This window comes from Arvicola amphibius, chromosome 7 (assembly GCF_903992535.2).
Source record: "Arvicola amphibius chromosome 7, mArvAmp1.2, whole genome shotgun sequence".
NCBI lineage: Eukaryota > Metazoa > Chordata > Mammalia > Rodentia > Cricetidae > Arvicola > Arvicola amphibius.
Genome location: NC_052053.1, coordinates 43,928,589 through 44,206,331, shown reverse-complemented (window position 1 = coordinate 44,206,331; position 277,743 = coordinate 43,928,589). Strand labels below are relative to the sequence as shown.

At 52.1% G+C, this 277,743-nt stretch overlaps 9 protein-coding genes across 31 annotated transcripts; 7 read left to right on the top strand and 2 right to left on the bottom strand.

Moving 5' to 3' along the window:
- Positions 1-77,427: 77,427 nt before the first annotated feature.
- On the top strand, positions 77,428-123,773 carry Notch1 (notch receptor 1). Its single transcript, XM_038337318.1, has 34 exons — positions 77,428-77,732; positions 79,300-79,378; positions 95,638-95,900; positions 96,440-96,778; positions 99,387-99,509; positions 100,100-100,333; positions 100,911-101,066; positions 101,236-101,421; positions 101,709-101,822; positions 102,545-102,658; positions 102,977-103,210; positions 103,293-103,403; positions 103,934-104,126; positions 104,570-104,715; positions 104,896-105,009; positions 106,816-106,935; positions 107,234-107,386; positions 108,088-108,316; positions 108,842-109,043; positions 109,826-109,979; positions 110,113-110,297; positions 110,755-110,887; positions 111,099-111,356; positions 111,441-111,553; positions 112,400-112,971; positions 113,171-113,572; positions 114,636-114,784; positions 115,624-115,840; positions 116,048-116,135; positions 116,232-116,397; positions 117,569-117,864; positions 119,117-119,264; positions 119,356-119,453; positions 120,621-123,773. Exons 1-34 carry the CDS (start codon positions 77,672-77,674, stop codon positions 122,064-122,066), a joined length of 7,596 nt encoding a protein of 2,531 aa, XP_038193246.1. The 5' UTR covers positions 77,428-77,671; the 3' UTR covers positions 122,067-123,773.
- An 11,047-nt stretch (positions 123,774-134,820) lies between these two features.
- Sec16a (SEC16 homolog A, endoplasmic reticulum export factor) lies at positions 134,821-171,756 on the top strand. Of its 11 annotated transcripts, none has more exons than XM_038335697.1 (32): positions 134,821-134,835; positions 135,374-135,451; positions 139,444-143,106; positions 145,505-145,641; positions 149,291-149,388; positions 150,822-150,945; positions 151,439-151,637; positions 151,779-151,953; positions 152,512-152,654; positions 153,109-153,170; positions 153,279-153,417; positions 153,800-154,045; positions 155,526-155,623; positions 155,918-155,999; positions 156,191-156,308; positions 156,487-156,598; positions 156,792-156,897; positions 157,628-157,768; positions 158,597-158,710; positions 158,946-159,129; positions 160,341-160,586; positions 161,152-161,234; positions 162,994-163,143; positions 164,627-164,704; positions 164,910-164,966; positions 165,105-165,216; positions 165,495-165,632; positions 165,883-165,947; positions 166,646-166,711; positions 167,361-167,420; positions 168,410-168,487; positions 170,233-171,756. In XM_038335697.1, the coding sequence occupies exons 3-32, from the start codon at positions 139,510-139,512 to the stop codon at positions 170,299-170,301; spliced, it is 7,077 nt and encodes a 2,358-aa protein (XP_038191625.1). In that variant the 5' UTR covers positions 134,821-134,835; positions 135,374-135,451; positions 139,444-139,509; the 3' UTR covers positions 170,302-171,756. The 11 variants fall into 11 exon arrangements, with proteins under 11 accessions (XP_038191625.1, XP_038191626.1, XP_038191629.1 ...); XM_038335701.1 differs by lacking the exons at positions 134,821-134,835; positions 135,374-135,451 and adding an exon at positions 135,854-135,908 and having other exon boundaries at positions 139,444-141,975; positions 142,669-143,106; XM_038335700.1 differs by lacking the exons at positions 134,821-134,835; positions 135,374-135,451 and adding an exon at positions 135,854-135,908 and having other exon boundaries at positions 139,444-141,975; positions 142,666-143,106.
- Positions 171,757-172,020: 264 nt separating this feature from the next.
- Inpp5e (inositol polyphosphate-5-phosphatase E) lies at positions 172,021-183,775 on the top strand. Its single transcript, XM_038336049.2, has 10 exons — positions 172,021-173,458; positions 177,965-178,088; positions 178,546-178,643; positions 179,353-179,477; positions 179,874-179,993; positions 180,259-180,366; positions 180,853-181,014; positions 181,080-181,195; positions 181,693-181,829; positions 182,707-183,775. Exons 1-10 carry the CDS (start codon positions 172,632-172,634, stop codon positions 182,837-182,839), a joined length of 1,950 nt encoding a protein of 649 aa, XP_038191977.1. The 5' UTR covers positions 172,021-172,631; the 3' UTR covers positions 182,840-183,775.
- Positions 183,776-185,246: 1,471 nt separating this feature from the next.
- Positions 185,247-192,215, bottom strand: Pmpca (peptidase, mitochondrial processing subunit alpha). 2 transcript variants are annotated; one of them, XM_038336050.2, is made up of 13 exons: positions 192,117-192,215; positions 191,224-191,426; positions 190,741-190,820; positions 190,471-190,553; positions 189,959-190,053; positions 189,287-189,387; positions 188,741-189,004; positions 188,428-188,520; positions 188,232-188,350; positions 188,047-188,137; positions 187,822-187,884; positions 186,581-186,725; positions 185,247-185,565 (listed from the first exon to the last, which is right to left on the bottom strand). In XM_038336050.2, exons 1-13 carry the CDS (start codon positions 192,182-192,184, stop codon positions 185,396-185,398), a joined length of 1,575 nt encoding a protein of 524 aa, XP_038191978.1. In that variant the 5' UTR covers positions 192,185-192,215; the 3' UTR covers positions 185,247-185,395. The 2 variants fall into 2 exon arrangements, with proteins under 2 accessions (XP_038191978.1, XP_038191979.1); XM_038336051.1 differs by lacking the exons at positions 191,224-191,426; positions 192,117-192,215 and having other exon boundaries at positions 189,959-190,051; positions 190,741-190,796.
- Positions 192,216-192,238: 23 nt separating this feature from the next.
- Entr1 (endosome associated trafficking regulator 1) lies at positions 192,239-199,450 on the top strand. 3 transcript variants are annotated; one of them, XM_038336046.1, is made up of 10 exons: positions 192,239-192,400; positions 192,485-192,634; positions 192,953-193,021; positions 194,012-194,127; positions 194,356-194,766; positions 195,520-195,593; positions 195,978-196,089; positions 196,441-196,503; positions 196,803-196,942; positions 198,479-199,450. In XM_038336046.1, exons 1-10 carry the CDS (start codon positions 192,331-192,333, stop codon positions 198,573-198,575), a joined length of 1,302 nt encoding a protein of 433 aa, XP_038191974.1. In that variant the 5' UTR covers positions 192,239-192,330; the 3' UTR covers positions 198,576-199,450. The 3 variants fall into 3 exon arrangements, with proteins under 3 accessions (XP_038191974.1, XP_038191975.1, XP_038191976.1); XM_038336047.1 differs by lacking the exon at positions 192,485-192,634; XM_038336048.1 differs by lacking the exons at positions 192,485-192,634; positions 192,953-193,021.
- A 1,085-nt stretch (positions 199,451-200,535) lies between these two features.
- Snapc4 (small nuclear RNA activating complex polypeptide 4) lies at positions 200,536-219,902 on the top strand. Of its 3 annotated transcripts, none has more exons than XM_038337419.1 (23): positions 200,536-200,635; positions 202,659-202,797; positions 203,202-203,248; positions 204,296-204,463; positions 204,964-205,089; positions 205,558-205,636; positions 206,053-206,134; positions 207,076-207,180; positions 207,256-207,328; positions 207,684-207,848; positions 208,808-208,955; positions 209,185-209,291; positions 209,407-209,501; positions 211,139-211,233; positions 212,228-212,307; positions 212,586-212,948; positions 213,954-214,281; positions 214,635-214,705; positions 215,199-215,318; positions 216,172-216,199; positions 216,803-218,247; positions 219,068-219,189; positions 219,707-219,902. In XM_038337419.1, exons 2-22 carry the CDS (start codon positions 202,668-202,670, stop codon positions 219,179-219,181), a joined length of 3,969 nt encoding a protein of 1,322 aa, XP_038193347.1. In that variant the 5' UTR covers positions 200,536-200,635; positions 202,659-202,667; the 3' UTR covers positions 219,182-219,189; positions 219,707-219,902. The 3 variants fall into 3 exon arrangements, with proteins under 3 accessions (XP_038193347.1, XP_038193346.1, XP_038193348.1); XM_038337418.1 differs by having other exon boundaries at positions 200,555-200,635; positions 202,655-202,797; XM_038337420.1 differs by lacking the exon at positions 200,536-200,635 and having other exon boundaries at positions 201,978-202,797; positions 215,208-215,318.
- Positions 219,903-221,622: 1,720 nt separating this feature from the next.
- Card9 (caspase recruitment domain family member 9) lies at positions 221,623-231,212 on the top strand. 4 transcript variants are annotated; one of them, XM_038337298.1, is made up of 13 exons: positions 221,623-221,759; positions 222,934-223,204; positions 223,634-223,771; positions 224,592-224,896; positions 224,970-225,149; positions 225,244-225,387; positions 225,715-225,840; positions 227,394-227,585; positions 228,073-228,114; positions 228,514-228,562; positions 229,919-229,992; positions 230,927-231,003; positions 231,079-231,212. In XM_038337298.1, exons 2-13 carry the CDS (start codon positions 223,021-223,023, stop codon positions 231,176-231,178), a joined length of 1,611 nt encoding a protein of 536 aa, XP_038193226.1. In that variant the 5' UTR covers positions 221,623-221,759; positions 222,934-223,020; the 3' UTR covers positions 231,179-231,212. The 4 variants fall into 4 exon arrangements, 3 of the variants coding, with proteins under 3 accessions (XP_038193226.1, XP_038193225.1, XP_038193227.1); XR_005286244.1 differs by lacking the exon at positions 231,079-231,212 and having other exon boundaries at positions 229,560-229,992; positions 230,927-230,996; XM_038337297.1 differs by lacking the exons at positions 230,927-231,003; positions 231,079-231,212 and having other exon boundaries at positions 229,919-230,420.
- A 188-nt stretch (positions 231,213-231,400) lies between these two features.
- Positions 231,401-236,952, top strand: Dnlz (DNL-type zinc finger). Its single transcript, XM_038337351.1, has 4 exons — positions 231,401-231,693; positions 232,021-232,160; positions 235,396-235,549; positions 236,534-236,952. Exons 1-3 carry the CDS (start codon positions 231,475-231,477, stop codon positions 235,520-235,522), a joined length of 486 nt encoding a protein of 161 aa, XP_038193279.1. The 5' UTR covers positions 231,401-231,474; the 3' UTR covers positions 235,523-235,549; positions 236,534-236,952.
- A 2,841-nt stretch (positions 236,953-239,793) lies between these two features.
- Gpsm1 (G protein signaling modulator 1) lies at positions 239,794-266,409 on the bottom strand. 5 transcript variants are annotated; one of them, XM_038336337.1, is made up of 14 exons: positions 266,284-266,409; positions 259,097-259,318; positions 258,205-258,340; positions 257,828-257,970; positions 257,335-257,458; positions 256,973-257,088; positions 256,295-256,450; positions 255,371-255,479; positions 254,336-254,459; positions 248,481-248,551; positions 247,622-247,801; positions 243,256-243,412; positions 242,636-242,844; positions 239,794-241,235 (listed from the first exon to the last, which is right to left on the bottom strand). In XM_038336337.1, exons 1-14 carry the CDS (start codon positions 266,349-266,351, stop codon positions 241,029-241,031), a joined length of 2,022 nt encoding a protein of 673 aa, XP_038192265.1. In that variant the 5' UTR covers positions 266,352-266,409; the 3' UTR covers positions 239,794-241,028. The 5 variants fall into 5 exon arrangements, with proteins under 5 accessions (XP_038192265.1, XP_038192266.1, XP_038192267.1 ...); XM_038336338.1 differs by lacking the exon at positions 266,284-266,409 and adding an exon at positions 265,703-265,712; XM_038336339.1 differs by lacking the exon at positions 266,284-266,409 and adding an exon at positions 263,204-263,258.
- Between the last annotated feature and the right edge of the window lie 11,334 nt (positions 266,410-277,743).

Sequence of the window (277,743 nt, the reverse complement as noted above, 5' to 3'; positions counted from 1 at the left end):
ACTTGTGATTCCAGCACATGGGGGGGATGCAAGAGGAGGAGGGACCCAAAGGAACTGGGCAGCTCTGATCCCAGGTAGCCTCCGAAAACACTGGAAGGATTCTCACGTCTACAAGGTCTGGACTAGCATTCATAAGAACCAGGAGGGGGACGCCACAGATGGAAGATAAACAGTGTGTAGCAGACACAGAACAAAGCGCTGTTCCTCCAGCTGGGTGGCTCAGGGCAGAGCTTGCAGAACAGACACAAGGCCCTGGCTTCCATCCCCAGAATAGAACAAGTAAATAAAAAATAAAGGAACAGTCCAGGCGTAGTAGTACAAGCCTTTAATCCCAGCACTTGGGAAGCAGAGGCAGAAGGATTTCTGTGAGTTTGGGGTCAGCCTGGTCTCCATTTCCAGTTCCAGGCCAGCCAAGAGCTACAGAGTGAGGACTTGGTCTCAGAAAACCAAAAGTAAATAAATAAAATAAAGGATCAGGCTTTTGCTCTAGTGTGGAGGAATTGGGCAGGGGAGGAAGCCAGGGGTGTAGGACACACACTAGGTGGTTCCATTGCCTGAAGTATCCAGTGTGGGAAACATGAAAAGCCTCTCCGTAGTCCTGGACGCTGGGCATGCGTAGTGGGGAGGCTGCTGCTTGTTGGTTCCCGGCCAACCGGCTAGCTTAGACCTGAAATAATCACACAGAAACTGTATTAATTAAATCACTGCTTGGCCCATTCGCTCCAGCTTCTTATTGGCTAACTCTTATGTTAATTTAACCCAATTTAACCCATTCCTATTACTCTGTATATCACCATGATTATTTCAGGTCTACACTAGCCAGGCGGCTGGGAACCACAAGCAGCTTCCTTTCAACGGTCACGGAGCATGGGAGGTGACTGCTAATGAGGAAAGTTTCATCTTGAGGCAAGAAAAGGTTTTGGAATGAGCGCTTATGATGACCACATTGTGAGTGCATTTATCCTATTGGAAGACACCAGCCTGGAAGGAGTGCGGGGCTCCTCTAAACATCAAAGCAGGAGCACCGTGAGGTCAGCAGCCCCCTTCCAGGGTGTGGGAAAGAACACGAGGTCAGCGTTGGAAGGGACATCCACCCTCCCGTGTTCACTGTGGAACGATGACAGCAGCCAGGGCAGCTGTCAGCCCAACTGTCCGTCCGTGATGGATGGCGAGGACACGCGCTTGCATTGGAGCACCGCCCGGAAGAGAGAGTCCCTGCCGTCCACACCACCAGAATGAACCAGGCAGAGAAGGCAGTTCCGTGACCTTGCTCACACACAGCCTGAGAGAAGCAGAACATCCACAGTGACTGCCCACGCTTGTCGCAGCGGTCACTCGTCACGTAGCGACCGCGTGATGACCATTCAGGAGTGTACGGTGGCTACCCAGTGACCGCAGGGACTATGTCGTGATCACCCAATGATCTCAATGTCTGTGCAGTGACCCCTCGATGAGCAGAGTGAGCACGTGCTGGCAGGGACCACGTTGTCATGGTCACTACAGAGACTGCGCAGTGTTGTCACAGAGGGACAGGGGATGGCCACACAGTCCAAAGAGCATGTAGTGAACGCATAATAACCAGGTAGCGATGATGCAGTGACCTCCACTGGTGATCCCATAGGCACCCAAAGACCAGGTGAGATCACACAATGACCACCAAGTGACTATATTGACTACGCAGTGGCCATACAATAACTGCTGAGTGACCACAATAATCACCACAGGAGTGAATACAGGAGCCACACAATGATGATCACAGTGACTACATGATGACCCCCATGCAATGACCACACAGTGACCATTCAGTGACCACACAATGACTGCCAAGTGACTATAGTTAACACTAACAGCCATAATGACCATGCACACAATGACTACAATGACCATGACCGTGTAATGACTACCTAGTGACCTCCTATTAAACACAGTGACCCATTGCCTGTGTTATCACTGTAGTTACTGGTCACTGCATGGGGACTGTGCGTTCACTCTGGGTTCCTTGTGGTCACTGTATCACTGGATGTCCACAATGTGGCCACTATAGTCAATGTGGTCACGTGCAGCCACTCTGAGGTCACTCCATCTGCTGGGTACCCATTGAGTGGTCACTATTGACATCTAGATTATCACTGGGCAGGCCCTGTGATCGCTAAATGGTCACTAAATGATCACAATGTAATTACTGATGTCATTGTGTAGTCACCAGGATGTCACTGCTTGGTCACTGGGTACTATGTGGCCCCTGTGCACCACAGGGAACAAGAATGCCAGTCCCTCGGTGTGTCATTGGGCTGGGGTGGAGTGTTGTGGAAGACAGACAGAAAGAACACCCTGGGGGGACTCTTAGCTCTCTAGGTCCATGCCTCTCTGTGTCCCCAGGCTAGAAAGCCACGGAGGGAGCCTGGAGTGGGGTCAGACTGAAAGAGTACCAGGATTCCTAATGCTGCCAGAGCAAGAGTGGGGTACTGCCTATCTCCCACCTCTCACCCCACTGCAAGAGGAGGACACAGAGCCCTGCGGTGGGCTTTGTGCTCTTTGTTGGCCTGGGCAGCATCTACCATGTGGATACTGTCCTCATCCCTCACCCAGGCCTGAAGCCCCTGTGCCTGTGGTATGTGCTAGCACCCCAGAGACAAAAGAAACAGGGACTGAGAGAGGCAGAGGGGAGGGAGACAGAGGCGGGCCACGGTCCTCCCTCCCTGGCAGGCATGAGCAGGAAAGGCTGGCGGGGCTGGGACAAAAGGCGGACGTGCAGAGAGCCATGTGTGTCTTATCAGGGCCTGCACTCGCGCCCCCTGGCCCAAGAGGAAATACTGCTCTACTCTGCCCGCCTTCCTGTCTGTCCCCCGTTCTACAAGGGGCAGGAGAAAGAGGAGGCCTATGAGGGGACCAACACCTACTCCCAGCAGGGAAAGGAGAAGGGCATTTGGCAGCCCCTCCGGAAAGATCCTAGCTATGCGTGGCCATCATTCCAGCCTGTGGCGGCCTGTGGCAGCCAACACTCTCCACATTTGTCAGAGTAAACTGAGGCCCAGTGCAGCTGTGACCACTGATGGCTGTGTTAAACTAGGAAGGGAGTTCAACACACATTTGTTTGTTCCCGCCCCTACCCCTGCTGTCAAGTTCTGCAGTCCCTGGGGGAGCTGAAGCCCCTGAAAATGGGGGGTATTGACTAACAAGTTCCCTCTTGTTACAACTCGAAGGTGATGTCATGGAGGCCAGACCCCAGCTGCCCTCTAGTGGACACGGGACAGCACTGGGCAGGCTAGGCTGCTGCAAGGAGGTGTGGCATCCCTTCCCGCCTGGGAGGATCTGAGTAAACTAGGCAGTGGGCTGGAAACCTGGCTGTCTGGTCAGGTCCTTCAGGGATGGTCTCTCTGTTGTTGGTGGTGGTGGTGGTGGAGGTGGAGGTGGAGGTAGTGGTGGAGGTAGAGGTGGTGGTGGAGGTGGTGGTGGAGGTGGAGGTGGAGGTGGAGGTGGTGGAGGTGGTGGAGGTGGTGGTGGAGGTAGTGGTGTGTATAAAATGGGATCAGCTTCCGGGCAGTGATGGCACATACCTTTAATCCCAGTACTCGGGAGGCAGAGGCAGGCGGATCTCCGTGATTTTGAGGCCAGCCTGGTCTGCAAGAGCTAGTTCCAGGACAGGCTCCAAAGCTACAGAGAAATCCTGTCTCGAAAAATAAAAAACGAAACAAAGCAAAACAAAATAAAATGGGATCTGCAGCCTGAGTTCGTTTCTTCCTCCCCAAGCGTAAATCCCAACTCCCTCGTTGTTGGGGCAGCTGGCCCAATCCCTGCGTTCAGGGGCGTGGCTGCCCCAGGGGAGTAGGATACCCCTAAAATAGGATCGGGTCGCCGGAAGGAGCCCCGTTTGCTATCCCCCGTGTTACCTTCTACTCCGCTGGACCCTTGGTTCTGTAAGTTCCCTTATTTCCCCTTTTATTAAAACTGATTTATTATAAAAGGACTATCTTGGTTATTTCCTAACCCCTCCGACCGCCGGTACCGCCGGTACCTGCCGGTACACCTCGTCTATACTGTCTCCCTCTAGGCTGATTTGGTGGGGAGAGGTGATGGACCCGGCACACTAAGCCAGGCTCAGGAGGTGTTTACTATCCCCTGGTCCCAATGACTTCACCCCTGTATAGGCCTATTCCTTTTCTAGTCTTCTCTTTTCATTTTGATTAATGACTAGTTTGTTGATTGCGTGTGTTTGTTCACACACGTGTGTAGGAACGCGTGTGCCAGAAGATCACTAGCAGGAGCTGTTCCCTTCCACTGTGGGGATGGAACTCGGGTCTTTGGGCTTGGTGGCGAGGACCTCCATCTGCTAAGCCATCTTGCCATTTCTTTTTTTTTAATATTTATTTATTTATTTATTATATATACAATATTCTGTCTGTGTGTATGCCTGCAGGCCAGAAGAGGGCACCAGACCTCATTACAGATGGTTGTGAGCCACCACGTGGTTGCTGGGAATTGAACTCAGGACCTTTGGAAGAGCAGGCAATGCTCTTAACCTCTGAGCCATCTCTACAGTCCCCCATCTTGCCATTTCTGTTTCTCTTTCTTTCTTTTAAGATACATACAGTCTCACAGGGCAGCTCAGGCTGGCCTGGAACTTGCAGTCCTTTTGCCTCTAAGTGCAGAGACTACAGCGTACTATGGCAGGCATGGCTGCGGGCTCACTCATTCATGCTCTGGAGAGACTTGGAGTCCTTGCTAGTGACCTCCTCCTCTTCACCCTTGTAACACAAGGGGCAAGGCCAGACTACCGCCTCCCACCTAGGGTGGCCAACCAAGTAATCAAAACCATCAGACCAGATCCAGCTGTGACTCAGTTTCCTATCCAGCAAACAGGTGGTTGCTGCTGAGTAGTGTTTGCTCTTCCTCTGAGGTACATGGCCTGTGGACTGGAGGGATGGGACGTGGCCCCATGAAAGGCCTGCGCTCATGTCTGAATGCTGGCTGTGGTCTGGCCTGACCTGGAGAAAGCCCTGCCTTCATGAATCCCAGAACCAGAGGAAGTCCCAGGAGCCTCTAACTTCCCCTGTAGACTTTACCCTCTGGGGTCCCCCAGAAAGCAAGGGTTGTGCTGTTAAGGCCTAACCTTTGGGCTGTGACTACTGTGGCTCAGGCCCAATGCTACACTCTCCAAGGCCTGCCTGCTAAAGCCCTGGAGCTGGGCTCCAGGCTCCCATGATATTTGGGTCTCATTCCTTTGCTAGCTGCATTGGGACTGTTACTCAGATCCCAAATATCTCTGCATCCCCACCCAAGACACAAAACCTAAGCCAATCTGCCCAAGGAACTGTCACCCTCACGTCATCAATACCTGTCCCCTCCAGAGAATTAGTTGGGCAGAGAGAGTCCTGGTCTCATGACCACTGGGGACTCTCCTAGGACCCAGGCATGGTGGGATCCTTGAGCATTAGCCGGGAAAGGCAGACCGCTGGTGCAGTTCACCTACCAGCCACAGGGTGGCGGTGTTTCCACATATAGGCCGAGATACTGAATCAGGAATGACACCCACTTTGGGCTGACTCCAGACCAGAGTGTGGGAAGCACAGCCAACACACTGTCTGTTGATAGCTTGAAGCAACTTTGGCTCCTCCAAAAGGCCTTTAAGGAGCAAAAATGGACGGCCTAACTCAGTATGACATCACAGCATCCTGATTGGTTGACAGCTTCTGTATTGAAAGGTATGTACCTCCCTAGGAGCTAATCTGGAGACACTCCTTCCCTGCTACCTGCCAGGCCCTGCCCACAGGAAGTCTCTACTAAGGTTCTGCTTCTTCTACCAGGGCCAGCTGGCCTGGGCCGGATTCCAGTATTTGAGGAGATTAACAAGAATAGCAAAGTTTTATGTCAATTTGACACAATCTAGAGACTTCAGAGAGAAGGGAACCTTAGTTAAGAAAATGCCTCCAGGGCTGGAGAGATGGCTCAGTGGTTAAGAGCGCTGCCTGCTCTTCCAAAGGTCCTGAGTTCAATTCCCAGCAACCAGATGGTGGCTCACAACCATCTGTAATAGGGTCTGGTGCCCTCTTCTGGCCTGCAGGCACACACACAGACAGAATATTGTATACATAATAAATAAATAAATATTTAAAAAAAAAAAAGAAAAAAGAAAATGCCTCCATAAAATTGAGCTGTAGCTGGGCAGTGGTGGTGCGCGCCTTTAATCCAAATACTCGGGAGGCAGAGGAAGGTGGATCTCTGAGTTCAAGGCCTGCTGACTGGTCTGCTGAGTGAGTTCCAGGGCAGCTAGGGCTACACAGAGAAAACCTGTCTCAAAACAACAACAACAACCCCACAAAAGACAAACAACAACAACAATCAAAAGATAAAAGATTGGGCTGTAGGCAAGCCTGTAGGGCATTTTCTTAATTAGGGTAGGCGATGAAGGGCCCAGCCTATTGTGGGTGATGCCCTCCTAGGTTGATGGTTCTGAGTTCTGTAATAAAGCAGACTGTGCAAGCCATGAGAAGCAGCGCCGGCTGTGGAGTGGTTGGTTCAGAGGAGACTGGCTGTTAAGTTGGGAACGAAAACCCCAGCCCCTTGCATCTATCCCAGGCCTGAGAGTTGTATTGGTCTGGACTCCAAATCCCAGGATGCCAGGAGTCAGGACCCCTCCCACAGGGTATTTAAACGCCCAAAAGAGGAACACGTGGTCTCTTTTCCTTCCTCCCGGTGGTTGCTGGGGTCTACGCTCCCAACTTAACAGTGGCCACTTGCTCTAGGTAGGAATTCAGCATGAGAACCAGCTGGAACCAGGCTGGAAAAGGGGCGGCTGGGTGGCCAGTGTCCGGTATTGACCCAAATCATAACACTAGTCTTGGAAATTCCGGACCAGCTTCTGTTCAGAAGCAGAGGGTGAGGTCTTAAAGCTCACATCTCTCTCTCCCCTCCCCTGCACACACTTCTGTCCTGCTTGCCTCCTCCCCCCCTTTCCCCCCCCTCCCCGCAGCTTCACATCCCAAGTTCTCTTTGGGGGTGGTAATCAGTGCAGGTGGTGCCCCAGGTGTACGGTTACCATAACGACTGGTCCCTCTGCCTTTGCCACACCACACCTCCAGTCCTGAGGATCCAACTTGGCCTCCCATATAGGAAGCAAAGCACTCTTGTACTGAGCCACATCTGCAAGCCCATTCCCTCTCTGCTCTGCTCTGGCCGTCAGCTGACTGGAAAGTGACCACTGATGCCACCGTGGGTGACCAGCTTTACTCGGAGTCCTTCCAGCATCATCTGGAAATATCCCACAGACATGTCCACAGTGATGGGTGGCCTATATCCGAGAACACGAGGTAGGAGCGTTAACATGGAATGGCAAATGTGAGTCCTGCGACTGGCAGTCCACCGGACTGCGGTGCAGCTTGTGTGTGAACTCCCCTTTCAAGGCTCCACAGGGCGCATGGCAAGAGGAAGGGTAGCACAGCTCATGGCTTACTTCCTGAGATGGAGCAAGGAATGACCCTTTGATTTGCATCTCGAGGACTTTTTTTTAAATTATATGTATAAATCCTTTTAATTAAAAAGCAAAAAGCTGGGATTCTGTTGGTAAAGTACTTGCCACGCAGGCCTAAGGCCCTGGCTCAGATTTGCACCACAGAAATCACACATGGTGCTGTGTATTTATAATCCAACACTGGAGGCGGAGACAGGAGGATACCTGGGGCTCACTGGCCAGTCTGGCAAACCCGTGAAGCTCATGTACCATCGGTAGACCCTCTCTCAGAAAACAGAGAGATGGCTCCTGAGAAACACAGTCTCCATGTCCCTGCTTACCCAGGGTTCCCTGTCTTCACTTGCTACCCCATCTCTGCCCAGAACACCTCACGTTTCTTGCACCTCTTGGCTGTGACAGCATCTTAGACACCCAGAGGCTAGCTGCGCAGGTGCCTTGATGTAGTGAGGGGAGCTGCGGGCCGGCTTCCCGCCGCCCTGCTCCCAGCCACCGGCTAGCTTTATCCGAAATAATTACATGGAAACTGTATTCTTTTAAATACTGCCTGGCCCATTATTTTCAGCCTCTTACTCACATCTTGACTAACCCATATCGAATAATCTGTGTAACACCACAAAGTGGTGTCTTACCAGGAAAGATTCAGCATGTCTGTCCTGGTGGCTGGCTCCATCACATCTCTCTCCCTGAGCAGAGGCATGGCAGTCTGTCTAACTCAGGAGAGGCGTGGCATCTGACTGAGCCATCTACCTCACTTCCTTCTTCCTGTTCTGTCTACTCCACCCACCTAAGGGCCGGTCTATTAGATGGGCCAGGCAGTTTCTTTATTAATTATCCAATGAAATCATCAGATAGAAGACACACCTACATCATTTCCCCTTTTTCTGTTTAAACAAAAAAGAAAAGCTTTCACTTTAACATAGTAAAATTACATATAACAAAATAGTTATCAAGTAAGAATTACAGTTACAATATTTATATCTACTTTATCTTTTATCATAACTAAGGAAAACTATAACTATCTATTTATTCTTCAACTCCATCAAAGACTCCAGAAGGATATAATATTACCTAGGTGAACAAGAAGTAAGCTACTTCCAAAACTCTAGAAATCATAGAGACATCTTGCTACCTGGACAGTCACCCAAAGTTCTTTTGTACCATTGGGGCATCCATCTTCAGCCTTCAGGCCCATAGTATCCAGAGACATTTCCATGAAGCAGGAAATTTCAAAGGCAGTTCAGTCAGTATCTACTGTGTCCTGCAGAATGTCTCACAGACTCTTTCATGAGTCAGGAACCCCAAAGAATCATCTCACATTTAGGCAAGTTCAGCAGTCCTCTCTGTGGGTTCTCTGTGTCCAGTTTATGCAACAGTCCAAGCAAGAGCAGTTTCTTGCCCAATGGCTATCAAACTCCATAAGGAGCCTCTTTGATGCCCATCATCTTCTTGAAATAGATGGTGCTGCCAGGAGCAGACAAGTCTCATTGTCATAAAAAGCCCTAAGTTATTAAAACATTTAAATGCTATATTCTGTAGTCTTTGGAAGATATGAAGAATGCCTATCTAACTGAAATATATCTCTATATATCTAGAAAATCTAACTAACATGACTATAAGCTTTACTATTATTGACTATCCATTAACAACCTATATACATTACATTTTTAAAATGAACTACACAATCACAATACCTTAATCAGTATCAGAAATACATATACAGCCGTTAAAGGCTAGGCTCACAACCAAAAATATAAGAAATACATATACATAAAACAAAATTGACCTTAAATTTAAATCACTAAAGCAAAATCCATATCAATGTAAATTATTCATATCTATATCATATCCCCCTTTAAATGTAAAAGAACATTTATAAACAATATTTGGGAATATGGGCGCAGTTATTTCTCTCCAAACTGCTTCCTGCTGAATGGGGACGCTGTTAATCAGATCTTTCATAATGTAACCCGTGTGCCAGGTTCATCTTAGTCATCAGTTGAGCGAAGTGACTTTTTGAGGGTGTTCACAGCAACCTTTCAGGAGGGCGTGGTCTATCATACCATATTGGAAAAGAAGCAATCCATAAGGTCTCATTTTCTGTAAAAACAAAAGAAGAATCTCTTTTCCAAAGTATCATATCCTTAAATCCAAATTCTGAAGTCAAGGTATTTTCAAAATATCTATCTTGGATTAGTTCAGCAGCATTTATAAACAAGTATCTTTTAGCAGCTGTTGCTCCTTCCTCAGCATCCAAACAATTCAAAGAGAGCATAATAGCATACAGTATCAAGATTTTCTGTGTATTTTCCATCTTTATGCTGCTTTATTTTAACCTCTATTCCTTTTATTTTTACTTTTTTAGACAGGTTCTCTATATATCTTTGTCCTGGAATAACTCTGTAGACAAGGCTGTCCTTGAAGTCATAGATCCGTCTGTCTCTGCCTCCCAGGCATTGGGATTAAAGGTGTGTCCTGCCACACCTTGAAGTCACAGAGGTCAATCTACCTCTACCTCACAAGTGTTGGGATTAAAGGTGTGTACCACCACACCCAACTACTCTTTCTATCTTTTTTACTTTTAAGAACGTTAACCTTTAGTCTACACATATTTTCAACACATAGTAAACCATTTAGACATTTTCTTTGACTTTGAATCTTTCTTTTACTATATATCTCTCTTTTTCTGACTACATGAGTCTTTAATTTACTGAGCAATATCTGTAGGACTAAAGCCGTGGCTTTGGCAGCTGGGTACAGCCCATTCCTTAGTTTTCCAGCCTCATGTCAGAGGTACCGGCTGTAGCCATGTTTATCACCACAACTCTGTGGCCGTTCAAGGTCCCTGCCAGCAAGCAAGCAAGCTGCAACAGTGTTAAACAACAATCAAAAGCTCCATAGTCAGGACCACCTGCTTGAAAGAGTCAGAGTTTGTCCTGGCAGTACAGACCAGAACGCCAGCATTTTAAAACAGCACAACCTTTTTCCTGCTGTGGCTGAAAACCGAAAAGCACACGTTCAGCTTTTCATCAACACTGTTTAAGTGTTTCGTGGCAGGACCTCTTAAAAGAGCTAGGTCCAGGACAGGCTCTAGAAACTACAGGGAAACCCTGTCTCGAAAAATCAAAAAAAAAAAAAAAAAAAAAAAAGGGCTGCAGGGTTTTGCAGCTAAAGCTGAGTCAGGAAGCCTCTCTTAGATGAGATCACTTGCTCTAGCAAGCAAAGCCAAACCCGATAAATTGCTGCTACCGAGAAAACATGCTTTACTCTATTCTTTCCTAAGCTTTCTCAGGCTTTCTGTGGATTCAGTTATCCACGTTGGGCGCCATTCTGTAGTGAGGGGAGCTGCGGGCCGGCTTCCCGCTGCCCTGCTCCCAGCCACCGGCTAGCTTTATCCGAAATAATTACATGGAAACTGTATTCTTTTAAATACTGCCTGGCCCATTATTTTCAGCCTCTTACTCACATCTTGACTAACCCATATCGAATAATCTGTGTAACACCACAAAGTGGTGTCTTACCAGGAAAGATTCAGCATGTCTGTCCTGGTGGCTGGCTCCATCACATCTCTCTCCCTGAGCAGAGGCATGGCAGTCTGTCTAACTCAGGAGAGGCGTGGCATCTGACTGAGCCATCTACCTCACTTCCTTCTTCCTGTTCTGTCTACTCCACCCACCTAAGGGCCGGTCTATTAGATGGGCAAGGCAGTTTCTTTATTAATTATCCAATGAAATCATCAGATAGAAGACACACCTACATCACCTTGACTCCCTTTGATTAGCCTACAGCTGCTGTGATCACGGCGTGGGCCTGCATAGGCCACGCTCATCCCATGCCCGTGCAGATTGTCACCATGGTTCTCAGCCGTGATAACCAGTCAGATCACTGAGCAGAGACTGTGTTAAGCTGCTCGTCCCTGCCCCCAGGAAAGGAAGTTACCCGTTTCCCCCCGATGCAAAGGTGTGGGTGTGGCCTGTGTGGGCATCACAGGTTCAAGCCTTTAGATGTTGCCATGGACTTCTGCCTGAAGCTGGACCTGAGTCTGACACCGTGATTCCTGCCCCTCTCGCTGGCTGATCTCTGACTTAAGTGGTAGTGGGGACAGCATGGACCTGTCATCTGATAGCCATTCTCTCACTGTCATCTGTGCCCCCTGAGGACTGGGTCCAGAGCCACCCATTCCCCCGTGGGAACAACCATACTGATAGGGTGCTTCTGGCACCCACTGTGTTGGATACAGCAACTGTCTCCTTTACTGTGCAGCCAATTGCCGGAGTGACACTCAAGATACTGATCTGCGTCAGATGACAGGCATCCAGTCATCTCTGGGTAAATGTTGTTGAAAGGACTGGTGTCGGCCTAAGACATCCTAAGATAAAGTTCTCAGCACAAAGGAGATTTATTTACACCAGAGGGACAAAGGGCAGGGAATAAGAGACAAAGACAGAACAGTGTGTGGTGGTGCACACCTTTAATCCCCGCACTCTGGAGGCAGAGACAGATGCATCCTTGACTTTGAGGCCAGCCTGGTCTACAAAATGAGTTCCAGGATGGCCAGGGCTGCACAGAGAAACCCTGTCCGAAGGGGGACGGGAGATAGAAGGGGAGTAGGGGAACGAAACAAAGGAGAAGGAAAAGGGATATTTGCCCTGGGTGGACAAAGGACTGGCTCTGGATAGAGAAGACACAGTTGTGGCCCATAGACAAATGTCAGTTTATAAAGGGGGCTGGAGAGATGGCTCAGAGGTTAAGAGCACTAGCTGCTCTTCCAAAGGTTCTGAGTTCAATTCCCAGCAACCCACATGGTGGCTCACAACCATCTGTAATGAGATCTTGTGCCCTCTTCTGACATGCAGGTGTACATGCAGGCAGAACACTGTACACACAATAAATAATAATGAAAACATTTTTTAAAAGGGGGGGATTTTTATTTGGCTTCTGAATTAGTTGAGCCAAAGCGGGCTTTTGATTACTGTACTTCAATACTTGATAGCTGGACCTTAGTAGTCAGCCTCAGGAGGCGGAAGTGGCCAATAAGGGAATGGATCTTGGTGGCAGCTTTAGGAATGTAGAGGGAATGGGGACGAAGGGTAAAAGGGAAAACCTGTCAGTGGCATGTCTGCCATGCTGGGGCCTGTGTTTGCTATGTCAGGCCTGCTAGAGCCCTTTAGTTATTATAGATATTTCATTAACAGCTTTGGTTTTAGTTTTGTATATAGTGTGGCAGGTGGTGCTTGCACATCGGTGTGCAGGTGTGTGCACCCACGCATTCACGTGCAGAGGCTAGAGCTAGGCATCAAATGTCTTTCTCCTTGTTGTTTTGAGACAGTGGCTTTCACTGAAGTAGACCCTCCTCATTTCTGCCAGGCTGCCTGGTCAGCCAGTTCATTAGATCCACCTAGCTCAGGCCCAGTGCTGGGCTTGCAGGCAGTGCCCACTTCTCATGTTGGCTTTGTGGATTCAGGTGCATTGTGTCCGTAGAACAAATGCTCTTATCTGCAGAGCCGTTTCCCCAGCCCCGATAAATGTTTTAAACCACCAGTGCTTAACTGATGAAATGCAGACATTTCACAGTTTTTTTGAACAGACCCTTTGCTCTTCGTCTTGCAAAGGTAACCCCATTCTAGCCACTGCTCGTAATTTCAAAAATACTTTCAATCGGGTCCAGTAGTATAGGCCTTTTCTCCCAGAAGACTGGGGCAGAAGAATCTTGAGTTCCAGAATTTACCACACAGTGAGACTCTGTCTTACTGTTCTATTGCTGTGATAAAGACACCAGGACCATGACAGTTTATAAAAGAAAGTGTTTAATTTGGGGTTTACAGTTTCAGAGTTCACTATGGTAGAACAAGGCCACGGTGGCAGGAACAGCTGAGAGTTTGTATCTTGATTCAAAAGTTGGCGGCAGAGACAAAGAAGTCTTTTTAAACCTCAAAACCCAGCCAACTCTCGATGACACACCTCCTCCAACACGGTTACACCTCCTAAACCTTCCCAAATGGTTCCACCAACGGGGGACCAAGCATTCAAACACAGGGGCCTAGGCCATTCTCATTCAAACCACTAGAGTGTTGTAGTTTGTTTCTGTTGTTGTGATGAACGCCAGGGTCAAAAAACAACTTGGGGAGGAAAGGGTTTATACAAGCTTACCATTCCTAGGTTGCAGTCCATCACGGAAGGAAACCAAAGCAGAAAGCTGGAGGCAGGAATTGAACAGAGACTGTGAAGGAATGCTGCTTCCTGGTTTGCTCCCACATGACTTGCTCACCCTGCATATATGTATATTTAATATAGGACTACCTGCCCAGTGGTAGCACTTCCCACAGTGGTCTGGGCCCTGATACATCAATCATAAATTATGAAAATACACACACACACACATACACACACACACACAGAGACTTGCCCACAGGCCAATCTGATAGAGGCATTTTTTTCAACTGAGGTTCCCTTTTTCCAGATGACCACAGCTTGTGTCAAGTTGACCCAAACTAACCAGCAGACTGTTGTTTTTTTTTTTTTTTTTTTAAGATTTATTTATTTATTATGTACACAGTGTTCAGCTTCCATGCCTGCAGGCCAGAAGAGGGCACCAGATCTCATTACAGATGGTTGTGAGCCACCATGTGGTTGGTGGGAATTGAACTCAGGACCTCTGGAAGAGCAGTCCATGCTCTTAACCACTGAGCCATCTCTCCAGCCCCAGACTGTTTTTATAAAACTAAAAAACAACAATAACAAAAAAAAAAACAGGCGTAGGTAACCTACACCTGTAATCCAGCACGTGGGAGGCAGAGGTAGACATGTCTCTTTCAGTTCCAGCCTGGGCTACACAGAAAGTTCTAGGACAGCCAGGGCTGCATAGAGAGACTCTGGAGAGAGAGAGAGAGAGAGAGAGAGAGAGAGAGAGAGAGAGAGAGGGAGAGGGAGAGGAGGGAGGGAGAGAGAGAAAGAGGAAGGAAAGAAGGGAGGAAGGGAGGGAAAGAATTTTGTACTTAAAAGCTATGCCTTCCTCTGACCCACGCACTGCATCCTGTAGCGATGAGGCCAGCACGCCTGCTTTTCGTCCAGCCCGGCTCCCGGCTGCATGGCTAGCTTATGCCCCCAAATAACAACACACAAATTATATTCATTTAAGCACTGCCTGGCCCATTAGCTCTAGCCTCTTACTGGCTAACTCTCACATCTTGTTTAACCCATTTCTAATGTCTGTGTAGCACCACAAGAGAAAGATTCAGCATGTCTGACCTGGTGGCTGGCTTCATGGCAACTGCCTCACTGCCTTCTTCCTCCCAGCATTCTGTTCTGTTTACTCCGCCTACCTAATTTTCTGTCCTATCAAAGGGCCAAGGCAGTTTCTTTATTAACCAATGAAAGTAATACATAGACAGATGACCCACCTACATCAGCATCCTTCGGTGGCCTAGAGGTGTCAGCCAGGCCCCACTGTGAGCAGATCAGCAGTGTTGAGAGCAGGCCTCCGTGACTTGTCAATCTTGGAGGGTTCGGTTTTTGCCCCATGTAGCATAGGCATACACATGCCTAGATCTCACCAGTTACCAAGTCCTTCTTGCTGGGTGCTGCTGAGTGCTGAGCTGACTATAGGGCTTTCCTTTCTCAAGCTGTTGTTACAGAGGGTTACATTGCTTATTTCATAGTGTGGACCAAAGGAACATACATCCAAAGACCAAGGAAGGCCCCACAATCTAAAGGGACTACTTCCCACTAGGCTTCATTTCTGAGCAGTTCCTGGAACCATGCCTGCAATGCATAGACCTCCCAGGACAGCCAGCACATAGATGGCTTGCCTCTGGGTCTGATCTCAGGGTCACTGGACTTACGAACTTGGACTTTCTGAGGGTCTTTAGAATCAACATTTCTCCTGCCTCAAAATGTTCAGTGCATCTACCAGTGGCTTTGTGTGGGACAAGAATTTCTTTGTGGTAGTGATATCTATCTATCTATCTATCTATCTATCTATCTATCATCTATTTATCATCTATCATCATCTACCATCTATCTATCTATATCTATCTATCTTTATCATCATCATCATTATTATCTATCCATCCATCCATCTATCTATCTATCTATCTATCATCATTATTATCTATTTATCCATCCATCCATCCATCCATCTATCTATCTATCATCATCATTATTATCTATTTATCCATCCATCCATCCATCCATCCATCTATCTATCTGTCTTATTTAGTTTTGTTTTCTAAGACACGGTTTCTCCGTGTAACAGCTCTGGGTCATGCTCGTACTCACACAGCAGTCAGAGGACCACTTCTGGGAGTCGGATCTCACTTTCCATCCTGTGGGTCTCAGGGATGGAACAGGATCCTTCCAACCCAACTGTGTTAGACTCGGGTCGTGGCTCTTGGTGGCAAGTGTCTTTAACCTCCGAGCCATCTCACCCTGTCTTCGGTTGTTTGTTTTAGTTTTGGTTTTGTCTTATGTGGTACTGGGAATCAAACCTATGGCTTCAAGCATGCTAGGCAGGCACTCTGCCAACTTTTGATTGCTTTTGATTATAAACTGAATTTTAGCAGGCCCACAATTCTTCTGTCTCCTTTTCCTCCTGTGTCAGTGTTAGCTAATTTTGTCCTTTGGGGAATTTTTCCCCTTCATCTGAGTTGCCAAAATTTTGATCATCAGGTTTCTTTTATGGACCTGAGATGTTATTCCCCCCTTTTGTCCCCCAGGCCGGTACCCTAGCAAGCCCTGAGCTCCCCGTTTCCTCCTGAGTGCTGGCCCCCACAGTGGTGCCTGACTATCTCTTTCCCAATGTCTGCTGAGTGTGAGGCAAGGCTTCGTCTTTGGATCCTGACTTTTCTTTACAAGTCTTTTCAGATTTAATCATGGGTTACAATGACTTTCTGGTTGGTGCATTTTATTTATTTCTTTTAAAAAGATTTTAAAGTGCTTATGTACACTTGCATTTTGCCTGCACATGTAAATTTGTGTGAGGATGCCAGATCCCCTGGGACTGAAGTTACAGACAGTTGTGAGCTGCTATGTGGGTGCTGGGAATTGAACCTGGATCCTCTGGAAAAGCAGTCAGTGCTCTTAACCACTGAGCATCTCTCTAGCTCCCTGTTGGTCCACTTTAGTTTGTTTGTTTTTGCTTTTGTTTTTAGAGGCAGTTTTTCTCTGTATAGCCCTGGCTGTTCTGGAACTCATTCTGGAGATCAGGCTGGCCTTGAAATTGGAGATCCGCCTGCTTCTGCCTCCCAAGTTCTGGGTTTAAAGGCGTGTGCCACCCCCGCCCAACTCCTGTTGGTCCGTTTTAATTTCAATTCTATCTACTCATTTTTCTTCTGCTTTGTTGGTATTTAATCTCTAGGAGGAGGCAGCCCTGCCGCACCTTTCCCACAGGGCTGGATCCTGGGGAGGAGCAGGCCCCTACCACCACCCCTGTCAACCCTGTCCTGCTTCTCTGGAGGGGTCCTGAGTACTCTTCTTCCAACGCTGGGGTGCATGAGGGAAGTGTGGGCTGCCAGGCCATAAACCCAGGCTCTGAGTACAAACCACAGTATTCAGACCAGGGGATTCCCCCACTTCCTCCCCTCTGTCCCTCAGTTCCTGTAGACCCCAGGAAGCCAACGCCTTTGCCAGCTCTTGGTACCAGTGTTACCAACCTAGATGATGCAGAACCACAGCTGACCACAAGGGGGCAATGTGGTTTTAGAAACGGCTACAGTCAGGGCATGTGGGACCCAAATCTCTCCCAGGTAACCACAGTTTGTCCGGATCCCGTACCTGGCCCCTCAGCTTTTCTCTCACCCTAGAGCCAGTGGTCACGAAAGGCAAGGCCTCTGAAAACCCTTCAGTATCCTCATGGCCTACCAAGGGGTGCCAGCTGCTTGAGGACCAGCTGCCAAAGGTTTGTGGGGGAGGGGAGAAAGGACAGACGAGATGATGGGGGCAGAGGGCTAAGAGTGCTGCTGAAAGAGGCAGAGCAGGGTTCACCCTGAGTCCGGGCCCCCTCTCCATCCGCCCCTCAGATGGGAGCTCCCCACTCCCGGAGACACCCAGTGAGCCTCAAGAACTGACCCGCTTTGGAGTCAGGACTAGAAGTTAGTGCAGGGCCAAAGGTGGATGCTTGACACACGGGTGCTGGTGGGGATGGAGAGGCCTTTGGCAAGGCAGACACAGAATGGGGATAGGGATGTGTATTGGGAGGTCCCTGAGGCCTGCAGGGAGCTACCCTTCCTTTCCTGCCTCTGGGGCTGGTCAGGGTATTGGATGATGTTCTTGGGTTACATTTACCAGCACCCCCTTCTTAGTACCTCACAGGGTCCCTTGTGCTCTGCCAGCAAAGCCCGGGCTGAGTTGTAACTCCCTTGGCTTGTGGAAGCTGGGGGGGCTTGTAGCCCAGTTACCGGAGGTGGGGTGTCTCTGAGGAGTAATGGGGGACGAGAACACCACACAGCCTCTGAGGCGCTCCATTGTGCCAAGGTGGATAGGGTGGAGTATGTCAGCTGCTTCCAGCCCTCGCCCCAACAAATCAGAGCAGCAGCATATGGTCAGCAGGCCTTTGTGTGCCCAGAAGAGTGGGCTGGGGCACCGCCAAGGTCCCATCAGAGGCAGATCCCTGCCCCGCCTTAGTGGCTCTGTTGAGCTCCATCCCTAGCCCTGGCAACAGCCAAGTCTGGCTCCCAGCTGGCCCAGAGCAACAGGTACCTGTGCTGTCAAACAAAGCAGGGTGCAGGAGAGGCAGTGCCCAGGGAGGACCTTGGCCTCCAGGGTCCCTAACAAGAGGCAGGCCACACCTGAACCTGCATGGACCCAGCTGGTGTCCGGCAGAGACTCAGCACTGGGGAGGCAATTTAGAGCTCTGTCCCCCTACACTCAGCTACAAAGACCGGGGAGGGCAGTCTACAGGTTTTGTCCAGAGATCTGTGGGTGTCTAGGTTTCCTCTTCTGAGAAGCAGAGTGAGGTTCGTCCTTCAGGGTGCCTGGTTGCAGGCTGCAGGCTGAAGGAGCTCGCCTGGCATTCCCAGGACTGAAGGCTGGTCCACAGCTCTGGCACTGAAGCCTGGGTGGCATGCCTCAGTGTCCCTGAGGGACTTCAGAACCCAGTGGAGTATGGCAAGCTCCAGTCAGGTGCCAAGGCAGAGACTGTGGGAACAAGGAGAGAGCAGATGTCACTGGTGACCACGGTCTCTCCAGGGGCTGTCATACACAAGTGAAGCAGAGGGATAACTTGAGGCTGGCCCTGTGTGGTTGCTGGGCAGACCACTCCGGGCAGCTAGGGTAGGAGAGAGCTCTACCTGGACCTCATCTTGAAATGCCGGTGACGACTCCCCAGATGGAACAGCACCCTCTTTCCCTCAGGCCCACGCCTCCTTCCTTGGATTTGGAGGAAGCTCTCCAAGGCTCTTTGTTGCATAAACTGAAGCCCGTTAGGCAGTCCGACCTCTTGATCTGACTAGTGGTCTTTTCTATTCAGTGAGCCTACAGAACACATAGCCTTCCACAACCCAGCAGCCTCTCCCTGAAGCTTCAGGCTGTAGCCTTAGTTCCTCCCTCCCTCCTTAGCCCCTCACGCCTCATATTCCATTATGTTGTTCCCCCGGGCCTCCTAGTCCAGTCACCTGACCTCCTCTGGGGTTAGGACTGGACGCTGCCCATACCTTCTTAATCTCTACCAAATACCCAGGGTCACAGAGGGCCACTGGGACTCTCTGTCCTCAGTTTCCCACCTCTCTGTTCTGTGACACCCAATATGCCCAGCCAGACCCAGGTCCATGACCCAATAGACATTCATAGCACATGAATTATCTTCATTTCTTTAAAAATGGGGTGGAAAGTAACCTTTGGAGGTAAGAAAATGCTGTACTTATAGTATTAATAGAGTTTCTATATGTTAATATGGCCACCAAATAGTTTTTGCTAGTTTAACTTTCTTTCCTTTTTAATTAATTAATTAATAATTTTGAGGCAGGGTTTCTCTGTGTAGCTTTGGCTGTCCTGGAACTCACTATGTAGATCTGACTGGTCTCAAACTCACAGAGATCCACCTCCCTCTGCCTCCTGAGTGCTGGGATTAAAGGCGTGAGCCACCACCACCCTGTGCTAGTTTGACTTTCTATGGTTGAAATGAACGGGAAAATAAATTGTGTCGCCCATCCACCAGCCCCAGGGACCTATCATCCCAGGCTGACTGCACTGATGTCATTGGGCACCTTGCTGGACTGGCAGACATGGGGGTAGGGCCAGGTGAACGCAGCCCTGGCACCCACAGGTCTAACTACCCTACTGAGGCCCTAAGGATCACAAACCCACCTGGCTCCCCCACCCTGCTCTTTTGGTTTGTGGCCCCAGGGCTCTACAGAATTTAGGGATCATTTAGCCCATCCCCAGGGGTACAAAGAGGGCTTCCAAAGCTGCTGGGACCAGGAAGGCTTTGAAGTGACCTAGAGGCCCTGTAAACTGGCTAATGAGGTTGATGAAACCAATAAACAGAACGCAAATGAGTTTCTTCAGAGGCTTTGAGGAGTACTGGGTGCCAAGCTACAGGCTTGTGAAGCCTTGCTTGCTTAGAGCCTGGGCCAACACCACCTGCCAGGGCTCTCCTTCACCTGCTCACCTGGGAGGTGACAGTGGCCCTATCTTGGGAATCACCCCCTGCTCTGCTTGGCTGCCCTCAGTCCTCACTTGGATCATGGGAAACCCCTAAGGCACATAGTTGAGGGGTGCTGACAGTCTGACAATGCAGTCATCTTCCACCAATGCGTGTGTGTGTGCATGTGTGTGTTTGTGTGTGTTATGCATCTGTGTGCATGGATAGACAGTGCTACTCACCCACGTGCGTACTTGTGAAGGGCAGGGGTCTACATTAGGTGTCTTTCTCTATTGCCCTTTTCCATATGGTTTGAGACAGGGTCTCTCACCAAATCTGGGACTTACCATTTTGGCTAGGCTAACTGGCCAGCAAGCCCCTGGGATCTGCCTGTCTTTGTCTACCCCTAGTACTGGGGTTACAGATATGCCTCACTATCCCCAGCTTTTTGCCTGGTGCTGACTATGCAAACATGGGTTCTCATGATTGCTCAGCAAATACGTTACTCACTGAACCATTTTCCGGGCTTTTTTGTTTGTTGGGTTTTTTTTTTTTTTTTTTTTTTTTGGAAGGGTTGTTTCTTTTTTCAAGACAGGGACTCCCTATGTAGACTAGACTTGAATTTACAGAGCTCCACCTGCCTCTGCCTTAGAATTAAAGGTGTGCACCACTTCGCCGGGCCTACATTTGCCCAGCTTTGAGCATCTCATTTTGTAACTGGGAAACCGAGGCTTACTAGTTACACAGATGCTCTAGGTAGCACCTTCTGGATGGCAGGTCTCACTCCCTCTTCCAGGTGGAGCCTGGAACTCCCTGGAAGGGCTCTGACCCAAGGCAGGGTTCTATCTCTCCGGTGTCACTCCCCGAGTAACCAGTTGTTATAGAGCAAAGACCAGAGCCCACACTTGAGGCCCTGCCTAGCCCCGGACCCTCTGAGGTTCTCAGCATGGACTACAGAGCCTTGGGGCTTTCCCACGCTGCAGGTGTGGTCCGGGATGGCCTGGGGGAGTAGCCAAAGGGAGCTGGGGGCTCTCCTATGAGAAAGGGCTCTTCCAGCCATGCCTTTGTCAGGGCCTCTATCGGAAGCCAAACACAAACCTGGGGAATGTCAATATCTCAGGCTTGCCACCTGGCATCTGGTGCCCAAAGGCTAGGCGGTGCCTATGGGGGACACTGCAACCACCCACAGACAAGAAGCTCCAGGCTATTTATAACACGGCTGGGAGAAGCTGGGCAAACATCAGCTGTCCCCTCCCCACTCCCCTTGACCTCCAGGCTGTGTGTTTAAACTCTCACTGGGCAAATAGGAGGCCGATAAGTGCAGAGATTAGAAGGACAGTTCAGCTCCGATAAGCAGCTTCCTCCCTAAGTATGCAATTGCTTGCACGGGACTTGAGCTGGCGTGGGGAGCTGGCACAGTCCGTTGCCTGAGTCCTTCTGCTGTCCCTACCCTCTGCTATCTCTTATTTCTCCTGGCAACCCCCAGTTGGGGCGCACCCCACCTAAGCACCCTGCCTCACATGCCTGCAACTGTCATGTTGAGGTCTGCCTCTAGCATGTGACTGACCCAGTCAAAGCACACAGCATACACAGCGTGCCATTCCCTGCTACACATACTTGAGCACAGAGGGAACTAGCCTAGGCAAAGCCCAGGGGAGCCTGTTCACTCCTTGGGGCCTGCTCAGAAGAGCCAGTGTACAACAGGTGCTCTGAGTATCAGATAATCGAGTGTCCCATCCCATCCCCTCAGCTAGCTCCTCAGCCTTTCTTCAGGCTACAGCCCAGCCAGGCTCTTTCCTGAGCCCATGCTGCCCTAATTTACTGTGAAAGTAGACACAACACCTGGGGAAGGTTCAGAGCCCATTGCGGATCAACTTTCATCTTCTGTAGTCCACTGTTCACCTCTGCTGAGGTAGCTAACCCACAATGGCTTCAGTCTGAAAAATAAGGTGACACAGGGCCGAGGCAGACACCCCTGGAGCTGGAGGCCTGCAGAGAGAGAAATGAAGGTCAGTGTGGAGCCAGGATCGGTCTGTTTGAAGTCAGGAGCCACGCTTAGGTAGAGATCCTAGTCAGTCTCTCATTCTGGGCTTGTGTTAGAGTTTAGTGCACAGCAAGGGTCAAGGTTTCGTCAGTGCTACGTCAGGGCTCAGTGTGTGGCTGCAATCAGGGCTCAGTCAGTGCTATATCGAGTATTGCTGGGAGACACAGCTCAGTCTGCCACTAGGATCAGATCCTGGTTGATGGCTTTGATCAGGGCTCAGCTTGGGCTGGCGTTGAGGGGCTCAGGCCGTGACTGGGATCAGCAACAAACTTGTGCTTGACATAGGGATCTATGGCTGGGGTCAAAAGTTATGCAGGTAGGACCAAGGCTCAGTATGTGAATCGCCTTAGTCAATCTGTATCGGGGACCGGGAATCAGGAGGGTATTCATGGCTAGGGTAGTCTGTGTCCGTGGAAGGCCTCCATCCCCAAATGACAACAGAGTGGGAAAGGTGATAGCGGGGATCAGGGCTCAGACTGTGATTGGAATACAGGCTCTGACGGTAGCAGGAATTGGGAATCATCTCAGGGCTTGGATTGGAGCTCAGTCTGGGCCTGAGCCTGGACGGTGTGCATCTACCCAAGGTTTCCTCACTTCCCAGTGGTCCTGGGTCAGGTTGGGCAAGTGAACTGTGCTTCCTCTTCGGATCGGAGTGTTCTTGGCCAGCACCCAGGTGCTGATTCCCGGGGGAGAGGCCTGTTCCTGCTAGCCACATTCCCACGCCTGCCTGGGAGGGTGCCAGCGGGTGGTAAGTGTCGAGGGGCTGCCTTCTAGGGGGGGGTCTCTGTCTTATCCTTCTAGCTGTTGCCCCGTCGCCAGGAGTAGGCTTCTGCAGAAGGATCCCTGTCTCACAGGTCCATCATCCCCCTGCTCGATAAAGGGCAAGAAGATGGAGCATTTGGGAGGTCTACATCCCAAAGCTAAAAGATCAAGTTACTTCCGTCAAGGGACCTGCCAGCAGTGGTTTCAGAAGTTGAATGTGGGCCTTGCTTTCTTGGGCCTCAGTTTCCTCAAAATGACAAGAGAATGGGAAAGATGATAGCCGGGACAGAATCTTCCTAGGGTCCCTCTACTGAAACAGCTCTGATAGGTTTCATTTGCTCACGGAGGGATTTCCATCCCAGGGCCTGGTGGGACAGAGACAAGATTCAGGGGTTCGAGGGGCTGGCTTGGACTCCAGGGATTTTCGCTGACCTCAGGTCTGTTACCAGAGGCGTGTAGCTAGCTTTCAGAAGGTAGGTGCACACGGGACGGGCAGGCCTATGGCATGGCTGCAAGCCAGTTCTGGACTCCGTGGGGCCAAAGAAGTATACCAGCGTGGCTACATATATCCATGGACTCAGTCCAACAGCAGACAAGCTCAGAGAGGCAGAAACCACAGACCACTATTCCCCAAACTGTTAGTGGCAGGACCTTAGGATTTCTGGTTTTGTGTCCTGGAGAGACAGCCACCTGGTATGGCAACAAAGATCTGTGCCCCGAGGTGGCCATTTCTGTCACTGTGTTTCTCTCGAAAGAGTCTCACTGCTGCCTGTGACGATGACAGGGTATACAGCTGAGTCAGGCTTCATATATGTCTCAATCAACTTTATCACTCCAGCTTCAAGGGGTGGGAATAGGACCAGGGAGGGCCAGGCCCCTGTGCCAGGCCTCTAGACTAGCTTCGGGGAGGACAGAAGCTTATGTCCTCGCTGGCCTGGGGGCTGGGATGTGGGAGCTGCTTGGCCTGTGTTACAACCTCCTCTATTCCTGCCGTGTCCAGACTTGCTGCAGCTCCTGCCCCCGGGCCCAGAGGAGAGCCTCACCTTCCTTCCCAAGACCAGGATGACAAGTCTCAGCGTGGCCTGGTCTCTGTGCCAGCTCTGAGCGTGAGAACATGCTGAGCAGAGGAGGGAAGAATGGCAGGTGGCCAGGTGTGAGCACCAGCAAGTGCCCCTCAAGAAGCCACAAGGAAGCTGCCCAGCCCCCAGCTGCTCCCTGACTGGTCGTCCAGGTCTCGACTGGAACTGGTGGGGGACCCCCTTCCTAGGCTCCTGACTTGACCAGCCTGCAGCCCCACCCACACCCCATCAGCTCTGCCCACATCGGCACTGCACGGCACACAGCTGGTGCTTAGTAATTGCTTCTGCCAGGAGGTAGAATAGAACTGAGCAGTTTGACCACATGCTCAGTGAGGGCCACAGGAACCTGGGCCAGGGTTATGGAAATCAGAGTTATGGAGTCTCAGTACCCCTGAGGCTACTGTCCCCTGTATAAGAATGGAGAGCTGAGTCTAGGACCGTCTGGGGTCACTGTGTCTGCTTTGGGGATGGACGTAAATATGCACTCAGGGCTTGGCACACTGATACCTGGCCTCTAGGGTCATTGGGTGGTCTCTGGCTCCTCATAGCAGAGAGACATTGAGAGGGATCCCTGGGGCTGGGAGCCAGCTCTAGGGGCCAGGAAAGCTATCTCTAGCTTCCAGTTGCAGCGAGCATTGCCTGGGCATGTGCCCTGCTTGGTACAGCAGCTGTCCTGAGAGGCATCATAAGTGTCCTTACCACTAGAGGAGCCAGGCAGTGGTCTTCAGGCACTGACCATGGCATTGACAAAGAAGTAGCTTGCCCAGGACATCCAACCTCTGTACCCTGAGTGGTTTCAGAGCCTGTCCAGGTCCCGGGATATACGGGAGTTTGGTCAGGGGCAGGGAGTCCTTGGGAGGCTCCTGGAGGAGGTAACCATACCCTGGACCACAAAGTCAGGCTCAGCTTGGAGTGACAGAAAAGATGAAAGCAAAAGGCCAGAGGCTACGGAGGAGCATGGAGAAGGGAACTTTAGCCATAGAGGTCCAGACTGTGTGTCCCTACAAGGCAGGGAGGGACAGGTGGGTGTGGGCCACCCTGACTAGGGCCCACGTAGGCCTGCTTGCTGCTACCCTTTGTTCAACTCTGCTCCGAACCCTTTGTCATGGCCACCTAGCTTCCATATGTCTGTGTCCTGGACACTGAGGGTCCCCAAAGAGACCTTACACAGCTCCCTCCTAGTCTCAGCCCCCAAAGCAGTGGCTGTATTACAGAGGTCAGACGGGGACAGTACCTTGACCAGACACTGGGGCGGGGAGGGGGGCAGAAAAGAGAACAAGGAATGAGGCAGGGCCAGGCGGCAGCAGAAGCTCTGTAGGTGGGTGGTAGGACATTCCACTGGCTTGAGGGTGGTGTCTCCGGAAGAGGTCTTGCGGTAGATCTGCCTGCTGTAGTGCCGAGTCCTGTGAGCAGCGTGAAACCTGCATCATGGCACGTGAAAGCTTTGCTGGGCACATCCAGAATGGCCATAGAAGAAATTGCCTTTGGCACAGGGAGGAGGCTGCTAACTGCAGGAGCCTCTGCCTGCAGGTCAGTTCCTTCCGCCAAGCCCCTCTCACCTCTAGCAGTGCCGCTGCCGGGAGATGACCTTCTTCATTTATTCCCCAGCTCCCTGCCTCTCTATTTCATCTGCCCAGAGGAAGGAAAAGCCTGTCACTGGCCCCACCTGCAGTAGTCTGTGCTGTGACCAGGAAGCCCAGGGCATGAGGCAACCACCCACCTGCCTGCCACCAGGAGAAGCAATCAGGGAAGCCGGTGCTGGGTCTTGGCTACACATAGAGCCTCAGGCCCCCAACCTGTGAGTCCACTCAGAACTGCCTTTCTCTCTAGCTTGGTCCATACTCCAGAGAGACTTCTTGGTTTCCAGGCATGCCTAGGCAAAACTCACAGATAGCTTCCTCAGGTATCCAGGGTCTCTGAGGAATAGCACTCTATCACCCAAGGGCAAAGGGTGCAAATGAGGGCCTGGAGGAGGGGCCAATCTCAGTGTGGCCCCCTACTCACACACATTTCCCAGATGTGGGCAAGGCTGAGATGTGCCATCCCCAGACATCTGATGGGGGCTTTGGGCAGATGACCTTTTGGAAGCCAAGGTACCAGGACCCAGTGGTTATTGTGAGGGTTCTGGTTGTTTGGGGTCTGGGCATAGAGCACTTTTGCCCAGGCAGGTGAGACACGCAGTGCCCACCACTCCTTTCTCAGGGACCTGCAGCCTAGGGACATGTCTCCACAGGGTCTCTGGGCTGGTACCCCCTCCCCCGTGGGAGAGAAGCCTGGGAGCCCCAGGCGGGCAGCAGGTTGGGACCTGAAAGTGACGAGGGTTTCTGCCACAGCCTTCATGTGATGTTGTAAGAGGAGCAAGAAGACTGGCTGCAGGCACTGGGTGGGTCCCCGGGGGGGGGGGGGGCGGTGACTAGAGGCTCTGGTGTGGGAAGAGGGGCTCTGTGGGATCCCAGAGAGTTCCATGTCCTCGGAGACCCCCCACGTGGGGAGGCAACTCCATGCCTGCTCCTAGGAAGCTTCGGTCAGTGTCCCTCTGGAAAGATTGAGGGAAGCAGGTGTCTCCTTCCTGGTCTTTAGTCGTGAGTCACATGCCTGGTCTGCAAAGAAGCTCCAGCTTGAGCCAAGGATCTGGGGGAAGAGTTATCGCCTGGAACATGGCAGGCCAGCTCTTGGGCACTGTCTGGCTGTCCCTCCATCCCATTCCCCCTTTCCAGAGAGCACCTAGCAGGACCTGCAGGGGTATGGTTACACGATGAAGAGACGAGGAGGAGGGCCTAGCATAGTCCACCCAAATGTGTCTGCAACCCCAGGGCAGGTCACCTCTCTTTCCCAGTCCTCGATTGCCTTCAAAAAGCCATTACGGTCAAATCGGCCTCTACAGACCTCTGGGATTCCCTGACCAGGGGCCACAGCCCCTAACCATGTCTGCGAAATCTCCCTCCTTGGCCCTGTGACAAGTTCCCGGCATCTGCTCCAGCTATAAACAATTATCTCTGGCAGGGCAAGGCAGCCCCAGATAATGAAGCCTGGAGGACGGGGGAACCAACGCCCCTCCCTGTACCAGCCTGCTTGCTGAGGTCATGCACATCGGCCTGATAGTGGTGGCTGCGGTGGCGCTGGCTCTGCATCTATGCTTAATCAGGGACACCACAATAATCAGCTGCCCCTTTCCATCCCTCCCCTGCACTCTCAGGGCCATCCCTTAGGACACTGTGACTCCTGGGGGGCCACTGGGCACTTGGGTACCTACCTTCCATCCAGAACCTCTCTGTGGAGGGTGGGCAAGGGTCCCACAAAACATCTTATGTTCATTGCTGCTATTGCCCCATGCTCAACACAATCCAGACCCTCCTGTAGGCATGAGGTAGGGGGTAGGTCATCCCTAGCTTATCTTGCTAGTCAGGGAAGATGCCAAGCCCTGTGACTTGTGTTCTGCCCTTGCTCCAGGCTTCCTAGGTCACTACAGCTCTTCCTTTACAGCCTAGCTCAGGACCTTGCCTGACCCCTTTCCTGCCAACTCTGCCCAGGGTGCTCCAGAGCTCACCCAATAAGGGAGGAATGATCTACTTCAACTCCCACAGGGAGCTCTGCGAGCAGGATTTGGACAGGCCATCATTCGGACCAGAGCCTGGCTCTAACTTAATGGCTAAACCTCCAGCTTTGTCCTGAGAGACCCCAAGGGCTTGGCTGGGTTTGGCAGGGAAGACAGTGTCAGCGTGGGTAATGGGGAGTGTGGTCTAGACCCCCAGGCTCTAGAGCAGGTGACACAAGAGCCACATCGAGGGTGGAAGCAGAGCTGAGGGGTGGCAGACATGTGGGACAGGATCCCCCTGCTCGGTTCAGGCTGCAGGCTAGAAACCCATCTGGTGGGTATAACTCTTGCTATGGCTGGATGGAGACACCCGGCCATTGGGTTACTCCTGATGACCCACAGCTGCCCCTCGCGTGCGGCCACAGGCAGCCAGCTTTCCGGGCCCCACATTCATTGCACAAGCTCATGGGTCATCTACACAAACATCCCTCTTGCACCAGAACTTGTGTCTGCTTCCTCTTTGCTCGCTGAGGCCTTGGCCCAGGGCAAGCAGGGGCCCAGCTGCTGTGGTCCAGCCCATTTTGGGGGCCCAAGATGGCTTGTGCTGAACAAGCCATCGAAGCTGCAGGCTTTGTGAGATAGGGTCAGCCCCCCTCCAGATGACCTGGCTCCCCAGAGAACACTGAAGCACAGTGACTCTCAGACCTGTCCCCAAACACAGGGACAGAAGCACAGAGGAGGTGGGAGCCTGGCACCTTGCCCATGGGTTCATCTATCTACACAAGGAACCGCCAGGACAGATAGGACCAGCTCTTCTTCCCATCACACAGAGGGACACTTAGCCTCTGAAAACTCTGGACATATGCCTCTGTCTCTAGGAAGGCCTTCTAGATGGCAACCCTTCCCTGCAGAGGTCTTTGTCTCCTCAGGTGACAGGTCCAAGACAGTGGAGCTGGGTAGAGCTAGAACGGGTCTGGTAGACCCCAGGTCCTTTGTCCTTGCCTGATGCTATGGTCCCTGTGTCCAGAGCCTATGTATCCAGCTGCCCACCCCAGTAGCAAGCAGCCTGACCCTGCCATGGAGGTTAGAACACAGCTCAGAGTCTAGATCCCAATTCCAAAGGGACTTGAGTGGTCTCCCTCATGTTGAACATGTGACAGAGGACTAGTCTGTTTTGTTGTGTTTCTTTGCTTTTGTTTTTGTTTTGTTTTGTGGAGTAGGAGATGAAGAAACAAGAGATGAAGCAAGGCTGGTTCACGTTGGGGGCCAATTACCAAACAGTGGGTACTCACTGGGCACAGGCCCTGTTGAGCACGGGTCAGTCATAGTCCGGCTCCATTCAACTGAGTGTTCTCTTCTGGGACTCAGCCTCAGGGCCACCTATATACTTCAGAGGACGTGTGGGAGGCAGAGGCACTGTGTGGGCCAGCGTGGACACCAACACCTGTCACCGAAGCCAGGTTTGGAGCCAGGCACTGCCTGCAGCACACAGAGCTGGCTTACCCAGAGGCTTACAAGCAACAGATTCTGTTGATGTGGGGAAGCTGGCAAACGCAGAGGGAAGAAGGAAAGACAGGACATCCCTTTTGCCCGGCGGGCTGACTCTCAGGCCTTCTAGACGGTTCTCACAGAATCCAAGTGCCTGCTCGCATGCGGAAGCCTGTCAGCTTTTTTTCCGTTTTCCATTTCAGCACTTGTTGCTTGATCATCTTTTCCACAAGAAACTGAATCCCCACTCAGCCTCAATCCTCTTCCTCATAACCCCCCCATCCCACCCAGTCCTGTAAGCCACCCCTTTTCTAGTTACCTGTGGGCTCCAGCAAGTGGGTGGGGCTGCCCAGGTGATGCTGGGCTGGGCCTGAGCAGGCCTGGGCAGAGGCTGGCTCATCTCCCTCCAGGTTTCGGCTGGTGGGGAGTTAATTGCCCCGAAACGCAGGTTCAGTACACAGCTGGGCCCTGACTCCTTGCACCTGTCAAGAGGCCTCCAGGCACCCGGGTTTAGCAGGGAGCCCCTAGTAAAGAGTCCGAGAGCAGCTCTCTTCTGCAGTTTCCTCTTGATTATCCCCAAATTGAGAAACCCTCACAGAGCTGCCAGACAACTCACAAGTTAGACTTAGGCCTTAGAGAGTAAGAGGTTCACTCACGGGTGGTCTGAGCTCCCTGCAGGACCCCTCACATCATGGCCTACACCAGACTTCCTGTCATGGTCAGCCCATGCCCTATAGAAAGCCTGCTGTTGCCACCCCATTCATTAATCTGTGTCTCAAGTACAGCTTGGTGTCAGCCCCAGACCTGGAGTCCTGCTAGGTTCCCCACACCCAGAGCCTAACGAGCTTCCCTCCTTTGACTCATGGTTCTCTTATGTCCTTGATAGTCCCGAGGGGCTCCTTGTGGTACCCTCTCTGTCCCCGTCTTGAAACCCAAAGCGTTACTAAACCCAGACAGAGCAGACTGATGCATTCTCCAGACAAGATGCATCCAAGACAAGCGGGGAGTTCCGCCCACCCTCTAGCTTGATCCCGTGGCCCAGGGCCTGGGAAGGCAAGGTTGGAGGAGCGAGATCAGTAGAAAGTCCCCAGGTGGCTCTGCAAGCTGTGTGGACAGCTGGATACGACTGTGGGAGGCCCGTGGAGGGAGGGAATCGCCTTACAGGGAGGGTGAATTGATGGGGGGGCTCTGTGCCTGAAATAGGGAGGGTGGGGACCCTGAGAGAAGGCTCTGGAATGTGTGGCTCCCAAAGTCTTCAGAAAGATGTGGGGGAGGGTTATCTGTGACCAGCGATGGCAAAGCCCCCAGCATCCTGCGGACTGGACCACATTCCCCTGCTGAGAGCACAGGGGTGGGGCACATGGGGACACGTGAATAGGACTACTGTGGCCCCCAGAATAGCTGGTGGAGATGTCCAGAGTGTGACACTCCCATTCAGACCCCCTAGTGGCCATCTCAGAGCAGTCTGGCCCTGCCACAATGATTAGGACATAGCTCAAAGTACATCCTTAAAGTACATCCCTACTCGTCCTGAGTAGGGATGAGTGAGTCCCTGGGGTGCCATGTGGAATCTATCCCTGACTGAAGGTTGTGGGGAGTCCTCACCCTCTGTGTACTCTTGACAGCCATTGGGCTCTTCTAGTTTAGAGCTGAACCCCTTCCTGAAATATGGTGAAGCTCCCCATCATGGTGAGGGTACACCTGGGGGCTGAGCCAGTGGACAGGCTTCAAGGGAGGTTGGTACGAGACAGAAAAGGTCTTAAGAGGCCTGTAGGTTAATCCAGGTGGCTTCTCAAGGTTAGAAGCCACAGAGTGGGGTGGGGAGGCTGGGGAGAAATGTCCTTGCCATGAGGACAGGGTAATGGCTACCAGCAGAGCCCTCCCTCTGCCCAGTGAGATGCTTGCTCTCAGACCCTCTGGGACCGTTTGGGTCCCTCAGTTCTGAAAGTCCAGAGGGACAGCTTCTGAGCACCTCCTAGTCGCTGAGTGCTCGTAGCTAGCAAAGTGCTTCTTGTTTACCAAGCCCAGGTCATGCTCAAAGTAGCCGTGTGAGGTAAAGGGCTCCATTCTCCCAATGAGGCCTGTGTAGCTCAGAGGGGTTAGGCAGTTTACCCCAAACCCCATACTCACCAGCAACTGACCTCATGGTACCTACCTCCCATAACCCCGTTCATGTCCTTGATCCTAGAAGGAAGGTGGAACAATACCAAAGCTAAGGTAGGGCCTCGTGATATGCAGGATGGCTGGCCTCCCAGGTAAGGAAGAGGCTAAAGGCTGCATGGTAGGTGCAAATGGGGTGTCTGGTTCAGCTGGGGCCTTGAATGCAGCAAAGAGAAGGCATCTGGGAAGCATGGGTCTCCTTAGCTAACGGAGACTGAGAGAGATCCATCAGGGACCAGAAACCCATTTTTGCCCTCACTTGGGTGGTATATACCAGCTGAGAGGCCAGACACAATGGGAGGAGGCAGACTCCCCACTTAGGAAGAAGCCCTGCAGGACTAGCCACAGTCCCAGGGGTCTTAGGAGCTGAGCGGTGTCCTCCCAAAAATCTAACCCCAGAGCTTCAACATGTGACTTTTTGAAACAGGATCTTTAAAGAGCTTGTTTTAAAAACTGGAGTGTGAGGGAACGTCCTCACCGTCATGACTGATGCCTTCCTTACAGGTAGGGTGCAGGGCAGACACAGTGGGATGATCATGTGAGAAGCCAGGGCGCAGATGGCATCTGCAAGCTGAGAAGGAGCAACCAGCCCCCAAACCCTCAGATTTAAGACTGCTTTTTACAAATGTGGCACTAGAAATGGAACCCAGGGCCTTGAACAAGCTGTGTCTAATTCCCGCTTCAGGCGTGTGGCTGGCTAAAAGGAACCTTGAAATCATAAGTTTAAACTGCCAATCTGAGCCGGGCGGTGGTGGCGCACGCCTTTAATCCCAGCACTCGGGAGGCAGAGACAGGTGAATCTCTGAGTTCGAGGCCAGCCTGGTCTACAAGAGCTAGTTCCAGGACAGGCTCTAGAAACTACAGGGAAACCCTGTCTCGAAAAAAAACCAAAAAAAAAAAAAAAAAAAAAAAAACTGCCAATCTGTGTGACTCTGTTACCATAGCCCAAACAAACGAATAGATCTGGCCTGTGCCCCTTGTCCTCACCCATTAGGGAGATGGGCATGGATGGGTTAACGTCCCCTTAATGCCCAGGTCTGAGTTCATGGGGCCTGCCTCAACTTGTATAGCCTCTTCCTTCTCTCTTGTCTCTGATGATCGCATCCCCAGTTGTAGTTGTTGGGGGCCTGCTAGGTTTGTGGGGAGACACACAGGGCCTGAGAGCACCTGGAAAGTTCCCTTAAGGAGGCCCAACCTCACCTGTCCCGTGAAGCTGTACCCACACTGTCCTGCAACCTCTCAGAGAAATTCCTCAGCCAACCCTGAGACACTCCTCTTTGGGGTACCCCAACAGGAACAATGGAAACAGAGGTGGAAGTTCTTTGGGTCATGGTTTCTGACTGGCACCTCTTGAAGTTGGGCACAGAAGGCATGAAGCTGGGTACGCAAGGCGTGTGACCAGTTCTAGAAACGTGTTCAGTACCAGAGGTGTGTGCTCATTCCTGGGTGTGGGAAGTTAGTCCTAGAGTCACATAGTCAATGCTGAGGTTACTTGGGCAGTCATGTGTGGTCAGTTCTGGAATCATGCGGTCAGTTTTGTGGGCATGCGGTCAGTCCTGGGGTGAAGTAAATAGTCAATATTTAAGTCTCAAAGGAGTTCTGAGATCAGGAGGTCGGTCACTACTAAGCGCATATGGTCAAGTCTCATTGGGCAGTCCTAAGGTGCACAGTCAGTCTTGGGGGGGGGGCACACAGTCAGTTCAGGAGGCTGCATGAACAGCCTCCCCCTCAGGGATCCATAGGACCCCTTGGTCAGCCAGTAGGGCTGGACAGGAGGCAGCTACTTCCTTGGCTACTAGTGACTCACAGCCTACTTTCTGGGAACCCCTACTTCCATATCCTGATGGTGCAGGGCTCAGTATGGGATCAGCTACAGGAAGAAGCATGGCTGTGACTAAGGCCAGTACTGGGTGGGGAAGGATAGGAACCCAGAGAAAGGACAACTCTCTGGCCCACCAGGCGATGGCCTAGCTGTCCTAGACCTCCCTGGCCCAGCATTCTTCCTCTCTTGGACAGGGGTCAGGGGCCTGAATGTCACCCACAGAGTCTCCGGCCTGAGCTCATCTTCTAGTCTCTCATGCTCAGGATATACGACAGGCCCTATAAGTAGAACTCACAGCGGGCAAGCCTTTCCACGACCAGGGTAGTGTTGGGGTGGCACTCCTGGATCTTACCACTCAGAGGGTCTCTTCCTGGACGCTGGACACAGGCCACTTGTAAGCAAGGGTGGGATATGGGGCAGTCCCCACTAGGCTTCCTGGGCCGGTGTCCAAATGCCATTTGCTGCTCGGCTTCCTTCTGGGAAGACTGTGGGAGGGGCGGAGGCCTTAGCAGGGTCAGAGTAGGAACAGAGCAAACTATTGCCAGCCTGGGCCTTCACTCTTCACCCTGCTGTACTGCAGGAAGCCATGGGGAAGGGACAACTCTGCCCCAGGCCCACATGAGCCTGGCTAACTGTGGACCCAGGGCAAGTGCTTTAGATATTTTTTCAACTTAATAATTCGCCTGGCACTTCCACCAGATCCAATCATTCACAGCACCTCAAGTAGATGGGTCTTTAGAAATGTGGGTCTCTCCCATCCGACCTCTGCCTCTGAGACACTGTCATGAGTGGGTAGCCTGCCCTGTGGTGTCCACGGCTCTCTGAGTTCCTTCTGGGCTCTTCTTAGTCCAGCAGCTGTGGGACCATCTTTCTTCATTGTGGCTGATCCATCATACGGCCGGGCCACGCTTGATCATCTGCCATCCACTCTGGATATGCAGGTTGTCGACAATTATGTTGCCGGGAATGTTCTAGTGTGGTGTTAGCCATGAGCCTGTGTAGACAAAGATGCCCAGATCTTGGGTGTAAGAATGTGTGAGTAGTTGCTCAGCTTCGCTGTTTGTGGTGGAGGGGCTCTCATCAGCCATGCCATTGTGTGCTGCAGGTCTCTATGCTTCCCTCTCTGTGGATATGATACCCCCACAGGACATTTACTCCACACCTGTGGACAGGTCTGCGGCCATATTTGGTAGCAGGATCATCTGGTACCTGCTTCCGGTGAAGATGCTGGGTTCAGAGATGTATGTCTGCAGCTGTTTCCCACTGGCTAGCCTTTTCTAGGCTTTTCCCAGGAGCACAAAACCCTCCTGTCCTCAAGTCCCACACTTTGCCCAGGGCTCAACTTGGCCACTGAGCTAAAACCCAAGACTGAAAACCCAAGTATGAGGTTCTAGAAGGTTATCAAGAATTCTGGAAGCTGAGTGGTGGTGGCACACACCTTTAACCCCAGCACTTGGGAGGCAGAGGTAGACGAATCTCTATGAGTTTGAAGCCAGCCTGGTCTTCAGAGCGAGTTCCAGGAAAGCTAGGGTTACACAGAAAAACCCAGTCTTGAAAAACCAAAGGGAAAAAATTTTCTGGAAAGTTCTGCAAGCAACTGGAGCTCTCTAAGCTCCAATTCTGTGGCTCTGGCCCAAGTCGTCTCCCTCACACCACAGGCTTTTGTTTCTGAGTGCTTGGCTGCAGCCCAGGAAGCCCGGGGCAGGGTCAAATGCACAGCACCCTGTTGGTCAGCTACTCATCCTGCTGGCCTGGATATGCAATGTGAGCACCCCTATTATCCTTAAGCACGCCTATCTCAGCCTAAGCCCTGCCAATAGCCTTCTGTGGCAAGGCCACCCTCACAATAAGCACTCTCGCCAGTGGGGTGAATATGGAGGTATCAGGCGTGGGGTCCTGAGAGCTCAGCCTAGAAGTCCCAGAAAAAGGCAGCCTGGAGGGCTGGGAGGTGACTCAGTTGGCAACGCCACGCAAGCATGAGGACTTGAATGTCATCTTCAGAACCTCCACTGGGGGGAAAAAGCCAGGCTCAGTCGGGCGGTTGTGGCGCAGGCGTTGCCTTTAATCTCAGCACTCAGGGGGCAGAGGCGGGTGGATCTCTGTGAGTTCGAGGCCAGTCTGGTCTACAGAGGAAGCAGCAAGTTCCAGGACAATCAGGGCTATACAGAAAAATCCCGCCCAGAAAAACCAAAAGGAAGGAAGGAAGGAAGGAAGGAAGGAAGGAAGGAAGGAAGGAAGGAAGGAAGGAAAGAAGGAAGCCAGGCTTAATGGCATAAATTTATAATTCCAACACTCAGGAAGCAGAGACAAGCAGATCACTGGAGCTCACTGGACATCCAAGCTAGCCTAATCTTTGAGTTCTAATTAGAGCCCCATCTCAAAATAACAAGGCAGTGTGTGCAATGATAGCCTAAGGTGGACCTCTGACTTCCACTTGTACATACACACACACATACACACACATACACACACACACAGAGGCACTCTGGCCAACCATTACATGCAGTCACACAACAGCTGCCAGGGACCACCCCATCCCACACCAAATGCCTGTCATTTTTTTCCTCCAGTACCCCCAGGAGTGGGTGTGCGATCTCCATTTGTGCGGAAACTAAGGTTTGGGTCACTGTTTGCTTCCAACATGGCACCTGGCAGGTGGTGGGGAATCTGGACAGCAGTGACTGCAGCAGCCTGACTCTCCTGTCCCCAGAGCTCCTGGTCCCCTATGCTGTGGTCATTTGGTCTTTCCAGGATAGCTGAATTGTGGCATTATGTCCTGTAAGAGGTTCTCAGACCTTTTAGGTGTGAGCACCCTGTATGTATGCTTGCTCCTTAAAAACCACTGTTCCTTTCCTGACTAGACATGCCAGGCTCTTTCTTTTCCATAAGGACTAGGGCTGGTGCAATCCCTTCCTACCCATGATGTCATTATGCCTGTCACCCTATCTGGAATCAGGTCTGTCTGATCACAGGGCCTGGGAAGAAGTTTCTGCCACAAAGGGCTAGTTGGGAAGACAAACCAGAGAAAGGATGAAGAGGAAAGCCCTGAGCACCACCAGTGACTTTCAGAGCAAGCTAGAGTCATCTAGAACCCCAAGACCAGGGGCCACAGACCTGGTAGATCTCAGTCCTATTGTGTTACAGGACGGAGCTGGGGCTTGGGGAGGCTCTGTGGAACCAGGAACCTTCTTTATAATAGAAGCTCTGGAAAGAATCTGAGGAAGAGAATGTCAGAGTCATCTCCAGTCCTCTGGGAAGGCAAAATCTACCACCCTGATTGTCCCTGGAGAGCATCCTCCCAGAAGCCTGTTCTACTACCCTCAAGCCAAGGAACGAATCTTAGTCAAGCCCTCCTGAAACTCAGGAGGCCTGGCAGATGGGATTGAGCCATCTAGGTAACTGGCAAGAATGGTTCTCAGAGAAAGTCAGCCACAGGGGTCCTGGGAGGAGCCAAGGTTAAGACTGCCCTGGGACAGGCAGTGGACACATGGGAGGGGCCCCCAGAGAGTAATGTGAGCTCTAGCAGCTGGCTAGGGCCTGGAACTCAAGTAGTTTCCATGACCACTCGCAAGAGCAGCTGTAGGGAAGGATGGCGCAAAACTGGCTGCTCGGACAGCCACTTGGCCAAAGCTACCATCCAGCCCAGCCCTGGGACCTTGGAGTTCTCAGACTAGAAATGGCTGTGTCCTCCCTAGGGAGACTCCAGCTCAGAGCTTGGCATCACTTGACTCTCACTTCTATGGCCACGGTGTACCCAGCCCGCGGTTTAAGGGAAGTACAACATCTCTAGGAGGCAGTGACCTCGTGGGGGCCAGGAGCTTATGCCACACACACCATTTGCTGAGGCTGTGGGCCAGCTGTCAGCTAGGCTCTCCCCACCCAGGGGACAGATTCAGGCCATTTGCCATTTGTCCCCATCCAAAGAGACCTGCAGTGTCTATTTTCCTAGGAAGTGTGGAGTGTAGTGGGACACACACACACACACACACACACACACACACGAGAGGGGGGAGGGAAAGAGAGATAAGGGAGAAAGAGGGAGAGAGATCGGGAGACAGCAACAGACCAAGGGAGAAGGACAAAGCAGGGAGAATAACATCAGAAAGAGAGAATTACAGAAGCATCCAGAGGCACAAAGATGGCCAGGGCAGAGCGGCCCAGTTGAGAAGAATACTCTCTCTCTCTCTCTCTCTCTCTCTCTCTCTCTCTCTCTCTCTCACACACACACACACACACACACACACACACACACACACACACAAACAACAGAAGTATCTTGGGATCCCAATGTTGGCCAAGGACAGACAGAGTCTGTCTGGAGTGATGGGGAGGTGTTGCCAGGCCATCTGACTGGTAGACGCACAGGTGAGTCGGGAGCCCTGTCTGGTCCATGAGCCAGCAGGGCACGGGTTGGAACAAAGACCCCTTTGAACCCAGCATTGGATGCTTGGTTTTATTTGAGCTCTGTTGTGGCTTGCGAGCAGGAGCTGCTTCAAAGGCCACAGGGATCCCTGAGGGAGGTGGGAGAACGGAGACTGCCAGTTCAACCTGCCAGTGCTGACCCAGCAGTCTCAGGCTGGGCCGGAAAGACAGAGGGGACCGGTCAAGTCTGGAGACCACCTGCTAGCCTGTTGGCCAGCTAAGCAGGTGGGCACGAGACAAAACAGAACAGGTAGAAAGGTATCGGAGGCTGCAGCTCAGACACTGCAGAGGATGAGCCAAGAAGGCCTTCTAGCCCAGTAGGCTGACCTTCCTGGGGCACGGAGGGATTTGACTGTGGATACAGAACAGAGCTGTAGCCACCTCCCTCATTTTGGACTCTACCCCTCTATTAATGCCACATGGCAGGCCTCCAAGGCTGGTGTCCTCCCTACACAGACAACTCCTTTTGGCTTCTCAGTTCCAGTGGCCTTTGGCCTGGGTTCCTTTTTGTATCCAGGCCCTCTTGTATCCTGGGAATCATCCACGGGGAATTAATTGCTCATCCACCTCATCCTCCTCTGTCAAGCCCTCCCTACAGAGGTTCCCCTTCCTAATTATTCCCTGGTCCCACCCTCCGAGCCATGTCCTAAGAATCAGGGATATGTTCTGCCCCCTCTCACCTCACATCCATGCCCAGGTCAGTGTTCCCTGAGCTCCCTCCTCCCCATCTAACTGTGGCCTTGGAGCAGTCTGTCTGACCCTATTTGTGGCTGGTGCCCCCCGTGGATAGAACCTGGATTAAAGTTGGCACACAGGGTTGCCAGGACCATCCATCAAGATGGATTTGAACTCAAAGAGCTGAGAACAAGTGGGGTCCTCCTCAGGAAAGGAGCTGATCCCAGAATCACGGCTGCTCAGCATGTTGTAATGGAAGCCGAGGTACCTGCCACCTGCCCAGTCAGGGAAATCTGCAAGTTCTCAGGACCCCTTCCCGCCCACACTGTGAGCAAGGGGCAGAAGTGGGGATCAGACTCCAGACTCTCTGGGCTGCACTTCTGCCTGAGGCAGATGCTCCGGTGGAGGGAGGGAGAGAAGGAGGGCTCAGACACCCAGAAACTTTCCCTGGCTGCCCGAGGCCAGATGCCTTTGAAGTGGGCCGGCCTGGGAGGTGAGATGGTACACAAGGTGCAATTATAACAAGTTTCACTCTCTCCCAGGGAGTAAAACCAGTCCTGCCTCCCAGGACAGAGCTGGCTTTGCTCCCTGACCCGAGCAGGGTCTCCAGCTCTGTGGCCACCTGCCTCATCTCCCCAGGAGGGTGGGCAGCTCTGCCTATTCCCATAAGCACTGACCCTTGGCCCAAGATGTAGCAGGAAGGTTAAACAGAAAGGTCAGCTCCCGGCAGTCTTCCTTGCTGATGAATCTGCCCCCCGTTTCCTAGTGTCCCATTTCCTGTTTTTAGGGAATGTGGGGTCCTGTTTAATTCACACTCTCCGGTCAAGGTCTCCTTTGACCCTGGAGTTGGGAGCAGAATACATGGCCAGGCTTAGTGAGGCTTCTTTTTCTGAGGAGCACAGGTCAGGCTGAGCCACAGTCACTCTGTCCTGTCTACCATGTCAGTTCCCCACTGGGTTGCTCTTGTAAGGTCTAACTCCATGTTGATGGGGCTGAAATTCCTTCACTTTGTCTGCCTTCCTTCCATGTCTGCTTCTGTTTCTCTATCCCCTCAACCTCCATTCCAGGACCCTGATCAATGATTTGGGCAGAGAGCTTTGTGGTGAGTCTGGGACTTCCTGTTTAGGAGCAGCTATGTGAACACAGCCCACTCATGTGCCAGCTACTGGCTTTAATGTATAGTCGTTCAAAGAACTCTGGTACTGGAGGGAGTGGGGTCAGAGTTCATCACATTAGGAGAGCAAAAGGACCATCTGCAGGACTCATCAAGCATCTGTAGCAGCCTCCAGGCCCTCCACACTGCCTGCATCCACCTCCCTACGCCGCCACAGACCGGCACTGCACCCTCTACATCTGGATGCCTCCCTGCCTTGACTCAAAACTAAGTTGCCCATCCTCTCCTCTGACCCTAACCTCTCAGGCTACAGACACCTCAGCCTGCACACAGCAGCCTTTCTCCTCAGGAAAATGCGGAAATCTACATCTAACTTTAGAGTTCTAGAACCTCAGGGCCCAGGAAGCCATCGCAGCCTGCCCCATGAGGGATCATAGGTCAAGTCCTTGCCTCAGCCCAATATGATGTTCATACCTGTAATGCCAGCACTCAGGAGACTAAGGCAGGTAGATCAAAAATTTAAAGTCACTGACAGTGGTGGTGCACACCTTTAATCCCAGCACTTGGGAGGCAGAGGTAGGTGGATCTCTGTGAGTTTAAGGTCAGCCTGGTCTACAGAGTGAGTTCAACACAGTCAGGGCTACACAGAGAAACCCTGTCTCAAAAAAAAAAAAACAAGCAAACAAACTAGCAAATAAAAATTCAAAGTCCTGGGAGCTGGAGAGATGGCTCAGTGGTTAAGAGCATTGCCTGCTTTTCCAAAGGTCCTGAGTTCAATTCCTGGCAACCACATGGAGGCTCACAACCATCTGTAATGAGGTCTGGTGCTCTCTTCTGGCCTACAGACATACACACAGACAGAATATTGTATGCATAATAAATAAATAAATATTTAAAAAAATTCAAAGTCCTCCTGGGCAACTTAATAAAAACTTCCCTCAGAACAAAGTTTAAAGCTGGCCTGTAATCTCAGTGACTTGGAGAGCCAGAGTGGGAGGCTTTGCAAGTTCAAGTCCTGCCTAGACCACAGAGTGACACTTGAGCCACCAAGGGAGGCCCTGTTTCAAAAATAAGAAATAGGAAATGGTGCCAGGCATGGTGGCATACTACCTTAACACAGATAGAGGAGTCAGATCTCTGTGAGGTTGAGGCCAGCCTAGTCTACATGGATGTATCATATGTACACATGTGCACATGTACGCACACAGCACACATACATGCATACACACATAGACATATTTTGTTTTTTTCAAGACAGGGTTTCTCTATATAACAGCACTAGCTGTCCTGAAACTCACTTTGTAGACCAAGTTGGCCTCAAACTCACAGAGATCCTCCTGCCTTTGCCTCTCGAGTGTTGGGATTAAAGGCGTGTGCCGCCACCACCTGACCCCACATTTTTAAAATAAAAGAAAGAAAAGGCACTGGAGGCAGAGCGTGGTGGCAGACACCTGCCCAGCACGTGTGAAGCCGAGAGTCAATCCCTAGTGTCAAAATACATGAGCAAAGGGACCAATGGCCAAGAGGAAGTAAAAGAAAGAAAGGAAAGGACAGGAGGAAAAGGGGGGGAAATAGCTTTAGGCCAGATGTAGAAACACACACCTGTAATCCCAGCACTCAAGAGGCTGATACAGGATCATGTGTTGTTCATGAATTTAAGGATAGCCTGGACTACCAAGCAAGACCTTAAAACCAAAATGAATAAAACAAAAATAAACATTAATAAAGGAAGGTGTTTTTCTTTTCTGAGCTGGGGGAACATAAGTCCTGGCCAGTGTATGGAGTATGTGTCTATCTGTCAGACACAATGGACCATCCCGGATGTGAGAGAGTAAGCTGATGGTTGACCAGCCCAAGATGCCCTGGGCAGGGTAGTCAGATTCCACTTAACCCGCCTTGTACAGTCACTCACTCTGCCCAGTCCTAGATCCCAGGATCGCCAGCATAGAAAGAGCCCAGCCTCTGGGTTCCCATCTCAGCTGCAACTGCAGTTGGCTGTGCATTCTGGAATTGGGTGCAGTTCCTACAACTCATAGAAATTCAACTTCCAGTAGCTAAAAGAGGCCAGGGTCCAGAGTCCAGGGTACTTCTGCAGAGGATCAATCAAAGTCCCAACGGCTACATGGACACGCTAGCCATGCACACTGTGTGCAAACCTATCCACTTCAGTCTGGGGATACCAGCAGGCTAGCTATGAGCCCAACCATCATGTTCCCGCTGGATGTGAAAGCCACCTAGGGTTGTGGAAGGCCTGGAGAGACCTGCTATGTACTAAAGGACCAGTAAACACATGACACACGGCTAGGGTGCATAAGGGTTCTGTCCTATATTATTCTCCAGGGACAAGGGTTTGCTGAGAGGAGGTCACCCAGGGGAAGAAGACATGGACAAGTGGTTCTGAGCCCCTAACCAGTGTCAGGCATTTGGAAGAGGTCAGAGTTGCTATATTAGGGCCCATCAGAGTGTAGAGTTAAGCACATCATTCTCACTACATGCAGTGGCTTCTAACTAACCATACGCAGACATTGCTAAGAGCCTGGGTAAGAGGACTGGGGGAACCATGCAGGACTGAGTTAGAATGCAGGCTCTTGCCCTTCCTCCCTAGGACAGCAGGGGATTGTCTAGGAACCACCCACCCCAGATGTTCAGTCCCTCCTCTCCCTTACCCTGCAGGCCTCCTGGGAATAGAGGTGTGCAGGCACAGAGCTGGTTCCCACGATACCAGGCCATGACAGGTGCTCCTTTTACCTGCATTACCTTAGAAAAAAAAAGTCACAGCTAGAGACACAGGAGCCATAGCCACATGCTGTCACCTGCCAGTGCTGAGCCAGTGCACAAGGAGGCTCTTCATATGTCCCCCTGACCAGCTGTCTAAAACTAGGGACTCTGAAGTCCACACATGCTACTTCCTCCTGGCTATGCTAGCCATCCCTGCGCCTCAGCCTCTTATTGCATCACCCACACCAGCCTGTCAGCTCAAGGGCAAAACCGGGCTCTGTCCAGGCTCTCTCGGGGACCCGCCCCAGTGTTGACTTGGGCATACATGTCACCCTGCTACCCACAATCTTACAGAGAGTCCACAAAAGATGGGTGGACACTTGCCTCTACTGCCTACCTCCCTGCCTTTGGCTTGGCTGTCCCTGCTCCCTGAGTCCATGGGAAGGAGGCTGTGGCCTAGGCTATGTGCCAGCCAAGCTCAAGTCTGTGAGTACCCCAGGAGGCTGGGGAGGAAGTGTCTGGATGCCAGCAGAGTCGAACTTGTTCAAAAGAGGCAGAGGCTTGCACACATGTAAGCCCTTTCCACGCTGGGATGGGGAGCCAATGGGAGGAGAAAACCACGCTGAGCCCCGAGGCCCCGATACTGTGGTAATGGGTCTCTGACCCTGGGTCTAGGATGGTTCTGAGAGGGCTCTGTTGGTCTCCAAGAGATTGAGGTTTGGAGGAGCGGGATGTCCACTCTTTCAGGGCCTGGGGTAGCTTTGCCTCCCAGCTACCTCAATGGGGCTCCTCCATGTCACTAGCCCTGAAAAATGGCTCTAGACATGGACAGCAGGGCTGCGGGGGCCCAGCATCCAGAAACAAAGAGGCCTTTGTGCTGCAGCCAAGGCCCCTCTGCCTTGGGTTAAGGCAGCTGAATGAGCCCCTCGGAGGCAGTCCTCCCTCTGCATGCCAAAGGCACAGGGACAGACAATGGCCATTAACATAGGCCCCTCTGAGCACCCCAGCCAAGCTGGCCATGGGATAAGGGACTTGGCCTTGAGCCTCAGAGGTCCTTCTTGGACACCTAAGGCCCTGGGCCCTCTAGCACTCCACTGGGCACCAGCAGCCACCGTCAGCTGGGTCTCTTGCTTGAGACCGTGGGTCATAGGATCAGGTGCCAAAAGAGGCTTAGGAGGAGGGTCACAGGGGAAAGGATTCAGATCCAAGCCAGCCTGTTCTTCCCTATAGGCCTCCCACTGGACTCTGCCACACGAACAGAGATGGATGGGTGCCCTTAAACTCAATGTACCCCACCCAGCACTGGAAGAGAGTCTAGCCCCGAGGAATGGAGGACACAGTATGTGCGTTGGGATATCTCGGGCTCCCAAGAAAGAGCCAGTAGTACCACAGATTCCTGTCCCCTTAACACTGAGGACAGTCCAAGACCCAGCCGAGATGGGCCAGTTCTCTGTGGCTAGCTATGTACAGGATCTCTATTGTGAACCACATCGTGAAGGTGGGCAGGGGGATGGCACCAATTCTACAGATGGGTCCGAGCAGGGGTATCTGAGGAGCCTGAGGACAGCAAAGGCAGTGCACGGCCTATGGACCCTTCTAGTTTATAGTGTGGGGCTAGGGCAGGACTAGCAGAGATTCAGGGCCCTGCTTCGCTCTCGGATCTGTGCTCTGTGAGATTTCCTATACCCAGCTGAGCTCTTAAGCCCTGAGAAACATACCTACAGGACAGATAATTCTAGGGACATATGTCCTACATATGTCCTACCACCAGGAATGGTCTCAGTGGTCTTTTGGGGATGGCTGAAGGCCTGTGGCTGGATGGGATAGAGGGGTGGCAGCCTGCCATGTGACAGCTGCCAAGGGACATGAGGGCCCAAAGGCATCTGAAAGCATCTTGTCCCTCAGGTCTGCCCACAAGGGCCCAGCTACTTCAGACAGGCTAGAGGAAGTCTCCTAGCTGGTTCAAGCCAGTCACTCCTGAAAGGCCCTGATGGCTCCATGGATACTTCAGCCACATTGCCACTTGCCTACAGGCCTTCACACTCGCTAATCCCCCACCCCATACTCCACGTGCAGGGTGGGAGTCCAGGGAGCGCCTCAGGATCTATCACGGGGGCCCAAGGACAGCAGCGTGGCAGGCCCTACACCCGAGAGCTGATGGGGCTCAGCAGGTGGGAGGCTGAGACTGGGCAGGAGGTCCTGTGGAGCCCCTACCCTACTGCAGCGCTCTGCTCTATCCACACTATGAGGCCTCTGGCTTCCTCACAGGCATTGGCTGGACCGCAGTATACAGTGGCTGCTACAGCACCCTTGTGGTTCCGGTGCAGATGCTTCCAGGCCTGGAGGGGAAACTAGTGAGGTGTAGAACAGAAAGAGTTGGCCGGTGACCCAAGAATGTCCAGGTGTGTGCTCAGGATGAAGACCAAGACAGGCAGCCCCAGGCTCCAGGCTGGGCCCAGGGTGGACTCACTCACCCACACCTCCTGCCTTTCATTACCCCACCACCCAGGGCTTTAGAGACCCCAATCTTCTGCAGCCTGGGACCAGCCTGTTCCCTCTGAGTCTGCACCCCACCAGAGAGGGGTGAGAAGGAGGCGGTGCCCTTGGAGTACCTCTTTACCCTGTCTACAGACTTGACCAGCCTCAGTTTCCACGCTGCATGGTTGACTTTGTTCCCATGCAAGCTGTAACTCCCCAGACTCCCTTCCGGAGCCAGTCTGTAGCTGGTTTCAGGAGGAAGGCTGCCCATGCCTGTTCAGACTCATCCCTGATACTGGCAGCACAGCCCCTTCCGTGTGCTGGAGTCAGCCCAGCACCCCCTTCCTGCTGGGGGTGTACCTTCTCCAGCCCATCACGGAGGCTGAGGCCAGGATTAGAGGGCAAACAGAGTGGGACCAGGGATAACGAAAGACATGCTAGTGCCAGAGTCTGTCAGTGGAGCTGCACTGAGCGGTTGGCAGCACCCCCTGATGCCGACAGAGTGGTCAGACCTTGTTCTGACTGACATACTCCTCTGCCTATCCAGAGACACCGAGAGCTAGCTCCAGGGGGGCCTGCAGCTGCCTTCCTACTTCAGTTTCTTCCTCGCCACTAGGCTGCTGGTGGCTGTGCCAAGTCCCTGGCACAATGCAACACCTGCCTTGTTAGGCCCTGGTGAACCACTGGCTACTTGACAACACTTCCTCTGGGGCAGGAGAGATGTCCCGGTGTGAGGGGCCCAGAGAGGAGTGTCCCTCTGGTCACATAAAAATGGGCCAGCCTGGGCTTGGAGCCCTGCCTTGTCTTTGGCTGAGAAGATAAATTCTATCTCTCCATCAGTGCTGAGGGGAACAAAGAGGCTTTGTCCAGCCTCTGAGTGACAGGCCACAGTGCTTTCCTCCTAATGCAAGATGAGGTGCGAGGGATGCTTTCTCAGAGCATCTCCTTTCCCCAGCCCCGAATCATCTTGTTACAGAGGGCAGGTTCACGGTGGTGGTCACAGAGGCTTTCTACTCTTTATGCCCTGGGTGGGGGGGTGCCATGCAGGGCCTGGAAAGTCTCAGAGGACAGCCATGCTCCAGTTAGGAATGCCCTCATCCACACACACCATCACAGAACCGGCACATCCCACACCCCGCTGCAGAACATTTATCATCCTAGGCCTTTTCTGTGGTTTTGAAGGTTTCTCAGTCACTGAAGAACACAAAAGAAGTACACACATACTCATGCCCAGGCATACACACAATTACACACACAGCCATGCAAGGCACATATGCATGCGCACACGCACACTTATGCACTGGCACACATACATGTTCACACACAATCATGCATGGGTGCACATGCGTGTATACACATAGATACATACACACACACAACAGCCACACACAGAATTACACACGAAGTCATGCAAAGGCACATACACATGCAATGTACGCAGTTATACACACACATGCACAGACACACACACAGTTAAACACATAGTCACACACAGGTAAGTATGTATGTACACACATAGATATACACACTCATGCACAGGCACACACAATTATACAGTCATGGTCAGGCACACAGGAACACACACATATAGTTACACATTCACAGTCACACACACAAATGGCACATATACACAGTTATACAAATCATGTGTGCAAATATGCACACTCATACACATTCATGTATACACACATCACATGTGCACACAAGTGGCCCACACTCATGTACACACACATGCACACACATTGGTGCACACATAAGGCATCCTGAGACCTGCCTGTCTCATGGTTTTTTCCTATACTTTTATAATTTGCATCTTGCTTCATCAAGTGAGAATCATGCCTTCATTCATTTGTTTGTCTATTCCCCCATTCATTCTTTCCATGAGTAATAATTCACAGCCTTACTCATCCCAGGGACTCTGCTGAAGCAGCTGAGCTCAGCTCTGCCTTGCCCTATATGGTCTATCGAGGCCACACGATAGACCAAATACAATCTACGTACGGGATCAGCACTCACTCACCACACAAACTCTCTTATGACTTCTGAATGTGAAAAAGGCTTTTGCCATGTTCCCTGGCCCGTCCCAAGAGATCCTGCTGGAGATGTGGCAGTTCCATTAGTCAACATGTTGGCATGGAGTGATGTTTTCCTGCCACTCTTTGCAGAAATGTGGCTTCTTGGAGTCATCCCTGTAGGTGTGTGCTGGTTTAAGCCCACTATGAAGATAAGAAGGCCACAGCAGGAGGAACGACCCAAGCTGTACCCAGCAGTGAAGACATACCATCTGTCTGACTGCACGGCTTCTCCCTAGTATGGGTCAGGGTATACCTTCCACATCTCAGCTGCCCACCAGAACCCTTCCATACCCAGGAAGGGCTGCAGCATGATGCCAGAAGATGAACCCTAGTTCAGCAAACCTCTGGGCAAAGCTGGAGCCAGTCTCCCACATTCCCCAACCCTGAGAAACTCTGACATCAGCCACAGTTGCACCCCTAGAGGATGGTGCTTAGGCTGAATCATCCCACCTTCTCCCAGTCCTTAAGGCACCTCTTAAATGTTGTGACTTTCTTTTTAAAATAGTGTTAAGCTAGGCAGTGGTGGCATATGCCTTTAATGTTAGCACTTGGCAGGCAGAGGCAGGCGGGTCTCTGTGAGTTCAAGGCCAACCTGGTCTACAAAGCAAGTTCCAGGTTAGCCAGAGCTGTTACACAGAAAAACCTTGTCTCAAAAAACCAAACAAAATGTGTTAAAATGTACAGGACACAAAACCCACCACTCTACCTGTTTCAAGAGTACAATGCAGGACGCAAAAACCTACCACCCTGGGATGAATGCCCAGGTATATTAATGTCTGGACATGTGACCTGACAAGACGGTAATACGGTTCAGCCTTTATGTCCTGTGTTCAGTGGCCGGATACTCTGTTACTGTCCCCAGCTGCCATAACCAAATGCCACAAAGGAAGAGGCTTTGGGCCATGCAGTCAACTCTCCCCCAGACCTGGAAGTGAGGTGTGCAGGGTCCCAGGCTCTGAGCAGGAGCCCTTCTTATCTCATCCACATTTTGTGCCTCTAAGTCTGCCAGGTCCGTGGCAGCATAACTCCGACTACTGCTCCTCTTCCCTTTTGTGTGCCCTCTTCTTGTGAAAACCCCTGACACCGGATTGAGAGCGACCCTGAACCTAGGGTAGTCTCACTCAAGATCCCTTACTAACTACCTCAGTGCAAACGTTAGTCCCAACTAAGGCTACAGTGCGAGGTACTATCGAGAAGGCTTTGGGAGAGTCCTCCCCTCATTGTTGGACCAGAACCCCAGAGGTTAGATGTAAAGACACCCCAGCCTCTGCAGGTTTGTCCCCTGACGGGTATATGAGTAAGCAGCTTCCCTTATGAACCCTGCTTCCTTGGTGGATGTCATTGAGCAGGTGCACTAAGAAATGCCTGGGTGGCCTGAGCAGCGTAGGCTTGTAGTGAATTCCTACTACATGGCTTAGAGATGAACCCAGACTACCCTGGGGCCTCCTCTAAAGTGCCATCTCAATCCAACCAGGTCCCAGGGAATCTACAAGCAGGCCCAGGTTTGCCAGCGACTGAATCTGACCCCTAAGGAATCTTTGTCTTCACCCATGGGCAGGAGACAGTTGGTGAGAATCAGCCCTGGCCAACTGTGACCATTCTCTTGGTCTGTAGTTCCCAAGGACATGGCACAGGCATGACATTTATCCCCCCTGGACACTTCCCAGTTGGGGTAGCTGGGGTCTACTTGGCACTTCTAACCTGATCAAGTGCCAGCTTTGGAAACAGAAGCTTCTGCTGGTTAGCTTTGGTCAACTTGAAATAAACCTTGGAAGAGAGAATCTTAATAGAAAAATGCCTTCTTAAGATTGGCCTGTAGGCAAGTCGAGGGGAGGGGAGGATTATCTTTATTAATGATTGAAGTGGGAGGGCCCTGCTCACTGTGGGTGGTTCCACCCCTGGGCAGGTGGTCCTAGGGTGTGTGAGAATGCAGGCTCCGACTAGGCCATGGGGAGCAAGCCAGCAAGCAATAGAGCACTCTCCCATGGCCTCCGCAGCAGCTCCTGCCTTGCACCCCTGCCCTGACTTCCCTATATGAATATATATCTTGTACGCATCAGCACTACAAGCTGTAAGGTGAAATAAACCCTTTCATCCCCAAGTTGCTTTTGGCCGTGCAGTTTTCTCACAGCAGAAGAAACGCCCCCTCAAGGGTGAGAGAGGGAGCATGGTGGGGAGGAAGACCTCAGCCTCCCCCAGGATGGACGCTTGTCACACTTTCTCCGGACCTTGTCACACTTAAGGAGCACCGTGTCTCAGTGTTAAAACAGCCACAGTAGGGTGGTGGCGCACACCTTTAATCCCAGCAATCGGGAGGCAGAGGCAGGAGGATCTCTGTGAGTTTGAGGCCAGCCTGGTCTACAAGGGGAGTTCCGGGACAGCCAGGGCTACACAGAAAAGCCCTGTCTCAAAAAACCAAACCAAAACAAACAAAACAAGAAGAACAAAAAATCCAGCCACAGTAGGGCTAGTGCTATCTCCATTTCAGGGCAGAAAAAAAAAGTTTGGAAGATCAGGTATTCTAAACACTTTTAAATTTTATTTATTTATTTATTTATTCATTTATTTATGTGTGTGTGTGTGTGTGCGTGTGTGTGTGTGTGTGTGATATGTGTGCACCTGTGGAGGTCAGAGACTAAGTAAGCTGCAGAAGTTGGCTCTCTCCTTCCACCATGTGGGTCTTGGGGCACAAACTCAGGTTGTCGAGCTTAACTGCAGGCTCTTTACCTGCTAAGCTTTCTCAATGGCCTAAGACCAAGTCCTCTGAGTGGACCAAGGGTACAGCAGATGAGCATCTGAGGAGGCCACTGCCTAGCCCCCTGCTGGCCTTCCCTTCAAAGGCAGCAGTTACCCTGTTACCCAAAACCCCTTGGTGCTCTGAAACTACCTTCTTCAATCTATAACCTTGGGTGGCTTTGAAGGTCACCCTGTGTGCCTGAAGTCTGTGTTCAGGCCCCACCGTCACATTCCTGCTGGGAGAAGGCAGTGTTAAGTGTTACAGCTCCGAGGGGAACCATTTCCCCAATGGGAGTGTTGTCTCTCCAAGGGGTAAGTTATCCTGGCAGTCAGGAAGCCAGAGAATACCACCAAGTCACACCACACACCAAACCTCACAGGCTGGCGCAGAAACGGCAGGGAACTCAGCAGGAGACAAGTTTTACATGTGGCTTCTTGGGAGCAGAATTTTCTAGGATGGAGATTTCCAGGGTGAGGATTGGTGGGATTCTAATTCCTGAGCTTGGGGTGAGCCCAGGGTTTGGTGGGGTTTCAAGTTCAGAGATGGAGCTCAGGGATGGGTGGGTTTTCAAACTTGGAAATGTGCTCGGACCTTTTACTCTACAGGCAAACCTCTGAACATTTTCAACAGGGAACCTCTCCACCAGCCTACCCTTCCTGGCTGTTACAGCAGGCCCCTTCCCTTCCTCAATCCCGTGTCTAACCACTAGCCACATTCTGGTAGAGAATCATGGGTCATGGCATCTTCTTCCTAAGGCTTGGGCCTCCCTTAAGGACCAGATGAAGATGCAATGTAGCTATTGGTACTGTGGGGTGGCTGCCATCCCAGCACTCAGAAGGTGGAGGCAGGAAGATTGTGACTCAAGGCCAGTGTAGCCTACACAACGACAGTTTGTGTGGCTGTAGACAGTTTTTGTCTCAACAAGGAGAACAAGATGCAGAGGGCCTACCAAGGCCTGGGAAGCACCATGAGGTGATCAATTTGCCTGCCAGTTGCCCCCCCCCCCGTCTGGAAGCCACATTCACCCTTTTCTGTTTCTTGGAGGCACTAAGTAAGTAACCTTCCTGCCAAGGCTGCTTCCTTTATAGGCAAGACTCACCCTTCTTCAGGTTTGTCACCCTCACCCCCTTTTTGATTTTTCTAGACAGGGTTTCTATGTGTAACCCTGGCTGTCCTGGAACTAGTTCTGTAAACCAGACTGGCTTTGAACTCAGGGACTGTCCCCATTATTTTGGTTTGGTTTGGTTTTGGTTTTTTTCAAGACAGGGTTTCTCTGTGTAGCCCTGGCTGATCTGGAACTCGATCTGCAGACCAGGCTGGCCTCGAACTTGGAGATCTGCCTGCCTCTGCCATAGGAGTACTGAACTTAAAGGTGTGCCCCAGTACTGCCCAACTCTGTCTCTGTCATTTTAAGGCAGGTGCAGCTGTGGGCTTCAGAGTGGGCCTCCTACCTGGAGTCAGGAGCTGCCTTGGTCAGTACATAGCAGAATCCCTGACCCAAACGGAGTATAGATGGAAGGACAGACAGTCTATACTGGGTGGCTCTGAGATTCCAGAAGAAGCCAATTCCCACAGGCCCAGGTGTCTTCCACAGTCCTGCATGACCCCTGACCACCTAGCTGGAGGTTCTGGAGACAGAGGACAAGAGGTGGCCAGGGGAGTCCTGCCCTCCCCCCACCCCACTGTGGCTCCAGGGGTCTCAGGGACAGTCCCACCCACCAGAGGAAATCCTTGAATTTTCTGAGGGTGAATGGAAGCAACCCTTCTTGTTTATTTCCTGGTGAATTGTAGAGGGTGGGAAAATGACTGGGGGCTGGCTTTAACTCTTTCTTCCCTGGATTAATTGTCCCTTTCCGGCCAGGCTCCTCCAGGCTCCTGGCGCCTGGTTTTCCTGAGACTTGGGGTGGGGGGAGGGTTATGTGAAAAAAACACAACAAAAAACCAAAGTTCAGCAATAAATAGTCCCTGGCGTGTAGAGTCTGGGAACCAGGAAATGCTTCCCCAGGCCCCTGATGGAGGAGGATGCAAAGCTGGGGGCTGGGGAAACACACACACACACACACCTGACCAGGAGCCAGGTCTGTTGAGGCTGGGGGAGGTGGGGACGTCAGCTCCAGTCCTTGCTGCAAAGCTGGGACACCCCCACCCCCATCCCACCCACCTGCAGTGCAGAGTAAACTCTCAGGCGCTCTGGGGTTCTGGGATGTTCAGTTCTGGCAAGGGGGGCCAGGCGGCCACGGCAAGCTTTTCCCATTACCTCACCGGAAGGGCTGAGCCGAGGCTCTCAGTGGGTTATGGATCTGACCGGAGCTGCTCCTGCAGATGTGTACCCCAAGTCTAAAGCCTGGGGTCTCCTTCCAGCTGGGACCAGTTTAGGAGTGGGTGGGTTCCACTGAGACCCCAGATGCAGATCTCCCTTGTGCCTACCTGCAGTGGGAGTTTCTCTGCTGGGAGCCAAAGCTTCATCATGTGCTCCTCTGTGACCCTTCTGTCTGCACACAAGTGAATGAACTCTTGGGCTCAGTTGGTAGCGTACTTCCCTTGCATGCATGATACCGTGGGTTTGATTCCTGAATGCCACATTACCCCCCCCCCCCCATTCCGTTATATAAATTGGTGGCTTATATCTGTATTCCCAGCACTTGGGAAGTTGAAGCAGGGGGGCTGCTTTGAGCTCAAAACTAGCCTAGAGCACAGAGCAAGATGCTGATAATCAAACTAAAACCTAACCTATCAGACCAGGATCTTGACCCACAGAAGAGGCATGCATGACACACACACACACACACACACACACACACACCCCAGCACCAAACACCAAAACTCAATTTGAACTTTTCGGTGTAGTTTTGGCCTGCTGACCCAACTTTCTGAGTCGTCCATACACATACACACACACACACCCCAGCCTGGGATACACAAGGAAATGTGATCTGTCAGTGTGACCAGCAGGCCAGCCCCGCCCACTCTCGACACCGGTTCTCACAGCCCCAGCAGCAGGACTGAGGCTCCCACAAGGCTGCTTTCCTCAGCAGATGCTCCTCTGCCTCCAACTTGCTACAAACACCAACCAGATGTTGGGACTGTCGCCCATGGGGGGATGTGTGTGAGGAAGTGGTTTATCTGGGGAGCCCAGCCTGGAGTAAGTAGAACCTGGAGGGGTGCAGAAGTGTGCTTGAGGACTCAGCTGAGATCATCAGAACTGGGGTGATGCAAGCCTTCCCTGTGTCACAGATAGGGAGACCAAGCATGGCGAGGTCAGCAGGTTAGCCTGCCTATAAAGTAGGAACCTAGGCCTACTTCTGAGTCTGACCAGCACAGAGACCTCAGGCTACACCAGCCCTCCCCGAGCCTGCCTGGACTCGGTCCCCAAGTACTAGTTGGAGCATGTGAGAGGCTGTGCAGGGTCACACGGAAGAGGATGAGCACACAAGCTCAGCTCACCTCAGCATCCCTGTGGAGAACGCACAGGATCCTGGAACTCAACCTCTTCAGGCCACCCCTTGCTAGAGGCCCATGTCTGTAGAATAAACCTACCTGATCTCCCTCCTCCCAGCACTCGCATGCACGTGCACGCATGCGCATGCACACAACCAATATACACACACACACAATGCAGGTCTGTTAGCAATTATATGTATATGCTCAACACATGCACACACCACAGGTCACATACCATTAAGAGTCTGCAATAGGACCTTACATATGCATGTGCACATGCACCACACATGCTCACAAAATACATATGCTTGAGCAAAACTCACATATAGGTACCCGCACATGTGAAGAGGACACCACACATCTGCACACCACGAAGCTTGTCCCTGGAGCACACACTCCATGGAGTGAGTGGCTCTGCTTCACATATCCATCCAATCCCCAGTCTTTTCCAGTGCACTCTGCCAGGCTCTGTACCAGGGAGGACTCTGAGCAGAGGACAAGGTGGCCTGATATGGGGAGAGGGGGGGGTCATGGCCACCTAAGCCACCACAAAGCTCTTCACAGGAAGCTCTCTTATCTTCTCTCTCTCTTCTCTCCTCTCTCTCCTCTCTCCTCTCTCTCTCATCTCTCTCTCTATCTGCAGCAGCCCATGCAGGGGTAGTAGTAAGGCATACCTGCCAGAGGAGAGGTGTTCCGATGCATTCAAGAGACAGGCGCCTCCCTGTCACGTTGCAGAACTAAGCCTTGGCCCAGGGTAGCCAAGACTTGCCTCCAGCCTACTGACCCTGGGGAGTAGACACTTACATGTCCCCTCTACCAAAACTGACTGATGAATGAAAAGGAGGAGCAGCTGTTCAGGTTGACTTTTCCTGCACCCTTGGGATTCACACACACAACACACACACACACACACACACACAACACACACACACACACCTGGATGAGCAATCTTGAGGAACTGGCCAGACCCATCTGTCCCGCCCACAGGGACTAAAGAGCTGCTCCTCAAGGAAATAGACACCTCAGGGACATTCCAAGCCTGGGTTCAGTGGATTGCCAGAGGTGACAGGTACATCAAACAAAACCAGAAAGCCTACCTACATGAATGAAGCCTGTTTTTACTAATTCAGCCACGATTGGGTCAGTGGTCTTTCTCCTTGTATCTGAGGATAAACAGTCTCTGCTTCTTCCAGGCAGATGGTCTGGTCCTAGAACCTTCTTTCCAGCTTTCGTCCTCTTAGGAGGTTTTTTGCAGCTCATCTTCTTTGGCTAAGAGGGACTACTCAGTGTTTATAGTTTACTCTGGCAGGGAGGGGGACCTAGTGAATCTGCTCAGGTTCAGGGACTTCCTGGAGATATTTTGAGTTGTTTACCTTCTTGTTTAAGGAGCTCCCCTGCAAGGTGGAGTGTTTCAATCTGGGAGGAAGCTCACATGGACAGGGGTTTATGCTTCTGGGTTAGCATCATAGTGAGTTCCCAAGGACAATCTTGGGCCTCACACAAGGCCCCACGTGGTGAGGGTTAGAGCTGCACACGCCATAGATGCATTGAAAGGATGGGTTAAAGAGATGGACAGACGTGCTCTTGACTAGAAAGAGCAGGGAGAAAGGGACTCAGGGACCAAGGGAGACCCGAGATCCCAGGAACTCTGTTTCCTACTTCCCCACAATGCACAGAGTAGGCTCTCACAGGTCCACACTATGGTCCCACAGGGGGACCAAGGCCCTGAAACTAGAGTATTTGCTCAAAGTCATACAAGAGATTCTGAGGAAGGCTTTAGCTTGTGGGGAAGGGGAGTGACTCCTACCAGATGCAGAGGCAACTGGTTCCTAGAGGACAGGGCCCTGTTAACAGGTGCAAGTGGGGGAGGGGCAGAGACCAGGCACAGGGATGGAAATCCAATGTCTCGCCAGGTCTGGTCCTATCCCCTCCAAAGTGACCTGATCTCAACAGTTTGATTATGCTCTCTGGGTCTGCCTCAGTTTCCCATTCTATGTGTAAGTTTGTGAGCATGGCTGTCTTGGTTCCCTACAGGAACCCGGGGGACCTGAGGCACAAGGGCTGGGTGGTGAGCAGCTGACTGACTGTGGGAAGCAGTCTTGAGGTGGAAGGAAGGCTGGCTCCAGACAACCCAGGACAAGGGTGACTGCAGGGACAGCCCCTGGGAGCTGCTTATTGTGAGCTGACAGCCTGAGAGAGGGAGGAAGTAGGTTAAGGGTGGGGCCTACAGATCCCAGGCAGTTGGGGAGGGGAGGGGAACAGCAGGTGGGGGGAATAGCTGCCCCTGATGACCAGCTCCTTGTATTCTGTGGCAGCCGGCCGGGAGGCTGACCAGGTAACGGCTGTCAGCACAGCAGAGGCCAGGTTTATCATGTACTGTCCACATGAGGTCTGCTCTAGTGCAACATGCTCCCGGCTTGGGTCCTGACTAGCCCCGGATAAAGACCTAGGTTCTTACAGGGCTTCTCTAGGAAGCTCCTGGCCATGACATAGGGCATAGGGCACCAGGACATTGTACCTATATTCGTAACCCTGTTTGGCATCTCCTTGGAAAATCCAGTGCCCACTCTGAATGCGCTGTGTGCCACAGACTGGGGGGTCCTGAAACAGCAGAAATCAATGCCCTCCTTCTCTCCACCACAGAGGTCTGAGGCTGGGTGAGGTCAGGTAAGGTGCCCTCTACTCTGCTCGCCCTCCCTCAGTGTCTTGTCTCGAAGGCCTGGCCTACCTTGTGACAGAATCCTTAACTGACTACATCTGAAGTCCTTTTACCAGATAAGGTCCCAGCCCTGAGAGTTTGCCCCCCCATACAGACCCTAGGCCAACACCAGGGTCTAAGGAGAACCCACCCTTCCCTTACTGTCTCTGGTCTTTTAGATGAGACAGTTGGTTGTTCCTGTCCACCTGGTGGCTGCAGGCTTCTTTCTGGGTCCTAGCAAGTCACATCCGTCCCTCATGGGTGGCCTGCTCTCCTTGGCATGGACCTAGGAGGCTCTGGTCCCCAAAGCCAAGAACAGAGCTGTGGGTAGCAGTAGCTGTGGGCTAAGCCCAGCATAGGCAAAGAAAGAAGATACCAACTATGGGTCCAAGAGCCTGGGAAGCCTGTGGCAGGCATGATCCCCAACCCCCAGGTCCCAGCCAGGGCTGGGCTAGGGTTTCCCAAACTGGTGCCACCACCAGGCTGGGGCCTCCCTGGCATGTCCAGCCTGTGGCTGGCTCCCAGGACGCTGCAGAAATGTCCTTTTGTTGGCTGAACAAAGCGGCTTTGAGCTGTGCCCTTATCGCAGGCTGTAGTGAGATGGGACACCATAGATCCGGGCAGGAGCCGGCTGGCCAGGCTGGCCAGGCATCCCCCAAGCCCGTGGAGGGTTGGGGGAGGGAGAGGTGAGTGCCACCTAACTCGGGAAACAAGGTACATACAAAAGGCACAAGTGGGCACAGACGTGGACAGAATCCGGCACACAGGTAAACATAAGCAAGTTTCCCTGGCTGGGCCAGGGTGGTAGTCAAGCCCCTTCCTATACATGGTCTCCTGTAGACTGTGTCTATGCCTAGGTCATCCTTCAAAGCACCATAAGGGTTAAACCCTGTACCACTAGGCCAAGACCCCCTCAAGATGCCACATTGGGCAGAGTACAGTGGTCCCTTTACCTCTGCCTCTTGCCTTGGTCATTCTGTAGGGCTCTGGGCAAGTTCCTCCCTCTTGCCTTTGTCTTACCGCATCCTGTGCCAAATGAGTCAGGAGCCACCTTCTGAATGAATGAATGAATGAATGAATGAATGGAGGGCTGGGGTAGAGTACTTACCTAACATGCACAAAGTCCCAGGTTCTAAGACCAGAACTGCACAAACAAGGTGTTTTGATGTGCACATGTGACCTTAGCCCTTAGGAGGTGGAGACAGTAGGGTCAGTTTAAGATTATCCTTGGCTATGTCACAGTTCAAGTCTAGCTTGGGCTACGTGAGATTCTGCCTCAAAAGAAAATAATACTGAGTGGCTTTGAGATGGCGTTTTGGGTAAGGACTCTTGCCACCAAGCCTGATGATATCTTACCTGGGTTTGAGGTTTAAAACCCATATGGCAGAAGGACTAACTTCCGGAAGTTGTTTTCTGATCCAAACACATGCAATAAATATTAAAGAAAAGAAACCTAAAAAAAGAAAAAAGTAAATGAAAGAAAGAGTCAGGAACATAAAAAGTGTCCCTTGTCATATCCCTCCTGCCTTAATTGATTGGGGAGGGCACTGGTATTTCCCAGATTCCAGGCTGAGTAGAGGGACCCACCAGGTAATCACCCTTCTAGATGGATGGAGGTCAGATAAAGTGCCCGGCAGACTCGTGTGACCCTGAGAGATTGTCACTCTGCTGACTGGGTTCCATGGAGACAGCTCCATGATTTGGTGAGGCACGGATGTCAATATCCATGGCAGGCCTGCCAGTGTCCAGCAACAGGCAGGGACCTCACTGGCCATGCTGCAGGCCATACTGGCCCTGGGCTACTGATGTAGTTGGAAGAGGGTCTCCTGATTCCTGCCTTCCCCTCCCCCAGCCCCTGAGCACTAGCTCCACCCTCACTTGGGACCTAGCTGGTGTCCAGGGAGACCAGAAGTCCCACTATGAGGACCCAAGCCTTAGCTCCGAACCTGGTACTTAGCCAGGCCAGTCTGTCTCTCCCTTGTCCCTTGGGTCCCCCACACACACTTAGCCCCTTTCTGTCTATGATTAGGGTCTTCTGCTTTCCTTCGCTCCAGCCTCCACAACTTTCTCACAGCATTTTCTATTTTTTTTCCTGGAAACAGGATCTCACGCAGCCCATGTTAAACCTAAGACTCTATATAGTCAAAGATGACCTAGAACTTCCAAATGCACCACCTCTCAAATGCACCACCATGCTGTTTATACAATGATAGGAATCGAGCCCCAGGCTTTGTGCCTTATAGGCACACACTCCGCTTACTGAGTTACATTCCTAGCCCCCATCCCCAAGCATAAAAGTAACTTCATCGGGGAGGACGGGGATCCTCGCTATGAGAACGTGGCTCCTCAGGAGCAACCCTGCATGGTTGGACTTCAGGACCGTGTCTTAGAAAGCCTCTTCTGTTCTGCCCACTGTCATCAGGCTGTGGCTGGGTACAAGTTCTGAGTCCCCATCAAAGTGTGTACTTCTGTCCAGATGGAAGGGGCGTCCTAGGAGCTCTGAGAGCCCACATGGCTCACTCAGCCTGGGGCAGGCAGGCTGGAAAGCCTGAGGGAAGCAGAACCTTCTGGAAATTTACACTGAAAAATGCAGTAACCAGAGAGTTACTGCACAGTGTCATTTATGTCCCTGAGAAGAACCCAACCAGCCATGGGTGAATGCTCCCTGGGTGGAACAGAGAGCGGGAAGAAGGGAGAGTTAAGCTACACACTCACTGATGGGGACAGCATGGAGTCACACATGAACAGACACGTGTGCGTGTGTGCACGCAAACACACATACCCACACACATGATAGAAACAAAGGAAGAAATTTCTTCTTAACTTGTCCTAGGCTTGACAAAAAAATGTACAAAAATCTAATACAGAAAAATGTTTTTTAATGAACTCAACTATACAGAGTAACTCTCTCACGTATCAGTAGCTACACAGAATAAAAGCTTCATCTAGGAACAACTGCATAGTAGCTGTTCCACAAAACAGCAACCATTAAGTAAATAAGTCAGAACAAGATGGCTCAACAGGTAAAAATGCTTGCTATCAAGTCTAACAGTCTGAGTTTAATCCCTAGAACTCACATGGTGGAAGGAGAGAACCAACTCCTGCAAACTGGCTTCTGACCTCCACACACACCACACCGTGGAAGAGATTTTTTTAAAAGTCAAAGTCCGGCTGGGCAGTGGGGGCACACACCTCTAATCCCAGCACTCAGGAGGCAAAGGCAGGTGGATCTCTGTGAGATTCAGCCTGGTCTACAGAGTGAATTCCAGGACAACCAGGGCTCCACAGAGAAACCCTGTCTCGGAAAACAAAAGAGCAACCAACAAACAAAAATAAAGTTTGCTATTTAGCGAACTAGAGAAAGCACTTGGTGAGTGCATCACAGAAGGCTGCCTTTTCTCAAATATGAAGAACGGCAGCAAACCAGCAACAGTGTCAGGGAGTTCGGAAAAATAAAGCTACACAGAGATGCGTCACAGGAGAGGAGCTGGTTCACAAAGCTTTGAGAAAAATGCAAATTAAAGCTGTGCTAATATATCAGATTGGCTGGGTCTGCTTCCAAGACCACAGCAGTGGGAGGAGCTAAGGCTCACACACTGTTGCCATGGTGGTGACCTCTGCAAACAGTGATTTGGGGAATTTCCCAGCATTACCCATGCACACTCTTTGACCCTGTCCTAGGAAGGCATCCTGACACTGGGTACATTAGAGAAAAGCTCAACATCTTGCGTCACAGTGGCTGCGCAAGCCACTCTGAAACAGTCCCCAGGCAGATGCGGGAGTGAAAGGAAGGCTTTCTCTGTTTGACACCATCCTGGGAAAAGAGTGGCTGTAGAACCTGCCCCAGGGAGGGCCCACGGGACCCTGCCATCTTGGCTCTTCTTTGGAGGGAAGTTTTTCTGAACCCTTTCTGGAGCACAGGAGCAGGGAAGGGAGCAGGGAAGGAGCGGGTTGCCCTCCTTTTGGCTTCAGTCTGGGTCAGAGCTCTGGGTACCGAGTCGGAAGCAGGAAGAATGAAGCTGTTATTCCTTCATCAGGCACTAGTGTGCTGGGTAGACAGAGTTCAGTTCTGACCAAGGGAGCCTTGTCTCCGCATGCTCGGAAGATGCAAGGACAAGCTACAGGTGACAAGTATTGTGTGGCCTGCTGTGCTGGACCAGAAGCAGAGAAAGGAACAAAAGGCCAAGGCTGATAGCTGGTGGGCCCACCCTTCTGCTGGGGAGAGTTCCCTGGTCTGAGCTTCTACACCATATGGGGCAGGCTGAAATGGGGTCTGCACAGCCAGGCTGTCGAGATCATCGTGGCCTGAGCGCCTGTATCCTCAGCGTCTCACTGAATGGAGCACGTGTCCAGTGAATGTTGCCAACGCCAATGGGACTGCCTGGACCTCTATTCTGGGGCCACCCTAGCACTGGCCAGCCCAGCAGTGCACAACCTTCCCAACTTCTGTGTCTCCTTATCACTCATGCCCTCCAGGAGAGAACATGGAGAAGTTTACACAAGTAGAGGTGACTGAGACCTGCTGAGCACAGCGGTCCAGGTTCTCCACTGCGCATCTCCTAGCAACAGTCTGGTCTTCCTGTTGCCTTAGTGAGTGCAGCTGTTAAATGGATAGAAGACCCCATCCTGAGAAGGCATCTAGTTTCAGCCCAAGGTGTTAAGGGGGCAGGGGAGATTGGGAGAGAGGAAGAAGAGCCTTCTCATTAGAGAAGCAGAGAGTGCGCTTGTGTATCTGGCCACGTGGGGTGTGCCTTACCATCTTCCTCTAGTGGACCAGCTCAAGGCTCTGCAGCCCACTATGGGTGGGCTGAAGCTCTGGAGGCTGCTCTTTCACCCACTTGGTCCCACAGGATGGTAGGGAGACACCAGATGCCAAGACTTCAGAATCTAAGCGAGTGTAGGCAATGAGGCCCAATGACCCCAAGGGCACAACCTTGCTTCACCCCAATTCTCCGACTCTTTGTTAACTGGGATCTTGCAGGGCTGGCTGCACATTGAGGCTCCTCACTCTTTGTACCCCGAGGTTGGTTCTGCTGATCCCCACTTCAGGGTACAGTCTGGGTGGGGAATTAAAGCTTCTGTCATTACGTGTGACACTCTTGTGCTCCTGAACCAGATGAGCCAGAGGCCCTGAAATATCAAGCAGAGAGGCCCAGAGCCAGTTCTTAGGGAGAGCAGCCAGACTGCTAGACACTGGCCCCAGGCTTGCAGCAGTGGGCATAGGGCAACAAGAAGGGCCTGGAAAGGCAGCATTTGTGATCGGGAACCTGCACGGGGTGATCAGCGGATAGGGACAGGCAGGTCACAGAAGTGTGCTAAGGATGAGGCGAGAGACTTGGGAAGCGGGAGGCCATGCAAGCAGTAAGGAGTTCAGGCTCGGTGTGCCTGCCCCTCTCCGTGACTTTACTCTGCCCTGGGAACAGGTGTTCTGTAGACAGCATAGAGGATAGGGTAAAGAGTGCCAGGTTTTGACCTTTTCTGTCTGGTGCCCAAATTCTCACAGACGACCGACAGTAGCCAGCCTAGACCAGTGCTTGGCTGGATGCCTGTAGTAGCTCTCCTCCTCTCTGTGTAGGGCGGTGCTGGCCTGGCTGACTCCTCTGGGAGCTGAACAGAGGGGGGTTATTCTTGCCTGTCTCAAGAGAATGTGACCACTCTCCACCCGTGGCAGATAAGAGCTCAGATTCTAGTCCCGACCCAGCCGTATGCTCCGAGTGTGATGCTTGACCAGTTGACCCCTGCTCGTAGACCGTTTCCTCATCTGTAAGATGGGTTGGGTGGCTGTCCGTGTGTCAAGGCTGAAGTGCGTACTCTGAGCCTGGCTATAGGGAGCAGGCTGGGTGGGCATACGGCCATGGGCTGGCCATAGGTGAGATACTCAGGGCTGGAACAGCAGGTTTTGCTGTCTGGGCATGAGGAAAATGAAGGCATGAAATAGGGACTTTCCGAGGACAGAGCCTGAGAAAGAGGGATAACAGGGTTACCTTAGGGGCCTCGGAGGCCAATTGTAGTGTTGAAGAGGACAGAGGATGGGAGGCAGCAAGGGAAGAGAGCTGCACCTACCCCCAGCCATTCATGTTGTCACCAGAGGTCTGAGCCATCTTGGATGCCTCTGGGCCGTGGGTAGAGAGATGGACACTGATGGCCAATGTGAGGATGCCTGCCATCACAGGCCACAGAGATGTGCAGAGTAGCATTGGTGGCAAGGGCCTAGACTGACAGGACTGGCAGGAGCGACCATGGCCAGGGATCCAACTTGGCCGTACACCCTCCTCTCAAACTTGGGGCCCAAGGATCCTCCCTAGCAGGGTCTGGTCTGCACTTACTCAGAGCTCTCAAGGGCTGCTCTAGGCTGGGAACTCAAAAGGGGCAGTAACCTAGAGAGAAAGAGAGCTTCCACTCTCCAAAGCCAGCAGTGTGCATGTTGCAGAGGCTCCCTCCTTAGGGGCCCTGGACTCCACAGTCACAGACTATAGCACTGATGGCTTCCATGTATGCTGTTAAGGGCCCTTAAGGAATGGGCAATGATGGAGGGCACCTCTGTGTTAGTCGTGGCCCAGTTTATCTAGGGCTCTGACTCAGGCCTTCCAGGACTCCCCCTTTCCTCCCCTGGCTGGTCCCAGCTCCCTGAACCTACCTGGGACAGTAAGGGGAAAAGTGGCCTGGTGCTAGAGGAAGGGACCACAGGGACAGGAAGAGGCAGAGACCCAGGGTCAGACTCAGCCTGGATCCACAAGACCTGTGCCCCATCTCTTAGACAAACTGTGACCCATTTAGGGTCTATGTCCTAGGCCTGGTTCTGCTGTCCCCATCTCTGAAGGTATCCTGGGAAGCACAGGCCTTTGATATCCAGAACAGGACCCAAACCTTCTCTACACCACAGACTTGTGCTTCAGAAGGAGAAACTGAAACTGAGTCAGGATTCTCACCTACACATGCACTCTGCAGGTAGACACACACAGAGGACACCCTACATGAGCTTTTGACTCACCTACTCCCTAAGGCTTCCTTTCTGACACATGAGCTGGGTGGACCTCAACCTCAGCACCCTCCTTGGTAAGTAAAATTTCTGTAGCACGGAAGCTGCCTTTGTCCCACATTGAACATCCAGCGTGGTCACCAGGCCAGCTACTCATCGAATTTTATCACCACCCAAGAGACCATGTTCTCTTATCTCCCGCCCAGCAGCTATCTGTCCCAGCTGATTTTTCTACCCTGGACATACACGTAAAGTTCGTAGAGCCCAAGGCCCTGGCACTGGCTTCTCTGAGTCTAGGATAACACTCCAGACCAATTTGTTGGACCCTGCACCAAAGCTTGGTTCCCTTCTTATTCCTTCTCTGTTCCTCTGCCCCTGTGTGTAGGAGACCTGGAATGGTCTCCTCTGCCCTGGTGCCCTAGTTGCCCTGCACAGCTGGGAGAAGAGGCAAGTACCCCTCCAATTCTCCGGTGAGAAGGCCCCGGGCTGGGAGGTAACTGAGAATTTACTGAAGTCACTGAGAGCTTTCCCTGCAGAGGATGTTGGAGAGGCTCCTCTGACTCTCCAGGTAGGGATTGGGCAGTCAGCAGTACGTCTGGTGTGACATTGGGCAAGGATATGGAGACTTTCTCTTAGGAAATAAGTGCAGGAGTCCTACCCCCCACCCCCGCCTCCACATCACCTGTGCAGCCCGACAGCCTGAGGGAGGTTTACCCAGCAAGGAGAGGAGGTAACTACCCACTTAGCCTAGTAATTGCTCCTGAAGAACAGAGGTGATTGATGGGGAGAATAACACGTCCCCCCTGCTGATGGCTGGACACTACCGGGCACAGCCTGTTTTCAGAGAAGCCTAATCTTTGCTTTAAACCATCCCTGAAACCGGAACACATTGAAGCCTGGTATAGCTGCTCCCCAGATGACCCCCCAAGCTCTCTTGATCATCCTCCTCTTCCAAACCAGGGAAACTCTGGGCTGGCCTCCAGGATACCGGAGCTCTCAGGAGAAGTGTCCATTCCCAGTTCTGTGGATTAGGCAGTGGTCAGGATGGCAGATCTAGGGGGGGTTCTGGGCCCCCACAGGACACCTGTAAGCTCTACACCTTGGGTACCTCATAGGTTCTTGTGGGGGCTCAGACTGTTTCACCAGAAGGTCTTTTAGGCATGTCAAAGTTAGAGAAACCCCAAAGCATCCTTAGAACCTCTGAGCCTGTGGTTCTCAACCTTCCTAATGGATGCTTTAATATAGTTCCTCACGTTCTGGTGACCCCCAACCATAAAATTATTTTCATTGCTACTTCATAACTGTAATTTTGCTACTGTTATGAATCATAGTGTGTATTCTGTGTATTCTGATGGTCTTAGTCTACCTTTGTGGCAGGATAGTCCCACCTGGGTCGGGACCTACAGGTTGAGAACCACTGGTCTGACCTGTGCCAAGGTAGCTGCTGGTTTGTCCCTGTCTTTGTCTCTGTGATGACTCAGTTCTTTTGTTTTGTTTCAAGACAGGGTCTCACTATGTAGCTCTGGCTGTCCTGGAACTGACTAAGTATACCTGCTGGCCTTGAACTCACAGAGATCCTCCTGCCCCTGCCTTCTGTGTGACACTATGCCTGGCTTAATTTTCCCCATTCTTAAAACAAGCCTCACAGGGTGATAATAATGTATCAGGAAAAAATAAGAAGCTGCTTTACTTAATCCAGGGTCTGAAGCCCACCAGTGAATGTAAGTGAGGGTTAATCATGTCTAGCCATGAAAGCACCAACCCATAATGTGGGGCCAGAACAGGCACTGAACCTACCTCTGGGACTGGCTGTTTGAGATGAAGAATTCCTCCTCTGCCCACCTTGGCTAGTAGAAAGGAGGTGGAAATAACTGAGCTATCTCGGAGTTGCTCAAGATAACGATCCAGGCTTGCCAGGCCCTGCTGCCTCTGGCCAAGGCAGTAGTCCCTGGTGTAGTAGTCCCCAGGCTGTGTCTGTGTTTCCTTCAGCCTGCTGGTCTTCGGGTGTTCAGGGCCTTGTCCCCACCTTCCCCATTCCTAGTCTGATTACCACAGCTGTGGGGATACCATCAAACTCCTGGCCGCCCTCACCCCACCTTTGGAATCTGCTTGCCTCCACTCTCAGGAACTGTTGGGCTGGCACCTAGACATTTGGATGCCACGTGTCTCAGCTACTATGCAGGGAACAGCAGAGACAGACAAGGAGGGCTAGAGGACTGGGGGGATATGTGGAGGCAGTTCAGGATGCTCCCCCACCCCCATCTCCACCGGCTTCCTCCCCCTGAAGCACATCTGGCTCTGCATTTTCCAGGAACTGGGACAAGTCCTAGAGATGTCTCTACCCAAGGGATGGGGGTTGGCTGGTCCAGGTGGTACAACGCTGCCCTCTGCCCTGCCGCCCACTCACCCCAGCCCACTCAGTGACCCAGAGACAGACCCGGAATTCAGCCAGAGCAGACGGGCTGCAGCTTCCCACCCGAATAGCTGGTGGGTGGTGGCCTCCCTCCTGTGCGTTCAGGCGCAAGCTGGAATGCAGACTCCATCGCTCTCCTTGGCTGGAGCAACACACAGAGCTCAACTTTCTGCCTCCCTCCATCCTGCCTCTTCCCATCCAAGCCCATGACTGTGAGCGGTTCCCACGCCGTCGGACTTTCCGTGGTTCCCCGGGCGTCACTGGTTACTGTCAGCAGTCCACTGCTTAGCTGGCTGGCGCCGCCCCGCTCCACACATTTGGTCCCCTTCCAGGTCTGGGGTTATAAATAACACCTCCAGGGGTCCCCGCAGCAGCCAGCTTTCTGGCTCCCACGATGCTTCCTCAGGAAGAACTCCCAGAGGTGGAACCCACAGGTCATGGTGCTTGGGCTTCTAATGCCTCTCGCTACCCACGGTCGCTGGAGTGGATCTGGGAACCAGCTGGGTGGAAAACGAAAACTGCCAGGCCCTTGCTGCAGCGGGGACCTCAGCTGCTCAGGACCAACAGTCTCCTCGGGCCTTGTACTGTCAGCTTGCACAATTTGGAGGAGTTCTCACGCTATCAGACCCATATGACAGGCTCATATTTTTTTTTTGGTGGACAATTTGAGTCTTCAGGGTCTGCTTAAAATATCCCAGGCAGGGCTTTTTGTTTGTTTAGTGGGGCTGCCGGAGATGTAACTCAGGGCCTTGGTCTTACTAGGCAATCGCTCTACCGCTGGGTCCCAGCCCTGACCCTCCTATAGCTATTTTTCATCCAGAACAAGCTCTAATCAGAGACAGACAGACATCTACCACCAACCTCAGGGTAACTTTGGTGACCTTCCCCTACTGTGCAGGCCTCAGTTTCCCCACACAACTCTAGTGGAGGGGGGCAGGCTGGGGCAGGCTTGACTAGAGTCCCAGCATATGCTGAAGGAATCATACTGGAGCTAAATGGAGAGGCGTGTGTACTGAGAGGCCAGGCCCCGGAGCCTCAGGGTGCTGGCCAGGGACCCTGGTTTTGTCTGTGTTATTGAGCTGGCCCTGTTCTGCAGCCCAGGCTGTGGACTCCTGAGACACCCAAATCAGAGCTGTTGTGATGGCCTGACAGCTGGCATAGCCAGGTAGCAGACAGAGCATAGGGAAGTCACTGTTTCCTGCCAACTTCACAAGCTCTATGATGCCTCTGGCCTGCTCCTTCCTTTCTCTCAGGACCTCCAGCCTCTGTGGGGTTTCCTGTTTACTGTGTCTCAGAGGCCAGACTGGATCTGGATGGTCAGGGCTGGTTGTCAGAGTCCATGATCATCGCTGCTGGGTATAGGGCTGGCAGAGGTAGGCTCATCTCCCACCTACTCTACCCTGGACCCTGGCTTAGCGGCCCAGTCCTCTTCAGCGACCCAGCCCAGCTTGGCTGCCCCTTCTGTAGGAAACTATTCCCAAGCTTGAGGGAGCAAAGGAGCAGTCTGCCATTGGGCACTTCCCACCTAAGCCTACCTTCCTAGCTACCTGTGCAGGTCTCTAAGCATTGTGACTCCCAGGCTGGTGCTCAGAGCCAGGACCTTGAGCAGGTCCTTGCCAGGGAACTGTGAGATCCCCACACTGACAAACGCTTCAGACTGTTGGCTCAGTTGCAGATGTTAAGGAAGCAGGGGTTAAGAAGGGGAGGGGACTGTCTCCTACCTGTCCCAGGACCGCTAAATAACGAACTGCAGGTGAGTAGGCGGGGGTGAGGAGAGGCCACCCAGAAGTCAGGAAAAGGGTTCAGTGAACTAAGAAGGACAAACTGCAGCGCCTGCCTTCCTCTGTTAATCACCACATGTCCAGCTCACATTCAGGCAATGTTTCCCAAGCAGGCATGGTCAGATAACACAGCTGAAATAATCTGAATTTTTCGTCAAGATAACCTCGATTTTTGGATTCTTTTGCCTCTACCTCTCAAGATCTAGAAGTGCAGGCATGTGCTACCATAGCCACTTTATAGTTTATACAGCGCTGGGGATGGAGGCCTTTGTGCTTCCTACGCAAGCTCTCCACCTTCTACCCACTGAGGCCCAAAGGCCCAGCCTATGCTTTTAACCACATTGTCTTTATTTGTTTGCATGGTTTTCTTTCTTTCTTTCTTTCTTTCTTTCTTTCTTTCTTTCTTTCTTTCTTTCCTTCCTTCCTTCCTTCCTTCCTTCCTTCATTCCTTCCTCCCTTCCCTTCCTTCCTTCCTTCCTTCCTTCCTTCCTTCCTTTCTTTTTTTTTTTTTTAAGTCAGGGTTTCTCTGTGTAACAGCTCTAGCTGTCCTGGAACTAGCTCTGTAGACCAGGCAGGCCTCAAACTCACAGAGCTCCACCTGCCTCTGTCTCCCGAGTGCTGAGATTAAAGGCGTGCGCCACCACCGCCAGGCTTGTTTTGTTTTTCAAGACAGGGTTTCTCTGTGTAACGGCCCTGACTGCCCTAGAACTCACTCTGTAGACCAGGCTGGCCTTGAACTCCATCTGCTTCTGTCTCTGCCTCTGAATGCTGGGAGTAAGTGTGTGCTCCACCATGCCAGGCAAACAAATGTATTGTGATTTATATCCTTGCCCCACCTATGGGAGAGTGCAGGAGGAAGAAAAGATGAACCCTGTTTCCATGGACACTTAGCAAGTGTCTACAGTCTGGATCCTGGAATCCAGGCTTCTGTCACTGAGGTGGGGGACAATCTCCAACACCCCCTTTCCCACTCAGGTTTGCCCTTCTTAACTGAGCCTGGCTCCTAGGGAAAGTCTTTCTCACCACAGCCAAAGGAAACAAGACACTCCTGAAAACAGTGACCCCTCCCTGAGATGGACAAGGACGAGGGCTGGAGGTCAGGGACCCAAAGGCCTTCCCTAGGGCTGTCTTGTTGTGTACCCTAGGCAAGTGTGACTGCAGTCACAGAAGCAGGGCATCGTGGAACTCACTGTCCTCAGAATAACACGACTCTCCAGATCGTTAACCTTACAACCAGCGTGGCGGAACCCCAGGTCACGCTCATTCCCTGCTGGTCACTGTCCACATCTGGATCGGATCCCATCGCCTGTCTCCCAGCCTCCATCCAAACAATCCTACTGGGTCTTCCGATCGCCATTCTCTGCTCACCTCTCGGCTCATCTGTCACAGGGCCCTGGGACCGTCCCTCTGCTCTGAGCTCTGAACTGATGCTGTCTAAAAAGTCTCAGCTAAAAGCAGGGACAGGTGGTAGAAAGTCACCCCAGGGCAGGCTCTCCCCACGCCCCAGAGGAAGCTTTCTTCTTCTAAGAGCAAACAAAACCTGCAGTCTGGCTGTGGGGCCCCCAGCACCTCTGACCCCATGGTGAGGACTGGAGTCCTCCCAAGCGCCTGTGTGTGCGGAAACACCTGTTGGCCCTAGAACACTGGCAGCAGACACAACTCAGCATGTGGGAGAGCACTGGGTGGCCGTTTCCCTAAGGAGCCACCAACCACAGCCACAACTATAGCTGGTTGGATTGAGGAAGTGGGCAAGGGGCGGGTGGGTAAATGTCTTTAATCGGAGAAGGGGATGCCACTTGGCCAGGTGTTAAGGGGGCGCATGGCCCCGAGGCAGCCATTATGGCAGGCCCCGGACTGGCCTCAGTAGCCTGGCAAGGGAGGGAGTGGACACAATGTTCTTGTGACAGATTTTGGGCCATGGCCCTTCCCACATACACTGACTGATCAGTGTCTCTGAAAAACAGGCTCTGCGGCCATCCTGGTCCTCATTCTGGCCAGCCTGATCCACTCCTGGATATAGTCTGGATACAGAGGCAGAAAAGGGGGGTATTGTAGGCCCCCCATCTCAGCTGTTCACTAAAAATACTGACCACAGATGTATCAGCAGTACACAGAGAGTCCAGTTATCCCACTTACCCCACGGTGCCAAAAGCAGGTCCATTGCATGGTGGGGAACCCAAGGCATAAAGCAGGACTGCCGTCTGCTTGCTAGATCCCAACCTGAGGTCCTGTAGCCAGGACTTGCTTCTAAGCCTAAAGCCAGCTCCCCAACTCCTTACTTAGCAGGCACTGGGCTTGTGAAGGCTTTCGGGGGAGAACTCAGACTGAATCCTTCTGCCTCTGCTTCCCGAGTGCTGGGTTTATGAGTGAGCAACCGTGTGTGTGTGTGTGTGTGTGTGTGTGTGTGTGTGTGTGTGGTTTTATAAGGGGGCTGGGGTTCAAACCCTAGGGCTTCGCACATGCTAGGCAAACACTCTGCTGAGTTACGTCTCTAGCTCAGAGGCCAGTATTTCTTGGGAACAAATCAGCTTTTTACTCTAAAGTAAATGTAAATTCAAGTTTGTTTTTTGTTTGGTTTGCTGAGTTTTTTGTTGTTTTGTTTTTTATTGTTTTTTTTTTGTTTTGTTTTGAGATAGGGAGATACGGTTTCTCTATGTAACAGCCCTGGCTGTCCTGGAACTCACTCTGTAGACCAGGCTGGCCTTGAACTCACAGAGATCTACCTGCTGCCTCCTGAGTGCTGGGACACTATCGCCTGGTGTAAATTCAGTTTTTAAAAACCCATTATTTATATTTAATTTTGTTCATATGTTTACCTGCGTGTGTGTGTGTGTGTGTGTGTGTGTGTGTGTGTGTGTGTGTATGCGCACCATGCTTATAGCACCTATGGAAGCCAGTAGAAGATGTAATATCCCATGGAACTGTTGTGAACCTCCACAGAGGTCCTGGGACCTGAACCTGGGTCCTCTGCAAGAGCAGGAAGTTTTCTCAACTGCTGAGTAAGTTTTGAAAATGTGGGTGCAGAGTCATAGGAGTGGGAACTACCAGGGAGTCAGCTGGGCTTGGTAGAGATGATCTACAGCCCCAAGATCCTGGTCATGCCTGTATTTTCTGTGGACAAGCTCCCTTAGGAGTCCTCTTTCTGTTTCTAGGATGTCTAGCTACCGCAGGAGGTCAAATAGAGACATTTGTATGCACACACACACATACACACACACATACACACACACACGTATGCAACCACTTAATACAAACTTGTTCTCCCACCATCACCTAAACTGGCTTTCTCACAGAGAGGAGAGGTGGAAATGGAGGCCCAACAGGCCTGGGCCCTACCTTCTCTGGTTTAGTTCCCACCTTCAGAGCCACCTCAGGATATTTGTGACCTAAACCCGTCCTGTCTGGCTGTCTTGTTTCCTTGGGTAAGGTTGGTCAGACCAAGACAACGGTTAAAGATGCAGTCTGCCATTTAGTTCCTTCTGTATCGTCAGAAAGCCATGGGGCCCAAGACCCAAGTACTCTTGCTTTTGGAAAGGCAGGCGTGCTGCCCTAGTGGGTGTTTAACAAACACTAAGACATCGTATCATGCTGTTTTACTTAAAGTGAGGCTTCCAAGCCTCAGGTACAGAAGACCCAGGTACCTAGCATCTTTAGGAAGGCCCAGCTCCCTTCTATTGACCCACTCTCCTGCCAGCCTTGGACAAAGCTGAGATAGTCAAGAGCTACCCTTGTCAACATGAAAATGTATCTGCTTCCGGGATAGCAAGTTACCAGCACCTTCGTGGCCTAAAACCATGCAAATGTATGATTTCTCGATTCTGGAGACTACAATACCATTCATCCATCCATCACTCATTTCTTCACCGAGGCAGGGTTCCTTATAGCCGAGCCTGGTCTCCATTTTTCTGTAAAATCAAAGATGAGACTCAACTATTGATTCTCTTGCCTCCATCCCAAGAGCTGGGATTAAGGTTGAGCCAATAGCCTTGATGGAGGTGTGGCAGAGCCTCGTTATGGTTGAGCCAATAGCCTTGATGGAGGTGTGGTAGAGCCTCACCGCTTACAGGGTGCTCCCTGCAGGCTCTGGTGTCCCTCTCCCTTCCGTGTGTATCTTCATTGCTCCTCCTTACCCATCTGCACGAAGCCTTTTCTCCCTCTTCTCATACAGTGCCAGCCTTAGCAGAGGACCATGCTGATATGTGACGACCTTATTTTAATTGATTACATCCACAAATCTTTGAAATAGAGCTACACAGATTCCAGGGGAGCCTAGCAACCTATCTTGGAGGGATGCACTTCCGCTCCTAACACCCCATGAGCTACAACAAGGGACAATGCAGGAACTGGGTTCCGGTGGGAAGAACCAAAGCAGAACTAGGGAGGGTGGCCTCGTGGGGTCATACCGTATGGCCCAGTCTGGCCTGGCTTGAGTTCCTCAAGCACTCATTGCTTTCAGTCCCTTCATACCTGGAGGTCCATCCCACAGATGCTCAGATGGGTCCAGGCCAGCAGAGAACTGTTTGCACCCCTTTCCCACACCTTCTTGGGTCTTCATTCACACGTCACTTATTTAGGCCTTCATACCCCAAATGGCTCCTGGTACTCCACCTCTCCCACCCCCACTCCGACCTGCCGACCTGTCTGTGGCTCCCATACCTTGTTCGGGTTCCCTAGGCTCTGGGGTTCCCCACAGCGGTACAAAATCCAACAAAGCTCTCACTCTCAGTCCCCTCCCCACCCCCACAAGTTCTTGCAGCTTCACAGACTCCCACGCTCTGGAGGTGGAGCGTAGCGGGGTCTCCATACAGACATCATTTGCTTTGCATCGCTGTTCCCCAGAAGGGGCTCTAGGACTGGCTGTTCTAAGTTTGTGGCAGATGTTGCCGCGACTGAATTCAGGACCCCCAGCTTTTAGGGAAGGAGGTCAGATGCTCCCAGGAGTGTAGGCTCTGAGGACCAGAGGATTCGATCAGGTCAGGCTCTCTGCAGCAGGCCACCTTCCCATTGTCCCCAAGTGTCACCCTAGCTTAGGGGAACTTACAGCCAGCTCGATGTCATCAGGGAATGACTGAAGGACAGCCCCCCAACACACTGTCCTTCACTAGCAAGGTCCTGGGCTGTCACCCACCCCCTTCCTGCCCCCACATTCTGCTGATGGGAAGCAGCATTCTTTTCATGGGTGAGAACAGAGGAGTGGAAAGACCAATAAATTCTAAGAGGCCCCTGAGACTGCCAGTCCCCAGGGAAGGCTCAGAAGCGCTGTCAGCACCCAGCCTGGCACAACGGGCACGTGCTCACCAGCCTTGAGTCCTGGCCCCACATGCATAGCCCTGGTACCCTGGTTCCCAGGGTTGCCAAGTCCCCTGAAAGGCCTTGCCTGTCACTGGGAGCCCCTGGGAATACGAGTCCTACTACAGTCTCTTGGCTCTGCCCCCTCCACCCCGGCGATAATTCCTCTGATTTATATGTGGCAAAAACCTCAGTGCCCCAGCGTTGAGCACCCGGAGATGGTGAGAAAGCACTCCATCCAGCTCCAGGCCACAAGGACTGGTCCGGCTCTACTGATTTTTAGTATTCCTCCGGTGAGATAGATGTTCCTGGTGATAAGCAGCTTAAGCTCTTGAACCCCCTTCCTGGGTCCTGTCCCAGGAGCACCAAGCATGCTTGCACATTTGACTGGCATCGCCACAGAGGTGCCTGTTTTTATTTAAATGGCCCTGAGCAAAGCTGACTAAACTAACATTCCCACGCCAACCTCGGCAGTGCCTCTGGTTTGGGGTAAATTTTTTTTTCCCTCAGCTGTCAAGGCAAAAATATAGAAGAATTCTGGTATTACTTAAGGATTTGTTGAGGTTTTTTTCTTTACCCTTTCTCTCTAGAGACCCAAAAATAGCTCACAGATGTGCTGTACCTGCTATTGTTCAGGCTCTTGTTACTTTACCACCAGAACTCCCAGCCTTCCCTGTAACCCAAACCGTGATTTCCAGGTCCATTTTCTGTTAAAAAGGAGGCTGTGGGGGAAGCGAGCCTAGAGGACGGAAGTTCTAAACATGTCTAAATGTGTCTGCAGCAAATTCCAGGAAACGCAGGCCAGTGAGAAGCCAACCCGTGTGTGGGAGGGGGTCTCTAGGATCGTAGCCAGGGCAAGAGTGGGCAGGGAATGGGTTCAGGACCTCACGGATTTCTGCTGGGGCAGGAGACTTGAGTCGGAAACCCACCCGTTCCCAGAAAAACTAAAGAGGACTCTTTTTTATATTTTTAAATTTTTTTGAAAAAACAACTTTCCTGCTATTTTTATCACCAAAAAGGAAGAGAGGAAAGAAGAGGAAGGAAGAAGAGTGAAAGAAAGGGAAGGAAAAAGGAGGGAAAAGAGAAGGAGTTGGCTTTTGCAGTGACTCAGCCTCTAGGCTGAGCTGGTACAGAGCCCGAAGGGTGGAGCTTCACAGTTTCGTCCCCTGGGGCCTTTTCTTTTTGGAGAAAGTTCTGAGCTGGAGTGGGCAGGGGGCCAGGCAGGGTGGAGGCTCCCCTCCTCCCAGCACTGCAGGGGTTCTTGGGCCCCGGGATCCTGAGACTCCAAAGATGTGTAGGCAGACCCTGAGGCCTGGCCAGGCTCCACAACCCTACACAGGATAAGCAGGATAGTATGGTGACAGCTTCCTGTGGGCCCAGCCCCTGCCCAGAGGTACAGTTTCTGGGTTCAGCCTCCCAATCCTGCTGGGATTCCCCCTCCATTAAGCTCCCCTGATTTGAGCAAGCAAATGTCTCAGTGTTACCCTAACCCACATGACGCCACAGCCAGGCACAGTTTCCCTGGGGATCTTAGGAAGTAACAGAAGTGACTACTGACCATCAAGGGATCCCATTCTAGGTTTTGTGGACAGCTGAGGGAACCTCAGGACCTGGGTAAACTTCAGTGAGGCACTCTAGAGTATGCCCATGCCCACACAACCACCTCCACTACCCACTAAATTTCAGGAGTCTATAGGCTGTTCTCCGAACAATTTGAGAATTCCTGGGGACAGGCAAACGGCCTCCATCAGAGGGTAGAGTACAGGTCATCAGGCCTAAGGCTATCTCTGTGATGACAGCGGTAAACCAGCCCAGTAGGCCAGGCCTGCAGTCTCTAAGTGCACCTCATGTGGGCCTTGGCAGCTCACCTGCTGGGGAGCTACTAGGTACCTGTCTCAGGAACTTGCCCGGGCAGCACACTCTTAGGCCTCCCCACAGTAGGGAAGCAGCAGGACCTGCCTCTGGGGTGCTTTTCCTCCTCCTTAGGCTTTTAGGGAGGCAGGAAGCCCTAAGTAGGCTCCCAGCTACACGCAGGAGCCATTGACCTTGTAGATGGGCTCAGGGAGGTACTGGCCCCTTGCCAAAGGGCTGGTCAGTATATCAGTGGTTCTTCAGAATGCCAGATGCACCAAGAGACCGCTGAATTGTCTCTGCTGGCCTCTGTACACTCCTTTCAGCCTCCCTTAGTGATGGGTCAATTAGCAAACGTTCCTGAGAATTTGGTTCTGGGACCCAGCAGGGCCGGGCCCTTCCTCAGAGAGCCAAGCAGAAGACAAGGTATCACAAAGGCTTAGCTGGCAAAGGTCTAGGGACGGAGGCCCAGAACCGGGAGGGCATCTTCCAAGACAGGGGTTTAGACTGTGCTTTCCCACTGGTACTGCTGAGATAACCAAGCCAGTCACAGGGGAGCCAGCCACTGCCTGCCCATCTGGAACAACAGTTCAGGCCACTGAAAGCATGTGGAGAGATGTTCAAACTTCTAGAAAATATTCAAAGCCGTGTTTAAGTGCAAAACATAGACAGGAACCTACAGATCACTTAGTAGGGGGAAACCGAGGCCTAGATGTCTGAGAGACCTACAATGAGCCTGTCAGTTAGTGGCTCTGATTCAGAATTCAGGGATCTAGTTTAGAGGCTGATAGCTATGGCAGGGCCACAGCCTGACTGTGGTGGATGCAGAGGTCAGCAAGAAGGTCTTGGATCTCTAAGCCCAAGTAATGTAAACAGATGGATTCCAAGGATGGAATATTCTCATAGCTGCCGGTTCTGCTGGCACTCCACTCAGGAGAGGACACTCACCAACACAGACCACCTTTAAGCTCAGCCCTTCCTTCCCCCTTCCCCATCCTGTCTCCTTTGTCACTCCAACCAGGGGACACCATGAAAACAACAGCCCTGATCTGGCTTGACCTGGAATTCTTCCCCTAGAGACATCTCTGAGCCTCTCCTGAGAACTAGAGAACCTCATTTTGCCTGCATCCACACTGCCGGGTCCTGCAGGGTACAAGTGCCAAGGTGAGACCCTGCAGGAGGAAAGGTACCTGAAACCCAGGCTTGGGAGGTCTAATCCTGGCGCTCCTGGGCCTCTGCTGCCCATCATACCCTCATGAAGACTTGGTCTCTCCAGGAGAGCCAGGCCATGCTGCTGAATATTCTGAAGCAGGTGGTTACAATGTTCCAGGCCTCCAAGCCACCCAGCACCTGAGGCTATGTTACAATGTTCCAAGTCTAGAGGCCACACAGCACCTGAGGCCCAAGGTGCTCCTGTAAAGGATTGTGGGTTGACCAGCTGTCTTTAGAAGGGTCTAGAGTCTGGCATGGGAACCTTTCTGGTTTACCTACAGACACTCTGCTTCAAGAAGTGCTGTCAGTCTTTAGGATGCCCTGTGGTTCTGACACTGCTCAAACAGGCATTTTGAGGAAAGAAGGGGGACGGAGCCAATGCAGGCTTAAGTGGCCTCTCTGGACTGATAGTGTGAGGTGGGCCCCAAGAGAAGAGGTGGCTGCTAGCCAATCTGCCTCTTTACTCCTCACTCCAGGCTCTAGCCTTACCTGACTGGGAAAATTACCCTGGCTCCCATTATAAGCTGGGACCGGGAGCTAAAAGTGACTTCCCACTGGGGTGGCATTCCTCTTCCTTACTTCCATTTGGTTTCTGGGAGATCTCTCTCCTGACTGGCGAGGCTTTGGTTTTCCTTACTCTTTAAGCCCTTTTCCTGGTAGACCGGGAAGAGGAGGCCCAGTATCTCCAGCCTCCTGTGTGAAACAGCTTCACACCCACTTGCTAAGGGCTCAGCCCCAGCCCTGCCCCCACAGGGCCTTTTCTCTGGTCCAGCTGTTTGAGTGTTCTGTAGCTAAGGATATGCATCTCTCCTGCCTGTGTGCTTGGCCTCCATCTATAAAGAGAGCCCGCGAGTGCCTGGTGTCAGCTGGTCTGATGTGCAGCCATACTCATTGCTGGACAAAGACAGTAAACGAGACACAGGCACCCATGGATGGACAAGAGGGCAGGTAAGGAGATGCTGCCCGACCAGTGCACTCTTCCCCAGACTCCAGAAGGCTGAGACCTTCTTTGTATCCAAGCCAGGCTGGGTGGCCCCTGCAGCAAGGCTGGGATATAGTTGCCACACACAGCAGCAGCGGGAGGCCTTCAGGGCCCATCTCAGAAGAGGCACTTGCAGAGGCTTGAGTCTGTGAACTCTGCACAGCTAGCCAGCCCTTCCTTCTATGGAAACTGCTCTCTGGGGCCGCAGATCTGTTATATAAATATTTCTGCAGCATTGGGCGCCTTTTCTCCTGGGTACTGACCCCATGCTGCTAACCCCCCCCCCCCGAGGCTTGAGGCCAGCTTTTGAAGGAGCAGGGGAGGGGGCTGAACAAGCTGTCTGCATTGGCCCTTTAGAACACCCTCTACAAACAGGTGTGTCAAGGGAGATGGGTAGGGCTGCAGGAGAAATGAGCCCACTTCTGTCTCACTAGGCAAGGGCTGCCTTCCAAATTCTGGACTCCCAAATTCCTTTGGTTTTCCTGACTCAGGATTCTCCTGCCAGTTTCCAGTCAGCATTTTAAAGCCCTTTTAGGCATCCCCCTGCTCTGGGAGCGAGCCTTCTAGGACAATATAAGTTGGGGCTGTATCCTGTGTTGCACTCACCATCCTGTTTTGGGATGGGAGGTGTTGTCCGGTCCAGATTCCACTGAACTTTGATTGCACAGGGACAAGGAAAGCATCTTGGACGCCCAGAGTTAGCCAGTTTGGCACAAGATGTCCAAGTCCAGCACCGAGGTGGAGAGATAACTGATCAAAGAGAACCACGTGAGAGTGGCTGCACGGGTACAGTCATTGTACTGGGGTTCTGCACGTTCCGGGGCCACCATAGTTGGGCAGAGCCAGAAACCAAAGAGTAACCGTGGACCGTCTAGACGCGGGTTCCTTCTGGGGAGCGAGAGCACAATTTGTTCAGCAAGGCACTGGCCGTTTGGGGGAGTTCCCTTGGCGAGCCCCGAGCTCCCTTCTATAGAGGCTGCGGGCGCGAAGTCTCGATCCTTTAAGGTCAAGCGTTCCGGAAGTCAGGGCTAGGGGTGCCTGACCTCAGACATCCAGTTGCCTAAAGCCGAGACCAAAGGGCTCCCAGGAGTGGGGCCCCAGACGCACCCAACGCCGTCAGGGCGCGACTTCTAAACTCCCGCTCCGGGAGTCCCCCAAACTTGACTTCAGTTGCTCCGGCCCACGGCCCCAGACCTAGCTCTGGGACGGACCTAGTTCCCGGGGCAGTTTCGCCTTTTCCTACTCAGCCATAATCTTCTCGGCTATTGAAATGCAAATCTTGGCCAAATGTCCCCCGAGGGAGGCGACACACGAAGCCTGATCCTTCCGCAGCCCAGCTCAAACTTTTGGTCTCTGTAAACTTTCGAACAAGAAGTAGTCCCTAACCGCCGGTTCCCTGCACCCCTCCACGCTTCCTTGCCTTGCAGACCATAGGGTCCTAGTTCTCCCCAGCCCGAGAAGACTCTGAGCCCACCAGGGCGCTGGGAGGGACAGGGCCAACGAAGGGGTTCGGAGTGCTCAGGAACCGGGGGCGGAGCGCGGTGGGATGGGGCGGGGCAGGGGCGGGCCCCCTCGGGGGCGGAGCGCACGCCAGTCCTGAACCTCACTAGTGCCTCGGCCGCGGGAGGGAGCGCAGGGGCGTGGGGCGCTGGGCGCGGGCTCTGAGAGCGGGTGCGAGCGCTGTGAAGGAACGAGCCGGGGTGCCTAGTAGGGCTGGGGAGACCCTGAGAACCCAGCGCCGCCCACACGCCAGGAAAGAGAGGGCATCAGTGGGTGGACGCCCGCGGGACCGCTGGTGGTGCGCGTGTACGTCCGATCCCCGCCGGCCACCGCAAGAGGCCGCCGCCCCGGCAGCGGGCAGCCGGCGAGCAGGCATGCCGCGGCTTCTGGCGCCCTTGCTCTGCCTAACACTGCTGCCCGCGCTCGCCGCAAGAGGTAGGTGCCTGCGAGCCCGCAACTTCGCGCACCCTTCGAAAACTTCGGCTGCGCTCTGCGCGCTCTGTGGGAGGATGGGAGTGAGAGCACCAGCTGCCAGAGTTGGTAGCCGGAGCTGGCGGATGGACTTGGGGACTTGGCGTCCTCGCGTGTGGAAGGGGTCCTTCTCTTCAGCCCCCCCTTCCGGGTGGACTCGCTTTACCCAGAGCTCCTGAAGTCGTTGAAAGCTCAGTGTGGGGCTCTGGGGTTTCGGGGGCCCGGGGCCCGGGAGACTCAACCCTGGCTCGCTGTTGGGCAGCAGCGCCTGGGGCTCGCCGCGGGGGCGGACAGGCTGCCTGCGCCTGCTACTTTTCGATTTGAATCGAATCGGTTTTGGTTTCCTGTTGCTTCTTGAGACCATTATTTTCTTTCTTCTTCGCCTCTGGCCCGTGCTGGGGCGGATGTTGGGGCTCTGTGCTCGCCTTGCTTAGCGCTGGGTGGGGAAGATGTGCCCTGGATTCCCAGTCCCGGGTTTCGGGACCGCTGTCCCCTAGCGGGACACAAACTTTCGAAGAGGGGCAATGTACTGGCGACTTGCTGCCTAGGGTGGGGAGTGGGACTGACTCACTTAGGAAATTTGGGACCCCTGCGCGGGCAAAACTGGAACCTGGGGGCGGGGGACGCTTATTTGCCTGCTGGCATCACCGAACGGGGACTTCTGAGGAGTCTTGTAGTGAACAACTACATCCGTCTCCCAGTAATTGGAGGGGAAAACTGCCTGCCCTTTTCTTAAAAGTGAAGTTTTATGTGTCACTCCAGTTCGGCCCCCACATCGGGGCTTAATTTCTGGCGCTTCTTAAGATGATGGTGGGAGGGGCTTGATTCAGATTCCCCCCCTTCCCGAGAATAGGGTGGAATTCCTTCCAAGTGCGGGCTCTAAGACCCCCTCCTTGGATGCGGCGGGGGCTGCCCCTGGAGATGCCTGCGAACAGGTATTGGGTGTCGGAGGAGGCGGGGCAGGTCTCCGGGTGCGGCCCGCTGCCCCAGGAGGCGGCCCTGGCGCGACAATGGGCCGCTCTGATTCCCGGGCCGGCGCTTTGTTGGAGGGCGGGGTGGCGGGCTCCGCAGCTGTCGCTTTTTCCCACGATCGGGGGAGCTGAGTGTGGCCGCCCCCTCCCTCCTACTGCCCCTTCGTATTTTGTGTTTGAACCGAGGCAAGGGTGGAGGCTGATAGGGGGCTTTGCTGGACTTCTTTATCCACACCCACTTTTGGCTGGGTGTGTAAGAAGTTTGGGAGAATGTCCCAAGTCACTCAGTGCTTTCTATTGCTTTCCACTTCGGCCCACTGTGACTGGGGCTGTACACCTGCCACCTAGCCAGCTTATCCCCTTTCCACTCATTTCTGACTAAAACCGCGTGAGCCGAACGCCGATCCCGAAGGGTTGCCCAAAGTCTCCACCCCCACCTCCGGACTTCCAATAACTCTAGCACACGGCACCGAGGCAGTAGTCCTTCATCCACTATCGGGACCACGAGGAGGCGGCTGCCCAGATCCCAGACTGACCTCTCTCTTCTGACCCTTTCTCAGGCTTGAGATGCTCCCAGCCAAGTGGGACCTGCCTGAATGGAGGGAGGTGCGAAGTGGCCAACGGCACCGAAGCCTGTGTGTGAGTACCGCCCCTGAGGGGACCTGTTGCTTTTGTCAGAGCAGAGCCCCTTCCTTCTGGGGACAGAACACTGGGCCATTGTCTTCTTCGGAAGACAGCCCAGAGTCTGGGTGCAGTCACGTGCTGACTTTTATTGGACAAAGTCTGGCAATTACTTAATCACCAGCAATTATGCCGCGTGTGGAGCTACTCTGTCCCCTGGAGGTTGGCACACTCCTTCGTGGGCCCCTCAGGCTCATGGGAATCCATGGTACCCTAATTCTTATTTAAAATGCTTGAGAAACAGTTATTTTTGATGGGCAGTCTGGATCACTTACTGAGTCTGAGCCCCCGCCCCCTGTCACCTGGGAGCCCTCTTCTAGGCTGGAGAACACTAGGTAGGAAATTACCCTTTTTTTTGTTTTGTTTCTAGTTTTTGCTTTCTTGAGACATAATCTCACTAAGTAACTCTGGCTGTCCTGGAACTCATTTATGTAGAGACCTTTAATTCAGAGATCTGCCTGCCTCTGCCTCCCAACTGCGAGCCACCACAAGCCAGTGAGAAAATGCCTATTTTAAGACAAGACTCCCCACCCCTCCTTGCTTCTTAATGAGGTCGGGAGAAGTTGGAATGGTTCTTGTTGGCACTGCTGCTCGGGTGGTGGGTGTGGGTAAGTGCTGGAGTCTGGTTTCTGTCCTGGCAGCTGCAGCCCTACTACCTCCCCACTCTATGCCAGAGCTCCGCAGCCTCAGGTGCTCAGCTGTGAAATGGACGTGACTGGGGGGTGGGGTGGGAAATCCTCTGGACCATCCAGCCAGGGTAAGTCTCCACTGGGGCTAGGGCCAGTGCCCTTCAACTTGAGCTTCTCCCTGGTGAGACCAGCGAGGTGCTGGAGGCCCAGGCCTCCCCTGGAGGCTGCAGACAGAAACGGCTCCAGCCTGCGAGGCGCGCCCTCATTCCATCTGCTGAAGGGCCCATCCCCTTGACAACGCGTGCTACTGCCTACAGTGCCCAGCCTGTGGGCTGCAGCCCCACCTCCCTGGCCGGCCCGCCCTGTACTGAAGCCAATTAAGCAGGTCTGTGAGCAGTTTATTGGACAAAGCCGATTGTGCCTCTGTCCGACACTAATGAATGCACACTACTTTTTTTTGCTTTTTTGGGGGGCCCCTTTCTCCCCCTGCAGAAGCCTCACGGACGCTTGATGCCCTAAATCTTATTTCCTTCCATTCAGAGGCCGACAGCTGGGATTCAGTAGAAGGGCAGCGGCTATTGTTGGAAGGCGATTAATGCTGTGTGATTAATTATGCGTGGCTTCCCAGAATGCACAACCCCCTTCCCCGCCACTGTGCTCCTTGCTCTGCCTGCCTGCCTGCCTCACTGGCAGGGCAGGGCTGAAAGGCTTCTTATGCTTCTTACTTCAGACAGAGGAAGGTGGGGGTAGTTTCTTCTTAGCCCCGCCAGGCAGTGGGCACAGCCTGGCCTGCTACATGCCAGTCCCTTGTGCAGCACTATCTGGTGGAGTTGTGCATGAGGTCCAGTCTGCTTGCTGCAGTCCAATAGCTTGTGTCTTGTTATCTGTGTGAAGACCTTTCAAGCCGAAGGCAAACGGGAGCTGTACTTTCTCTCCCACCTCCCAAACTTGGGGAAGCTGCTTGCAAGTCCCTTGTAGTACAAGCCAGGCCACCAAAAGGATCTTTGGTGCCAGGCCTTCTGTCTTGCGCTGGATCCTAAGGCCCTTCCTCCTTGGCGGAAAACTGGCCTCAGTTTGGCTCAGAGTTCCACGGAGTTCTGTCCACAGAGGCCCCATTGTGCTCTCTTTGTAAGTCCAATGAGATGAGATAGATAGACTCACTTCTGGTCAACAGAGCGGGAGGCCAAGGCTACAGCTAGGCCTGGCTTGTGATGCGCAGGTCTGGACTCACCGTGCTGTTTAGGGGACTTTGCTGTCAATCCATGGAGGGGCCCAGCTCACAGTCTGGGTTTGGATGCTTGAGGACACCTCCCCTCCCCTATTCCTTGGTGGCTTTGACCTTCCCTCTCCTGTCCACTTCTTCAGATGGCCTCAGGAGGCCTACCCAAGAGTTGGCCACAGCACTCACAGAGGGTCTCCTGGCTTAGGAAGGAAGCCTCCTCTTTTCCTCAAGGGCAAGCTTGGAGCCTATAGGCCTCTGTCACACCGAGCCATGACCTCGAGTGGTTTTAGACGTCTGGTGTCTGCTACTCCGAGGGAGGCCCAAGAAGAACGGACTCGTAGGATGGTGAATTAGTATCTTGTAAATTATCTCTTCTACTCGGTGAAATTTCCCCAGAAACTTCTGAACAGGGAGTTTCAGGACTTAGGATTGGAAAGTGAATCCTTTTGGTACCAAGTGCCTTCTGGAAAAGGTCCAGTACCCCTGAGGTCTAGCTAGCCAAGGATCATATGGGAAAAGGCCTGGGGTTACATTCTGTAGACCGAACACAGTCTGGGGCAGCTGCTGTATGCTGTGGGGTATCAGAGACCCTTTGGGGAAGTTTGGGACTCACTGTGGCTTTCTTGTAGACCCAACGTGTGCTGAGGAGGAAGGCTGAAAAAGAGCTGTCATTTGAAGTGGGGTGGGGAAGAGGTACCTATACACTTAAGTAAACATGAATTCACTGATCAAAAAAGGGGTGTAGGCTCTGAGCTAAGGGAGCATAAGAATAGTGTTAGGGAGACTAAGAGACCACCGTCACAGGGGGCAAAGTCCAATGTGATGAGGGCATCTTCTAAATGCATTTAGAAATCTGATGAACTAGCCAGAGAAGCTTGGGCTGATGGATGATAATCTTGGGGTGCCCTACAATTGGAAATGACTTTAGCCACGCCATCTTTAAATCGGGGCAGATGCAGGGTTTGATGCATTGGTGGTGCCTCAGGACCGAGTCGGAGCTGAGTGGTGGACACCGTAGAATGTCGGGGTCCTTCGTTTGCTGTCCTGGTGAGCTCATGGGGCTGCTTTCAAGGGCCTCGTTTTCCTGCAGTTGGTTAAGGAGTGAATTCGCCATCCCAGAAGTCCTGTGGGGTGGGCCTGTTTGGATTTGGCTCTGAGGATTCTAACCTGGGACGTGGCTACAGTTGGTCAGCTCCTTTGGTTTCCTCTTTTAGACTTTCTCTGTCTGTGCTGTCACAGCAGGCATATGTACGGAGGTCAGAGGACAACTTTTACGAGTCAGCGTGAGATCTGGGGATCGAAATCAGGTAGTCAGGCTTGTATAGTAACTGCCTTTTTGCTCATCGCCATCTTGCTGCTCCTTCAGACACCTTAAAGCAACTCCTGTTTTCTGAGCTCTACTCCGGATAGCCCGGAACTGGCCAGGACCACTCAGGATTAAGAGAGTCATCCAGCACGTGTGTGACGTATAGCAGGTGGGCCTGCCCCACCGTGGCCCTGCCAGGACTCTCAGTGGGTCAGTCAGATCAGTCATGCTTGGCCCTGGAGTGTCTCAGCTGATGCCGTGTTATGGTCACATCCCTGGCCCATCACTTCCCGCCTGTTTGGTGAGGAAACGGGTGAGGCAGGAAGTGATTGGTGGGCTGAAGAGGGACCCAGCATAATGTCATGTGTCTTCCGTCATCTGGCCTTGCTACGGTTCCGTTGAGTCACTTGCCATCTCGGGTTGGTCCCATCCTCCCCAGGAGGAGAGCCGAGGCTGTCTCAGGCCTGCCTGTCTGTGCGGTGCCTTGTTTGGCCTTCAAGGACAGGAGGTTAGAAAAACAGGTGAAAAACAGCCACCCAGCCTCACTTGTCACCTGTGGGGAGCCATCCAGGTACCGGGACACCTGAGTAGAGGCGGGGTGTTCCGTGAAGGAAAGTGTCTCTGTGGGCAGCCTTGCCTCTGGCCAGCAGCCAACAGTTTTTCCACTGAAGGAATAATAATAATGCTAAAAGGAGAGAGACAGAGAGCGAGCTGTGACCTCAGCAGGAAGAGGGTGGGGTGGGGCAGACAGGAGAGTCCTCTTTCAAGGAGCTGAGCAGGGTGTAGATAACCAGGGCCGGCAGCTGCAGTCCCCAGAAACTGGGTGGTAGAGGGGTTTCCGCAAGGTTTCATGGCCAGTGTCAAAGATGGAAACTCCACAGGGGAAGAAGATGGCTCTGGTCCCTATCCCTGCCCCCTGTGGTGGGGTAGTGCACTGGTGTTCAGAAGGCCTATATGTCAGTGGCAGCCTGGGCTGAGGGGTTGGGCCCTATCGTGTGGGGAGGGACATGCTTCGTGTCTCAGCTATAAATAGTGAGAGGATGTGGCTTTGCAGGCGAGTGGAGTCCACACTGCTTTCCTGAAAAACGTGAAGGTAGCAGCCCTTGCAGAGCCGGGGCTGCCGTGATCAGCCCCGGAAACTTGGTGGCAGTGGGCCGGGTTTTCCCTGAAGGCCTGGTCCACCCTGTGTGTTTCATCTCCAGTTTATAGGTGGGAAAAACTGAAGCTAAGGGTGAAGGGGGGGGGGGGGGAGGACCCAAGGCCAGCTTGCATCAGCTTTCACCTTCATGTGCAGGCGTATCCAGAACTTTCCAGGCCTTTCCCAGAGGCTGAGGGGAATCATCACCAGCTTTAACGAGCGGCTGGCTTCAGGGCATCGTTGTGACTACGTCAGGACCTGTCTGTTCCCCCTTGTTTCCCAGGCAGGGCACACCCTGGCACCTGCCAACTGGAAGACACAGACCAGCTGGCTGTGGTAAACTGTACTCAGGTCTCAGTTTACCCCCCGTGCATGGGAGGGCCCCATAACCTCTTTTCTGCTGTTTCTAGGCTGGGCTCAGGGATAACCTACAGGTGTAAGAATGGCTGTTGCAGGTAGCATTACCTAGGACTGAAAAGTAGCCGTGTGGCAGGGCCAGTTCTGCAAGCTGGGGCATATTTTGGCCTCGGGCTGGGGACACCCCTACTGGAGAAGAGAGTGATTGTCAGGGTGGGAGGGCAGAGGATGTCTTTCTTGTGGCCTCACCCTACCCTCTCTTGGTGACCCAGAGCCCTGGGTTCTGAGGACCGATTTGGGAGATGGGGCTTTGGGGTGGTGGATTTACACGCTTTGTAAAATGCGCCATTTGAGCCATGGAAAGTACACAAAACAGCATGCTTAGTAGAGGCGTAGGTTGCACAACCGGCACACCTATCCAGTTCCAGGCTTGTAATCACCCAGAGGCAGCTGCTTGCCAGCCCCCCTCTCCTCCCTGGCACCCACTGAGCTGCCCTCTGACCCTGAGCCTTTGCTGTTCCATTTCCTGTGAGTGAAGTTACCCAGTCTGTGACCACTGAGTGCTGCTTTCTGAACATGGAAGATGTCTGGGTCTCTCTGTGCCACTGTGAGTGCCAGCTCTGCCCTCCTCTTAGGATAGATTCCAGCTTCTGGTACCGTCAGGATGAGCCCTGTTCTGAGTCCTGACGAGTCCTAAATAGACCAGAATGTACGTCTCTGGGCCTGTGTTGCCACCTGGGGATATAGGGGAGTGGGGCCTAGCATGCTCTTATTTGAGTCTGATAATGGCCTACAGTACCCAAGGCCCCACATTTCCCAGTGTGCATGGCAGACTCTCAACCACCCTCATCTTGCCTTCCAACGGCCATCTAGCCTCTTGGCCTCTTACAGCCTGAAGGGAGACCTAGTGAGGTCATTGTGCCCAGAGAAGGACAATGGCGGCAGTGGATTTTTTGCTGAGCGCTTAGTATGCGCTGGACCCTAGGATTTAGGGCAGGCAAGGTAGCCACCCTACTTAGGCACCCAGCTATGAGGAGATGGGAAACCAGGGTAGGTGGGCTGCTGGGGTCAAACTTAGTCTTCAAAGGGTAAAGCTTGGGGAATACCTTGTCTGAGTGTGCTAGGCCTTCCGTAGCTTTGGGTGAGGCCCACCGCAGGGTGGCATCTATGGTAGCCTGGATGGACCTGCAGACAGGGGAGCCTTAGCCAGTGGGGGCAGTGTGTTGGGGCGGCAGGGAGGGAAGCTCTGACCCTGCCTCCCTTTGGCTTCTGCTGTGGTTTCCGCTCCATGGACTGGGACCTTTGAGAGGACCTGCCAGCCACTCACAGGCACTTTCTGTTCCCTAGGAGGGAAACCAAGCTCTGTAAGAGGAAAGAGCTCTGTGCTTACCTTAGACATAGAGACTACCCCCTCAGTTGCCCCTGGTCCTGCAGGACTGTCTCCCTAGCAAGCACAGGTGGGAGTTTGACCATCCAGACCTCTAAGTGTCGCCAGTGCAGGGGAGATGGGTGATTGGATGGACTTGGAATTTGAGGGCTGCTTTCTCAGTGTCCCTGAGGCCTACAGGATTCTAGAAATAGAAGCCTCTTCCTCAAGGACCTCATGTCTGGACCATGCCTTTCTGTTACATCTCTTCCCTCCAGCAGCTCCTGGGCCAGAGTGCTCTGGATAGGTGGCCCTCCCAACTCTCCCCTGTGCTCCTGTAATGTACACTCTAGGGTGAATTAGCTAGAATAACTCTTTTCTTCCTGTCCCCCCCTTTTCAAGCAGTTTCTTTATGTATGGTACTCACCAGGTGAGTTTCATCCACTCCTGAGGCACAGGTAGGGAATGACTGTCACCTGTTGTGGAACGAGGCCAAATGCTGGTTGCAGCCTTGCCCTAGCAGGCAGATAAGAAGGGTTGTCATTGGACTTGTGTTGGCTTATCCTACCACCTGGCTGGGTGTCCCTGGTGCGACTGAAGTGCTTAAAGTGCTTGTCCTTCTGAGCTAAGTAAATGAGCCCCTTGTCATCTGTCGACACTGCTAATTTGCTGAACAAATTCTACCACAGGTAACGCCAGAGGCCAGTCTGTCCCCAAGCCCTAGCACAGGCCTGGGGAAGCAGAGCCCGCCGCAAGTGCTGTCAATCTTGTGCGAGCAGCTTTGCCCCATGCAACTAGCTGAGGACTTGAGAGGTGGCCACATCTACCGCCAAGAGTCCTTAGGCCTGAACAGGGGGACAAAGAACTGTCTTCCCAGGATGATACCCAGGCACTGAGGCCGTAGCTTGGCTCTGGGCCTCCTGCCTTAACACCACATGTGGGTTACCCTGTATGAATCACAGCCCAGCCACAGGGAGGCCAGGGAGCCGCAGGCAGCATGGAGGCCACTGACTTTCCTAGAGAAACATCTGTGTTTAATCAAGTTCAGGAAGAAAGCTGGGTGGCAGCCCGCTCCCTGGAGCAGGTTTTCCCACGGCCCAGAATCACGCGTGTGTGACCCTGTGTGTGTGTGTGTGTGTACGCGAGCGTGTGTGTACACGCGTGTGTGTGTGTACATGCGTGCATGTATGTGTGTGGTGTAGTTTTTTATGTGTGTGCACATGTGCGTGATTGTACGTGGGGATGGGAGGAGACATAGTTGACAGCAGCTTTCTTTCCTTCACTGTGCTCTACCTCCATTTTTTGTGGAGGGTCTCTCTCTCTCTGAATCTGAAGCTCATCAGTTCAGCCAGCCAGACGGTCACTCATCTTCAGGGGTCCTTCTGTCTCCCTCCTCGCCTTGGAAGGCTGGGGCTACAGGAACATGCCATCACACCCACATTTTTACCTGGGTTCTGGGGATTTGAACTTAGGTCCTTGTGCTTGCACAGCACGTGCTTTGCCTACCGATTCAATGTTTTGTGTGTTTGTGTGTGTTCATATATGTATGTGTATGTGTGTTCGGCATGTGTGTGGAGGTCAGAGGTCAACGCTGTGTGTCTTCTATTGCACTTCATCTGATTTTTTATGCTGGAGCTTACTTATTCAGCTAGACTGGATAGCCAACAAGTCCCAAGGAGCCTCCTGCCTCCTCCTCCTCCTCAGTGCTAGTGCGCCACCATTCTTGGCTGATACGGGTGCTGAGAATTGACCTTAAGCTGTCATGCTTGCTCAGCAAACACTTTCCAGTGCCCCAGTGTCTCGCAGGTGGAGCTCTTGGTGTGCAGTGACCCCTATTGTAGACCGTGTATCTATAGGCCAGATCCCAGAGAGACCCCAGGGGAAGCAGCGCACACTCTGGGCTCCCAGGGCCGTTGCTCTGCTTAAGGAGAAATGTGGGTGGTAAACTCTGGAAAGATCACCCAGACCTGAACAGCGGCAGCTTGGGCTTCGGGCTTGGGGACCTGCCTCCTACCATTTCCTCTCGGTTTTGGTTCTTAGTGAGCGGAAACAGCACAGTTACTGGAAATGAGAGGTTTAAGTGAAAGCGGGGCTTCCAGGGTTTGTGCTTTGCCCCGAGCTGGCTGGGGTAAGGGCAGGCGCTGCCTGTGTGCCTGACCCGCTGCTGCGCCCATGGACCTCTGTTTCTTGTCTGCGTCTGGTGGATCATGACTTCTAGGGGTCCCGTGATGTGGGGCTTTCCTCCCTTCCTTCCTCTTCTCAGGGTCAGACGAGAATGACCTCAACTCCATCTCAGAGCCTGACAGTCGAGACCAGGTGGGGCTGTGTCGCAGGGACTATGATATGGCAAGTCAGGCCGTGGCTGTGTTCTGTCTTTATGGCCCAGAGTCTGGCCCAGTCTGTGGTGTTGGCAACTGAGTTAAGCTAGGCGGTCTAGTCAGATGGACTGGGGCCGGCCTGGGCCAGGTGGGTAGCCCTAGGTTGCTAAGACCTGGCTCACAGTTTTCAGAAACCACGGTGCAGGCTGGACACACACACACACACACCCGCCCACGTACTCTGGACTTGGCCTCTAAGCCAGCATGTCCCCTTCTAGCATCCTGTGTTTGGTCAAAGCTCAGAATGAGGATGTTTCCTTCACAGTGGGGCCTGCAGCTATATTCTCACACTTGCTTTTCATCAGACAGGACCATCTCTTTGGGGTGACTGAAGGATCCCATGGGGCTTCTGATGCTAAAGGTGCTGGCTGGCCTCACTACTGTGTATTGGATGTTGTTTGTCTTTGGGGTCTCTGGGGTCTCACTTTGAGATCCCCGTGTGTTATCATGAGGCTACAGAAAGTGCCAGGTTGACCTTGGACTGCTCTGACTTAATGGAGCATGTTCTTTTTGTTTTGTTCAACCCCAACTAAGGCTTTGAGAGTTCACAGGATGTCAGTGAACTGATGTTTGAGAATAGGCCAGGCAGGCTGGTGTGATGGCTCAGCCATTAAAGGCTAGGCTCACAACCAAAATATAAGAGAAATGGCCAGGCATGGGGTATCAGTGTCCACAGGAATTGAGAGTCCAGAACCTGCAAGCCCAAAGCTTGCCCTAGCCCAGCTGAACTGGGACATTTTGGATCCCATACAGATTCCTCCCAGAGTGCCCGCTCTTCCCTGGACCCCTTCTAGAGCAGAGTACACGCAACTGGCTCTCCCTGTCTTCTAGAGTTTACTGTGTCCTGAGGCGGAATGAGAGTTTCTCATGGATGGCCAGTACACTGTGAGACTTTTTGTAATCAGGATTGGGATTAGGCCTAGCCGTCCACTGGGGTGTGGGGACCTCCCTGGCAGGGGAGCTCTTTCTTGTTGGAAAACATTTGGCTGGGGTGGGAGCTGCTGAGTTTTGAAGGGTAGGAGTGACCTCTGGGGACCCCACCAAAGCTGCAGTCTGCACTTCAGCCAGTCATCTGAAGGATTCACTGAAGCAGGTTTCCTGGGAGCTCCGGGAAGAATGCAGCCGAGGCCTGTCTCTCTTTGTCTGCCCAGCAACCAGTGGCTCTGCCTCAGTGGGTAGCTGGACATGGGTTTCACTGCCACGTCTTCAGTGCCCATGGTTGGGAAGGATGGCCACAGGGATGGCATGAGACGACCCTTCTACTGGAAGGGTCTTGAGGGGTTTGAGGAAGCTAGGAGTTTTGAGGTTTCCCTTGCAGTGGCAAGTACCTCTCAGTTCCTGGGTATCTCCCTAGGAGCCCTGCCCCCTTCCTACCAGTTTTGTTGCAGCCAGACTCCACCTCCTTTCTTTCTGGGAGATCAGGTGATCAAGCCACAATCTAGACTGAGAGATGAGGCAGCTTGGGACACTGGGCACCTCTGCCTCTTTCCCAAGAAGCCTCTGCTACTCTGCTCTGCCTGTGACTGTTCTCTGAGCCAAGGCTGGTCTGCCATGGGTGACAGGAATTAAGTACTATAGAACTGTGCATGTGTGTGCAGAGCCTGCTAGGCCGTTGTCTTCCCATCTGTAAAATGGACCTAGCTACCTCTAGGACTGGAGTAAGGGTCTATCTAGTGAGGTGAAGCTTCTATATTCCAAGGACCAGATTAATCAAGAGGGAGTGTGTCCTCTCTTTTGGACCTGGAGAGGAAAACAGGGTAGCCCCTGAGCAGCCCCCCCCACACCATCTTTATATTTACTTAGAGAAGCAGAGATGGGCAGGGGCCATACTGCTTTTAGCTTTGGCATAGAGTTCAGTGCGGGGTGTCTGGCTTCTCCTTACTCTGGACGAAGCTCTTCTCTCTTTGCTTAACCTGAGCAGGTGCAGGGTTGAGCTCCGTCCTGTACAGACCAGAGAGGCCTGTAGTTGTTGCCTGTGACTCTCCATAGCCTTTCTTGATACTGCTGCACGCACAGTGCTTGTCCCTGTGAGTCCCCGGGACCACTCAGAATGGGTGGCAGGCATTGTGGAGTGCTAAAGGAAGATAAATTCCTGGCCTTTGCCTGAAACTTGAGGCTCTCTGTGTTTTGGGAAGGTCAAGCAGGAAACTGTCCTCAGTGGAAGCAGGAGCTTAAGCAGGTGTTTTTCACACCCTAGCAGTGACCTCTGCTTCCTGGTGACCCCAGTTTGCCGGGTGATGCTTTTACCAATGGGAGAAGGGGCAGGTTGGGTGGAGTCTCCCACCCTTGCTCCCATGGGTCTCCACTTCCCACAGATCAACTCCAGGAAATTATTTGATTGCCCCTCCCCCAGGAGGCTTTTGGTCCCCTCAAAGGGGCCTTCACAGGCAGCAGCCAGGGGCATTGTTTTCCCTGTAGTGGGAAAGGTGGCTTCCCTGGAGGGCAGGTTCCAACCTCAACTGTCTCCCACACAAAGGGCTTCCCTGAGCCAGGCCAGGAAGCGGGTGCTTTTCCTGAGCTTCCTTTTCCAGCATATTTTAAACCACCCAAGGATGCAACTGGGGGGAAAGATTTGAAGACAAAAGGGCTGAGCATGCTGGGAGTGGCTCTGAGTTGGAAAGCCGGGGCCCTGGCCTCAGTCCTGACTGGCACCTGTAGCCACCTGCAGACATGCCACACCTGCCCCAGCCCTGACCCACTTTCCCCCTCTGTCCAGGCAGCTTGAGCAGCAGCTGATGTTTGGGACAGGAGAGTCTACCTACCCAAGGCCCTTACTGTCCTCTCACCTTCCCACTGCAGTGGCCACCAGTGGGGGACAGGGCCTCGGGGGCAGGGAGGAGACCACAGTTCAGTTATTCCCGCCTGCCACCCCTGCCGGGACAGGTGCAGCCACAGGTGCTGGCTATAAGTAGCAGTATTGCTGTTCCCATTGGGGCAAGGCTATCAGTGCCCTGGGCTACGTGGGTGCCCACATGCTTGTACACCTCATCCAGTCAGGGTGGGGAAGGAAACTTGGTTGTGGGGATGAAGGTAAGAGACCATGAGGATGAAGGGGGCTGTTCCCACCCCTGTGTTCTAAATGATTTTCAGATAAGTGTTTGGATCCAGGCAGGTTTAGTAGGAAGCTGGAGTCTTGTGTGTTCTTTACACTGAGGGCTGTGGGGAAGCGAAGGGACAGGACTGTGGTTTGTAGGGATCTCCTGTCTTTTGGACGTTGAATGGACTGCTTCTGAACAAGGGAGGGTACCAGAGAGTCAGTTTCAGCTGAAGAGTCTGAAGTCAGACTCGGGGAGGGATCTGCATTTCTACATGGAACCATCCCTGAGGAACAAGAGCATGGCTACTACTTGTTGAGTGAGAGCTTGCAGAACAAGGGTCTTGGCTATATTTGGGTAGCTCTAGACACAGGCAAAAAAGACATAGTGAAGACAGGGGCTCCCTCCACCACCATCACCCGGTGCCAGACGCTCTCAGCAGTGTGAGCGACTGAGATATTCAGTAATTCCCTGGGTGGGGGGGACAGCCTCTGTGTGGGGAGGTATACATTCTGGACCCAGGGCTTCAGATGCCTCCCTGCAGGCTTCTGGCCCCAGAGAAGAGTAAGCAAGGATCTTGGTGCTCAGATAGGGAACTATGGTGCCTTCCAGTCTTCAGATGGGTATTCTTACCTGGGCAATGAATGTGCCCCACAAGGGACAGGACCGCACCTTTGTGAATCAAACCAGCGCGAGAGTCCCTCAGCATCTTGGGTCTGCTGGTGCCTGCTGCAAGGTCCCCACCTTCAACAACCACCCTGCCCCACGCATACACCCCCCAACCCACACACAAAGATCTCTTCTGTGAAACTGAGTCTACACTTGAGTGTAGCAGCTAAAGCAGAGCTAGGAGGGTCCCACAAGCCCCACCCCCTACTGGAAGTGCTTTCTCTCACCCAGAGGTTTCTCTGGCCACTAGGTTCTTGGAAGCCAATGAAGGGTCCCCCAGCACTGAGACCCCCAATCAGTCATCTGAGCTCTATTAGACCCTCTACTCCTTTCCCCAGCCTTGCTTGACCATAAACCCATCAAGAGCAAGAGCTAAGAAACTCTTACCACAGTCCCTCTGCCCCCTCCTCATTTTGGGGTGGAGGAGCCATCATCTGTCCCCTGGGGGCGGCAGATGGCCAAGTAGTTTGGAAAGGAAAACAGCACAATTTAGAATTAGTCCCGGGTGAGAGGCCACAGCAACATCTGCCTCCGGATGCTTTGGGGAGTCACATTTCTATGGAGCAGCGGCGCGGTCAGGGAGGTAGGAGGCAGCGCAGTGGAAATACTGAAGCGGCTAACAAAGCTGTAGGCAGCAGTTGGGGGATGACAGGCACAGGGGCCACTTGTACTCTTCTGCCTCCTCTGCGGAAGCCCGCTCCCTTCCTGGGCCCCAGCCTGCCTGCCACTCACCTGCAGCCAGCCGCAGTGGCACAGGTCACACCTCAAGCCCTGGAGTGTGCTGCCTAGAAGAGGCAAGGTGGAGAAGTAGGTGTCCCGAGGAGACCTCAAGAAGGAAGTAAGGAGAGGGCGCACCTGCCATGGCCAGGTTCCCGCTGCAGGAAGCCCTGCATGCTAGAGCATTGCAGAGTGCAGGCAGCTCTTCTCTTGCTGACAGATCAGGCTCCTGCCCTGAGGAAGTCCTACCTTTCAGTCCTGGGAGGGTCCTTCTGCTACAGGGGAAGCAAAGGGGACATCCTGGGTCACTCAGGGAGCCTCTGGTCTGGTGCTCAGGGACTCCCCAGTGAGCGAGGCCACTGTAGGGTACAGCCTCCCATGCAGGGCTCAGGTGCCTCTTTGTTGCTCACATCCACCTGTCAGCACTGAGGACCAAATAGCCAGTGATTCTGGGGACTGTGGCATGGCTGTGACCCAGCTGTGCCCACAAGGCCCCTTTTACCATCTTAGGGGCATCTGGATGCTGTGAGGAGAGAATGTGACTAGGTGGTAGAGAGGTGAGACAGGAAGGGCACAGCCAGAGGAGAAGGGCCTTTGGCTTGCCCCTTTTCCTTCCCCAGCTGACCCTGAGCTAGACCCTGCCATCTGGCACCAGGCATCTGAGGGATGGTCCCATCCAGGTACTTGCTGGTCTTCCAGCTGTAGTACGTTGGTGGTGGATGGTGGCGTCACTCTGGTAGGCCCAGCCAGGCAACATGCCTACACTATGGTGTCCCCAAGCCCAGGGTGGCTTATTGGGTGGACAATGGGCCTTCTCAGCCACCGCATTCCCCCACGGAGGAGCTTCCCTGGCCACCAACTTCCCAGCTCCTGCCCCACCCGCTGGGGTTGGCATCTGGCCGCGCCCAGCAGGAGCAGCTGTCCCCTCCACAGACGCACCTGCTCCCTGCTGCCCTTTGTCCATGCTGCCGGCGCCTGATTTATTGGCCATATTTTCCCCCTTGCTGGTCCAGCAGAACACAGCCGCGCTGACAAGTGTACATCCCGTTTAGGCGGGTTTCCCCCAGTCCAGCTATTGTGGTTCATTTTCAGGTTGCTGTAGGGAATATAGCCCATGGCTGGGGGGGGGGGGGGGGGATTGTGAGCAGGTCTGGAGCCTTTAGCTATGTTCAGTGTCTTTACCTTAAGAAATCTAGCCGGGGGTTGCTTAAGGGCTGTAGACGCAGAATGGCATTGGGCTTACCCCATTTTCTCACCCAGGGAAATCTTCCCGCCTCTTGAAGCCTTGGTCTCACTGGCCAAGAGCTCCCCCCACTTCCCTAGTCTGCAGGGATGGGTGGACGGCTGCTCCATGGCTTTGAAGATGAAGCTCCCTCTGTCCCTCAACACCCCCTCCCCCGCAGCTTCACCAGTGGCTGAGAAAGAAAAAAAAAAACCTTTTCTCCAAGTGGGCTGAGGCCAACTCTGCCCGACAAAGGGGCATTGATCCAGAGAGGAGGGCTGCTTCTAGGGGCCAGCCTCAGCCTGCAGATCCCAGGCTCCCAGCGGCCTCTCCAGCTGACTGGTAACTGGATCCATGAGTAGTGAAGGCAATGCCTGCCTCCTTGCCTTCCCAAGTGTGCTTCTGTCAGAGACTAGGTGCCGCAGAGAAGCAGGTGTGGATCTCAGTGGCTGGTCACACTGGTGGGAGGTACCCTCCAGGGCTACCCCATGCAGGAGGAGCCAGATGGCCCCCCCAGGCACTTACACCAAACACACACTTCCCAATTTGTGCGGGAACTCTTGCAAAGGCTTGAGTTAACTCCCCGGGGGAGGAGGGTGATTTGTTTTCTTTAAGCCAGTTGGTTTGAGACTTTTGGCTTCTGGCAACAGATGGTCGCCGGAGTGGCCATTTTGTGTCCTCTGTACCCAAGCCATGGACACAGATGAAAGGCTTCAGAGCAGACAGATGCCTCCCAGTATTCTGCGGAGATACCTGACCCCAGGCCCCACGCTGCCTCCAGCAGCTCTTAGTGGGAAGGTCTCTCCTGGGGCCAACTCTCACACAGAGGTTTGGTTATAAATAGCCGTTCAGAAGCAAGTGGAGACTAACAGGCTGGCATTGGAGGTGGGGACTGTGGCAGGTTACTGCCTCAGCTTTGGGTGCTTGGGGATCAAGGGGCAGTCTCTATGCCGGTGGGCAACCTCTGGAAAGCAGAGGCTATTGGCAGGGGCTGTGTCCACCCAGAAACTGGCTGTGACCCTGACATGGGGCTGATTTGTCAGCCAGCACGTTCTGCCTCACAGCCTTTACCTCTGGGAAGAGCTTGGCCTGGCTGCTCCCAGAGCCTTCTCTGGGAGTGTGGGACCTGAAGGCGGGGCAGGAGTGGGGTCGGGGAATTTATGGCCCAGGCTCTGGGAGCAAGGCAGGCAGGTGGCTAAGGAGGCTCCTATGGCTGGGGCGGTGTTGGACCTTGAGCTTGTCCCTTCAGGGAACCAGTGAGTCTAGGCATGAAGACAGGAAGCCCCCACCTGTATGGAGATGGGGCAGGCTCTCAGCCCACCAAAGTGCCCACAGAGAGCTGAGGAGAGCCATCCTTTGCTGCATTGTGTCCTCAGAGACTGGTGGTGGTGGTGGTGGTGCTGCTGCTGCTGCTGCTGCTGGATGCGTGGCACAGAGAACTTGTGTCTGGAAATTTGATTTGTCCCCCTGAGGGAGTGTCATTGCTGCCAGGGGTATGCTATGAGGAACCTGTGTCTGGGAGCTGAGCTGTAGAGAGTGGGCACCAGCCTGCATCCTGGCATAGCCCCCCTGGCTATGGGGCAGGAACTGAATAGGAAGAAAGCACATACACTCTCCAGTCTGCTCCGCTTCCCGCGTTTACTGCGCTATTGATGTTTGAAAGTCGAAGGAACCGTGAACTCTTTTATTAACCCAGATGATGCATATTCATGACAGAAGCTGGGAGAGAAAAACCAGATCAGCCTCCCAAATGAGGGTTTCACGGAGTGCCCCCACCCCCACCCCCGGGGGCTCTGCTGGGCCTGCAGGGGCCCCTTCTCCATGGCTCACTCTATAGAACTCACAAGTATAAACCCATGGGTTTGAAATCTGCCTGGTTTGAAATTCAAGCTGGTCTTGTCTCTCCAGCCTGGCCCCAATTAACAGTTGCTATTATTTCTTTTTATTGAGGTGAAGTTCACTTACTATGTGAAAGTAGCCACTTTTAAGCGAGTGCCTCCAAGGTACTGGTGCGTGCTCCAGAAGTTTCATCGCCTCGGAAACCTCTGCCCACTGAGCAGTCACTGCTCCTCGCTTCTAGAGCCTGATTCCAGTTGCACCTGCTACCCAGGGTGGGAAGAGCGGTGGCCAACGGAAAAGAAGGCTGGGGTGCTAACTGCCCTGTGTGTCTGTCAACAGCTGCAGCGGAGCCTTCGTGGGCCAACGATGCCAGGACCCCAATCCGTGCCTGAGCACACCCTGCAAGAATGCCGGGACATGCCATGTTGTGGACCATGGTGGCACTGTGGATTACGCCTGCAGCTGTCCCCTGGGTTTCTCTGGGCCCCTCTGCCTGACACCTCTGGACAATGCCTGCCTAGCCAACCCCTGCCGCAATGGGGGCACCTGTGACCTGCTCACTCTCACAGAATACAAGTGCCGCTGCCCCCCAGGATGGTCAGGTAAGGGCTGTGAACTTCATGGCTGGGACCCTTAGAGTAGCCCAGGCTACCCTACTATATATATTGACTTGAGATACTCTAGTATGCCAAACTTTCTCCGAGATAAGCAGGGATCTACTGTCCTGAAAACTCTTGGGGTTCCTCAGGAACTCTGGTCCTTTCCAGCCCCGAACTGTCTGATTTTTGGCTCCCAGAGCCCGAAACCCTCACTGTTTCTGTGAGCAAATGGGGAGTCCTCATGCAGTTCTGGTCTCACCCTCTCCCTGCCAGGATGCTTTCAGCTGCCGTTGGTTAGATATGTGGGGTCCAGGAGACAGCTAGTACAAATTTTAGGCTACCCATTCCTACTCCTGTCTCTGTCCTTGGGTGGTCACTTGGTCTCTTGTAATCCCCAGGCCTCTGTGTATAGAAAGATGTCTACATTTTGCATCAAGTACTAAGAAACACCCCTAGTTGGTACCTCCATGATGTCCAGATTTGCCATGGACTCATAAGGGAGGCCCTGGCTACAGCTGACCCTCTTGCTTCCCCCACTTCAGGAAAGTCATGTCAGCAAGCCGACCCGTGTGCCTCCAACCCTTGTGCCAATGGTGGCCAGTGCCTACCCTTTGAGTCTTCATACATCTGTGGCTGCCCTCCTGGCTTCCATGGCCCCACCTGCAGGCAAGATGTTAACGAGTGCAGCCAGAACCCTGGGCTGTGTCGCCACGGAGGCACCTGCCACAACGAGTTCGGCTCCTATCGCTGTGCCTGCCGTGCCACCCATACGGGTCCCCACTGTGAACTGCCCTATGTGCCCTGCAGCCCCTCACCCTGCCAGAATGGGGGCACCTGCCGCCCTACGGGAGACACCACCCATGAGTGTGCCTGCCTGCCAGGTAGGTCCCATCTCAATATACTGGCCTCTAGCCTGGATGTCCACACCCATGCGTGTTCTGCTGTCAAGCCAGAGGGGTACAGTAAAGGGATCATACCCTTTTGTGGGGAGAGCACAGAGGAAGTTTAGAGAAGGCCAGCCGCAGAGAGCCTGGCGACCAGGGCCTGGTTCTCAGAAGCAGGTGCCCATGAAGGAAGCCTCAGGTGTGGTGTAAGAGCATGTTAAGATAGGAGTATCAAAGCCAGGTGACACTCTCAGTGGCACCACACACTTCAGGCCGCACTGGTCCATTTCTGTCTGGGCCATCTGCTGAGATCCATCAGCTGGGTGCATGAGCCCAAGCCTTCTTTCTGCTAAGGGTGCCTTCCGCTGGTGTTTCCTTAATCCTGGAACTCCCCTGATCCTGGCTGCCTAACACCCTGTCTATACCCTGAGCCTCTTAGGGCTGGGGCCAACCTGCCTGTAAAGCCAGCTCGTGAGCTGCCTGGTATCTGCATGTGAGTCTGTATGTCGGAGGAGCAACCTGTCATGGGCAGTCCCTGGGGTTTCCCCTGTCTCAGGGGATGGAAGTTGGTTTGTAGGGCCTTGAGGACCTGAGGGGCGGAGAATTGCTCATTACTTCCTGGGCAGTATTCTCCCCTCTGGGCCTGCTGTTGCTGCAGGGGTGGGGCCTTTCTGCTAAGGATGGTAACTCAAAGGTTTGAGACCCCCTCTCATACCAGGAGGTTGAGAATGGGCTCAGGAAGTAGGAATAGGTTTGGTTGCTGGAGGTAACCTCAGGCCACCCCACCCCCTTTGCAACCCTGGGGCCACGCTACCCCCTGAAAAAGGGAAGTTCCCTTCTGCTCCGAGCTTACAGAAGCCAGCCTCAAGAGTCTGCGTGCAGACACTGGCTTGTGCATTTCCTGAAAGTCATTGGGCAAGCTTGGAGGTAACAGACAGCTGCCTACACATTCTGTGGCCAGCTAAGCTTTCTGGAGGGCTGGGACAGAATCTTCATACTCAGTGGGCCCCAGAGCTCTGTGGGTTCAGATCCTCCTTGGTGGCCACATCAGACTTCAGGTGTTAGAACCTGTGTTGAGAGGCCATACTGTGTTGATAGGTCTGTCATGGGGGCTGGAAGGAAACGACTTTGTCCAAGGAGCTTGTGCCTGGCGCTGGTACCGATCCACCCTATGCAGGGTGGGGTGGGTCAACTCAGGGTGTTGGGAGGTAGGCAGGAGGGAAGGAAGGGCTGGGTGGGGTCTGCTTACCCTGACTGGTGGGTCTTAGACATTGATGTGTTAGTGGCTGGGTCACCCCTAAAAGCAGGACACCCTGAAAAACGTGGAGACTTTTAGAGTAAGAAGAGGTGAGAATTGTTTGCCCAAGTTGTTGAAAGGACTCAGTCAGGGCTCAGTTATACCCACCCTTTGGGCTCTCAGGTAGCCCTGTACCAGGTCCCCTGAGGGGCACATGACCTAAGGGGATCTAGGGCACTAAGGTCAGGACTGAACATATCCCTGGGAGCTCTGGCTAGGGATTAAAGTGACTCTGGCTCCTGGGTACCTTGCTGGGTCCCACCTGGCTCCCTTGTGCTCTCACAGGCCCTGTTTCCCTAGAGGATGCTGTATAGAGGAGGCTCCTTCCAGGCTGCATGTTGGACTCAAGCTCTCTTGTCCTCTCCCAGAGTGATACCATTCTGCACTGCTCAGGCTGCCTCCAGACTCAGTTCTAGCCTGGAAACGGAACTTGCCTTAGAATAAAGCCCTGCACAGGCAGGGAGACGGGGTATTTGGTCTCGCTGACCCCTAGGTGGGCGCTAGGCTCCCTGTTGGCTCTTCCCCCTCCCAGACAAGCGCTTGTTCTTCACTTTGGCTTTTCCCAGCCTCCAGCTTTTTGCTGTGGTGCAAGTTGGGGGGGGTGGAGGGGGAATCTTTGAGGAGGAGCCAAACAGGTGGGTTCTCCAAGGGCAAGAGGGGTTCAAAGGCATCCCCAGAGAGGGTGTTAATTAGTAACCGGCTGCAGGTTTGGCTGTTGCCAGACTCGCCTTTCTGGGTTGATCATTGAACCGGCGGGAGTTGAGGAGATTAATAGCTAACTGGCTGCTGAGAAGGCCCTCATGAAGGCCACGCTGCAGGCCACACCTCAGGGCCCAGCCCCAGGCTAGATGAGCTGCTTTTGCCTGTGGAGGAGAGACATGTGCCCTCGCTGTGCTCTAGGGAAAATAGCTCACAGGTCCTGATTCGGCAGGTCTGCCTGGGTCCCACCCCCAGGCCTAGCGTCAACTCCAGCAGTTTTAAGTATTCGTGCCTATACCACTGATTTACTGTAGAGAACCCCAATGTGCAGTTTCCAGAAACACTGTGATAGTAGTTTTATAGCAGAACCTTCTAGAACATTGTTTCTGGATCCCTGTCTGTTTAGCCAGCTCTTTACACAGCGACTGTCTAGAAGGGAGCTGTCACTTGTCACTTGGGCACGGGAGCAGGGAGGCCATGGAGGGATAGATAGATGCCTTGCCCTGAGCAGTACATTGGACCCAACTAGAAACTGAAGACACTGGAGCCCAGCGGGGCTTCTCAGCCAGCCCCTAAGGTCAGGTTGACCTGCTGGCTTCTGTTCCACAGGCTTTGCTGGCCAGAACTGTGAAGCAAACGTGGATGACTGTCCGGGAAACAACTGCAAGAATGGGGGTGCGTGTGTGGATGGCGTGAATACCTATAATTGCCGCTGCCCACCGGAGTGGACAGGTGTGTACGTGGGACTTCCGTGGGATAGACTTCTACTCACCAAATTGCACGCAGTGGAGTGGTAGGGAGGTCTGAGCTCTGTTCCACGCTCGGGAAGCCCAGGCTGGAGACCCAGGGTGACCCAGGACACTGGTGGCGTGGGACAGCTTCTGGGCCTCCCTCCACTTAGAGTCAGCACACATCCAAAATCAGGTCCCCAGCACTGAGCCAGACAGAGGTCTAGCATTCTGAACAAGCTATTCAGGGATGAATACAAAGCTGTCCTCAGGGAGCTCACTGGTTAATGATAAAGTAGGAATGATGCCCTTTGGGCTGGAGAATGGAGTGAGATCTGCTGGCTGCATAAGTCAGCTAGGAAGACTTCCTGGAGAGAGTGGCTTACAGCCCCACAGCTAAGGGCAGGGAGCTCAACATGTAGCATCTAATGAGGTTGATGGTCCTGTGGTCCTCCCAGGTCAGTCTGCACAGAGGATGCTCAGCGTGTAGCATCCCCTGAGACTGATGGTCCTGTGGTCCTCCCAGGTCAGTCTGCACAGAGGATGCTTAGCGTGTAGCATCCCCTGAGGCTGATCGTCCTGTGGTCCTCCCAGGTCAGTACTGCACAGAGGATGTGGATGAGTGTCAGCTGATGCCCAATGCCTGCCAGAATGGTGGAACCTGCCACAATACACATGGCGGCTACAACTGCGTGTGTGTCAATGGCTGGACCGGGGAAGACTGCAGTGAGAACATTGATGACTGTGCCAGTGCTGCCTGTTTCCAGGGAGCCACCTGCCATGACCGCGTGGCCTCCTTCTACTGCGAGTGTCCACATGGGCGCACGGGTGAGTGAGCATGGAGTCTTCGAGGAGAAGGCAAGCTTGGTTGGCTTGTCAACCTTGGCTGCACGCACCTGGGGCACTGCGAGTGAAGTGGCAGGGACCAGCTTCACTCCGACATAGCTACGGGGCTGGGCACATGGCTCAGGTGGTAGAGTGCTTGCCTGGCACGCACAAGGCCCTGGATTCAATTCTCAGTGCCACATAAGCTGTGTGGGTGGTGGCGGCATCAATCTAACACTCAGGGAACAGTGGATAGAAAGTTTAAGGTCTTCTTTAGCTGTATAGCAAACTTGAGTCCAGCCTGGAATACAAGAGAGACCCTTGTCTCAGAAAAGCACAACCAACAACCAAAAGACAAGACAAAACAAAACAAAGCAAAAAAAAGCAGATAAAGCTGTGGCTCTCATGACCGGGTGGACCTTGACAAGATCCTTGCAGTGATCCAAGCAATATGGGATGTTATGGGATGCTTGAGTGAGTCACAGAGCTTCATTTCAGGGTGTTGGGTGAGGATGAGCCAGCTGCAACAGCCAGTCAGTAGGGAAAAGCAATAAGCACTTATCACGGCTGCTCTGTCTAGGTCTGCTTTGCCACCTCAACGATGCATGCATCAGCAACCCCTGCAACGAGGGATCCAACTGTGACACCAACCCTGTCAACGGCAAGGCCATCTGTACTTGCCCCTCTGGGTACACGGGGCCAGCCTGCAGCCAGGACGTGGATGAATGTGCTCTGGGTAGGTGCAGGTGCCGTGGCACAGGCAGCAGGAACTGCCTGGCCTGTCACATGGGGGTGCATGTGACCTGTCCTGGAGAGCCACCGGTTTGATGATGTGGGCTGGGGCATTGCAGATGACCTGGAGGCCGGAAGGCCAGATCAACCCTCATCTGTGTCTCCCCCACCAGGTGCCAACCCCTGTGAGCATGCAGGCAAGTGCCTCAACACACTGGGCTCCTTTGAGTGCCAGTGTCTACAGGGCTACACGGGGCCCCGCTGTGAGATTGATGTCAATGAGTGCATCTCCAACCCGTGTCAGAATGATGCCACCTGCCTGGACCAGATTGGGGAGTTCCAGTGTATATGTATGCCAGGTATGATTCTGCTGCCTCCCGCCCTGGGGGCTGCCAAGAGCAGGGAGCCGGAGACTGAGTCAAGGCTGGATAGCTTCGAGTAAGGCTTCTGTCACGGTTGGCAGCACATGGGGAACTGAGACCAGGTGAACAGGACAAAGCAGAGCAGATACAGACCCGAACCCCAGTGGGCTGGCATTCTAGGACTGTATGAGGGAGGGTCACTTCTGTCTCATGTCTTCAGTTGGGGGAGGGCTCTAGTAGGGCCTACTGAAGCCATCCTCAGTGTCACCATCTCCTGTCCACAGGTTATGAGGGTGTGTACTGTGAGATCAACACGGACGAGTGTGCCAGCAGCCCCTGCCTGCACAATGGCCACTGCATGGACAAGATCAACGAGTTCCTGTGTCAGTGCCCCAAAGGTGAGGCCACCTGCCTACCACAGGACCTGTGTCCTCTTGATCTCCTTCCAGACTACTTTGAGGGAGGACTTTGCCTTGTGAGTTGATCAGGATGTTTTCAGGTCTTCCTCAAAGGAGAAGGCAGCGGGCAATTGAGCCCATGCTGAGATGTAGGGAGCCTGGCACCTGAAAACCTTTACTGAAGGAGGGAAGGTGCTGCAGTGCCTCTGAGATAGGAGAGCCCACCTGCCTGGCTCTCCCCATGTCTGCTTCTTGATGATCATGGGGAGTGAGGACATAGCATGGGAATCTGGCCTAATAGGGATGGGAAGGACTTGGAGGAACTTAGATGGAGGGTGTCTTGCCTACCCCGGGACTGGACAAGGCCTTGGGCCTTCTGAGATGTAAATCAGCCATCCTAGACATGGTTGAGCCAGGGGAGCCCCATTCACAGCCTAGCGCAGCTGTAACCATAGCAACCAGAGGCGGTTTGGGGAAAAAGGACCCTGCCAGGGAGGCAGCCACTGAGCAGTGCTGAACAGGGACCTCTGATCAGAGGGGCAGGGTGTAAGGGGCTGGGTACAAGAGGCAGGTAGAAGCCTTTAGGTCATCTGTACCTAGAGCCAAGGCTACCTCTGGGAAGCCCATGTAGGCAGGCATTCAGCTAATGCTAAGCTTTGTGGGTAGCAACCAAGGGGCTAAGATACGGTCAGATGTAACCATCACCTCTTCCCTGGCCACAGGCTTCAGCGGGCACCTGTGCCAGTATGATGTGGATGAGTGTGCCAGCACACCTTGCAAGAATGGTGCCAAGTGCCTGGACGGGCCCAACACCTACACCTGCGTGTGCACGGAAGGTATAAGAGGCAGTGCGGGATCTGTGGGGCTAGATGGTGGGAAGTGGACAGGAGCCCGGGGAGGCCTTAGTCTGGGGCCATCTGATCTGAGGATCAGGAACTTTGCTCAGTTTTGACTCCAGGCAGGAGTAATAAGGATATCCCAGGGTATATGACACCTCTACATCCATCAGTGACCTGGCAGTGACCCTGGATCCATCAGTGACCTGGCAGTGACCCTGGGATGGCCCAGTGGTTTCCCAATGTGTGTCCAGCTAAGTGTTGAGGGAGTAACTGGCCCTGAAGCTCACCTATGCTGTCCCCCTTCTTGTGATCTAGGTTACACGGGGACCCACTGTGAGGTGGACATTGATGAATGTGATCCTGACCCCTGTCACTATGGTTCCTGCAAGGATGGGGTGGCCACCTTTACCTGCCTCTGCCAGCCAGGCTACACGGGCCATCACTGTGAGACCAACATTAATGAGTGCCACAGCCAGCCATGCCGCCACGGGGGCACCTGCCAAGACCGTGACAACTCCTACCTCTGCTTATGCCTCAAGGGAACCACAGGTGACTGGCCAGAGCCAGCAGTGGGTGGAAAAGGGCAAGGCTAAGCTTGGAAGCTAGCTGACCATGTGTCACGTGACCCTAGGACCCAACTGCGAGATCAACTTGGATGACTGTGCCAGCAACCCCTGCGACTCAGGCACCTGTCTGGATAAGATTGACGGCTACGAGTGCGCCTGCGAGCCAGGCTACACAGGTGAATGGCTGAAGTCAGAGGTCAAGGCTAACCGTAGAGTTAGATGAGACAGGTCTGGGAGCATCTCTGGAGTTAGCAGGAGTCCAAGGGCTGGATGGCACAAGCTGGGCTCCCATGACCCTGGGGGAACAGCAGAAGAGAATGGGTCTCAAGACTATAGTAAAGCTGGTCTGAAGAATGGCTGGCTCAGTTGATGAGGGGTTGGTCTAGCAGGCATGAAGCCCTGCGTTCAGTTCTACAAACACATAAACCAGACGCAGTGGCGTATGTTTGTAACCCTAGCACTCTGACATCGAAAGCGAGAAGATGAGAAGTTCAGGTCATTCTCAGCTACCTAATGGGTCTGTAGCTAGGCTGAAATACACGAGACCCCGAAGCTACTGGCGCTACAGTCATGTGGCTCGTTGCTACATAAGGCAGCTTACCATAGCTCAGAATTTCACAGATGAGCATAGGGAAACTGAGGCCCAGAAAGGGAGGGGTGGGCTCCGGGGGGCAGGCCTGGTATCTGAGTCCCTCCCCACCCACAGGGAGCATGTGCAACGTCAACATTGATGAGTGTGCAGGCAGCCCCTGCCACAATGGGGGTACCTGTGAGGATGGCATCGCTGGCTTCACCTGCCGCTGCCCCGAAGGCTACCACGATCCCACGTGTCTGTCCGAGGTCAACGAGTGCAACAGCAACCCCTGCATCCACGGGGTTTGCCGGGATGGCCTCAATGGGTACGGCAGGCTGGCATGGGAGGTATCAGCTCGAAGCCTGGGGCAGACACAGGCTGGGTGGATGTGTGTCCAATGGTCTTCCCAGCATCTTCCCAGCATCCCTGCTCTGGGTCCTCGTTGGCCAGCATCAGCTGAAGATACAGCCATAAGTACCCTAAACCCACTGTGGCTGCTAAAGCAGTCTTCTGACACTTATGATAAGGACAGCAGCCCTTTGTCCGGTGCAGGGTGGAGGGGACATGGATAGGTGAATGGACTATTAAAGTCTTTATTGAAACCATCAAAGTTTTACACAGAAGGTCAGTACTTTGTCACATTCACATTGTCCCAGTCTGGAACCCTTACCTGGTTTTGGGCAAAGTGGTTATCTCCAGCTCACCTTAAGAGTTTCCCAGTAGATGATGGGCTCTGGGCCCGGGCTGCAGCTCAGTCTTCTGCCGTAGGTACAAGTGTGACTGTGCCCCTGGGTGGAGTGGAACAAACTGTGACATCAACAACAACGAGTGTGAGTCGAACCCTTGTGTCAACGGTGGCACCTGCAAAGACATGACCAGTGGCTACGTGTGTACCTGCCGAGAAGGCTTCAGTGGTGAGTGCGGTGGGTGGCACTCCTGAGTGGGGTCCCCTAGGTGACCTGGGGCTGGCAATACAGCCCATAGCATCCTCTTCTTGGTTCTCCTGATACACAAGAGGCTGGGCCTCTGACTCTCTAGAGTAAATGCACAGGGAAGAGGTGCAGGCCCACCCACTCTTGCTCCTCTTCTTGCAGGCCCTAACTGCCAGACCAACATCAACGAGTGTGCCTCCAACCCCTGCCTGAATCAGGGGACCTGCATTGATGATGTCGCCGGGTACAAGTGCAACTGCCCTCTACCCTATACAGGTACAAGCAGCCAAGGGGTGTAATGGGCTCTGGTGGTAGCTAGTGGGGCTGAGAGTATTGGGATCACCAGGCATTTTAGAAGGTTCTGCTTCTTGCTGAGAGCCTTAGGTCCTGTAGCACTTGGGCCTGGGCCTAGGGATAGGGTCTCTATAGAGGATGCCTGGAAGGACTCAGATACCAGGGTGTGTATGTCCGGGTGTTTATCTGGCAGGCTCGGAGTGAGATGTGCTCTGGACTCCTCTGGGGAAAGCCCAGGGTACCAGTAGACAAGACAGTGCATGGATCAGTGTCCACCCTGTGCTTCTGAGGGGCCTGGCTGCTCTCCTCTGCCGGCTGGGCCTGAGATTCCTTTGATGGCAGCTTCTTTGTGTGAGGGGACAAGGAGCTCTCTGTTCAGATGAACAGAAGCAGCTCCTGCCATGGGTACTGCCTGAGGAATGGCGAGAAGTGGACCCCCTGCAGGAGAGATGAGCAAAGCAATGAACGTGAAAGCCATGGCCACATTGCCCCCCAACCCTCTCAGCTACTGCTACTGCTGCCACTGGATACTGGTGGCTTCATGCTGCTGCTGCTGCTGGTCTCTGGACATCCCAAGTGGGTCTCTGAAGGTGGAGAGGAGGGTCCCTCTTATGATGCCTGGCAGCTGGTGACCAGGATGCTGGGGTTTTTTTGTGACGAAAGTTAAAGGGCCTGGATTTTGTCTCCTGTGTTGGTCAGTGAGGAAGCTGTCAGCAGCTGGGCGAACCCTGTGTTCCTCTAGGTCTTGTTGCTATCGGGGCTGGCGGGAGGAGTCAAGCCATGCTGACCTGCTTCCTGCTGGCCTGCTTCCTGCTTCCCTTTGTACAATTGTCGGAAACTCTGTCAAAGTTCCTGTCTGCCCAGGTCACCGTGGAAACCGATAGAGATAGGGGCCCTGGAGACTCACACCAGCAGGCTAGGGACATGGTGGGAGACAAGGAAGATAAGGCTTCCTTGCTCAGCTATGGAGCCAACCATAGCCATAAACAGGAAAGCTAGCCTGGATTACAAGAAGAGTGGGTGCACATGGCTCCCCCAGGCGGTTATCAGATTCACTGCCCTGGCATGAGGCTGCACCCCTTGCTCCCCAACAAGTAGGATGTGCTTGGAGTAGCCACAATGGCTCTTTCTCCTTTTCGAGTGAGCCTTCTGGGACCTAAAGCCTCAGGATTGGCTGCATGCAGGGCTTTTCCTGGAATGGGAACAGGCCAGGGTTTACCAGGTTTAACCACCTGTAATAGTATGGGTCTTGTTTTGAGGTTTTCTGGTTAGGCAAGGCCCAGGCTTCATCTTGGAGAGTTTGAGAGACAAGAGGTAGTTTCAGGGGCTAGGTAGGCAGCTCATGGAGGAAGAGTGCTGGCTGTGGAAACTTGAGACCCGTGTTACATGAAAACAGGGTGTGACTAAATGCCCATTACCCCAACGTTTGGGAGTAGAGACTGATGTATCCTCGGAACTCACTGGCTGGCCAGCCTAGCTGAATTGACAATCTTCCAGTTCATTGAGACTTGGTCTCCAAGGAGTAAAGTGCAGAACTGAGAGAAGACATCTGATATCCATCTCTGTATACACACTCATACCCCACATGCACATACCATACGCTTAAAACGAAAGTGACTTCAGAAAGAGCCTTGTTTCTGCTGTGTCTCTAACTTCCTGTCTGTGATTATCACTCCTCCCAGGATCAGAATCTGCCTGGCCAATCATACAGGGTCCCCATATCACCCCCTCAATCAGAGATGCTATGGATCATGCCCACTGGGTTCAACTACATATCTTTCTCCTTAGGAGCCACATGTGAAGTGGTACTGGCCCCATGTGCCACCAGCCCCTGCAAAAACAGCGGGGTGTGCAAGGAGTCTGAGGACTATGAGAGCTTTTCCTGTGTCTGTCCCCCAGGCTGGCAGGGTAAGGCTTGCCTGGTTCCACCAGACTGGGGCAGTGGTGGTGGGTGGGAAGTCAAGAGCCCCGGTCAGCTCTAGGGCAGGAGGGAGTAGGCTCCAGTCTCCAGAGCTGAGCCCATAGGTACTGAGCCACCTGCGCTGGGAAGCTCCAAAAGCAGGTGACCTTGGGAGGCCCTTCACATCCTCACTCTGTAGCTTACTGTTCCCCAGAGTCAGGAACTAGCATTGCAGGTAGAAAGACCAGCTAGGGCAGAGGCTCCGAGGGCAGGGGCAGGGTAGCCAACTGGATCTTGTCCTAACAGGTCAGACCTGTGAGATTGACATCAATGAGTGCGTGAAGAGTCCGTGTCGCCACGGGGCCTCCTGCCAGAACACCAATGGCAGTTACCGCTGCCTCTGCCAGGCTGGCTACACAGGTCGCAACTGCGAGAGTGACATCGATGACTGCCGGCCCAGTAAGTGGTACCCAGCTCTGTCCCCCCCGACGTTTCGGCGTCTGTCCCTCAGGCACGCGTGGCAATGAGCTGCTGAATCTGAGATGGGACATTAGTCCCGGCATCCAGTGACAGCCAGTGATGTCAGCTTCAGGGCTGTGGAGAGCTGTGCCCTCAGCTCAGGGCACAGACTGCCTTGCCAAGAAGGAGACAGGTCAGATGCTAGGGACAGACCAAGAAGTGGCTGTTGGGCACCACTGCATGCTCCACATGGGCCAAGCAAAGCGGCTTCAAAAGGCTTTGCAGCTAGATTGCCCAACCCAATTGAATGACATGGAACAGAGGCACCAGTCGCTTCACGATGATGGCATGGGGCCTAACTGTATTTAACCTTGACACTTGGCCCTTGTCAGGACCCAGTGAGTTGTGCAGGGCTCTGGGGTTGCCCCCATCCTGAGTCAAACTAAGACTTAGAGAGAGTGAGGGTCTGCCTGGCACCATCAGGGTGTGTGTAGGAAGATGAGTTTCCCCATGACTGGGTCTGAGAAGCTGGTGAATTCTTGTCTCCCCACTGCCTTGGGCCCGGGGGAAGGGATGTACGTGGAGCAGAGCCCAGGCTCAGAGATGGGATCAGCCTGGAGTGAGTGGCCCCACGGACTGGTATTACCAGAGGCTTGCTGCGAGCCCTGGCCACCCTAAGGCTCATCCTTCTGTCCCTTCAGACCCATGTCACAATGGGGGTTCCTGCACTGACGGCATCAACACGGCCTTCTGCGACTGCCTGCCTGGCTTCCAGGGTGCCTTCTGTGAGGAGGATATCAACGAATGTGCCAGCAATCCCTGCCGAAATGGTGCCAACTGCACCGACTGCGTGGACAGTTACACATGCACCTGCCCCGCGGGCTTCAATGGCATCCACTGCGAGAATAACACACCTGACTGCACCGAGAGGTGGGTCCCACCAGCCTCGGCTGGAGCAGGGAAAGGAATGGATGGTGGGGGACACACAGGGACTCACAGCATGGCACCTCAAGCAAGTGTCTTGCCCAGACCCAGTGGGCATTCAGCACTAATTGAGTTGAATCCAGCATTGTTCATTATACTGCGATGTCCCTCTTAAAAGGGCCATTGTGACCTCCAGTAACTTAGAACAAGGAAGTTTATCCAGAGGAATTGGTGAGCCAGCCTCCTACTAAACAAGAGCTCTATAATCCATCTTATTTCCCCCTTTGCCCTGATTGCCAGGAAGCTTGATGTTAAATGTCAATCTCACACCTGGTTTGTAATGTGTTTCCTATAGTATTCTGATTTTGCCCTTGATTTTTTTCTTTTCTTTTTAACCATCATGTACCTGTGTGCTGTAAAATCTCTGGTCGTGATGTGAGTGTTGTAGCCAGGCTAGCGTGGCATTGACTTCTCCAGGCAAGGACCTTAGCACACCCCCTCACTCTCCTCTGCTCCTGTCTACCTCCGCAGCTCCTGCTTCAATGGTGGCACCTGTGTGGATGGCATCAACTCCTTCACCTGCCTGTGCCCACCCGGCTTCACAGGCAGCTACTGCCAGTATGATGTCAATGAGTGTGACTCACGGCCCTGTCTGCACGGTGGCACCTGCCAAGACAGCTATGGTACCTATAAGTGCACCTGCCCACAGGGCTACACTGGCCTCAACTGCCAGGTGAGCCGAGGTTGCAGAGTATGACCCCGAGGGCCTAGGACTCTCTACTGCCCGGTGCCCAGTCCTTAGCCATGCTGCCTTCAGAGGGCCAGGGACACAGGAGCAGAGAGGGCTCCCAGGTGTCATCATGGGTTTATGGGGCCAGAGTGGACCCACATTCTCTGGGAAAATGCCAAGATGGGTGTTTCTAAAGGAGAGAGTGGGTGGGGATGCCAGGCTCTTGCTTCTGTGGAATGCATTATATGGCCATTTATCTAAAGCAGCCTGGGGGCATGCTCCCTTCTGGTGGAGGATGTCCAAGGGAAGGCAGTAGACGCCCTGGCTTTGCAGAGGGCCTTGAAGGAGAGCAAGGGAGACATGGTGTTCCATGTGTGCCCAGAGTGCTCCCAGGGCAGGTGTCTGTGAGCCCGGTGCCTGGGAGTTCTTAGGTGATATTCTCTCTGAACTAGTGTGAGAGGAGGTGAGGGAGGGACAGAATGTCCCCCTCCAGTGGGTCTCACCTGTGGGTCACAACCCCCACAGGGGTTGCATTTTAGATCTCCTGCGTATCAGATATTTACATTACAGTCTACAACAGCAGCAAGATCACAGTGATGAAGGAGCAATGAAATTATTTTATGGTTGGGGTCACCACAACATGAGGAACTGTACTAAAGGGTCACAGCCTTAGGAAGGCTGAGAACCGCTGCACTACTCAGAGCTGGCCAGGACCAGGGCAAGAGGGTGTCCCTGGCAGTCAAGAGTTGGTGGGGGAAGAGGCTGACCACGGTCTGTGTCCGCAGAACCTTGTGCGTTGGTGCGACTCGGCTCCCTGCAAAAACGGTGGCAAGTGCTGGCAGACCAACACGCAGTACCACTGTGAGTGCCGTAGTGGCTGGACTGGCTTCAACTGCGATGTGCTCAGTGTGTCCTGCGAGGTGGCCGCACAGAAGCGAGGTAACTGGCCCAGCCCGTCTGTCTTTTCCCTGGCTCGGCCCAGGCCAGGCCTACCAGGTCAGGAGGACGTGGGCAGTAGTCGTCCTGGAAGTCGTGACCCAAGTCCCAGCTCCTTTTCGTCTGGTCCCTACAGGCATCGACGTCACCCTCCTGTGCCAGCATGGAGGCCTCTGTGTGGATGAGGAGGACAAGCACTACTGCCACTGCCAGGCGGGCTACACCGGCAGCTACTGTGAGGATGAGGTGGACGAGTGCTCACCTAACCCGTGCCAGAATGGAGCCACCTGCACTGACTACCTGGGTGGCTTTTCCTGCAAGGTGTGGGCCGTCTTGAAGTGGGGGGGTGGCGGCGCGGGGCGGGGGTTATTGGCATGAGTGTTGCCACAGGAGGGCTTTGGAGCTGGGACCTGGTGTATCATGGCCGACTGAGCCCAGTGTCTTGCTAGAGCAAAGTGTCACACACCTGGGCAGGATCCATTCACGTTGCAGATGTGCTGGAGGAGGAGGTGCAAGCAGTGGCCTGGGGTACTCTTCCTAGAGAGCTTTATGCTACCCAACTCCTGCTCCAAGACCTCACCCCTGTGGGACTAGGTGTTTTCCCCTCCCCACCTTGGACAGTGACTTTAATTTACCAAGGTCCTACCTAGGGTCTGCTGGGTAGAGCCCCCATTCAGGGCTGCCAGTGTAGGCCTGAGTGTGTAAGCCTGCATAGCAGATGGGGGGGATATATGATACCCTGACTCCAACCAAGCTGTGGCCTGTGCCATTTCTGCAGTGTGTGGCTGGCTATCACGGAGCTAACTGTTCTGAGGAAATCAACGAGTGCCTGTCCCAGCCCTGCCAAAACGGGGGTACCTGCATCGATCTGACCAACACCTACAAGTGCTCCTGTCCCAGAGGCACACAGGGTAAGAGTGGGGGCCTGGGTAGGGTGAGGAGGATCCAGCCAGAGCTCATTCCATCTCGCCTTGTGGGGCCAATCTTAGTAGGAAGATGGACGCCACTGGCGCTGTGCCGCTTTCTTTGGATGCCAGTTCCTAACTGACGGATGTGCTGGACCACAATAGGACAGAGTACAGCCGGTACCGTTCCCTGATAATGTCCCTGGTCACTCTGCAGGTGTACACTGTGAGATCAATGTTGATGACTGCCATCCCCACCTTGACCCTGCCACTCGAAGCCCCAAGTGCTTCAACAATGGCACCTGTGTGGACCAGGTGGGTGGCTACAGCTGCACCTGCCCACCAGGCTTCGTCGGGGAGCGGTGTGAGGGCGATGTCAATGAGTGTCTCTCCAACCCCTGTGACCCGCGTGGCACCCAGGACTGCGTGCAGCGGGTTAACGACTTCCACTGCGAGTGCCGGGCTGGCCACACTGGTGCGTGCCTTGGGCAGGTGGGCCGAATGGGGCGATGGGCAGCGGCAGCAGGGCATGCTCCTTACTTACTGTCTTCTCACCCAGGACGCCGCTGTGAGTCAGTCATCAATGGCTGCAGGGGCAAACCGTGCAAGAATGGGGGTGTCTGTGCCGTGGCCTCCAACACCGCCCGCGGATTCATCTGCAGGTGCCCTGCGGTAGGTGCCCCTGGCCCTGTGCAGCTGCTAGGGTGCCATGTCTGAGGGTGCCAGAACCCCTGGATCTTACATTGGATGGATCTGTCCCATACGCACCCTCACTAAGACTAGTTTATCCTGAAGGCTTCTAGCCAAGGCTAAGGACTAAGAACCATGCTCCCTTATGCTCACCCTCCCAGCTTATTCATAAAACTTGAGTGGGCATAACACATACATGCCTGTAATTCTAGTCCTCTGGGGTTGGAGCTGAAAGATTGCCCTGCATTCAAGGCTACCTTAGGCTACAGAGCGAGACCCTGTTTAAAGAAATTTATTTCCTGCTCTGCTGGATTGGGAATCTAGGTCCTCACACATGCGGGGCGAATGTTCTGGCACTGGGTCCCAGCCCAGCCTCTTGTTTTTAAATAGGTGTTCATTTTAAAGCAGTTTTAGGTTTGCATGAGAACTTATCAGGAGGGCCAGGTCCTCATCCTGCCTGCCATGTCCTACAGTTACCACCTTGCATGGAAGGTGTCGCGGGTCACACTCAGAGCTGGCACTGGTGTGCAGTGTCTGCTCTGGGTGTTAACCCTCAGGGATTCACACATACAGTGGACCAGTGTCAGCCTGGTTTTTCATGGCTCTAAAAACTCCTAGGGTTCTACCCACTCAGCTATCGCTCTGTTTCAAAGCCCTTGGCAATTATGACCTTCTTGTGGCGAGGATGTTTCAAGGGTCTTGTTACTGGGGAAAGGCCACAGACACCTTTCATAGGTAATGGGATGTGGCTAGGCCTAGGCTGGGATGCATGGTGTCCCTGAATCCTAGCACCCTGATCCAATGCGCCACCATCTCTCTCCACCACAGGGTTTTGAGGGCGCCACGTGTGAGAATGATGCCCGCACCTGTGGCAGTCTGCGCTGCCTCAACGGCGGCACATGTATCTCAGGCCCCCGCAGTCCCACCTGCCTCTGCTTGGGCTCCTTCACTGGTCCCGAGTGCCAGTTTCCAGCCAGCAGCCCCTGTGTGGGTAGCAACCCCTGCTACAATCAGGGCACCTGTGAGCCCACATCCGAGAGCCCTTTCTACCGCTGCTTGTGCCCTGCCAAATTCAATGGGTTGCTGTGCCACATCCTGGACTACAGCTTCACAGGAGGTGCTGGGCGAGACATTCCCCCGCCACCAATTGAGGAGGACTGTGAGCTGCCCGAGTGCCAGGTGGACGCAGGCAACAAGGTCTGCAACCTCCAGTGCAACAACCACGCGTGTGGCTGGGATGGTGGTGACTGCTCCCTCAACTTCAACGACCCTTGGAAGAACTGCACACAGTCCCTGCAGTGCTGGAAGTATTTCAGTGATGGCCGCTGTGACAGCCAGTGCAGCTCAGCCGGTTGCCTCTTCGATGGCTTCGACTGCCAGCAAACGGAGGGGCAGTGCAAGTACGTAAGGCCAGGTTGCTTCAGAGTCCCAGGGCTCAGCAGATAGCTGGGGGAGGAGGGACCACATGCCGGGAACCTGAGGCCAATGTCTACCCCTGCCCTTAGGGGATACCGAGCACGTTTCCCAGGTCTGGGCTGGTCAGGGTGGGTGTGAGACCCACAGACTGGGATAAGACTAATTGTGTCCCGTGTCCCTCAGCCCCCTGTATGACCAGTATTGCAAGGACCACTTCAGTGACGGCCATTGCGACCAGGGCTGCAATAGCGCCGAGTGTGAGTGGGACGGACTGGACTGCGCAGAACACGTGCCCGAGCGGCTGGCAGCCGGCACGTTGGTGTTGGTGGTGCTGCTTCCCCCTGAGCAGCTACGCAACAACTCCTTCCACTTCCTGCGGGAACTCAGCCACGTCTTGCACACCAACGTGGTCTTCAAGCGTGACGCGCAAGGCCAGCAGATGATCTTCCCCTACTATGGCCGCGAGGAGGAGCTGCGCAAGCATCCAATCAAGCGCTCCGCCGTGGGTTGGACCACCTCTTCTCTGCTTCCCGGCACCAATGGGGGCCGCCAACGCAGGGAGCTGGACCCCATGGACATCCGCGGGTGAGCGACAGATCCAGCTGCCGTGGGCTGTTTTCCAGTGTATCCCGGGGCCCTGTTGCCAGCTCAGTCCTGGAGGTGAACTCTGGGGAGATAGTATTCACCCGACTTATGGTCAAAAGTGATCTGCAGTGCTGAGGTCACTCCTCTTCAGGCACCTGGCAGGCCAAGCTTGAGGTTTTGAGGCCTCACTCTGTACCAGGTGATTAATCGGGAACAACCTGATTAAAGCCTCCAGCGTGTTCCCTGAAGCTAAGTCGTCCTAGACCAAGCCTGCACCTCAGTCTCTACAGCCCCCTTACCCTCACTTGCAGAGGAGGCGGGTGGGGGATGCAGAGGGCACTGTTGCTGAGCCTTGACAGCTGAGGACCCGAGGGTGGCAGTGAGGAGGCACAAATAGGAGCATCTCATGGATGCTTCACGAAGCCACCTGGGGATGGGCAGAGAAGCACCAGCCAGGCCAAGTTATGCCACCCCCACACCCTGCATTTGAGGATCCCAGAATGGCACCTGACCCCAGTGTCTCCTGACCCCAGTGGTTCTTAGTCCTGATTTCCTTGGCATGGAACTGCAGTAGAGGTCAGAAATGTACTGTCACCTGGAGGCTGTGTTAGAATCCCGTGTCTGAGAGGCCAGAGGCTGAGAGTGGGTGACACGGCTGGCATGAGAGTCTCACCTCTCAGGCATCCGATCCTGCTGTCACCTCAAGCCACTCCCGGGGCGGGGGGGTTCTGAGGAGTAATCCACAGTTGCATCCCTGCACTTCTGTGGGGGCACCATGTACTGCTTTCAAGAGGGCCATGGGTGCCTGAGGACATTCTCTTCTCTGAGTTGAAGCAAAGTGGTACAGTGGTACCTAAGGGGCAAGGCTGAAAGACATGTTGGGCAGTGGGATGAGCTCCTGCTAAGTGCTGAAACCGGGGGGCTGCATGGAGACTGTCCAGTCGTAGGGCTATTGTTGTCAGACATGCTCTCTGGGTCAGAGAGATAGGTTAGCGAGCCAGAGCTGGTATGCAGGCAGCATGCTAGGCTGTGTCTGATCTCAACGCGATGTGTGTGTTCCCAGCTCCATTGTCTACCTGGAGATCGACAACCGGCAATGTATCCAGTCATACTCGCAGTGCTTCCAGAGTGCCACCGATGTGGCCGCCTTCCTGGGCGCGCTGGCTTCACTGGGCAACCTCAATATCCCCTACAAGATCGAGGCTGTAAAGAGTGAGTGGTCATGGTCGGAAAGAAGGCTTGGTAGTTAAGGACGCTGGCTGAGAACTAGCAGAGAACCCCGGTTCAAATCTCAGAATCCACATGGTATCTTATAACTCTCTGTAACTCCAATCCCCGGGGATCTGACACTGCACAAAGCATGCTCAGGGTTCACAGACGTACATGCAGGCAAAACATATACACATTAAAATAAATTTAAGTGAGCGTCCCACTCCCCAGCCCTGCTGGAGTCTGTCTGGGAGGGGCACAGCCTGTCTCTCACTCCTTGTGCCAACTGCCCTCCAGAGCTCAGGGAGTGCTTTTCTGGAATTTTCTTGATGGCCTTCCCTCCCTGTGGATGGTAACAGCCATAGGTAAAGCTTAGTTGTATACATATACCAGAAAGTGTGGGGGAGCTTTTTTGTCTCCCCATTCTTTACCCCTGATTTTTCTTTGTTGGGTATTATTTCAAAATCATTACAGTTTTTTTTTAAGAGAGAGAGAGAATTGATCGGTGTCATGTGAAGTGTTGAAGTTTGTATCTTGAAAATCCCCCTAAATCCTTTGTCTTAACAGCTCAATGCGAGCGCAGCGATTTGAAGTTCGCTAATCCTCCTCCTCGAAAGGGGAGAAGTGAACACTGTCTCCAGACAGATCGGCTGGTGCAGGAGAGAATTTAGCGATAGTTTGCAATTCTGATTAATCACGTAGAAAATGACCTTATTTTGGGGGGTGGGATGGAGGAGAGTGGATGAGGAGGAACTGGCCGTGGAACCAGTCCGCTGCCCCCCGCCGGCCCACAGCATCACCACGCCTGACGTGGGGTGCTTGCTTGCCGCCCCTGCCCGCAGGTGAGACGGTGGAGCCTCCGGTGCCCTCGCAGCTGCACCTCATGTACGTGGCAGCCGCCGCCTTTGTGCTCCTGTTCTTTGTGGGCTGTGGGGTGCTGCTGTCCCGCAAGCGCCGGCGGCAGCATGGCCAGCTCTGGTTCCCTGAGGGCTTCAAAGTGTCAGAGGCCAGCAAGAAGAAGCGAAGAGAGCCCCTCGGCGAGGACTCTGTTGGCCTCAAGTGAGTGGACACTGGTCCCAATGTGTGTGGGGGTGAGTGAGTAGCAGGGTGGGTGGGTGGGTGGAGGTATTACCTCCTGCAAGCCCATGGGCCCATCGCTCCCCTTCCTCACTCTGAGCTCACCTGCATGGAGAGGATGTCCATAGGAACTGTGGCTACCGGGCACTCCCTGGAGCCCCTGCTCAGTCTCCCCACCCCCTTACCCAGGCCCCTGAAGAATGCCTCAGATGGTGCTCTGATGGACGACAATCAGAACGAGTGGGGGGACGAAGACCTGGAGACCAAGAAGTTCCGGGTAAGTCCAGCAGGCTCCCAGGCTTCCCTGGGCGGCACTTCCCACCTGGTCCCAGTCCCTGAGTGATTAGGCTCTGCTTACTCTGTCCAAATTCAGTTTGAGGAGCCAGTGGTTCTTCCTGACCTGGATGATCAGACTGACCACCGGCAGTGGACCCAGCAGCACCTGGATGCTGCCGATTTACGCATGTCTGCCATGGCCCCAACACCGCCTCAGGGTGAGGTGGACGCTGACTGCATGGATGTTAATGTCCGAGGACCAGGTAAGACCACTGGAGACACACACACACACACGCACACACACACACACACACACACACACACTAGTGTAGACTTAGAGGCAGCACACAAACACATACATACATGCACATACACACACGTGCGCATACGCTGCACACACACACACACACACACACTAGCATAGACTTAGGGTTGACTCATTGAAAATTGCTCTGCCTAGCATCACCCTCCCCTGAGCTGATCTCCAGGCTCCCGCTGCCCCCACAGTACACTTTTTCATGAAATGCTGCTTTGTAATACAGCCAAGTGTTGATTTTTTTCCTTTATTTTTTGAAGCTGGGCCCCAAATATGATTCTTCTGTCTCAGCTTCTAGTGTACTGGGTTTATAGGTGTGGTCCCCATGACTGGCTAAAATGTTGACTTTTTAAATTATATGCATATATGTATATAAAATATGGGTATATATATATATATATATATAATGTGCATGGTTCTGCCTATATATATGTCTGTGTACCATGTGCATGCCTAGTGCCTGTGGAAGCCAGAAGAGGCCATTCGATCCCCTGGAACTAGAGTTGTAAATTGTTGTGAGCAGCTATATGGGTGCTGGGGATTGAACCCAGGTCTTCTGGAAGAGCAGCCAGTGCTCTAACTGTTGAGCAACTGCTATAGCCCTTATTTTATTATATATTAAAGCATTTATTCAAGTGCAAGGGACACATATGTGCCATAGTGCACACGTGGGGGTCAGAGGACAGCTTGCACGAGTTGGTTCTCTCTTTCTGCCAGGTGGGTCCCATGGATCAGACTCAGGTTTACTGGCATGGCCACTGAGCCATCTCGTTTGCCCAATAGTGACCTTTTAAGTAGATTTTTCTTGTCTTTTTCCTGGATGGATCTTCAATGAAGGGTATCCTCTTTGAAGGGCAGGTCAGAAGGTAAAACTGGAGGGGTCTTCATCACCCCATACTGCAGATTGGTAGCTAGACTAGGGCTCTGTCCTATAGAAACTCAAGGTAACTTCAACAGCCCCCAGTATTCACTGTGTGCTGAGAGGTGTGTCTGTCCCTACAACTGTCCCTTAAACTGAAGGCTGTAGCAGGGCCGCCATGGCCATGGCTGGGTACTGACCCTCCCTGAGGCTGATACCACCCCTTCCATGCCCACCCCTGTCTCTCTCCTCTCTGCAGATGGCTTCACACCTCTCATGATCGCCTCCTGCAGTGGAGGGGGCCTCGAGACAGGCAATAGTGAAGAAGAGGAAGATGCACCTGCTGTCATCTCCGACTTCATCTACCAGGGTGCCAGCTTGCACAACCAGACGGACCGCACAGGGGAGACCGCCCTGCACCTGGCTGCCAGATACTCTCGTTCAGATGCTGCCAAGCGCTTGCTGGAGGCCAGCGCAGATGCCAACATCCAGGACAACATGGGGCGCACCCCACTGCATGCAGCTGTTTCTGCAGATGCTCAGGGTGTCTTCCAGGTAGGCAGCACTGCATCCTTGGGGACAGTGGACCTGATCTGGGGAGGTGGTCTGGCTGGCATAGGCCCTACAAACCCTAATTCCAAGTGTGACTGGGCAAAAACAGCTGGCATTCCAACACTGAAACTGCACATTGAAGAAAGTCCAGGTTACAAAGGGCATCAAGCCCTACCTGCGTTCTCTGGGCGAGCTGGCTGAAGGTGGTTCTGAGAAACCTACAGAGTGCAGCAGGGCCTCCCTACCCTCAGTAAGACCCTTCTGTCTACAGGTTATGGCCTGACTTGAGGTCCCTGGACCAGTGCTATAGCCTTGCAGCCTAGTCCCACCCCGTTTATCTGTGGCTGCAGGCATAGCCCATGGCAGCAGGAAGAGGGTTTTAGAGGCTGCTGGTTCTGGCCTTTGCCTGGAAGCCTGAAGCCAGCCAGGGTAGATTTAGAGATTTAGTTGCCTGGGTCTCCAGGGACCATCCCTAGTAAATACTCCTGCATGTAGCCAGCCATTGACCCCAGCTACCAGGTCCCATCCTCTAGGCTGCACTGGAGCAGGCTCCAATGGGGCATAGACCTGACGTCGAAAAGCTTGCCATTTCATCATGCCTTAACTCGAGCTACATACTGTCAGTCTGCAGAGGAGATTAAACCAGACAGGGCAGTGCACACCTGTTATCCCAGCACTCTAGAACCTGAGAGGATTGTGAGGACAAGGCTAGCCTGATCCTTGCAGAAAGACCCTGTTTCAAAATAGCAAAGAGAGGCTGAGATCAGCCACAGGGTAAGATGAGCCCAGGGCAGGCCCACATGGCCTGCTTTGCCTGCATAGATCTGTGTATGACCTGCAGGAATCTAGGCAGTGCTGAGAGTCCTTACTCAGGTCACTATCCCACTCCTCCCACTTGTGACTCAAGCGGGGCAGCTTAGCAGTTCCAAGTATGGCTGTGGGCCGTGAGCGGGATTTGCACCCTGGTTCCCCTCCCTTCTGTCCCCCATGCCAGACAGAGGCTTGACTCCTTTAACCTGGAGATGTTTCTGGTAGCCATGACTATAAGATGAGGCTACTTGTGGTCACAGTGGGTCATCTCTGTCACCAGGGGTTGGGATAGGAACCCTAGCCCCTCCTGCACATTGAATGTAGCTCCATTACATCCCATCTTCCTCGGGGGTTCGTCTGAGTCATGGAAACAGCTGGGCATTGGTTCCTGGAGATACCAGCTTGTGTTTGGATCACTCTGCCTGAATCCATCCCTACCTTCCAGATCCTGCTCCGGAACCGAGCCACAGACCTGGATGCCCGCATGCATGATGGCACAACCCCGCTGATCCTGGCTGCACGCCTGGCCGTGGAGGGCATGCTGGAGGACCTCATTAACTCACATGCAGATGTCAATGCTGTGGACGACCTAGGTAGGCCCAAGCTACAGCTACGGAGGACATCGACCACTCCACCGTCTGGTCAGCCCTAACCCAATCTCCACTCTCCTTGTTTTCTTTCCAGGCAAGTCAGCCCTGCACTGGGCAGCAGCAGTGAACAACGTGGATGCTGCAGTTGTCCTCCTGAAGAATGGAGCCAACAAAGACATGCAAAACAACAAGGTGAGGAAAGGGGCTGCTTTACTGCAGGGGCATAATAGGGACTCCAGTGCACCCATATGGGGACCAGTTAGGGTGTTAGAGTGTATGGGACACAGCTAATTCTTCTAGCACCTCCCAAGTGTGGGGGCTGGGGATTGGGACAACAGCAGATAAAGTAACCCACCCTTGCCGAGGAGATGGGGTGAGGCAGCAGCCAATGTCCCATGTCACTGTTACTTGAACCTTGCCTTCTGTTCCCCTCTGTTCTGGGGGAGTATGGTGACCCTAGGGGTTCAGGATTGGCCAAAAGGCTTGGGTGGGGTGGCTCTGTATGGCCCACCACTACCATCCTCCCTCCGTTGGGATTAAGGAAATCCTAGGCTGCATCTCCCCACCTTGCCTTCCTGATGTCTCTCTTTGTTGAGGGCTAGTTAACTGCTTCAGGACTGTTTAGTTGCTCAGAAGTGCCGAGTCCATGCCTCCCTCACCAGCTCCACTGCAGGGCAGGAAATGCAGCAGGCAGCAGGCACCAGGGGCTCTCCCCGGTGTGGAGTGGGCCAGTGGTTATCACGAGAATCAGAGCCTGGTAGACGGCTCTCTAGGTTCCTAGGCCTTTCACACCCCTCGCAGAAGTATGGTTATATCTGCTGGGCAGAGCAGACCTGGAAGGAGCTGAGATGCCACGGCCACTGGCAGCCCTTTGGACAGGTGTCCATTGATTTTCCTTAAACGTTCCTGAGTCCCAAAATTGCAGTATTTTGCACCTGCATTTTGAGGAGGGTAAGGGGCATGAGGTTTAGTAGGCTTTTGGCAGTCTGATCCCACACAGAGGAAGCCCTATGGATCTAGCATAGAGGGTCCCACAGACCTTCTCTGGTATGAGGTGATATATCTAGGTTCTCTAAAAAAGGGGCTCAGGTCCAGCCAGATGTGGTGGCACACACCTGTAATCCTAGCACTAGGAAGTTGAGGCAAGATGACTTTGAGTTGCAGGCCGTCTTGGGTAACATAGGGAGACCCCACTATTACCCTCCTCTCCCCAAGCCTGGTAGTCTAGGCCCACTGTGAAAAGAGGAAGAGGAACCCCTGCTTCCCTAGCTCCTCCTCCCAGGCCATCCATCATGAATGACTCAGCAGGTCCTATCCCAGGCCCAGCTCCCTCATAGGCCTCCTGTCCATGTCCTGCAGGAGGAGACTCCCCTGTTCCTGGCTGCCCGTGAGGGCAGCTACGAGACTGCCAAAGTGCTGCTGGACCACTTCGCCAACCGGGACATCACGGATCACATGGACCGACTGCCCCGGGACATCGCTCAGGAGCGCATGCACCATGACATCGTGAGGCTGCTGGATGAGTACAACCTGGTGCGCAGTCCGCAGCTGCACGGCACGGCCCTGGGTGGCACGCCCACACTGTCTCCCACACTCTGCTCACCCAATGGCTACCTGGGCAACCTCAAGTCCGCCACCCAAGGCAAAAAGGCCCGCAAGCCCAGCACCAAAGGGTTGGCCTGTGGCAGCAAGGAAGCCAAGGACCTCAAAGCACGGAGGAAGAAGTCCCAGGATGGCAAGGGCTGCCTGTTGGACAGCTCAAGCATGCTGTCGCCTGTGGACTCCCTCGAGTCGCCTCACGGCTACTTGTCAGACGTGGCTTCTCCGCCTCTCCTCCCCTCCCCATTCCAGCAGTCTCCATCCATGCCTCTCAGCCACCTGCCTGGTATGCCTGACACCCACCTGGGCATCAGCCACTTGAATGTGGCAGCCAAACCTGAGATGGCAGCACTGGCAGGAAGCAGCCGGCTGACCTTTGAGCCGCCGCCCCCACGCCTCTCCCACCTGCCTGTAGCCTCCAGTGCCAGCACAGTGCTGAGTACCAATGGCACAGGGGCTATGAATTTCACCGTGGGTACACCTGCAAGCTTGAATAGCCAGTGCGAGTGGCTGCCCCGGCTGCAGAACGGCATGGTGCCCAGCCAGTACAACCCACTGCGATCAGGTGTGGCGTCGGGCACGCTGAGCACACAGGCAGCTGGCCTCCAGCATGGCATGATGGCCCCACTACACAGCAGCCTTTCCACCAATACTTTGTCCCCGATGATCTACCAGGGCTTGCCCAACACAAGGCTGGCTACTCAGCCCCATCTGGTGCAGACCCAGCAGGTGCAGCCGCAGAACTTACAAATCCAGCCTCAGAACCTGCAGCCGCCATCACAGCCACACCTCAGTGTGAGCTCAGCAGCCAATGGGCACCTGGGCCGGAGCTTCCTGGGTGGGGAGCACAGCCAGGCGGATGTACAGCCCCTGGGCCCCAGCAGTCTGCCTGTGCACACCATCCTGCCCCAGGAGAGCCAGGCCCTGCCCACATCACTGCCATCCTCGATGGTCCCGCCCATAACCACCACCCAGTTCCTGACCCCTCCTTCCCAGCACAGCTACTCATCCTCCCCTGTGGACAACACCCCCAGCCACCAGCTGCAGGTGCCAGAGCACCCCTTCCTCACCCCATCCCCTGAGTCCCCTGACCAGTGGTCCAGCTCCTCCCCACATTCCAACATCTCTGATTGGTCCGAGGGCATCTCCAGCCCGCCCACCAGCATGCCGTCCCAGATCACCCACATTCCGGAGGCTTTTAAGTAAATAGTGACTCGGGATGCAGGACCCAGCTTCCGTTCCCAAGCCCTGTTGGGAGTCGTTTCCAGTGCTCCAGGATGCAGGGGCGACCAAAGGAGCTTTTTTTTTAAAAAAAAAAAAAAATGTTTTTATACAAAACAAGAGGACAAGAATTTCCATTTTTTTTTAGTATTTATTTATGTACTTTTATTTTCCACAGAAACACTGCCTTTTTATTTATATGTATTGTTTTCTATGGCACTAGGGAAAGACCTATCTGTTCCAAGAAAATAAACTAGTTGTCAGAGCCTTGATTTTCCTGGTCAGGGTGAAGTTCCCTGTGTGTTTGTAAAATATGAACAAGGACTCATGATTTGTAAATGCTGTTTATTTATTGATTGCTTCTTTCCAAAATCAAAAAAGAAACCATGACAGAAGGGAAGCTGGAACCTGCCATGGTCAGAAATCCCGGTCTACCCAAGATGCCTGCCACCCTCCAACCACTGCCCCCTCCTCCCTGTCTGACCTGGGATTTGTAGATGTGTTTAGAGACAGGCCAAGACCTTCACACCTTGGGCTCAGAGATTAGTTTTTGTACCTAAAACAGGAAACAAGTAAAATCATGTGGTTTATACATTTTTCTAAAACCTCCAGTGTGGGTTTAAAGAGATGTCTTAGCACGTGCAGAGAGTGTGCTACCCAGTACCAGTCATGAGTCTTCAGGCTTCCGTGTTCCACAGTAGTGTTTATGGGCCTTGGGAGTACTTCCCTCCCCCCTTGCCCTGCCCCACTGTCCCCTTCCTGACATCTTGAGCCAGTGAGCCATGCAGGATGTGGTGCCTCCTGGGGCCATGTGGAGTAACCCCACCCTCTGGAGAAAGATACTGCCTGGACATTTTCCTGTGGGGCCCCAACATCATCCAAATTCAAATGAAGATTCCTGTGAGGCCCCAGCATCATCCAAACTCAACTGAGGATGGACTGTCCCTGCCTAGGCCTGGGCTCCCGAGACCTGACTGCTGAAGGGCTCCAATGTGCATTGTGGATTCGCCAGAGTGGCCTGCATTGAGGAGGCCTCAAGGAAATCTGGGCTTTGATCCCCTAACTGCCCTGGGTGGGGACTCTTGCCTTGAGTGTGCTGGAATGTAGGTGGTGCTTGCTTCTGGGATGTCCCTCCTGGTTCAGGGCGGTGCTCACAACAGATTCTTGCAGTATCAAGTATAAGCCTGTGGCAGAATAAGTACCTGTAAATACATGTTTAAAGGTGGATTTTGTTTAAAAAATCTAAAGGAACAAGTCTGTCCTGTGTCAAGCTGATGAGGAATGTCAGAACGTGGCTCACTGTGACCCAGGCCTCGTGACCTGCAGCTGCCGAACCAGTAGCTCCTAAGAGCACAACTCAGGACGGCCCATCTGCCGTCCACCATGCCCTCTCCCAGCCACTGTGTGCTGGAGGCTGGCTCAGGGGCAGGTGCCCACCTCCTCAGGGCAGCTCCTCCTGGCTTTTGTGGGGGCAGTGTCTGTGCCATTCCTAGTAGGTATGACCAGACACATCCTAAGATGTTGATTCTTACCATGTTTTATAAAATAAAGTGTAGTTTACAGAAAAAGGAAACTTAAAAAAAAAGTTATCTACATGTAAAACTGTAGGTAATGAAAATGATGTATTTTTTCATCTTTTTTGTTAACTAATTTGCAATAAAAAATGTTGATGGTTGTCCAGATTTTGCTAAACTTCCAGGGTTTGTTTTGCTCACTCTGTGGGGTGGGTGGCAGAGCAAGGGCCACTTGACACTGAGATAACCGAAATCCGAACCCTCTCATACACAGTAATAGCAGCAAGGTTGCTCATAGGCACATACCATTCCTAGAAGCTTGACAGCACAGGACAGCAAGCTGGGAAGACAGCTGCCAAAGGAGTTGATGCAGTCCTCTTAGGGGGACATGGATTTGATGTCAGCTCCATCCCCATCAGAGGAGGTAACCTTGTATAATGACTATCCTCTGAGCCCAATAACCACTAGCTTCTTCAAGTTCAGCTGTGCCCTCTTGCAAACGGTCATCCCTGCTGAACCTGTTGACTGTTTGTATCCCCCTGAAAGGGTTGGGAGGGTAATGGGACCCACAGAACCTTCTCCTGGTGATCCAGCCACTCTATACTGCCTGTTGTATGCAATCCTGCCCTAATTGTGCATGACCTCAAGAAGGGACTAGAGTGTATAGTCTAGGAAGACAATGGGAGGAGTCTCCATCTATGCAGCTGTGGGAAAGCCTTAGCCCTGCTGGATAATTTCCAATGTGGATTTTCTTTTTTAATCAGGGAGACGCAGCCACACTCAGAAAGTAACCCATCACCTATGTTCTTTACGTCAGCCCAGTAAATCCACTGGTGTCCTAGAGTCAACTTTAATGGAATTGTTCCGGGCGGTGGTGGCGCACGCCTTTAATCCCAGCACTCGGGAGGCAGAGGCAGGCGGATCTCTGAGTTCGAGGCCAGCCTGGTCTACAGAGCTAGTTTCAGGACAGGCTCTAGAAACTACAGGGAAACCCTGTCTCGAAAAAACCAAAAAAAAAAAAAAAAAAAAAAAAAAAAAAAAAAAAAAAGAAAGAAAGAAAAGGAATTGTGCGTAGGACTGTCATTAGGACCTTAGGAGGAGGGGTAGGTGTTGTCTCCCCCTGGGAAGGAATTTTAGCAACACTCATCTAGCCAGAGAACCCCTGCAGCAGGCGGAAGGGGACATGGGGAGGAGCCTTGGGACATGCACCAGACCTAAGAGAGAGGACGGAGAACTGCAGAAACCACAGAGTAGGGTAGCAGGTGACAGGGCAAGGTGGGTCTGGAAAGTTCATGATTCTAAGACATTGAGTGCTAGCCACAAAGGCATCCTAGTCCTGAGAAGTCAGCACAGTACAGGTGTGGATCATCTCTCTTCCTGCCAGGTCCTCTCCACCCCACCCACACCTCAGAGCACAACAGGAGTCTCTAACCAAAGTGACAAGGGGCAGTGTGGCTCCCTCTCAGAGTCTGGCCATCTGAGGACAAGTGTGACTCCATCAAGTTCAGATGTCCTGTCCTGGGCCCCGGGTTGTACATTGTGATAGCAGAGGTTCCAGAAAGTGTGCTCACACCCAGAATTATGATAAGTTGTCTGATTCTTGCCCTCAAGGGAATGTCTGAGCCTGAATTCTGCCCAAAGAACTACTAGCACTGCTAAACCTCCACCCTGAAACGGAAATGACGATGAAAAGGGCCTAGCAAGGGGGCTGGAGAGATGGCTCAGAGGTTAAGAGCATTGGCTGCTCTTCCAGAGGTCCTGAGTTTAATTCCCAGCAACTACGTGGTGGTTCACAACCATCTGTAAAGAGATCTAGTGCCCTCTTCTGGCCTGCAAACATATGTGCAGACAGAACATTGTATACATATGCCTGTGTTCTCTGTAGCACCACCCACAGTGGCATCAGATGATGGACATGGCCTGCTCACACTGAGAAGGCTGACCTCTGGGCACACATTTGGGCTGGGTTTGGAGTGATAGCATTTGCATTCACAGGAGCCTTACCTGTGTGAACAAATCTCTAGCCAGTGAGAAGAAACCAGACTACTAAAGAGCAAGGGAGTGGGGACGCTCTGCCTGTTGTGGCAGAGCTTGAGTCCTCTCCTGTCTTCAGGTTCCCTCTGAAAGATTGCCTTTCCTTCCTGATCTCTGTAATTTGGGCCATTAATATCCTGGGTCTCCAGCAATCCAGGTGCAGCTCTGGGGACTTGTCAACCCCACAACTGTGTGCACCCTATGGCCCATTTTTCTTTGTACACACCCTAATAAACATTCAGAGGAATAATTTTTAGCTGTCGAAAGGAACAAAGCCCTAAGACCCTACTAAAATGTGGGTGAGTTGTGGGAGGACATCGGGCTCAGTGAAAGAAGCCTCGCAAGTGACCATTTTTATGAAATGTCCCCAGTAATTAAAGCCACAGAGGCAGAAAACAGAGTGGCCATCCCTGGGGTTGGGGAAATGGGTATGATTGTCTGGTGGCTACAAGTCTGACTTGGCATGATGGATACCCGCACTGTCTAAGAGGCGGGAGGCTGCGTGGGACCGCGACGGTCCCAGACCCGTCAATGCTAGAATTCCACAATCTGTGAAAAGAAACACAGCACCATGTGAACTTTTAGTTTGTCCCTGTGGATACAATGACAAGTTCTCTTTTATTGTGTGACAGGATCTTGCTGGGTATCCCAGATTAGCCTCCTGCCTCAGTCTCCCAAGTGTCGGGATTCCAGGTGTGCACCACCACACTCCACTCAGCCTAGTACTTTTAAGGAGCATCTATCTGTCTCTGATGTCATTGGAAGCAAACAAGAAATGTAAAACAATACTTTTTAAGAGCTAGGGATGTAGTCCACTACTAGAAAATTTGTTTACTATGCACAGATTCCATCTCCGGGACCAAAGAAAGTAATCAATAAATTGACCTGGGAGATAACCGTCAATAAAGTGCTTGTCGTGTAAACCTGAGTTTGAGCCTCTATAAAAAAAAAAAAAAAAGCTGGGTGTGGTAAAGGGCTGTAATCTTAGCAGCACCAGCGAGGTGGGAAGGTGGAGAGAGGTGGATTCTTGGGGCTCACTAGATAGCCAGCCTTGCCTAGTCAGTGAGCCCCAGGTCCCAGTGAGGACTGGGGAGATGGCTCAGATGGTAAAAATCCCTGCTGCACTAGCATAAAGAACTGAGTTTGGATCCCGAGCTACCACATAAAAGCTTGGCATGACCACACATCTGTGACCCCATGTTGGGGTGGAGAGGAAGACAGGATCCTGGAGCTGCATTGGCCTAGCCAGTCAGTGGAGCACCAGGTCCTGTGAAAGACCGTGCCTCAAAATAGGGTGGGTCAGGCATTGGTGGAGCACGCCTTTAATCCCCAGCACTCAGGAGGCAGAGGCAGATGGATAACTGTGGCTTTGAGGCAAGCCTGGTGTACAAAGTGAGTTCCAGGACAGCCAGAGCTACACAGTGAAATCCTGTCTCGAAAAACCAAGTGTGTGTGTGTGTGTGGGGGGGGGGTGACGACGAGGTGAAGTTGTGCATGGTGGCATACACTTTTAATCCCAGCATTGGGAGGCAGAAGTTGAATGTGTGAGCTCCAGGCCATAGTGAAGTCCAGGACATCCTAGAGCTAATAGTCTCTCTCTCAAAAAACAAACTAAAAACTCAAATGGAGAATGAGAAAGACACCCTCTGGCCTCCACATGGACATGTATACACGCACACACACACACACACACAAATTTAAGGACTAATTGGGGCACTCAGAAACTATATCGCTCAGAGAGGAAAAGGAGTCTTCCAGTCTTGGTCTCCCCTTGTTTAGGAGGAATACAGGACAGTGTCTTACCATCTCCCAGCAGAAATATCCCAGGACCAAAAGCCAAGCAGACAGAAGTGTGGGAATGAGCTTTGTGACACAGACACACAGAGGGGTGGTCATATACATGGGAGCAGAGGCAACTGCAGGCTGAGAGTGGGCTTGAAGCAACCTGCCCTGTGGCACCTCGTCTAAGACATCAGCCTCCGGGATAAAGTGAATTCCTCTGAGAGCCAACCAGTGTGTGGGGTTGTTACACAGCAACCCAGGTAGATGATCCAAGAGTCCAAGGCCCAGGTCTGCTCTTGGAAGCCAAAATCTTCCAGGGACATAGGCTAGTGGGTCCCCTAAGAACTATCCTTTTCCCAGTATGAAATGCCGCCCCTCCCCAGGGATCTGTCATCTTACACCATTCTTGTTTGCTTTTACTTTAGAAGAATAGTTATTACACATAGACTACAAGAGGGTAGTGGGTGGTCAGTAAGTAGAGTAGCCTAAGACGGGGCTCACTATGTCACTCTGGCAGGCCTGGAACTTGTGATCCTCCTGCCTCGGCCTCCCGACTGTAGGTATGCTCCACCAGGCTTCACTCTGTAAGGCCCACTTTTCAACATTCAAAGTATGTAAGTAGAGCCATACAAGCATAGTAAACCCAGTGCTCAAGGGGCTGAGACAGTAGGATTGACACAAGTTCAAGGCTAGTCTGAGTCATATAAACAGCTAGACCCTGTTTCAAAACTAATGAACAATTAGTTATAAATAATCCAGAACATCCGGGTGCATGCCTTTAATTCTAGCTCTCAGGAAGCAAAGGAGCTCTGTGAGTCTGAGGCCAGCCTGGTCTATAGAGCACGTTCCAGAACAGCCAGGGGTTACACTGAGAAATCTTGTCTAAAAAAAAAACAAACACACACACACATACACACACACACACACACACACTTGCAAGAACTAACCCCTTCTTCCTCCCCTCCCCCAAATGTCCTTCCTTTTCCTGTGTAGTGCTGGGGTATGTGAGGTTCCATCCTTTTGAAGAAAAAGGGCTTCCTTGTCCTCTCAGGGTGATTCAGAGAAGCCCATGCCAACAGAAATGTTACTGAAACTACATAGGTCATTTAAAATCCTTCACAGCTCTTCAAAAAAAAGTACAAAGGAGCAGGTGAACTTACTTTGATAATAAATCTTGGCTGGGCAGTGGTGGCGAATGTCTTTAATCCCAGCAATCAGGAGGAAAGGACAGGCAGATCTCTGTGAGTTCGAAGCCAGCCTGGTCTACAGAGTGAGTTCCAGGACAGCCAGGGCTACTAAGAGAAACCCTGTCTCGAAAGACCAGTACATACATATATACATTTTGGTTTAACCAATAAAACCACAGTTACCATTTAACCAACAGTTCACATAAGCAAAGTACTAAAAAGACTGAATTCACATTCTTTTTATTATTATTTATAGTTATTTATTTGTATGTGTATGTGTGTATGTGTGTATACTCACACATGGCATACATGTAGAGGTCGGAGGACAGCTAGTGTGAGCCAGTTCTCTCCCCCTACCAGTTGAACTTAGACCAGCTTGGGAACAGGCACCCCACTGAACCATCTCACCGGTATTATGATTATTTGCACTGTGTCTGAACCCAGGGTTGGTTGGCCACACTGAAGGTGCTCAGAGGCCACATGTGGCTCAAACTGTCATCCTAGACAGGAAGATTTAGACTTCAAAACCTCTGCCTCCAACAGCAATAAACAATCCATGGAGCCAGATGTGGTATTGGGAGCACTTGGGAGACGAAGATAGGATCGGGAATTCAAGGCCAGACCCTGTCGATAAACAAAAAAGGAAGTAAGTAAGAGAGGTGAGGAGGAGAGACTGCCACACTGGTGTTCTGTCCCTTGTTGTCAGAGGGGCACCAACTGCAGCTCTGCATTGCTCTGTCCAATACAAAGAGGGATCCAAGGGTATCAGTGCACAGACCCAGCCAAGGCAGCAGGGCTCCGCCTGCAGCCAAAATCAATGGAGTGCTGGCATCCTCTTGCAGCTCCAGGAACCAACCAGCCACGAGTCTTGCCTTGTCCTGAGCCTTACCATCAGGGAAGCTCCATGGGGAGATGATTTTTACCATGTGACTCCAGACCAATCCTCAGCTGCACACAAGGGCCTCTGGTAAAGGTCCCAGCAGAAGTTCTTGGCATAGCATAAGGTACATTTTTCTGCAAAGCCATTTTGATACAATACTTGAACAGTACTAGTTAGTATGGTACCAAAAAATGTCATCTTGAGAAACTCAGAGTGAGGAGTTAGAAGAAATGGGGCTCTACTACAGGATCCCCAAGGCTGAATGGGCTGTGGGTACAGTGGATCTCTAAAGAGGGGTGTGAGGGAGCTGGAGAGATGGCTCATCAGTTAAAAGCGATGGTTACTCTTTCAGAGGAACCAGGTTCAATTTCCAGTACCACAAGGAAGCTCACAACTGTCTGTAACTTTGTTTCCAGGGGATCCAAGACCTTTATGAAAACAAAACACCAATGCACATAAAAATAAAAAATAATAATAACAAAAAGAGAAGTTGTGGAACCTTCCCAAAGAACCTCTTTATCTTGTAGATCAATGACAGGGTTGTTATCCTCTACACATGTACCTTAAAGACAGGGTGGCTCTATGCTCTGCATATGCACCTTAAAGATGCTGTGGCTCTACCCTCCACACCTGAACTTTAAGACGGTGTGGCTCTACCCTGGTTCCCGACCACTCTCATGGTTGGTGTTTTCATGTTCTACCTGGCAGCTCTGGGATAAAAGATCCCTAGAGTGTGCTCCTATGTAAGGTGCTGGCCTCTGAGGCCTGTGTGTGGATGGTTTGGCCACAAACATAGAACTGGCGCTCTGTCTGAAGCATGGTAAGTACCCAGAAACAGCATGGCCATTTTGCTCTCACCGTGGATTTTAGAGCATCCCTGAGCAGTCAAGCCCAGCATATATAGTCACTGGTCATCATCCTCATGGTGAGATGGTGACACCGGGCTTCCAGCGGCCAAGCGTGTGTGCTGCTGGGCTTTTATGTGCACATGCCACCCGGGGTGTAGCACAAAGTACATGATTTGATGCCTTCACACAATTTTGACCTCATGGTTGTTTTTGGATCCCACTGCTTGTGAAGTTCAATCTCTACAGCACCATGTAATTTGCATGACTCTATATTTAACACTGTATTGTGTTTCTTATGAGCGTCCTCTGCAGGGGAGATGGGCAGTAAACATGACTTCTGCTGGAGCTGGCATTAAGAAACAAGCCTGACCTAAGCTACTTCTTTACTCCCACCAACTCAATCTTCTTCATCTGGGAAAGGGAAGGGGAGAAAAAGTCACCGACCTTAGCTACAGCAGACTAGATAAAAGGGATGATACAGAACAAGGTCCTTTCCCTTATCTTAACAGCACTGCTACTGGCTCCCATAGGTTGAGGGTTGAGTCTCTGGCCTCAGCGCTTAGGGATCCATCATCTTCCCTGACGCCACTGTGCTCAACTCAGGGAGCATTTATGCAGCACCTGCTGTCTTCAGCAAGCCCACAACCCTTAGGGGATCCAGAAATAGAGACTTCCCTCAGAGAGGGCTGCTGTGTGTGTGTGGTGGTGGTGGTGGGGGGTGTTTGCAGGGTGTGCAACACCTGCACCTAACTAAAGTGAGGAAGGCTAGAAGGAGCCCTCAATAGCTGGTCAGATTTGTATGTGGCTCTCTGCCGCCCTCTGCTGGCAGTGTTCCACTACTGCTCCTCTGGCCAGCAGGATGTCCTCCAGATGGCATCTGTGCCCATCCCAAGATACTATCATTCATGCTGCAAACAAGGGAACTGAAGCTCAAAGAGGCGTGCAGTTCATTCGAGTTCATTCATTAGAGCCAGGGCCAAGCGACTTCCAGATCCACGAGAGAGGTCACCTTCCGTAGAAAGAATGTAAGGAATCCATCTAGCCATGTTGCCCATCACAATCACTCCAAAAGCAGAAATGGATGCTCAGAGAGAAAGAGGGGTTTGGCAGGCCACTTTTCCAGGATCCCTGGCCATAGTCAGTTTGGCACCTGGCACCCTTTGTACACTGGAGTTCCTCCAGGCCCTTGTCCCTTCCCTGCCCAGACTCCCGGGGAGTTCACCCATGCAATGCAAATCACCACCCATGTTTCAGATTCACGCGCTATGTTATGTCATGTTGCTGTGGGGACTACAGAAGAAGTTGCAGCTCAATCTCTGTACAAAGGCCTCATCTAAGGTGGTTCTACATTTGATCCAGAAAGCACACCATTTGCCTGAGATGCCCAAGCTGCCTCTGGGGCAGGCCAAACTGAGCTGAAAAGCCCCCAGGACCTGCCTTGCTTCATAATATCCCATGGCAAATAGCCCTTGATGAGCCTACAGAGCCACATCCCAGGATCCCTTTCCGTGCCATACAGAAGCGCTACCCAGACTGTCCCTTCAACCCTAAGAGCTCCTGCCCCTGCTTTGATGAGTGACTCACACAGCTCCATGTCTGCAGCTTTCTAGTGTCCACACCCCCTCCAGGACAGAGGGCTGGCTATCTGTCCAATCCCAGTCTGCCGTGCCTGGGGTACAGCAGGGGCCTGGCATTACCTTTGCGTGTGTGCTGGAAAGAGATCCCCTACTCTTCTCAGGGACCCCACACAGCTGAGAGATCTTCCTGCTAAATTGTGGTCCTGGGTTAGTGTGATGTCAACATCTGTCTCATGCTTTCTACTTCATCCCTGTTACTGGCTCTGTAATCTAAGGCTGCCCGAGACATAGCACAGGCCAAGCCTATCGTGAGACTCTGGAGACATGAACGTGCACCCATAAGCCCAACCAGAAGGCTACCAGCAGTGCAGTTAACATGAACCATACCTGGAAGGAACCAGGGAGTGGCCTACTGTGGATTCTGAGTCCTTGTTACCTATGGAGATGGTTCCAGAAGCCTTCAAGGAAGGAAGTTCAGGACAAGTTGTGATAACCAGCTGTTTTCACAGGTGAGGAAATGCAATTGTCTAATACCCTTGACTCTCTGGCTTCTAGAATCTTTTTTTAAAAACTATTCTTTTAATATTTTTCTTAAATTTATTTATTTATGTATGAGTACTGTGTCTGCATGTACACCTGCATGCCAGAAGAGGGCATCAGATCTCATTATAGATGCTTGTGATCCACCATGTGATTGCGGGGTGAGGGGGAGAGAGATAGGATGAACTCAAGACCTCTGGAAGAGCAGCCAGTTCTCTTAACTGCTAAGCCATCTCTCCAGCCCCCATGGCTTCTAGAATCTTGTGGTACAGTTAGACATAACAACTACCCAACAATTGCTCAAGCCATTTTATCTATGTTCTACCAGACAGGTGGGCACCCAAAGTGTATCCGTTCCTACAGCAAAGATAGACTGCAGGCCCCATTCTCAGCAACCCAGAATAGGAATACAGTGGCTAGGGTTTCTTTGGTTGGCACCTTCTGTCCACAGGTCCACCCTCATTCATGTGCAGTGAGTACCCAGAGTGCCTAAGACACTATGGATGGAAAGCAGGGCTGCCGAGGCACAACTGTCTGGGTATGGAGCCTCATTTACAAGCTGGCCCTGTACTATGGGCACGTGAAAAAGCGAAGCTGGCCTGAAGCTCCTTTCATGCTGCCCCCCACTGCCCACAGGGGCCGGGCCTTAACCTTCAAGAAAGGATCTCTCCTCACATTGGGTACATGGTAGCCATGGTAGCCTGGGTGGCACAATGGTAGCAGCCTGTACATTATAGGGCCTGGGAGCAAATGGTATACAGCTCTAAATCACAACTGTCTCTGCTTCCCCATCACCCTCAGCCATATTTCCTTTTCCTCCAAGAAGCCCTCCCGGTCAGCTCTTTCTATCCATGGCCCTCGCATGCTTTTGGCTGGGACTTTTCAGGGAGCCCTGGATCCTTTTCTCCTTTCCAGGTTCTGTGTCCATGCTAAGGGTCGGTCAGGGGCTGAGCACAGTGCCACATGAAGCAGGCACAGACCACCAAGCACATCTGATGCTGGAGCTACATCCAGCAGGTGCGCAGGACAGAGGCTGGAGGACAGGAGCTACCCTCTCTTCACCTCTTCCTCTAGCAAGCCTCAGAGGCTTGCCCCGGCTCCTCACTGTCAGATAGGAGCCGGCAATGCATGGCCTTCTCAAGGAGTCTAAAAGCTCTAGACTAGGGATGCCAAGTACACACCATTTAGGCCAGCACTGTCCAGGGAGAACGTGTTCCCAACCACAAGTGGAATTTTATATTTCCTAGTTACATGAAAGGAAAAAAACATAATTTTTAATAAGGGGTTTATTCAATTCAACATATTCAGAACACTGCTGTTTCAACATGCAATAAACACTCAGCAATGAATCACTGTCAATTCTTACTTATCTATCTAGCGTCTCTTATGTTTAGAGCCCAGCCCAGAGTGAACCAGCTACATGTAATCACCCAGAGGCCACCACACCAGACAGTACAGCTACTGGGAGAGGCTGACTGGGTGGAGATACAGAGACTACAACATCACCAACTGTTGGTCATAGGGACAGAAGGGCAGGGAAATTCTGACATGGCCTCCATGCATAAAAGTCCTGTGTGCTCTGCGGTGCAACACAGGCTATAACAATTCATATCTGATGCTGGCTCCATGGGACTGCAGGGAGCTGGAGACACTGGGCCAAACTTCTAACTAGATGAAGAGTCCCCAGGCAAAGGTATCCATGGTGACAGTGGGAGCACCCCTAGGCATAGGAGTCACCAAGTGCCCCGCCTGCCCCAGGCAGTCCCAGTTTGGGCCTGTTGCATCAGCATATACATTAGAAGTATATGTTCCGCTCCTCAGCCTGCCAACTGGCTCTCCCATCCATGCCCAGAGAGGTGACAGTCACCAAAGCAGGACATGTGGGTACAGACTGGGCCTTAAACTGTGTCACTAAGTCTGTGTCACTCAGAGGCCAGATTCACTTGGGCTGGAGGACACCAGCCTAACTACAGACAAGTGAATCCTGTCTTTACCTTAGGACAGGAAGAAATTAGAACCCAGCTGCCTCTCTAACATCCTTACTCTTGGGAAACTGGGAGTGAACACCTTATGTTTTGTTATTTATTATTGGTTTTCTCGAGACAAGGCCTTTCTATTATGTAGTCCTAACCATCCTGGGGTTGGGGGTTGCTGCTTATCCCTAAGGGCCTAGAGCTAAGTTTACCACGTATTCTCCTGTGTTGAAAGAGGCTGGGAACCTGGCTCTCGAAAGACAAATGTTAGCTTTACAAAGTGACCCACAGTGCCACGTCAGACACTCTGCTTGCGTGGCTGAGTGCAGGCCAGCTGCACCACACTCCCTCCTCCTCCTGGGTCCGCCAAGACAAGGCGACCTAGCAGACGCGCCACCTTCGTGCCCTCTGGAATACAGGTGAGAAGGCCGGGCCTGGTCACTTCCCAGATGACATCACCCACCTTTTCCAGAGAGCCTCTGCATCGACAGACGCCAAACCTGACCTGCCGTTGTCCCTGGTCTAAGAGGTCCAGCGCTCCACCGGTGTGAGGGAGGTTAGAGGACCGTGGCGTGAGGCTCGGGCTCCTCTCCTCTGGTAGAAACCCGCGGGCGGCATGAGCGTTTCGGACAGCTCCTGGCAAAGACAGTAGCCGGGAGAACTGCACCCCGCAGGCTGCAGGTGAAAGATGTAACCAAGCAACGGATGCGGCCCCGCGCACGCGCTAGTACAACCCGTAGGAGACAGCCCAGCCAAGCGAACGAGCAGGGTGGCGCAGGCGCAGTCACCCCGCCGGCGTCTGGGTTGGGGGGGATCCAACGGAAAAGTGGGGAGGAAGAAGGGGAGGGTGGTAGGACCCACTGGGGCTTTGGACTCAGTGGAGTAGCTGGCTTCGGTCTTTCAAGACTGTTTCTCCCCGGGGGTCTCAATTGAAGAACCCTGTCTCGTCAAATCCAGAAACAGGAAGGCTGCAGGACAGAACCGGCGTAACCAGGGCGACGTCGGGAGGCGGGGCCCGCGCTCTGGACCCGGCAGGTGGGTGAGGGCGGGGCCACGGGGGTGGAGCTGTAAAGGACTGACGCGAGGGGGCGGGGCCTATGGGGTGGGACGAAGGGATGAGGCGGCGAAAGACTGGAGGAGAACAAGGGGCGGAGTCAAGACGGGCTCGACGAAAAGGGGGCGTTAGAGAGAAGGGGCGGGGGGCCATGGGGCGGGACAAAAGGATGAAGGGGCGAAAAACGGGACGAGAGAAGGTACGGAGCCAAAAAAAGGGGCGTGGCGAGATCGCGGCGCAGAAGGACCAGTTCGGAGCAAGGCCAAGGGGGCAGGACTGTGGGGGCGGGGCAAGGGGGTGAGGCAGCGAAAGACTGGATGAAGGCGAGAGGCGGGGCGATCCAGGGGCGTGGCGCGCGCTGACGTAGCCGTCGGACACGTCGGCGGCGGCGGCGGCGACCGGAGCCGGATGTGCCAAGATGGCTGCGGCTGCTGCTGGGTACGCGCTAGTTCCCACTACTGCCGCCGCTATCGCCGGGTGGGTTTCAGTCCGCAGTGCCTGAGAGGCTAGCCGCAGCTGCGCGGGTGAGGGCCGAGCGTGTGGATCACGGCGGAGGCCCGTGGGCGAGCGAGGCTGTGGAGGTCGGGTAGGCGCAGTGAGCACCGGGCCTAGCCCGGAGTGGCGAGCGCATCTCAAGAGACGCTGCCAGGTCTGGAGAGAACGGCAGTACCGGGTCGCCTGGTGCTGAGACACCGGGAAGGCCACGGGCCGTGTCGCTTTGGTGGGTTGTCCCGGGGGCCCGCGATTGCCGGGCCCGACGGGAGGCCGGTGCCGTGTCTAGGCTGCGGGAACTGGTTGGCCACTGGGGAAGGTGTTAGCCTGGCCAGACCGTGACGTCTCAGAAGAAACCTGCAACTTGTTTAAAACGAAGGAAGGTGCAGGAAATTGTCGAGCGTGACTTTTGCTGGTTTCTGAAGATTTTTGATTCTCGTTGGCTCGAAGGCTTCCTCCGCAGAGCTGGTGATGAGACACATTTTCATATGAACCAGAGAGTAAGAGCATTTATTTGTAATCCCTTGGCCGGCAGAGCAGGATGTCGCAAGGGAGGTCGTGGATTGTTTTCTATCAAGTGTACAAGAATGTCGGCATGACTGTGGAGCGTCCGGACACTAAGTCCTGCAGAATCAACTCTGGCTGCTTTGCTGATACACATTTTTAAGTGGCTTGTAGAGTGGTCGTGCACCGAGATTTCCTTTCTAATGTGTTAACTCTAGGCATCTTCCATCCTGACTATGGCAGTAAGAAACAGCAGACTCGCAGATTACTGTTCCTGCGGGTCCTTTTGCAAGTTGCAGCACAGTGCAGCCTCCTTGCACTTTTTCTCCACGTACCCTTTCTTAGGGTCTCATTGCTCGTGTCTTGGAGATAAGAAACAAAGTAGGGATTGGTTCTTCTTCTTGTGGTTACTCACGGTGGCATTTATCTGAGTGAATCTCCATATTGCCCTTGAAATTTTTTTGTGAGGTGCTGTGTAGAGTTTGATATTCCGTCCTAATTTAGTAACCGTTTGTGAATGTCACTGTGTCTTCCTGTGTCTTCCTCACTTAGTGTATAGCCCTTCCTCTTCTGTGGATGCCTCCTTCAACATTTAAAGGGTTCAGGTTCAGATTCTGAGTTAGAAGAGAAGCGTTTATCGTGTCTATCTGCTAAGTGTATCACTAGCAGCCACCACGGGAGGGGGGGGGGAGCTTGTTGACATAGTGCAACTCACTAATGTGGGTGCCTCTGGCTTACAGTTTAAGTCAGTGACAGTGAGAGAGAAGAGGGGAGGTGTTTTAAATACCTCAGTTACGCAGAGTCAGACTTCAAATGTCTTGTGTAAATATTATGTAGATAGGAAGCAGCTGAGCTGCAGAAGTAGGTTTATGAATAATGCATCTTTGAAATCAGTAGGTCTCTCTGAAGCAGGTGCTTTTTTGAAAAGTACATCACTGGCTGAACACAATAAAAGTGTCTATAATCCTGAGTTAAATAATAGGCAGTTCATCATCTTTCTGTTTGTAAGTAAACAAAAGTAAAAGAACAATGTTCCCGGTCTGTGGTAGCACATGCCTTTAATACCAGCTCTCAGGAGGCAGAGACAGACAAATCTCTGTGAATTCAAAGCCAGTCTGGTCTACAAAATGAGTTCCAGGATAGGCAGAGCTACAAAGAGAAACCCTGTCTTGACCCTCCCCCCCTTGACCCATTAATAATGTTCAAGTCACGAGATTGTTCTACCTGAAACAAGCATATTGTGAAAAGCTCTGGGCATGGGAGCTAGGGGTTTTCCTTGTAGATGATAGTGTTAGCTCATAAAACAGCTCTTGGTCTATTACTATTGAGATAATAACTTCAAGTTTCTACAAACAAAAGTATACATTTAGGCAATTTAGATTATAGTAGTCACCTATAGGGATTAGGCCCTTTAAAGAAGAATCTATGGGTAGAATCTTGTTAAGAGTAAATTTAGAAGCCGGGCGGTGGTGGCGCACGCCTTTAATCCCAGCACTCGGGAGGCAGAGGCAGGTGGATCTCTGTGAGTTCGAGGCCAGCCTGGTCTACAAGAGCTAGTTCCAGGACAGGCTCTAAAAAAGCTGCAGAGAAACCCTGTCTCGAAAAACCAAAAAAAAGAAAAAAGAAAAAAAAGAGTAAATTTAGAAGACACTTTAGGAAAAAGAAACTTATTCTTTCATTCTGTAGATGTAGAAACTAGTTGCAGAGAGAGATAGTTGCCCTTAGCTGCTCAGTGTATTCCCAACCTAGTGATAACCTGATGCATCAGCCCTGTACAATGTATTGTATTTTAGTTTAGTTTTTGTTTGTTTTTAATTGTTCGGGGTGTTTGAATTCTTGAGATGAAGGACAGCCTCTGCTGCCTTTTACTCTTGCCAACCAGGTTTTGGGAGGAACATGGAAGAAGTCTTCGTGTCCAGACTAGGTATAGATCCAGATAAATAGGGATGGAGTAGCAGCTCTAGGTTCGTGTAAAGTGAAACAGCAATGTTCTTTGTTACTTAAAACAAGTTAGAGCTTAACGAACTCCTGCATTGCTTCTAATTGAAGTTCCACTGTAGTCCATATCATGGTTCTAGTCAGGATAGGGTTGTTTGTTGACATAGGAATGAGTATATGTGGGAAGTAATGGAACTGAGTTAATAGATTAATAGAACATTTAGATAGGGATTGGCGATCTTTTGTAAATGACTTTACTTAAAATACATCAGTAGTTTTTTTTATTAAATCTGAGTATCAGAAAGATGTTCAAGGACACAGTGTACATCTGTGAATTAAACTGTCTTTGCTTTATTTTTCTGTGGATTAGCTAAACAAATTTTTCTTGGGGATGGTGCCAGGAAAAAGTTCTGACACAAGGAAAGGGAGTTTCAAGGTGCCATACTTGAGTTGTGCCTTGCTCAAAAACAAAAAATCACTAGTGAGGATTTTGCCTCCCCTTCCTCCCCCCGCCCCTTTTTTTGAGGTTTGTTGAGATCTGCCTTTTGGACATATGTGTCCAGTAAAGCTTCAATAAATTTTCTTGGGATTTTTAGTCTCTGCCTTGTTACAACTTCAGTGGTCAGAAGCAACTTTGTTTCGCTTGTTTGAGAGGACAACCCCAGGCATTTCATTTGGTGCAGTAAACATCCTTAGTAACTTTCTAACTGCGTTTTAGGAAGTGTAAACTCCTCTTTTAAAATGAACATTCCAAAAAGCATGATATGCATGTTTCTTTCTTAGTAATGGAGTTGGCTCTTTCTGGATGAGGTAGTTGTGGCTTCGAGAAGGGTCAAGGACTAAGGAACATCTGGTAGGGTGTCAGACTAACAATAAGGTCTTTTCTTGTCCCTGACAATGTGGGGTGGGGATAGAAGAAGTGGAGTCCTTGGTAGTTAAATGATTGAAATCACATTTAGGTTTTTTATTTTCATAGCTTTATTGATTGCATCTAGGACTGGGATCTCTAGGTTTTATATTCTTCTGTTTTCTTTTCTAGCACAGATTAAAGAAAAACTCCACCTGCCTCCTATAAACAGCATCTCCTTCAGTGAAAGACTCCAGCATGCAGCCACCACCTCAGGCAGTCCCATCTGGTGCGACTGGACCACCCCCAGCTGGGAATCCTCGGAGCATGTTCTGGGCCAACAGCCCTTATAGGAGGCCAGCCAGTATTAATGCACCAGTGGCTCCCATAACACGCCCATTACAGCCAGTAACGGATCCGTTTGCTTTTAATAGACAGACTCTTCAAAACGCACCACTAGGCAATTCCTCCAAAAGCAACCTGCCCAGTTTGCCTGGCCCAACCCTCTCTGCTTTTTCTCAGTGGCCTGGTTTGCCTGTGCCTCCCACAAATGCTGGGGATAGCGCCCCAGGACTTCATGAACCTCTTTCACAGCCCAGAGCAGATACCAGTCCATTTCCCCCTGCGTCTACCCCTTCTTCACTGCCTGGGCTGGAGATGAACCGGAGTGCTGAAGTTGGTTCCAGCTCAGGACCTGGAGTACAGATGCTGTCACATCCACCTCACTACATTCCAGGAGTGGGTCCTGAGCAGCCTCATGGGGGACATCTGAATGACAGTGGTTCTGGACCCGACCAACCTGTGAATAGGCACACCCCATATGATGGTGCTGTGGCCCAAGCAGCATCTCCTTTCTTCCCTCAGGCACAGATGCCAGGTCAGTGGGGGCCAGTACAGGGAGGTCCTCAGCCCTCCTATCAGCATCATTCACCCTGCCCAGAGGGACCTGTTCAAAACATGGGGCCCCAGGTTACCAACTTGCCCCATTTCTCCTCTCCATCTAGTCTGTATCAGGGGCCTAGCCATGAGTCCCATGTTCCACTAATGTCTACTCCAGCATCCTTGGCCAGTGGTGAAGGAAATGAGGTAGTTCACTCGTTGAGTAGCTTTCCGCCTAAAAATACTTTTGAACAGAACTCCAGAGTTGGGAATATGTGGGCAAGCCCACAGTTCAGGCAGAATCCAGGAGCGAGTAAAGGGCATGTGCTCGACCCTGCCCATGTGACTCCCTTCACTCAGGGAACTAGCCCTGAAAACCAGGCACACCGTCCCTCAGAGGCTTCAACTAACCATGCCCAGCAAGACGCAGCCTCTGGAGCTCTCTCAATGTTTTTTCAAGGGGAGGAGACAGAAAATGAGGAGAATCTCTCATCTGAAAAGGCAGGCCTTGATGACAGATTGGATTCGGATGGCTTCTCTTCTACCCTCAGATTAGGTCATCAACCACCACTTGCACATGGACCTGGCGGTGTCTACCAGGCTTTTCCCAAAGGCCCTGGCAGCGAGGCTGCTCAGGAAGGAGATGTACAACCTTATTTTTCTCAGTCTATGGGCATCCGGCATGACAGACAGACCACTATGACCCCTGCTAGTGATACATGGGGTGATACTTCAGGGGCTGGAACCCACTGTGCCAGTGGGTCACAGTGTGAGAATGTTGAGAACTTAGAATTTGTTCAGAATCAAGAAGTTTTGCCACGTGAGACCCTGAATGTGGATCCCTCTTCACTGAGCGATCAGTTTCGACATGGGTCCCTTCCTGGGCCAGCTGTCTCCAGGCCTGTTACTGTGGGCCTCCCCAAAGGTGGGGGGCCTAATCTTGAGGCTCCTGACATACCACTGCATCCTACACGACCTGACAGTGTATCATCCAGCTACAGCAGCCACAGCCACAGAAGTCCTCCGGGATCAGCCAGACCCCAAGAATTGGTAGGCACATTCATTCAACAAGAAGTTGGAAAACTTGAAGATGATACTTCAGGGAGTTTTTTTAAGCAAATTGATTCTTCTCCTGTTGGAGGTGAGACAGATGAGGTTACTGGGAGCCAAAATTACTGCAGCAGTCTGTCCCAGCCCTCAACCCCAAGCCCTCCAAAACCCACAGGAGTATTCCAGACAAGTGCAAATAGTTCTTTTGAACCGGTAAAGTCCCACTTGATTGGAGTGAAACCAGTTGAAGCAGATCGTGCCAACATGGTAGCTGAAGTGAGAGGGACCCAGGACCACCAGAAGAAGCATAGGACAGCTGCTGTATCATCTGATGCCACCCCAGGGAACCTAGAACAGCCACCAGATAACATGGAGACACTGTGTGCACCTCAGGCCTGCCCTCTGCCTCTTAGCACCACTGGAGAAGCTGGACACCTGGTTTCACACACAGCAGGTCCACCCTTGGATGCCGTGCGCCCAGTGCCTGAGAAGAGGCCCTTGGCCAGGGCCCAGGGGCCTGTGAAGTGTGAGAGCCCAGCAACAACTCTGTGGGCACAAAATGAGCTGCCAGATTTTGGTGGCAATGTCCTTCTAGCCCCTGCTGCCCCTGCACTTTATGTCCCTGTAAAACCAAAACCTTCAGAAGTTATTCATCATCCAGAAAAGGGAATATCTGGACAACAGTCACGGAAACCAGGATCTATGCCACCCTTGCAGAACCAAGACCCTCCTGGTGCTTCTGAGAACCTTGAGAACCCTCCCAAGGTGGGAGAAGAGGAGGCCCTTCCATTGCAGGCAAGTTCTGGTTATGCAAGTTTGCTGTCCTCGCCGCCCACTGAATCTTTGCACAATCAACCTGTCCTGATTGCCCAGCCTGATCAAAGCTATAATTTGGCTCAGCCCATTAATTTTTCTGTGTCCTTACTGAATCCTAATGAGAAGAATCAATCCTGGGGAGATCCTGTGGTGGGGGAGAAATCCATAGTGAGCAGCAATCGGGCTCTCAGTGGTGATCCTGAAGAACATTCTGCTTTGTCTGGAATTCCAACCAGTGCTGTCATTGGCTTATCTTTGCCTAACAGTGTCCCTCGAGGTTCTGGGTCTTCAGAAATGATTGCTAGCCAGCCTGCCAGTTTGTTGGTTCAGCGGCTATCCCCTCCAATTCCAAAGAACTCATTTCCTAAAAGTCAGAATCCTAATGCAGAGAAAGGTCCTCCTGAGTTTAATAGCCTTGCTGGAAGTACAAGTGTGATGCTAGTGCCACCTGCAGACAGCACCTTGGTACCTAATAGTAATAAGGCAAACCACTCCAGTAATCAGGAAGATGCTGTCAGTGCCCTAGACTTCACATTAAATAGAACTTTGGAGAATCCTGTGAGAGTATATAGCCCATCTCATTCAGATGGTCCAGCTTCTCGGCAGTCTTTTGCTAATCAACCCAGACAATCTGGGCCTGGACTGCATAACCAGGATCATTTCTACCAGCAGGTAACAAAAGATGCCCAGGACCAGTATAGCCTAGAAAAAGCAGAGAAAGAGCTGGTGCCTCCTCAGCCACAGAATTCTCCCCCACAAGTGCCCCAAGCAGCGTGTCCAGAGCCTCCAAATCCAGAAAGCCCACCCACACAAGGACAGTCTGAAAGCTTGACCCAGCCACCAGCAAGTGCAGCTCCAGTCAACACGGGCCAGCAGCTGCCGCCTCAGCCACCACAGTCCTCCAGTACATCGGTTACATCTACCAGTGCCAGCCAGGCAGCTGTGCGGTCAGATCAGCCGTGGCTACACCCACCACCTCCCAATGCTTTTGGTCCAGCACCTCCAGACTTGGCATCCTACTACTATTATAGGCCTCTGTATGATGCCTACCAGTCTCAGTACCCTTCACCATACCCATCAGATCCTGGGACAGCCTCCCTATACTACCAGGTAAGAACAGTAACATTTAACCATCTTTCTCTCCTCACTCTATCCCCTTTTCCTCTTCTTACGCTGTTTTTCTCAAGAGTGGCCCATCTTCAGACCCATGTGGTGCCCCTGAAAAAACGTCTTCCTTGACCACTAAAGATCTTCTTTCAGAGGGTCCTCAGATGTAGTATGTTGGGTTGCTTGGAATACCAGTGTAGTTTTTGTGTAATCCAACATCTCATTGACAAAAAGAGTGGCATTCATGGCTTGCTACAGTTTCAGATGAGCTTTCCCCTTTAGGGAAAAGCCTTTGTTAGATTGTATGTTTTATTTTGTTGTTGTTGTTGTGCTCTGAGACATTGTTTCACTCAGTGTCTGGCCAAGTTAGCTGTGAATTTAAAATCCTCTACCTCAGTATGCCTGGCTTTTTTTTTTTCCCCCCCCTTTGGTTTTGGAGACAGGGTTTCTCTGTAGCTTTGGAGCCTGTCCTGGAACTTGCTCTGTAGATCAGGCTGGCCTCAAACTCACAGAGATACACCTGCCTCTGCCTCCCGAGTGCTAGGATTAAAGGTGTGTGCCACCACTGCCCGGCTTATGCCTGATTTTTGTATGTTGTGGTTTTGTTTTTGTTTTAACAGGCCTCTTTTAGTCCTATCTAGTCTCATATGTAACTAAGGATGACCTTGAAATTTTGATGTCCTTATCCTGCCTCTACCTCCTGAGTGCTGGAATTACCAGTGTGTGCCACTACATTCAACTCTTTTATGTTTTTTAAAACATGTATTTGTGTGCATGTGTATTTGTATTTGTGTGTGGATATACACATACCACGTTACACATAAGATCAGAAGACAACTTTCAGGAGTTAGTTTTCTTCCACTATGTGGGTTCCAGGGATCAAACTCAGGTCAGCCAATTTGCTGGTACCTTTCATATGGTTTTAATAACATAATCAACTCCTGAAACCAATGATGGGAGTAACTTTAGGAGTCTTTTATATCCTTCCTTGAGAATAAAATCGTTGAGGGAAAACATAATGTGCAATAATGAAAAGAGTTTGAGGATCCTAAATATCTCAGGTACATAGCAGTGACTCTGCAGAATGGGAGCAGAGCAGGAGGTTCCTTGAATTCCTTCCTGCCTCCTTCTGCAGTGGGGCATGCTTACAGCTGCTGCTTAGGTTCTGCTTAATCCTGCAGTCATTTAAAATGGTGTTGTCTGGGAACACGCTTGATCACTGTTAGCTTTTTCTTACCTCGGACTCAGACTCCTCATTACTCAAGGTAATGGATTGTGTTACTGAAAGGTGCAAGACCCAAGTCCTCCAGTGTTTGGGGCCAGGTGGTGTTGAATTCTGTGTGTATGGTCTGAGAACAGTTGGCACTGGCACTATACAAGAAGATGGGTCAGAAAGAACTGTAGGAACAGGGTTGTAGCAGCTAAGCCAGAAGCTGCCACTGGCTTATACCTTCTTGTCAGCCTGGTGTGCCATCAGGTATACATGTGTAAACAGTTACATATGTGCCCTAAAGACTAGTAAATTCTAGATTCTAGAAGGAGGAGCTGTAACTATTTCTGTATAAGGGAGTTCAGCTTTGTGGCCTGACCTTGGGCAGCAGAGTAGGTGGAACCACAGATAGGTTGCAGGCTTCTTGGGAACCCCAAGCTTCACAGCTCTTCTGTGCATCCATGTCCCCTTATTACAGTGGTCCTCAGTAGTCAGAGAACCATTTCCCATGATGTCATGTTACTTGTCAGCTGATGGCAGAGCTAAGGTTTTTGTACATGGAGGATGAGCTCTGATTCATGCCCCATCACCTCATCTCTCTTCAGACCTCCTCCACATGTCCTATGGGGCCTTTTTTCAGATATAGGGCAGAGGCCATGGTTTTTGTTATAATGGGGCTGAAATCCTTATCAGAATAAGGTACAAATTTTTTTAAGACAGGTATGGTAGTTCTTGCCTGTAATTCTAAGACTGGAAAGGCTGATAAAGGTGGCTTCCACAAGTTTGAGGCCAGTGTAATTTCAGACCAGCTTAGGCTAAGTATGAGACTCTGTCACAAAATAAAACAATGAGATCTCTTGTGAGGCTTTAAAAACCAATAATTTTAGGGTTCATTCTTGTGGACCTCTGGTCCTATTGTTTTACTGAGGTAGTGACTGACGCACATTTATGTTGTTCAGCTCATACTGACTCCATGTTTAAGACTATAGGAGAAAGATTGTCCTGGGCCTTATGGAGAGTCTACTGGCTGCCTGTTGATGTAGATTGCATTGTAGACTTTGTTTTCATGAGAGAATCCTACCCGCCATACTGCTCTTGGACAGTGGGCATCTGGAGCACCTAGAGCTAGTCCTGACCATTCGGTGTCTGCTCTTCATTGAGTCTAACAATCCCCAAAACTTCTCTCCACAGGATATCTATGCCCTGTATGAGCCTCGATACAGACCCTATGACAGCTCAGCATCTGCTTATGCCGAAAACCATCGCTATTCGGAGCCTGAGCGGCCCAGCTCCCGAGCAAGTCACTATTCCGACCAGCTCATTCCCAGGTGGGAGCTGCGTCCCATGCGGCTGCTTACTGTCATGCTCAGTTGTTTGTATTGCTGGCTGTGATGGTAACTTAGTGATTAGAATAATTCCTTATCTGTAGAGAATTCTACAAACCCATTTAGTCAGCATAAACAAACAGGAACTAAGCACACTGCCACATGCACCCCTAGCAGAGCTGTTAGTTAGCATTTGTTCCCCAACCCCTAGCTAGGTTAGATCCTATGCAAGGCCATAAAGAAGTAGATGCTAGTAGATGGGTTGTTCCTGTCATAGGCACACCTGGTTCTTTTGGCAGTTTGGTGGTGCATGGTTAGAGCTCTTAGATTGCAAAGTCTTGAGAACATTGATCACAATGATGGCATAGTCCATAGATTTATCAATATAGGGACTAAAAATACAGGGCCTGTTCTCTAGTACAGGGACTACAAGCTGTGTAATGTGCCTGACTCTGCCTACTTTGCTGGAAGCTCTTCCCCCCCACTCCCTGCCCCCACTACTGCCCGAGCTTGCTAAAGCTCTTCCCCACCACCCCCACCTCCTGCCCGAGCTTGCATATCTCCTATACTGGTTATCCATGCCTCTCTTTTGTAGTCATAGAGAAGAGAGATTTGAAAAGAACTCTGGCTTTGTGCCCTCTGAGTAAGTCTGTGAGCCAGGTCAAAGTTCCATTTGCATTCTCCGTTGCCCAGGCCTGCTTTTGATCTTGTGTCCATTCCAGACCATTGCACAAAATAATGAAGTGTGGGCCTTGGCCACTGTGGACTCTGCTACCTCAGTTCCTGCAGTTGTTCTGGTAGTCAGGTCCTAGAGCAGGTGCTCATGGAACTGGCTCTGCTACAAAGGATGTGTCACTCTTTTGCTTAGTAGCTCCCAACTGCTGGGTTTATATGTGCCCTTGCTTTCAGAATTTTCTGTGGACAGGTTCTTGGAGGTATTTGGTGACTTGTCTAAAGACAGACTGCTTTGCGAGTGAACCTTTGTCCATTTAGCTAGCCCTAGTGTACCTCCCTCGAAAGGTGCACTCTAAACTGTGTGCATACATGCATAGCTGATCATTCTGGGTCTTTATGAAACATAGCAATTCTTGAAGCTTAGGTGAATTCTGGAGTATTGCCTGATAGGTGTAAGGTTCTGTGTCTGATCCCTAATACACTTGAGCAAATGTACATGTATGCATGTATGAATGGACCCATACACATATGAGAGCAGGGGCAGAGATAGAAAGACAGACACATGATTGTGAGAAAATTCTTGGGATCTTGGATGGGAAGTAGCATTTGCACTCATACAGCTCAGCTTTCTGATTCAGCATCTGTGAGAAGACAGGAGGCATGTGGATCTGTTTGCTGGAGTGCAGACGGAAGCGAGCACGGGGACCAGAGCCAGAGTGTGTCTTCCCACTGTGTCACTTTGCCTTCCACATGTCTGCCTGCAGTTTCTTTTAAGAATTAACTTCCAGTGCTGGGCAGTGGTGTCACATGCCTTTAATCTCACTCAGCATTTGGGAGGTAGAGGTTCTCTGAGTTTGAGAACAGCTTGTTCTACAGAGCAAGTTTCAAGGCAGCCAAGACTGTACAGAAAAACCCTCTTGAGGAAAAAAAAAAAAAGAATTAACTTCCAAGAGTGACTGACTGTATGCCACAGAGCCTCAGACTAGGTCAAGTTCCTACCATTGTGATTTGTCACTATAACTGCAGCTTTGCCTTCAGCTCAGCTTTTGGGGTCCTCTGAGTGTCTTCAGCCCTCATTCGTCTCATCCTGCAGAAGAGTGTTCTCTTGTCTCCTCTGTTTGTGTGTGTGTACACTCAGTATTGATGTGATACTCAGTGTTAGGGAGATAAGGTAACTGTCGGACCTTCTTGAGGGGGAGCACATTTCTCATGTTTGTGACTGTTCTTCCTAAACTATATGTAGGTAAGTTGTGTAGTGATGAGCTGCGGGCAGGCCTGCTTTTCGTCCTGCCAAGCTCCCGGCCGCCTGGCTAGCTTATGCCCTGAAATAACAACATACAAATAGTATTCATTTAAACACTGCCTGGTCCATTAGTTTCAGCCTTTTATTGGTTAATTCTCATATCTTGCTTTAACCCATATTTAGTAATGTGTGTAGCACCATGAGGTGGTGCCTTACCGGGAAGAATTCAGCATGTCTGACCTGGTGGCTGGCTCCATGGCATCTGTCTCAGAGAGGCGAGGCATGGCATCTAACTAACTTCCCTTCTTCCCAGCATTCTGTTCTGTCTACTCCACCTATCTAAATCCTGCCCTATCAAAAAGCCAAGGCAGTTTCTTTATTAACTGATATGGGAGGGTCTTCTGTTTTAATAAAGAAACTTCCTTGGCCAGCCCTTAGGTGGGTAGAGTAGACAGAACAGGAAGAAGGAAGTGAGGTAGATGGCTCAGTCAGATGCCACGCCTCTCCTAAGTTAGCCAGACCGCCGTGCCTCTCCTCAGGGAGAGAGATGCGATGAAGCCAGCCGCCAGGTCAGACATGCCGAATCTTTCCTGGTAAGACAACACTTTGTGGTGTTACACAGATTATTCGATATGGGTTAGTCAAGATGTGAGTAAGAGGCTGAAAATAATGGGCCAGGCAGTGTTTTAAATGAATACAGTTTGTGTGTTGTTATTTCGGGGCATAAACTAGCCGGTGGCCAGAAGCAGGGCGGCAGGAACGCAGCCCGCAGCTCACCACTACAATTAACCAATGAGAGTCCTCCATCAAAATTGTTGAGAGCAGTTGAGGTAGTGGCATGCTCTTGATCTTGCTTTATATCAAAATGTTTTTCTAGAGCCACTGCCATTCAGATGAAAGTCTTAGAGTGGCCAACCTGAATGAAACTTTAAGGACAGGCTGGTGATATTTCTGTGGCTGAGCAGCTAGGTGAGCAGTTCTTATGCTAGCCAAACAGCCAACTTCATTTGAGCACTTTCCCAAAAGGCTATCAGAAAATTAAAAAACAATTTTTAGTGCTTTTGGGAATCCTAAGAGTTCCAGAAGCACTTACACCCTCCTTTGAGTAAATCTCACCTTCTCCATGACGAGTTGGGGGTCATGGGTCAGTCTATTGGGCATAGAAGAGGCTAACTTCTTATTGATCTACTGGCCCTGGCCCACCTCACAGATATGTTCCTGCAAGGCCATACTGAACACACATAGCTAGTGATCCTCCATAAAGGCTGCTAAAATTGTCATTTCTCACAGCTGTAATCCCATTACTGTGGAGGCATGGGCTGGAGGATTGTCATGAGTTTAAAGCCAGCCTAAGCTACACAGTCAGACCTTGTCTCAAAAACAAAAACAAAAAAGAGTGAGAGAGAGAAAGAAAACAGTAGGAATTTTAGATTGGTTTTGGGCTTAGTGCTTCTTGGTGCTGCACAGTATGACATAAAAACTTGTTAGGATGCAGCACTTAAACACGAGGAGAATCAATTATTTTGCTGAACATGGTCCAACAGTTATTTTGATGAGCTCAACTCCAGGTAGGTACGTACTGGGGAATTCCATAGTCTTGTCTTTATTTTTCTTGTGGTCTGTGCGTTTTCCACAGCTGAATGATTTTATGAATGTCTGTATGTGGGTTGGCTAATTTCTCAGTACTTTAAGAAACAGAGACTGTATTTACAGCTTTTTTGTTTGTTTTTCCAGGCAAGGGTATCCTGAAGGATACTATAATTCTAAAAGTGGATGGAGCAGTCAGAGTGATTACTATGCAAATTATTACTCCGGCCAGTATGATTATGGAGGTATGTTTAGAAATTGTAGCCATTAGCAGGGGACTGTCCAACCACTTCCTGTGATCATACAGCCATGTACAAGTCATGGTCTGGCAGGCGAATCAAGATCACTTTTTCTTTCACTGGCCTGTGTTTTTATCCCAAGAGCCAAAGTAATTGAGAATGCTTAGCATCTGAGAAAAAATCATTTTTGACTACTTTATTGAAAAGTCACATTGTACCCACACCATGGTGTCTGTTGTATTGTCATGAAGAATAGTGACTAGTTCTGCAACTTCCTAGTCCACTTGTGACTGCTCAAGTGTGAACTAATGAGGCTGCGGTGGAATGCGAGACTGGCTCCCTAGTCACACTGCCACACTTGAATGCTCAGAAGTCAAATGAAGCTGATGCGTGCTCCTTGGTGACAGGTGTAGCCCACCCACTGTGGCAGTTCCAGTTACTTTGCAAGCCTCCATACTTTCTTTCCACAAAACATATCCTGGGAAAAGCTGTGAGTTCCCTTAGCAGCCCTGCTGTATGCTGTTGTACCATAAGGCCTTGCAGTCCCTTGACAGGTCTACATGGTGCTTCTCAAGAGGCTCTTTGCCATACGCCTCTAAAATGCTATCTTAATATTTCTTTTCAGAGTTAGGTTTTAATGAAATCATTTCTTTTTCTTTTTCTTTTTTTTTCAAGACAGGGTTTCTCTGTGGCTTTGGAGTCTGTCCTGGAACTAGCTCTTGTAGACCAAACTGGCCTTGAACTCACAGAGATTCTGCCTGCCTCTGCCTCCCGAGTGCTGGGATTAAAGGCGTGTGCCACCACAGCCCAGCTGAAGTTATTTCTTAAAATATCCTGAAACACAAACTGGAGAGAAGGGCCAGCTGTTAAGAGCACTGGCTGCTCTTGTAGAGGACCTGAGTTCACCTTTTGTACCCACAACGTCTGCAGCTCTAGTTCTAGGGACCTGGCAACCTCACACAGACATGTGCACAGGCAAAACACAAGTGCACATAGAAAGAAATTTGTGTGTGTGTGTGTGTGTGTGTATGTATATATTTCCTGAATCGCGTTAGGAAGATAATTAGTATAATTTGTAGTTGAGATTAAATTAACTATTAAAAAATATTATCAACACTAGGACTCTACCTGTGGTACCTAGTTATACACCTGACTATTCTTGAAGCCTTAAGTTTGATCCCTCACATGGCAAAACAAACTAAAAAAGTGAAGAATATAGAGTTTAATATGGAACTCTTGTAGTGGCTTTCCTTTTTTTCATCCAGATTTATGTACTGAGAGAACAGCCAATGACTGCCACATCATGAGCAGGAGGCAGCTCCCAGGGCTTTCTCTAGGCCACGCCTGTCCTTTACTCCTGAGCTGTCCGGACGCCTGCTCCAGGGAGTTGGTGTCTTCAGTGTGTCACTGCCGCACTCATCGTTATTCTCCACTTACAGACCCGGGCCGCTGGGATCGTTACTATGGGTCTCGCTTCCGGGACCCTCGCACCTGGGACCGGAGATACTGGTATGACTCCGAACATGACCCATACAAGAAGGAAAACTATGCTTACAGTGACAGGTTGGTGAACCGCACATGTGTGAAGGAAGTTGGAGGGTACCCTTGCTTGCCTTGCTCCTGTCTTTGGAAGTAATCTGCTATAGTTCTGGGGCTTCTGGGAAGTAATCTCTTAGTGTCTGAAAGAGGTGTTGGTCACCCCTCCCTGTGCCCAACTCCAGCCTATGGGAGAAGAACTGGCTCAAATGTGTTTCTTCCCAGTGACTTTGGGAAGATCTTAACTCTGCCTCCTTTCTACAGTGTCCCTTCTCTACCCTGCCCATAACCCAGGAAAGGAACCACCCTCAAGTTGTACCTGCAGTGTGTTCTCTGAGATCACCTGCATGGTTAGGTTTAACTAACATTCTTCAGGATGAAGACAGCCTCAGGATAGAGGGGCAAAGGGAGGGCAGTGAGCACTGAGGGCTAATTGCAGCTTTAGGAGGTTCCTAGGTAGTTATGTGGTGTTCCATAATTGCCCTTCCAATTCCCTGCCTTTGTCCCCTGTTTACTCTAGGCCTGAGAAATGTGATGATCACTGGAGGTATGACCCTCGCTTCACGGGAAGCTTTGATGATGACTCTGAGCTCCCCAGGGATCCCTATGGAGAAGAAGTGGACAGGCGCAGCATCCACAGCGAGCACTCAGCACGGAGCCTGCGCAGCACTCACAGCCTGCCCAGCCGCCGAAGCAGCCTCAGCTCCCACTCACACCAGGTGAGCTGGGCAGGCTTGGCTGGGGAAGAGCAGGTGTTAAGTCTTGGCCACAATTTTGTCTCTGCCTACTTCTAAAAGTGTACCCACAATCTTTCTGACTTTCATGGAAACTCACTTTCTCTGCTTGATTTCTTTCTCAAGAGTCAGATTTACAGAAGCCACAATGTGACTGGCGGTTCCTTTGAGGCCCCTCATGCCCCAGGCTCATTTCATGGTGATTATGCCTATGGCTCCTATGCCAGCAATTTCACCGGTGCCCATGGTTTTCCAGAGTACAGCTACCCTGCAGATACCTCCTGGCCTGCTGTGGAGCAAGGTGCGTCTCAGCAGTTCAGATTGAAGCCGTCAGGTTGGGATAGAACAAGGGAGTCCAGTCAGCTCTTCTTTACACGCTGTGCCCACTGTCTCCAGTGTCATTGTTTGTTGGTATAGGCCAGTGCTGGCCCTTGGGTTGACGTTTGCCTCAGGGTCTGAGAGCTGTTTGCTTCACCACATATGCATTGTTAATGTGGAACTTTGAGTCCAGTCAAGCCTTGGGTGGCTCTTCTCTGTGTTCCCACACTGGCTATGTGGGTGAGCACTCTTGGATCACCCAGCTTCCCTTGAGAGACTCTTGCTCTGATTTGTGCCAGTATCCCATTTTGACTCACTCCTGAAAGATGTAGCTTTAGAAGGGGTTGCTGAGAGCTCTCCTAACTGAAGCACCAGTCAGTGAGAAACTGTTTTTGTGTGTGTGTTGTTCACCTCTTTTGCTCTTGGGTGCACAGTGATAGCCAGTCTGAAGCTTAGCTGGGAGTCTGGTTCAGAAGCTATTAGACATGACCAAATATCTCACTGTTTTTTTTATCCCCCCCCCCCATTTATTCAAATTTAGTTCCATCAAGACCGACCTCTCCTGAGAAATTTACAGTGCCTCATGTCTGTGCCAGGTTTGGTCCTGGTGGTCAGCTCCTTAAAGTGATTCCCAACCTGCCTTCAGAAGGACAGCCTGCACTAGTGGAGATCCACAGCTTAGAGGTAAGCTTGGACCCGTGGTGCTCTCTGCCCCCCACAGCCTTAGAAAGCCTGCTTTCCTGGGAAACTCTGGCTTATAGGGCTTTCTTTCTATTTAGAGGCTGGCTCTTCTAGAAGTCAGTACTTAAGCGGGTGTTATGGTTGTTAGGTACGGGTTGCTTGTGTGTGCTCTTCTGCCTTTTGTGTTTTGAGAGGTTTTCTTTCAGTAATAGAAAAGACTGGGTACACACTTACTCTATAGCCTCAGAAGCCTTCTCTTGATACGTCTGTCAAGACCAAAATAGGTTTTGCTGTTTAAAAATTGAAAATCTTCGTTGTAGTTCCCAGGCATATAATTGTAGCAAGCACCTTTTACCCCCTGCGTGGAGGGATGAGTGTGGTCCCAGGATTGGCTTGTGGCTCGGTCTGCTGGTGGTTCTGACTGTACCTGTGAGCCACTTTGTCCCTCTCATTGCAGACGTTGCTGCAGCACACACCTGAGCAGGAAGAGATGCGCTCCTTCCCAGGACCTCTTGGAAAGTAAGGTTCCCTGTGGCGCTCTCTCTTGATGTCTGCCCTAATAGCAGCTGCTGAGTTTGGCTCACAGTTTTGTGACCACTGTTCACTGAATGTTCATTCTTTCCCCAGAGATGATACCCACAAAGTAGATGTTATTAACTTTGCACAGAACAAAGCAACAAGATGTTTGCAGAATGAGACTTTAATTGACAAAGAATCTGCAAGTCTTCTTTGGAATTTCATTATTCTGTTATGCAGACAAAATGGGGTATGTTCCCTTTTACTTTTGAATGTTCTCTCTGTTTGCCTTTAGTCTTGGAATCTGTTTCCTGTTCCTGTCCTGAGCTGTGGGCAGTGTTAATTTAAGCCTGCCATGCCATGCTTCCTTGGGAAGAGTGTCATGGCAGCAACCTGGGAAAGTAGGAGGAAAGGGAGGTGTAAGAGTTGTGATGAGCTGACACCTCAGCCTTTATGGGAGGCTGTCCCTGCCTTCATGAAGAATCAGGCTTCCTTCCTGAGGTCTAATATGTGCTACCTATGCAGACCTGGCCAGGCTTTGACAGCATGGGAATTTCTTGTCATCTGGCTAGAAACCCTGTTTCTAATACAATCTTATGCTGCTTTCCATCCTGTCCCCACTGGCCCTGTAGACCGTGGTGGGAACAGACATTGCAGAGCTTTTGTTACGAGACCACAGAACTGTGTGGCTTCCTGGGAAGTCACCCAATGAGGCAAACTTGATAGATTTCACTAATGAGGCCGTGGAACAAGTGGAAGAGGAGGAGTCAGGGGAGGCCCAGCTCTCGTTTCTCACAGACAGTCAGACAGCGACCACCAGCGTGCTGGAGAAGGAGACTGAGCGGTTCCGTGAGCTCTTGCTGTACGGCCGGAAGAAGGTAGGCAACCCTGCAGATGTTTCTTATAGTTCATCTGTTGGCCCAGGGAAAAGACCAACCTTCTCCAGGAAGCAGCTGCAGCAAGTGCTGTTTAGGGATGATATCTGACCCTTTGCATGACATCTCTGAAGGTATCAGTAGTGTTTTCTCTGAGAAGGACCCATGTAGAAATCTAACCAGCTCAGTTTACAGTCATTTGGAGAGCGTGCATGCCCGTCTGTGTGCTGAGTCCTGGGATGAAGTCTTCTTACAGACTGAGCTTCAGGCCACTCGTGTATTTTTGTTAAGACAGGTTCTACATACCTGAGGCTGATACTGTGCACAAGAGTGTTGAAAGTAGCCAGGTGGTGGTGGCACACACCTTGGTAATTCCAGCACTCAGGAGGCAGAGGTGGTGGATCTCTGTGAGTTTGAGGCCAGCCTGGTCTACAGAGTGAGTTCCAGGACAACCAGAGCTACACATAGAGAAACCCTGTCTTGAAAAACCAAAAAGTAAAAAAAAAAAAAAAAAGAGTGCTTCAAGTGTGCACATTGGGGCAGAGGATGCTCTGAGAGTGGAGGTGCTTCATACTGGCTCAGGTAGAGGTCTCTGTCTGGACATCTGATAGGCCCAGGGTTCTCTGCCCTTCACACTATGATCCACTTAGGAGATCATGACTTTAGTCTGCTTTGGATTTGAGAACTGACCCAGGAACATGTGCATTGATACACATATACTCTCAAAAATACTACAACTTAGAAAGTTTTTTATCTTTAAAATAGGATCTTTTTGGCCCAGGGCAGCATCAAACTCATGATCCTCCTGCCCCAGCCTCTGAAGTTCTGTGATTTTAGGTGTGTGCCACCACACCTGACTAGAAAGCTTATTTTTTGAAACAGTCTCGCTATTACTCAGGCAGGCCTTGAACTTCTGGGCTCAAATGGTAGTCTTCTCTGTTTCCTGGGGAGCTGAGACTATAAGTGTGTGCCCCCATGCTTAGGAAAAACTCATATGTAGTCCTTGGGATTTTAATATGGATGTTTCACAGCTGGTTGAAATCATAGACCCCATTGACTTTTGTGAATATTTACTTCTATTGCTAAGGTTTTGCCTCCTAGCCAAAAGTGCTCAATTATACCACAGATTATTTGGGGTGAAGGGAGATTATGTTGAGGTTGCTGTTTGTTTGGGGAGAGTATTTGAGGCAGCCACATGTCACCTGGATGGGGAACCCATACTGATACTGCATTCCTCGCATTGTGGTGCTGCCACTTGTTTCTAGCTGGTGTGCTGGTTCTTTATACAGGAGGGAGAATAAAAATAGCATGCATCTACAGATACTCTCAAGGGCAGAAGGACAAGACTTTAGAGTCATCTATAAATTTGCCTTTTGACCTGCCATGTTCGTCCTATTTTTCTGTGTGTTTGACGGCATGTGGTTCTACCTGATCTAACAGTAAGCATTCTGATCGTTCTCATGAGCCCTGAAATACGTTACAGGATGCTCTGGAATCTGCCATGAAAAATGGCTTATGGGGTCACGCCCTGCTACTTGCAAGTAAAATGGACAGCCGGACACATGCCCGTGTCATGACCAGGTGAGTTGGCTTATAGTGCACCCCCATGCATTTACATAACCTGACTTTGGTTCTCAAGTACCTTGCCTCTACTTTGGGACTTTCAGCTGTGGAATCATAGGCTTCCTTGACCCTTCTTGGGTTGTACTGTTAAGGGAGTTTTGAATTCTTTATTGCTTTTTTTTAAAAAAAAAAAAAGTTTTCTGTAAAACTTCAGGGACCTCTTCATTCTGACAGTTGATAAAGGGCTGAAAATGGGTTGTGGTTTCTACTAGCTAAGCCAGAGAAAGATCTGACTGTTCTCTTTACACACAGGTTTGCCAACAGTCTTCCAATCAATGACCCCTTACAGACTGTCTACCAGCTCATGTCTGGACGGATGCCTGCTGCATCCACGGTGAGTGTGCAGGTCCCCAGGACACTAGTGAAGACCCGTAGTCCAGTGGAATTTGTGCAAGCTAAAGACTTTGATCATGGAGTCTGTCCGAAACCTGTTTCTTGTCTTGCTTTCTCATTGGGCTTGGCCATCAGGAAATTAAAGGTGACAGTCTCTGAAGGATAAAGATTTGTTTGGTGTTCTCTTTGTAGTGTTGTGGAGATGAGAAATGGGGAGATTGGAGGCCGCATCTTGCAATGGTTTTATCCAACCTGAACAACAACATGGACGTTGAGTCTAGGACCATGGCTACAATGGGCGATACCCTAGGTGAGTTAAGTGTGAGGTAGGCCTTTAGCTGTCATGTGACAGACCCCAGAGTCTGACTGTGTGAACTGTGCCAGGACCTGTAAGAGACATGGTACATCTTAATAAGTCTGATGTCTTATGGCAACGTCCCTGGAATGGTTCCAGAGACTGATGAGATGTGGTTGTTCTTTTTCTTCAGCATCAAAAGGCCTCCTGGATGCTGCACACTTCTGCTACCTGATGGCCCAGGTTGGATTTGGGGTTTATACAAAGAAAACCACGAAACTTGTCTTGATAGGCTCAAATCACAGGTAAGGACTCAAATCAATACAGCAGTATCCTTTTTCTCTAAGAAGCAAAAGACCCCTGTCCTTCAGTTAATTTGAAAATGGCCAGCCCTGCATCTTTGCCACATAATGAGACATGCTTGGGATGACCTGCTCGGAGGTTGATGATGCCAGTAACTGGCCACTTTTCAAAAGGAATAATTTGCTTCTTCCACAGTTTGCCGTTTTTAAAGTTTGCCACCAATGAAGCTATTCAAAGGACGGAGGCTTATGAGTATGCTCAGTCTCTTGGGGTGCACACCTGCTCCTTACCTAATTTCCAGGTGAGCAGGGGCAGCATGGGGTGGCCAGTGTTCACCAGTGCTTGCTTGGTTGGGTTTTTGAATTCTCACAGAAGTAATGATGAGGCATTTTGTTTTGTGGGTTTTTTTTAATTGTTTTTTGATACCTTGAATATACCATTAGTTAGTCAAAATGCTATATTTGTTTCTGTTTTTGTTTTTAATATTTCAGACTAGGTTTCAAGAGCTTTTTTATATATAAGGTGTTTTTTTTTAATGAGATTGTGTGATCCGACCCAATATGGGCATGTGTGTGCATTAAAAGGAAATGTTTACAGTTTGCTCATGGTGCTGGGCAGTGGTAGCGGACGCCTTTAATCCTAACACTCAGGAGGCAGAGGCAGGCGGATCTCTGTGACTTCAAGGCCAGCCTGGTCTATAGAGTACCAGGACAGCCAAGGCTACACAGTGATATCCTGTCTTGGAAAACAAACAACAACAACAAAAAGATTAATAAATAAAAATAGTTTGCCCATGACAAAGGTAGTTAGTTGTCTGAATGTCTGGCAGCAGCAGAACATCAAATCTTGAGCCTCTAATTGTATCAGAGGTGTTATGAGGAGTGCAAGTGTCAACTTTGACCCTGCACAAATCACAGAGGCTGCTGTGGTGCACAGCATCTAAGAGCTGAGGAGTGATGGAAAACCCAAGGATTGTGACAGTGCACTTAGTGGGAAGCCTCAGAACTGCAATGGCGCACTTTTCATTTCAGGTGTTTAAATTCATCTACTTGTGCCGCCTGGCTGAAATGGGACTAGCCACACAGGCCTTCCACTACTGTGAAGTGATAGCCAAGAACATCCTGGCACAGCCTGGTGCATATTCTCCAGTGCTGATTACCCAGTTGATTCAGGTAGGATCATCTCATACCTTTCTGTTGGCATTGTGCCAACTCTGGGAAGACACAGGCTTCATCTTGCTGGGCTTGGGGATGGGGTTGTAGTGAGTAGTACTCAACAGAGTGGCACCCGGAACCTAATTTAGATACTTCAGTGCTCTTGGGTGGCTGTTTTGGCTTTGCAGCATTAATATAGGAACTCTATAGGTACCCTGTGCCCATGCAGAAATTCAGCCATAAGCTTCAAGGTGGAAAGATCCATCTGTGTCAGGGAACCTGCATTTATAGTGCTTTCACTTAGTTAAAAGCACATACTTATCAGTCAGCAACTAGGTCTGAGTCCTGGTTGTACCTCTGCCAGCCATTTCTTTCCTTGTTAGTTTGATCAGCCTCCAGTACAGGTGCAGGAAGCCCATAGCCACTCTAAGCAGGTCCCAGTACATGGCATGTCAAGGTATCCCTTCCCTAACAGCTCCCTTCCTAAAAATATGTCCATGAGATAAGTAAAAAAAAATTGTTATTGTGGAAATATTCAGATAAAGGAGGTTCATGCTCTGCCCCATCTTTAACAGTCACAACTTACGTCTAAATTTGGTTCATCTGGAGCCACTCAAATCCTTCCACGGCCCTATCAAAGAACTGCATCTTTCCTGGTCAGCTGAGCACTGGGACAGGCCTGCTGTTCCCATACAAGTGTGAACTCCACTCTGGGCTCACTCTGATCACTCAGCTTTGTACAACCCACACATGACCTCCTTCCACTCTAACCACTGTGTTGCACTTGGGGACAGTTTCGTTGGTGCTATCCAGCAGTATCAAGGACCTCTGTTCTCTTTGGTTTAGATGGCTTCCCAGTTATGCCTCTTCGATCCTCAGCTGAAGGAGAAGCCAGAGGAAGAGTCCTTTGTGGAGCCTTCCTGGTTGGTGCAGCTGCGGGATGTGGAGAAGCAGATCCAGGTACGCCTTTTGACAGCACAGCCTTGTCCTAAAATTTGTCCTGGAGGCGTTTGATGAGAGAGTTTGTCTCACAACCCCTGTTGTTTTCACACTGAAGCATTTGATGGTGACACTGTGATACTTCAGAAGTGTACATACTGTGGGAGTTTCCTTGTTGCCAGGAGGGCATTGGAGAATGCTCTTGGGTCCACATGTACTGTTGAGCATGGGCTGCAGTTTGACTCTGTTTCTCTAGGAGGGCACTATGCTGTGGAGCCCGGATGGAACTGACCCCCAGCAATGTCACAACACACCAGGCTCTGAGGTAGAGCAGTTGGATGGTCCAGGACTCAGCCAGCAGGCAGGGCTGAGGACCGAAAACCCTTTACTGATGCCAAGCACTGAGCCCTTGATGCACAGCGTGCAGCTACTGCCCACAGGTGGGACCCACAATACCCATGTTCAAGCTCACTGATGTCTGCTTTGGAATAGAGAGTGTTTTGCTGCCAGAGTTGAGGCAGTATGCCACCATGGTGGTTGGTGATCTTTGGGCTTCCTCCTGTGGTGAGCATGTGAAGTTGCAGAGCTTTAGGTGCTCCTCTGCCGATACCACTGATGCTCATGCACCCCTGGCCTTGCTCCCCTGGCCCTACCTTTGACTGCCTCCAGCTGCCGTTTAGCTGCTTGCTTCCTGTGGAGCCTCACAACTCAGTCAGAACAAGTGCTGCTGCTTCTCATCTTGCAGCTATTTCTCCCCATCTTTCTCATCTTGGGATGGTTTAGTTACCCCATTCCTCCAGAAGGTGGGGCCCAGACCTCTCACTCGTTTCTTGAACCTCGTTCCTGGTCAAGCAGGCACCTTTTCTGTCCACCTGTCTCTCATTCTACCCCTGCTCTGCAGGTAGCTCCAACTGGCCTGAGAACAAGCAGGTCTTCCCAGCAGGTCTGCCCTGATACCCTCTATTCCAAAGCTCCCTTCCCACCTGGCCTTCTAGGCACTCCTGACTCAGACTGCTGCTGGCCTCCACCCTGTGGCCTCTAGCCACTCCCTGCTCCTGGAAGTTTCCTGTCACCATCCTGGAATTACTACCCTCAGTGTCTGGTTTCCTTCTTCCCAGTTCATTGCCTGCATCAAGATTCCTGTTTTGTATTGGGAGATAGGACTCTCACTCTGTTGTGCAGACTGCTCTGGAACTTGTGGTTCACAAATTCCCATCTAAACTAAGAAATTGGGACCATAGGCATGTGCCTTTGTGCCCAGTGTTGAGCTGGTAGAGAGGACTTGCTCGAAAGTTGAACTGTGTGGATACCTGTATGCACAGTTAGTCCACTTGACCCCTGGCAATGGGGAGAGTGCACTGCCAAAGCAGCACTGTGTTAGGTGCCACTCGATATAGGTTGTAACCTATGACCCACATCACATCTACTGATAGGCACTAGTGCACCCATCCTGCTCTCGGGCGCCTAGGACATGAATGTTCTGCTTTTTCTAGACCACTGGTGGTTGCTGTTTTCAGCTACCTCATTATAAAAGAAGGATGACTGCAAAACAGCTTGTAGGAAAAGTGTTCATGATGTGCCAGTCAGTGCCTGCCTGGGAGCAGTCAGCCTCAGTGACCTTAGACTTCCTCTTCTCCACTGTGCCCTGCAGCTCCGCAGACATTCCCTGATGGCCAGTCAGCTCACCTTGCCAGGGTGCCGATGTTCCCAGTGCCAATATCCCGGGGCCCCCTAGAACTGGGTCCTACCTATGGACCCCCAGGGTCTGCGCTTGGCTTCCCAGAGTCCTCCAGATCTGATCCTGCAGTATTACACCCTGGGCCAGCCCTGCCACCCACTACACCATGTCTCCAGGAAAGTGGACCTCCACTCCAGGAGTCCAGAAGCCCTGACCCAGGTATGTGTGCTGAGGGATAGATGCTGTCCTGAGAGCAGAGCAAGTTGGTCTTGGTGTTGAAGTAGCTGGCAGAAGAAATTATGTTGACCAAAAAAAGTACTAGAATTTCAGACAGAATGAATTAAGAGTCTCAGTGAAGTGAAGCAGTAATGCTAATTTCTATTGTGGCTTGGCCATGTACTACCATATGAAGCCCAGCTGCCTACTTAGGGTATAATGGAATGGCTGCAGGGCATTTGCAGGGTCTGTCTTGGTGCTGTACTACGTCCCTTGAGCTACACAGGTAGAGGTGGAGAATGTTTCTCTGGAAGTCAAATTTGGTGGATCCTGTGCCCGTCTGTGCCTGTCTGACTATCTGAACAAAACAAAACATAGGCTTGCTTCTAAAGAGCAAAACAGATGCCAAACATTTGGGAAAACCTTCCTTTTTGGTATTGGAAAAGAACATTGTTGGCCAAGTCTGGTACTAAGTTTGTTCTCAGTCTGAGCCCTGCCAGTGCCTCTCTTCCCTCCTGTCACATGGCAGCAGCTCCAGGACCCAGTCATTCTCTTTTGTTTTTGACAGAAATGGTGCCACGGGGCTCACCTGTCAGACACTCACCTCCAGAGTTCAATGAAGAGGAGCTTGGTGGGAACTTTTCTGACCCGGTACTTTCCATATCTTGTTGTAACTGTTTTCTGTGAGTTTGTTGAGTAGATACCTTGGCTCCTTGTTCTTAGCCTGAAATAGGAAGGTAATAGAGGTAAGGAGATTACATTTAAATTTGATTCTTGAAGAGAAAGTATTTCTAAAATCATTGTAGGTGGGTCCACGGAGATGGCTCAGTTGGTAAGGGTGCTTGCCACCGAGCCTGATGACCTGAGCTCATTCTCACATGGAGACAGAGAGAACCAACTCCTACAAGTTACCCTCTGTCCTTCCCACAAGTTATGGAGCACACGTGCCCCCACACACATACAAAGAGTTAATTTTAAAAGTTGCTTTAACTCTTCAAATGTGAAAGTTGTGAAAACGTTGGTGGGAAAGAGGTGAGAGAGAGAACCGAGTGGTGTGAAAGCAGAAACACCCGCCTGCAGTGCAGTGAGACTCCAGATTTAGTTTCCAAAGGTGGAAAACCTTCCTGATCTCTCCCCTTTGTACAACAGAACCTGACATCTTGATGTCCCTAAAATTGCAGTTATTGCAGCACACAAAGTTTGGTACAGATACTCTTATGTGTGCTCTCAACCAAGATGGACAGATGGCACATTCCTGACAGATACCCTGTCCTTGATGGATGTTCCTTCAATAGGTGCTTCCTCTTATTATTTCAGATAGCTTGTTCCTGAAAAGTAATGGGGGGGGGGGGCTTCACTGTGTGGTGATCATGCCTTCACCTGGACAGGGTTTCTCTCTGTATATATAGCCCTGACTGTTCTGGAACTCACTGTGTAGACCAGGCTGGCCTTGAACTCACAGAGATCCGCCTGCCTCTGCCTCCCAGTTGCTGGGATTAGAGACATGCACCACCACTGCCCGGCCATTTTTTTTTTTTTTCTTTTTTCTTGTTTTTCGAGACAGGGTTTCTCTGTAGCTTTGGAGCCTGACCTGGAACTAGCTCTTGTAGACCAGGCTGGCCTCGAACTCACAGAGATCCGCCTGCCTCTGCCTCCCGAGTGCTGTGATTAAAGGCGTGCGCCACCACCGCCCGGCTCGGCCATTTTTTTTTTGTAAACTTTATTTTTATTTGTGTGTGTACATGCATGGGTTCCTGTGGAGGGTGGAGGAGGGCATTGGACCCCATGGAGCTGGAGTTAGAGGTATTGGTGAGCTGCTGGATGTGAGTGCTGAGAACTGAACTCTAGTCCTCTACAAGAGCAGTAGCACTCGACTGAGTCAGCTCTCCAGTCCCTTTCTTTTATCTTTTAACATTAGTGTATGTGTGTATGGGAGCGTTTATATGGGTGGTGTGCATGTAACATGCCTGTGGAGGTCAAGGAAAGCTTTGTGGAGTTGGTTCTCTCCTACCTTCACGTGGGTTCTGGGGCTTAATCTCAGGTTGTCAAACTTGAGCTGCAAGTACCTTAACACTAAACTGTTCATTGGCTCATGTAGTTAGGTTGTGATGTTTTCCAAAGGTACCTTTCCCAGCTCTGACCACCTCTACCCTCAGGGCATACATATATTCTATCTCTTGGAGTACTGTGATGCTCCGTGTTAAGTGCTTGTGAGGTGTAGCTGGCATATCTCCAGCAGACTGAGGATGTTTCGAAAGCCCAGCTAGGATGCTGTCATATCACTCTTCTCTGTTCCCACTGGTTCTCTGCCCTACTAGGTAGATACTAGTGAGGTCTACTCCCTTGGCACCCCCTTCAATTCCTCACAAGGAGCTCCAGGAGAGCTGGTTTTCATCTTGCCTTGTGACAGGGCTCCTCCAGAACAGCACAGGACTTGGAGACACCCCCAGTGTGGGATCGTGGCAGCTCCAGTCTGACACCTGCTCCATCTCTGACACCTGCTTCGGAAGGGAAGAAACCTGCACAAGCTGTCAAAAAGGAGGCCAAGGAGCCCAAGAAGGTATAACCCAGTCCTGCCAACTTTTCTAGTGGACAGAGAGGTGGGGCAGGTGGTGGAGGGAAGCTCAATACCCTGGAACAGCTTTCTTTGGAAACTGGAGCCAAAGAAAAGATAATTCATTTATAAATTCTTTTCCCAAGATGAAGCATATATGAAATTGAGTGTGTAAAGCATATAGCAGCTACACAAGTCTCTCTCTGAGTGTGTGTGTGCGTGTGTGTGTGTGTGTGTGTGTGTGTGTGTGTGTGTAAGCATAGCCAGTTTGGTGAGGACACACCCAGGCTCCCTAGAGATTCATTCATAGCCAGTTCATAATAGACAAACCCTAGTGCAACCAGAGAAGGACAATATGTGACTCTTGATGATACCAGCAAAGCTGAGTACCTTTGCACAAGTTTAGCTCCAAGTGCTCCTTTGTCTTGTACTTGTTCTAAGTGTTCTTCATTCTGAACTGTTGTTTCAGTGACTAGTGGGAGACCCTGCATGGTGGGTATAGATTCTTTGTTGAATGACTGTGTGGTGCACAGTCCCTCCCAAGCCATAGACCACCTCTTTGTTCTTGATGATGTCTTAACAAAGAATACAGTTCTTCAATTTTAGAAAAGATTTTATATAATTTTTTCAATTAAATGTGAATAGCTGTAGTACAGAACCCACATTTATTTCTCCTGGAATCCACAGGGGAAATAACCTGTCCTAGGAGGTAGGCAATTACCTCTTTTTCCGTGGCTCAGAGATACAGTGTTTACCCAGTATCCCTGAGAATGTGGGTTCTTTTCTACAGCTATTCTCTTCTCATTTTAAATAAAACGGTCCAGAACAGTAAAGACATAAAATTATGATCACCAAGATTCTCTTTGTGCAGAAAGAGGGTCTTTGTGTGGAGGCCATCCTGACTGCTCAACTTCCTTGTATTCCTGGGGTGGAAAGAGCCTGACCTGATGCTCACTCTGTTTTCCAGAGCTTGAATATAGGATGCTTCTATGGAATGGGTGTAGATGGCATATTGTCATCCTGTTAAAGATAACATTTATCAGCCAGGGGTGGTGCGTGTCTTTAATCCCAGCACTCAGGAGGCAGAGGCAGGTAGATCGCTGTGAGTTCCAGGACAATTAGATCTACATAGTGAGCTACTGTCTCACAAAAAGATACGCTTAGGGTTATGGGGTGTGTGTTGTGCAGTGGTAAGGTGCTTCCCTGGCATTGAGGGTCCTGAGTCTCCTCCCCACCACTGTGAAAGAGTGCAGATCATTGCACAGCAGAGCCAGAGCATCCAGACGGGCTCCTCATCCTCGTTGTCCACACTGACCCTCTGTCCTCATGATCGTTGACTTCTCAGCCCTTGTCCTCCACTGACATTTCATCTCTGTGGATGTGGTTTCTCCGGGCACTATTGTAGATGGCTTCACATAATGCTCTCCTTATTGTGCTGAACTCCTCTCATTGGGAAGTGTCCTCACGTTCTTCCAATGATTTTATTTAGAGTGAGTCCTGGTTCTCTCGCTGGCTGCCTGGAAAGAAAAGGACAGAGGCTTATCTACCAGATGATAAAAACAAATCAGTGAGTATTGTCCAGGTGTGGCAGTTGCTTAGAGGGAGTGGGTAGTAGGTAGTGATGGCCTGTCACTGACTGATAGTATAATGTCTTGGGACTTAGGACAGACCTGAGAGTTGACATTTTCTGAAGTTGTAAAATATATAAATCAGATTCTAATTCTTTTTAGTTTCATTCTATTGATCTTTTTTTCTTTTAAAAATTTTGGCAGATTGTTTGGGATGAAAAGAAAAACCGGTGGGTGAATTTGAATGAACCAGAGGAGGAGGTAAGTAGTGCCTCTAGGTCCCTGTGTGAGGGGAGGGGTGTTTGCTTTACTCCTTGTCACCTTTCTGCCTCCCTTTGGAGAGTCCTCACTGATGTCCATTGTGTTAAAGGCATTGCTGAGCTCTCTTTCCCTCTGCAGAAGAAGGCTCCACCCCCGCCTCCAACATCGTTCCCCAGGGTTCCCCAGGTGACTCCCGCTGGACCTACAGGACCACCCACGGCCTCTGTGAACATGTTTTCTAGAAAAGCAGGTAATAGCTGCAGCAGAAATCAGAGGTGTCTGGGGAGAACACTGTCCTATGGCATCCAGAGCACAGCCAGCTGTCACAGCACTTACGCTGTCCAGTTATCTAGTACATGATGATGCCTTGGGGTCTGAGTGGATGGCCCATAGATTCCCAATAGACAGCTCTGCTGAGACCTCTTCTCTGGTGGACCTCATTGTTCTTCAGACTCAGTGGGAACAGAGTATATTGGATGTTGTAGGTTGCTGTGCGCAACTGAATTTGACTCCTCTTCTCATTGGTAGGTGGGTCCAGAGCTCGCTATGTGGATGTTCTAAACCCAAGTGGGACACAGCGGAGTGAGCCAGCTCTTGCTCCTTCGGATTTCTTTGCTCCACTTGCTCCGCTCCCAATCCCTTCTAACTTGTTCATACCAAACCCAGGTAGGCAGCCCATGTGCTAGCTGATCCCTGTCCACCCTGCTCTTCCTGCTCAGTCTCTGTCTATGAGTCTCTGGCCTGTCATCCTTAGAAAAATGAATGACTGGGCCAAGGTACAAAGGACCAGAGGCTTGCATGTACTTCTTTGGCAATTGACCTTTCCTCTCTGAGGGTCGAACCTTTTCATGTAGCTTGCTATACAGAATGTCCCAGAGATTGGGATGCTGACGACCTCATGCCTCCTCATTCACAGATGCAGAGGAGTCACATCCTGCAGAAGGAGCTCAGTCTAAGGCAGAGCCTACTCTGGAACCCAAGGTATGCACAGTCAGTGGGAAGAAGGTGAGGGGGCTTCCCTGTGGCCTTCAGGATTCCTTTCCCCCTGCAGGTCAGTGTCTGGTACGCCTAGGTGATGACTCTCTCTGGTCACACTGTCTACATTTGTTTGGTAGAGAGACTAGAAGGCCCGAGGAAGGCAGTCAAGGTTCAGTTTGGAAAGGTGGGAAACTGTAAAGGCTGATGGGGGTGGTGGCTGTACAGCAGTGCAGTGATAATTGACTTCTGCATTAAATATATTTTACCAAAATTTTAAAAATAAGAAAAAAGTTAGAAAACAAAGAATTAACTAGCAGTACTAAAAGTAAAAAAAAAAAGCGTATCTCAATGCAAAGAGAGCAAATGCATCCCATGTAATCATGTAATTAGGGAAGCCTGCCCTGGTCTGGACCCCATGGCTTCTCACTGCCTCCATAAAGTTGGAGGGCAATAATGTGGAACACATACAGGCATGTGGTCTATGCCTAGCATGATTTGATGGCTGTTGCATCAAGAACTACTCCAAGCAGGACAGTGGGGTCCTGGGGAAAACACCTGTGTGACCCCTCGTAGAGACTCTTGGGCATGTCAGAACAGTCTCTAGGCTGTGCTACAGGAGCAGACAGTTTTTCTTTTGCATGGTATAAAATCTTTGACTCTTTGGAATTTCAGAGTTACCACATTTCGTATTTTCTCAACAGATGATAAGCTCACCCCCGGGACCTGAACTCCCACCCACTAAACTAGATGGCTCCCAGGGAGGAGAGGTAGGGAACACCACACCATATGAGTACAGTGTGTGTGTGTGTGCGTGTGCTTGTGTGTGTTGTGCATTTGTGTCTTATGTGTATGCATGGGTGAAAAAGTGGGGGGCATGTGTATGCATGTGCATGAGTGTGTGCATGTGCATGTATGTGTGGTCGTGTGTGGGTGCGGTGGGGTATTATGACCTGGAATGGAGGCTTAGCCAGCTCAGTGTATTGTTTAGTGGCTTCTCTTTAGAAATGTGTGCGAGTTTGCAGAAAAAGGAAATGCAAGGCTGAAACACTTGAGGTATTTTATTCACAGAAAGACATTAACTTGTGTGATCACTTTGGCTCAGGAGCTCTGAGCTCCTGACATCATTATCCGTAGCCAGGTCTCCCTCAGAGTAGTCTGGCAGTTCCAGAATTTTGAGGTGTCACAAAGTGAAGCTGTTATGGGCTGAGGGCTATACAGATTTTTCCCCTCCTCAAGAGTAATGATGGTTTCCTACCAAAACTGTGGAGGGCATTTGAAGCTACCTCTGACTGTCTTCATTTGAGTGACATTGATTCTAATGGCATCATAAAGCTTTTGAACCCAGCTGGCAGCTTGGAGCAGTGGTGCATGCTGATCTTCATGTCTGTATCTGTGTGTGTTCTTGCTGTTCCGTAGCTCTCGCGCTGTAGCTCTCTGAGCTCGCTCTCACAGGAAGTGAGCCGACATTTCCATCAGGTACCTGTGGCTGGTGGCTCCCTCCTTCCACGGGGCTGGCTGTGTAGCCCCTATGTCCCTTAGAGAGTCTGTTATCCTCTTCACTTGTCACTAACCCCTTGACTTACTCAAGCATCATGTGGGCAAAGATGCAGTTTTCCTCCATTAAAGGACCTGGGTTTGGGTTGGAGAGATGGCTCAGAGGTTAAGAGCATTGCCTGCTCTTCCAAAGGTCCTGAGTTCAGTTCCCAGCAACCACATGTTGGCTCACAACCATCTGTAATGGGGTCTGGTGCCCTCTTCTGGCGTGCAGTCATACACACAGACAGAATATTGTATACATAATAAATAAATATTTAAAGAAAAAAAGGACCTGGGTTTATGATACTGCCTGGACATGATGATGGTGGACTTGCCTCACAGGGTTTTGAATGCCCAGGTGAGCTATAACTCTGCTCCTTGTGAAGTGGGCCTGACCCCAGCCATACTGTCAGCATCGCCTGAGTTAGGACACCACTTGGGAAGAAAGATTTCTTCTTGCTGATGAGGCTTGAGGAAGTCTGTTTACAGCCATTGAGAGTATGGCTGTGATGGCCATCATGCGACTAGTCTAAAGGAGGCAAGGATGCTTCACTTTCTGTTCTGGAGCCAGGCTGTGTCAATAGCTTTCAACGGAAAGTCTTAAGGGAGCATTTCTGGCTGCCTGTGGCTGTAGAGCAAGCACACTAACTGCAGTTAGTCTCCTAACTGCTTGACCAGCACTAATGAATTATCAGTGTTCTGTGTTCATTGTCTGCATGTTTCTGTTCAGATTATTTTGCTGCATGGTGCTTTGACTTTGGCTATTCTGTGAGCCATCCAGTAATGAAAACCAGTGTTGCCAGAGCTGTCTCTCTCTGGGGCCTGTTGGCGCATTAATGGTCCTTTCTGAGGTGTGGCTTTTGTCTGCTGCTGGGTCAGCAACTGCTGTGTAACACTGGCTTGCTGAGCTCCTTCTCTGTGCTTCACAGGCTCCTGGAGACCACTGTCCTGCAGGAGACACTCCAGGCGGGTCTGTGCCCTTTTACAACCCTGCTCAGTTGGTGCAGGTGAGTGACCCTTTCCTATGTTCCCCACAGCCCTAGCTTGCCTGTTCAGTGAGTTGGTTTTTTTTTTTTTTTTTCTCTGACTCTTCTTTTTGTTTTTGTTTTTTTGAGATGTAGTTTCTCTGTGTAGCCCTGGCTGTCCTAGAACTCACCTTTGTAGGTGCCTGGCTGTTCTTTCATGCCGTAGATTTGCCTTCTTACTTGACTTAACCTGCATTCTTTGCTTGCCTCCTGTTCCTCCCACTGCTTTGGGCCCTTCAGGTTTAGGACTTTTCTTTCTGTTCCTTGCCATGAGCTGAGGGCTGCCTCCCATACTGCCAGCCTCCCATTCCTGCATAGGATGTATGGCTTTAGCCACAGCCTCCCAGCCCAGTCATCAGCTCTCCCTCCTCCCTCCTCTTCTCCTTGAGAGGAGCTCTAACAAGGAGACCCCTAGTTTAGAATCTTTCATTGTTTCATTCCTGATTAATATTCCTCTGGGTAACACACTGTCCAGCAGCTTCAGGCCTCAGCAGCTGACTCTGGAAAGATCCTTTGGCTCCGCCCAAAGTGCTGGGTTGGGAGTTTGCTGGGTGCGGTTTTCAGGTGGGAATTTTCACCAGATCAAAAATAGTAGTGCCATTTTCTGGTGCCCACTGTGAGAGTACAGGCCCTCATTCTCTGTTTCTAAAGACTGAAATGGCATCTGACCTCTGAGGTCAGTCATTGCTGTAGTGTACTTCTACCAGGAAGAGTCGGAATGCACTGTATGCTTTCTCTCTTTCTCTACCAATTTTTTTGGGGGAAGTGTAGTCTGGTCACTGTTAGGGGGAGCTTTGGAAGGGACAAGCTCTTGGCAGGCATTTTTATTTTGGGGGCAGGGGACTTGAATCAGGCACTCATACATGCTAAACAAGTACTCTATAAACTGAGTTACATCCCCAGTCCTGCGGCATGCATCTTGTATGTGTGTGGGTTGTTTGTTTGTTTGTTTGTTTTTAACAGAAGAATAAACAATCAAAGTTTATTATTTATTTAAATGTTATTTTATGTGTATGTGTTTTGCTGCATATATGTCTATGCCATGTGCATACCTGTTACCTACAGAGACCAGAAGAAGGCAACAGATCTCCAGGAACTGGAGTTACAGACAGTAGCTTAAATTTGAATGTGCTGTTCTCAGCTCATGCTCACAGGGACCCTGCCCTCGGCTGTGCTAGACCCAGTCATGGTCTCCATATAGTCCTCTTGGGGGTGCTGGCCCTGTGCTGATGAGGTTACTATACCCCTAGTCACCATTTATGTCCATATTTTCAACTACAAAATCTCATTTTTCTTTTGACCTTGTAGTTGAGTAGTTCTGCCAGATTCCTTGGCTTTGATCCCAGTGCAGTCTTGTGAGGGAGGAAGAATATATGCCAGTGTTCTCTCCTGGCATGGAGCATCCCTGTGCTTTGCAGCAACAGAAGACCATAGGCCACATCCACTCTTGGACTCACTGAACCCTTCCTGGCTCAGCTCTGTAGAGCTAGCCTCAGCCCTCTGGCCTTGACAAAACTGTGACCGAATGAAAACAAAGCATGTCTGCAGTGCTTTGGGTAGGAAGTGCTGAGCAGCAGAAGCGTGGCACCTACAGAAGGTCTCATGCTTGATGCTAACACAGAGCTTGCCTGTTTTCAGTTATCCCTGTGCTCTCCCTGTAGACTCCTCCTGCTGCACAGTCCCTGGGCATGGACACATGTAGGTCATTGCTGTTCCTTTTGTTCCAGGCTTCTGTCACCTCGGGGAATTCAAGGCCAGGGAGGATTGGCCAAAGAAAATATGCGGCATTGAACTAGGATTGCTGCTGGATTGTACTTGGAATCCTGAGATGACTAGATAACTGTTCTCCACCAAGAACCAAACTAGCTGCCTCAGGCCTCGTGGATCCCAGATGGATTTGGCAGTAACCCAGAGCCGGTCATACTGTGTGTCTCCCTCCTTACAGCCCATGTATATGAATTACTGAAAAATTGATTCCATGCTTCCTTTCTGATGCTGGATAGAATGAATCTAATTCAAAGTCTTTTATGTAAAAGAACTATGTTTCTTTCCTAGTCACTTTAGACAAATTAAGGATATAATAGTTTTGAGTCTTTTGAGAATACTCCTGAAGTGAGGCTAGACAGGGATTCTCCACAGGAGAGCACAGTTCCTAGGAACCCAGGGCCTTGCTCACCTGAGAAATGGTGCAAACCAACCAGGATTCCTTAGGCTGCTTAGAGAAGAGTGAGTGCTTGACTGGAGATGAACTGCCTCTGTTGGGCTGCCTGGCCTAAGGAAGAGCCACTACACTTTGGGCTGCTCCACCTGTCCTGTGAACCAGGTCCTCTGGGGCCACCAGATGGCAGTGGCTCACAGGCTGGGAGGAAAGCCATTACCAGGGCATGTCCCCAAGAAATTCCCAGCCTCACTCCATTTTCTGTGGCCTGATTAGGGCTGGGTGGATTTTACTGCTCAGAGCTTCCCCTTGTGGCCCAGTCACTGGGGAGAGCCCCAGGGAGCTGATGTTCTGAAGCTGCTGATCTGATTAGCCAACCAGGTCAAAACCTGGCTGCATGCTGCAAAATACTGCCCTCCTAGTGAGGGGTCTGTATGGACTGTGTGGGGCCCTCCAGCTGACTCACTCACCTGCACAGACATCTTTCAAGGACTTGGTGGTGTCCTAACAGACACTCTGGAACCTGATATCTCTACCCCAGAGCCCATCAGGGACCTCAGCAGCTGCCCACTGACTCAGCCACATCACTCTTCAAGGAACTGCTGCTGCCTCAGACTCAGAGCTTTAAGGCTTCACTGACTGTTCCTAAAACTATCCTTTTACTCTAAAGAGGAGGGGACAGAGATTTTTAAATATTTATAAAAATCAGCAGGTAATTTGGGTAGAAAACATAAATGGTTTGGTTTGGTATTAAATTTAGAAATTGTAGACTGTGGAATTAGTATAGCCCTTCCTGGTTTTCTGGTTCCCTGCATCATCTAGAAAGACTCACAGAATGGTTTCCAGAATGTTCCATAGGTGAGTGCGCCCAGACCCTCCTGTATGGTCACTAAGAAAGGCCTGTCCCTGAGGGTCAGTAGCAATTTGTGTCCTTACTGGGACCAGGCAGGATCCTTGCCTCTGGTGCAACCCTGCCCAGGCTCTGTGTTGACTGCCAACCACTTTTGATTCAAGAAGCTTCCTCCCTGGGAGCTGCTATTTTTCCTAAATTCAAATTGTTAAATAAAATATTTTGGGCTCTCAAGTAACCTCATTTATGGCTTCCTTTGTGTTTTGAGGGGCTGACTAGTGAGATCTTAAGTGTGACCTTGGACTACTGTCGGGTTGGGCATGGTTTGTCGGGTTGGGCATGGTTTGTCGGGAGTGGGTACCGCCTCTGTCGGACAGGGCGTGACCTCGTGTGGGGGTGTGGCTTCCAGGCACGAGGTGTGGTCCTCCAGCCGCCAGGGGCCGCTGTGGGCGGCGTTGTGATATTGAGCCGGGCAGTTCGTAAGGCAACCACAGAGCGGGGCCTGGGCCAGGGTGACCACTAGGCTGAGCTGTGGCGAACCCTGGGCGGGGGCCAGGGCACGGGACAGCAGTCGTTGTTCGAGCCGCCACCGTGACTGGGTTAGCCCCGCCTCCCAGCACCGGGCCCCGCTGGATCAGAACAGGCGCCGGGCGGCGGGTCTGCGGGTCTGCAACCGAACGGTGGGTACAGGTGAGCCTAGGACGGCGAGCGCGCTGCCCTACTCTGCCAGGGTCGGGTGGAGTGGTCACCCAGGGTGTGGGATAGACTTCTACAGCTCCGAGGAGGAAGTGCAGCCCCGACCCCCTGGTGCCTATTCCTACGAGGTCGCTTTAAGAACAGCAAGCTGGTTTCAGGGAGCTAAGAGAGACTCGGGGAGATTTTCCGGATCTCCTTCGGCATCTATGAGAACTCAGGACTCTGCAGCCATGCAGCCACAGGCCCTGCTCCAAAAGGACCGCCCCATGCCTCAAAGGGAACCACCCGAATTTTCTTGGCATCCAACTGGTGACCTCTGACGTGCATCCTTGACAACACGAGTTGCTTGCTAACCTCCGAGAGAGGATCCTTTTCCTTAGGAGGGCCAGGCTAAGTGGGTAAGGTCTGGCCTGGTCCGGACTATGCCGTCCAAGTCAGCTTGCCTGCGTCGTCACACGGAGGTACCTGGGCAGCTGGAGGGCAAAATGCTCCAGGGACAGCTTCCAAACACAGACAAGAACCTCACCCCAACACCGGGCTCCCTACCAGCCACAGACCCTCACACTGCAGAGACAAACCCCATGCCTCCTTTCAGCATTCCAGCGAAACCAAGCAACCAGAACCCACAAGCTAAAGTAAACCCCATCACCCCACAGCTGTCCATGAGACCCAAGTTGGAGCGAACCCTGTCCCTGGATGACAAGGGCTGGAGAAGGAGGCGTTTCCAGGGTAGTCAGGAGGATCTGACCGTCCAGAATGGGACCAGTCCCTGCAGGGGCTCCATGCAGGACTCTGTTGCCCAGTCTCCTGCCTGCAGCCGGCCCCTACCCTGCCTCAGTGCGTCTTTACAGGAGATCCCTAAACCCCGAAGGGCTACAGGCAGTGAGGGCGGGAGCCCATCCTTGTGGAGTGACTGTCTCCCTGGAATGATCAGCACTTCCTTGGACCTCCTGCACAGAGAGGCCTCCCCAAGTGGGGCTTCCCCCAGGTTGGCAAGTTTGCATGCCGCACACACACCACCTGCCATGGACCTCAACATAGCCTCCAGCTCTCTGAGAACAGCCAACAAGGTTGACCCCGAGTATGCCGACTACAAGCTCCGGATGCAGACCAGGCTGGTCAGGACCCACAGCAGCCTGGGTCCTAGCAGGCCCCGGAGCCCCTTGGCTGGTGACGACCACTCCATTCACTCAGCTAGATCTTCCTTCAGCCTTCTGGCTCCCATCCGCACCAAGGACATCAGAAGCAGGTAGGATTCTTGGAGGGAGTGGTGGGAAACTTGGGGGCTATCAGCTAGAGGCCTCTGTCTAATCAGGCCAAGGGCACACTGAGCTGGCTCGTGCTTGTAATCCCAGTGCTTGAAAGGCAAAGGTAGGATAATTACAGGTTGAAAGCCAGCCTGAGCTACATAGTGAGCCACTATCTTTATAACTAGGTAAGTGAGGAAGACTAGCTGCACTGGGGCCGTGTGAACAGGTTCGCATAAAGAATGCCAAAGACTTGGAAGATAAGGCAGGACTCCCATCCTCTTTCAGACATTGTGACTTTCTCCTTCTGTCTGTCTCGTTCCAGAACCTTTTCTTCGTGGCTCAGTGTCATCCACAGACACTGCTATCCTGTAAACGTAGATCATTCTACCTCATCCTGTATGCAGGCAGATGAGGACACAACCATCTTGCTATCATTGCTCCCTTAGTTGGTACTTCCTCACATCCCGTCGGGAAGTTTTCTCAGTGTCTGAATTGGCCCCTTTGTTTTTTCTGTGTGGAGGGCCGCAGGTTTCTTTAGCTATGCCTTTATTGAACCACTGCCCGTGAGGAGCACTCAGCGACCCTCAGTGACACCTGAAGGAGGGTTGAGTACTGTCGCATGACAGTGGGCCACAGGTCAGAATTTTACCAGGACGTCTAGACACCAGTTAAACTACTGGACCAAGTGACATCCCGGGGCCACAGGCTTGACTAGTTTACCGTATGCCCTTGGGAGAGTTTCCACACTGTCTTGAGCCACAGGGTCCCAGTGTCTGTGGTGGGGATTTGCTGATGTCCACTGAGGCCTCTAACATGCCATAACATCCCAAGAATGTACAGGACCTACCTCTGTTTCTTATGCTTGGTCTTTCCGACTCCAGTAATTAACTTATATGGACTTACACTGAAAAGAATGTGGTGTAGCCAGGATGAGCCCTTTCTGCCTATGACTTCTCAATGCTGACTCTCCTCTCCTGAATCCACGAGCCACATCCATCACTGGGGGCACAGGCCCAGTGCATGGCCTGTCCAAATCTAGAGCCTCATTTTCCAAGCTGGCCGCCTTCTGGGGTCTTGTTCTTGGCCTGTAAGGAGCATCCTGCCTATCTCTCCCACAACCATGTTGTGGGACATAGGTGGGTGGGGAAGTGAGAGCAGGGAGAATCTGGAGATGGCTCCTGCAGCTGTTTCCAGGAGCTGCCCAGACTGGTGACTATGGGTTAGAAGGTTTCATACAAGGGACCTCGCGGCAGATCTAGAGAGCCAAAAGAACCTACCTTTCCTCTGAGAGTGGTGTGATCTCTGGCAGTGTAGCTCCTGCCTGCATCATCTCCAGGTGGTCAGTGGCTCCAGCCATGCTAACTGCAGGGCCCTCTTCTGGAGATGCTGCGGTGCTTGTATCTGCACAGACTGCTTATAAAGAGAGTCACATTCTGAGGGGTCGGGAGGTGGGGAGCACCATTCAGTCCTCTTTAGCTGCTGAAGGTAGGCCTTAACTCACTGCACCCGTAGGCAGGCCTGCAAGTAGGGCCCTCTATGCCGCACCTCTTCACCAAGCCTGACTCCTCTTCAACACTCCCTGGTACCCTTCTAGCACATCTAGTTATCAGGAGGCCAGCAATCCTTTTAAATATTTTAAATATTTAAATATTTTTATTATTTTTAATTAGGTGTAGTGTGTGTGTGTGTGTGCGCACGCATGCACATGCACACCCATGGGCATGTAGGTATGTCCATGTGAGTACAGGTGTCTGCAAAGGTCAGAAGTGTTGGATTCCCCAGAGCTGGAGTTATAGGCAGTTGTGAGCTGTTTGATGTGAGTGCTGGGTAACAAATTTGGATGCTCTCAAAGAGCGGCAAGCACTCTTAACCACTGAGCCATTTCTCCAATCCCACAGTCTTTTAAAGAGTACTGTATCTACCACATTCAAAGCATTATTACTTGCAATCCATAGGAAGAGAAAATAAGTCTGAGTGATGTCCGTGGGCCCCTATTGCATCCCTGGGAAGTAATGGAAGAGGGGCCGTAGTAGACTTTCTTGGACCACCAACCCCCAAATCATGATATACTTATTAATGATGAAAGCTCGGCATTAGCTTAGACTTGTTTCTAACTAGCTCTTATAACTTAGATTAACCTATTTCTATAAATCTGTGTGCTAACACATGGCTCATGGCTTTTACACCTCCCCTTGCATGTCCTGCCTCCTCTCCATCTTCTCTGGCATCCCTCCTAAGCCTAGATTCGATTCATATCTCTTCTTTCTCTCTGCCCAGAAGTCCCGCCTAACCTCTTCCTGCTTAGCTATTGGCCATTCGGCTCTTTATTAAACCAATTAGAAGGCGCCTTGGCAAAGACACATCTTCACAGTGTACAAAAAAGATTATTCTGCAGCAAGGGGCTTTGTCCAGTTCTGCCTCATACCTCACAACCACAGTTTGTGGGGGTTGGTTCTTTCCTACCGTGTGGGTCCTGGGAATTAAACTTATGCCATCAGGTTGGTGGGGAGCACCTTTACCTACTGAGTCATTTCGCCAGCCTAACCTGACACTTTGTGTGCGTGTGACAAGGTCTCACTATATAGACCAGGCTGGCCCCTAAGTGGGTTGGGAAGAAGCTGTGCCCCCTAAGGCTGGGCACAGCAGTGAGCTTCTACCCTGCCGCTATCCAGTCACTTTCTGTAGCCACCTGGACAAACGGTGGCTCCCTAGGTTGGAGGAAGCAGTCAGCCTACAAGGAGAGGCACAGGCTTAGGGGCTGGTGACTGAAGACTAGCCTCGGCCTGCCTTTGTTCAGTGGTCCTTTCCTAATGATATGTGACTCGGAAATTTGCTCCACCCCAACTGGTGTCTGAACCCAGCTAGCACATTAGTGACTGATTCATCTACTTGGAGGTGAGATCAAAAAGGTCCCTCACTGTGACAACCTGGTTTCCCTCCTGAAAGTGTACAGAGCTGTACCATCAGATGTTCTAGCCAGTGGGGTTCAGGAGCATAGTTCTGGCTTTAGTCGGCCATTGATCTTCGGGACTTGGTTATAATCTGATCTTCAGAGGAACATGGTTTTGTCCATGCATTCTTAGCAAGTTTGGCAAAACCAGTAAGGTAGGCTAAGCATTGTGGAGCATACCTTCATCCCAGCTACTGGGAGACAGAGGCGGGAAGATCCCCAGTTGAAGGTCAGCCTGGACACAGCAACACATTGTCTCAAAACAAAACAAAAGAAACAAATTGAAAAGGGCCCAAGATGTAGCTTAGGGGAGAGGTAGCTCATGTAGCATGCATGACGACATAGGTTCCATCTCTAGCATCACTAAAAATAGGGTGAGGAGGGGTAGTTGGAGAGATGGCTCAGTGGCTGAGAGCACTGGCTGTTTTTGCAGAGGACCTGGGTTTGGTTCCCAGCACCCACATGGTGGCTCACAATCATAAGTCCAGTTCCAGGGGGGTCTGATGCCACTTTCTGACCTCCAAAAGCACCAGGCACACACAGGGTACACATACACACACAGGCAAAATACTCATACAAATAAAATAATTTTGGTTTTGTTTGTTTGTTTTTAGAAAGACATCCCAGACCGTCTTGGTACTTACTTTGTAGACCAGGCTGGCCTCAAACTCACAGAAATCTGCCTGCCTCTGCCTCCTGGCGCTGGGACTAAAGGAGGTTGCCACCACTACCCAGCAGGACTTCATTTCTTAAAGGTCTGGAGAGTAATGCAAACAAAATTTCTCAGTGCATGAAAAATTATGTGAGATTTGAACTTTTCTAATGATCTATTTATTTATATTTCCTGTGCATTAGGGTTTTGCCTGCATGTTGTGTGTGTGAAGGTGTCAAACCCCTTGGAGCTAGAGTTACAGACAGCTGTGAGCTGCCACATGGGTGCTGAGAATTGAACCCAGATCCTCACTCAGGAAGAACAGCTTGTGCTCTTAACTGTCCATATCTGTCCATGATTTAGCCTGTCCATCTCTCCGACCCTGAGATTCAGATTTCATTGCCCTTATAAACACATTTTTCTGGGCACACAGACACATCATTTCTCTCTAAGGGTTTTTGTGCTTTTGTGCTGTGTGACAGGGCAGAGACCCAGTCACCCACAGGACTGCGTATGTTCAGTATCTCTGTCCAGTATGCTTGGGCAGGCTCTCTAGTACACAGTGCACACATGTGTGCTGGGTAGGTCAAGAGATTCATCATACTGTTAGGACTGTATCTCAGCTTGACAGGCGTGGCTTCATTCCACTGAAATCTGGAGATGGGCTGAAATCGGGGAGATGGGTGTCACAGTGGCTTGCTATGAAAGTGGTCCTGCACTGGAATTCCCAGCTCCAGAGGTGACACTGATGCCTGGCATGTCAGTGTTGTCCTCAGGGTTCACATGGCTTGTAGGTCTGACAGCTTTGGAGAGAGTGGCTCCAGAGGCACCTGTCCTAAGTGGAGGAGCGTCTGCTTGCTTTGGTGCCACTGAGGATAGCTGCTCACTTGTCTCTTTTTGCAGGAGCTATCTGGAGGGAAGTCTTATGGCCAGTGGAGCCCTGCTAGGAGCAGATGAACTAGCCAGGTACTTCCCAGACCGGAACATGGCTCTCTTCGTGGCCACCTGGAACATGCAGGGCCAGAAGGTGAGAGGGGTCACAGTGAAGTAAGGCAGAGGCAGCTGGGCTCCATGTTCTTGGGGAACCTATTCCCAGAGACCCCAGCACAGTCCACTGGTCACAACACAGGCATAAAGATAAGCAAGCGGGCTACCTCCATTTCTGTGAGCCCTTGTGAAGGACCAGGGTCGGACACGCACCTGGGAGGATAATCAGACCTGGTGGCATGCAGCACAATCTAGGGTACCTGGTAAGATGGGACCCAGGCTGGAAGGTAGTAAGTGAACAAATTTGGGTACAAAGAGGAAAACTGAGGTATCTGACATGTTACGGTTCCCTGGGAGAGCAAACCCACAGCCGTGCACAACTTCTCTTGGAAAAGAGGCTGTTCTGTGACCGCCTCAAGATGACTGTGCGGGGGGCTTCTGCCCCCAGACCAGAGGGAGCCTCGTGGTCTTGACTGTTCTGTGGCTCTTCACTGCAGGAGCTACCAGCGAGCCTGGATGAGTTTCTGCTCCCCATGGAGGCCGACTATACTCAGGACTTGTATGTCATTGGCGTTCAGGAGGGCTGTTCTGACAGGTGAGGCACCGTGTAGCCTCCACTGTTGGGGCATCCACTGTCCTGTGTGGACAGTTCACTGAGATAGGTCTGTAAGCCTGAAGGGTGGGACCTGAGGCCCTCATATGGGGCTAGTTAGCAGCCCCCATGCCTCAGTGAAATGAATGTACCTATAATCAGTGGTGTTTTAGGTTTTGTTTGCAGTTGGACAAGGGAGAACAGAAGCAACCAAGATGCCTGATTAATCCACAGGTTCTGGGCTGCTGCAGTTCTGGCCACATATCCTGTGGCCCCTGACTGCTGTCCCTGGGAAGTGATCCCATAGCTATGTGCTCCTAAATGCAGTTTGTGGGGTTCCCTGGCCTGTGAGGAGAGCAGCAGACCTGCTGCATGCTCTGGGTTAGAGAACCCATCCTCAGAGGCCCCACGTAGTGATGGGGCCCACCCCTGCCAGCCTGCAGAACTCTGACAGCTCTTGTGGGTTTTAGATGGGATTGGAAGTCTGCACATACCATCAGAGGAAGGTTCGGGCCTGCAGCCAGCCTGAAGGGTCTCACAGCACACAAAGATGCCATTAGCCTTGTCATTATTATCAGTACGAGGCCCAATTTGAGGGGCCTCTAGGAATGCTTCCAGGGGCTCTCTGGGCAGCAGATGGGAGAAGGTGGCACTAAAAGGCCACTGTTCATATAAAGGCCATGCCCTTATATAACCTGCTTCCTCCTCACAGGCGAGAGTGGGAGACACGCCTGCAGGAGACACTGGGCCCTCAGTATGTGTTGCTGTCATCAGCAGCACATGGGGTCCTGTACATGTCCCTGTTTATCCGCAGGGACCTCATCTGGTTCTGTTCAGGTAGGTGCCGCCACCACTCCTCTTTCCGTTTCTCCCTCCCTCTCTTTCCCCCGTGTGTGTGCCTGCACCACAGAGCACATGTGGAGGTCAGAGGACAACCTGAATCAGTTCTTCCACCGTAGATATGAGTTCAGGTCTTCAGGGTTGACGTCTTGCTGGCCCGTGCTGTGGCTTCTGTATCTACTACTCCCAGGGATCTAGGTACCTCCATATACAGGCTCTAATAACATGTAGCTCCTGTCCACATACGGGACCCCTTACAGCAAACTGCAACCTCTCTGGCAGTGTGCACTTGTGCCCGGGATCCAGCCTCTGAGGTTCCCATGTCTGAATACACGAGCACACCTACTGTAGCTGTGCTCATAAAGGCCCAGAACCCCGTTCCTTGCCCTGCAGAGGTCGAGTGCTCCACGGTAACTACACGCATCGTATCTCAGATCAAGACCAAGGGGGCCCTGGGCGTCAGCTTCACCTTTTTCGGCACCTCCTTCCTCTTCATCACATCTCACTTCACCTGTAAGTGTTTGCAAGCCAGTCATGTGGTCCTGATGCTGGTTTCGGAGCAGCTTCCCCTCCTCACAGGCCTCTGTGGGCGGGTCATGGTGGGCACTGCCTCAGTAGGGCCCAACACTCAGGACATTCACTTCTGCCAACCACAGTCCTCCGAGGCAGAGCACCGCAGCAGGCCACTGGGTAGTAGTGGGGGACAGTCTGGGTGTGGGGCAGGCTTCGGGGCAGGTTTTTCACAGAAGCTCAAGTGTCTGCTCTGTTGGCTTCATAGCTGGAGATGGGAAGGTAGCTGAGCGGCTGCTGGACTACAACAGAACCATCCAAGCCCTAGCCCTGCCCCGGAATGTGCCAGACACGAACCCCTACCGCTCCAGTGCAGGTGAGGGTTGTAGCTGCGCAAGGCCCTCCGCACATGACTGTTTCTGTCCCTTGGCCCCTGGCAGCTTAGCCGAAACCACTGGAGGACTTTTGAGAATCACGAAGTCCTCACTACTGAAACAGCTACTTGGTATGCACCCCCGGGCAGATGGGAGCCCGCAAGATCCAGTGGCTTGCTCAGGGCCATCACTGTCCACAAGTCCTCACTGCTGAGCACTTCCTAGCCCTCGCCGATACCTGGCGCATGCATCAAGGCTGCCCTTTGCACCTGAACTACACAGATGTCTTCCCAGTCCTCTGCAGCTGTTGACCTTGGCTGTTCCCCTCACTAGCCTCTTCCTGGGGGAGCTGCTACCCAGTTGTGATCTGTGGGGAAGGGAACCACACAAAGGAGGACTTCCCGCTTGGCCTACAGCTCATCCACCTGTCAGCAGGCCGTAGCAGGTGGGGGAGGCCAGAACCAATGTATTCTCCCACATGTGCCCAGGGGATGTCACTACCCGCTTTGATGAGGTGTTCTGGTTTGGCGACTTCAACTTCCGCCTGAGTGGTGGACGAGTGGCTGTGGAGGCCGTCCTGAAGCAGGAGCCAGAGGTGGATGTGCTGGCGCTCCTGCAACATGACCAGCTCACTCGGGAGATGAAGAAAGGTGAGCGGCCTGGGGAGCAGCTCCTTAGGTGTGGCAGGCCCTCCCTGAACTCTCCCGTGTTACAGGGTCCATCTTCAGGGGCTTCGAGGAGGCGGAAATCCACTTTCTCCCATCCTACAAGTTTGACATTGGGAAGGACACCTACGACAGCACCTCTAAGCAGAGGACACCTTCCTACACGGTATGTAACTTCAGCCTCAGGATTCCTGCCAGTTGTAGCTCATGTCAAACGGTGTGGGACTAGCAGCCAGCCTGCTTAGGCAGCCTAAAATTCAGCTTCAGGCCTGACTGCATGCTCACAGCTTATTGGGGGTGGAGGAGAGTCTGCGTGTATTACAGGGCTAAGCAAGCCTTCCCTCAAAAGCAGGCTGTAGTTGGATTCACACCTGGGTTCATCTGCCTGGTACTAGGAAGGGACAAGTGAGATACATGCACCCTGCCTAGCTTTTCTACCAGACCATGATAGCATCTGGTGAGACCATGGGACATCCTTGAGGCAAGGCAGGTCCCCACTGCTCTCAGAGGGCTGGAAGGGAGCAGATGCCATCCACACAAGTCTTTAGATTCCTAACAGTAAGAGGTCCAGGTTCAGTGGGGAGGGCTGCAGGCCCCTTGCTGCAGAGGCGTCTGCAGCAGAATGGCACAGCCTCTGCTCCTGCTTCGCCATCTCTTCTGAAGGACCGGGTCTTGTACAAAAGCCGCCACAAGGGTGACATCTGTCCCATGAAGTATTCCTCTTGCCCTGGGATCAAGACTTCAGACCACCGTCCTGTGTATGGCCTGTTTCGGGTGAAAGTGAGGCCAGGGAGAGACAAGTAAGTCCCTGCTCACCCTCAGAGCTGGCTGGGCTTTGGGAGCCCTTACCAGTTTGGGATGGGATGACTTTTTTGGGAGGGGTGACAGGCTTAGATGTAGAAGATCAGGTCACTGTTTCATGTTGTAACAGCAGGCAGACAGGGTGCCAACAAACCCCTGTAGAATGGAGCGGCGGGGCTGCGTCCCGCCACCCGGTCGCCAGCTAACTTTATACCCGAAATAATTACACGGAAACTGTATTCTTTTAAACACTGTCTGGCTCATTATCTGTAGCCTCTTATTGGTTGATTCTCATATCTTGCTTTAACCCATATTTAGTAATCTGTGTAGCACCACGAGGGGTGGCTTACCAGGAGAGATCTTAACCTGCATCCATCTCGGAGAGAAGCATGGCGACTGCATATGGCGACTGCCTGAAGTGTCTCCTCACTCCTGCTACCCAGCATTCTGTTCTGTCTACTCCGCCTACCTAATTTTCTGTTCTCTTAAAGGGCCAAGGCAGTTTTCTTTATTAATTAACCAATGAAAGTAACATAGACAGATAACTCTCCTCCATCAAACCCCTAGGTTAACATGAAGTTGCTTTCATCTGACCCTAGGTCCTAACAGTTCTCAGGCTTTCCCTGTAACCCTCAGGTTGCTAACCTTTGGGGTTCCACGAACCAGCATCTTGTTCTATGACCTCAGATCCCCGAGGTTGAGCAAGCTCCTGGAGCTGAATTCCACACACAGGATTGTGGTTGGGACTAGGGCAGCCAGATGGGATGGATGAACCATAACCTTATAACCACATAGCAGTCCACCCATATGGGGCTCAGCAGGTGTGCAGTTGGGTGACTTTTAAGCCAGTTCTTCTAACGGGTCTTTCTTCCACAGCATCCCATTAGCCGCTGGCAAGTTTGACCGAGAACTGTACTTGATAGGAATTAAAAGACGGATTTCAAAAGAACTTCAGAAACAGCAGACAGTGAAGAACCAGAGCTCCAGTGCTGTGTGCACTGTGTCCTGAAGACCAGTCCTGGCCGCTGCAGCTCAGGGCCTGTCCTGAAGACCAGTCCTGGCCGCTGCAGCTCAGGGCCTGTCCTGAAGACCAGTCCTGGCCGCTGCAGCTCGGGGGCCAAGGCCACTGGAGAGAGATGGGCTTGTGCTTTGGTGTCTCTCGCCATGTTGGAGTCGATCTAATAAACCATGGCTAGGGGCTCTCCTGCTCTCACTACAGACCCCAGCCTCAGGAGAGCAGTGGGCTGGCCAGGCCATGCTTATGTCGGGGCAGGCCTGCTATTTAGCCACGTTCCCACAGGCACATGGCGGGGATTTGTTCTGAGCAGGGCATATACCAAGCAGCAGCCACACAGAAAAGCTATAGACAATGAGGCTTGCCTTAAGCAGCCCTACACCCTCCCCACAGGAACGGCCAACTTCCTGCCATGGGGCACTGCAGCCTCTTAACCCCTTTGTTCCTGTTCTCACGCCAGCCCCTTCCTCTTCTGGGGAGGGATCAAGCAGCCTATGACAGCTTAGGTAACCAATGGTCCTAAAACCTGCCAAGGCCTGGAATTCAGAGGCCAAAGCCAGTTACTTCTGGAACATAACCCAGCAGACATTTTGGCAGGCTTTAGGTTCTACATCCTGGCTCCATGCTCCCAACCTCCAGTTGAAAGGGGCCTCTCCTCTCCACAGCTGTTGTCAGCTCATGGTGTTAGAAGCTTCAGACCATTGCTTTTGTGCTGCTAGCCCAGAATGGCATTAGAAGTGGTATCACAGGCAGTGCCTTAGTGAGCTCCACTCCTTGAAGGCGGCTTAGAACTCATCATAGCTCTCAGTCTCGCCCCATCTGAGACATAGCCTTGAATGTACAGACACCTAGGGGCATCCACTCTAGTCTCCTAAATAATTTATTTTTCCATATTTATATTTTTAAATAAATGCATATGTTTAATCGTGAGCTCTTTTTGGCCAAAGACTGAGCCTTCGAAGAAGCAGTCTGCATGCATCCCAGGGCCTCAGGACAACCCCGGGGTTTTTAAAGGGCAATAGAAGTCAAAAGCAGCAACAATTTTTTTTTTTTTTAAATTAAAAGACAGGGTTTCTGTCTAATAGCTCTGGCTGTCCTGGGACTTACTTTGTGGACCAGGCTGGTCTCAAAATTGGAGATCTGCCTGCCTCAGCATCTTGAGTACTGGAGTTAAATGTGTGTGCTATGACCTCCCAGCAAAGGCAACAATTTTAGTCTTACCTGTCACCTGCTACTCAGCCCCATCCCAGGTCCTTCTGCTAGGTGTTGTCCCTGCTGATGGCCAGAAGTGGCAACAGCTGGGAAAAGTGACCACTTGGGACTCCAGTGAACCATAGTGAAACATGCTAACAAATGAGATAAAACTTGCCAGCATCAGCTTCTAGAATGTGGGATGTCAGCAAAGCCAGGCCTTCCTGCTTCAATAAACCACTCAAATTTATGTGGAAAGTGTCAGAATGTCAAATCAGCGAGCTGCAAATTCCCATTGAGATTTGTGGTAATGAAGCTCAAAATGTTCCCATGTCCATCTGTCCCCAACCTCCCACAGGCTGTCTTTCTGCCTCGGCTGCTTCCACTGTTGCTGATTTGAATAAGGTTTGATGCTTTTTTTTTGCTTTTTTTTTCTTTTTTTTTTTTTTTTTTTTTTTTTTTTTTTTTTTTTGGAGGGGGGCGGGCAGCATTCAAGACAAAGCTCCTCTGGGTACACTTGACTGCCCTGGAACTCACTCTGTAGACCAGGCTGACCTCTAACTCACGGAGATCTCTCTGCCTCTGCCTCCTGCTAGGATTAAAGGTGTGTACCACCACCGCCTTTGGTGCTTCTTTGTGGACATTCTCTGGCCCTTTAAAAGGACTGAGGTAATCCTGAACATCCCATCCCAGGTTTAACCCGAGATGAACATCAAGTCTTGGGATGGGGGCAAAGTGCAGTGATGACCATTTACATTTAGAAAGCCATTAGTTTACCCAGAGAATTTCAGTTAAACATTGAAGCCAGTGCAGATGAGGTAGGAAATTAGAAATGGGGCTTTGTAAATAACTGGCATGGTGATTCCTATTTGGATTCCCAGTAATGGAGGCCAAAGCAAGAAGAAAACTGAGGCCAGCTTGGTGTCTACATACTGAGGTCCAGGCCAGACACAGGCTCTGCTGTGAGGTCCTAGTTAAAGGAAGAAGGGTGAATATGGCAGCACCCATGATCCTAATTCTTGGGAGACCCTGTACGCTTTAGGTTGCAATGCTTTATCTCCCTGGAGCCCTGGGGCTTCTAATCCGACCTCAAGCCTGCGCCCTACTTCCCAGCCTTCCTGGTTCTAGACTCTCTAGTGGCCAGAAGGGCACTCCTTAGTAGAGAACACTTGTTAGATGGCGGAGAAGCCACTTGTGCTAGAGACACAGGTGCAGTGGTGACAGTAACTTTCATTCAGGCTTTCCAAGTCTCACTGTTGGCACTGCTCACAGAGCCAGCCATCCTTATACAGTGTCCACACCAACAATAACATGCACAGAAGCACTCTGCAGCCTGCCCTCAAGGGCCCTGCAGGGACTCTACCGGAAGAGTCGGTATGACCTGGGCAGGCGCCCATCTCTGCTGGACAGCGCTGCCTGGATGTGCTCATAGGTGGGCAGGTCAGTCAAATCACCCAGGGCGGCCACAGCAGGCTTCCCACGGAGCATCTTGGAAGCAACCCTCTTGATATCTTCTGGCTTCACATTGCCTAAAACAGAGTAAGAGGCAGTGAGGAAAAGGGCAGTGTCTCCATCTTTATCCCGGGCTATGTGTGCATTCCATCCACAAAGGCAGGCCGAGGAGCTCTGATCTACACCATCTCCACAACTGGGGGTGGAGGTGGGCACTGCTGAGGGATCCAGAAACTCAGCTACAGCTGGACCGACCAGGCGTGAGTCAGAGCAAAGTCAGAATAAATTTCCTTTAGGTGAGGAACTACAGTGGCTTAAAACTATTTTCTAGCTGAGTGCTCTGCACCTGTCATCCCAGCACTTAGGAGGAGAGGCAGGAGGGTCAGGACTGGCATCAGCCTGGGCTTCATTAAGACCCTGTCTCAAATGCCCTGTGCAGCATTAGAAACACTATTTCAAACACACAAAGGTGGCCAGGCAGAGTGAGGCATGCTCAGGCCAAGCTGAACGACCCAGAGTTCGAGGTCGATCTGAGCTGTGAGTCTGTAGGACTCCAATGAAGGAGGGCACAGCCACCCCAACAGGAGTCTCATGTTTAGACAGAATGGGTTGTCCTAAGTCCACTTTATTTTCCAGACCACATCCTCAAGTGCTACGTCGTCGTGGCAGCCATGCACACACACCAATCCATCCTCCAGAACCACAACCAGGTCAGCTCAGTTTTTAGAGATGATGAGGCCCCTCATGAGGGCAGGACAAGCACCTGTACCACACCATGAGGACTCCAAGCCCAGGCAGATTGTTTGAGGTGTCTTCAGGACAGGTGTCCCCACCTACAGTTCTGTAGACTGCAGGTCTGCCATGAGCAGTGTCCAGCTCAGGGACACTGCTCCACAACTAGCACCACCTAGTTCCCAGGGCTGAGGAGCCTAGCTGGTCCAGGATGGAGCTCAGAACAATCTGAGTTCTACCCAGGTCTTCCCTGCTACATTGCTGGGGAAGGCAGAGCTTGTGCTGTGGCAGACAATGGACCCATCTATCTGCTCCAGGGCAGTCTTAAATAGCCCAACCCAGGCTTTTGTGTGTACTCACGAATGAGTGTGCATAGCTCGTGGGGCAACTTTCTTGAATGTGTAGCCAACACCTGTCTCCCCACATCCTCGAAGATCACAGGCCTGGACTCCAGGTTCATCATGAGCATAGACATCAGCTGCGTCTTGGCCCGCTCTAGCTCCACCTGAGGGCCAAATACCACCAGTCACCTACAGCTGGTTCATGCTGGCAAAGGGCTTGACCAGAACATGTCCCGTAAAACGGCTTCCATGTACCCAAAGACAGGCAGAGTGGAGATGCTATTCCCAGTCTGGTTTCCAGTCTGGTACACCTCCTGAGTACTGGAGGAACTGTCCTGGAAAGGCCTTCAGCACACCCCATCAGACATGCCCAATCTCTGGAACCACATGAAAGCAGCATGCAATGGGGAAGCCACACTCAGCTACTGATGAAACAAAGACTCGCTGCTCAGAATCCTGAGCACAGGACCCAGGCCACTAGCCCTTAGAGCTACTGAGGAGGCAGTAGAATCAACAGCCGCGCCTCTGGCCAAGGGCGTACTTCAAATGTGGCGCCAAAGAATCAGGACCACTAGGGGACAGACCAAGCTGAGTATGTCAGCACTCGCCTGGGGGGTGGAGCCCAGGGCCTTGAGCACACCTAGCAAGCTCTCTACCACAGAGCCATACCCCCAGACTTTGACATTTTAATTCTTCAATAATGCTGCCTTTTTTCCTTAAGAAGAAAGTATATGCCATGTGATCACTGAAGAAAACGTGCATCATGCAGAAAGGGAAGGCAAAGTACATGCTCCAGCACATACACGGCACCGGTGCTCTGCAAACCTCTAACACTGGAAATGTGCTAAACTTCCAAATATCAAGATATCAAAAACTAAAGCCAGGCATGGCTGCCCACATCTTTAATCCCAGCACTCTGGAGAGAGAGGCAAGTGGATATCTGAGTTTGAGGCCATCCTGATCTACAGAGCGAGTTCCAGGACAGCCAGGACTACACAGAGAAACCTTGTCTCAAAACAAAAACCTTGGGTTTCAACATAAAACAGAGCCAAAGAAAAGTCTAGAAAAGGCCCCACATTATTGCTCATCTTGTATACTGCTGCATTAACTCATGGCCAGACTATAAGAACCACTGAGAGGGACAGACTGTCCTTATGATAGAACTCAGGAAACTGACTCCACAGTAGAATGGCCAGCCTGTGGCTCCTGCAGGTGTGTGAGTTAAGTGGATCCCAGTGCAAGGTATGCTCCAGGCCTCACCAAGTCCACTGTTCTGCCCATCAGGATAAACTCCTTTGTGATGATTTCCACCATTTCTCGAACCTGTAAAGGAGCATGAGACAAGGGTGAGCTGGAGCAGGGCCTGCTGACTTCAAGCAGACTCCTGCCGCCACACCTAGAGCTGCGTTACTGCTCTGGAGTGTAGACTGCAGTGGGCTGAGAGCAGAGGGCTGAGAGCTGCGCAGGCACAAGTGCTGCCTTTACCTGTCTCGGGTCTGCGCTGGCATGAATGCACAGGAGGCCTGTGTCTTCATAGCTGTGGTGGTAGGAGGTTGCATTGTACATCCAGTGGTGCCTGTGGGGATATACTGTGTCGGGTGATGGTGGCAGGGGGCTGGGAGGTATCAGCACAGTCCATGCATGAGCAGCAGTAGCCCAGCGGGACCTACCGATTGAGCACGTTGAGGTAGAGCCTGGAGAACATGCCTTTGCCAGGCCCTCCAGCAGAGAAGGAACCCCCTCCTCCCATCATCATATTCAGCACAGCAAAGGGGATGAAGTCCTCCTCCTGTGGAATTTAGAGTCACAGCAGTCAGTCACAGTGGCATGGCTCTACTGGTGCACCTGGATTATACCTGGACTCACCAGGAAGGAACAGCTCTCTAGTCCCACCATGATGTGCGTGAGCTCAGGAATTGGGGTTGGGCCAAGACTGACATTGGACATGTCTCTCTCCACCTGTAACCAAGCAGACACGTGTCAGCAAAACCAGCAAAACCTTCCACTAAGCAAATAGACACATTCAACCAGATACCAGGTGACCTCAGCCCTGTCAACTCTGGCCTTGAACAAGGGATGTCCTCATGCTGTTAGTGCTGGACAGTACACTAAGCGGAGTCACACACACATATCCGGAGAATACATGGCACGAGCCCTGCCTGCCTTCCTGCTGAGTTACCTTGACGATCCCCCCAGTGTACTGTGCCACCGATCTGTCCACATCCACAGCTCCAGGAGCTCCCCAGGCAGGCTGAGCTCCCAGGAGGTACTTTCTGGCACATTCTACCAGGTACTCATGCTCTACTCCCACTCCAGCAAGCACCATGCGGTCAGGAGTGTAATAGTTCTTCAGGTAGGAATGCAGCACTTCTCGATCAATCTTCGCTATGTTTTCTGCAGGGCAAAACCGGTGCAGGCCTACTGTGTTCTCCCTAAAAGCAGCCTGCGGCAAGGAAAAGGAGAACAAACAAGTGAGAAAGAAAACTTCAGGTCCCCTGAGGCAGGACTCCCCAACATGGTCTACTGCCACATCTGTGACCAAAAAGCTGGGCATTATCTACGGTTTGCCCTTTTTTTGAGAGGTGGCACATGTCTATTTTAGCACTCACTAAATCTGAACAGTATAACAACTGTCTCAGAATACTAAGGAGCTAAGTCTGTTCTGTAAGCCTCGCCACCTGCAAGGCCAACAGCAGGGAGAGGCACATGCGGACTCCTATTTTACTTCATGAATCATCTCGGTGAGCAGTGGCTCTGGGTCAGGTCTCATGTTCAGGTCCTCAAGTTCAAACTGGACAGCCATCCTCGTCATCTCAATTTCTTCATCTGCAATAATCCAAACAAAGCTTTGGTCCGAACCAGCAAGGCAGAAGGCAGCACTAAGCCCGAGCAGCTGAGCCTGGTAGGTGCTATAATCAGCTCTTAGGGGAAGCCTCAGAGCACCTGTGTTTAAAGGGAGCATGTAGATGAATATTAGAGGATCCGGACTCTTGTTCTGTTCTGCAGTCCCTTGGACTTGCTCCAAGCTCAGCTGCCTCACCTGCTGTCTGTTTAAAACACACACCTGGGGTGACAGGGTGGATGTGATGGCACTTAGGAAACAGAAACCAACTGAGTCAGGCTCCATGACATGAGGCCAGGCTACTGTGACACTGAGCAAAGGGTAGCTGCTGGGGACCAGCAGCTGTTCCCTCCGGGATCCTAACAGGAATCTCTAGGTCCGACCACCATTTGCAAGGCCAGGGAACAATGGAGACCATGCCAGGGAAACTTCTGGAGGCATGGATGACATTAGTTGTTTACACATAGGATGAAAGGCATTCTCAAACAGAATTTCAGCAAACCCTTTAATGTTTTTAGAGATGCCCCCCCTAACCACCCAGTCACAAAGCCACACCTGTCAGGCAGGGGTGCAGAACCACGTCAGCCAACAGGCCCACCACAGTGTCCAAGCCTTTGCTGTCTGCAGACACAGCATACATGGTGGTGTCTCTGGAAGGAAATAAGCCACAACGGAAGGTGCTAGGTTTAGATCAAAGGAGCCACCAATGCCCACAGTGAGGCTTCCCAAAGATACAATGGACCAGATAAAGTTGACTCCTCTCTCTCCATAGATGATGAAGTCTCTCCAGCTAAATAACTAGCTGGTAGAGATAGACTACCTTCACATGGAAAGATGCCCAGCTTCAAACAGCTGTCAGGGGCCTGCTTGTCTAGTTTAGCATCCCTCACAGGTCAAAGCCTGGACAAGTTCCCAGGATGGCAGGGAAGGAAGAAACAAGCCCGCTATACTCTCTGTCCCTCGCACTCTATCAGGCCTGCTGCTAATCTCTGTAGCCTCTCTGATTCAAGGGGCTCCCAGAGTATGGCCAAGGATGAAGAGGACAGCTCCACATGGACACACAGTACCTTGAGGTCTGGCAGTCACAGATACCGCCATGTTTTTCCAGGGTAAGCAGAATTTCATCTTTGCTGTCAAATCGAGCAGTAGACTATAAAAACAAGAAAGCTTAAGTAAGCAATCCAAAACCCAAGAAATACTAAGAAAAGTTTACTTTTGTTTCAAACACAAAATTATATGTCTCTAACGATTTAGCATCAATAGAACCATTAACTAATACAAGTTCTAAATAGAGAAAAAAAATTAAAAGTCATAAAAATTACAAATTAGAAACTGACCGAAAATGCCAATTTTTCCAAAAAATGGGCAATTCCACTAAGATACTTTGCTTCATATCGTGATCCTGAATTAATAAGAACTGGTAATAAGAAGAAAATTGAAAGGTTATGTCAGATAGTCAAAACATATTTAATCAACAGAAGGCTTTCAAAACCATGGTTGTAACTTGGCCAGTCATTACTACATGGAGGCAATGAACACATCTGCTATCCTAGGTGATGATGGCCTTCACACACACACACACACACACACACACACACACACGTTAATGTATATCTATACATGATAGAAACTTCTAAAATTACAGAAAAGTAAAATGGGGGGAGAGAAATACCCTACACACCACCTCCAAATATGCCATCATTCACATCTTGGATAAGCTTTCAAGATTAACAAGATTCCCCTGTGAGTAGTCCATGATGGACATGCTAATGACAGCTATCAAACGGAGAGCCCACCTTGAACAGGCCAACAGAACTTACTTCCTACGGTACAGAATTGTCCAAACTTATTTTGAGATGCCACACGAAGCCCATTGTCCAGCGTGGTAATTTTGGTTTCAAACTTTTCCTGTCCATCAACTGTAGCAAAGACAGGCTTGGGCACTCCAGGTAAGGGAGAAGAGAGGGGGATGTTCGGGTATGTGGTGCCGCTGCTGAACTGTCTGTGTGCAGGAGGTCCAAGCCTACAACAGAGCAAGCAGCCAGTTACATGCACTAGTGGTGACCACTCATGTGCACCACGTGTGTGTGCATGCGAAGTCTTCAGTGGAATTTATTCCATGGGCCTCAACAGAATGTGTAAAGCGATAGAGATCCAGGTTCTGCCATAGGATCTCAGGCACGCTGGTTCAAGCCTTTGGCTCCTTTTTAACAGAAAAAATAATTATTTATTCTTATTTTGTGTGTTTGAGTGTTTGCCTGCACGTATGTATGTGAATCACGTGCATGTCTGGTGTCCAAGGAGGTCAAAAGAGAGCGCTGGGTCCCCTGAAGTGGCAATATAAATGCTGTGAGCCACCATGTGGGTGCCGGGAACCAAACCCGGAGGAAGCAATCAATGATTAGCTGCTGTGTCGCCTCTCCAGCCCCAGATCTTTGAGTCTTTATTGCCCATTCTGGACAGCAGGCTGTGTGAGAAACCATTTGCCGCATATAAGGCCCAGGGCGAGCCCTGCCTTCGAAGCTCTGTCTTGGGGTCTACAAGACCCCAGCCGGCGGACTACCAACCCCTCCAAACAGTTTCCAGTCCCGGGCTCATTCTTCAGGCCCAACGCTCAGAGCTCTGCTCCAGGGCCCACACTCCTCTTCAGTTCTCTGGGGTGCCTGACCCCCCGAGTTCCCACTTCTTCGCGCCGGGTCGCGCCTCGGCTTACCTGGGCCGCGCGCACCGAGCCGCAGAGCCCCGAAGCAGCCGCGCAGCCGCCCATACAGCCGTCGCCATCGCGCCGCCGCGCTTCTGCGGTCACTTCCGCTTCCTGCCCCGCCCCGCGGCGTTCGGCGCTGGCTTCCGGCCGGCCGTGCCGGGTCGGGCATAAGCTGGCAGTGGCGCGGTGGGCCATGGGGTCGCGACCGGGTTAGGGCGCGGCGATGTCGGGCTACGCGCGGCGGCCGGGCGCGCCCCCACTATCGAGGACGCGGAGCCTCGTGGTTCCTGACGGTGAGCGGCGCGCGGCTGGGGCCGGGCCGGGGGGGCGCGGGCGGAGGCGGCCCGCGGTGAAGCCGCTCTCGTTGTCGCTTACAGCTCCTGCGTTCTATGAGCGCCGGTCTTGTCTCCCCCAGCTAGACTGTGAGCGCCCCCATGGCGGGGACCTGCACCCCCACCTCTTCGGCTTTCGGCCGACGTTTATGTGCTATGTGCCCAGCCCGGTGCTGGCTCCGGTAGGAGACACAGGTGAGAGTCGGGGCGCCGGCCGCAGTGCGGAGCCGGGCAGCGCGGGGAGCCCTCCCCACAGCCCGCCCCAAGGCAGGAAGGTCAGTGTCCGGTGGAGTTCGGAGACCACTTCAGCCCACCGGATTGGGAGAGGCCAGGGGCTGGACCTAATGAGCGCGCAGGAGTGTGTAGTTTACTGCGCCCAGCTTTAGGAGACGTCCTCCTATTCCCAGACCAGTCAGTGGGAATCAGGCGGTCTGCGGTCTTCACCTCCCCGGACAAATGCTGCAGTCATAAGGCTTGCTGTGATTACGGTGAGCTGACAATGTCTCTTTGCAGATTTTGGCTATGGAAAGGGGAAATGTACTAAGCAAAGTCCGACGGGAGCCCATGAGACGCGCTTTGGAGGTAGAGTAGCTCAGTGATTCTTCTTGTCCTCTTCCTCAGACACGATGCCAGGCAGTGCTCTGGCCGTGAACAGTCAGAATGACAGGGTTTAGTGGGTGTGCCTGGAGCCCAAAAGAACAGTGAAGATAGAAACCGAAGGATTGTTCCCCCCTCCCCTCCCTCCCTCCCTCTCTCTCTCTCCTTTAATAAAGCTTTATGCTTAAAAAAAAAAAAAAAAAAAAGGAAAGAAACCAAAGGATTGGAGACTAGGTGTGAGGGCAAAATAACCTAAGATGTCCAGAGGTGCCTGGGAGGTGGAGAGTATCATCAAAGGGACACAAGTCAGCCGGGCGGTGGTTGTGCAGGCCTTTAATCCCAGCACTCGGAGGCAGAGGCAGGCAGATCTCTGTGAGTTCGAGCCCAGCCTTGTCTACAAGAGCAAGTTCCAGGACAGGTTCCAAAACTACAGAGAAACCCTGTGTCGAAAAAACTAAAATTAAAAAAAAAGACACAAGTCACAGGAGCCCACTTTACAGGGGCTGGCACCTGGAAGAGACAGACCCACATAAGTAACTGGAGTGTGGTAGGTGTGGAAGAAGGTAGAGGCTGGTCAACTAGGTTATCCGGAGAAAAGGTCAGAAGGAGGGATGGCATGGAGTAGTTCTGGGCACTGTGGCATCGCAGGAGCTGTGAAGCTCCTACAGGAGTCCCCTTTAGCCCAAACTGAGTGTGTGGAGTGAAGTCAGCCTTAACCATCTGGAAGATTCACTGGGCAGCTTCATTGTTAGACCAGTTGCCTGAATGTGTGCGGGACCCTGGATTTGATCTTTGGCACAGCATTTTTTTTTTTTTTTTAAGGTAACAAGGGATATCTGGGGGAGACCCAAGTTCTCCACTTGCTTTGGGCATCTTTTTTGTTCTGTAGCATTCTTTGAATCCCAGTTGAGATACGATGGTAACATAAGATGTGGTTGGATCCTTTAACAGTCTTTGTGGTGTCCATTATTTCAGGTGACAAACTTGAAGACCTTGAAGAAGCCAATCCGTTTTCCTTTAAAGAGTTTCTGAAAACCAAGAACCTCAGCCTGTCGAAAGAAGACACGACCAACAGTCGAGTTTACCCGAAGGTACATCTGGGAAGCTGTCGGTGGCTGCCTTAGATAGCATCTCTTCTAACGCACAGCTTTGGAGACAGACGTTTGAGTGTGGGGAGCAAAGCAGGACAGCTGATGGAGAAGCTGGGGGGAGCAGCTGCTTGGCCCCTTTGGTAGATGAACTAGGCCTTTGTGCAAGCCGAGCATAAAGAAGGCTGAGCATCGGCTCGCAGGTCGCAGTGTTTGTCTCCATGTTTTTAGGAAGCCTCGAGGCACCCCCTGGGACTAGACCACAGCTCCCCTGCCTCCCAGCCCGTGGGGTATGGCCTGGAATATCAGCAGCCGTTTTTTCAAGACCCAACGAGAGCCAGCAACCTGGAGGAGGATGAGGAAGAAGATGGATGGAATGGCGCCTACTTGCCGTCCGCTGTGGAGCAGACTCATTCCTCGAGGGCCACAGAGAATTCCTCGCCCTGTGACACCTACCTGTCCTTTTTTTCCAACGCATCAGAGCTGGCAGGTCCTGACTCTTTGCCCCCATGGACACTGAGTGACACCGACTCAAGGGTCTCGCCAGCATCTCCAGCTGGGAGTCCTAATGCCGACTTTACAGCTCTCGGAGAGTCCCTGGGAGACAGACACCTGCGGACGCTGCAGATAAGCTATGAAGCGGTGAGTGCGGGCTGTGCGGCCCCAGTCATAGCTGGGCGGTGTTCTAGAGAAGAGCTGCCGTCCTCCGCTTCTTGGGTCGTGTAGTATCCTGCTGTAGAATTTCCCCAGAGGGGCCTAGAGATATCGTTCAGTAGCAGCATTTTTTTTCCAACACTTGAGAGGTCCTGGGTCCTGAAAACTAAGAGAAGATGGGAGTTCTCCGTGGAGCACGCTCCCCTTGGTTGGCTCTGACTGTGCTGTTAGTGTAGCAGACTGAGAAGTGCTGTGCTGAATGGAGTCGGGCAAGTATGAGCTAGAATAAATGAATGGAAATGTTGGCCTGGATACATCCTGCTGAGTGTCCTGCGTGAAGGAAGGTTTTAAAACTAGTCACCTGGAAACATTCAAGTCTGTTGCCATGGTCATCTAAGGGCCGGAAGGCAGTTCCATTGACCTAGGGTATTTAAGTTCTGGAGCTGGGTGTGGTAATGCACAGCTGTCCTCCCAACACTTGGAAAGTGAGGGCAGAAGGAACAAGAGTTCGCGGCCATCCTTGGTCATGTAGGAACAAATTAGAGCACAACCTGGTTATAGGAGATGCTGCCTCAAAAAGATACTTCATGAGCAAGTGAGATGTGTCTCCAAACTCAGCCCTGACTTGAATGCATAAGGCTCTGGGTTCCACCTGCAGACTGGCCAAAGAAAATATTCTAGAACAGAAGTATGCTCCACAGTAGTATGGGTGTCTAATAAGGATTTTTTTTCTCTCTACAGCTGAAAGATGAAAATTCTAAGCTCAGAAGAAAGCTAAGTGAGGTTCAGAGCTTCTCTGAAACTCAAACAGAAATGTATGTAAACTTATAGTTAGGCATCACCTTACAAACCTTCTCTACCATTCACAGAACTTGGTTCCAAGGGATGAGGTGCCTAGCCGCTTGTCATTCCCTTAAAGCAGCAGACACACTTCTCATGTTCTGTTTTAGTCTTTTTAAGCACCAGACACAAGTCAGCTGAACTTTGCCTTGGTTGGCAGAGCTTGAGGAAATGGTATTTGTGCCTTCCACTGGAAGTATGAAACAGCAGTGACTGGAGGTCCTTGCCACCTTGTGGCTGCCTGAGGCAGCTGCTCCGTCCATGGGGCTAGTGGGTTTCTCCAGTTAATCAGTCTAAAGTGCTATTGGAAGCATCCTTGAGTGGCCTGGAGAACTCAATTCAGTGTTTCCTTTACTGAGGGTGAGGACGCTTGAACGAAAGTTGGAAGCGAAGATGATCAAGGAGGAGAGTGACTTCCATGACCTGGAGTCAGTGGTCCAGCAAGTCGAACAGAACCTCGAACTGATGACCGTACGGAGGGGGCTCTGCTCTGGGGTAGTGGGCAGGGGACAAGAAGCTGCTGAGGCGGCACTTGCTGCTGTTGCCAGAGTCCACAGCTGGACCTTGAGTCTCTCACCATGCTGAGTATGTGTTCTGTGGTAGGCCAGCATTCCCTGATACTATCAACAGGTTGTGTCTTTGAGTAGGTGGCCCCAATGCTGTTGGTGAGCCGAGGTAGAGCCCAGGTCCTAAGGGATGGGTATCCATGGGCAGACTGTGACCAGGAAGGGAGGTTCTAGCTCACTGCTGTCTGTTGCTCTAAGTGTCCTGTACTGATACAGCCTTAGTGATGTGTCTTGTGTTTATTTTGGGGGTCCACAGAAACGAGCTGTCAAAGCAGAAAATCATGTCTTGAAGCTGAAACAGGAAGTAAGTTTGCTCCAGGTAAGTGAAAAGAATTTAACTGTTAGCTCCTTCCTTTGTAAAGTCCCAGAGACGTGAGTTCAGGGAAGAAACAAAATATGCCCCAGGCATGGTGCTGTTTGCTTATAATCCCAGCATTCAGGAGGCTGAGGCAAAAGAATAGTCACACGTTTATGACCAGCATGGGCTACAGGGCAAGAAGCGCCGGTTGTGAGTAGATCAGGGCCAGGCTCAGCACCGTGTGCAAGTCTGTGCCTCTTGGGTGTGATGAAGTTTGCCACTGGATTGCTTGTAACACTGATTTCTCGCCCTCTTTGTAGACGCAGCTCTCCAACTTCAAGCGAGAGAATGAAGCCCTGCGGTCAGGCCAGGGTGCCAGCCTTGCAGTGGTGAAGCAGAACACCGATGTGGCCTTGCAGAACCTCCATGTTGTCATGAACAGTGCACATGCATCCATAAAGTGAGTCCCTGGATAGCCTGGCTACCAGATGTTCTCGCTCTACAGTCTGACTAGACCAGGAAAGGAAATGGCTAGCCTGCCAGCTCACACTATACGCAGTCAAGCAGGGTTATTCTCTTGTATTTTGAGACAGGGTCTCACCATGTAGCTCTGACTGTTCTGGAACTACGTAGATCCGCCTGCCTCTGCCCTGGCATGCTAGGGCAGGATTAAAGGCTTGCACCACCATGCCTGGCTTGATTTTTGAGACAAAGTCTCACTGTATAGCCCTGGCCTCCCTGGAACTATGTGTAGACAAGGCTGGCTTCAGATTCACAGAGATCCCCTGCTTCTATCTCTCAAGTTATAGGATTAAAGGTATACATTATCATGCCTAGTTTAGGAGTTTTGCTTTGCTTTGCTTTTTCGAGCCAGGGTTTCTCTGTGTAGCCCTGACTGGCCTGGAACTCTGAAGACTTAGGCTGACCCTCAAACTCAGAGATTCTCCTGCCTCTGCCTCCCAAGTGCTAAGATTAAAGGCGTGGGCCACCATCTGCCAGGCATGATTTTTTTTTTTAATTCCTTTAAAAAATTATTTATTTGTTTTGGTCTTTCAAGACAGGGTTTTCCCTGTGTAGCTTTGGAGCCTGTCCTGGACTTGCTTTGTGGACCAGGCTGGCCTTGAACTCACAGAGATTCGCCTGCCTCTGCCTACCGAGTGCTGGATTAAAGGTGTGCACCGCCACCACCCGGCCAAAATTTATTTTTATTTTATGTACATTTGTGTTTTGCCTGCATGCATATCTGTGTAAAGGTGTCAGATTCCCTGAAACTGGAGTTACAGGCAGTTATGAACTGTCATGTCGGTATTAGGAATTGAACCTTGATCTTCTGGAAGAGCAGCCAGTGCTCCTAACCACTGAGCCATCTCTCCAGCCCCCGATTTTTATTTCTAATCTGTTCCAGAGAACCTCCTCACCTGGAAGATGTAGGTAGATGATACCACAGCTTGAATCTAGCTTTTTTACCTGCAGACCCCGCAGCTCTGAGTAAAGGGAATGATGTAACTTCCCCCTTGTCCAGAAGACTGCCACAATGAGCATACTGTGCACCAGTCAGTTGTTGGTGAGGCTGCAGCCTACCAAGCCTGTCAAAATGTATTTCATTATCTGATGTCCTACACACGACAGCATAGCAGTCCTGCTTGTGGTTCCCCTCGTGACTAGGAATTTAGCTCCCAGGGAATGCTGCCCACATCACTGAGGGTACTACACCACCACCTTGGCCTAGACAAAGACCAAAACTCAGAATCAGTTCCTACTGAACTGTCTGGCCTCCAGCCTGCCATCTGTACCTGTCGTCTTCCCTGATCTCTGCTGCTAGACCCAGGGTCGCTGGCCAATGTACAAGCATGTAGGCCTGAGGACAAGCACACAAAGTTCAGTGTGCCAAACCTTGGTTGAGCTGAGGAACTTTCTCTCTGGGCTGGACCCTTGCTTTTCTATCTGTTGCTGGCTGCTTATGCACAGCTGGAATAATGGTATCTGTCTGTTTCAGGCAGCTGGTGTCTGGAGCAGAGACACTGAACCTTGTTGCTGAAATCCTGAAGTCCATCGACAGAATTACTGAAGTTAAAGATGAGGCAGACTCTTGAGAACCACTAGCTGCCACCAGTTCGCACCACCTCTGCACCTGTGCCACCATGTTTCCAAACGTGCCCCTAACTATGCAGTCTTCCGCAAAGCATTTCCTGGCCTAAGCAGTGTTGCTGGCCCCCTGCAGTGTGGGCTCCTCTCCAGCAGTTGCACTGACGGTTTACCTGCAGTCCTTTGGGAGAAGTCCCACTGTCGATAGACTCACAGATTTACTGGAAGGCATTTTTATAAAATCCAGCAGTTTTTAGAAACCACTAAAGCTGAAATCAGCACTTTCATAAGAAGCCTCTTCCACTATCCTCTTGAATTTACCTGTAGGATAAACTTGGGCTCAACCTCAACTTTGTTAAGCCGAACACTGAGCCCATGTGGAAGTGAGCAGCCTGTAGAAGGACTCATGCCCTTTTTCTGTCACTTAGTACCTCACTAGCTGATGGTCGACATTGTGGCCTCCACAGGGTGGCTCCTGCAGTCAATCTCAGTAAGGCAGCACCAATTGATAGATACTGCCCTCCCACCAGGACCATAGGAACAACCAAGGTCACATTGCAAATCTTCGTAAACTCACTGCGGTGAGCCTTTGCCTTTGGAAAGCCATCTGGGGCTGTCAGTTCTGATTCATGTTATGTGTCAATGAGCCTTTTGCATAGTGCAGTTCAGACTGAGACTTAAAGGACCCACACATACATCCTGGGGAGTCAGCACCAGGTCTCTGGGCTCTGGTTGTTCAAGGACAAGGCATAAAAGCAGCACCCTGTGCTGTACTGAGGGGTGGGGGCTTGGGGACCATTTTCCTGTAGATTTTTTTTTTAATTTTCTTTTCCCCTCCTGTGAGATCGACAGCTTTCTTGTCTTAAATAAATCCTGAAGCTCATTTGTACTGTCTTGTCATTCTGGCTTTGTCAGGGTTCATGCTTAAGAGCTACCCTGCTCTTTTAACCTCAATGTCTGCATCTTTAGAGGATGTTTTTGTCATTGCCTGCCCACTGTCACGAACCCCAGGCTCTTGACCCTTGGAGTCAGGCACATAGCAAAAATCACTACATTGTCAGTATGATGGGTGAGCTACATCCTTGCTGCACATTTTGAGGCTGGGTGAATGGAAGCCTACCATCAGATCTTCAGATATCTTGAAACGACTGGGCCCTTTAACTCAGCTACAAAGAACCCCACTGTTGTCTGTGACTCAGAGCAGACCCTAAGTGGATGGACACATAGGGAGACTGGGCTAGTGTTCCCTTTGCCCCCTTTGCCTGCAGTTTCCATCTAGAGCATACTTCAGCATGCCCCCACCACTATGAGATGGGGCTGCACAGCTCTTTGTGCGCTTCCCTTGGTTTATGCTCCAGGTGTCGGTGGAGCAAAGGCAAAGGGCTCTATAAAGTTACAAGTACATCTGCCTGACAGTTTATACCAGACTTGCCCCACACAAACAGGTTCTTGTACAGACAATATTAAATACCAGGCAGGTCTGCTTCAGAGCCCCAGACTCACCCTGACCAGTCCCAACTCTGGGCCAGACTTTTTTTAGTTGAGACAGGATCTATATAGTCCGAGAATTTGTTGCGTAGACCAGACTGGACTTGAACTCACAGAGATCTGCCTCCTAAGTGCTGATCATCTTGTGCCTCAAACCATTACCCTGCTCCTGCCACTCACAGGCATTATTAGACACGAGGAAGACCCCCAACTCCTCTATCCAGCCCTGTAGATTTGCTGGCCTCTAAGACAGGTCAGACAAAATGTTCCTCAAGGAATGAATGTTCACTTCAGGCGGTCCCGGGTTGTGGGCTCCAAAGTCGCCAAATGTGGAACAGTACTTCCCCTCACTGACCATTCACCCAAACCCAGGACACCAAGGGACGAACCATGGAACTCTCAAGAAACTCCGAAGAAGCTGAGCTTCTCGCTAGGACCCCGTCCCAGCATGCTCTGCGCCGTGCCCGGGGCGGGACTTCCGGTACGAGCCTGCTGAATTTCGGGGCCGCCAGAAGCGTGATGTGCGTGTGGTCGCCTGGGCGACGGGACAGGCTGTGGAGTGTGTAGAGCGGCCTAACAGGTGAGGACGGGCGGGCTGCAGCTAGCAGGCGTTGTGTCCTGGAAGGGCTGAGCAAGCAGCATGGGGAATCCGAGGCCCAGTGTAGCCACTACCTTGCCGGAGCCGAAAGCCCGCATCCCGAGCCCAGCCGAGGTCCAGCAGCTGGTGAGACGCAGCAGGTTTGCACAGTGCTGCGCTTCGAGCCGCTGCTCTTCCCGGTTATGCGCCGCAGTCCCAGGGATCAAGCGTGGCTAATCGAATCCATCCACGAAGGGTGCCTGGGCCTTCAACTGCCTAGCCCGGAACCGGGTTATGCCTTTAGAAGGGACAGGCAGAAAGTCGCCTCTGATGTCAGTGAAGGCTTGAACATGTGACCTTTTTCTTCCTTCACATGGGCAGCGCGATGGGGGTGGAAGATGGAATTTCTGTCGCCTCAAAACACACGTTGCCTTTTCGTTGGAGGTCAGGGGTCCAGTGGCAATGGTTATTGCTAGGTCTGCAGATCTGGCTGCTTCTAACCAAACTTGGTTAGAAGTAGGGAAGGACATCGCTGAAGGGATTGCTTGGTTTTGATGTAATAAGGCAAAGCTGCTGCCAACACCTCTGTAGTAAAAGGTCAAGCCAGGAGCAGATGTTTCTCTTCATTTCTGAATCTGAATGTGAACTTGTGTTTGATTTTTGTTTGTGACAGGATCTCACTAATGGCCTGAAACCCAGAGATCCATCTGCCTGTTCTCCCAAAGGCTAGGATTAAAAATGTGTGCAGCAGGATGGTGGTGGTACAAGCCTTTAATCCCAGCACTTGGGAGACAGAGGCAGGCTGATTTCTGAGGTCGAGGCCAGCGAGAGTTACACAGGGAAACCCTGTCTTGAAAAACAAAGAGGGGGTGCTACTATCTTTTTTGGTGTTTTGGTTGGTTGGTTTTTTTTCAAACAAGGTTTCTTTGTGTAGCCCTGACTTTTCTTTGAAACTCACTCTGTAAATCAAACTGGCCTTGAATTCAGAGATCCGCCTGCCTTTGCCTCCAGAGTGCTGGAACTTAAGGCCTGGGCCATTATACCCAACTTTCACACACAGCTTTATCGTATTTGTTTATTTACCTATATGTATGGTGAGCTTGTCAGAGGAAAACCTAGAGTAGGTTCTCTCCATCATGTTGTTCCTGGGGTTGAACTCAGGTCATTAGGCTTTAGTGGCGAGTACATTTACCTGAAGAGCCATCTCACCCACCACACTGTTTTTTTTTTTTTAAAGATTTACTTATTACATAAACCGTGTTCTTTCTGCATGTATGCCTGCAGGCCAGAAGAGGGCACCAGACCTCATTATGGATGCTTGTGGGCCACCATGTGGTTGCCGGGAATTGAACTGGGGACCTCTGGAAGAGTAACAAGTACTCTTAACCACTGAGCCATCTCTCCAGCCCAAGCTTGTGTTTTCTGTAATAGTCTTTCACCCTTCCCTTCCCACTTTCCTCCTCTCTCAAACTTTGCTTAGTCTTCCCATGAGAACGCCTCCTTTGTGCTCAGTGTCAGGCGGAACCGTGAGCGAGGTGCTCTTCTGATAAGCAGTGTCACAGCCCGAGCAAAGCCTTGCTCTGAAAGCTCGCCATTCAGCACTGTGTCGAGAAAGGCCACCTGCAGCTGTGGTCATGGTAACTCTTAGATCACAGCAACTGAACGTCTTTTTCTTTGCACTTTCTGCATTTGGTAACCAGCTCCGTCTGATTGGACACAAGGGTACAGGGGCCAACAGGTGGACTGTGTTTTTACCTATGCTGATGAGCCACAAGAAAGGCAGGGCCAGTTCAGGTGTTGATGACAGGTGGTGAATCAAGAACAGGAGTTCCTGGGTGTGAAAGTGTCACCTTATAGGAACTTCACCTTGGGGCACCCCCAAGCTGATCTTGAGCCTAGGTCTCCATCAGGGTAGCCCATTGCCTGCTTCTGAACAGGCTCTTGCCATCTCCAGCGAGTCTGTGTCTGAAGGAGGGTAAGATCCAGGCACACTCAGTTCTCACGTCTCATAATACTGTGAAGGCAGGCTGAAGCCATGGACATCGACGCGGAGAGAGAGAAAATAACACAGGAGATCCAAGAACTTGAAAGGATTTTGTATCCTGGATCCTCCAGCACCCATTTGGAGATCTCTGAATCCAGTCTCAGTTCAGACTCTGAAGCAGGTATGCCCATGTGTCTGGCATAGGATGGCATGGCCGGAGCACCTGTGTGCTCTAACTATATTAGGCTGTGAACTGCTCTGTGGCCAGACTTGTTTCTTGCCCAAACCATCCTCTGCTTTTACCTCAGAAAGTTCCTTCCATTCTGTCAGTCTTTAGCTCTTGGGTCTGCATGTGTACCTGACCTGGGCCCTCCAGGCAGCCCTGGCATCCTGGAGGGAGGGGAGGGCCCAGAGTCCAGCCTGTCAGCTTGAGTAATCTCCATGGCCCAGACACCCAGGATCTCTTTCCAAAGCTTAGTGGATATCGCTCCAGTGGGACCCTGTTGTAAGGGCTCGTCCCTGTCTGCAGCATGCCCTAGCTGCCTATGCTCCCACTCTGACATGGTGTGCTTGTGTTCCTTATAGATTTCCTGCCCGATGAGGACTTGGGAACTGCTGCTGTCCCCATCCTGGTAATTGTTGCTTACGAGGCTGGGCTGCTGGGGCTTACCTGCTGCTTGCTGCCTTCCAGACCAACCCAGAGGGCTTGGTTTGCACTCCTGCTGGCTTTCCTACAACTAACGCCCATTCATTGTGAAAATAAGGCATCACAGAGTGCTCGTTTCTTGTGGTGCTAGTGATGGAATCCAGGGACTCATTCACACTAAGCTCACACCGTACCACGGAGCTCATCCCTGAACACGAGCTGTTATCAAAGCCAAAGTTGTCGGCAGAACTGAGCCTTCTAACAGGTCGCTAGCTCTAACTGCTGGCTTTTCCTGCACTTGCACTAAAAACATCAGATGTGGGAGGCAGCAGCCCATGCGTCTGGCCCATTTCACAGCTTAACTGCTGTACCTGCTTCCATCTAGACAGTGATCACCATAGAAGACTTAGAAAAGCACCTGGCAGAGATCTATCCATACCAGAATAACCATGTTTTGCTAACAATATTTTGATCGTTTTAAGAATTTTGTTTGGGAAATTTTTTTACGGTTTTCTTATTTCTTTACCAAACAAACAAGAATAGAGTCCCTTAGTGTTTAAAGACTATGTGTCTGGTCACTAGATTAACACAGCCCTGTAGTCATTAGACATTTTGGCATTACCAGGTTTTGACCCCCCCCCCCCCCCCCATGGCTATTCAGGGAGTTTCTTTGCTGATATCTGACACTTGAGGTACTGGGGATGGGAGTACAACAAACTTGCTGTGAACTTTGGGCTTCACAGAGATGTCTGTGCAAAAATGGAAGCTGCTTGCTGTGGCACACCAGCCCCCAGCCCCAGCATGGGCTTCACAGGCAGATCTCATGTTGATTTGAAAAGATATACACACACTCCGGCTTGAGGGTGATGGGCTCTTTTTCCAAATAGAACTCCTCCCTCGCCCCGGTAGGATCACCTTATGGTTCAGGGGCTCATACCAGAGCTGCCTCAGTATTCCTTGTGGGTGTGGGCTTGAGCGTGGCAACAAGAAGGGGGTTGCTGTCTCTTCAGTGCCTTTTCTGGCTCCTAACCAGGGAGAAGAAAGGTGGAGTGAGGCCAGCAATGATGAGGAGGACCCCAAGGACAAAGCTCTTCCGGAAGACCCCGAGACCTGTCTGCAACTAAATATGGTCTACCAGGAGGTGATCCAGGAGAAGCTGGCAGAGGTCGGCCAGCTGCTAGCCCAGAACCAGGAGCAGCAGGTAAGATGGCCTACTCAAGGCCTGTCTAAGCCCCACAGGATCAGATTCCCAGGACAGGGCTCACAGTGGATCTGTTTGTAGGCAGAGACTGCTCTTGTTTCCCGGCTGCCCTGACCTGAATAATTGCACAGAAACTGTGTTAATTACCACACTGTTTGGTCAATGGCTCAGGCATATTTCTAGCTAGCTCTGTATCTTGAATTAACCCGTTTCTATTAATCTATGTATCATCACGAGGCTGTAGCTTACTGGTAAGGATCTGGTGTCTGTCTCCTTTGGCAGCTACATGGTGTCTCCTTGGCTCTGCCAACTCTATATATCTCTCTTTGGATTTTCTGCCTGGCTTTGCTCTGCTAAGCCATTGGCCAAAACAGCTTTTTTATTAACCAATGGAAATACACATATTCACAGCATACAGAGGGGAATCCAACATCATCTGTTCACCCACTACCTGCCCTCTTCCTCTTCTTGGCTCACTGATGGCCTTGCTTTTGTTCCAGGAAGAGATTCTGTTTGATCTGGCTGGGACCAAATGCCCCAAGGTGAAAGATGGCAAAAGCCTGCCTTCATACATGTACATAGGCCACTTTATGAAGCCATACTTCAAGGACAAGGTCACTGGAGTGGTAAGTAGTAAAGACTCCTCTCTCAGCAGCTGGTTGAGTGTCCTAGGAGGAGGGGCTGTCTTCTTTTCCACACTTGTGAGTTCCCTTGGGTCTTTTGGGTTAAAATTTTCTGTCCCCCTTAAAACCACCTCATCCTTTGATGAAAGTCAAGGCCTCCAGCTAACATTGCCCTTTGGGGTGTGTTCCTTTGAAATAGAATCACAGCCTTTAGCAAGTCAGTGTAGATCTGAAACTGCTCATGGCCTCATGTGTGTGTCAGCCTCATGGAGTCTCTGGCCACTCCCTTGTGCTGGGTGGGTCATGCCTAGAGCGTTTCACTCAGCAGTAGCTTGAAGTGTAGATGTCTTGGACCTGGCCCTGCATGTGAACAGCATATGAGGAGGCAAGAGGGAAGATTGTGAGTCTCCGTGGGGGCCTGGAAGGGTGAGTGTGGTTAGTGTGCCATGTCTTGACACTACACTCTGACAGGGGCCTCCTGCCAATGAAGACACACGAGAGAAGGCTGCCCAGGGAATCAAGCCCTTTGAACAGCTCTTGGTGACCAAGTGTAAGTCCAGATAGGCTTCTGGGTGGGCATCCACCAACCATGGAAAACACAGAGGGCATCCTTAGAGCATCCACACAGCCTGGCCTCTCCTAGACTTATGGCCTCATGGGCTCCTTCAGGCCTTGATCGCTGGGACTGGTCCCTTGACTCTTGGCCTCTCCAGTGCTGAGTTGGGTGCAGGCTGGGCCACACACAGCCTTTCCCAACTCTAGCTATTCTTAGAACACCTAGCCCTGAAAGAATACTCTGAGCTAGGCTTGGGTGGAGGGTGGAATCATGGGCCAGAAGGTGTTCTGGCTGGCCGCCCTGCTGGCATGCAGGGGGTAGGCTAGAACTGCAGAGCGGATTTCAGTGGACGTGTGTCTGTGGAGTAGGCCAGGCCTCATGACATCACATCACTATTTCCGCCTCCTCAGGGAAGCACTGGGAGAAAGCCTTGCTCAGGAAGTCTGTTGTGAGCGATCGCCTGCAGCGCCTGCTTCAGCCCAAGTTGCTAAAGTAAGTCTGGAAATAGGTCGCCATAGCCTTCCCCACGCTTGAAGGCCGGGCCGCTCTGGGGCTGGTGAGGGTCAGCATGGCGTGTGCTCTTTTCATTCTCCTGCTGCCCCTTCAGCACTGTGACGTCGATGTCTGTCCTTTACTCTGTTCTGAAGAGGGTGGCCTGGCAGTGTGGCCCAGTGTGGAGCGTGGAGGTCAGAAGGAGCACCCATGTTTAACTGCATGCTGCAGTCAGTTTCTCAGATTCTCTTCTCTGGGTTTCTGGGCCTGTCTGTGAAACCAGCTTTATGAGTTTGATGATGGGTACATATCACATGACCAAAGGGCATCATGCAGTGCCCAATGTGAGTACACAATGAAAGGCATTGTTGTTTTGATAAGTTGCTGGAAACAGATGTCCTCTGGGGCAGGGTGTGAGCTGTGCCGAAAGAGCCACACCTTCTGTGCCTGTGTCATTTAAAAGGGGCGAAGTGGCCACATGATGCTGACAATGTTAAGAACAGAGTAACCAGATCAGAGGTGTCTCTTAGAGCTGGACCAAAAGGGTACCAGTTGTCTCTGGACTTGTGTGCTCAATACTGATGGTTTTCCCGAAGTGTGAGCAAGCCAGCTCTTTCCAAACAAGGTCTGTTTGCTATTTGCTGTAGCAGTAGCTGCAGAACTAAGTCAGGCTTGCCTGAGATGTTTGTGTCCTGGAAGCCAAGACTGCAAACAACCTGGCAACTCCCACCCTGGATGATGGTATTCTGGTGGTAGGGATGCCCCAGGGGTGGTGCCAGGGCTTTCTTTGTGGTAAGGACCAAGGCAAGAGAGAAAGCACATTCCTGTGCAGGTCTTCCAAATTTGATCCATGAGACTTGCACAAGCGCAGTTCAGAGGACAGGACTTTGGTTTCCCTAGAACATCTCATCCACAACTCCTCCACTCTGCCTGCCTTGCAGACTTGAGTACTTACGTGAGAAACAGAGCCGAGTCTCTAGCGAGTTGGACAGGCAGGCCCTGGAGAAACAAATTAAGGAAGCAGAGAAGGAGATTCAGGACATCAAGTAAGCTGGGGCCTTCTGGGTCCAGGGGAGAGCTGCAAGCCTTGCGTGATACCAGCTCCTTGTCCTTTCCTGTAGCCAGCTCCCAGAGGAAACTTTGCTGGGGAACCGGCTGGACAACCACGACTGGGAAAAGATTTCCAACATCAATGTAAGTCGGGCAGCCCTGGGTGCCCACAGCTGCAGCAGTGCTTCTAAGCCAAGTGTGGGTGGGAACTAGGTGGTAAAGTCTCGTCTCCCCTTGTGCTGTAACCCACTGTAAACTCTACAAACAAACACACCTAGCACTGCCGGAAGAGGCAAAGGACTTCATGGGCCCCTCCGTGACAAGGTGCTGTTCCTGAGACGTGCAGTCTTCAGTGCCTTTTGGCTACACAAATGAGTCAGCTCACTTAATGGCCACAGAAGCCACTGGTTGGCACACAGTGACAACCCCACAGTGGGGCTATGTCTTTGATATGCTTGGCATCAGTAACGTTCTAAAGGCTGTGTTCTTGTGGGTACAGTTTGAAGGAGGCCGCAGTGCAGAGGAAATCCAGAAGTTCTGGCAGAGTTCTGAGCATCCAAGCATCAACAAGCAAGAATGGAGCGCAGAGGAGGTGGAGCGACTGAAAGCCATTGCTGCCGCGCATGGCCACTTGGAGTGGCATTTGGTTGCAGAGGAGCTAGGGGTAAGGACCAGGGCCTGCAAACCTTGGAAGTCTGGGAGGGACATGGACTTCTAGGCTTGGGATGGAGCTCAGTCTCAGGCTGTATAGTTTTGTACACACAATTTTAGGAATTAATTTGCTTGGTAAATTGTGCTTTAAAGCAAGTGATTTGTCCCTTTATCTTTTAAACTTTAAATTCCATCTTGTCTGGTGAAATGTAACCATTTACTGCATTTCTTTGCTTTTTATTTGTTGTGGGAAAACGCCTAGAAGCAAACCATAGCTGAGCACCTACCACATCCCACCCCTAAGTCCTGTGGCTGGTGAGCTGGCTCAGATAGTGAGTCTCCTGGAAAAGCCTTTCCATGAGGGGATGAGTGATGGGCAGGTGCAGACACAGTGTCGTGTGTCTGTCTTATCTGCCATGTGTCCCTCATCCCTGCCTATCTAAGGTTCTAAATAGCCTGCCTCAGAGCATGAGAGCCAGAGGATTCCTGTGAGAGGCTTTGAGAGGCATTCCCATAGCATCTCCTCCCATCCCTCTAGGAATTGGCAGTGTCGTCTAGACATCTGAGTTAGCTGTCACAAGGATTTTTCTTGTTCGTTTTTAATACAGGGTCTCACTCTGTAGTTCAGGCTGGCCTGGAGTTCACAATGTAGCCCAGGCTGACTTAAGACTCAGGGCACTTCTCCTGCTTCCGGCTCCCAAATGCTGGGATTAGCAACAGAGTTGTCTATGGCCAGGTTTTCTTTTACAAGCTATAGCACCCTCTCTGAACTGCTCCTATTCTGGGTCCCTACCATAGTCTAGCAAACTATCACTCCCCAGGAGCCTGAAGAGGAGAGCTCTTTTGTACAGAGTGCTGCCTGTAGTTCAGGCCCCCTTCTCCTGGAAGCCCTTGGAGGGCTGTTCTGGGCATCTCTGCATGTGCAGGGTGAAGCCCAGTGATGCCCATTCGTTTCTGTTTGGCCTTGGGAAGACGAGCCGCAGCGCCTTCCAGTGCCTGCAGAAATTCCAGCAGTACAACAAAGCTTTGAAACGCAAGGAGTGGACAGAAGAGGAAGACCACATGCTCACCCAGCTGGTCCAGGAGATGCGTGTTGGGAACCATATTCCATACCGCAAGAGTAAGCCCGCCACGCCAGCCCCTGAGCTGCTCCAAGCCCTAGTGGCCTGAGGCCTAGGTCCCTGGAAGCAGAGATTTGTAGAAGAGTTCACAGCTGTACTAGGGAGTGTGGGCGGGAGAGTGAGGGTCCTGGTGTCCAAAGTGACTCCTCTCTGTAGCTTCTGGGAGACCCTCTGTTCCTGCTTATTGCCTGCGTAAGATGGGTGAGCCCCGGTCTTCTCTGTCCCCAGTTGTCTACTTTATGGAAGGAAGAGACTCCATGCAACTGATCTACCGTTGGACCAAGAGCTTGGATCCTAGCCTGAAAAGGGGATTCTGGACCCCAGAGGAAGATGCTGTAAGTCTGTCACCCAGAGAAAACTACTCAGGAGGTTTGCCTGCTATCCGAAGTACAGTTGTGTGCCCTTTATAAGCTCAGGTGGAGGCATTGTCTATTCTCTTCTTTCCTGCAGAAGTTGCTTCAAGCTGTTGCCAAGTATGGGGCGCACGACTGGTTTAAAATCCGGGAAGAGGTGCCAGGTAGGAGCGATGCCCAATGCAGAGACCGGTGAGTTGCCCACACTGGCTGAAGGAGCGACTTGCTTGAATCACACTTCTGTAGATGGTGACCCAAAAGTGATTAGTCTACAAGCGCTTTGCATACTGGGGGTGGCGCTGCTGGGAAGCAGAACTTTCCTATTTCTGTTATCCACAAGGAGTCGAATGCTAGTGTTAACTCTTGCAGATGTCCTCCCACATTGCTGGTGAGACGGTCCCCATCAGGTCCTCCCACATTGCTGGTGAGACGGTCCCCATCAGTCTACTAGGGTTCTCTCCTTTTCTTTCAGTGGTTTGTTCAGAGATGTTTTTCTTTACCTTGCTGGTATAAATCACCTACAGTCCACACTCTGTAACCCCACAGAACCCCATTCAAACAGGCAAAGGTCAGTAGACTTGCCTCCAGAGATGCACAGGTAGCCAGAAGGCCCATGAAAAGATGCTCAGTCACTAATTTCAGGAATGCAAGTCAGAATCACAGTGAAATATTTCACACAGATATGGGTAGGGGCAGCTGTTAAAACAAACAAACAGGAAAAAACAGCACGGCAACAAGTGTTCCTGGGGAGCAGAGCACGGCCTTCGGAGAATCCAGAGCATGGGGTAGTATTATGCTGCAGTCTCTGCCTGCAAAACTCAAATGCTCCAGGCAGGAACTCTTGTACCAGACAAGAATGTTTATAGAACATTGTTTATCATTGTCAATAAGAACATGTGGGATACAAATTTGGAGTCCTGGCGTTTGCTGTGTTTCCATTCATTTGGTTCAAAGGTGCATGAGCCTTGAACATTTTGACCATTTGGACAAGTGTTTCTTAAGACATGCTTATTTCAGGAATGTTCCTGAGTCAGTGACTCTTGTGTTTGGTTTTTTTGGGAGCTGCTAGACTTTGTGCAAAATGTCCCTATTGTGTGCTCCCACAAGCAGCGTGTGAGTGTTCAGGCACTCTGCCTTCACCCCAGCATGTGTTCCTGTTGTCACTGTCTCTGCTTGGAACTGCACCTTCTAAGTGCCCATGAAGTCGCCTCCCGCAGTAGTATCTCACAGCAGCCCCTGCGGCTCACTGCTGAGCCTCTCTGCTGTGCCTGCTGGTTTCTTACATGTCTGCATCTCTTTGGAGAAACATCTGTCACGTGCCTTGCCTGGTTTAAATTACTTGTCTTTGCATTACTGACTTGTGAGGGTTATTTGTGCGTCTTTATGCATTCTGGATGCAAGTCCCAGTCAGGTGCAGGATTTGCATGGTATGCCAGTCAATGGCTCATCTCTCCTTTCTTTTCCAGAGCCCTCAAAGCAGTGGTTCTTAACCTGTGGGTCATGACCCCTTTGGGGTTTGAATCACCGTTTCACAGGATTTACAAAACAATTCATAACAGTAGCAAAATTACAGTGATGATGTAGCAGCAAAAATAATTTTATGGTTGGGGGTCACCACACCATGAAGAAGTGTATTAAAGGGTCACAGCATTAGGAAGGTTGAGAACCACTGCCTTAAGCATAAAAATTTTTAAATGTTTGATTAAGTCCAGCTTGTCTTTATTTTTCTTTATTTATTTGCTTGTGGTGTCAGTCTAAGAAATTATTGGAGAAGACAGAGGAGCAGGTGGGGTCTTAAACTGTCCCTTCTGTTTCCACACCGTTTTCAGCTACATCAGAAGATTACATTTCAACCTGAAGAAGGGACGGTGGAATGCAAAAGAAGAGCAGCAGCTGATCCAATTAATAGAAAAATACGGTGTCGGTGAGTTGTTGGGCACTTGTCTTTCCTGTTGCTGCTGGCTCTGAGCATGCTGGGAATCCCCACAGCCATCTGGAGACCTGTGTCTTTTTGGATCTTAGGCTGCTCACCTGATGTCAGCTTCTGCCTCAGGTGGCAGTGTGTCTCCCCATTGCAAATGCTCTTTTGTTTTAGTGCTGTGGATGGAATCTAAGACCTTATGTTGGCTAGACAGGCTTGCCTCCAGGCTCCAGCCCCATGCTCTCCATTACAAACGAGTGCATAGTCACTACCGGAAATTGGGAAGCAGACGGAGTGACACATACCTTTCATCCTGGCACAGACACACAGCACACACAAATAGCTATAAAACACCAGGAGCATTACCCAAGATTCACCTGTGGCCTTCATGTTTGTGTGCACACATGCACCTACAGTCATTTTGTCGCCTAACATTGTCACAGCTGTGCTTCCCTTTGGGAGTCTTCCGGTCCTGCTCCCATGTCTTCGGTGGCTGCTCTGGTGCTCTGTGCAGAGGCACCTCTGGAATGTCAGTCGCATCTTTCATGACTGGTGTTTGCAGTATTTCCTAACTTTTTTACTGCAGGGCAGGAGTGGGTGTTTATAGCTAAATCTTGCTGATACTTGTGATACCACCTCAGAAAAACGCTAACTATGGTTCTGGGACATGCAAAATACAAAGGATTTTGTCACCTGTTGTCACACTTCCCCATAAGTGCGACCTCCACGTGTCCCTCTGCAGCACTAGGAACAAAGCTTTGACACTGTCTCTTCAGAGCCTTGGTACAGCAGATGCACGGGGGCCTGGAGTGACTTCGCCTTCCTACCTGTGTGTGCCAGAACTTCCTCAAGGGGTTGGTCAGCCCTGAGATACAGATCCTGCCAAACACAGGTGCTCTGGCTTCAGTAGGAACTGCCTCTGGCCAAGCACATGAGGGACTACCATCCTGATAACTTAGCCTCAATCCTAAAGGCTGGGGTGTGGTTGTTTTTGCAGGTCATTGGGCACGAATAGCTTCTGAACTGCCCCATCGGTCAGGCTCCCAGTGTCTGAGCAAGTGGAAAATAATGACCAGGGTGAGACATTTGTTTGCTAGCTTTGCTCGGGTGGAAGGCCCATGACCTGCGGGAGTGCTTGGGCAAGGACAGAGGGGTGGGGAGGGTGGGGAGCACGCAGGTTCTGGCCCTTCCGTCTCCTTTTCAGGAGAGCAAGGGCCGAGGGAGACCATGCCTCAGCAACGGTGTGCTCTGACCCTGGAGGTGTTCATGCCTGGGACCTCTTAAGGCTAGCCTGCCTGCCTGTCATCGGCACACCAGGGCAGCTGAGACCTGAAACACTCCTTTCCTCCCCTCAGAGGAAGCAGCACCTCCAGAGGAGGAGGGGGCGGCGGAGGCCCCATCACAGTAGCCAGTGGGGCTCGAGCAGCAGCAGCAGCGGCAGCAGCGACAGTGAGGGTTACAGGGGCAGCAGCAGCAGCAGCAGTGAAGACTCGGGCTCAGAAATGGAGCTGGAAGAGTCTCTGGAGAACGGCAGAGCACTGGTGCCCCCACAGCACAGAGTACCAGACATTGACCTGTGGGTTCCTACCAGGAAGACCACCAGCCACTCACAGAGAGAAGAGGCAGGACGCTACCTAGAACACCGTGCTGTGTCCTACACTCTTGATGCCACTCAGAGTCACCACAAGGAAGATTCCACCACCGTCTCCACTCCTGAGGTAAGCCAGGTGCAGATGCCCTGTGAGACCCACAGCACTGTTCCAAGAGGGTCCAGTTCCTACACTTTCCAGACACTCTACTAGCAAACATGAAAGACCCAGCCAACAAGGTGGGCCTCAGTGCACCCTAAACGTGAGAAAGGGGAGTAGTGAGTGCTCTGTGCTCTTAGTGATCACAAACGCTGGCACTCTGGACAGTTTGGTTTCTGACCTGGCCACAGCCATGTCCTCTTGTTCACTAAAATGTGTTGCTTAGGGCTGGTTTCAGAGTTGTGCAGTAGTAGTGGCCTTCACAATGCAGCCTCCATTGTCCCCAAGTCATGACATCCACTTTAGGGCGCATCTGAGAGTGGGCGGTTTCTGCCTCCAGCTGCTGAGTCCAGAAGGTGCTCTTGGGCAGTGTCTTTTCTTTTTTTTTTCTTTTTTCTTTTTTTTTTTTTTTTTTTTTTGTTTTGTTTTGTTTTGTTTTGTTTTGCTTTTCGAGACAGGGTTTCTCTGTAGCTTTTGGAGCCTGTCCTGGAACTTGCTCTTGTAGACCAGGCTGGTCTCAAACTCACAGAGATCCGCCTGCCTCTGCCTCCCGAGTGCTGGGATTAAAGGCGTGCGCCACCACCACCCGGCTTGGGCAGTGTCTTTCTAACTTCGCTGCTCATGTGCCTCCACTTGTCTCTCTCTGGCCTCAGAGCTGGGGCCTGGAGCCGGATGCAGCTCTGGCAGTGACTAGAGCAGCCTTGTGGGCTGCATAGGCTGCTCTGCCCAGAGCATTGCTGGAAGGATGGCGCAGCTAGCTCAGCCATGGCACTGCCTGCCATGTGGACCAGAGCATCTTGTAGAGAAGGAGCTGAGCCAGACCCTACCTGAAGACCACGTACTTGTCTTACTGCAGAGCACTTTCCCAATAGCAAGTGGTGTTCATGATGTAGGCTATGGGGTCTCACAAGGAGGTATTACACCTGCACCAGGTTCTGCTGCAGCCAGCCTTACATGGTCTCCTTTGATATACAGCTTGCGTTAAAAGTGCCCCTAGAGAAAATGCTGAAGTTGACCAGGACCCGCCCAACCACCCAGAGCCACACACTGGTGAAGAAAAGACCAGTGCAGCCACTCCTGCCTAATTCATGCTCGGGGTCTGACCCTGGTGACGGTGTGGCTGGGCCCCATCTGCGGCGGCTGTGGCGTGGAACTTTACAGCATAAGCTGAGACGCAAGAGACAGGCTTTGCACCGCAGGCTCCTTAAACACAGGCTTCTGCTGGCTGTGATACCCTGGGTGGGTGACATCAACCTGTCCTGCACACAAGCTCCTAGGAGGCCTGCAGCAGTGCAAACTCAAGGTACGATCCAGGGCTCCTGGGACCTTCTGGAGCTGGGGCGGGAACAAGCCCTGGAAGTGCTTCTTCTCCTGGCAGAGGGAACCACAGGGGAGGGACCTGATGGGGACCTGTGGAGAGGCAGATCCATGAAGGACAGATAGGACTGTCACTGAAGGGTTTGAAGATGAACAGTTGGGCCACCCTTTTCTCCCTACCCTTGTGAAACAAGGTTCAGCTAGATTTGGGGTAGTAGTGAGAGGCTCAGGGGGCCCTACCTTCTGCTCTCGGAGGCAATGTGGAACACTAAGGCTGCTCTGCCCCTCTTGGGGAGCTTCAAAACTGGGGCTACTTTGTGCTTTGCCCTTGTCCTCTAGCTGACGGCATCAGGATGCAGTTAGAGAGTGCCCGCCTGACCAGCACTCCGGTGTTCACATTGCTTATTCAGGTAAGCACCCAGCAGCTCGCTGTCTGCTTTCTTCTCCTCCTTCTTCCTCTTCCTCTTCCTCCTCTTCCTCTTCCTCTTCCTCCTCTTCCTCCTCTTCCTCCTCTTCTTCCTCTTCCTCCTCTTCTTCCTCTTCCTCCTCCTCCTCCTCCTCCTCCTCCTTTTCTTCCTTTTTCTTGGTTTTTTGAGACAGGGTTTCTCTGTAGCTTTGGAGGCTGTCCTGGAGCTCGCTCTGTAGACCAGGCTGGCCTCGAACTCTCTGCCTCTCAAGTGGTGAGATTAAAGGTTGTGTGCCACCACTGCCCAGTGTCTGCTTTCTTCTATTCTGGTGAAGAAGCATGCATGGTGCCTAGGTCCAAGCTAGAAGCTATAAAATTGTCATGACCTCCCTGGGCAATCAGAGGCTTTAGGAATTTGGATCTACTCCTGGAACAGTTGTGGTTAGGATTGCCTTCCATCTCCTTGACCATCGTTGCAGGGAGGTTCTTATTCTCAGGTCTCTCAGCTGTTGCAGATTGATACTGCGGGCTGCATGGAGGTAGTTCAAGAGAGGAAGACCCAGCCACCTGCAGTGCTCCAGCCTGGCACCCAGAACCCCCAACCACATCTTCTGCAGGTAACAGACACTGGGAACAAGAACGTCACGCTGGGTACAGTGGCATACTCATTTAATCCAAGCACGCCGAAGGCAGAAACAAGCGGATCTCTGTGAATTCAAAGCCAACCTGGTCTACATGAGTTTCAGGCCAACTAGAGCTACATAATGAGACCTAACCTCAAAAAAAAAAAAAAAAAAAAAAAAAAAAAAGGAGCAAGCTAGGCAGTGGTGACTTACACCTCTAATCCCAGCACTCAGGAGACAGAGAGGAAGAGATGGACGATGGGCAGATCTCTGAGTTCAAGGCCAGCCTGGTCTACAGAGCAGGTTCCCATCCCCCACCCGACCCCTGCCCCCTGGTGGCCCAGATTCAGTGTCTCAGCCCTTCCTTGGAGGGACAATTTCCAGACATTTCCTTAGAAAAGTTGGTTCTCCCTCAGAACATCCCTTACCATACCTTCTCAGGGAGGCATCTGTGAGCTTCCCCCCAGCCTGATTAGAGTCTGGGGGGGGGGGAGCTTGCCAGCTGCAGGTCTCTGCAAGTCACTGATACCCTCTGTTCTAGGAACTAAACTCATGAGTTCAGTTTGGGGGAGGCTTTAGCTTAGAGCCCTGTCACCTGGGGAAGCAGTAAACCAAAAGAGCACTCTGGTGCATGTAGCCCCTAAGCCCCACACTGTCCAGCGATGACTTGAGCTCTGGCCAGTAGCCTTTAGTGGAGCAGTACTGAAAGCCTCCAGCAGCGGCTGTCCTTTCCCGGGCCCCTGAGCTCAGTGCAGATAGGAAAGCCCCAGGGTTGCAGTGGGTGGTGAGCAGGAAGAACTAATGGGACCCGCAAAGATTCTACAGACTGACTTTCCTGTCTTCACAGGCATCCTCCAGTGCCAAGAACAGCACAGGTACCGTCTGCCACATCTTTCTCTCTTATGGTGGTAAATGCTTTGCATCTGAGCCAGAGCCTCCAGCGGCACAGCCAGTGGCCCTGAGAATAGGCTAGAAGGGCCTGGAACTGCATGGACTTTCAACTTTGGGCAGCCACTGAGGGCTCGAGGCACCATGTTGTGTCACATGATGGGAGAGCCAACAGTCCCGGTTTTGAGCATCTTTGAGGTTTACAAGCCATTCTCTCACAGCTTGTTAGATGTAGACTGGGTGGGGGCCGGAGAGATGGCTCAGAAGTTAAGAGCATTGACTGCTTTTCCAGAGGACCCAGGTTCAATTCCCAGCACCCACATGGCAGCTCACAACTGTCTGGAATTCCTGTTCCAGGGAATGTAGCATCCTCACACAGACATACATGCAGGCAAAACATCAGTATACAAAAAATAAAAATTATTTTAAAAAAATGTAGACTGGGCTGTCTCTGGCATCTGCTGCCCTCTGTGAACAGAGTGCCTTGGGTTGGGGCCCCTGAGGTGAGCTAAGATTCCACACATGGGCTTGCCGGTGTTCCTGGGCACATTGCCTGAAGTTCTCATCAAGATAGTTGTCTCTTCCTCTAGGCTGCCTCCTCCCAAGCATCCCGGGTCAGCAAACTGCAAAGAGAGACGGCCACAAAGGGCGTCCACAGCTGGGATCCTGCGGTGCTGCGGCTGCCTCCTTCCAAGTTCCTGTAGCAGCCCCACGTGGCCTCCGGCCAAAACCCAAGACTGTATCTGAGCTGCTTCGTGAAAAACGGCTCCGTGAGTCCCGTGCCAAGAAGGCTACTCAGGCCCTCGCTGCCATCCATAGCCAGTTGCTGATCTCCTCACCTGTGATCCTCCAGCCCCCTCTGCTGCCAGCCCCCCAGGGTTCCCCAGTAGCAGGCCCTGCAACATCCAGTGTAGAACTCGCTGTTCCTGTGGCTCCAGTGATGGTTAATTCAAGTCCTTCTGGCTCCTGGCAGGTGGCTGGGATCTCAGCCACAGACAAGCAGCCCCCCACCCTGCAAACTGTTCCCCTAAATCCTTCCCACAAAGGGACCCAGATTGCAGCCCCTGCTGCTTTTAGGAGCCTGCCCCCAGCTCCCATGCAGGTCCCCACAAGCTGCCCCCCGAGTACTCTTGGACAGTCTCAGGCTTCTGCCACATCCCAGAAACAGGACCCACCCCTTCTCCCAGAAGCCCCCAGCCCCACACAGCTACCTGTGCAGCCCCTCAGTCTACCACCAGTTCCTGGCCCACAGGCAAGTGGGCAGCCCCTGGCAGCCAAGGCCAACCTGCCTGTCAACTGGGTGCTCACAACACAGAAGCTGCTCTCTGTCCCAGTACCAGCTGTGGTGGGCCTCCCCCAGTCAGTGATGGCCCCTGAGACTGTAGGACAACCAACAAAACAGCTACCTTCCCCTTCCATGACTCCTGCTTGCCAGGGACAGCTTCCAGTCAGTGCAGACACAGAGCCCAAAGGTCCCCAGGGCCAGGAAACACCACCCACATCTGGGCACGAAAAGAAGACCCTGAACCTAAGTCTGCTTTCCCAGGAAAGTGAGGGAGCCACATTGACATGGCTGAAAGGCTCCCAAGGTGCTTGTGTGCCCCCACTGGGAAGCAGGATGCCCTATCAGCCCCCTTCACTGTGCAGCTTGCGAGCCTTGTCCAGCCTCCTTCTCCATAAAAAGGACTTGGAGCAGAAGGCTTCTTCTCTGGTGGCCAGCCAGGCAGCTGGGTCCCAAACTGAGCCCAAGCCTGGAGCCCACCAAACTTCCTTGGAACTGGTACAGAGGCAATTCCGGGACAACCCAGCCTACCTGCTGCTAAAGACACGTTTCCTGGCTATCTTCTCCCTTCCCGCGCTCCTGGCCACTCTGCCTCCCAGCAGTGTCCCTACCACCCTGTCAGCAGCCATGGCTGTTGGTTCTGAAAGTGACAGTGACGACCTTGGTGACCTGGAACTCAAGGACAGGGCCGGGCAGTTGGACTGCCTGGCCTGTAGAGTACAAGCAGACTCAGCAGCCACAGACGCCATACAGGTAAGGATGCTGTGGCAGGCAGACGGGTCCTGCAGTACCTTGCCTGCCTGTGTGTGTGTCTGGCTTGCTGGGAGTGTTAAGCTGGGCAGGTGGAAGTTGTGCAAGGGAGCATTCTGTGGGTTTCTGAAGGAGGGGGAAGCTCGTCCAGTCTGCCTGGTTGGGAATGGGCTTAGCAGAAGCTGCCTCTCCTGGGCTGGCTGTAGTAGAAGAGGGAGACAGCCTTCTACTGTGACAGCCCCACCCCACATACATACCACACACCCAAGCTCAAGGTAGAGAGGCAGGCCTGACACGTGGGTACAGTGGAGGTGAGAGTTGCCCTTGTTTGTGCTCTTGTGGGTACAGAGTTCCTCCCAGGCATCTTTTGCTCACAGAGCTGGGCCTGGCAAGACAGTCTGTTTCCCATAGGACCCATTTCCTGCCTCCCCGGCTACTCCCAGGGAACCCAGGGAACTCTACCCGGCCTCTTCCCCACAAGGGTTAGACATGTAGAACCTTCACGCAGCTGTCGCTCCACACCTGGTCATGCTACCTTAGTTCCAAGGGAACCTGGGACTCTGTCTCCCTTGGTCAGCACCTCAGAGTAGGAGCATGCTTACCATGGGATTGCCTAATGGTTGGAGACCCTACCCGAGGGGCAGAACTGCAGAAAGCTAGGATCTAGCTGTTCCCGTGTACCTGTCCTGGAGAAGCATATGCTAGCAACTGCCTGTCCCAGATGTTCGGGCTGGTGGCAGTGGGGGCTGTCCTCCCTTTTCCATTTCCTGCCAGTTCTGGCTGTCACTCTTGTCTTCCCTGGCCTGGCTTTTTATCATTTCAGAGAGCTCCAGGTTCTGGTGAGGACCCTGCCCCCTCCCATCTGAATGCTTCTGATGACCTTAACGTGCTTAGGACACGGCACGCTCGACATTCACGGACACGGAGGCTGCTGTGAGCCGCAAGGTGAGTCCCTATGGAGCCTGCCACTCTGCCACCAGGAAGACGCAGAATCCAGAGTATGGGCTCTCTCTGCCTCCCGCTGAGCTGAGACAGGGATAGCGCTATCAAGTCTGAAGGCAGGCAGGGCAAGGCTTCTACCTGAAGCCCCATGTTGCTCAGTGTGCCACAAGGCCTCGGCACCACTCCCTCTGCCTGGGTTTTGTCCCCTCCCCAGAGCATCCTCTCTGACTGCTTTTCTCGGCCTGAGTCAGCATGGTCGCCTGCTTGTGGTCTCTGATCACAGACTCCAGGCTGTACCTTGCTTTCGTTGCTGAGTCCCTGGGTTCAGGCCAGGGTAAGCAAGGAAGGTGTTGGAGCTGTGAGGGGTGGGTGTCTAGGATGTTCTCGTTGGCTTGTGAAGCCACCATAAGTTGTGCTGCTTGTCCTCAGTGCAGTGCCAGCACCTCAGCAGTACCACCTGTGGGTCTATCCTGGAGCCTGCTGGGGTGAGAACACTGCAAAGGGTATCCCTGTGTTTCAGGACAAGGACTCAAGGGACCAGAAACCCACTCTTACACCAGGCAAGAGGCAGGGCCTAGGCCTGACCAGAAGTCCACAACCATCTGCGAGAGGAATTGGAGGCCAGGAAGCTGCAGGGACTCTGCAGAGTAACCTGTCTGCAGCCAGCAACAGGGACTCTGACAACAGTGACCGGCTTAACTGCTAATAAATGCAAATCCATGTATTTGAAGAAATAAAGTAAATGTCTATTTTTTTTACTTTAAAGCAATTCATAGCCTTTTGTGGTTTTTGTCATCTAGGGCTGGGTACCCACCAGCATCTAGGGATGTGGTCACCTGCCAGTTCTGAGCCTCCCACACCCTTGGCTGCCCGTGCAGCCCCTGCATCCAGTCCTTTTCCAGAGAGCAGGGAGAATGGAGAAACAGCTCTTCTTCCATTTTCATGAAAGTGTGTCAGCTGGCCATACCTCCCGAGGTGGGGTTCCTAGAACCAGGGTCGCCACAACAGCAGCTCCCCCATGATGGTCGGCATGTCTTTGCCATGGACCCAAGACCCAATTGGATCTAGCCTCTCCTTTTTCTTAGTCACTGTTATGATCCCGACTCTCTGAGTCCCGGGCCCCTTGGCTCTCCAGGAGTGATTCCTCTGTTGTGGGAAATTTCCAACTCAGAGCAAAAGGGTAAGTGTGACTGACTCGGTCCCGGTGCTTGTACCAGCTGACAACAGGTGATCACTCTTGGAGCCAGCAGATGGCTCATGGTGCACACTGTACCAGCTGTGGTTGCCCCCCACCCCTCACCGCACCCCTGTTTCAAGGACATCAATACATCCAGGAACCAGTCTTCTTAGTGACTCTGTTTAGCTTCTGCCTTAGATGTCTTCATTTCGGAGTACTTGGGAGTTTTTCAGGTTGTCTGTGCTGTCGATTTCCTCCTCGGTTTTATGGCCAAGAGCTTGCCATTTTTACTAACACTTTAAGACACTATGATCTGTGTTTTGCTATTTGGGGACACAGAGCTGTGAAGGCCTGGTGCTGGCTTCCCTGGGGTGACTGCAAAGCCGTGAACCCCTCTTTGCCGTTCTGGAAACCCAGGCAAGGCCCAGTCCCTAGCAGTGTGGCTCCCAAAGGCCAAAGAGGGTAGAAAGAAGAGCGGAAGGGTTGAAAGCCGCAAAGGAAGGGACCAGTTGGGGGCTCACGACAGCACTGGGACTTTTACCTTAACTCCATCCAGCAGGCCAGGCAGCAGTACCTGTCAAACAGCCATACTGGCTGAGCAGGGCTGGCAGGTCCCCACACCCATCTCAAGCAGACTCTTGAAGGGCCACCCTGAAGTAGAGGCGTGACACACAGTCCATAAAGGACTCTAGCTGCCTTTAGCCTGTGGATTTTGACCAAGCTTTGTCCTGGTGCTTAGTTGACTCTGCAACTCTCTGGATTAGCTCTGAGTTGACCCCGTGTCCTGGAAGAGGAGGAGGCACAGGATGGAGATGCTCTAATGATGGAGATGAAGGTTAATGAGACGTCATATCTCTATTAAATGCTGTATTGTAGGCTGCCGGCTCTGGTGTGGCCGGAGCTTATGAGCTCAGGGTTGTGGGTAAACCCTTTACCCTGTAGTCGTGACCATGTCCCGCCGCACCTACCCTGCACCACTGTCCCTAGATGTTAGGGAGGATATGAGACGCGGTGCCATACCGGAAAATAGCTTTAGAAGCCTGGATGGAGGAGGGCCTGGGACCACCCATCCATAACAAGGCCAGATGTTGAGCTTCTCTGTCACTCCAGGCCCCTCATCCCAGGCCTGTGGGCAGGCAGGGAGGGCTCCTTTGCTCCCTAAGCACTTCTACTTCCCTCTGTTCTCTTCCTTGATGGGCCAATCAGAAGGGAGACCAGAAGGGGCTGTCCTCCTGTGGGAGGACTGGCTGGCCTGTGGTGTCAGCCCGAACTCATCAGGAAGTGCACAGCCTTCTCCAGTCAGGGAGCATCCCCACACTCCCAGAGACCCAGGCTTCTGCTGTGCTCATAGCCCAGGCAGCATCCCGCTGGCAGGTGGCTCCCACAAGACCCTGAGGTAAGTTCAGCTAGCGTACCACTTCTGGAAGGTGGGTGGAGCCTGTGGCGACTCTGCTGGGACTCTCCTGGAGCTTATACCCAGCAGTCAGTCAGCGCCTACCGTCAGGGGGCCTCCAGTGCTGGGACTGACTGTGTGGCCAGCCGTGGGGCTGGAATGGCAGGCGATTGGCCCAAGGTTCCGAGGAATGTCCCCTGGGTCAGGGAAGTGCTTCTGAAGGTGGCCACGGATAGAGCTAGGGAGCCAGCTTCTCTGGGCAGGATCTCGGTGTTTTCCAAGGGCTGGAGACTAGGCTACCTTCACTCAGTCCTGCAGTCATTGAAGCCACTCACTGAGACGTCACCTGTCCATAGTGGAAGCAGTGGGTAGTCCCGCATGAGTGCTCCCCCTGTGAACAACTGACCTGGTTGATCCCCAACATGTGGTCAGAGGCCAGAGGTCATCTGGAACAGAAAAGCACAGGGTTTGCTGGTGCCCAGCTCCCAAAAAACTGGAGGGGAGTCATAGCAGATGTCTGGAGACTGGATGGCATTGCCTGCCCTTCCTGTGTATCCAGCCTGGCAGGGAGAGAGACGTATTCCTACGACCAACCCTCACTTGTCCTCCCGGAATAGCTCCATGTCACGGGCAGCTGCCAGGAGGCTATTGCATCACTGGCTGGCTACAACGGAAGGCTTGAAGGACTGTCAGAGAATGAGGAAGTCACACACAGGCCTGGCTCCCTGGCAGAGTGAGAAAGCCTCCAACCAACCTGCCTCTCAGCCCCAACCTGGACGCTGGCCAGCCAGAGTCCATGCCACCCAAGAAGGTGCCATGTAGGATGGCTACTAGGGGCAAAAACTCTGTACACTCATCTACCTTCAGGGAGTGCCAGAGCACTTCAGGGTAGAGGGCAGAAGCTAGTGACAGCCATTGTACAAGGAGTTTTCTCTTAGACCCAACCTATCCCTTCCCTGACATAGCCAGGCAACTCAGGAAAAAAGCTTGGGGTGACAGGGGCAGAACAGCTGCTTGGGGAAGGTGAGCTTGACAGGGCGTCTGAGAAGGGGCTATCTGTGCACCTCGGCTATCCCTCAGAAACCGTGGAACAGGGATGAGGCTGAGCCCTCAAATTTCCCTAGCATGAGTAGCCGTGTCCCTGCCCAAAGCTCTCACAGGCCTGGGTCTATTGTAGGCTGACCACTGCAGACCCAGCAGGGAACGGAAGGTGGGCACTTCCTCCGCTGCTCTTCCTCAGCCATCAGCACTGCCCACAGAGGACATGTCAGACTACGAGAACGACGACCAGTGCTGGAGTGCCCTGGAGAGCTTCCGGGTGAAGCTCATCTCCGTAATCGACCCCTCACGGATCACACCCTACCTGCGCCAGTGCAAAGTCCTGAACCCTGATGATGAGGAGCAGGTGCTCAGTGACCCCAACCTGGTCATCCGCAAGCGGAAAGTGGGTGAGGGCTGCTCCCGTGCCAGCAGGCCTGAGTCCCTCATGATCCCCACAAGACACGTGGCCAGAGGCTGCCCTGACCTTGTCCCCACCCAGCTCCATCTCCACATAGGATGTAGGAGCGAGAACGTCCACTCCCCTTGTCATTCATGCTTACCTGGGGCCACCCAGAGGGAAGAGGAGTTCTTACCATTGTTCAGGCCCTGAGAGGATCACGAGAGTGAAGGCAGCACCCTGCCCTGCCTAGACTGAGTCCCATAGGGTGCCTTATGTGATGGCCCAGATCCCTTTGCTAGGTAGGGTTCAGAAGTGAGGGGTGGGGGTTACACCACTTGGGATCTCTACCCAGAGTAGTCCTCCACCCGTCCCACCTGGACCCCAGAGCATCTACCTACCCGGACCTTGGCCTTGACCCCATCTCTTCCACCTGTAGGCGTGCTCCTGGACATCCTGCAGCGGACAGGCCACAAGGGCTATGTAGCCTTCCTTGAGAGTCTGGAACTCTACTACCCGCAGTTATACAGGAAAGTCACTGGCAAAGAGCCAGCACGTGTCTTCTCCATGATCATTGGTGAGAGGCACAAGCTGTGGGTTGGTGCTGTGGGCGGAGTCAGGTGCCACTGGGTCCCGGCTTCTGTGGTTGCATCAGAGTGAATGAGTCTGATAGAAACCCTTTGGTGTATATCAGGGTAGTGGTACCGAGTGACGGCTCTTGGCTGCTCAGGGTCAGGGCTCCCCAGCTTGTTGAGGTCCTGCTGGTCTCCAGAAAGAGAACCTTTCTCTGCTTTTCCCATCCTAAGAATAGTCACTGAGAAGCGGTGACCCCTCTCAAGTGCCATTTCCACGGGACCCAGTTATCACCTAAGGGCAGAATCCTACAGTTTCTAGAGGGGACAGAAGTGTCATCTCCTGATGGGGTAGCCACATCCCTATCAGTCCTCATTCATCTCATAAAGACCATTATAAAAGTAGAGAGCCAGGCATGGTGGCACACACCTTTAATCCCAACATTTTGGAGGGAGAGGCAGGCAGATCTCTGAGTTAGAGGCCAGCCTGGACTACATAGTGAGACCTTGTCTCAGGAAGAGAGAGAGAGAGAGAGAGAGAGAGAGAGAGAGAGAGAGAGAGAGAGAGAGAGAGAGAGAGAGAGAGCGCAATGGCACATGAATGGTCCCAGTCAGGTCATCTGTGAGGGGCGGCAAGGCAGACCAGGCCTAGTGAACACACTCATCCTGAGGGAGCTTTCCTGCCAGCTTTCTCTCTGCGGGTGACCAGCCCTGCTCCCTCTGTCCCCACACTGCTGGTCTTCAAGCACACGCTCCTGGACGAGGACAAGCTCAGGGTCTGCAGGTGACAGCCACAGGCTCCACCTGACACTGCGTGGTCCCCAGATGCATCAGGGGAGTCGGGCCTGACGCAGCTGCTGATGACAGAGGTCATGAAGCTGCAGAAGAAGGTTCAGGACCTGACGGCACTTCTGAACTCCAAGGATGACTTCATCAAGGAGCTGCGGCTGAAGGACAGCCTTCTGCGGAAACACCAGGAGCGAGTCCAGCGGCTCAAGGAAGAGTGCGAGCTGAGTAGCCGAGAGCTGAAGCGGTGTAAGGACGAGAACTATGACCTGGCCAAGCGCCTAGCGCATCTGAGTGAAGAGAAGGGCTCCGCGCTCATGCGCAACCGCGACCTGCAGCTTGAGGTGATCGCTGGCCCCATCTGCAGGAGAGTGGGGTCTGGAGTAGCCTGCCACTGACTGACTGGACTTCCCACAGGTGGACCAGCTCAGGCACAGCCTCATGAAGGCGGAGGATGACTGCAAGGTGGAACGGAAACACACGCTGAAGCTCAGGCATGCCATGGAGCAGCGGCCTAGCCAGGAGCTGATGTGGGAGCTGCAGCAAGAAAAGGACCTGCTGCAGGCCCGGGTGCAAGAGTTGGAGGTCTCCGTACAGGTAGGGCTACCAGCAGTGTACACCAGGCTTCAAGCTGGGCACACCAGGTGGTACAACTGCAGTGGCCAGGCTTGTTGTTTTCTGCCACCTCCAGGAGGGGAAGCTGGACAGGAACAGCCCCTACATACAGGTGCTGGAGGAGGACTGGCGCCAGGCCCTGAAGGAGCACCAGGAACAGGCCAACACCATCTTCTCCCTACGCAAGGACCTCCGCCAGGCTGAGGCCCTCCGGATCCGGGTGAGAGACCAGGGCAGGCAAGCAATGCCCACTGGGTACACGGAAGGTGGGGTCTGGGATCTACCTCACTATCTCCCCTTCACCAATTCCTGGTGAACAGTAGCGTCGTGTCCACAGCTAGGGTCACCCTTTGGGTTACAATGTGACCAATGGTGTCTGAGGCCATGGTCTCAGACCAAGCTGGCCGGCTGTGGCCTGGGACTCCAGCGCCCTTCCCGTCATCCCAGCTAGCCTGATCTTGTGTACCCTGGAGCTGTTGTCCTGAGTCCAGCCCAGGGGTCAGGTGGGCTGTGGAGAGTGTGTGTGGCTGAGTGGTGCTCCCCGTAGTGCATGGAGGAAAGGGAGCTGTTCGAGCTACAGTGCCAGGCCTTGCGCAAGGATGCCAAGATGTACAAGGACCGGATCGAGGCCATCCTGCAGCAGATGGAGGAGGTCTCCATTGAGCGGGACCAGGTAGGTGCCACGTTTGTGTTCAGAAGATGAGAGTGAGAGACGTGTTGGGGTGCCAGCGTAGCAGCTTTTGGAGCTGTGGTCAAAGCAGCTTTTATTTGTTTACACTTGAGGTGACTTTATTGAAAGGTAGGACCCGGGGCCTCTCGTACAAACACAGGAAAGTCTGTCTTCCTCACAGAAAGAACTTATGAAGCAGGGGAGTCCCAGTGGCCCCTGTGCTGGTTAGGGTAAGGACGAAGTTGGAGACTTCAGTAGGGGAGAGGAAGTTGCTAGCTGCACAAGTGGGGGGTGGAGGGCAGGGCACTGGGTAGGAAGAGCTGGTGGTAGCTCCCTGGCATAGGCAGTAATAGTAGTCGCTCATACCTGCAATTCTAGCACTTGGAAGTTGAGACAAAATAATTACTGTGAGTTTAAGGCCAGCCTGGATTACACAGTGAGTTCCGAGCCAGTTTGGGCTACAATGGGAGACCTTGTCTCAAAAAGCCAAAAACAACAAAAAGTAGTAGCAACTGAGCCAGGTTTGGTGGCACATGCCTGTAATCCCAGACTTTGTAGAGGCAGGAAGATCAGAAATTCAAGGCCATCCTCAGCTACACAGTAAATTTTAGGCCAGCTTGGGATAATGAAACTTTCTCCCAGGAAACAAAAGAAAAAGCATAGTGTTCATTTTAAGAAGAGTCATCAATCACATTCTTTTTTTATTTCTCTTTCTTCTTTTCTTTTTTCCTTTTTTTTGTTGTTGTTTAAGACAAGGTTTCTCTGTATAGTCCTGACTGTCCTGGAGCTCACTCTGTAGTCAAGGCTAGTCTTGAACTCACAGACCTCTGTCTGTCTCCCTAGTGCTGGGATTAAAAGTGTGTGCCACCACCACCAAGCATTGATCATGTTCTTGTTGTCAAGCTGCATCCAGGACTTACAAAAAATGCCACATGGGTGGGACAGAGACACATACTATCTACTAGGGATGTATGATGCCTTAGTTGGACTTCCCTAGGGACTGCCTTGAGCATTGATCACAGAGAGTTTTACTTTTTGTTTGTTCTGTTTTTTGTTTTTTTGTTTTTTTTCGAGACAGGGTTTCTTTGTAGTTTTGGAGCCTGTCCTGGAACTAGCTCTTGTAGACCAGGCTGGCCTTGTACTCATGGAGATCTACCTGCCTCTGCCTCTTGAGTGCTGTGTGTAAGGCGTGCGCCACCGTCACCCGGCTTACTTTTAAAATTAATTTTATTTATTTATTTTTGATTGTTTTGAGACAGTGTCTTATGTAGTCTTGCCTCAAACTCAAAATATGTCCAAAGAGGACCTTGAACTACTGGTCCTGTTTCTGCCTCCCAAACGCAAGGATGCTGGGTACGTGCTACCCCACCCAGTATCTGTTCTTTTGCACGGAGAGCCCTGACTGCTTTGAGAATCCCTCCAGTTCAGCAACTCCAACTGCTCAACAGGGTGGCTGACATCCAGCCGGGACCTTTGGTAGAGGCTGGGGTCGGTACCGCCAAATAAAAGCCAAGAGCCTCACTGGTCGGGTCTCTTGGCTCCTCCTATCCCTACAGGCTATGACCTCGAGGGAATTGCTGCACACACAGTGTGCCCAGAGCTTCCAGGAGAAGGACAAGCTGCGAAAGCAGGTTCGAGAGCTGGGCGAGAAGGCGGACGAGCTGCAGCTGCAGCTGTTCCAGAGCGAGGGCCGGTTACTGGCCGCCGAGGGCAGGCTCAAACAGCAACAGCTGGACATGCTCATCCTGGTAGGTCCTGCATCTGCTCTACCTGGGGAGGTCTGAGCAGTGAGGGAGCTGTGGAGGACCCGGGTTCAAGGCAAGACTCCATGAGGGATCATTCACCAGCCTAGGGGCATCCCCAATCCTAGCCTGGCATGACTGGTACCCTGCTTGTGGCTTCCAAAAATGCCTGGGCCTTCCTGAGTCCCTTTTCCTCTTTGGAGCTCATGCTGGAATGACAGACATAGATGTAACTCAAGGTCCAGTCAGCACACAGGGGCTTTTGGACAGTGGCCTTGACCAAGGTGTAACCTTCACGTGGCTTGGCGGGGTAGTATTAAAGAAAGGCAGATATTCTGGGTCAGGGTCCTGAAGAGGTGCTGGCATGACTCAGATACACTCAGGGCCTCCCTAGAGGATGGGGCTGGGCTGGGGCCCTCCCTATGCACACCCCATGTCCAGGTGCTTAGAACCCCTGTAGCACACTGACCCATTCCCTTTTCTGTGGCCACAGAGCTCTGACTTGGAGGATACTTCACCCAGGAACTCCCAGGAAGTGAGTGCAATCCAACGGGCGGGCACAGAGTGGGCCTCTCCCTGGCCTCCAACCTCCCTCCGACCCCACACTCATCTCCCATGTGGTCCTGTTGAACTGGACTGTCCCTTCTCTCCCATTTTGGGCTGGTTATAGGGAAGACAGCTGGCCAAACTCTGGGGCCTTTGTGAGCAAAGTGAGGAGCAGTCCAATGCCCACACCCTGGCCTTTTAGGACAGGAACTTCATGCTAGGGTTCCCTTTACCTGTTGGCCTGACTGGGACTGAACCCCAAAGACCTCTGTGCAGAGGGGTGACAGTAATCAAGTGGACAGTGGGGGAGGCCACATCTAATCCTGGAAGAGCAATGGTGGCTTGTAGCATGGATGGCCTAACTTGGTGGCATGTCTCTGTCTGGAAGCTCTCACTGCCTCAGGACCTGGAGGAGGAAACCCAGCTCTCAGACAAAGGTGAGCAGGTGGGGGTATCAGGCACCGCCAGACCTTCCCCTAGCCCAGATGCACCTGGGCTAGAGTCTCCTGGGCCTCCCAGAACCCTGGCCCATCCTCAGCACACAAAGCTGTGTGACTTACTCTGTCTCAGTAGTCACACCACTCCAAGGACAGAGAAACTGAGGCAGGGAGTGGCAGTGGTGAAGGGCTGAATGGTTAGGCTCACACACCCCGAGAATAAGGAATCTGATTTGAACATGGGGCTTAGGTCTCAGGGTCTCCAGACGGCAGTGAGTGTGGAGCCCCCATCCTGCCTAGGCCCATCTTTCCCTACCAGCCTTGCCCCTGCAGAGGGGTCGAATAGCCAGTATCCAGGTGTTCTCCATGAGGAAGTAAGGGATGGCGCTATAGACAGGACAGCAAGCAAGGACATGGGGTGTATGCCAGCCACAGTAGCAGGCTGCTAGACAGGACCCTCCTCTGGTCTGATGGAGATGGCAGTTGGGGGAGCTGATGAGAACAGAGTGTCCTGAAGTAGCTGGAGATGGGAGGTGGCGGGGGTGGGGTGTCTGGTGCAGGAAGGAGCCCTGAGAGCTTTCTTGAGAAGTCAAATAGACTTCCTCAGCTCAGCCTCAGCCCAGGCTCTCACCAGAGGCAAAAGGGGAACAAGTGGTGCGGATGGAGAAGTGTGGAGGTGGGTCACCCACTGCAGCCCCCATGAACCAACTTCAGGCCACTGAGCTCCATGTGGGCACAAAAGGAGGAGAAGCCAAAAATAGCCAGCTCCCTGCAAGGCTTGCCAGGAGTTAGGCACCGTGAAAGTGAGAGGGGAAGGAGGTGGGTCTGCTGGTGGCTCTCACATCCTGAGTCCTCCTTGGATATAACTTGATGTTCATAGCCCTCCCTGGACACCTGCCTGGAAGCTTGAGCCTTGCTCTGCCCAGGACCTTGGGCATGCTGGGTCTGGCCACCTAGTCTGGTCTAACTAATATAGTGTACTTGCTCTCACCTCCAGAAGTCCTGAGCTCTCCACTGAGGCTGCTTCCACCCCACCCATGGGAACCACTAAACACATAACTGTTGCCAAGCCAACAGGGATATGGCCTAGGACATGCATGAACAAACTGTCCTGGGGACCAGGAGTCTTTCCTACCTATCCATCCTTGTATGTTTGGTGACAGTCAGTTTGAACGGTTGGGTGGGTGATGGTAGGAGCCCTGTTGAGAGTTCCTGGTAGCCTAGGGCTGGCTCAGCCTGTCCCTGTCTGGAAAATGCAGTCTCCATTGGCCTGGGCTAGTGCTAGCTGGATTGTTAGCAGAGGGAGGTAGTGGCCATGCCGGATGGGCACCCCACAAGCACAGCTCTTCCTTTCAGGTGTCCTGGCAGACAGAGAGAGCCCAGAGCAGCCCTTTGTGGCTCAGAGCAAGGAGCCGCTTTCACAAACCCATGTAAGGCTGACTGGGGCCCCCAGAGTCCTGGTGACTCGATGGCTGATCTTGGGGAAGAAGGTGACTCTACCTGTACCCCTGAACAGCTGCGGATCACAAGGTCTTTGCAATGCATACATGGGGTGTAACATTTGGGTACATGAAGTGGAGCCCCTCTTCGTGGACAGAACCCTAGAGCATGAGGGGTGCTTGGATGGGGTGGGGCAACAATGAAAGGACACCTCTACAGCTGTCCACGTGGAGAAAGTGGAACAGGCTTTCTCTGGGTTGCCAACCAGCTCCCACGTGACACGGAAACATTATTAGTTATGATGCTCGGCCTTACACGGCTCGGCTAGTGTCTGTCCCACTAGCTCTTATAATTTAACCTGTTTCTCTTCATCTACGTTTTGCCTCGGGGCTTTTAACCTTTCTTTCATTCTGTATGTCCTATTTTTCCTGCTTCCTCTGTGTCTGTCTGTCTGGCAGCTGCCTGTCTGTCTTTCTCCCTCACTCTCTTCTCTCTCAAGTCTAGATTCCTCCTCCTACTTATTCTCTCTCCCTGCCAGCCCCACCTATCCCTCTAATGTCTAGCTATTGGCCGTTCAGCTTTTTATTACATCAATTAGGTAGGTGCCTAAAGAAGACAAGGTAAAGCAGCAACACATCTTTACATAACTAGACAAATTCAGCATAAATAAAAGCAACATACCTTTACATAATTAAAGTAATATTCCGCAACATAAACAAACATAACACATCTTTACATAGTTAAAGTAATGTTTCACAACAAAGAAGTCATCTAGTCAGTCTGGCTAAAGGGATAGTTCTCCCATGCTCGCTCATCTTGGAGTCTATCAAGCCCCGCAGCTGGCTCAGTTTCACACTTGCTAGAGTCCCAGGGCGGCCCTGGGAAGGCCACAGTATCTAGCTGCCGGCCCTGTTCCTTCTGCAGGGCACGGGGCCCAGCAGCAGCGAACCCCCGGAGAAGGAGCGGCGACGCCTCAAGGAGAGCTTCGAGAACTACCGCAGGTGTGGGGCGGCGGGCAGGAAAACCTGGAAGGGTGGGACACTGGCGTGTACCTGCTCACACTGCGGGTCCCATAGGAAACGGGCGCTCCGCAAGATGCAGAACAGCTGGCGACAGGACGAGGGGGACCGCGAGAACACCACTGGCAGCGACAATACCGACACCGAGGGCTCCTAGCGGGCCGCACCGAGGCCGAGCATCTGTGTAATTGTGAAGGGATGCTGCTTTTTTTTTTTTTTTTTTACTGTATGCTACACATGTGTTGTACAAGTGTTGGAAAATACAGCTAAATAAAATGACCACCAAGCCGAGCCTGTTGGGTGGATGTGCACTCGGAGGGACACCAGGGGGCGACGGAGGGCAGCGCGCCGGGCGGCGACGGAAGCTGAAGAGGGTCGCTTCCGGACGCAGCGCCTATTTCCAACTCTGTCGCACGGGTCGGCAAGAAGGATCGGCCGAGGACCGCAGACGGGATGTTGCGGACAGCACTGAGCCGCGTGCCTACACTACTGCGGACCCGGAATCCCGGGTCGGGGCGACTTTGGGATGCGGGGACTCGCCTGACGACCGCGGAGAGACGGCGGGGCTGGCCCTGGGGCTGGCGGAGTTCGAGCTCCGCGCCAGAACCCGAGCCTGTGGCCGCGCTGGGGCGTGTGGAGCCGAGCCACTACCAGCTCGACTACACCTGCAAGGTAGGCGCGGCCGAGAGAACCTGGCGCTGGTTCAGTTCCTGAAGGAGCGTGGTTCTCAAAGAAGGGACTGGAAGTAACCTTCGGGCCGGGGAGGGGACGGGGTCTTCCGCGGGAGGGCTGGGAAGGGATGGAGCCATCTTTGAGGGACAGAGGCTTCCAGGGATGGGGAAGGTTACCTGGAGACAGGCGTTCTGGGTAGGGAGTTACTGAGATCTCTCCTAGGTGGGACCATCTGGGACAGAGTTGGAGCTGCCCCTCAGGGTGGTTAGCCCTCGGGAGGAGCTTTCTTGTGTGTACCTGGCCTGACCACCGCTCTAACCCAACTAGGTCTGTGGGACTCGGTCATCCCAGCGCGTCTCAAAGTTGGCCTATCACAAAACTGTGGTCATCGTTAAGTGCCCTGGTTGCCAGAACAACCACATCATCGCCGACAACCTAGGCTGGTTCTCTGACTTGCAGGGGAAGAGGTAAGGCCAGCTGGGAGGGATAGGAGTCAGTCAGTATGATTGTGTGTTATGGATTAAGTAAAATGCGGATCCCTGGCCGCTGCAGGTCCCCCGAGCAGCCAGGGGAGGGAGGGACAGAGGGGAGAAGTGGGGAAAAGTGGGGAGAGACAGAAGCTGCCTCTTTGAGAGGGAGACGGAAAAAGGAAGAGACTCAGGCTGCAAGCAAGAAGGAAGATCTGCCTGCCTCAGCCGACTGGAGAGGGAGTGGGCATGGCTTGTCTCTTAAAGGGACAGGATAGATCATTACATTGTGGCCCTTCAGGAGCCTTGCCTGGCTTCACTGGACAGCCCAGATTCCATGTGGATCTAGAAACTTGAATTTGAACTTCAGATAAACCATGAATAACTCCCAAATGTGGCAAACTATATCTCTAGTTCTGTGGTTCCACCTCTGCCAATGCCTGACCTCTGATCTCTCCAATGGCCTTTTCACTTTCTTTCTTTAAAGATTTATTTATTTTAAATGAGTGCTCTATCTGTATGTACAACTTTATGCCAGAAGAGGGCATCAGATCCCACTATAAGACAGTTGTGAGCCACCCTGTGGTTGTTGGGAATTGAACTTAGGACCTCTGGAAGAGCAGTCAGAGCACCTAACCATTGAGCCATCTGTCTAGCTGCCTCTTCACTTTTTTTTTCATTTTTACTTTCTTTTTTTTTTGGGGGGGGGGTGGAGGTTTCAAGACAGGGTTTCTCTGTAGCTTTGGAGCCTGTCCTGGAACTAGCTCTTATAGCCCAAGCTGGCCTCGAACTCACAGAGATCCACCTGCCTCTGCCTCCTGAGTACTGGGATTAATGGTGTGTGCCACTACTGCCCGGCTGCATTTTTACTTTTTTTTTTAATTTATATTTATTGAGCTCTACATTTTTCTTTGCTCTCCTCCCTGCCTCTCCTCTCCCCCCTTCAACCCTCCCCTAAGGTCCTCATGCTCCCAATTTACTCAGGAGATCTTGGTTTTTTTTTTTTTTTTTTTTTTTTTTTTAAGATTTATTTATTTATTATGTATACAACATTCCTTCCCTGTATGCTTGCAGGCCAGAAGACGGCACCAGATCTCATTATAGATGGTTGTGAGCCACCATGTGGTTGCTGGGAATTGAACTCAGGACCTCTGGAAGAGCAGTCAGTGCTCTTAACCTCTGAGCCATCTCTCCAGCCCGAGATCTTGTTTTTTTATACTTTCTGCTTCCCATGTAAGTCTCTCTTAGTGTCCGCATTGTTGTCTAAGTTCTCTGGGATTGTGGTTTGTAGGCTGGCTTTCTTTGCTTTATGTTTAAAAACCACCTATGAGTGAGTACATGTGATAATTGTCTTTCTGTGTCTGGGTTATCTCACTCAAAATAATGTTTTCTAACTCCAACCATTTTCCTGCAAAATTCAAGCTGTCATTATTTTTTTCTGCTGTGTAGTACTCCATTGTGTAAATGTACCACATTTTCCTTATCCATTCTTCGGGCATTTAGGTTGTTTCCAGGTTCTGGCTATGACAAACAAAGCTGCTATGAACATAGTTGAGTACATGTCCTTGTGGCATGATTGAGCATCCTTTGGATATATACCCAAAAGTGGTATTGCTGGGTCTAGAGGAAGGTAGTTTCCTAATTTTCTGAGAAATCGCCACACTGATATCCAAAGGGGTTGTGTCAGCTTGCATTCCAACCGGCAATGCAGAAGTGTTCCTTTTTCCCCACAACCTCCAGGATAAGTTGTCATCAGTGTTTTTGATCTTGGCCATTCTTATAGGTGTAAGATGGAATCTCAGAGTTGTTTTGATTTGCATTTCTCTGATGACTAAGAATGTTGAACATTTCCTTAAGTTTCTTTCAGCCATTTTAGATTCCTCTGTTGAGAGTTCTCTGTTTAGGTCTTTACTCCATTTTTTTTTTTTTTTTTGGATTATGTGATCTTTTGGTGTCCAACTTCTTGAGCTCTTTGTATATTTTGGAGATCAGACCTCTGTCTGATGTGGGGTTAGTGAAGATCTTTTCCCATTCTGTAAGCTGTCGTTTTGTCTTGTTGACCGTGTCCTTTGCTTTACAGAAGCTTCTCAGTTTCAGGAAGCCCCATTTATTAATTGTTTCTCTCAGTGTCTGTGTTGCTGGGGTTATATTTAGGAAGTGGTCTCCTTTGCCAATGTGTTCAAGTGCACTTCCCACTTTCTCTTCTATAAGGTTCAGTGTGGCTGGCTTTATGTTGAGGTCTCTGATCCATTTGGACTTGAGTTTTGTGCATGGTGATAGACAGGGATCTACTTTCATTCTTCTACAGGTTGACATCCAGTTATGCCAGCACCACTTGTTAAATATGCTTTCTTTTTTTCCATTTGATATTTTTTGCTTCTTTATCAAAGATCAGGTGTTCGAAGATGTATGGATTGATATCCAGGTCTTCTATTCGGTTCCACTGGTCCTCCTGTCTGTTCTTATGCCAATACCAGGCTGTTTTCAGTACTGAAGCTCTGTGGTAGAGTTTGAAGTCAGGGATTGTGATGCCTCCAGAAGTTCTTTTATTGTACAGGATTGTTTTGGTTATCCTGGGTTTTTTGTTTTTCCAAATGAAGTTGAGTACCGTTCTTTCGAGGTCTTTGAAGAATTTTGCTGGGGCATTTTTACTTTCTAATGGAGGCCTTTTATCCTCTGCCAGCTCAGGACAAATGGGTGTGTGTCAAACTGTGGAGTGGGTGCTGGACTTCAGTTGGCGCTCCCACTTTTGGGAGGGCAGTGCAGAGGGCCAGGAGCCAGGGTGGAGGAGGATGAGTCTATGACTGCCTGATGGTTTTTTAGTGTCCCCCTGTGAGGAGGGATCAGTGGCAGGAGTGTGGGCAGAGCCGCAGAGGAGAGAACGGGAGATAAGCATGCAGACCTTGGGTCTCTGGGTTCGCTTGTTGGACCTGTGCTGCAGAGAAATCTCAGGTCTGAATTGTAGGAAAAGGACAGAACTGTAGGAATGGCTAGTTGGTGAGAGGCATGGCCGAGGCCCCTGGGGGTACGCTGTGCAGGGTGGGAGGGATGACATCCTGTTTGCTAACTTCTGAGGTCGCACTTCCTGACACACAGATTTGGTGAAGGTGCATTAGGTTCCTGTGAGGTACTGGTGTCACTTGGGTTTTGGGACAAGTGTTCCAGGCCCAAACTGACCATGGGATGCCCTTGAGGGAGCCCAGTACAGAACTGAGGCTGCCTTCCTGTCTTACAGGAACATTGAAGAAATCCTAGCAGCCCGAGGAGAGGAGGTTCGCCGTGTGCCTGAAGGATGCCCTGGTACTGATCCGGAGGCTGCTGAACCACCTGCCACCCTCCCTGGCAAGACTGAACAGAGCTGACTGTGGGGGCCAGCCATAATAAGCTAAATATGGACAGGTCACCCAAAGGAAGTTCTTTGCCAGAGTAGAGCTTGGCCATTGATAATTTAATAAGAGGCCGAAGTCTCAGTAGTTTACCCTGAGGCAATGCCTGGCTGCAGAGGAACCACAGGCTGAGATTACCCTAGGGCGATGCTAGCTCTTAGCCGCCCTCCTGTTCCCATTTCACCTTGGGACCTGTTCCTTGCCTTTGCGGGAGACAAGCATTAACAGCTAGATATATACTTGTTCTGTGCTTACCCTCGAAATGACTAATTTGGTTTATTTATTAGCTTTACAAGAGTATGAAGTTCTAGTCTTGTAAAAGCTGCTAACTTATTATAGATTGTTAAAAAACCAAGTTAGCCATCTTTAAAGTGCTGATGTGGTAGGTTACAGGAATGGGCCTCATTTAGTTCCCGTGTATGTTTTCAAGCTCAAACTTAAAGCAGGTAATAAAAAGCAGGATTTGTCTAATCAATGTGCCTAGGCAGCCCTCACACTTCAGAGATCTGTAGAATATGGCATTTAAAATAATGATTACAGGGGCTGGAGAGATGGCTCAGTGGTTAAGAGCACTGGCTGCTCTTCCAGAGGTCCTAAGTTCAATTCCCAGCAACCACATGGTAGTTTACAATCATCTGTAGTGGGATCTGATGCCCTCTTCTGGCATAAAGGAGTACTTGCGATAGAGCACTCATATACATAAAATAAATAGATATTTAAAGAGGGGGGGCAGTGGTGGCACAGGCCTTTAGTCAAATAAAACAAACAAACAAACAAAACTTATATATTAAGACAGAGACTCCGAGATTCTAACAGTAACCCAAGGGTCTCCAAAGATTATGAATGAGATGCCTGAGGTCTCCACCTGGATTACGACGATGCTGACCACTGGGCGAGATGACCCCCAGTGCAACACCGGCTGCCAGATTGGGTCCTGTCTAGTTGCTTGTGAAGGGGAAAATGTGGGGGCCAGCCATAATAAGCTAAATATGGACAGGTCACCCAAAGGAAGCTCTTTGCCAGAGTAGAACTTGGCCATTGATAAATTTAATAAGAGGCCTGAGTCTCAGTAGTTTACCCTGAGGCAATGCCTGGCTATAGGAGGAACCACAAGCTGAGGTTACCCTACCGTTCAAAGGAAATGCCTGGCATTTCAACCGTTGTAGACAGGTTCATCTGTCAGCACACATTCACCAGGACACCCTAGACAGATGTCAGCCAGTCAGAGGTCCTGAACCTCAGAAACCCCTCTCCCACCTTAACTAATATAAAAACCCAATCCTAGGGCTGGAGAGATGGCTCAGAGGTTAAGAGCACTGACTGCTCTTCCAGCGGTCCTGAGTTCAATTCCCAGCACCCACATGGTGGCTCACAACCATCTATGAGATCTGGTGCCCTCTTCTGGCCTGCAGGTGTACATGCAGGCAGTGAAAGACACCCTCCCCCCCCCCCCCCCCCACACACACCCCAGCCTGGAGACTCACTCAAGTCTCGGGATAACACGATCCCCCCAGGAACTCATGAGAGAGACTGTCCTTGCTGCAATCACATGAGGTTTACTGACAGAACAGGGACCAGTGCATTGGGGCCAAAACTCATTTTCCACACAGGGGTAGAGAGTTTGACCCCGAGTAGCTGGGAGAAGGGGTATTTAAGGGAAGAAACCATAACACAATAATCCAAAGGGGGTAGGAAGGGCGTCATTGGAAAATACCAGTGGTCATTGAAAAATTCCAAAAATACCAGTGATAATCACAAGGGGGTAACTCCTTGTTTCTCAAGATTATTCTCAAGGTTATAATCTAACTTTATCTTTAACTCCTGAAACAGAGTTACTGAACAAGCTAATCTATATTTTTTATTCTTCTCTCCCTGCTTAGATTTTTGGCTCTATTTTTTTCTGCTAGAGGGGTTTGGATTTATCTGGGTCTTTCAGCAGAACATTGTATACATTTAAAAAAAAACAAAAACCTAATTCTAATTGAGCTCGAGGTTCTCCGGATATTCCAATATGTTGGACTTGCAGAGAGACCAAGTTTGCAAACTTGATTAAAATAAAAGCTCTTTGCTTTTACATATGGGACTCGGTCTCCTTTGTTGGCTTTTGTGGGGACTCCACAGATTTGGGCATAGCACTGACTTGTATATTCCTGCAGCTGTGGACTCCGGTCTCCCAGAAGTTACCCCATCCACCTGGAACCTCAAGTCTGGCCTGCTCCTTGTCAGCAAACAGCCTTCACTTCCAGGTGCTGGGCCATGGCTCCTGTTTTCCTTTTCTGAATTCAGAACAACTCTGTGTCTCTGGGACCCCAGCCTCAGGAGCTTCCTTCCTCTTCAGTCACCTCATCCCTTGTGGCCCTGGGCAGTTTCTGTTCCTCAGAGTGCCACTACTTCCTCCTCTGTTGCCCACTCTCTCCTGGCTAGCACTGGTGGCTTCCATTGTGTGAGCTAGTGTCAAGTCAAGCCCTGAGGCATGGCTTCTGTAGCAGAACTGGCTGCCCAGTGCAGCTGTAGACCTGTGTGGTTCTGCTCAGAGGCTTGGAAGAAAAAAGAGCCCCCCCCCCCCCCCCGAGCTGCCTGTACCTCTTCATGCTCCTTCCTGTGCTGGGGCCTAAGAGGACATGTGTGGCAGTGATGAGGGCCATATCATGCTTGCCTTGGTGTGTGGTTCATCTCCCAACTTTGTTTGACACGCCTGCAGGATGTTCTTGTGTTAAGGAAAACAAGCAGATGCGAGACCAGGACAGGCTTTTTGCGGGAGTCTCTGGGCCCCGTGACATTCAACATTAATCAGCAGCCCATCTGGCAGGGAGAGACCTGGGACAGGAGGGTGGGGTGTGACAGTGACACAATGCTGCCCTGTCTCCTGGGACCCAGCTAGTGATTAGCAGTTCACTCTAGGCCGTGGGAGGCCGGGTGCACTTGCAGGCTGTGCCTCCACTCGATTACCCCCTGTCCTTCCCTTGGCAAACACCCTGCTATTATCCCCACCCAGAGCCTCCTGTGTCATTTGTGCAAACTGTCGGAGTCCTAGAGGCAGAACCAGCCCCCAGCTCCAGCCTGCTCCCTGTGGAGGACACAGAGGTCAGAGGGGGCTGACTGTTGCTTGTGGGCCTTCAAGTGCAAGAGGCCAGTGGAGCCTGACTAGGCTTTTTTGTTGCCTTCAAGCGTCTGGACCAGAGTTTGAGGATGCCCAGAGGTAGCTAGACCTAGAGGTGCAGAACTGGATGGAGGGGACCTGTTCTGGATGGGAAGGCAAAACCCACTTTGGACTTACCTTTGTGTGTGCCATCTGCATGCTGCTGCTCCCCATCTGGAGCCTTGCTGCTCCAGAGCCCTCTCCTTCCAGGGAGCCTCTCTGGACATCGGGGTCTCACTTGAAGCCTCACCTTCCACACAGACCATTATTACATGGTCCCTACGCTCACCCTGTCCTGCAGACTCACCTTGGGCCACTGTTCCCAATCATGACAGCTTGGAGTTGTTCTGACTAGCTAGTCAAGCTGTCTACTCCTTCCTACCACCCCAGTATCCTAGTACCTCTTGTCCAGCCCAGTGCTTTTAGCTTGACTCCCGTGGAGCGGCTTGGCCCTCTGATCATATGCCCTTCCCAGGGCAGCTCCTTCCAAAGTTGGCCTCCCAGCACCTAAGCAGTTCTGGCATGCCTGGAAGAATCTGGCTACCTCTAGAGCCACCACTGTGCTCCTGACTCCAGCGACTTCTCTAGGTTATTTTATTGGTCTTAACCTATGTTCTGCCTCCCTTGGCCTAGGTCAGGCCTCTCCCCAAAGGGCCCAATCAGGATGGACTTGAGTTCCATGGGGTGCTGCTTACCACATGAATGCTGAGGGCAAACCAGGCCCTCTCCAAGTTTCTCTGTTGCTTAGACTGGCACAATCCAGTCCCAGTAATAGGAACAAAGGGAGTCCTGTGGCTGGAGCTAATCCGATCAGGGTGAGGCTGCTGAGAAGGGCTAGCCCCCACAGTGTTCCCCAATGCACAGTGACATGCTTGGCTTCTGCTCCACATCTCTGGAAAGCCAGGACAATGAAGAACAGCAGAGAGTGCAGTAGGCAGAGGATGCAGCAAGTAGAGGCCCAGGCCCTAGCCCCTCATTGCTACGTGCAGTAGGGGTGGGCGTGCTCCTCATGATCTCAGATGGCTTGTATGCTGGAGGACACTGCACTGGACAAGCCAAGCCCATGTCTTGGGAAGGCCAACTGACACAAATTCCACCAGAAGCCACACTCACTTGGCAGACGCTTTATTTCTGGGTAAAACAAAAACGTACCTCTCGGGTTGGAAAGAACCCGTGGATAACATGGCAAACACGTGTGAGCAATAAATACGCATGTACATTCAAGTATGCAGGCGGCCACTACGTCCCGCCCAAGACCCTGTGCTCTGGTATTTGTTCTGCCCTTGGGGTGCTGTTGCCTCTTAGAAGTTGATCACAGGGCTGGCCCTTCAGTTTCCCTTACCCCAGCCCCCTCCTAGGCTGCAGGGTAAGAGGCCCTGGGTACAGAACCCTCCAGTAGGGCTACCTGCAGGATCTGCAGGCAAGAGCTGGGACTATAGTCCCCAAAGGTCTGTCTCATGGATGCCCCAGCAGTCCGGCCTGAATCTCCACCCCAACTACAGTGCCCTGTGTCCAACTCAGATCTTGCAGCTGGATCCCTTGAGGAGAAAGCCAAGGTACCATTTCCCTAGTAGAAAGGGGTGTGTGTTCACTGAGGGGACTGGAGGATCTAGCTAAGCAGATACCTCGTGAATACCCACTGCCACCCAGCAGGGTAAGTCCTTCTAGGACAAGACCCTGCCTGTGTTTTTAGCTTGGAAGCTTGCCTTGTCCCCCTGCTGGAGAAGGTTCATCTTTCCTCAAAGGCTGGGGACTACTTGGTCAGGGTGTCTGGACTTTGCAGATGTCAATCTCCTGCAGTGGAGTTGGGCACAGACAGGCCAGAATAGGACCTGCCCTGGGGAGGTGAGGCAGAATACAGAGTGTACCTCCTGCATAGCCATCCCAGGACCAGCTGGGGGACAGAACATGCCGTGCCACTGTAGCCCCCAGAAGAGTCTTTGAGGCTCCCCTGGGGAGCTTGGGGAAGTTGGCAGAATTTCACATTTGGCAGGGCAGGGCTTGAGGGAGAAGGGTCTGGACAGCACCGGGGCTTGGGGCCAACATGCTGAAGGCCCAGCCTGGAGCAGGGTAGGGCGGGGTCTGCAGGAAGCTATGGGCCATATGGGGTCAGAAGCATGCCCTCCCCCATACAGCAGCTCTAACCTGAGCCCACCACCCTGGGATGGGGGTTCCTTGAGGGCTGGGTGCCCACCATCTGGCTCAGTGGGAAGGGGTTGGGGGCTGAGCTGGCTCTCCATCATGGCCTTGGGATGATTTGGCTTATCAAGGGGTTATGGCCACTGTGGACAACTGAGTCCCCAGAGTCCAGGGCAGGGCATGCCTGGCTGGAGGGGTGAGGCCTTAGCTGGCACCTGGTGGACACTGCTGCCGGGGCTCGTGCAGCCCACTGGCCTCCTGCTCCGGGCTCCCAGCAAGGTCCACGCGCTGCTCATCCATCCGCTTAGCCTGCACTCTCTGGATGAGGCTGAAGAAATCCTCATCAGGCATGGTGGGGCCTCGGGGCAGCACATCCGGGGGTGGGCAGCGCTGGTCATCAATCCTGGAGGACTGGGCAGACACAGTGGAGGTTGACGGTCTTACATTTTTTGGGCCTTTGGAGGGCCTATCCTAGCACTGGGTGGGCAACGGACTTACTGAAAAATCTAAGGGTAGCAAACACTGGCTCGAGAGAGTAGTGTACTACTCGAGAGGAGAAGTGGGACTCGTTTTCAGTCACCTCTTGCCTCCCTGGTTCTGGGATAGCGTTAGGTTCCCTGCCCTAGCAATGTCTCTTGATGACATCTCTCCAGAGCTGTGGCTGGCCAACCAAACAGAAAGGGCTGGATAATATATTCTGGGCATAGAACAAGCCAGAAGCTACTAGGCAGCCAACTCCTGGAACCTGTTGATCCAGGGACTGTACCCCTAAAACTACCCTGGAACCTAGCACAACCCTGGACTGCCCTTGGAGAGGCCACAGCTCAGAGCCTGTTCCTTGGAAATCACCCCAACCCCCACCCCCGCCAAGAGTTTCCTTTGGATCAATCAGCTGACACCACGGGCTCTGCCTGTCCCGATGTGGGCCTGAAAGGTGTTTGTATTTTCTTCAGAGCCTGGAGCAGAAGGGACTGGAGCCGGTGCAGCTGATGGCCCAAGTATTGGAGTGGGCGGGGCTTCTCGGGAGGAGCTGACTTAGAGGAGGTTGTCTGGATGCTGTTGTGGTTCTGTCTCTGTGAGAACGAACATCGATCTGGAAGCTTAGCCTGATGCAGAGGTGGCGTGCCGGCCCCCGCCCTTCCTGCGTCTGACCAAGCCCCACCACATACATACTGCTCCAGCCAGAGGGCAGCTGGCCTACAGAGGGACCCTACCACCCACCTCTGTGCTGCCAGGCCTTGGGCAGGTGGCTCAGCTCAGCAGCACCCTAACCCTACCCCATCCCATATACCAAAGCCCATCCATGGGTAGCCCTCCCTGGTTCTGTCTTCACAGGTCTGGGCTCTCCATCTTACCTGTCAACCCCATAGTGGTAGCCATTCTTGCCCCTAACTCTCCAGCCAGCTGTTAACACCCCAGCTCTTCTTCCCTCCCAACTCCAGGGTGTCACTTGACCCTCAGTTTCCTCTGCCCAGATGTGGAAGCTGGAGTAAACATCCCTGGATTTGGGGACCTGGCAACCCAGGCTGACCTCTGGCACCAAAATGTGCTGAGGCTGGTGTCTCAGGACATGCTCAGCCCCTTGGCAGAAGGAGGGCTTCAGGCCTGAGCCTCTGCGTGGCTGGTCCCTGACTCCTTATCACCAGCTTGTTACTATGTCTCCCTCAGGCATCCCTCAAACAAGGCCAGAGAGAGAGAGAGACCAGAGCTTGCTGTGGGCCTGCTAGATGTCTATACTGCAGCGGGCAGAGGACCACCAGAAGGCCGGCCTAGAAGAGACCCTACCCATTGTCTCCTGAGTGCAGGCCCACCTGGTACTTGATAAGCATGTTGAAAAACTCATCCCCTGGCTCCTGGGGGTCCCCGTCGCCTCGGAGGTGCTCCACATTGTTGAGGGTGATGCGTAGCCCAGGCAGGCTGCCCACGCTAGCCCTCTGGTCGTCCAGCCGACGGCTCTGGGAGCTGGCAATGAGCTCAAAGAACTCCTCAGTCTGTGGTGAAGCTGTCATGGAGGGCTGAGCTGCAAGAAACAAGCAGAAAGCGAGGCCTGGAGAGGCGACCCCTGGGAATGCTGGCACCTCAAATTGGCCCAGCTCTCTTCAAAGGGAATACGGCCCCAGTAAGTCTTCTATGCCTGGGGCTGCTCCTAACCATCTTGCCCCTGCCCTGCCTCCCAGGACTTCAGGAGCTGACAGGAGAAAGCTTTGGCCTCCCACACGCTCAAAGGCTGAGAAGCATAGACACTGTGTGTTCTTCAGGGTGGGGTAATTACATACTTCCCAGGATGCAGCTTCAGGGACAAGTGTGGAGGGAGCTCTAGGTGATGGGGCACTTTGCAGCTGGCCTCCCCTGCCCCCCAGACTGGCTTGTTGGGGGCTAACAGAATTAATGCTGGGTCTGGCTGGTGGGCTCACCTAGGATCTGTCCTCACCTGCCCTCTCCTCCAGGGTTGGGGCAGCTGTGGCCTCAGCAGCCCCTGCCTGGCCTTCCTCCAGGGGGCAGCGCTGGTCATCCATACGACTGCTCTGGAACTTACTCAGCAGGTCAAAGAAGCACTCCTCGTCCGAAGATGGGGCCCTGGGAATACCCTGGATAGGAAGGGAAGCCCCAATTTAGCCCTCAGTGCCTCAGTGTCCTAGACCCACTGACAGGGCTGCCCATCCTAAGTATACACATTCCCAAGACAAGGTCTCAGGACCTTCCAGGGTACCGCCCCCATGACACGATGCCCCCAAACCCGCCTGTCTCCTGTCCCCACTTCTGTGTCTGTCACCCCTCCAGCCAGCCTCAGTCACTTCCTGTCTTGCTGCTACCTTGGCCTGGGCTACCCCTACCCAGCCTCAGCCTGGACTTTCCCCGAGCTGACCCAGGTCAGAAACCACTATCTTCAGGAATGGATTCCACCCCAGAGGGCCCTGTCAGTCATACAGAGCTCCATTTGTACCTGGCCCCCAATCCTGTCACTCTCCAATGTCCAGTGAGCCAGCCTCTGCAAGCATGGAGCCAGGATGGCCACTAGCTATGTGACCTCAGTGGCCAATCTGGCTGCAATGATAGAAGGATCCATAGGTTTTATCACCAAGGGCATGGAGACCCAGGTGGGGAGATGATAGTCTTCTTGCCTGATTCTGGGCTTAGGCCACACAGAGATCGTAGACCAATGTCAAGTTCAGAATACAGAAGCAGTGTGAGGGCCAATGTATGAGGAAGACTTAACACCCCTAGGTCTTCTGAGAGCTGGCTGGGGGGGGGGGGGGCAGAAGGCCTGGGGTTGAGGATGGGAACAAAGTTGAGAGTTCCTTCCTGAAGAGAAAGAACTTTGGGGGGGGGGAGGGCAGAAGGCCTGGGGTTGAGGATGGGAACAAAGTTGAGAGTTCCTTCCTGAAGAGAAAGAACTTTCTGGAGTCCATACTGGGCTCTGGATCTATCCTTCAATATATGGGTAGCTGAGTGGGGGTCTAGTCTAAGGCCTAGGTCACGGGTGACTGTCCTGAGTCCAGATAAGTCATTGAGTGGGGGAGGCTACTTCCAAAGGGAGAGTCTGGGTCTGTGAATCCCGAGCAGGCTGTACCATCCCAGACTCAGCTTTCACAACCTTGGATGGAAAGGCCTACTCTGTAGGCTGGGTCTCAGAAGCCTGGTCCAGGATCCTAGCCTGGCAATGGACAGAATGAGGGTTCAGAACCACCTGCTGCAAGAAGCTGGAACCTGCCTCTAGCCCATCAAAGTCCACACAGAGCAAGGAAGCAATGCCTGGGAAGGCCTGATTCTGCAAAGCTGTGGCCTTCAGAATGCAGGAAGATGTCTACCATAAGGGGCACTTTCCATGCCTGGGATTGCCCAGCCCATAGAGGCACAGACACAGAGGTTGTATGGCCTCCCCAAGGTCACACAGAGGTAAGAACAGAACTGAGACATGGATACAAGCAGTCCGGGTAGACAACCCCAACATAGGACTAGATTCAGGACTCCAAAGACAATGCAACCCAGTCACAGGAGCTATGGACAGGGCAGTGATATGGCAAAGAGACCCTACTGGATCTGGGACCTCGGGTTGACCTTGCTCTCCTTCAGGCTTTGTCCTTCTGTGGCCTAAATGAGCCCTGCAGCCTGACACTGTCAGAGCCAGGAGAAAAACCAGAGCTGTAAGCAAAGGAAGGCTAACATACACAGCCCCAGCCAGAGGACAAGCAGCACTTGGGCTGAGCCAGCACTCCGAGGAGTAGGGGCTACAGAGTATGTCTGGAGAACTGGATAGCTGCAGGGTCCAAGCTGCAGTATAGAGTGGCTCCATGCTATCCTCCCGTTCTTACACACACACACACACACACACACACACACACACACACACACACACACACAGGGGGGGGAAGGGAGAGGGAGAGGGAGAGGGAGAGAGAGAACTTGAGGGAAGGACTTGTTCTAATGTTCTAAGACTCCTCTTGCCCTCACTCAACTGTCAAGATATAGTAGAACCATACCCAGGCTGGAGACTTGGGACTTGGGCTCCCTTATTGCCTTGCTCTCCCCCCTATCCCCCTCAGGAGCATGATCTCATGTCTGAGAGGGTCCTGTGAGGACTGTAAAGGCCTCCCTGTCCCCTGTCCCCTGCCCACAAGTCTCTGGCTCTTTCCCAAAGGTCTGACTGCAATCTTGACTACTTTCATTTAAGTCCAGGTTCTAGAGACGTGTACAGCTCTGGCCATCCCACCCCTACCCTGGCTGACTGAAGTCCCGGCATGCCCAAGGACCCACACTCACACAGAATCACAGGCTCCCTCCAGCAGCAGCAACCAGGAGCTGTATAGGCGCCAGGCCACGTGCAACCCAGGCAGGATGCCAAGGTGCCAGGCACAGTCGCTACCACCTGCCCAAAGTGCCAAGTGTCTCCTCACTGCCGCTGCTGGGACCCACGGTGTTCTCCAGATGCTTAAATAGGATCCAGGGAGAAGGCTGGGCTCTCCTAGTACCCGCCCTCACTGCTGCAGCTCACAAGTGGTTGAACACACACACACACACACACACACACTCCAGGGAGAAGGCTGGGCTCCCCTAGCACCCACCCTCCTCCCTGCTGCAGCTCACGAGTGTGCAATCTCTCTCTCTCTCTCTCTCTCTCTCTCTCTCTCTCTCTCTCTCTCTCTCTCTCTCAACAATGAGCTGGCTTCCCCCAGCTCAACAGAGCACACCCCTTGAGGCCTGTGGGTGGGCAAGCTAAAGGCTGTGGGGGTGGACAGCTTATTTGAAAGCCCTTTCCCACCCAACCCCTTGGCCCCTGGGCTTCCTTCCAAAGCTAAATCTGGGCCCCTGGGAGAAGCAGTCTCTCTTCCCTCAGCTTTGCTCCTGAGGCCACCCCAGATGAACTTCCACTCCGACCTGGGCAGCCCTTGACATTTGCAGGGTGGCCCCTTGGCTCTACCACAACCTTCCTCTAAGCCCCATGGATGAGAGGCTATGTGTTTCCTTCATAGCTCCCCCCGCAAAGCCTCCCTGTGATTGGAATAAAGTGGGCTGGAGCGTGGGGTTGAAGGCAGCCGCCCCGGCAGGAAGGGTGGGCTCCAGGCACTAAGAATAACCAAGGCCCCTACGCAGCACAGGCCGCCAGAGCCTGTGGCAGGGTGAGGGTGTTGTAAGCTACTTCCTAGAGCCCCAGGACCTAAGTGCCCTCCACAGGGACTTCTAAGCCTAAATACAGACTCTCTGCCTCTGGACCTCTACCAGCTCCCAGTGCCTGAAGATACTGCCCAGGCACAGTGGGCACCTACTGGCCCTGACAGGCCCCACCCTCCACCCGCTGGCGACCAGTCTTGTAACTGGCCATTGAACTTCCCATCTTACCATTTCTGTGTGCTGCCAGAAATGCCGAGCGCTCTCAGATCTGGGCATCCAGGCTGTGCTGTCAGCGACTGCCAGACACCAACCCCCTACCGGGTCTCCAGTCTAGCTTTGATCAATGCTAAGCCCAGTTGGAGTAAGTGGCACCTCCCAGCCCAGACCTGTTGGAAACTGGGAAGATGCTCTCTGCTGTTCCTTCCACACCTGGCTCCACAGTTGTGCACTGGCCACCCAGCATGTTCCCCTATATGATGCCATTCCCCAACTCCAGGGTTGGCGCATGTGCCCCTTCTCACACTGAACTGCCCCTAGTACTAAGGTCTTTTCTTTGGGGATCTGCCTTATGGGCAAGCTTGGGGACTTCCCATCCATCTCCAGCCACCTCTCCCGTCCCTCAGCTCAGGGCCACCACTCCCCAGGAGGCCTCTTAGACTCCGAGACACATTGAGGGGTACAGGCTGTACCACTTGTGCTCGAAGCAGAGGACTCCCCCACTAGAGCCCCTGTGTCCAGGCACTCTGGAGCCTCTAAGGTGACTGCTGAGGTACGGAAGAAGGCTGAATCTCTGAAGAAGGCTGTATAGTCCAGCTCCGTTAGCTTGTACAGCCAGGTATCAAGGGTCCCAGTAAGGCAAAGAAGGGGCCTGTTATACAGAGGGAGGTCACCTGAAGACCAGTGTCAAAGGTGGAAACTTAGGCCCAGAGACAGAGCATGTCTCCAGGAAGGCTGACCTGGAGTACCTACGGGGGCTCCCCGAGGTGCAGTTATGAGCTCTGTACCCCACAGAGTGCCTGAACTGCACAAGGCGAGGTGGAGGGCCCAGCAGCTTACAGCTCTGCCTCCCCAGTAACGGGTTCAGTCTTGACCCCACCCCCACCCCAGGCTACAAGGCTGGTCTGTCAGAGAAAGGGAAGGGAGGGCTCAGTGTTCACAACTGTTCCCTCGACGCAGGAGGCACCTACCGTACGAGGCACCTGGACCCTCACATCAGCGCTGTCCAGTGGAGAGTGGCTGCCCTCCCGTGGTCTCCTCTCAATGGCATCTGACCCTTCCTGGTACTTCCTGCTCCTCACGGGGAGAGGGAGCGAGTCCCTGCCTGGCCCCCTCCAGTCCCCTGTGTGGTGGGTGTCTCCATTCTGCTCCTAGAGAGGGAAAGGCAGGTTTGACACGAGCCAGGGAAACTGGAAACCAAAGTTCCCTCTCAGCAGCTGGCCCAGCTGCCCACCTCCCTGGATGCACACAGTAGGCACTCAGTCTCTGAAGGACAGAATACGAAGCAGAGAGGGCACAGACAGACATTTGAGTAGTGCCAGCCTTCGAATGCTAGGCAACAGAGGTGACCACAGGTGTTCCTGAGCTTGAACTCATGTTATGCCCCAAAAGTTATTTACAACTAGAAGATCAGAGAGTTTAGGCTACTGTGGGCCATACAACACCCACACTAGTCCCCTAGGACTGGGGTTTGACAAAACCCACCAGCTTCTTCAACAATAATAGCTGTGTCCTCCGCCCCAGACTCAGGCCAGTGGCAGGGAGCAGACAGGAACCCTGGACATGCCACCCAGGGAAAGCTCATGCCCGAGAATAGAGTTGGAACACACACAGGGCAATGAGGACAGATGGGCTCCCTGTAAGGTCTCAGGCTGCTGGGGGAGGGACATTTATCTCCCAGGGGACAGAGCCCTTAAGAGGGTGCTGACAGCTCAGCAAACACTGCACACTGCATATGGGGCTCGTTAACCTAGAGCCCACATGCTGACCATGTCTCCACTGCCATCTGCTCCTCAGGCCCTGGGCCACCAGTCCTGATCCCCAGCTCACCCGGTCCAGGGGAAGTCGCAGCAGGTCCCAGGTCTCGGCGCTCAGCCTCTGTGTCCTCTTGGGTCTAGCTCCTTGAAGAGATCACAGCCCATCAGCCTGAGCTTTGAGGCCACTAGCCAAGCAAGGGACCCAGGAGACCAAGAACACAGTGGTACTGCGCCCTGGGGCCAGAGTTCATAAATCCCATCTTGTGCAGGGAAGGAAAGAAAATAGAGTCTCTGAGTGTCCACTGGATCGTGTAAAAGACTAGGCTGTGGGCACCAGACAAGGCAGGCAAGGATTAAGGACAAATGTGGCCCCAAGAAGGATGTAGCAGGGGTAGCTTTGGTGTCCCCCTCATCCAACAAACAAGGGATTCTCTGTCAAGCGATGCCCCATGTACCATCCCTTCTTCCTGGAAGGCAGCCTGTGTAATCCATAGCATCCCCTCCATGAAGCCACTCTTGAGCTCCCTAACCGACCTTCTGCACCCACATGGGGATGAGGCAGAGAGGAACCTCTGGGTCCCTGGGCCTAGCAGATGGTTTGAAGCAGGCTCTGGGCTCCCACAGGAGACATATCGTCAGCCCTCAAGTCCACAACCAGAGTTGGGTGGGAAGGAGCGCTACCATCAGCCCTAGGGGTCCCCGACCTTCATTTCTAGGTGGGGTTTGGAGCTACTTCACCCTGGTCTTTCCCAGCACAGGCAGTGATGGGAAGGAGACTGGGGAAGTGAGCCTGGTCTAGACAGCTGCTTTGACTACCTGTAAAACCCAGGTCTTGGGAGAGCCAGCCAGGTCAGCCAAGCCACAAATGAACAATTCAAGGGGGACACTGGGTAAGGGCCAATATTGGGAGGGCCCAGATCCTGAGGAGGGAAGAGAGGAGTGTAGTGAGCCTGGATATTTGAAGACCCAGCCTCTTTCCTGCCCGTGATGTACCAGTTTTCAAAGGACCTGTTGGCCTGCTACAGAGAACAGGACCTCATTAACAGCCCAACATTCCTGCCACCATTCCCACCCCACACTGGGTCTGCCAAGCATCCTTCAGTCACCAGACAGGCACTGGACACCTACTGCTCACGAGCACGTCAAACAGTGCATGCATATCCAGGATGGGGCTTGTGAGGCAGGAAGTGCAACGAGGAGCACCAGCCTGGGTTGATGCTGCCATCGCCCTACAGGGCTCACCACCGAGGGGTACTGAGTGAATGAACGCCAGTGGTGGACGGGGTGGGGAGCTGGCCGCTACCCTCTGACCTAGCCACTGCTGCACTGTGTGACCAAGTGGTCAGCGCTGCACTCATGAAAGCAGCAACTTCAAGGTCACCCTTGGCTATGTATTCTCAAAAATCAAAATGAAGGGGAGGAGTGGGAATTAGTGCAAGGCAAGCCAGGTCTCCAGACCACCCTTTAGTGAAAGCACAGTGCATCACACATCCAGTGAGACAGGGAAGGCCATCAGAAAGGTATGTGTGACTCCATCTGCTGTCCAAGATAGGTTTTTTTGAGAGAGACAACCTGTGTCCTGCTCTCGAGAGGTTCAGAAATAAAACATACCAGGAGGGAAAGCCACTGAGAGGGATGTAAGGTGGAGGGGCACCGACACACAGGGTACAAACAAGCGACACACACAGGGGTGGCTCTGGACATCCAGGAGGGCCCCGCCTTCTCTCTCCTGTTTTCAATACAAGCTCCCCATAGTCACAAGCAGCCCCTGTACCTTCAGGCACAGGGGCAGTTACAGCAGCCATGGGCCACTTGGTTCCCACTCTGTGCCCAGGTTAGAAGAGAAAGTCTATCACAGAGAGCATAGAGACATCTGGGTCCCCATGTGTCCTGACAGGACTACCAGGATGAGTTCTCTGAAGAGCAGAGGGCCCTCTCCTGCGATGCTGCATGGGTGGACACAAGCTGTGGCGGTGACTAAGCAGTCCTGAACCACAGCACGCAGCCGGCTAAGGACGGGCATCCTCCTGTGGAGACAGGGAGAGGCCCGCTGGACCCAGCTAAATGAATCCTCTGTCTAGAGTCAAAAAGGTCAGGTACGGCCAGTACTAATGGCCAGGCCTCCTTGGCTGAGACACCTCCACCGAGGCCTCAGACCCTAACCCCTCCTTCAGCTTCCTGTCCGCCCCACCTACAGTACAAGGTCTTGAAACTTCTCTATTATGTCTACCCACACACAAGGTGGACAGTTACTGTCTTGTGAAGGCTCCTGACCACTATGTCTGAGGGAAAGTCATCCAAACGTATGTGTGTTCCTTGTCCTAGCCCTCCCTACAAGGAAGGCACCCCATTCCCTGTCCATGGTTACTGCTAGTGGTAGTTTTACCTCCAGACATAAAAACTGGCTCTTTTCTTCCAAGCAGACCTACATCAGTCTCTCACCTGACCCTTTAGTGTCTTCTCCATGCCAGGGAACACAGTGAGCCCCTGGTTAGATCTGCTTCCCGTCTACTGAGTCTGCAGGTCCGTAGGTCCTCTCCACGGCCCCCAACAGCTGCAGACATATCTGTGCAGCAGACTCAGCACTCTGGCAATTTGACCGGCTGTCAACTCTCAGCAGGTCTGCCTCCCAGATGGGGTAATGACACACATAGGACTATGGCAGCCAGGGCCAAGTCTAGAGCCCACAGCCTACACTGCCCCTCAGACACCACACCAAGCACAAAGCACATCCCTGACCGTGAAGTGGAGAAGGACCCCTAGTGCATTTCCCAAAGTGAGCTGCCGTGTTCATACCACAATGCTGGGCCTAGAGGACTAGAAGGGCCACAGACTGTCAAGAGCAGAGGGCTTCCACCATGTCACTGTGTGCACTGGGTAGCCCAGACCCATCACGCCTGGCAGGGGTCAGGACTAGCTCCCTTTCTTCCTTGCATGCTCATCCAAAGGTCACTCGGAAACTCTGCCTGAATGCTCCCCATACCACTGCATTCTGGGTGGCATGGGAAGAATAGCCAAGTATGCTATAAGGGTCTCAGACAGCCACACAACCAGAGGGACTGGGCAGGGGAAGCAGCTGGCAGGGTAGTGCCCCACCGACTAGGGCAGGCTGGGGCTGCTGCTTTGCTGGATGAGAAGGCACCACCAAGGGGAGGTAAAGGAGTCTGTCTTCCTGCAAACGAGTCCCTTGTTTACACCCATCGGCTCTGGAGAGAAAACCTGAACCTTTTCCTGCCTCGAGCCCCCTGGCCACCATTACATCTACAGTGCACACCATGTTCCAAACACACACTACTCAGCTCAAAACACACATGGATCACTGCCCAAAGCCCAAATGCACGTTTCCCCCACGATCCACTCAAATCACTCCACTTTTGCAAGGCCACAATGAGTGCCTTGTGCTACAGTCCCACGGGCCACACCCACATGTAAATACCACACCAGATTGGGTTTAACAACGGAAGGCCACATCTCTCCTGGCTGTGACTTCCCTCCAGCCCTAGCAGAATGAATTCCCCGGGCCAGGAGGCCATCTATCCCCAATCCTGCTGGGTCTGTGCCCTTTGGGGTGTCCACTGAGCCCCCCAAACCAGAACTACTGGGTAAGCACCTGTCTACCTCCTGGTCAGTTTATAGGAGGCAGGGCCAGCCCTTCTCAAGTGTCTCAGCTGAGTCTAGGTTTCTCCTGGCTTCCTTACCCTGCTCCTTCCTTGCTCACCTGAGTGGGGGTCTCCCTCAGGGCCACCCAGACTCTCACAGTGCCGGCCTGCCTTCAGCAGCTGCATCCCAGGACTTCAGGGCACCAGCTCCCTTCTCCCTGATGTCCTCCTTGGAGGATAAACTTCTCCAGTGTCCAGGGCCCGGGCCTTTGGCCACAAGTAGCCCTGTGGGGAGGAGACGTCCAGGGGCCCCAGCTGGGAAGGGTCTGGCATGCAGGGCAGAGCAGAGAAGCCAATGTGGGAAGGACAGAGCTGCCTTGTCCCTGGCCATTCACTCGTGACTTACTCCCCCCTCCCTTTTCCCTTAGCTTGGAGGAGGAAAAAAGAGTCAGGAAGAGGAGCTGGCCGCCTCTGTGGGGCTCTTTCCAGAAGCCGCCCAGCCCTGCTCAGGGTACACAGGCTGGGGGCTGTGCCAAGAGATCTATACAGAGCTATTTACTCCAGGAAAGCCCCAGCCATGGGCCCACACCATCCAATTCCATCCCACCCCATTCACCGCTAAATTCCTTGCCACATGGAATGGCTGAGGGTCCCAGAAGCCTTTGCTCCTCTCCTGTTCCCAGTCTCATATTCCACACCAGGTCTACTCTGAAAGCTCCAGGGTTTGAAGCACTAGGGGCTCTCATGGTAGCAAGTATCTCTTCTGGACATCCTGAGAGCTGGAATCAGTGGGTGCCCCTGGGAAGACTCATGAATAGCTGGGGCTCCACTCCTGGCAAACTCAAGAAATGGGGCGTGGGGGAGGGAGCAGCTACGAGCCTCCAGAAGCCAACCCAGCATAGCAGCCTGCATCCACCATGCCCCTCCTTTGTTCGTATTAATGTATTTGCTTTGTGGAGAACAGTCTGTCTTTCCATTCACTAAGTGTCTGACCTGCAGGGGACAATCATCAGTCTGAATGAGGTCACTGAAGTGGCTTTGCCTGATTAGTACTCCAGGCAGGCGCTGACTGGCTCCCTCCAGCCTCCCAGAAGCCCCTCCTATAGAGCAGGATGATGGACAGTCTGGCTGCTGGGTTGCTTGGGAAGGAGCCATTTCCTGCCTTCTGGCCATCAGCCGTGTGGTGCTACCAGGATCAGGGAGGGAGGGGCTCTAGGTGACCACAGGTCCTTGCTGTCTCAGGACAGTGCAGAACAGGCTACCATCCCTCTGTCATTGGTGTTCCTGGCTACTGACTACCACTTTGGCCACACATCTTTCAGTTGCCCCCTGGAGTGGTTTGAATGGGATTAACCCTCAAAGGCTATTTTTGCATGCTATTGTTAAAGGCTATGTCTGTATGCTTGGTCCTAGGTAGTGGAATTGTTTAGGAAGAATTAAGAGCCGGCCTTGTTGGAGGAGGTGTGGCCTATTGGAGGAGGGGGTCACTTGGAGTGGGCTTGGAGGTTTCAAAAGCCCATATCAGTCAGGCGGTGGTGGCACACGTCTTTAGCCCCAGCACTCAGAAGGCAGAGGCAGGTGGATCACTGTGAGCTCAAGGCCAGCCTGGTCTCAGAAGAGTTCTAGGATAGTCAATGCCTCACAGAGAAACACTGTCTTCAAAAAACAAAAAACAAAACAAAACACACACACACAAAAAAAAAGAGAGAGCGAGGGCTTCACATCAAAAGCCCAGCCAAGTCCATTTGCTGTCTCTGCCCACAACTTTTGGATCAGGTGTGCGCTCTTAGGTGTTTATCCGCAACACACCCGCCTGCCTGACACCACACTCCCCCACCATGATGGACGAAGCCTCTGAAACCGTAAAGAAGCCCCCAGTTAAATGCCTTTTCCCATGGGAGTTGCCTCGGTCATGGTATCTCATTACAGCAACAGAACAGTAACAACTAAATTACCCCGATCTCTGGTTTGTCCCAGTGGGGTCCGTTTGTGCCCCCAGAACTCTGGATACCTTGTCTATCCTCAAATCACAGTGTGACACAGTTCTGTGTCCACTTGTCTCTCTCCTACCATCGTGAGCTCCCCAGGGCAGTGGGCAGTGGGTAGTGGGCAGTGGTCTCCCCTTACGGAGTAGCTGTCAGTGCCTCCCTTTCTGGCAGACCCACCCTGTTCCCTGAACCAAGGGTCAATCCTGTTGATTGAACCCTATGTCTTTTCCTCTGAGTTTCTCTCTCACCATACCCCTGTTTGGATGCTGCTTTGACTGTCCCTCAGGCTGAGGCCAGAGCCCACCAAGAAGCAGACCCCAGCCCTCAGGACCAGAACTCACCTTGTGCCTCGTAGCCAGCCAGATCTGGCTTTTCTGCCGCTGCTGGGCTTGTCAGCCGGCCCAGCGCCAGCTGCAACTGGGCAATATTCATGCGAGCTGTGAGCTCTCCGTTCCGGTCTCCGATCTGAAGCAAGCAGGGGTGGGTAGATGGACAGGTGAGGCCTGGGACTGTGCTCTGGTGGTGGTGACAGGGCTCCAGCAACCATCCTTGGCCTGCCGGACAGCCTAGGCTGACCCCAGACCCTCAGGTTTCTTAAAGAGCCAGTCCCCACTAGCAAAAGTTGATTCTAGAGGTCTATTCCTAGGTGTTCTGGATGGCCTCTAGTCCACCCTAGAAGTGCTCAGGGTCTTGGGAGACACCCTGTGAGTCATCAGCTTGTCCCTGCCCTGGGCTATACCTGTCTCAACCCCAGGGGCCAGTCTCTTCAGCTCCACCAGCCTCAGGCTCTACCAGTGGGGGCCTCTTGAGTACAAGTCCAACATGAGGAACACAGGGAGCCACAGTCTTTGGCTCATGGGGATGTGGGGCTGGTCACCCTGTGGAGGGACCTCCAGACAGGCTCTCTTCTGCTCTAGACCATCCTGTCCTCCCACCTGAACCTGGGTGTCCCAGAAGCTCCTTTTGATGCTGTGGGGGCTTGAGGCCCACCCTTAGTTAGGGAGAGCAGGTTTCTTGGGATGTCTTTACCCTGTTCACAGTAGAAAGGGACTGAGCAAAGAGGAAAGAGACTCAGCTTCCTAGGGATGTGTCCAGGGAGTTCCTGAACAGTAGAACCTCTGCCTCCCTGGTCCACCTCCAAGAGGTTACTCCCAGCATCCCCATAATCCAACACTGTCCCCCACACAGGGGACACCAGCACTCCAAGGGTGGGAAACAGATCCTTGTTTCCCCAAAGACCCACTGACCCCTGTACACATGAGTGGCAATTGTTCATTCAGGGACCCAGTGTTCAGAAAGGCCAGTGGGGTCTCCTAGAAGGAGATGACAGGCTGCTGAGGCACCAGCAGAGGCCTAGGGGAGTGGGCCCAGCTCACCTCCTGGGAGATCTGCAGATGTTTCTTGGCAAAGGTCAAGGCCTGTGCGGGGCTCCCCATGGACACGTAGGCATTCCCCAGGCTCCAGCATGCCCGGCCCTCTCCCACCCTGTGGAAGGTTAGACAGTCACACCTGCCTCCCAGGACTGCCTGTGGCCCCAAGTTCCTGACCGTCTCCCAACCCTGGTACACAAGGTACCAACAGCACAGCGAGTCCTTCGCTGCCCAAGGGGCCCGTGGGCCCTGGGCACAGCAGCTGCATTTTTATTCTTTCTTGCTGAAAGAATTAACTTGATCAACTGAATTTGTGACCAGCTTATCCTGGGGCCAGCCGAGGCCTCCATAGGCCCTTCAGGGCTCAGCCCTTGGGTTCTGTTGCTCAAAGCCTGGCTCGCCCCCTAGTGGCCAGCAAGGTAATATTCCCTGCTCCATGCTCCCTCATCCAGGTCCAAAGTGAGACACTTTAGCTGTTCCCATTGTTGTACCGCCACTGTCTCTATCTAGTTCTAGGACACTTCCATTATTTGCCCCTCCCTGGGGCAGAAAGTCCTTGGTATAGGGCAGATCTTGGAGAGAATACCCCACACCATAGCTGGCCGCAGGCCTGTGGCCCTGAGACCCTGCCTGGTACAGCAGATATGCATCTAAGGCTACTATTTCAGAATTGGAGGCCATGAGATTTACATTGCCATGGGGAGAAGGATGCAGGTCTAAGCGATGGAAAAACCTTCCTCCATCCCAGGTCCTGTCAAGGGCCTCTGCAAGCCTTGGATTTACCTATTTGCTTAAATTGTGTCCCCGAGGGCTAGGCGGAAGGCCTGGGTGGGAGGCTGCTCTGACCTCGCTGTCGTAGCAGGGGAGCAGGGATTCACACCCAGGCCATCACTGTACCGGTTCCAGCAAAGGCCTTGTTGGCACACACACCTATCAGCCAGCTCCTGGGCAATGACGAGGTGCCGCAGGTGGTACTCAGCAGCACGCTCGTAGTCCTGCAGCAGCGTGTAGGTGTTGCCCAGGCTGTAGCAGGCCTGCGCTTCCACTGCCTGGTCCCTGAGCTGCCGAGACAGCTGCAGCGTCTTCCTGTGTAGAATGAGAGAATCAGTACCTAGGTGGGTGGCAGTGTCTCCTTTCCTCCCCGGGGACGCCTCTCTTCAGGTGGTCATAGCTTTTCACTTGCAGAGCCAGATGCACGTGGGTGTGTGGGATAGGCTAAGGAACGGGTAAGGCCGCTGATCACTGAGCTGATGACACGTCACAGGGGAGCCGAGACCAAGTGTCCACAGCTCAAAACCACAGATGAGCACATAGGTCGCACAGCAGGACCAGTCCTGAAGTCCCTGTTGTGTCTACAGGCCACCGCTCTACCCAGGAAGCAATTGACTAAATACTGTGGCAGAGGTCGGGGACACCACGAGCTTCATGAATTGGCCTTTTCCAGGGCAGCCAGGGTCCCCGGCTGGCTCCTGGGAATGCTAAGTGATGGGTGATCCCCCTGGAGCATGCGAGGGGCATCTCTGTAGCCTGGTGATCAGTGCACCCTGGGGCTGCCCTCTGGGATGGGCATTTCTGTGTGGCCTGTCATCCACTGCACCCAGGGCTTACTTGTAATGTTCAGCAGCCACATCAAAGCGGCCCAGGAAGATGTGGGCATTGCCCAAGTTGCTGTAGGCCCTCCTCTCAGCCGCCTTGTCTCCAAACTCCTTGGCGATGGCCAGGCGCTGCAGACAGACCCAATCCCAGAAATCACCACACAGCCCTGGAACTCTAGACACACAGCCAGGGATGCCTTCCTGCCCAAGGTGCTGATTTGATCTGGGTGTCCAGGGGAGCAAACGGGAACTCCAGGACCAAATACAGTAGGAGCTGGGGGATCAGTGGGGCTGCCCGGCTATTGAGGACTCTAAGGGGTGACCCTAAGTTTTCCTGTTGTAGCATCCCTGCCCCTGCATCCAGGCCCAACTCACCTCTTTGTGGAAGGTTGTGGCCTCAGTGAAGTTTCCCAGTAGGTAGTGGGTGTTACCCAGGTTGCCATAGGCCCTGCCCTGGGCTGCGCGATCGCCTAGTTCCTTCACCAGGGACAGGTTCCTCCTAGGGGGATCAAGTCTGTCTGAGCGGTACCCTTCCCAGCACCAGAAAAGTAGCTTACAGTTTCTCCCCGCTGAGGTCAGAAAGTACTGAGGGGTTTCCCCAGGATACAGGGTGGCTCAGAATAGCTTCTTTGGCCCTGATGACATCTGAGCCTCAGCCTGGTTTGATCAGACAGGTGTGTGGGAGGGGAAGGGTGGCCACAAAGCGTTAAGGGATGATGTATGTGGGGATATTTTGTGTCTGGGATCCTGCCCGGTCCCTTGCCTGGCACATATTGGCTCAAAGTGTGTCTGTGGACACAGGGGCGTTCAGACAAGCCTGGCGCCACCAGTCCTCGCCCCGTGACACCGGCCCTCCCCATTCACTCACTCATAGAACTCAGAGGCCCTGTACAGCGTCTCACGGACATCAGGTGGCAGGTGCCCGGGGTCCTGCGCAGAATTCCAGGACAGCTGCTTGCCCTTGGCGTGGTACACATTGCCAATGTTGTAGAGGGCCCTCGCCTCCCCAACCTGTGGGCAGCAGCAGGATAAGAGGGCATGTTCTATAGTCCCCCAGAGAACTCACCCCGGGGTACACTTGCAGGGGTTGTACAGTCCCCCGGCCTGCTAGGTCCCTGAGGAAGGGCAAATCCGGTTCTACCCCCTGTCCCTTCTATCCTCTGCCAGCTCTATCTGCTAATGTTTGAGGTTAAGAGCCCCAGCAGGAATGGGAAGGGCAGAACATACAAGGGGCCAACAACCCACCTTGTCCCCCTGCTCCTGGGCAATGTCCAAGTGTCGTTGACAGCAGACAATGGCCTCATCGAACCGGCCTAGGACCTTGAGTGTGTTGCCTAGATTCCCGCTGGCCTTGGCCTCCCCCATGCGGTCACCAATGGCCCTAGAAGGCAGGAAAGAGTGATGAGCAAGCAGGGGTCTAGCTGGGCCCTGAGCTGAGCAAGGGCCAAAAAAGCATTAGAGAAGGCCTGGCAACAGAGAGTTAGCTCGACACGCCCATCCGCGAACCCTTGTTCAGGCCACTAGCACCAGATCTGGATCGAGTGTTGAGGCCAGGATGGGCTCCCTGGTGAGCAGGGCTGGGAGGATGGGCTGCTCTCCCACCTCCCTCCCCCGTCCCAATGTAGAAAGCCAGGGTGGCTCTGAGGTCTCAATAAGGAGCTGGGCTGAATGTGGAACAAGGGAAGGGCCCTGTAGGACACAGTAGAAAATAAAAGTCAGACTGAAAACATCAGGGTAGAAACTCAGGAATGGTGGGAAATTTGAGCAGGGTGTGTGCAGGAGGGAGATCATAGACCTTTAAGGGGTTAGAGTTCACAGGGAGAGCAGGGAGTTCCTGGGGGCAAGACCACTAACAGAGGAGATGGCAAGGAAGGAGTAAATCTGAACTCAAGACCACAGAAAAGGAACAGCTATAGGGGGTAGAGACATAGGCTCAGGGAGAAAGAGTCCCAGCAGGCGCAGGTGGCCAGACAGAACGCATGGACAGACACCTGTACCCTTGACTTGAATACAGACCTCTAAGAGGCTCCCAGATGCCCCTTTCAGGTCAGGGCCACCTGCTGGGCTCTCCAGGCTCAGAGATACCCACACCTTCCAACCTGCTAGTGCCATCAGGCCACAATTCCCCAGTGCTTACCGTGCCAGCAGGAGGTCATGTTTGTGGAACTGCAGGGCCCGGGCATACTCCTTCAGATAGAAGTAGGCATTGCCCAGCTGGCTATAGATGGCACTCAGTGTCTTCAAGTCCTCAGTGCCCACCTGCACGGCGGCCTCAAAGAAGGCCACACCTGCCTTGAAGTCGCCTGCCTTGCACAGCCGCTCGCCTTCCAGTGCCAGCTCCAGACAGGAAGCCTCCATCCTGGGCAAAGAAGGAGTATTACAGCCCGTCCCTTGGGACCCTCTGTGGTCACAACAGAGACAGTATGCTTCAGCAGCTGTTGCCCACGCCACAGCTTTGGTCACCGATACGCCTGCTGGGAATTCATGTCTCCGAGCAGATACAGTGCCCCAGCTGTTCAGCTCGCCCTGACCACATCTTTTTTGTTTTGTTTTTGTTATTTTGAGATGGAGTTTCTCTGTTTAATCATGGCTGTCCTGGAAATCACTCTGTAGACCAGGCTGGCCTGGAACTCAGAGATCTGCCTGCCTCTGCCTCCCGAGTGCTGGGATTAAAAGTGTGCGCCACCACTAGGTGAGCCCTCCATCTTGGTTGGCTGCAGACGGGAGAAACAGCTCCAGATCTGAGGAACTCTGATGCTTTAAACACGCCCCACTTCCTTAGCCAGGTGTGGTGGTGCATGCTTTTAATCCCAGAACTTGGAAGGTCCAGGACAGCAGAGAAACCCTGTGTCAAAAAAAATAAAATAAAATAAAGGGGCTGGAGAGATGGCTTCAGAGGTTAAGAACACTGGCTGCTCTTCCAGAGGTCCTGAGTTCAATTCCCAACAACCACATGGTGGCTCACAACCATCTGTAATGAGATCTGGCGCCCTCTTCTGGCCTGCAGGCACACATGGAGGCAGAATTTTGTATACGTAATAAATAAATAAATCTTAAAAAAAAAGGAAAAAGAAAAAGAAAAGAAAAATCAAGGACAGAGACGCGAAGCATTTTAACCAAAGGTTCTTTGACACAAACTGCAAAACACAGTCTCTGTATTCTGTGTTATCAAGAAGATGGAGTGTTTTGAACTTTCCTAAGATAAGAATGTCATGAGAAGCTGGCCCACACATCTTCATCCCTGGGCTCAGAGTGCTCTAAGTTCCACCCTGCCCGTGCCCACACGCCAGCACCCTGGGAACTACGCTACACTGTCAAACCCCTTTAGTGTTATCCCAAAGCCCACAGCATCTATGACTTCTTTTCTGCAGTACAGCTACCACTTGCAAGGTCCTTGATTTTCCAGAAGCCAACCACTGGCTGTCCTGCCCTTCTCTTCTGACACCAAAAGACCAGGTGCCTCCACTCTCCCCAGGGGAATGGAACGTGAATTCTCAGGATGGGTGGGCAAGACCTTGTCTTCTGACTTCTCAGGCTTCTGGTACCTGCTTTCATGCTCCAGTCTGGGCTTTTCTTGCTAGGGATCTCTGGCTATCACCCAGTCTGCTCACCACACACCCATGCTGTGCCTTCTAGGACCCTGTTCAGTGTGAGGGTCACTCTCTGGGTCTGTCAGGTCTGTCTGCCATAGGGAGACTGTGAAGGCCTGCCCCTTCTACATACAGTCCAGACATTTCTTACCAGGGCTGATGCCCAGTCGTGACATTTGAAGACAGCGACATAATCAGAAAGGGGTATGCAGGACATTACAAACACACCTGGATTCCCCCCCACACACACACACACTTCTCTATTTCCTCCCAGAGATCAGCAGAGCCACTCCACCTCTCAGGGGTCAGGGAAAGGCATGTGGCCTTGACACCAGGAAGTCAGGCCCTTGGGCTATTCACCTACCCTGCTATTTCAGGGACTCCCATCCATACTTGCTGAACTGCCCAACAGCCATCTTACCAAGCCCTCTGGGAAAGGCCATCAGATGCCACGTTGGCCACAAGAGGCATGGTTACCGTGGCAACCAGCCACAAGACATCATCTCTCCTGTGGCCAGTGCCAAGTTCTGGCTTCTTAATTAAGGCCTATCTGTCCCTGCCCCATGGTTCTAAGGAGCCAGATACGGCTCTGTTCTGCCGTCCTTCTAGAGGACTGTACAGGAGTGTCTGCTACATGGGGGTACTGCTGATTGGGGGGAACTGCCATCCCACCCTGCTATCCTCCTAGTCCAGAGATCTGGCACCCAGAAAGGAAAAGTTTGGGAGAAGCTCAGGGCTCAAGCCGTGGAGAATAGGCCGGGAGGGGCATCAATGTGGTTACTTTGTACTAGACAGAGAATTGACTCGGGTCAGAACACAAAGAGCCCCTCCCTACAAGACTCCCCTAAACCATGCCAAACACCACCTTGACACCTGTCACCTGTCCACCTTTTTCTCTGCAGGTTCCTGTCCCTCCCTGATTCCAAGACACTCCCAAATCATGCCTGGACCCACCCAGGCACCCAGCCCTGAAGCCTGGTGCCTGCCTGGTCCCCACCTCTTTCTCTGTAGGTTGCGCATCTTCTGCACATACATCCACAGCTCCAGGCCCACAGGCAGTAGCAGGGGGCGGGGGCGAGGGGCACCATAGACCACCTTGCACACAGCCTTCTCTGCCAAGCTCAGGGCCAAAGGCTGGCCCTCCGTGGTGGCAGCCTGCATCACGGAGCTCTGGTTACGATCCCAGGAGATGTGCCAATCTCAGGCTCCAAGGCTGGGTTCCAGGAGACCCCAAGCTCTTCCACAGCACCCTCCCTCCTTCCCTGGATATGACGCGGATCTAAGGATCAAGGGCAGCTTGGGCTGGATGGATGAGCACTATGGTAGATGGGGGTGGGGCTGGGAGCCTGAGGTAATCCTCTGTTGCCCTTCTGTCCTCCTTGGGGGCTGGGAAGTGAGCACGGCGCCAATCCTTTGGTTAACTTTTATGCAGGTCTGACCCTGGACCCAGGGACTTCAGGAGTGTTAGGATTGCACATAGCTGCCGCTGGCAACACTAGAGGTGAAAGACGGATAGGGATAGTGCATGAGAGCCCCCAAATCTAGCTCTGCACCCCACCATGTGCTGACAGAGGCTGGCAGAAAGCCGGAGCCTCCCACCCGGAATGCTGGCTAGGAGAGCCCGTCCCACGGCCGGGGAAAGCTAGGACTCTGGACAAGGTTGGTACTTGGCCTCTTCACTCTCTCCAGCCCCTGGGGTTTGTTCTGCCCTGGATCCTGGCATGGGCAACTCATCTGACCTGGAACACGGAGTCCTCTTCACCCGGCAGGACTCCTGCCTGCTGTTCTATTCGCCCAACTCTTTAAGGTAAGCTCCAGGTTCCAGGTCTAACCAGGGTGTAGGGCCACTCGGGGTCTGCAGAGGCTGTTTCCAGGGAAGCTGAGATTTTCCTCTTAACTTCTAATTTCCCAGACACATTCTCAGCCCAACCAGGGCAAAGGGAGGGGCTCCAAGAATGGAGGGGAGCTACCAATGCCCACCTATGGACAGAGGCCCACAGGATGAGGGCCCAATCCAGTGCCTGGGGGCAGTGTGCTGGTGGGCTCTCAGAGGCCTTCTGCTAGACCACTGCCCCATTTTGGCCTCATCCCAGTGATGACAGGACCACCCCCGGAAGCCCTCCAGCCAAGCTATATACCTTTTGGCTGTGGAACCCAGAGATGAGAATGAGGAGGTACAGCTGCAGTCACAAGAGACTGGGCAGCAGGGTTAGCGCTCTCCCCTTTGGGCTCTTAGTCCTGGAGATGGTAACTCCAGGGTGGGTAGAGAGGGCTTCCAGACCCTGGGTAACTCAGTTCTGCTCTGAGGCTCTGTGAGGACAGGAGTTCCATTCCTGGAAAGCCTCAGCCAAGAGTATCAGGGTACAGCCTGGAACCCCTCCCCCAGGGGGCTCTCTTGGGCCTCCCTGCCTCCCCACTAACATGTCTGCTTTGCTTTTCGCTCCCTCCTGTCCTCTTGGGGCCAGCCAGTCTGATGTGGCTGGGCAGAGAAGTTCCTGGAACCTCTGTGTTTCCACATCACCTCACAGACCCATAAGGGACCGTTCATCGGTCACCTGTCAAGGTGTCCATATGCCCAGGGGCTACAGCCATTTGAACAAACAGATGATGGGTTATCTGAGGCCTCTGAAAGACCTGCCTGCTCCAAGGGTTACCTGAATTCCTACCCTTGAAGTTCTGGATTGAAGTTATTAGGGTTTCCGATCTTAGTGTCTCCTACCAGCCTCACCACCCCAACCCTGGGAGTGAGTAACTTCTCCCCGGGGTTTGTCATCTGGCTAGACAGACCTATTGCTGAAAAAGTAAACAGCGATCCTTCACCTCACCACCCCAACGGATCCACCTCCACACTGAGGTCCTGATCCCAAGCCATGTCACCAACCAGGCCACTTTAAAAGATCACAGTCCTGAGCTGTTCCACTTAAATATGCTAGATCACAACAACCGGGAACCAGGTACTGCATGCAGTATCCCAGCCGCTGAAGCAGTAATGGACTCCCTAGTGGCCAGACACATTTTGCCCATGTCGCGCTGGCCTTCTGATCTCACTTGCCTGTCCTCTTAAGGCTCCTGGTGTCCTCTGGTACCTACAACCAGCTGGCCCCTTAGCTCTCCAGTTCCAGCTACCCGATCTTTGTCCTGCCTCCTTCACCAGAGAACAGTCACCCAGCACTGGTCCCTGGCCAAAGGTTTGAGAGCCCCTTGCCCACAGCGGTTCCAGCTCCCCCTGTTCAGTATCTCAAGGAAGGACCACCACTGACCACCCCCCCAACAGCTGGAGAAAGAGGCAGAGAGTAAGAAACAGAAAGGCTGGGAGGGAGCGTGGTGGGAACAGCAAACTGCTGGAGGGAAAGGGAGACCTCAGCTTCAGGAAGGTACCAAAGGATCAGGTTTGCAGTGCTATCTGGGGCTAGGATACGGAATTGTCCTGTCCGGGGGACAGTGCTGGGGGAAAAGACACAGAAAGAGGTGGTAGGGTGGGTGGGGCCAGTACTGCTTGACCATGCAGCCACAGAGGACTTGCCCATACCTAGGGATGCCTTTGTAAGGCCACCCCAATGCATGTTCCCCTTCCACTCCTCCCTTCCCAGCCTCACTTGGTACTCAGCTATGTGCTGCCTTCTGGGGCTGGGAGGCCAGAAGAGGATTTGCAGGGATTTCCTAGCTGCTTGTTCATTTCTCTGGGAACCCTCTATCCCAAGCCCCTGCGCTGGCCCCAGTGTTAGTGAACCAGGGAATCTCAACAGAGAGCCTCCCTCCTCTACCCCGCCCCTCCCAGAGTCCCTGCCTCTCTGAGCCAGCCTCTCTCTACACTCCACGCGGAGTTGGTAGTTCGGTGGCACATTTGTGGCCCTTCTCAGCTCCTCAGCCCCATCTCATAATTATGAAACCCTCTCAGACAGATGTCAGTGAGAGTGGGGAATGCTCCTAGGAAGATGGATGCATCAGCCCAGAGAAGCCACAGGACTTCTTAGATACGGTGGATCCAGTTCACCTAGGCACCCATGTACCTGAGCAGCCACAGTCCTGGCTCCTATGTCAGCATGCAAGCTTCTCTGGTCACCCTAGGGTCCTCGTGGGGACAGGACATGCTTGGATCTCTTCCTTCTTAGTTCCAGCAGCCACAGGTTGTTGGGCCTGATGGCAGAGACCTTTCTTTTCGGACCCCTCTCTAAGACCTGCTTCAAATCTTCACATCTGCCCAGCCTATCAAAGCCAGGGACTGGCTTCCCAGGCCTGGCTGTGACCTCTACATGGAGACCAAAGAGCTCATGGGCCTCCTGGAAGGCCCTGTGGGAAGGTCTCTTGGCTGCTCAAGCTTAAATCTGGTCCCAGCTCAATCCTCTGAGCTCAGCTTGGGTTTCAGCTTGGAGGGATGCCAGGTTGAGCTCAGGGCCTCCACCAGTATCCTGAATACTGTCCCTAACCGGTGAGAGCTACCCAGGGCCTGGATTCTGCCTAGTGAGTCACCACAAGGGAGAACTGGGGGCAACTGACACAGCTTGGAGACCTGTGCTCTGAATAGTGCCCCCACCCTCTCTCCTTCCTTCTCTCCCTCTCCCCCCCCCCCCCCTCTCTCTCTCTCACACACACACACACACACACACACACACACACACACACACGCTGCCTCGTGGCACCTCCTTCTCACAGGTGGCTGGTCCCAAGGTAAATGTGACCCTGTACAGCTTCCATTCCCAGGGGACTCAAGGAAGAAGCTGCCAGCAAACCTCTTACCCCTGCACTATAACCAGGAGGCAGAGACTAGGGCTTGGGCTTGATCTTCAACACCACACAATGGGGATACTGTCTCTGAGCTGCAGCGGAGTGAAACTGGGAGGGGCAAGCCTCTCTTCACCAGCCACCGAACCTTCATTTTGATCTGGGGGGTGGGACTGGGCAGAGCTTGGCTAGCTGATAAGCCATCTCACTTGGGGCAGATGTCTTCAGGGTTGGCCCCTAGCATGGAGGCCCCAGATCTGGGGAAGGGTTAGAAGAGGCGGGAGTCAGAAGCTCACAGCAGGGAGTTGGGCCTTCCTCTAGGGCTAGTGACAATCTGCAGACCCTGCCCAGCACTCAGGCCCTTCCAGTTCAGCCTGAGGCCAGAGTGAACTGGCAGCATCCCGGCTACAGTCCACTTCTGGAACCAACACCTCATGGGGAACACCCTCATCAGGACGGAGTCACCAGGGAGGCACGCAGCCAGAAGCAGGGCTATCCTGTCATCCCCAGTAGGCGTGGGTACAGAGCACAGACCGCTGGATCACCTGTGAACCTGCCTGGAAGGCAAAAGCCTTTGTGAGGAGGCACACCCACCTGCCTGGCCGAGGCCCAGGTCCTGATGGCCTGGGGCTGGGGATAGTTAGTGAAGGCAGGGCCCCATCACGACAGCCTGGATCGTAGCCATGTCACCCCAGCACCGGGTCATGGCAGTCCCAGGCTTGAGAGGCGAACTACTCTGGCTATTCAGGGGCCCGCAGAGCTCGGTGGAGGAGCGCCCCCCCTCGTAAGCCCCTCTGGCACCGGGACGGATTGCAGGCAGAACCCAGCCCCCAGCCCCTCTAACGCGGGGCCGATCTTTGGGCCCCGCGTCCCCTCCGCTCTCTGCGCAGAGCTAGGGAGGCGCGTCCCCGGCCACGTTGCGCGCCACCGCCGCAGCCTTTGTTCTGGGCCGGCAGCCTCCCGCCCGCGCCCGCCGTTCGGGTCCCCGTCCCCATCCCGGTCCTCGAACTACCTGGAGTAGAGGCGCCTGGCGGCCGGGCCCGGGAGCTCGTCGGCCGCGGGCGGGGCTGGGCTCGCCATGAGTCGGGGACGCGCCGAGCAGGAGCACCGCCCCGCGCTGCGGCCGTCCGCCCGCCGATCTGCCCGCCTGTCCGCGCGTCCGTCTGCCTGTCCGCGCGTCCGCGCGAGGCGCCGAGGAAGTGATGTGTTGGGGTGCCACCGCCCCTCCCGCCCGAGCCGTGATGTCACCGCCGCCAGGCGGAGGGAGGGTGGGGAGGGGCAGGCGCCCACCGGCCACCACTGCGGCGGTCCCGCCTTCCGCGGGGTGGGCGGGGCCCTGTCTTTGAGGTCCAGTGCAGGGGAGCGTCCTAGGCTTAGTGAGGGCAATGCTGGATGCCCTTTTTGTTGTTGTTGTTGGCAGAAGACCTGGTAAGCCCCTGGAGTGCCTACATGCTATCCCCCTTTCTTATAACACACACACACACACACACACACCACATCACTATATCCTACACTCTGGCTTGAGGTGTTGAAACCTCTTTTTTGCCTTTGCTGTCACACACACACACATCCTGTTCCTTTCCTGTCACCTCTTGTGGAGTAGGCGTCATGCAGATGCACCCAGGGCTAAGGAGAATACGGGTCTTCCTGACCTGGGGGAGGGGGATGCTGTGGGGCCCCGGGCAAGTCCCTACCTTCCTAGGGCTTTTACCACCAGACTTCATGTTGCCAGTACCTGTGAATGCAACCCCAGTACCTGTGAATGCAACCATTTGGAAAGCATACTGGTAGAACACCAGGGGCCTGGTACCCATTCATCTACCAATCCTCCTGGGACTCACCTAGCTCTCTGCTCGGCTCTCCAGCCCAGTCTCAGTATTCTTGGAAAAGTAGCAGTGACCCTCAGTGGTACAGGGATGAGTTGGGGTGCACTAAATGGCTACCTCCTGGGCAGCTTTTCTTCATCCCTGGCCCCAGGCCTGAAGAGGGACACCATGCCAAGGTCACCCTAGACAGACCCTGCGGGCGCAGCCCACAGTGCCTTCAGGCAGGCAAAGAAAACCGGCAACAAAAACAAACATGAGATAAACCGGGTCTGTTGGCCCCAAGCTGGTTTGTTTTCCTAGGAAAGAACAGGCAGGAGCAATGAGAACCATCTGTGCCTGGGGCGAGGAGGCTCTGGCTGGCTGCTGTCCCCACGCCTCCCCCAAGGACCACAGGAGCCAGGCCTTGCTCTCACTTGGCTGAGGCAGGGTGGGTGTTGTGGCTGGCCAGGAACCACCCACGGTTGCTGAAGTCTCCAGCATGGTCCCTAGCAGGCTGAGGAGGCTCTGGACTGCAGGCACTTCCTGGTTCCCCTCAAAGGGCAGCAAATGCAAGTGGCTGCTGTGGCACACTGAGGGTCAGGCTGGGCTTATGTCTCCAGCTCCTGGCTTTAGGAGGCCCTTAGAGACACACTATAGCCATACAATCCACTGTGGGTCCCCAGCTTTGCCAGGGACCAAATCAAGAAGCCCCACACATAGTGTTACAGGGTTCTGAAGTTAAGGGGATATGTGAGCCACAACATTGTCAAGAGGTACCAGTTTCCTTCTTCCTTGAGGCAGGGGTGGGGGGCACAGGTTGTGAGAGTCCATATTTGCAGGGATCCTCTGAAGCAAGATGGCTGACAATTCTGGCTCTGAGTTAGAAAGACCTGAACTTGAAGGCTACCTCTGTCCCTCGTGACTAGAAACAAGCTACTTTCTCTTAGTTTCAGTTCTGTCACCTGCAAAGGGGCCAACCCCGTCCCAGCCTGTGTAGTGCATATGGTTCCTGGTAAACAACGCACACTGCTGGTATCAGAAGACCGGAACACTTGTACTGGACTCTGGGGAAGCCCTGCCCTCATGCCGGGCACACCCTCCACTACACAGCCAGGGTAGCTTCTCTCATCGGGGGCCTTTTTCAGGTGGAATGTGGCATGGGATGAGGTAATAGGCTCAACCTAGGGGACTCTCATAAAAAAGCGCAAGATGGGTTTATGGCAGGAGGGTTATACCTTGGGGTATCAACCCACATCTCTGCCTGTCTCCTGCTAGCTCTGAGGACCCCCTCCCATATCTGTTTAGCCTGAAAAAGAGCTCCTTCCAAGGACCCCTCCCCTGCCACTGCTCCCTTGCCTGTGCACAGCTAGGAACCTAGTTACCTCCACCCGTAAAGATTCCGCTCCCTTGCCTGTGCACAGCTAGGAACCTAGTTACCTCTACCCGTAAAGATTCCGCTCCCTTGCCTGTGCACAGCTACGAACCTAGTTACCTCCACCCGTAAAGATTCCGGATCAGCGGAATGGAGAATCCTGCCTCATCCCTAATGCTTGTGCTTCCTCCCTATGGAAGACTTGAGGGCAGAAAACGATTTCCCATTTGGCCATAAGCAATAGCTATCCTACTGAGGCTGGCCAAGGGTGGATGATGGGTGGCTTGGTCATCACCCCATGTCAGGTGAGCGCCAGGGGGTTCACGCTACACCACCAGATGACTTCTTATAGTTGTCACCTGAGGGCCTGTGTCATGCACAAGGTGGCAGTAGTGACTCATGCCAGGTCTTCTGCCAAGCTTGGGTTTCTCAAGCCTAAACTTGGTCTTGTCCTGGGTCTGTCACCTTGGGTCAGGAGTGGATTTGAATACCCCTGTGATGAATATCTAGACCCTGTCTTCCACCTCCTGCTTCCTCAGGCCCCTCCCCCAGCAGAGCTGTTTCTTCAGGGTCTTAATGGCGGCTACCCCAGAGGCCATTGGCTGTGCTACCAAGTCTAAGTCTTTTTTTTTTTTTTTTTTTTTTTTTGGTTTTTCAAGACAGGGTTTCTCTGTAGCTTTGGAGCCTGTCCTGGAGCTAGCTCTTGTAGCCCAGGCTGGTCTCGAACTCACAGAGATCCGCCTTCCTCTGCCTCCCGAGTGCTGGGATTAAAGGCGTGCGCTGCCGCCACCACCACCCAGCCCAAGTCCCAAGTCTAACTGAGGACAATGGCACCTAGACAGCCTCTGCCAGATATTCCAAACCGATGTGTCTGAGAGGGACAGGAAGATGTAAGTGGAGAAGAAAGGAGACATGTTGGGGAGGGGAGGAAAAGAGAGCCAGAGTCACCTGTAAAAAAAATGTACTCAATTTTACCCTGGTCTCCAAATAAGTACACTGGTCTGAGAAAAGACTTTTTTTTTTTTTTTTAAGATGTAGGTGTGAATTCTTCTTTGCTGTCGGATCAAACACATCCATGACAGAATCACCCACTGATGGTCTTTGGAGGCTTCAAAGTCTTGGGGAGGTGGAGTAGCAAGTAGAGAGATGGATCTATGTTATTTTTCCATAGGAGCCAAGAAGGAAATGGTCTGTCCCACCCACGAGAGCCTCAGGGAGATGACATACCCACAGACACACACTCAGGAAAATAGCTCCAGCTCCACCTCCACGTGAGACTGAATGACACTGCCATCACAAGACACCTAGCCACCCAACATTCCTGGAGCACTCACTGACTGTTGTAAGCTTTGTCATCTAGGCTGTCCCTGGGGACTGCAGGAGCAGGTGGAACGGCAGGAAATGGGTCTACACTTCCTCATTGTCTGTGGGTCTTGTCCTTGTCCTGCTTCTCGCCCATCTGTGCCCTTCTGGACCTCACAGACCAGTGATGTGAGTGCGCCTGGGAGTAACACACCCAGGGATGCACTCACCAGGGCCTGGAGGCACCTGGCTCATGAGTTGCTTGAGATGCTCCTGGCTTGGGGTGTATGGTGGGAAAGACTTGACAGGTGCCTAAAGCCAGCGGAGTCAGGAAGATGCATCTGCTCTCCCCACAAATCCTGAACACTCCCCCTACAATAGCAAACAGAATCCAGTAGGTTCCTCCTTGTACAGACAGGCTCTGAATCCCCCAGGCTTGGTGTGGGATGCTGGAGTACGGACTTGAAGCTTACTAGAAGTGGGATTGTGCAATGGAGCTTCATATGCCTGCGGGCCCTCCTGGGTGTGTGGCCACTAATGCACCACCCAGCTCTTATTCTGACCTCCCAGACTCTTGAGATGGAGTGCACAAGGGTGGTGATGTAATGGGTAGTAAGTACTCATTCACTGTGACCAGGAAGAGGCATGTGCCTCTGCATGGTTGTCTCAGGGCTGGTGCAGTCAAGGACCACAAACTGGGTGGTTTAAAATAGATATTTATGTCTCCACAGTGCTGGAGCTAGATACCCCAGATCTAGATGGCAGCAGGACCTGCTCCCCACAATGTGTGCTTACCCGGGGCATGCTCCTTCCAGAGACTCAGAAAAGAAGCTATCTGCATCAGGTACAGTTTGGGACTCTGCAGACATCTCTGGGCTTGTGGCCCCACTTCTCCGTATGGCCTTCTCTCTTCCCCGTGTCTTGTAAGAACACATGTCTTTGCGTTTAGAGCCAACCAAATCTAAGATCTTATCTGGAGATCCTTCATTATATCTGCAAACACCTTTCTCCAGGGGGTGTCTTCTGCGGTGCCATTCAGGGGGTGCCATTCATCCACTGCACCTGTGGCTCAGCCCACTCACCTACACTGGCTGTTATAGAACTTGGGTCATATAGTACCTACTGATATGTATCACTTTTTATTTTTTTTCACTTACACTATACTGTTATTTTTACCCAGGTTGGCATCAAATCTGTAAAACCTGATTTGACAGTATTTTTTTTAATTTTATTTATTATTTTTTAATATATGGGTGTTTTGCCTGCCTGTATGCCTACAGGCCAGAAGAGGGCATCAGATTCCATTATAGGTGGCTGTGAGCCACCATGTGGTTGCTGGGAATTGAACTCAGGACCTCTAGAAGAGCAGTCATGGGCTCTTAACCACTGAGCCACCTCTCCAGCCCCTTGACAGTATTTTTTAAAATATTTATTTATTTATTATGTATACAGTTAGCCAGAAGAGGACACCAGACCTCATTACAGATGGTTGTAGGTCACCATATGGTTGCTGGGAATTGAACTCAGGACCTTTGGAAGAGCAGGCAATGCTCTTAACCGTTGAACCATCTCTCCAGCCCCTTGACAGTATTTTTTAAATTATTTATTTATTATTACACAATGTTCAGTCTGCACACCAGAAGAGGGAGCCAGATCAAATTACAGATGGTTGTGCGCCACCATATAGTTGCTGGGAATTGAACTCAGGACCTCTGGAAGAGCAGCCAATGCTCTTAACCTCTGAGCCATCTCTCTAGCCCCATTGATTAGACAGTATTAAGAGATCTTTGAACTGGAGAGATAGCTCAGCAGTTAAGAGAACTGGCTGCTCTTTCAGAGGGACCTGATTCTGTTCTCAGCACACACATGGAAGTTCACAACCATCTATAACTTCAGTACCAGGGATCCAATGCCCCCTTTTGGTCTTCATGGGCAGTGCACACACATGTCGCACATACATACATGCAGGCAAAACACCCATACACATAAAATAAAGATAGAGGAGAGGTGGGGCTTGTGGGATATGACTGAATCAGAAGGGCTCCCTCCCCATCAGTAGGACTTAGCAACATCACCAACGTATTCAGGGGTGGGGGGTGACTGTCATTTGGCTTTTACCTTTCAGCTTTCACCACGTGAACACAAGAAAGTGTCATGTTGGAAGCAACGAGTAGCTCTTGCCAGAAACCAGATCTGCCAGAGTCTTGAACTCAGACGTCCCAGCCTTACTAGAGTAAGAAGTAGATTCGTGTTGTTTGTAGATTGTACGGTCTAAGGCATGTCGTTCTAGCAGTTGAAATGGACAAAGACTCATCAGTCTGAGCAAAAATAATAGGGGCCATCTTCTGCACTTTGTGTGGGTGCCTGCTGGGGTTGCACGGCCAAGCATTGAGGGTGGATCCGAGGCTGGCTCCACCTGACCCTGTAGGGGCAGAACTGTATGTTCCAGACCACAGCAGCTCCCAGCCCAAAGCTGATATGCAAACACTATCTGTTTGGACAGTGTCCTGCATGGAAGGTAGAAACGATTGTCTCTGCTGTCCCTAAGCTGTGGGGGACCAGATTCCTGGACTTAGCATCAGTGCCATAACTGGGATCACTTTTCAACCATGGCATGAGGATGACCTGGGCATTCTCTCTCTCTCTCTCTCTCTCTCTCTCTCTCTCTCTCTCTCTCTCTCTCTCTCTCTCTCTCTCTCTCTCTCTCTGTCTGTCTGTCTTGGCCAGGATGTCTGAAATCCTATGTTGTGTCACTGTGAGAAGAGGCCGGGAATCTTCAGGATGGGTGGTGCATCAGAGAGAGCAGGGTCACACTAATGTGGTCTATCTGCTAGAGAAATGGACAAATCAGGAGGTTGGTCCAAACCCTCCTCAGCTGTTTATATAATGAAGCCTCAGCCCATATGGCTTTGTCTATAGCCCCACCCACAGACCCCATTCTGTGGGCTCATCTGTGGGTTCAGGGGTTACAACCTCCTCAGGGACAGCTACTCCATTTGGCAGAAAAACCTCAGGGAACCTGGACACCTCTGGAACTTCCAGGCTGAGAAACAGGAGTCTTTTGGTCATAATGCTGAAAAACTTCTGGGAACACAAGGAGTCCTCTGGTCCCTGGTCCTCCCGTAACCGCCTGTCTGATCTCACGTAAGTTCTAGCACCAAGTGTTTGGGAATGAGAGTCACTTTGCCACAAGATGGGAACTTAGCGTAGGTGTAGAGTAGGGTGGTATGTTCAGCTTGGTGGAGACCCGTAGGGACGTCTGAAGGGCTGTGAGCAGGACCAGTATGGCAGGAACCAAGGAGACAAGGTTCTCAGAATGTAGCCGGGATGCTCATTATACTTCTCTGGACCTCCAAGATTCAAGCCCCAATGTGTGACTGGCTGTGGAATTCTCTCCCTTAGTCATGCAACAGGAAACTTCTCAGCTGTTCCATGTGCCTTTTTAAGTCCCTGTGCACCTCCTTCTGATTAATTGACCTCAAGAGAGAGGACTTGAACACTGTCTTACCTCCAGAGGGTCTCTCTCCTGAATCTCTATTCTCCCACCCCAAGCCTGGGGACAAGTTTCAGGCTGTCCTTTTCACAGCGGGCCCCTGGCCGCTTTCCTTCAGCTTGTTCTCAACGTAGCAGTCAACGTTGGCCAGCTGGCTTGGTCTTCAGTTTTCCCCTTTTGCTATACTGGTCTGAATGGGTTGGCCCCATAGGCTCACGTGTTTGAATGATCGATACCCAGTTATTTTAGGAAAGATTAAGAGGGGTGGCCTTGTTGGAGGAGGTGTGTCCTAGGGGTGGGGGTAGGGATTTCTGCATCCCCTTTGCAGAAGTGAGCTCTCCTCTGTTCCTGCCTTTGCTCTGCCCTCAAGGACTCTAACCCTCTGAAACAGCAGCAGCAACAACAAAAAGAATCCAAGTAAACACTTTCTTTTATAAGTTGCCGTGCTCATAATGCTTTATCACAGCAATAAAAAAGTAATTAAGACATTCTTCCTGCAGGACCAGGGTACCAAAGCTTACAGAGGGATTCTGCAGCTGGGGAAAGCTGGATGTTCTTATCACAGATGACGACATCCCAGGGTCTAAAGCCAATGAAAATGTGGACCCAAGTGTAGATGCATGAGGCTGAGGGCACCTTGCCTGCCTATAAAGTTTTACTTCCAGGCCAGACTTCCTGACACTCTGGAAACACCATTGAAATCACAACAAGAGTTTGTTGTTTTTTTTTAAAACTAAACTCATTCATTCTTCCATTTACACACACACACACACAGAGGCTCGTACACAGTATGTGTATATGCGTGTAAATAAAAGAATGAATTAGTTGGGCAGTGGTGGCGCACACCTTTAATCCCAGCACTCAAGAGGCAGAGATAGGTGGATCTCTGTGAGTTTGAGGCCAGCCCGGTCTACAAGAGCTAGTTCCAGGACAGGCTCCAAAGCTACATAGAGAAAGCCTGTCTCGAAAATAAATAAATAAATAAATAAATAAATAAATAAAAATTTTAAATGTATAGCCCATAAGTTGTGCAGTTTGTTTTTAAACGATATAACTACAAAGACCAGATAGAATGGGGGATGGGACAAAATGACCTCTCTCTCTCTCTCTCTCTCTCTCTCTCTCTCTCTCTGTGTGTGTGTGTGTGTGTGTGTGTAACAGTTTTGGCTGTCCTGGAAATCGCTTAATAGACCAGTCTGGCCTTGAACTCACAGAGATCTGCTGGCCTCTGCCTCCTGAGTGTGACTGTTGGGATTAAAGGCGTGCGCCACCACCACCAGGCCTGCTAATTCTTATTTATTTATTATTTATTTATTTATTTATTATGTATACAATATTCTGTTTGTGTGTCTGCCTGCAGGCCAGAAGAGGGCACCGGACATCATTACAGATGGTTGTGAGCCACCATGTGGTTGCTGGGAATTGAACTCAGGACCTTTGGAAAAGCAGGCAATGCTCTTAACCACTGAGCCATCTCTCCAGCCCCCTGCTAGTTCTTATAAGAGCACTGAACTTGGCAGACTGGGATCACACCCTTAGGACCTTATCTAATTTTTAATGACTTTCTTGCAGCATCAACTTGGGGGATGCATTCAGACGATCACAGTGTGTGAGGTTTCATTGCTCATGTGAGCCCTGAGTCTAGGCTGTGATCCTCTGTCTGGAGCTAGACACAAACCCATCCCTGCTGTATTCACGTGTCCACCTGCCACTCAGACAGAAGCCTGGCCTGCTGGGAGTCTTTTCCTGTGCAAGGCCATACTCAAAGTTGGATGCTTCTGTCACTCTGCAGATGGCCAGAGCACGTCACTAGTGTGGACTGTACTGCCTGTCTAGTCTGAGCAGGTCGCCAGATGCCAGTCTCCTCTGTCACCATGGAAGATGACTTCTGGAGAGGGGACGCCCAGAAACACTTCTGAACACTGGCTCTGGAATTGGTAAGATCAGGGCTTCAGGATCTCCGAGTCTGCAGTCATCATGAGTGTCAGACGGGGATCTGTCACCTGAGGCCACCACCCTCTTAGTGTACGTGTTTCGCTGAGGCCTGTTGCTCAACCGGCCCAGCAGCATTTCTCATGAGGAAGCCAGCGGCCGTGACATACAACTAGGCAGGAGAAAGAAGCCTGGTCTGAGCAGGGCTTTATGGAGCCTAGCTTCTAGCAGTGATGTGTCTTGAGAGCAGCGTGCCAGATGGGCCATGCACACAGCATAGCTTGGAGGATGCCTTGGAGCCGTGTCAACCTGAGCAGCGTGGCAGCATCAGCCTGGAGGATGTGGTCCGACTGCTGGGCAGCCTTCTTTGTTACTCTCCCATCTGTCCTGCTCTAGCAGGGACAGAACTGGTGGTAAGAGGTGTGAAGGGAACTTATGTCCCTACATCTTTAGGTCCTCAAGGATGGAGATAAGTCTCCATCATCCCAGTCCCTGTCGGTGGTTTTCATATTTTGACTAGGTGGGGTGTGACTCCATAGGCTCCTCCTAAGCCCTCACTGCAGTCACACCATAGTCCCTCAAAAGACCAAGGGTTCACTATGGGCAGTAAACCAACTGCTAAGGATGCCCATGGAGGAATATCATTCTCTATTAGCCATCTCCATAACTTCATGGGTTAGACCCTTTGGTCCCTGCCCTTAAGTATGGCATTCGCAACATGGCTTTTGGCAGCTAAGCATGACCTCTGTTATATTAGAGTCTCCTCATCTCCATCATCATGTGTACACAGCTTGTTAGAGGTGCTAACTTCCTGACTATGGCCATCCATATGACCTGTATAAACTTTACACAGGTTTTCCTGGACACTTTTTTTTTTAAAAAAAAAATATACAGGTCTTATTCTGTTGTCCAGAACCTGTTCTGTAGATCAGGTTGGCCTTGAGTTTGCAGTAATCTGCTTGCTTTGTCTTCCAAGTGCTGGGATTTCAAGAGTGCACAACCAAGTCCAGCTTTCCTGGACTTCTAATTGATGTATACCTTGGACCTCTCAAAGCAACCTGCGAGCTGGAAGGTCACAGGAAATGCCTCATATCTCAGAATTCTATACCTAGTCAAGCTAACTATTCTAACGTTCAGACGGAGAATGGGACAAAGACATCAGAAGAGCATCCGTTCTCACAAAGCCGCTAGCAGAATGGGTCCCAAAAACCTTAAGAGACCAACTAGAAAGAAGAGCTAGGAAAAAGGAAGAATAAGGCTCTTTCAGAGAAGTATGGGGACCTTCCAAATGAATGGGGGACAGAAAGATCCTGAGGTGCCAGCTCTACGTCTGGGATAGAGGGCTACAAGTCAGTGTGGATCAAATAAAAAGATTCTGTAGTATTGTAAGTCCTGCAAACCTCAAACTCTGGGGCCTTTGGTACCCGTTTATCCTGGCCATAGAGCAGCTGAGTGTAGGGATGGGAGAGCAATGGTAGGCTTGGGGAAGACAGTTACAGACAGTTGCTATGGAGATGGGTGCTGTGGCATGCCTGCTTCTTCCAGGCTTGGTAACTCTCATGAAGCAGCGGTGCTGTTGTGACCCATAGGAGACCTTGGCCCAGTCATAGAAATAAAATAAACAGAACAATATAGTTATTAGGTCTATGATGATGAGGCTGCTAACATTCTATTGTGGAAGGACAGAAGATGGCCACTAGGCCCGCACGTGAGACTCAAGCCACCACTCCCTCCCTCTGCACATTGTTTGTGGGTTCTAGGCTGACACAAGATGGGCCTCCTTGGAGGTCCACCTGCTCATGAGTTACTCACTTCTGAAAATAACCTCAGCAAACTCATTCATTCTGTCAGGCTGGACTTGCTGGGCTCTTTCTTTGTTCTGTTGAAATTTTAAAGTCACGCAAACAGTGTGCAAAGTGCCCTGTAATCCAAGCATCCCAGAAGCAAGTCTTTGGACTCTGCACTTGGAGCCTGGAGTCTCTTGGCTCTGTTCGCTTAGGAGAAGGTATTGAGTGTTATGTAGAGATGGTGAGGTTCAGGCTCATGTCTGCTCCAGCTGGGCTTCTCCTCCTCCACAGGGACAGCCATGTCTCTGCAGCTGCAGGTCAGAGACAATGCAGCAAAGGAGGCTGGAAGCCAGGCTGAGGAGAAAAGGATAGGAACCAAAGCAGGAGAATCTGGCATAGGATTGAGTTCTTTTTTAAAAAAAAATATTTATTTGTTTATATTTTACATACATTGGTGTTTTGCCATGAGTGTTAGGTCTCCTGGAACTAGAATTACAGACAGTTGTGAGCTGCCATGTGGTTGCTGGGAATTGAACCTGGGTCCTCTGGAAGAACAGTCAGTGCTCTTAACCACTGAGCCAGCTCCCCAGGCTGAGAGTTCTTTTAAAGGTTAGGAGACCAGGTAGTTTGAGTACATTACCTGCCAATGAAAAGAAATAACTTCATGGGAGCTGGACAGATGGCTCAGTGGTTAAGAGCCCTGCTGGATTTGCGATCGACCTGAGTTCTATTCTCATCACCCACATTGTGGCTTACAACCATCCATAACCCCATTTCGGGG

What these genes read in the sequence shown, in the direction of transcription:
- Notch1 (XM_038337318.1), top strand. Translation starts at nt 77,672, where the DNA reads ATGCCGCGGCTTCTGGCGCCCTTGCTCTGCCTAACACTGCTGCCCGCG. An exon ending in ATGCTCAGGGTGTCTTCCAG is followed by an intron (nt 117,865 to 119,116) that starts GTAGGCAGCACT and finishes CCTACCTTCCAG; the next exon opens with ATCCTGCTCCGGAACCGAGC. An exon ending in AAGACATGCAAAACAACAAG is followed by an intron (nt 119,454 to 120,620) that starts GTGAGGAAAGGG and finishes CATGTCCTGCAG; the next exon opens with GAGGAGACTCCCCTGTTCCT.
- Sec16a (XM_038335697.1), top strand. Translation starts at nt 139,510, where the DNA reads ATGCAGCCACCACCTCAGGCAGTCCCATCTGGTGCGACTGGACCACCC. An exon ending in TCCGACCAGCTCATTCCCAG is followed by an intron (nt 145,642 to 149,290) that starts GTGGGAGCTGCG and finishes TTGTTTTTCCAG; the next exon opens with GCAAGGGTATCCTGAAGGAT. An exon ending in CTTGTTCATACCAAACCCAG is followed by an intron (nt 165,633 to 165,882) that starts GTAGGCAGCCCA and finishes CCTCATTCACAG; the next exon opens with ATGCAGAGGAGTCACATCCT.
- Inpp5e (XM_038336049.2), top strand. Translation starts at nt 172,632, where the DNA reads ATGCCGTCCAAGTCAGCTTGCCTGCGTCGTCACACGGAGGTACCTGGG. An exon ending in CACTCGGGAGATGAAGAAAG is followed by an intron (nt 181,015 to 181,079) that starts GTGAGCGGCCTG and finishes CCCGTGTTACAG; the next exon opens with GGTCCATCTTCAGGGGCTTC. An exon ending in AGAGGACACCTTCCTACACG is followed by an intron (nt 181,196 to 181,692) that starts GTATGTAACTTC and finishes TCTCTTCTGAAG; the next exon opens with GACCGGGTCTTGTACAAAAG.
- Pmpca (XM_038336050.2), bottom strand. Translation starts at nt 192,184, where the DNA reads ATGGCGACGGCTGTATGGGCGGCTGCGCGGCTGCTTCGGGGCTCTGCG. An exon ending in GCTCGGTGCGCGCGGCCCAG is followed by an intron (nt 191,427 to 192,116) that starts GTAAGCCGAGGC and finishes GCTCTGTTGTAG; the next exon opens with GCTTGGACCTCCTGCACACA. An exon ending in CCAGCGCAGACCCGAGACAG is followed by an intron (nt 187,885 to 188,046) that starts GTAAAGGCAGCA and finishes GCTCCTTTACAG; the next exon opens with GTTCGAGAAATGGTGGAAAT.
- Entr1 (XM_038336046.1), top strand. Translation starts at nt 192,331, where the DNA reads ATGTCGGGCTACGCGCGGCGGCCGGGCGCGCCCCCACTATCGAGGACG. An exon ending in TGCAGATAAGCTATGAAGCG is followed by an intron (nt 194,767 to 195,519) that starts GTGAGTGCGGGC and finishes TTCTCTCTACAG; the next exon opens with CTGAAAGATGAAAATTCTAA. An exon ending in AGGAAGTAAGTTTGCTCCAG is followed by an intron (nt 196,504 to 196,802) that starts GTAAGTGAAAAG and finishes CCCTCTTTGTAG; the next exon opens with ACGCAGCTCTCCAACTTCAA.
- Snapc4 (XM_038337419.1), top strand. Translation starts at nt 202,668, where the DNA reads ATGGACATCGACGCGGAGAGAGAGAAAATAACACAGGAGATCCAAGAA. An exon ending in CAGTTCAGACTCTGAAGCAG is followed by an intron (nt 202,798 to 203,201) that starts GTATGCCCATGT and finishes TGTTCCTTATAG; the next exon opens with ATTTCCTGCCCGATGAGGAC. An exon ending in AAGGAGATTCAGGACATCAA is followed by an intron (nt 207,181 to 207,255) that starts GTAAGCTGGGGC and finishes CCTTTCCTGTAG; the next exon opens with CCAGCTCCCAGAGGAAACTT.
- Card9 (XM_038337297.1), top strand. Translation starts at nt 223,021, where the DNA reads ATGTCAGACTACGAGAACGACGACCAGTGCTGGAGTGCCCTGGAGAGC. An exon ending in CTGAGGCCCTCCGGATCCGG is followed by an intron (nt 225,388 to 225,714) that starts GTGAGAGACCAG and finishes TGCTCCCCGTAG; the next exon opens with TGCATGGAGGAAAGGGAGCT. An exon ending in CACCCAGGAACTCCCAGGAA is followed by an intron (nt 228,115 to 228,513) that starts GTGAGTGCAATC and finishes TCTGTCTGGAAG; the next exon opens with CTCTCACTGCCTCAGGACCT.
- Dnlz (XM_038337351.1), top strand. Translation starts at nt 231,475, where the DNA reads ATGTTGCGGACAGCACTGAGCCGCGTGCCTACACTACTGCGGACCCGG. An exon ending in AGCTCGACTACACCTGCAAG is followed by an intron (nt 231,694 to 232,020) that starts GTAGGCGCGGCC and finishes TAACCCAACTAG; the next exon opens with GTCTGTGGGACTCGGTCATC. An exon ending in TCTGACTTGCAGGGGAAGAG is followed by an intron (nt 232,161 to 235,395) that starts GTAAGGCCAGCT and finishes CCTGTCTTACAG; the next exon opens with GAACATTGAAGAAATCCTAG.
- Gpsm1 (XM_038336336.1), bottom strand. Translation starts at nt 261,710, where the DNA reads ATGCAGGCTGCCACCACGGAGGGCCAGCCTTTGGCCCTGAGCTTGGCA. An exon ending in GCCCAGGAGCTGGCTGATAG is followed by an intron (nt 255,480 to 256,294) that starts GTGTGTGTGCCA and finishes AACCTTCCACAG; the next exon opens with GGTGGGAGAGGGCCGGGCAT. An exon ending in AACCCTGGAGGAGAGGGCAG is followed by an intron (nt 242,845 to 243,255) that starts GTGAGGACAGAT and finishes TGTTTCTTGCAG; the next exon opens with CTCAGCCCTCCATGACAGCT.